Source organism: Pristis pectinata, chromosome 22 (assembly GCF_009764475.1).
Source record: "Pristis pectinata isolate sPriPec2 chromosome 22, sPriPec2.1.pri, whole genome shotgun sequence".
Taxonomy (NCBI): domain Eukaryota; kingdom Metazoa; phylum Chordata; class Chondrichthyes; order Rhinopristiformes; family Pristidae; genus Pristis; species Pristis pectinata.
The window spans coordinates 19,710,814-19,999,171 of NC_067426.1; the positions used below are offsets into that span (position 1 = coordinate 19,710,814).

The 288,358-nt window shown below is 39.5% G+C and overlaps 4 protein-coding genes across 12 annotated transcripts; 3 read left to right on the forward strand and 1 right to left on the reverse strand.

The window, feature by feature from the left end:
- The first annotated feature begins 32,756 nt into the window (after positions 1 to 32,756).
- On the forward strand, positions 32,757 to 54,228 carry LOC127581715 (transcription factor GATA-4-like). The gene is made up of 6 exons (XM_052036368.1): positions 32,757 to 33,581; positions 43,337 to 43,503; positions 49,755 to 49,880; positions 51,317 to 51,404; positions 52,809 to 52,933; positions 53,584 to 54,228. Exons 1-6 carry the CDS (start codon positions 33,092 to 33,094, stop codon positions 53,719 to 53,721), a joined length of 1,134 nt encoding a protein of 377 aa, XP_051892328.1. The 5' UTR covers positions 32,757 to 33,091; the 3' UTR covers positions 53,722 to 54,228.
- A 39,026-nt stretch (positions 54,229 to 93,254) lies between these two features.
- Positions 93,255 to 171,855, reverse strand: LOC127581648 (dyslexia-associated protein KIAA0319-like protein). Of its 6 annotated transcripts, none has more exons than XM_052036216.1 (21): positions 171,715 to 171,855; positions 165,011 to 165,182; positions 148,395 to 149,113; positions 141,964 to 142,174; positions 140,900 to 141,001; positions 136,597 to 136,694; positions 133,020 to 133,107; positions 130,281 to 130,373; positions 128,924 to 129,056; positions 124,541 to 124,769; positions 124,048 to 124,171; positions 123,451 to 123,583; positions 120,190 to 120,338; positions 118,537 to 118,688; positions 118,008 to 118,146; positions 112,402 to 112,561; positions 111,694 to 111,832; positions 109,098 to 109,170; positions 106,950 to 107,040; positions 103,666 to 103,760; positions 93,255 to 98,694 (listed from the first exon to the last, which is right to left on the reverse strand). In XM_052036216.1, the coding sequence occupies exons 2-21, from the start codon at positions 165,159 to 165,161 to the stop codon at positions 98,507 to 98,509; spliced, it is 3,267 nt and encodes a 1,088-aa protein (XP_051892176.1). In that variant the 5' UTR covers positions 165,162 to 165,182; positions 171,715 to 171,855; the 3' UTR covers positions 93,255 to 98,506. The 6 variants fall into 6 exon arrangements, 5 of the variants coding, with proteins under 5 accessions (XP_051892176.1, XP_051892172.1, XP_051892174.1 ...); XM_052036212.1 differs by having other exon boundaries at positions 109,098 to 109,220; positions 111,690 to 111,832; XM_052036214.1 differs by lacking the exon at positions 171,715 to 171,855 and adding an exon at positions 170,917 to 171,043 and having other exon boundaries at positions 109,098 to 109,220; positions 111,690 to 111,832.
- Positions 171,856 to 172,007: 152 nt separating this feature from the next.
- ncdn (neurochondrin) lies at positions 172,008 to 189,806 on the forward strand. Of its 4 annotated transcripts, none has more exons than XM_052036300.1 (7): positions 172,008 to 172,115; positions 173,923 to 174,058; positions 176,653 to 177,660; positions 180,523 to 180,764; positions 183,331 to 183,555; positions 185,769 to 185,911; positions 187,500 to 188,850. In XM_052036300.1, the coding sequence occupies exons 2-7, from the start codon at positions 173,933 to 173,935 to the stop codon at positions 187,934 to 187,936; spliced, it is 2,181 nt and encodes a 726-aa protein (XP_051892260.1). In that variant the 5' UTR covers positions 172,008 to 172,115; positions 173,923 to 173,932; the 3' UTR covers positions 187,937 to 188,850. The 4 variants fall into 4 exon arrangements, with proteins under 4 accessions (XP_051892260.1, XP_051892258.1, XP_051892261.1 ...); XM_052036298.1 differs by having other exon boundaries at positions 172,032 to 172,097; positions 187,500 to 189,806; XM_052036301.1 differs by having other exon boundaries at positions 172,077 to 172,097; positions 176,653 to 177,144; positions 187,500 to 188,842.
- Positions 189,807 to 192,263: 2,457 nt separating this feature from the next.
- LOC127581731 (claspin) lies at positions 192,264 to 231,756 on the forward strand. Its single transcript, XM_052036400.1, has 26 exons — positions 192,264 to 192,540; positions 194,268 to 194,379; positions 198,632 to 199,119; positions 199,268 to 199,435; positions 202,156 to 202,230; positions 204,954 to 205,035; positions 210,658 to 210,766; positions 213,899 to 214,527; positions 215,446 to 215,637; positions 216,438 to 216,613; positions 217,983 to 218,061; positions 218,555 to 218,654; positions 219,334 to 219,404; positions 220,144 to 220,361; positions 220,802 to 220,953; positions 221,272 to 221,495; positions 222,134 to 222,251; positions 222,404 to 222,470; positions 222,617 to 222,702; positions 223,034 to 223,195; positions 225,021 to 225,142; positions 226,145 to 226,272; positions 227,020 to 227,110; positions 227,428 to 227,504; positions 229,398 to 229,562; positions 231,511 to 231,756. The coding sequence occupies exons 1-26, from the start codon at positions 192,514 to 192,516 to the stop codon at positions 231,625 to 231,627; spliced, it is 4,035 nt and encodes a 1,344-aa protein (XP_051892360.1). The 5' UTR covers positions 192,264 to 192,513; the 3' UTR covers positions 231,628 to 231,756.
- Positions 231,757 to 288,358: the final 56,602 nt, after the last annotated feature.

The following is a 288,358-nucleotide window of genomic DNA, read 5'->3' on the forward strand; positions in this document are numbered from 1 at the left end:
GATTGAACTCCATCTGCCACTTCTCCGCCCAGCTCTGCATCCTGTCCATATTCCATTGCAACCTACAACAACCTTCTGCACTTTCTGCTACACCAACCCACCCCTCCATTACTTCTTCCAAGTAATTTATAAAAATCACAAAGAGCAGGGGCCCCAGAACAGATCCCTGCAGAACACCACTAGTCACCGACCTCCAGGTCGAATACTCCCTTTCTACAACCACCCTCTGCTTTCTGTGGGCAAGCCAATTCTGAATCCACGTGCCCAATTTTCCATGGATCCCATACCTCATGACTTTCTGGATGAGCCTACCGTGGGGAACTGAAGGCATGGTACACTATTTAAGTTTGGAGATGTTCAATAGACCAGAATTGGAGGACTGTAGATATTTTCCAATCTCACAGTGGAATAAACTTAAATCAAATACTCTGAAAAAGTATACTGAACAATCTTACTCCATGTAGAAGTTAGCTTCAGGCTGATGGAACAATGAGTCCAAAAAGCAATGAAATTGTACTTTTTGAAATTTAACTGTGAGCCTTTTAAATTTAAAGTAATAGGATTGTCAATTAACATAGTTTTCCAACATTAAAAATGCACTTGCTAGTGCCGTGAAGCTTTGCACATGTGTACATAACCAAGGGCTTCCAAAGACAGGAAGAATGTAGTTGATGACCAAAAATATTTTCAAATGCTAATTAAGTGTGAAGTGGTTCATTTTGGTAGGTCAAATATGTTGGCAGAATATAGTCTTAATGGTAGGACTCTTGGCAGTGTGGAGGATCAGAGGGATATTGGGGTCCGAGTCCATAGGGCGCTCAAAGCAGCTGCACGGGTTGACTCTGTGGTTAAGAAGGCATATGGTGTATTGTCCTTCATCAATCAGGGAATTGAATTTAGGAGCCATGAGGTATTGTTGCAGCTATATAGGTCCCTGGTCAGACCCCACTTGGAGTACTGTGCTCAGTTCTGGTCGCCTCACTACAGGAAAGATGTGGAAGCCATAGAGAGGGTGCAGAGGAGATTTACAAGGATGCTGCCTGGGATGCAGAGCATGCCTTATGAAAGCAGGTTGAAGGAACTCGGCCTTTACTCCTTGGAGAGACGGAGGATGAGGGGGGACCTGATAGAGGTGTATAAGATGATGAGAGGTATTGATAGGGTAGATAGTCAGAGGCTTTTCCCCGGGGCTGAATTGGTGGCCACAAGAGGACATAGGTTTAAGGTGCTGGGAAGTAGATATAGAGGAGATGTCAGGGGTAAGTTTTTTACTCAGAGAGTGGTGAGTGCGTGGTATGGGCTGCTGGAAATGGTGGTGGAGGCTGATACGACAGGGTCTTTCAAGAGACTGTTAGATCGGTATATGGAGCTGAGTAAAATAGAGGGCTATGGTTAAGCCTAGTAATTTTTAGGGTAGGGGCATGTGCGGCATAGCTTTGTGGGTCGAAGGGCCTGAATTGTGCTGTAATTATTCCATGTTCTATATTTCATATTAGGCATCTGCAAGCTCAGACCAACCTTAAAAATTACTCAGACTCACTTTTCTCAATGTTGAGTTTGGGTAGCTGATTATAATTAGTGAGCTAACTTTACTTGATGTTAAACCTAGTTTACACAGGTACTTTCCTGCACTGAGTCACAATCCCTCCCCCTACCACCCCTACCTCCACCCCAAAAATGTTGCTGCAACTTTATTGGCAGGACATAACTCTAAAAGGTGAAATTTTAAAGCTATAACCTGGAGTGATGGTAATGCTATAATCAAGGACTAGTTCCGACATGAACTTTTAAACCCTGGCCCTGAAACAGATAAGATATTGCAAAAAGTAGATTAATTGGCTGCTGAAGCTTCAGGAAAGCAAGTGGTGAACATGCAACAATTATGATTACATCATCTTTAGATGTGGGCAAATTTGTGACAACAATCAATTATTTCAATGAAATAGGAAAACATTCCATCATTAATAAAATGTCCAGCATTTTTGTTTGCTTATGTAAGGCAAAAAGATCAAGCAACATTTCTAAGATTGCTCTCCCATGATAGCAGGAGGTCAAATGAGTGCCAGACATTGGGAGATGCACTCTGCAGGCAGGTTTATGCTGGCACTGGGTCAAAAAACAGTCCAAAATGATGAGGAGAGCTCAGCACACGATGGCACTGGTGTTACTGCAAACAGAATCTGACCGGACTCTTTATCACACTAATTAGGAAAAGTTGGCGCTTTTTTTGCAGTTAACCTATATTCGTTTTTTTTAAAATCCTGATCACAGACACATCAAGATTTTGAGTAAAACAATTTATGTAATTTCCAAATCAAGAAACCATAAACTCTTACTGTTTAACAGATTCCTTGTTAATTCCAAAGCCATAAGGTATCAAGCATATCCTGTCTATATTTTATTTTATAGAATTGCTCTCATGTGGTTGTGTTACCGGGGGTGTTAGGATTGAGAATGTAGCAACTATTATAAAGCAGGAGTGACAGGCAGAGAGTGTGGGAACTATTTACGGTACATGGTTCTGGTCTGGCAGCATGTCAAAGCAAGGAGTGTTTTCTTGGAGGTAAAATAGATGGCACAGCAACATGAGGATCACTGCACTGAAGAACCAGTATGTGCGCCAAGAAGAAATGGACTACAGGTTAGCTTTCGCACTGTGCTGAATTACTGACCTGAGCAACACCACAGGGGCAGCACCAGAGACCAGGCACTTCCCAGGAGGGAGAAAGAACATTGAAGGAGAAAGATGCTGTTTGTTCACTTTGGCATTGACACCCCTGGGTCATTCAAAGCAACTGTGAGAGGCCTGGGCCCAAATTAACCGGCTGATCCTGGTGAATCTACAGGTGAATTCAGAAGAGAAAAATAAATATACAAAACACAAAGGTTACTGCTCAAGAAACTATTCTTTGCTTTTATAAATGTTCTCTTTTCAATTATATCTTTCCTATAATAGTCTGAATTTAAATGGATTGTTTTACATCTGTGATGAAAAATATACCTTCAGTGTATGAGTCTCACTGTAAAATTTCTTTATATAGATTATCAGGACTTCGGTATTGCATAAGCTGTTTATAGCTCCTGTGTCATGCCTTCATATAACTCTAAAGTAGCCTGGACAGGGAGAAAATTGTATCCTAGTTTTAACATTTTTTCAAATGCCAAATAAAATGTTACATCATAACCATAAGACTTTAAGACAGGGGAGCAGAATTAGGCCATTCAGCCCATCAAGTCTACTCCGCCATTCAATCATGGCTGTTTTTTTCTCAATACCATTCTCCCGCCTTCTCCCTGTAACCTTTAACCCCCTTACCAATCAAGAACCTATCAATCTCTGCCTTAAATACACCCAATGACTTGGCCTCCACTGTCTTCTGTGGCAATGAATTCCACAGATTAACCACCCTCTGGCTGAAGAAATTCCTCTTCATCTCAGTTTTAAAGGGATGTCCCTTTATTCTGAGGCTGTGCCCATGGATCCTAGACTCCCCTACAAATGGAAACATCCTCTCCATGTCCACACTAACCAGGCCTTTCAGTATTCAGTAGGTTTCAATGAGATTGTAACCTGAGTCACAATGTGAAATTTGCTTCAATCTTTCCAGTATTTACCTGGAGAAAAATTCACTTCATTGAAGACAGGATATTGTATATGTTTACCACACCAGAATCTCACTAGAACTATTAGACCTGCAAACCCACCAACTATAACAAGGCTGCATTTTATGGAAGTAAATGTTTAATTTGGTGTAGAGCTATGGAGCTGGAAAGCTGTTTTATTCTAGATTGTTTATCTAGTTTATCATTACCACACCCTCCATCCAGTCCCACCCCCAGGTTGCTATATATGTGCTGAAGTACAGAAGCTGTAAAAAGTTAAAAGCAACAATTTCCATTTCATAATGAGCCCAAAGAAGTCCAAAGAGTCAGAATGTTGTGTTATATAGTAAACATCAAATACTGGAAATACTCAGCAGATCAGGCAGCATCTGCGGAAAGAGAAAAAGAGTTAACAGGTTAGTGTTAGAATTGGCTCAAAGATAGCACCCACGACTTGTTGGAAATTAACCAAGCCTCTAATGCTCCGGTGTAATACTAGTTGAGTGCTGCATTGTCATAGTGCATCTAAGACATTTAAAGCAAAAGTTCACCTGGGCATAAAAGATTCCAAAAGTGCTTTTGAAGAATGGGCCAAATCATGAAGGGAATAGTAGCAAAGTGCCAAGTTGCTGAATTAGCAATCTAGAGGTTCGAACTGCTGTTCAAGAGAGCTGAGTTCAAATCCCTCTCTGCAGACTGGAATTTAAATTCAGTCAATTCAATGAATTCTAGTACAAATTCTGAGCAAAAGTCAAAATGCTGCAAATCTGAAATAAGAAGAAAATTGCTGGAGGTGCTCAGCAGGTCAGGCAGCATCTGTGGAGCAAGAAAGACAGAGGTTAAGTTTCAGGTTGATTAACTTTGTCGTTGTGTTTTTAATATAAGGTTGTGAAACGTGCTGTACAAAAGGAAACAGAACATAGAACTCTACAGCACAGTACAGGCTCTTCGGCCCACAATGTTGTGCCGACATTTTACCTTTCTTTCACTTATGACTAAAAATGAATAGAGAGTTAAAGATCATGTTTGGTCAAGAAACCTTTAAAAGAAGGAATTTAACTAGCAGATGGCTCCAGGAGGGGCTTCTGGATTGCAGGTCTAGGCAGCTGACGAAGGTATTGCCAGTAATGGTATAAGGTCACTTTGCATCAGAGTCAGAGGAAAGGAGAAATCTGGGGATTTGGAATTGGATGAGATTACCAAATTAGTGAAGAAACAGAAACGTGTTAAATTGGAGTGATGGGGCATTGGGAGCCAAAGTGGATCAGAGAGAACAGTGACAGTTTGATGAGATTTAGAATACAGGCAGCAGGGTGGTAGTTGACAAAGGTTGTAGGTTGGGAAGCCTACCAGAGGATGATTGTCTGGAAGTGACAGACTGAAACAGAACCCAAAAGAATGATCATATGGTGATTGAAGTAATTAGTTTTATGTTAGAGTGAGCAGTTTAGAAACTCAGTATAGGTTTTAATAGAACATGAAGCTGTGGACAGTCAGATTCAACCAAAGAATGGCAGCAACAGTGAAAGTCATAGTGAAGGTACAGAGGTTATTTTCAAGGAACACAAAATAATTGCTTCAATATTTCCGGTATTTATCTGGAGAAAAATTCACTTAATTGAAGACAGGATATTGTATGAACAATCAGACAACACAGAATGGAGGGGTTGAGAGTGATCGTGGAGATACAGAGCTGGCTGTAGTTAAAACTGGGTATCCATGTAGAAGCTGATCATCTTTTTCCAACTGATGTCCCCAAAGTCAGCATTCAGGCAAAGTGCAGCCAACCTGCATCTTTGAGAACTCAAGGAACAGTGAAGGGAAGCAAATACAGGAGATCCTCTGTCTCCAATCAGGAAGATATGTGTGAAAACTAGCAAGGGCAGTCCCACTAAATGAAGGAGAGACACTGGAGTAGGATGGTGTGGTTAGCTGTATCAAAGCCTATAAAGAAATAAAGGAGTACAGGGAGGAAATATGGGCCATTTTGGGATTGTGTGAAGGTGAGAAACCTGGTTGGAGAGACTAGCTCAAAGATGGTGACAGTACATTTTCAAATGACACCTTAAGTTTTTGGTCCAGCAAGAGTAGCTGAATACAAAGCTCAGTGTTCTTTAATTCTACTGTTTTACAATTAAATAAAACTTTGTAACAGGGCAACATGGGACCACGTCACAATATTGTATTTCCTCCTTCAACACAATAATCAACGTAAAACAGGAAAATATCAAGAGGCAAAAGACAATGAAATGAGCGCACTGTGAATGCAAGTGATTTGCATAAATATGTCATATGTTCACCAATATATTAAAAAACTGAAGATGGGGATGTTTAAAATGCTAACATCACTGATTTATGTTCCGATTGCAAGCTGCTTAAGTTTCTCCAATGCAGTTTGTGAAACTTCAGTTGTCAGCTGAGTAACAATCGTACGTATCATTCCCGTGTATTTATCAGTTAATATAATACATCTTGTTGCAAACTTCACAGCAACCAGGTGATCTTTGGAGCACCTCTGTTTTTATCACAAAGGATTATATCTTTCTGGACTTGCTGGGAAGTGTGACAGAGCCTGCTAAAATTACCACATCTAATTCTTACAGGGGTTAGAAAATCAAAATGTCCTGACGACTTGTATTGAAAATCCCTGCTTGTTGGCTCCAATGGCCCTAAGTAAGATAATTTTGGTCAGTCGAATGACTCATAATGCAATATAGTCCCTAATTTGTAAATCTCAATGAAAAAGGATATTTTTTTGATTTTTTTTTCCTCATATAACCTCTTAGAATATAAGGGGAGAACCAGTGAATGTGATATAGCTAGATTTTCAAAAACAATTTGGAAGATCATACACAAAAGGTTGCTGTGGCTTATGGAGTTGAAAGGAATCTGAGATTAAGTAAAAGACAGTAAGACAGAAGAAATAAAATATTTTTCATAAGGTGTTAGGCTGTTACCAGTGGCGTCATTGGGATCGGACTGAACCCTGAGCTACTTATAATCTATATGTTTTGTGGATGAAGAGGAAAAGATAGATGTACTATACTCAGATTTCCAGAAGGCCTTTGATAAAGTACTACAAGGGAGGTTATTGTGGAAAATAAAAGCTCATGCTGTAGGAGGTAATATATAGGCATGGACAGAGGATTGACTAGCTAAAAGAAAACTGAGAAAAAATATGAAATCTGAATAATTGGCCTTTTCCTGATTGACGAGATGCAACGAGTGGTCCGCTGAAGGTATTGGTGCCGGGACCTCGACTTGTTACAACTTGAATGAATACACCAAAGATATAGTAACTAAATTTGCTAATGACACAAAGGAAGGCAGGGAGGTAAATTACAAAGGGGATGCAAGAACATTACAAAGTGATCTGGACGGTCCAAATGAGTGTAAGAATCTGGCAAATGGAGTATAATGTGGAAAAATGTGAAATTGCTCATTTTGGTAGGAAGAATAAAAGAAGTGTTAACATATTACCTGGAGTCATAAAGCACAGAAACGGGCCCTTTCGCCCAACTGGTCCATGCCGACCAAGGTGCCCAGCTAAGCTGATCCCATTTGCCCGTGGTTGGCCTATGTCCCTCTAAATCTTTCCTATCCATGTACCTGCCCAAGTGTCTTTTAAATGTGTTAATGTACCTGCCTCAACCACTTCCTCTGGCAGCTCGTTACATATACTGACTAGCCTTTGGGTGACAAATTTGCCCCTAAGGTTCCTATTAAATCTCACATCTCTCACCTTAAACCTATGCCCCCTAGTTCATGATTTCCCCAACTCTGGGAAAAAGACTGTGTGCATTCACCTATCGATGCCTCTCATGATGTTATACACCTCTATAAGATAACTCCTCATTCTCCTACCCTCCATTGAATAAAGTCCTAGCCTGCTTAACCTCTCTCTGTAACAGTCCATCGAGCCCTGGCAATATCATCATAAATCTTTTCTGTTCTCTTTCCAGCTTAATGGTATCTTTCCTATAGCAGGGTGACCAAAACTGAACACAATATTCCAGATAAGGCCTCACCAACAGCAACATAACATCCCAACTCTTATACTCAATGCCCTGACTGATGAAGACAAACATGCCAAAAGCCTTCTTCACCACCCTGTCTACATGTGATGCCACTTTCAGGCAACCATGTACTAAATAATGAGAGATTACAGAGCTCCAAGACACAGAGGGCTCTGGGTGTCCTAGTGCATGATTCACATAAAGCTAGTATGCAAGTATAGGAAGCTAATAGAATGTTATCATTTATTGCTAGGAGAATTGAATACGAAAACAGGCAGATTATGCTTCACTTATATAGGGCACTGATGAGACTATATCTGGAATGCTTTGTAGAGTACTGGTCCTCTTTTTTAGGAGAAGAACGTTAATGCATTGGAATTAATTTGGAAATGTTTTACTAGACTAACATCTGGAAAGAGTGGATTATTGAAAGAGGAAGGATTGAGTGGACTAAGCTTCAGGAGTTTAGAAGAGTGACAAGGATTCGATTGAAATGTATCGGATCCTGAGGGGTCTGGACAGGTTGAATGTAGAGAGGATGCTTCCTCTTGTGGGGGAATTTAGAACTGTTTAAAAATAAGGGATCACCCATTTAAGATGGAAATGAGGCAATCTTTTCTTTCTCTCAGAGGCTGTGAGCCTTTGGAACTCTCTTCCTCAGGGGGAATTGGAAGCAGAGTTTTTGAATCTTTTTAAACCAGAGGAAGATAAATATCGGACAAGCAAGGAGTTGAAAAATTACCATGGGTTGATGAGATTGTGAAGCTGAGGTTACAGTCAAATCAAGCATGACCTCATTAAGTGGCAGGGGAGATTTGTGGGGCTGATAAACTATTACTGTTCCTAACTTATGTTTGTTCATATATTAATTATTCAATGATAAATCACAGTAAGTCATGTCCAGGCTGCTTAGCAATACAAAGCAAGTTGGGAAAGTGAGCCATGAGGAGATGCAGAGATCTGAAATTTGGCAGGAAAATGGTGTTTTGGCCTTTATTGTAAATGCTGCAACAGTGAAGGGCTTTGGTGAGACTTTACCTGCAGCATTTCATGCAGTTTCAATTTTCATGGGAAAGAAAGAATATACTGGCCTGGAGGTAGTGCAGCATAGATTCACTGGGTTCATTCCTGGAGTGAGGAATGTTGCCATATGAGAAAAGATTGAGCAAAGTTGGTCAATGCCCACTGGAGGTTAGATCAATAAAACATATAAGATTGTGGGAGGAAGTGCTAAGGTCAATGCTGAGAGAGAATTCTCAGCATTCTCTACAGTTGGAGACATTTTCATGACTAGAGGTTGGCTATTGGTGGCTGAGTCGAGGAAAAATTTATCTGCTTAGAAGGTTGTAAATCTTTCCACTAAGTGCTGTGGGTGTTCAAGACTGAGACAGAAACCAGAGGAGATGGGGATTGGGTGGAAAAGTGGACAAACTACATAATCCACTGCAATTGACTGGGTCAGCAGGCTTCTGGGGTAATGTGATCTACGCCTGCTTTGGTTTCCTCTATTGTTGTTATTATGTACTATGAGGAAGGCTGATTTTGAAAATGCTTCATGTCACACTGATGATGTAAGAGGTGTTATTCAGGTGGAACAGGAGGAGATCTGCTCTGCTGCAATTTCAACTAATGCAAAAATAAATCAGCTGAAGCATCTTCTGAACGAAATCCTTAGGAATGTAGGCAGGTGTTAAAGGCAGAAATGCACCCTGATGGTTTAGCTGATGTGTACAAGCTGTGCTGAATTTATTCTTCAGCTGTGCCATTATCTGACCTCCTCAGAATATGCTATTTCCTATGGTAATATATAATTCTACAGTTAGCACTCTTTATTTGAAGCAGAGTAAGGCACAGTTTTCTCAGAGTCTAGAGTTCTTTCACCTCTGCTTAATGTCACAGTAATTGAAATAATAGCATTGAAGAGTCTCTGATCATACTATAAGGGCTCTCACGAATATCAATTAACAGCATGTTCAGGTTAAATACCACAGCACTTCTCCACACTACACCTTCTGGGCTTTGTCATATACAGTATACTCCTCGGCAAGGATAGGAGCACCTCATCCAACAGTCCAGTCTTTCAGGATCATTACGATGAAAGCAGCAAACCACCTGGTGTTTAAGTATTAGCATCAGAACCAAATAAAGTGGATAAAAAAGTTTCCGTGCTGGGAACAAGCATTCCCAACCAAGCTTAGCATTTGCCTTTTGGTACAGTCAGTTCACTGTCTCCTGTCCTCAAGTAGAACCAATCTTTAACAACAAACAACCTGGACTGATGCAGGGTTTTGACCCAAAACATGAACGATTCCCTCCCCCCCTCACCTCCCCCCCCCCCCAGATGCTGCTCAACCCACTGTTCTTCCAGCAGATTGTTTGTTGCTCTAGATTCCAGCATTTGCAGTCTTTTGTGTCTCCACAGAACCACTCTTTTCTGCACTACCCTGGCATTACTGCCAACCACCCCACTACTGCATGAGAGCTGGACCTTTTGAACCATGGCACATTCAGGGTTAACATGATGAAATTTACTACCAATCCTTTTTGCTGACATTTCATTTCCCACCAATTTCCATGTTGGTTCTATTTTTACTGCTGTGCTCCATTTCATTTGCCTACTTTTGTTTGTCTTCTGCTTTTATCCTTGGGCTGCCTAAGCTGTAAATCTTTTAGAATATTGCCGTATGGAATTCCAAATTGCAGGATGAAGGAAGTTTTAGACTCTTCCTCTGCGGTGTGTTCAGAAGTCTCACTGCTTGCACCAGAAATTGCGGATGTAATAATGGAGAATGATTTATCTGTTTATGTGAATGCACTCTCTCAGTTCAGGAAATGTCATGCTGCAATAGAGCAGATTAGGAAACTGTGAGAAGAAAGATTGGAGCTCAGGGCACAGCTCCAGTAACTAAATGACGCTGGCGGAATATGGGTTGGCACGAGTCAAAAGGGTAAAGGTCCACTCACACCCAGAGAAGCACACACCCAGCTGACTGCAGGCAGAACTGTTGACTTCCTTTCCTTGTGTTAACATTTGACCTCCATTTGATTGTACTTCCTTCCTTTCTCTTTTGCTCCAGTCACATTAGTGTGCACTCTTGCAATCCTTTCTAATATCCTGTTTTGATCACTACCCCTGTTTTAAATCTCTTTTTAAAAATCCAGACTTCAGCGGCCAGTGGCCGACATGCACTACACACCGCAATGTGTCTTACCTCCCGGTCCACAATAACCCTGCTTGATACAAACATATTCACATTCAGTAGCCAAGTTTTCCTTGAGGAGTTCTATCCAGACCAGCACCTTCAGTTTCCCTGGTTTTTCTCTTGACTTTTAGTCGTGTGGTTTTTCTCTCTCAGCTGTGATCCAGAAGATGTAATGTGCTATACAATTTTAACATGATATCCTGTCATTTGAACATTACTGTTTTGACATCATCTGAATCACTTTGGAATCATTAAATTCTACTTACATTGTAATACATGAATTGAAAGACAAGTCATTCTTCTGATCAGGTTTAAAGGATTTTATGAGAAAAGTTACCCTAACACACAGGAAAGAAATGAGAGCCCAAATTCATTTGTGAAGCCAACCAGCCACGATTCCAGTGGTGACCTGTGATGACCACCTGCAAGGGGAGACACAGGGACACTGGCACAGATGACAGAGCTGCTGCCTCACAGCTCTGACATTCTGTCCTGAGCTCTGTTGCTTCTGTGTGGAGTTTCCACGTTCTCCCTTTGGATGCTCTGGTTATCTCCAGGTACCCTGATTTCCCCCCACGTCCCAAAGGCACATGGGTTGGTAGGTTGAAGATAGAAGGGGACTGCAGATACTGGAACCCGGGATGAAAAGCAGAACTCAGCGGGTAAAGCAGCATCAGGCAAAAGGTGTAAGTTGTCGTTTTAGGTCAAGACTCTGCATCAGAACTGAGAGGGAAGAGGAAATTTTGCCAGTGTATAAGCAGTACGAGGTGAGGGGTGTATTTGGGGGGGGTTGGAGGATAGATGCTGGTAGGTGAAAGATTGAACCAGATGGGGAGCAGATGATGGGCAGATAGAACCCAACCCATGGGGTGGCACGGTAGCGTAGCGGTTAACGCGACGCTATTACAGTGCCAGCGATCGGGGTTCGATTCCCTTCGCTGTCTGTAAGGAGTTTGTACGTTCTCCCGTGTCTGCGTGGGTTTCCTCTGGGTGCTCCGGTTTCCTCCCACATTGCAAAGACATACGGGTAGGTTAATTTGGGTTTAAAATGGGCAGCACAGACTCATTGGGACGGAAGGGCCTGTTACCATGCTGTAAATAAAATTCTAAAAAATTTAATTTTAATTTTAAAAAATTTAAAATTTAAAACCAGGTAGGTTAATTGCCCACTGTAAATTGTTCTTCGTGTGGAGTGGGGGGCAGTGGTAGAATCTGAGGGGTGTTGGTGGGAATGTGAGTAGAATAGATTACTGGGAGAATTAGTAGAGGAATGGGACTGCTCCGGTGAGCCAGCACATATTCAATGGGCCAACTGGCCTCCTGTGTCATAAGGAGATGTGGAAATATGAACCAAACTAAATTCATCCATGGGCCTCATTATCAAAATTCAGGGGCTCGCCAATCTAGAACTGAGTGGTTATGGTGAATTATCAGGTGGTTAGCACTCTTGTTCCCTCCAGACTCAGCGACAGACCACATATTGAACCATGTCTGTGTTAGCCGTCATCACGTATCTGGACCTAGGAGCTTTATTTTATATTTTTAGATGGAATTTACTCTTTTCACATGGTCATCAGCACCACTTAAAAAAAGGATCCTGTCCAATTTATCAGTGACCCCAAATAACTATGCAGAAAATATATAAGTCTCTGCATCACTTCATTGGATAAAATTCTAGTTTCTATCCATAAAATAGACTCAATAAACTTAAATTACACAGCACTTAGTACATCTGAATTCTCTAATAGATAAGTCATAGAAATTACTGAAAGCTATTTGAAAAAAAAATTACTGAATACATGTGCAAATATACTTACATACATTTTATAACAATGGAGTTTTCATCAAAACATCATTGGACAACCCTTTGCAACAAGACAATATAAGACATTTACAAGCTTTTCAATATGATGCAAGTTGCATTCTGGAATACATAACTTCAGAGGTAGTTTATGATTTTACAAACTTTGATAAATTTTTATTTACTATTTTGTATGTACACAGTCAGTAACACTGAAATGTTAGCTTTGGTATTGTCTACAATGTGTTGATGTTAGCAAATAATTGAACAATTTCCACACCTACATCATTGTGTAATTGTGCATACTATGTGCATGCCTTGAGATAGTATTATTCACCTTCACCAGCCTGATGAGTTGCTTTCACTGGATCTGTTAATTCAGATTGATTCGGAATGCAGATGCCTCCCATTTCTGCCAAAATTTTAATGAAAAAGCTTTTACAAACTGTCTCAGGTAGAATGCGTCTGTGAGTCAGGGAACAAGATAGCTTGTTCCAGAAGCCAAGGTGATTCAGATACCCCAAAAGACTTCAAAGCAAATGAAATTCCTGCTCTATTTTGTGGGAATGTAACATTCAATTTCAGCACAGCAAAGTCTTACAAACCACAAGTATGTAAAGACTAGTCGATCTATTTCGGTCAAGTCGTGCAACTGATAAATATTGACTAGCACATGAACAGCCTAACCGATCAACCTGCAAAAGTTGTCCAGGTAACAGGAGCATCAGATAAAATAAATGGGGTCAGTGGGAGCCTCAGAACTGGTTCCTATTATAACTGAGGTACCAGCTTGTTCAGTTCATAGCCAATTCAAATTAGAGTAGCAATGTTTAGTAGCTGGGAGATTCTGGCAGATTTGTATTCTCACCCTTTTTATTTTCCTGATCCACAGTATTTATCACTTTATTTGATGATGTGACTTTGGGGTTGGCTTTACCCAGAAACATGACTACTTTCATTTCCTCCTCTTCCTTACCAGGGTAGCAGGGCCAAGTGGAATGGGTTCTCACTATGGTCCCCTGCTAAAAGCATGGACTTGAATCCAGTTCGCTGGTATCATATTGAAATAAATATAGACACTGCTCTAAGTGATGAAGGAAAACTCTCCAAATCAACCACTGTTTACTTCTTACCCCACCATACAATCAGACAGGGCCTGTGCATTATCAGGTCTTAAATCAAACCACCATCCCTTGGGGTAAAAGGTTAACCACTTTAAACAAACATTGCAATCCTAGGTACTGATTGCTTTGATAGGTGACCATTTTCTTTATTTTACCAAAATATTTATTTTTCTTCAACTATTAACTTTAACTAATTGTATGTGAATTGGTTGCTTATTACTCAGTAATCCAGCACTATCCTGAAAACTATATCTGATCCTGCAAGCTGCTCCCAGACACTTAATGCAAAATAAACATAGATACTATGTTTAGTGTTTAACCCATGAAAGCATTCCCATGGTACCTTCTAGCACAAGATATGGATATCTCTGGAAATACTATCAAATGTCAGTGCATGATTACATCACTAGACATCTATGTCACAGCATGGAACATACAGAAGGCCCCACTGTTATGGAGCTAAATCACCACCTTGATGAATGTTTTTTTATTTTTGTTTTGTGATGTTCTGTATGAATAAAACATAAATACAATGAAAGTAAAGAGGATCATCTTCTTGAGAGTAGTTTTCATTTTGTTTTATGGAAGACATATTTATTAATGCAGGTTCTCTGCAACTGGAGAGGACGTGGTGAGGGGGTAATATTTAATGAAATGGTAAAAATAGGTGTCCAATGGGAGCAATGCAACTTAGATTAGAATGTTTGAAAGTCTAGTTTTTAAGTACAAAATTTTCTCCCTAATAGTGCACTAACACAATTTGAACTTGCCCATCATTTCTAAAATAGATATACCTGCAATGTTAACACCCAGGCATTGATTAGACAACTTTTGCAGAGCAATCCATGTGGCCTAGTTTGCTGACTTCCACTGAATGTGTGAAGTGCACTGGTTGGCAGACCAGGGACACATTCCAGGATGGCTTGGGAGCTGAGGGAGAGCATTCAGAGGTTCTCAGAGGCAGCACGGGAGATACTTGGAGGAGATTCAGATGAAGGTAGATGTGCCACAGTGGGGAAGGAGACCACCTCATCCTCCTGTCTCTTCTATTCCTTTCTCCTGCAACAGTTGCTTCAAAACACCACTTTAAAACTTCAGGAGCAAGTGAGAAGTAAAAGATGACAAATCTTTAAGTAGCAATTGAAATTCCCTGTACCTACAACTTAACTTGTAGTCATTAAGTTATTATTATGTCATTATTATGAGAGGGCCTAAACCCTGGATACCAAAATACTGTGAGCCTTCTCATCTAGAGCTGGGAGCTAATGTAACTGGCAATTAGCTGTTTTATGAATCTCTGGCTACTCGATCCCAGTACAAGCCTCAGCTGTTCTACCAACTTGGTGTTGTGTGCTAAACATCAGCCAGACTTGACCACCTCAGAATCTCTAAACCCCGATTCCTAAAGCAGTGAGTGATAATCGCTCTCAGGGTGCTTTGTAACACAAATAATTTCATTGTCATTGTCATTGTCAATGCTGCCCCCTCACTTCTGCTAAAGTGGGTTAGATGACTTTACGATATGTCCTTCTCCCATGCAGTGAGGGTATCCAACGCTACCACATGGAGACAAGTATTTTTAGTCTATGAAGAAGATAGGGATTTTTACCTCTGAAGTAAGACTCATTGCTTAGTAGAAAGAATTGATCGGAGAAGTCTACAATTATTCAGGTTGGATTGAAGTATTGTAGGATATCTAAATCATAAATTCTGATCTTTTATTGACAAACTGTAGTTAGGTCTATAGTGGGCTGTAATAACTATTGTGAGAAATATCATGGATTGCTACCAGGAAAGCTCACAACCAGAGTTAACTATCTTCCAACAAATTTACAACTGGGTACTTGCACTCTACCATCATCTGCAGTCTGGATATTTTTCATTCTAATAACATTTCCACTGAGGTAAAAAAACACAAAAACACATCAGGAAATCTCATAGCAATAGGTAGTAGGTAATTCTCCCATCTACTATGCTTTCCCCACATTGGTGCAGGTTGTCATTCTAATTACTTGGCAACAGACTTTCAGACAAGAAATTGTTCACAATGTAAGGGAGCATGGGACTATTCTCTCTGGTAGTTCATGTTTCAAAACACAGCTAGTACTTTAAAACCCTGCTGAAATACGTCTTGTGAAAATGGTTCAAAAATAAAGTTTTGCCAATTTCCAAATTAGGACCATGACAAAGAGGAGAACAGGCCCTTTGCATAAGGAAATTGAATCACATGAAATTAATGCAAGAACGCATTTTTTTAATGTGTTGTGTATCCTTGTAGCATGCATCAGTTACCAGGTCTGATCCCGGCATTCCCAGGAGCGAATTGACAAGGAGGAATCCCAGCAACTGCACAAACAAGAAGAGAGGGAGGAGCGTTAATCAAACATGAGATAAATATTAACTCTTTCAAAGCTGTCTTCCTCGAGATTCTCTTATATCCTGACAATACAGCTGTTGCAAACTCTGAGTGTATTTGTGACATAAACAACTCTGTTAAATCATCATAGAATATTTTCAGAAAAATCAGCAACATTGATATTACAGTCAACAATCTTCTCATGTGTTTACTTTTACATATCAATCACATGGAGAACCTGTGCACTGGCACCTTCACTGCCAACAAAAGGAATGAAGGCTGAGAACTTCCCACTTGAATGTAAACACATAGCAATTATAATGCAATGTTACAATTGGGCAGAGAGAAATATTTTACATATTTTTCTCAGAAATTGTTTTATTTCTTTAACAGCTAGATTGCAAATCTATTTTGCTTAATTATCTGAAGACAATATTAAATAATATATTTCCTGATATGAGCAACTTTTGGCTATGACTTCTGTGTCTTTTCTCAGGAAGCTCCATTTGTACCGGAGTTGTAGATAATGGAATATATTTACACTCAACCTCTTCACAGCAGGAACAGGGATTATTATTCCAACTTGCTCCAAACTCAGGCTTCAGCTCTGGACATGAACTATAAACCCACAAATCAGAAGTCTGAGCACTGCTCTGCCTTCTCTTTATCGTTCAAATTCTGTTTGCAAATATTTAGCATGACTCATACTTTGCTATGTGGTGGGGAGTGCAACAGAGCGAACTCTACTGTGCCATCATCAATTGCACAGAAGGCAGCTAGTGACACTGATCCTTGTGTAATACTGATCAGACATCAGTGTCCACTGCCCAACTGCTCTGTGTAATCCTAGAGCTGTCTACCTCACTAAAATCATTTGCAGTGATTCATGAAGGCAACTCCTCGCCACCTTCTTGAGGACGATGAAGGGAAACATAAATGACAATGCCCACATCTCATCAATAAAAAAATTCTCTTCCTACCACAAAGTTCCTACCTTATCTTCCTTCTGCTACTGATTACCTTGTCATTCACTTGACCAAACCAAATCAGCACTCCAAATATTATTTATTCATTCACAGTCAAGACAAGAAAAAAATAACAGCTTATTAGCCTCATGTAAACCCCTGGTACTTGTCCCCTGCATGCCTTTACCAACCCACTGAATCCCCAAAACTAACATCCAGGGACCATCATTGACTTGAACATAACTGGACCAGCTGCATGAATAGTAACAGGAGGATCAACAGCTGGGGACTCTGCAGCAAGTGTCACCAAAGCCCCTCCACCACCCACAAGAAACGTCAGGAGTGGAGGCAAATATACTTCACTTGCCTGAAGTTGAACACAGGAAGTTAAACACTACCTAGGAAAGAGCAGCCTACTTGATTGGTACCCTATCCAGCTTAAACATCACTGTTCCCAATGGCTACAGCGTCCGTCATCAGTAAGATGCACAGAAGCAATTGAGCAGGAATTCATCAACAGAACCACCCAGACTAACAGCTTCTACAAATTATTAGGACAAGGGAAGCAAATATATGAAAATATCACCACCTCCAAGTTCCTCCAGAATACACATTGTGCTGACTTTGAAAGTGTTCACACCTCCTTCCTCACTAGGTCAAAATTTCTGAAACTCCCTCCCTAACACCATTCAAATGCCTTCATCACAAGGACAGCATCAGTTAAAGTGCCAGACCAGCAGCATCTTCTCAAGAACATAGGATTTGGCAATAAATCATAGCTTGGCCAGCAACACCCACATCCTGTGAACTAATGAAATATAAAACAAGAAACCAATAGGAGGGATACAAGAAGAATTAAACCAAAAACAACAGTCTAAAATTAATTGAAAACAAAAAATGTGTTCTTGAGAAGAGATTTGAAGGAAAGAATATAATGTACAGAACTTAAAAATAAATTGTGGGAGCTGTAGACTTTGTATTTTAAACCAGAGGACATTGATTTAAAGTGAGAGGGAAAAGATTTAAAAGGGATCTGAGGGGAAACTTTTTCACACAGAGGCTTGTGGGTGCATGGAACGAGCTACCAGAGGGAGCTATAGAGGTGGGTACAATTACAGTGTTTAAAAGACATTTAGACAGGTACATGGATAGAAGAGCATTAGAGGGATATGGGCCAAATGCAGGCAAATAGAACCAGCTTGGATAGACATCTTGGTCGGCATGGACAAGTTGGCCAAAGTGCCTGTTTCCCTGCTGTATAATCTATAATGAGGGTAAACGTTGTTGGCACAACTGAAAAATAGAGAAAAGGCAAGGTATGCAGAAGATACTGAGGAATGTGAGGAAAATTTTATTTAATCAGAAAGGGGTTATAATCTTGAATTAACTATCTATAAAGGTGGTGCAATCAAAAATTCAGGGCTTTGAAATAAAACTAAGCTGGGCACTGGAGAGAAAATACTTTTTAGGGTTATAGGAAAAAAGGAGGGGAATGGAACTGAATCACTCCGGTTTCCCTTTTGTGCTGTTAAGATTCTATGAAGACCTTTATATATTTTGGATAAATTCTAGCAAAAGCTGGAGCAGAAAATACATCTGGGAGCAATTGTATAAAGCTGGGATGTACATTTAGTTGGCTGAAATAAATTAAAATGTTTAAAAAATTATCAAAACATAAAAAGCATTGGAAAAGAATATATTTATTTCAAAACAAGCTAAGGTTATAGATATTAATTAAACTATTAAGATTGAGTAAAATAAAAAGAAACACCCAAACTACTTAGCTATTCATGTGTTTTCAATCCAGGTTAGTGTCCCATCCAACCCCAAACCCACATATGTGATGCAGCATTAATTTGGAAAATAAAGAACAACATGTGAAATTAGTAAATGATATAAATATTGTACACTTAGTCAACAAACAAAGGGAGTTAAATCAAATTCATGAATGTTACGTCTTAAATATTGGGCCTAAGCAATTTTTGTGAGATCTCTTCAATATTGACAGCAATGTGTATTGTGGGAATTCCACTGTGAATGTAAATTGCAGATTTGTCTCTGAAGTATTATATCAGAGATGAAACACCAGAGTGTGGAATAATTTTTCATAAAACTGGGACTATTGTGGAAGCAGTGAAGGAATACTTTAGCAATAAAGAACCAATCTGTTATTAGGCACGGTAAAAACAGAAATAACATAGAAAGAAGACTATTAAAACACACAAAGGTGCTGGAGGAACTCAGCAGGTCAGGCAGCATCTATGGAGGGAAATGGACCATCAACATTTTGGGTCGAGACCCTTCATCAGGACTGGAAGGAAAGAGGGAAGAAGCCAGTATTAAAAGTTGGGGCAGAAAGGGTGAAGTAAGAGCTGGCAGGTGATAGGTGGATCCAGGTGAGGGGGTTGATAGGCAGGTGAGGGATGGGGGAGAGTGGGAATGATGTAAGAAGCTGGGAGCTGATAGGTGGAAGTGACAAAGGGCATTGTCACTTCCTATCTGGCCTCTCAACTTTATGCTAGTCATGTAATGTGGTCTCATTCATTTAAATGGGACACTAACAATGGATTGGAAACATATGCAGTGGATATTTTTTTATGTTACTCTATCTTAAAATTTTAATTAAAATCTGTAACCTGAGTTTGCTTGAATATAAATGTTTTATGTTTCAATTTCTTTTGATAATTTTTTAATCATTGTATTTTACTTCAAACAGTCAACAAGCCCCGTCAAAAGGTCTTCAGCGCAGTCCAGAGGCAGAGCCTTGGGATCTGCCACCTGAGGTCTAATTGGTGCTCAGGGTTTGCAGCAACATTCAGGTCTGGTACTCAATTTCATAGAATCATAGAAGGGTTACAGAACAGAAGAGGCATTTTGGCCCAACATTTACATGTATACCAGAACAACTGTTCTGTTTGACCCACCTGCCCTATTTCTACAGTATTGCACGTTCTTCTCAACTGCAAATTTATCCAATTCCCTCTTGAAGTCCAGAATGGAACCTACCTCCCCCACAACTGCAGGCACGGCATTCCAGTTTCCAATTCCAGGACCACACAAGGTTAGTGCAGATGCAGGGACAGTGTAGGGTGAATGTGAAAAGTGGTTAGATAAAGCACACTCCAGTTCATGAAAGCAACAAATAAGAGAAGACATTAATATGAAAGAGGAATAAAAATGTGATCTGCAGATATATTTAGTGTGCAGAAAGAATTTATCACAATGAGTAAAGAGCAAATAAGGATAAAACCGCTGTAGATATCTCAAAGAGTCAAAAGAAAGTCTTGAAAAGGGAGAAAGTGTCTGATTGTACAAGAATTCAAGTAATGAATAAGACAAGGTCTATAAAGGTAGTTTAAGAATCTCTTATGCAAAGATGACAAGAAGCTGTAATAAAAACTAGTAAAGAAAATAGACCAACAAACAGTAAAGCCTTCTCTACATATGCTAAATGCAAATAAAAGAAGAAATTGTCCATTAAGTATGTGTATGTGAGGACAATACAATAGGTGAATTGTCTAATTACAAGCATTGACTGACAAAGTGAGAGGAGAAATGTTAGAAATGAGGAGATGTTTGCAGTACCTTGCACTTTCTACGTCTGGAATCACATGGGAGTAGATTAAGGAAACCGGTGGCAGAAAAAGGCACTGGCACTGATGATCTTCAGCTCCATATGGGTGACTATGGACTCATTCACAGATAGTTTCCAGAGATCACAGCAACAAGAGCAGATCGCCGGGGACTGGAAAATAACAAACTTAACTCCTGCCTTCAAAAGGTTAGGGATGAGCCATCTAATTTTAGACTTCCAAGTAACAATGTGAGAAATTTATTTAAAACAATGCTCAGAGACTGAAGAAGAGACCACCTGGCAAGCACAGATTAATGGAGTGGGAGATAGAATTTGGTAAATATTCTGGATTTTGTATTGAATTTGTCAGCCTTATGAACAAGTGTAAGACATTGAACATTATTTATCATTAAAAAATATTGCTGTTCATGGTTCCATTCCACATGATATATAGACATCTATTAAAATTTACTAGTGGAAAGAAAATAATAAGTAGAAGTAAAGTAAGAATGGGAAGGCATTAACTAAGTGGTGGGATCACTGTTATTCATCATGTTTATAAATGAAATCAGTTCAAAGTTGTCTATGTTTGCAGATAACACTAAAATGGGTACACTGCGGAAAGATTACAGCCTCAAAAGGTTTTTGAGATATTGATCCAGAATTAATGATCACTCACTACTAACCTCAAAGAAAGTTTCTCACAAAAATATTTTTGGTGAGAACTTCCCCTTATCAACCTCTGTTGCTGTCTTCTGCCAGTTCAAGTTGATCACCAATTTCTAGCAGCCAATTACATCAAAGAATTCTCACAGTCTACAAGGAAAGATGATGCATATTTTTTTAAAAATATGCTTCTAAACATTTTATGAATTGTTAAATTCAATTTGGAATATAACAAATCATAAGATACTATCTGCCATATCGCAAACTTTTTTTAAAAAATTAAGTTTTAGATGCCTTAAATTTGAAATATCAATGTAATAGAATTAAATCAAAAATAAATAAATTTTGGTTTTTTTTCAGTCAAATACTTTGCCAAGGGGTAATTTTGACTGAATGTGAAGTTAAAACCTTGTTTACATGAAGAAGATTTTCAGGGTATTTTGTAGTGGGGCTAATTCTTAAATAGTTTAACTTAATATTAATTCAGATGACTATCTGTCATTCAGATCTGTCATTCATCTGTTAATTCAGATGAACAGCCTACCAAGGAATGCTGAACCATTCACTTCAATTTTTGGAGTTCCGCGTTAAACTAGGAAAGTGCAGAAATCCCCAAACTGCTATCGGTTTCACAGTGTGTTGAAGGTAATGTTGGTAATTTCACCCTTATTACTACATGAAAATCTGGACAGAAAACATGGGCTTGTGGGCAGAAAAATAGCAGATGTGGGTAAAAATGAAGTAATGAATTTTTTTAAAAGGAAGAATTAACATAGAACGAGCATCCAATAGGAACAAATAGAAGGCATCAACGTAGAGAGGCGATCTTGAAATATTTGAATAGGAATCTGGCATTGTTAACCTTAGTATTGCCAAGTGGTGTTAAAAAAGCATGGGCCACATAACAAAGGGTGACAGGTATAAATTGAAAGAAGAGATTTTGAAGCTGTACATTGTTTTGGTAAAATATTTCAGGGATATCTCATCTATTGTTTGGCCTGCAAATTCAAAAGGAATATATTATTAGGAAAGGATGTTTGGTGGGAGCTTGTAAGAAAACTAAATGTTAAAGAGAGGAAAAGAAATTGAAAATCTAAAACATGCAGATGCTGGAAATCTGGAATAAAAACAGAAAATGCTAGAAATATACAGAAGGTCAGGCAATATCTGTGGGAAAAGAAAAGTCAGATAAAAGACCTGCTGAGAGTGCTGCCTGACCTGCTAAGTGTCTCCACCATTTTCAGTTTTTATTGATGAAATAAGGTTGTCCAGCCTAGATGTTTTTTTTTCTGGTTAATATTTGTCAGAACTTTTTAAGATAATGAAGGTAGAGGTAGGTAGATAATCAAGGGAATGAAAGGTGACAGTGGATAGACAGGGATGTACTGTCAACCGAAATGAAGTTATAATGGAATCAATTATGTCTCAACATTATGGCCCTACTCCTGCTCCTAATTTATATACCCTTATGATTCAATCAGTTGGAAAAAATAGATGCTTCATCATGATAAACCAAAGATTGATGATGGTAAAAATTAAAATAAATAAGTAATTCAACCAACGGGCAATCTAAGTAAGTTTATTTTCCAAAAGGATGATCAGTGTGTGAAACTAACTGCATAGCATACATCTGAATAGGAAACTTTAACTAGATGGACTCTTACCTTTTAAAGGGATTAGCAGCTGTTAAACTTAGAAATAGTATTTCACAGGAATAAAAGACAGAAAATGAATAAACAAATCAATTGTACCAAAGAAATTTTTTTAAAAACTGCTGATACTGGAAATCCAAAACAAACACAGGGAATGCTGGAATATTCAGCCAGCTAGGCTGCATCTGTGGGAAGAGAAAATAACTGCCAACATTGACTCTGTTTCTCTTCCCACACGTGCAGCCCGACCAGCTGAATATTTCCAGCATTTTCTGGGTTTGTTTTAAATTATTAAGGTTTCCTACTCCTGAAATATTTTGTTTTCTTGGCATAGTGATGGAATTATTTATGTATTTAAAAACATGAACACATTGCTGTGGCATTGGTCTGCCTGCTAATCTAACATATATAAGCAGGTGAATATATTAAAATACCTCAATATGTAAGTGTCACCAAAAGTAATTTTTAGGCTTATGTTACTATTTTTCAGATGCCTGAATTGGCAAATATTCTCTAATTACAGCTTTCAGGATATTGGCCAGTGCCTGATGTGATTTAACGCAGTTTATTAAGATAAATTTATGACTCATAATCTAAGTATTAGGCCATAAATGATTTGAAATAAGCAAGTTTTAATGTAAAAGCACAGGAACCAGAAAGACTCAAGATGATTTATTGACTTCCACTGGCATTGAAAATACTTTCGCAGCTGCATACAAGGTTGCCTGTGTTTTTCACATACTATAATCATTTAATGCAAAGATAACAGATACATACACTATAGTACAATTCTGAGAAAACCTTGATGTCTGAGATGGTTTTGTTTAAACTCATTGCTAATTGGGTAAGTTCTACAAATTCCAATGTGGCAAGACACTTAGGGAGATTGTTGCTAAAGCATAGGATTCAAACTTCTATTTTTTTTTAACTGAAATAAATGAAACCACAGTTAGTTGTGGAGGAGGGCTGCTTACTGAGCAATCTGTACCAGAGAGAGACAGCACAAACTTCATAGGGAAACTGACTTTGAAAAGCTTTCTCCTTCCAAACCCTGGCAAGGAGAGAAACATAAACAAAAGACACAGTGATAACGATAGAGAGAAAATACAGAATAATGGAGAGAAAGACAGACAAGAAAATGTCACACAGACAGACAAAAGACACACGTACATGAAAAGCAAATCTGTTTTTTTTAACAAATCACATTTGATTTTAAATTTTTACTGTTCAATTAAACTACTGATTTTGGGGAAGAGGTATGTTTGAAGGCACTAAAAAGTAAACATTTGCCAGATAGTCTCCATTTGCAGCCCTGATACTTAAATATCATATCAAATAGGATGCTTTGTTATAAGTTTTGACAATACTTATACCCTAATGTAAAATGCTTTGATGTGGCAGACTACTTTATTGTCTCCTTATATCAAGAAGTCAATTCAGCTTACCCTGCAAAGGAAATGTGAAAACAAGCGTGAAACAGGGGAGTTGATATTCATAATCAGCAAATATTATGACAGGTTATACCAAGATCATTTAGGTCTCCTTAGAAATATGATGATAGTTAAGCACTGTTCAACTGAAATATTTTCTACATTACCTGGTTATACATGGTATGCTCCATGTAAGGAGAATAATGAAGAATATTACAGCTATGGGTAAAATCGCAACTTGTGTAGATAACAGACAGTCAACCCTAAGTTATCAACAAATGCTATGCACACACCTAGCAAATTCTAACTTAAGGATTATAGTCACAATTTACAGTCAATGACCCTTCAGGTAAGTCATTACTATAAGTGGAAAGTAGTTCATAAAACAAACCCTCTATTACAAAATTATTACTATAATAACTACATTCCAAAAATGCTTAATTGGCTGTAAAGCACTTTGGGATGTCCTGAGGTAATGAACTCCTGAATAAGGTTCTTCCTTCCTTCCCTCCCTCTCTCTTACTCTTTCATTCCTTTCTTCTTTCTTTCCTCCCTTCCTTCCTCTCATTCTTCTGTCCCTCACTACTCCCTTTCTTCCTTCAGGCATTCATTTGCAGTGGTCACTGTATGGATTAATTATGTACTTGACTCCAAGAACAATCAATGAATAAAATGGAGACACCTGTTAAAATATAGTAGCCCTTAGATAGTGAAGGTTATCTCACAAGAATGGCCCACATCAAGAAATACCTAGATAAAGCAGAAATCCTTCTGTTCAATACATCCAAGCATCTTTATCCATGGTCAGACCATTTCAGTTCCAAAGACCAGCAGGGAGCAACCAAGGCAACCGATAATGGAGACAGAAGTAGCTGATTCCACAGCTCCAGCAACAGACAGCGCCCTTCCATGTTACAGTAGTTCCCCAGATCAGTCCCATTTGATGCGACAGTTCAAATAGCAATTATCAAGTCAATATTATAATGTCAATAAGACTATTCATGGTGTGAGAGTTCCAGACCTCTTGATTTTTATGTTATGTAGAATGTATTGATTTATTTGGTTAGCAGTTCAGTATAACTCATTTCCTGTTTCACTTTGCTGGATTTTTCAATTCTATTTATGACCTGTAATAACCTTTCCAATGTAAGGGTTTTCGCTAGAGTGTTGGACACTAGTATTTGCCTACTAACTAAATTTCCAAAGTTTACTGAGTGTGAAAAATGGTATCACAATTAGTTGCATGCTTAAGCATGATATTGTTAGCTAAAGGGTAGTTCAGTCATTCACTTTGAATCTTGCATTGAAAAATTGCAAACCTTCTATTGCCCTTATCAATGTAATATTAAGGGAGTGCTATACTAATGTTGTACCAATAATGAAGCACTATAATGTCCACACAGGTAGATGCAGACAATCCCACCACACAATTCCAAAGAGAATTGAGGGAGTAGTCCTTGTACCATGACCACTATTTATCCCTTTTCTGATATACTTTAAAAAGATTATTTGATCGTTATCATATTGCTGTTTGTGGAACCTTGCAGTACTCAAATGGAACTGGGACTATACCTCAAAAGTACTCCAGCAAAATACTGTAGATGCTGGAAAACTGAGATAAGATCATTAAGTGTTGGAAACCTCAGCAAGTCAGGCCATGTCTGTGGAAGCAGAAACACAGCTAACATTTCAATTTGATGACCTTGGACACATTTGCTTCTTTCCTGTTTATGGAGATGTCAATTCACTTAAAACACAATAAGTTAGCACCTCTACTCACAAATAAATTTCAAACAAGTACAGCATATGATCAAATATTAATGTTCCATAATTTAGTTTTAGACCTTATTTTTCAGATTGCTTCTGCAAACATGAGTGATCCATTACACATGGAAATAACATTTATTTCCAGTATCTCGTTGTCCATTTTTAATTTTCTCCTCTCTATTTTTAGGACCTGGGATGGTGTTTGTTCATTTCTTGCTCTCATAATCTTCTCCAAAGTTCTCATTGTCTGTGCAAGCTACTCAGTTGGTAACAGACTCACCTCTTAAATCTGAGTTGTACATTCTTGTCACGTTCCAGAAACTTCACCACAAAAACCTGCACTGAATCTCATGGATGCAGCGATGTGCTCTTTGGAATATCACTTTTTAGTTAAGACATTAAACTGATGCCTTGTCTACTACCTCAAGTGAATTTAGCAGATCCTATGAAAACTATTTTGAAAATGACAGGAGTATCTCCCCCTGTGTACTGGCAAACATTTATTCCTCAATCAACTTCTGGTCATTATCACAATACTGATTGGGCAAATTGGCCTCTAAATTCCTACATAACAACAGAACCATGCTTCAAAAGTACTTCATTGGCTGTAAAGTACTTTGGAACTCCTAGAAAACATATAAATGCAACATTTTATTTTGTTTTATGGCCATTCTCCATTTGTGGATGGGATTGTAAAATCTGCTGAACTTGCTGCAGTGGTAATGTCGATAGCAAGCCCAGCCTGTTCCACGGGATAGCCAGAAGGACATCTGGAAGGGAATTCAAACAATTTAACTCCAACACAATTTAAGAGTGTTGAAGCAATTCGTAGGACCTTTACCAGTGCTCAGGAGGCTGTGGATGTTCAACCAATGGATATATTCAGGACTGGGATAGATTCCTTAAGGGATTCATGGGTTAAGGAAAATCAGGCAGTAAAGTGGATGAAGTGTAGGATCAATTATGTTTTATTGGATAGAGGAGATGGCTTAATGGTCCATTTGGGTTACAATGGTTTGTAGCAAATCATCACTTATTCAGGAACTGATTAACTGAGTGATATATTTTATTTAAATGTACTTTAGGCTCCAAATTAATTAATTAATTTCATTTTAGATGTATCGAAAATTATCTTGGTATCTTTTTCTCTGACAAGAATGTTCTGCAACAATGAAATCCCAGCAGTGTCTTCGATTTCAGTCTTGAAGTACTCTGAAAATGTTATCATCTGCACTCAACATGTTAGTATCCAATTCCTCTTTGAGTTATTTTAAAGGAGGCTTAAGTCAGTTAAAATATAAGCTAATGGCCTTACAGATTAGCAAAGTGGGAATTGATAATTCAAATATTAAACACTTCACATTGCCAAAAAAAAATGTCCATAGTAATGTCATTCTGTTTTTAATTGTAGAAAGCTGTTTAATGATTGTTGAGAAAATACATTGTTCAAAAACTGTGGACTGAATTTATCTTGTAGTCCAGATGACATCCACAAGCCATTTGAAATTCACTCATGTTGCCTGTTACTCTGTCTAAACCTGGATAATAAATGGTAACCTTCCTACTTAGTTAGTCATTTTGCAAATCTCTATCAGGGGTTAGTGGAATCCAAGAAACTGACCATATGATGTATTTAAAACCCAACAGAGGGGTTCTCAATAAGAAATATTTTGCTAAATCTTTGCTGCTTATGATTTATAATGGGGCAATGCTGTGTGTGTTTTTTTTTAGTTACAGATCTTATAGTCGAGTCCCCAAATAATTAGAGCACAAAACAAAGACCTTCAGCCCATCAACCCTATGCCAGCTCCTTGCAGAGCAATGCATTATTTGTCTAGAGCCCTGAAAGATATTTTCCCTTAAGTAACTAACCATCTACCTCATGAAACCTTGATTGATTCTATTTCCAACACCCTTACAGGCACTAAGGTCCAGATCATAACCATCCTCTGAATAAAAGTAAATTCTCACATTGTCCTTGTATCTTTTTTCCCATCACTTTGTATTTTAAATCATTATTAGCAGGTTTAAGTAAAATATTAATTTGCTTGCCTCATCTTCTTTTAGATTTTCTGCCATTTGCTATAAATGCTGTATTATCACACAACACACCCACCATTCGGAGTCATTTCATTGAAAACGAGATCCTCACATTCCTTTTTCCTCCTTTGACAAAAGTTGAACCTTAGGCCACCCAGTGATGTTAAAATAGTTGAATGAAATTGCACAAGGGAGAAGCCGCTGAAGATACAGTAAATGATGTCAGATTGTTTTAGCATTGCACTTTGTAAAGGTATTTACTCTTCTAATACTGCTCTGCTGATTAAATCTATTTTCTAATTATGAATATTTTCTTTCACATATAGTTCAAGAAAGAACATTAGATTCAGTTTCATTTTTCAAAACTATTAGACAAAACTATAATATAATTATAAAACTGTGGTGTCATATTGTATTGAAACTGATGAGAATAAATGACATTGACACTTAGAGCAAACTACTATCTTCACTTTCCATTTATTGTTTAGTTTTGCACGTTCCATATTGCTTCCTCAATAATATCTCTGCATTCTATTTTGTCATGATTTAAGAATGTTGGGTAGCTGGTTAATCATGAGATTAAGAGTTTAAGTCTGAGTGTAGCATAAATGCCATTGGGGACTGTTGGACTAAAAGATTTATGTAATGATGTTGTAAGCTCTTCTTAGTAACTCTATGCTCCCCGCAGAGTTATATTTATATACTTATGATAAAAGAGAATCATATTCCATTTTATAATCCTATAGTTCATTTCATGAATTTTGATAGAAAATGAGAAGCATAAGAATGTTAAGCAGATAATTATATTCCAAAGAAAAATGGTATTAACAATTTTTTCTATAATTTCTCCTTGATTGAGAAAGTACCTGGACAATGCAGCTAATCTAATTCCTTGTAGTTTGTGTTACCTTGCAGGATATACCATCACTGTGTAGGTGTCACCAGACCTAGACCAGCTATGGAATATACTCTACAACAAATTTTGTCTGAATATCATCAAATGAGGTGCCTTGAGACACTTCTCATGTTAAAAATGCTGCATAAATACATAATGTTTAAATTGATGTGATTTAAGAAATGACAGTAATAAGAAATTCAAGAGAGGACAAAAAGCATCTCTGTTCTTTCTTGCAATGTTTATTTTGCTATGTTGGTTTTGATTTGCACCCTTCCACAACATTTCCGCTTCCTGTTCTTTTGTGACGTCTTAAGGCAAAAGAAATCACCGAGCCAAAAATGTTCCTTACCTTCTGAAATGGTCATGGAGGAGATCCAGAGTAACTCCTCAGATCATTTCTCAATGCAAACAGCTTTCTCTTTCATTGCCTCTTCCAGAGCGACTGGATTATTCACTGCTTACTTGATTTTTACTATAATAATTGCTTATAAATATAATTTGATAACATTTTGTCATACTATGTCAACAATAATAATATAGGTCATTTTACTAATTTAGATTTATATTTTTCTAATTATTGCCCAATTAATATTGTAATTACCAGTAGCAAAAAATAAATCTTTACAATCTTTGCAAGTCCCATTTTTCCATTGTGTATCACCTTGAGTTTTATTATTAGTCTTGTACTAAGGAAAACAAAAGTTTCTTTTGCTCAAACATCTTTTGAATGGAGAGATAAAAAGTGCTAACAATCTTTCTCAAACAGCATTGAGTTTGATGATTATAATTAATGAGGTGAGTGTGAAAAGAGGTTCACCTGACAATGGAGAATAAATGGAACAAGTGTAAAGCAGCCTTCACACCTATCTCCTGACATTTTTTATCGCACATGGAAGGGGAGTGGTGTCCTGCTTAATGTGTCTCTTGAAATCAATGCCAAAACCAACACTTTTAACATTAAGAGGGTCAAAATATGCCCTGTGACTAACTTCCAGTGGTTGAAAGGGGTGGAACTCCTGTTCCTTCAATATGTAAAAGTTTTCAGTGATTAGATTGAGATGAAAAGAAGGTTTTAGTTGGTTAAGAATAGTGCTAAAATCCACAGGGTAAACGTGTTTTTTCCCCCTCTTCAGCACTTAAATTGGGGGATTCAGTGAAACAAAAATGAAATATAAATGTGATAGGCTTAATCTATTCAAGGGCAGAAATGTTCAGGCACATTAATGTACATTTTCTCACCAGACCTTTGTCATATATCGGATGCACACTTTCAAGAATGATATACATGGGCCTGGTTAATCTTCTTCACAGTAAGAGTAGAGGCATCGTATTCAAAGGTGATGGGGCAGAAAGTCAGTACTACCTGATCCACAAACCTTCCAGCTTTTGTTTGTCAGTGCCAGGTTAGGTAATAGTGGGTATTCGCGCAGAGCAGATAACCCTATCCCGGTACAATCCACCTCAGGCAGAGACCTAGAGTTTGAATTTCTTTTAATGTCAGCGTCATCAAATTATTTAAAGAAATGTGGTGGTGTAACAACAACAAAAAATTAGATAGGTAAAATTGTATCAATCGATGGTTAGTAATATGACTGGGTAAGTTATTTTTATTATAGAAAGGACATTCTTAGAATTTGATGTTAATGCGTTGGAGTTGTCAACAGTGAGCCTTTTTTTTAGAAAGTTTCCAAAGCGCAGTATAGATCAGTAGGTTAAAGGTCCTTTTGGATTAATCCAGTGACTCGTTCCTATAAGAATCACCAGAGTTTGGCCGCTCTGAGTCAGCCCTGTTCGGTCGTCGCAGACAGCTCAGGGAGAGATTTTCAGACCACAACACGGGAGGGCCTTCAGTCCAATAAGTCTGTGGCCGTTGCTGGTTGACACAATCCAAAATTAATCTCATTTCATGCCTCTGTTTCAAAACTAATCTTCCTTTCCAACCTATTTTTTAAAAATGTCACTTTGTCAACAATATTTTCCTCACCTTTTTCCTCAATCTCTTAATTAAGCCACTCCGCGATGACCCACCAGTCAGAAGTAACCTTGCCTCACCACTAGTTCAACCTCTTGAAAATTTGTAAACAAAAACAATCCTTAAACCTCATCATAATTATCTTTTTCTCTCTCTCTTTGTGGCAATGGTCTCAGAATCTCACGTCTTCCTTCGATAACTATAACTTCCTATTCCTCAAATTGTCCCAATGAATCAGTGCTGAATGTCCTGTGTGCCTTTTGCCTACTTTCTGGAACGGGATGCCTAAAGATGAACAAGAATCTGGGTGTGGCCTTGTATATATTAATGGTAACGTTTCCCCCTTAAATAAAAGCAGAATTCTGCTTCCTTCTGTAACCATCTCCTGACTCTTTCGCGGGATTGCTTGTCTGCGCGGCAGGAGTGTTATATTTCTCTAGACTGTTCACCGACTTTCCACAGAGTGTCCCAATCGTTAGGTTTCCGAAATTACATGAGAGGAAAAAAAGATACTAAGTGGACTCATGCCCACTGTTTACCTGGTTTATTCCAAACCGGCATACACATAAGGCATCACTTTGGAATACATCAGTCAGTAGTTTATAAACTGCCAGTCCGCGTCGTCCCAATTGCATGGCTTTGTAAGAAAGCATTCACTTGATACTAAGGAAAGTTAAAAATTGCTACAAGATCGGGAATCTATTTTATTCAATTATAATTTTCAACGAAAACAACTGCAGATCGGCAAGCAAAAGTGTTTAAGTTGAGTCATGTCAGCGTGTTACCAGCCGCGTTATAATTTTGATTAATGGCTTAATATTTTCAGCATCCTGACCACCTGGCACAGGTCTGTGCCGAATATTCCTTTCATGAACCATTAGCCAAGGTGGAATCCTGGGTGCCTGAACGTGCCGCCATGTTCCCAGCTCCAACACATCACGGTTGTGTATTGCATTTGCATCTGTCTGATTCTCCAGTCAAACCGCATTACTTCTGTCCCCGCCGTTTTTGCCACTAATTGAATTATTGTCCGCTGCATCGGGCGCCCTCATCAAGAATATTTCCTCATAACGAAATATTATCAAGTCTCCTTTTCAGGTTTTGCATGGCATCAGAATTTCTGAAGCTTAAATGTTCCTGCATGCTCATGTCCTTAATCCGGTTACAGCCACGGAGAATAAAAATAACAGAAGACGGGTTACAGAGAGAATGGGAGTCTTGAGTCTACTGACCAAATAGCAAGATAAAATAGCACTTAAAAAGTTAGCAGAGAATCTAACGAAGAATTTACAGCCTGAATTTGGCCCTCCTTTCTTGAAATCACGATTCTTAGTTGGAGCTTGACTCTTATTGTTATTATAATTATTAATACTAAGTAAGGATTTTTGCGAGCCTCTCCGTCCAGTTAAACCGGCCACTTGCAGCGTCGGGAAAAGGGGAGAGTGGGGGCGAGGCGAGCGCTCCCTCACCTGGAGAGCAGAACCTGCCTGGACTCTCGCTGGCTGCAGACTCGGGTAAACATCAGAAGAGAAATAAAGACCGCCCCGGGAGGGCTGGGATTGAAAGGGTTAAGCGGCAGATTGACAGCGAGATGCATTCATTGGGAGCCGCTGGCAGGTGGGAGGTTCCACCGAAATCCCCCATGATTTGACTTCCATTTCCTTTCCCTTTTTTCCCTCCGATCTTTGACCAGCTGATGAACTCTGCCTCTCGCTTTCTCACTCGCACCCTCTCTCAGTAAAGTTGTGTCAGTCACCCCCTCCCTCGGCAGATGTCAGTGGTCTGGATCTACTCTCCTGCTCTGGGACGGACTCGGAGCCGCCACCATTTGGCACCAGTTGAGATCGAGAGGACTTTCCACTAAAGGACATCTATTTTCAGTGGGAGGGGTGGGGGTGTCAACGCTGTGCGGCCGTGAGGTGAGCCCGGTCCCGGTGTCCCGGGAAATCAAGGCGGGTGGTCACTGCTGAAGTCTCTCTCAGTGCGGGACTGCCCTCCTATTGCCCCGGGACCCTGCCCCGGAGATGTACCAGGGTCTGGCCAATCCCCCGCCGTACACGGCGCACCCTGACCCGGTCGGGGCTTTCCTGCACTCAGCCAGTTCCGCCGTCTACGTTCCGAGCACTAGGATGACCAGCGGGCTCTCGGGGTTCTCCTACCTGCAGGGCGGCTCCCCCCAGCAAGGCAGCCCGGTATCGCCGCACCCATCCTGGGCTCAGTCGCAGGCTCAGGCGGCGGGCAGCGAACCTTCGTGCAGCCGCAACCCTGGTTCCTTCTCTTCCAGCCCGCCCATCTCCAGCGGAACCCCCGCCTTCAGCAGCCCTCTGTCTATCTCCTCGGCCGCCGCCGCCGCCGCCGCCGTGCGGGACCAGGTCAGCATCAGCTGGACCCTCAGCGGCTCCTTCCCCAACCACTACCCGCAGTACCTGAGTTCGGAAGCGGCCACCGCCTGGAGTCCGGCTCCCATGGACAATCCTGCCTTCAGCCTCATCCCGGCTCGCAGGCACGGCGAAGGTAGGAGCTAACTTTTGTAGAGCTCTGTTTGTACATTGGGGGATGTGGGGGAAATGTCTTGCCAAATAAAAGTAGAGGCGCGGGTGCAGCGAGAAGGGACTGGGGTCGCTCTGAACCCATTTATTTTTTGCTCAAATAACCGTTCAGGACGTTCCTCTTGTTCTGTTCGCCGGCGGATCACTACTACAACTCATCGGCCTCTTCTTCCACGAACTGTCTTTATAACGAATCTTATCACCGGCAGGTTTAGGCAGGGGAGAGAATCAAGAAACTTATTTCTAAAGCTTAATACAGCTGAATGTTGACATTTTAATTTGTGTTCTCTGCAGTCTACAACTTGGAGATGTGAAGGCTATTGTCATAACTAAAGGGCTGATGCTATCTACCGCTTTGATAGACATCACCGGTGTAATAGGGTGGGCTTTACAGTTGGACTAAAATCGATAATTCTGATAGCTTTAAAGAAACGTTAGAAGTAACCTCAGTTGTAAAAACCGTAGTTTCTCCGTTTAGATAATGAAAATATGTTACTTACAAACTGTGACATTCTCGCCCATTTTTGAAAGCAAATGCGACACATTATATGATGTGACCAAGTAATTTTATAAATATTCTTCCAGGCGTTAGTTCTCGTAATCTGTGTTTTCACAAATTGTGCTCAAGCCGTGATTTCTATTCACTGGAATAGGTCAGGACGCAGCACAAGTTGTGTTTTGAATTCAATTGAAACAACATTCACTGTATCTCGATTGCTAAGAGGCGCAACTGGGGCCTTGTAGCAATTTGTATAGATTCCATGCCTGGACTTAAGTAGGACGTACACGTTGGAACCTGAGTTTAACTCAGTAGTTCTGTAGTTTAATCTAGCGACAGTCGAACCCCCTTTTTTTAACAAGTTCGCCATTCTGTACTGAAATTGAATATACAGAAGGAATCTTGAGGACAACCAGCCAGTGTATAAGCACAGGGCATTGGGCTTCGTTTGTTCGGCCTCCTGTGCGGACCACATCACAGGGAGAAAATACAAAAGAGGAACAAAACCTTTCTGGCGCTTGTGATGTAACATTAGTTTATTTTGATGTGTGTTTTTGAAACGCTATACTGTTCTGTTGCCCTAGCTTACAGCGTGTGTCTTCTGACGTTAAATTAATCAAACTGTTAAACTCAAAAGGTAACTGGTCAGTCTGTAACAGAGCATGGTTGGGAATTGTCAACATTACTTGGGTACAGTTTCCGGTAATTAAAAGGTAATCGAGCGGCTGAATTTACAGTCAAGACCTCTCTATGCAGAATATTGTCTACCTCGCACCCCTACTTAAGAATTATAAGTTCATTGAATTGATAGTGTTATCCCTCAGGTGTAGAACATACTGAGAAACGGGCCAGGTAACAACTAGAAGCCCACTAGCTAATAACTTGAATTTTGTATCCAGATGTTGCTCTTAATGGATGATATGGTATTTGTTTTCTTAAGGAACCAATGCCATATATTCCAGGTAAAATTAGTACACTTCCCCTGCAATTCCTTCCTGATTTCTTGATTTGCACTTTAAGGGTCGGTAGCAATGGCTGGCCGCAATGTTTATTTTCGTTGAATTGTGTCGAAGTTTTCACATTCTTCGCGTAATGTCTGTATTTAGGTTTTCAATGTAGTCCGTTGTGGCGGCTCGGCTCTGTTTCGCGGGGAGATGTAAACGTCTTTAATGTATATTCTGCATAATAGCCCAACGATGAGAAAGAGCGGGAGTGGAGTTGATTGGGGCTGGGATGGGTATTCGGCCCATTGAAGGAAATAACACTTTTGACAACATTAAAATATGTTTTACCAAACCCCGTCAGGGTTTACAACTTTCCTGATATCTTGGTCCCCAGCTCCCCGGAAATGCGGTAAGAATATACCTGTGTATATGTGTTTTGTTATATTATACTATCATTTTCTTCGGCCATTTGTAGGGTTTAGATTATTAAAAATACCAAGAAGTGAGGGGAACCTACGCTTCTAGCATCCAATCTTATACATTTTTATGTTAGACGAACAAGGAAAAGTTGCATAACCCAGAGGTCGTGTAATTTCTAAACGTGAAAAGTTTGACATATATCCGTCCACTGATGCGGTCTGTTGCTAACAGATAGCGGAAAGTAAGGGTGATTCAGCAGAACATTTTATTCCGAGTCCTGCTCGGTCTTTGCAGGCCGTGTTGGAGCGGAGTTGCTGCTTAGTTTAAGGGGAGTAGGTTTCCTTTGTTCCAACAGAATGATTCGGCTATGAGTGGGAGAGTTACAGGAAAAGGTGTTTGGCAGGAGCGGGACATGTTTAGTATCAGGAAGGGAATCATGGAAAGTTCTGTTTTTTTTAGCTGAACTTGAAAGATTTCGTTTGTTGAAATATAAAGCGTTACTGAATGTTATTGAAAAAACAGGGCCCGTGGGTAGTGCCTTCGCCTGAAGGATATGATCACCGTTGCGAGCTCCGGTCAACACACAGTAGTGAGCAAAATACACGCTCGCAATTTTCTAAAACAATTTTTAATGTTCACGTCTAACCGTCACATACGATTAAAGCAAGCTGCTGTTTTTTTTAAAATAGGATTTTCAAAAGATTAATTAGCTTGGTTGGTGCCACGTTGTATGATTCCCGTAACTATAAGGTGGTTCGCGAATTGGGTTTGAGATCCTTTCTTGAATTAAGACGTTCTCGTCGGTTTAGTGCTGAATATTCTCTTTCTAAAGATACACAGACCACAATCTATCCCCAGTCTCAATTTGCTTTAAAATACGAACACGGCATTGCAGGAAACAACAATGTTTGCCTTCAACTGGAGTTGGGATTGTTCAGACAATTAAGACACAACAGGTTGCTGACGGCCGATAGATCACGCAGGGAATTGTTTCGTGATTAGGTTCAAAATCTGGAAAGTGCCGGTGCGCAGGATCCCCAGACCCATTGCAAACTCATCCAGGGCGTAATAGATTAGATCTGATCCCGCAGTAATATTTCCAAAATAATGCCACAATAATTTCCGTCCAATTCTAATTCGTGATTTTTTTCGTGCCTCGTACAGGTAAAGGCACGGAGAATCTCATTTGTACTAAATTAAAAACTAACTGGGAGTAGGGGGTGGGGTTCCGAGAAGGGTGCAACTTGATCCCCGCACCATTCCCTACCCTAAATTCTCACCAGATAATTTCGGGTTCAAGGCCTGGTGAAACGATTGACATTGTGAAAGCAAAGGGCAGGAACACCTGAAAATGAACAAAACCAACTGAGAAACAAGTATACTAATTGCTCTGCCATAGGGACATTTTGAAGGGGCAAAGTAATTAATACAATTGTTTCTCAAGTCAAAGCAAAGTTTGAGGAACTATCAAAATGGGCCGGGCTCAAAGTTCGGAGGATTCTGTCGGATGCAATGCACCAACCATAGGGGAGGGAAAAACCTTAACACTGCACCAAGATACAGGGATCACTGGTTTTTGTTTTGGTATCGTATTGTGGAACATTGCGGTACATTCTGAACCGATCCCAGTATCTCGGGACAGTTTACAACTTTCACCCGCCTTGATTTTTTTTTCCCTTACACACATTGGGAGGGGCGGCAGGTGGGGGCGGGGAGGGCGATCCTGTGCAAAAGGGAACAGATTGCGTGGGTAGAAGTAGAGCCGGGTATCTTTGCCCTTTTTTTTACCACCAGTCACCACCATCCATTTCTTAACTTTCCGCCCTCCTTGCAGTTGGATCCCGTGACCCCGTCCGAGAAGAGATTATTTGGGAAATATCGGCAGGCTGGATGCGAGGGTGCAGTGGGGCCGAGGGATGAAGGGTGTCAGGCCAACCGTTCACCTGCCAGTTCTAGATATTAACTGATTCCATCTCTATTCCGCTAAAATGGCGATATAAGGGGAGGGAAAGGCAGTTCGATTACAGCGCTGCAACCTTCTGCAATGTTCAGTTGGACAGACATTGAGTGGAATTACATTACCCGTTTTCTTTGTGGGCGAGTTGTGTGTGGCATTGATTTATTCTGAAATCTAGTTATCCAATGTACCTTCCTGATTTTGACGCAGGATGGTTGGTATTCGTGAATTTTAAAACACAGAGCAGCCTGGTACCTGGGTTTATGGCGTGTGTTACAGGTTCCACACCTTACCGTCAAGTCCTCTCACGATTAATTATGTAAAAAAGACCACGCATCAATTTTGCACTTTACTTGCTTCCCGCCATGGGATAATATGCCCAATTTCAATTATTATTTGCATTTCACTTGGAAATAAAACTTTATTTATTTTTCTTGCTGAATTTCAATTAGACATTTTGGTCTTGGTAAATACCCGCCACGAATAATGGTTACAAAAGCAAAAACTGTGACAACACTCGAGAGGTCAGGCAGCGTCCCTGGAAGGAGAAACAGTTAGCGTTTCACGTCCAAGACTCTTCGTCAGGACTAATTTTGATTTTCACCAACAAGGGTTCAACAAGTCGGAAGCCGTTGGTGTTCAAATTCATCTGAAGATGTTGTTAATAATTTAGATATCGCAGGACTTGAGAATTGTTTCGGGCCCGTTGATAACTCGGCGCCCGGGGGGAGTCAGATTGTGTAAATGTTTCCGTCCTTTCCCCCGCCTCCGTCTGAAAGCAGCAGCAATGGGGAAAGGTAGCACCTTGCAAAATGCTCAGTCCTGTTCAATAGAATCCCCAGTACTGTGAACAACGCAGACGGAAACGGAACGGAGAGATTAACTGTTCTCCTTCCCAGGGAGATTCACCTTCTTGTCAGACATGGGGTCTGGGTAGAGACTTCTTTCTTCAAACCGAAATTCAACGCCTCGGGAATGCAGATACTCGAATGATTGCGTAGAGACTGATAGTGTGGCCAGGTTTATAGTGAGGACAAAAATGTATATTATAGATCGTATCGAACAATTTCTTGCCATCAAACAATGGACAGCACTGCATCAACTCTGTTCTGAGCTATAAAGTCGACGGAAATTACGCGAGTTTGGGAGCAGACTTCTACTGTTGGAGACACTGCTTTGAGTAATGCCCTCGGGAAGAATAATGCAATTCTGAGAGTGCAATGGATGAGAGTAGAGGAGCGGCTGGGATCAGTATCGGAAAAAATCTGAGACGGGGAGAGATATGAACCGGAAAGGGGACGGAGACTAAGGGGGAGGTTGGGGAGAGATAGACGGGCGAGAGGTGACTGTCTGTTTAATATGCACTTTAGACTCAGAATCACGATCACACCTCTACTCCTCTCCTCTCCGTAGTTCACATCACAAACGTAGCCCACAGACTCACAGCTGCCGAGATATTGAAGTCAATCCGAGGATTTATCGAAAGCCCGAATTATGTGTCGCGGCACATAAGCTTTTGAGAAAGCTGCAGTATTTCAGACGTAATTAAGATTTCTTTTCCGATAGTCTGGAATTACACGCCGACTCCACCGACAACACAGAAGGCTGTCAGGACTGGTTCCGTTTTCACAAAGTACACGCCATGCCCCTTAAAGAATGATTCATTGGACCCGTGGCTTTTTCGCAAGGCACAGGCGTAATTAAATATTCTTTGATCACATTCTTAAGCGAAAAATATAACGTTTTCTTCCCAATCAAATACTCCTTAGAAATGTGCACTGCTTCATCCCGAAGCAGTCAGTCGGTTTCCACGTCCAGACCCCAACATCTGGGTCTCAGTTCGCAATAGTAGCAGAATTAAAAACATCTCCTAAAGTTCAGCTCGGTAGTTCTGCGTCTTGAACCTGCCGGGGTCTTCTATATTATCTTCCTTTCATGAATATAATGAACACAGTTTTTAAGTCAACAGCTCACTGTTTTATTTGACTCCAACGCCCTTCCATATTCCGGCCAAATTCTACTGCTGCTCACCAATTAACTCATTTTCCCCGTCTCTGGAAGAAACCTCAGAGGTGTTGGGCCGGCAATCCAATCTTCCTTAATTATGTAATTTAATAATTATATCTCCTCAAATCTAACTCATCTAACGTGATTATTTTTACAGCTTCTCAAATGGAATATTAAATATCGCAGCCACCGGCTGCTCAGCTTCATTAGAAGCGGGAAAAAACTTTCTTTTGTGCAGGCCCATGGAAACAATTTGACCAGCGTTAGGCAGTAAATAAACCGAACCAAATGTAAGAGACGGTTGTTTCCTGAGCGTTGGAGTCACATTCCCACACCGTCCAATATCTCAGCCGTTCCTTTCGGTAGATTTTCCCCATATTTTGCCCCTTGTTGATGATACATTTTTTTGCCAGAGAGACGGGAAATGTATTGGACGAAGAAAATTGATACCCGTTATGTGTGGGAAAGGATAAGATTGGATATGAAACTATGTTCACTCTCCCTGTAAAGCATGGAAGTCGCAAAATCCGCTTTCAATCCCTTTCACTTAATTTGGGGAATTTTTACCAAAAAATAATTGTGAAAGAGCACACGATTTTTATTTAAATCTATTCCTACGTCAAGTTGTGAGAACAGAGTTTAGCTAATATTTTATTATTTACGTGAACAATAAATCACTGACGGCGTTGAAGTCACGTCAATGAGATGTGGGTAAATGGAATGGTTTTATAAAGCCCGGTCGGAATTGCTTTGACCGGCTCCTGGAGAACCATTCTCACCGGGGCTAAGTGTCAGAGCGGGGGTGGGGGGACGTACACAAGTAAGTGAGGGATACCTGACACCTGATCTGCCACCGAATCATGTCTTCGATTAAACTAAGAGACTTTAGTCTGACTGATGCTTGAACAACTGTGACAGCGCTTGTGATCGGCGGTTAGTGAAAATTGTGCGACCTGATATTGAAGTGGCCGCGGATCAGGACCTTATCCGTTGGTCCCCATCTGTAAACCTTCATAAAGACTGATAAACTTGCCTACAAATCCAAAGTGATTGTACGGGTCATTTTTGTAACAAAGTGACATCTTCAGATAGGGCTGTCAGTTATTCGTTATATCTGTTATATATGAAAGTTATACTGAAGTTCTGTATAGAAATTGATTTCATCAATCATTCCACTTTACCTAAGCGCAGATGAATGAATTGCAATCAGTATGCAGTTGAATGAATCCTACTTGCGTTTCACCTGGACTGTCCTGAACATGAGATGGTGGCGGGCTAGTCTGGGCTAACTTGACAGGTTAAGTTGCAGAGTTTTGTTTGAAAGCGTCCCTCTGTCTCTGAAACCAAAGCTTAAAGCCGAAGGAAAATAATTTCTTTTCGCCATCAGTTGTGAGATGAGGTTGATTACAGACCCTTCATTAACATTCAAAGAAGGATCGGATGTAGTGATGTAGAACGAGCTGGAGCTGTTGTTCTGGAAAGGCGTTGGGGCAGATTAGCAGTCCAATTATTTATGACGCGTTATACCTGAGCTGAAAGTTATTGATAATTAACAACAGGCACTCAAAATAACTAACCGGTTCCTAACTTTGCTGTCCAGCCGTCGTCGTTTTGTTGGACATAGGAAGGGCACGGAATGGCCGAGGAAGAGTTGAGTGCCTGTAGTGGACATCACGATGGCTTTTCCACATTTTCCCCACTCGGGACTGTTAGCACCTCTTTCTACCCAATGCTGTGTTTGATACCATAAATAATTCGCCACCTGATAAAATCTTACTGAATTTAAGTCAATTGGAATCTAGACTTTCGCCTCTCTGCGCGGTGAATTGCATTGAGCTCGTAGTCAACCCTAAAATATAAAACGCGGCAAACACAGTGGCCAACTGTGTACTACCGAGGAAAGAAAAGGGTTGGTTTCGTAAAGACAGAAGTCAACTGAACCTCTGTCCAAAATCAGGGTACAACTGTCACCAAAACCAAGCTGAGTAAGATTCCCTGGAGGAATTTCATCCCGTCTGACTTCGGAGACATTTCGAAACCTGGACCAAATTTGATGTTGGCATCCAGGCAGGTGGGGTTTCACACTACACTAACTGCACTTAGGGTGAAGCTAGTCCAAGGCGCAGGTCTGAAACAGTGACCTGGAGCACCATATCTCAGTTGAGCGATCATCAATTCCTATCCCGGGTGCAAGAGGAACCATTGAATGAAGATTTTTGCACAGATGCGTTGTAATCATTGTTACTTAAAGTGAATTCCACATTCAGCTTTTGTCTTCAAGACTGAGATACATGCCCTTCAAGCTACTAAATCTTGGGCACAACTTCTAACCCGTTACCTAATAACGGTCTTCTAAATTATAAATATATAATTATGTTGACGGTATAAAAAGGCCAGCGGTTCTTCCAGGCAGATTGTTTAATTACTTAAATTTAAGTTATGTTTCATTAAAACTTTTTGCAAAGTTTCCAAGGTGACATTGCATTATGTGTCACATTATGAATTCCATACCCGCACAATTACACAGGTGGGCAAGATTCCGCTTTTAAAAGTGCATCCAGAACAACAACGAGACCGTCCACTTGCTGCAAATATTGAATCTTCTCCCGTGATTTTTTTGCACTAAAGAGATATTGGAAAGGTCGAAGCCACTGTCGCCAGTCCCTCAGCCACTCCACTCCCTGGCAATTGTCTGAAGCTGAACCAGACTGTTCACGACCTTAGTGTCCTGTTTGACCCTGAGTTGAGTTTCTGACTCTTACCTCCCTCACTGCCAATTTGATCCTCTGCGGCATCACACTGCCGAAAGCCTCACCTATCCCTCTGTCACTTCCATGCATGAATACTCCAATGCAGCATCAGCGGGCTTTCCTTATTCTACTCTGTTCAGCCTTGAGGACATCCACAGCTCTGCTGCCCGACCACTAATATCGATCAAGTGCCATTGACCCATCGACCATGATGTGATGGCTCCACCACAATTCTAAAATTCTCCTTTCTCTTCGACTACCGTGGTCTTTCCTAACTCTGCAATCCCCTCTAGCATTATAACCCTCTGAGATATTTGCTCCTCCAGTTCTGTATGTTTGCAGTAGCTCCACCACTGGTCGCCCAGCCAAGGGCTATTCCCTCTCTGCTACTTCACCTTTCCTTCCTCATTTAAAACACTCTTCAACCCCCAGCCGCCGGCCAAACCATTGCCCGATGATTTTAAAATCTCACAGGTGACTGGGTGTCACTTTTTTTTGGTTTGGAAATGCTCATATGAAGATCCCTGAAAGGTTTTTACTCCGTGGCCCGAATGCACAGCACTTAGTTTGACCCCACCTAGAGTGCCACTCTCGCCGTGTCAACCCGCTGCTGCACACCAGAGTCATTCATTGCCAATTAAAGCGAACTCCGCTCGGGGTTTACGGTCATGAACGGTCTTTGGTTGGGAAGTATCCCACCCATTCACATTCAGCGACAGGAACTGCAGGCTGGAATTTCTGTAACATCGTTTGTGACTGCTCGCTTGTTGAATGTAAAACCAGTTCCTTACCGCCAATTTCCCACCAGTAACTCGTTCACGTCAATGCCCGACTAGTTATAATTTTCAGTCGAAATGAGAAAGAGAAGTAGTAGTGGACCACTCGGTCCCTCCTGCCTGCTCCTCCATTCAATACTATCTTTGATCGGCGCCATCTTCCAGCACTCGCCTCATGTCCACTGATGCCCTTAATATCGAAAATCCGCCGATCCCTGGTTATGGATAAAATAGATCCGCAGTCCAATATTGTTGGCGTCCTTAGCATGTAGAGCAATAAACTATTACTTAGCTCTTTTATAGCATTTGTTTATATTTCTTCTGCGAGTGTGCCTAGCAGTTACTTTGGAATCTTCTTTCTGCCTAGAACTACTTGATGATGTCCTTGAAGGCCGGGAGTGCGTGAATTGCGGTGCAATGTCCACTCCACTGTGGCGGAGAGATGGAACTGGCCATTATCTGTGCAATGCCTGTGGACTCTATAACAGAATTAACGGGATTAATCGACCCCTTATCAAACCTCTCAAACGGCTGGTAAGATACAGGAGAAGCGTGCAGCATAGCGAGATTGGAGGATTAGGTTGATGCACTGTTGACAGAAAGAAATCATTCTGTATTTTTTAAACAATCATAAACACGTCACCTGAGTAATAATCTCGAAGCGGGCTCTGTCAGTCAATAAATGGCTCCCACACGCCTGATCATCGCGATTGTTCAGCATGAGCTGGAGTCGTTCATGATGAGCAGGGATTTTGTTTCCAATGCTTGTACTCGTTATACTTTAGCATTTGTTTTAGTCAAGTTAGAAGTCCTCGGGAAAGATTTAGAATATTTTCCTTGTTTATAAACGAGTAAAGAAAGTTTAATTAATGATGTTTAAGGAAGACAGTTTAATATGTGTATATCAGCATTCTTATATGCCTTTTTTATTTTGTTTACGAGTTTTAATTCTTTGATAACCTTTGCAATCACTGGTTTTCAGTCATTCAGATTTTTTTTAAAAAATACATTCTTTATTATCAAAAATATCCAATAACAAGATTGAGCTTTGGAAAGCGCAGCTTATGAGACTATCGTTTTGTTAGCAGGAAGGAAATCAGCGCCATAAAAGAAAAGTTCATCTTTTACGCGTGTATACTTCATATTTTTTTATGCCTGTCGAGGTACCTATTCCTTTAGCTTGCAATGATTATTCATTGCAATGATTATTCTAGTAACCGATCGGAATGGGAGGATTTATCTCTCTTTCCGCTCTCCTTTTTTTATCGTCATCCATTGAGACAAGATTGGATTCGGTGCCTTGAATGTAGAAGGCTATTCTTATTTTTTTTAAAAAAACAAGCACGAAATCAGTTGAGCTTAAAATGGTAATATCCAGGAAAATAAGAACATGGCAATAAGGGAAGACAATCTAGCCCTCTATTCAATGAGTTTGTAGCTGACTTTAACCTTGCGTCGAGTTTCTCCATGTTACTACACATATTCATTCCTTCTATCAATCTCAGATTTAACATAAACAATTGAATTAGCTACAATGGCTGTTCGAGGAAGAGAGTTCCAAGTCGACATGTCCTCTGCGTGTAGAAGTGACTTCTAGCTTCGTTCATCCAAACTAAGAACTAGGAGCAGAACTGGGCCATTTGGCTCCTCAAGCCTCCCCCGCCATTCAGGGAGATTATGGCTGATCTTCTACCTCAACAGTCTTCCTGTCCGATCACCATGTCCTTAATTCCTTCAATCCCCAGAAATCACTGATCACTGTTTTGAATACAATCAATAATGAAGTCGCCACAAACTCATCTCAATCTTAGAGTGGCTCCAGTTCTTCGATTCTGCTTCTTGCTCCTCGACTTCCCAACGAGAGTAAATAGGTTATCTGCATTTATCCCGAGTTCTCCAGAATAATTTAAATCAAACCACTCAATTTACCTTTTAACTTCTAGTGAATGTAATATTTTAATCATTTCTCCTTGTAATTGAATCATTGGATTCTAGATATTATTCTGATAAATGTAGATCATACTCGCTGTAAAGCCAATGTGTTCTTTGCAAGATGTTGCGCTAAAACTGCTCACAGACTCCAGGTATGGTCAAATGAGGGCTTCGTACAGAGGTTGAAGGTCTTTGCAGTCCTGTCCATACCCCCATCTCCTGCCGTTCGGCTCATTTCCTGGCCAGTTCGATAATCTTCAGTTCCACGATTTTCAACTTTACCTAATAGTCTCATAAGAGGGAATTGATCAAATATCACCTGGAAGTCCAGGTAAAATCTATCGACATTCACCCGGCCATTACTTTCGTCAGTTCTACAAAAAAAAGTTTTGGAGACGCAGGAGACTGCAGATACTGGAATCTGGAGCAAAAACTAAACTGCTGCAAGAACTCAGCGGCTCAGGCAGCATCCATAGAGGCAAAGGAATGGTCAACGTTTCGGGTCGAGATCCTGCATCAGGACCAAGAGTATATAGTCAGGATCTAGAAGTGAGAGGGATGGATGAGTCAGAGGTCGGTTAGGTGATAGGAGGAACCAGATGAAGGGAGGGGGATGATGGGCAGATGGAGTCAGGTGGGGGAGGCGTGGGGGGGGGGGGAGGGTAACGAGTCTTAATAACGGGGAGGGGTGGATGGAAAAGGTGAACAAAGGGAGAGAGAGACCTTTGGTGGACTGGTGGGAGAGGGAAAGGGACACAAGAGGTAAGAGTTACATGGAATTGGAAAATGCTTTTACTCACACCATTGGGTTATAGACTACACAAGCGGAACATGAGGTGTTATTCTTCTGGCCTTTCCATCCTTGGCATTACACCTACCCCCCCCCCCCCCCACCCGTTATCCTCCCCCATCTGGTTCCATCTGTCCACCTCTGTTTCCACCAATGAGCTGCCAGCCTCTGTCTCAACACTCCCCTCCCCCTCCTGCCCATCATCCCCTGATCCCCCTCATCTGGTTCCACCTATCACCTGCCGGCTTCTTCTTCACCCCTCCCTCTCACTTCAATACACTGGCTATCTTCCCTCCACACAGTTAGTCCTGATGCACGGTCTCGACCCGAAACATAGATCATCCCGTTGTCTCCGCAGATGCTGCTCGACCCGCTGAGTTCTTCCAGTAGTTTATTTTTTGCTACAAAAAAAGTTTTGTCAGACTTTAGCTTTCCTTCGCAAATGCTTGTCGGTGGTCTCTGGCCAACTGAAACTGTCCACAGCGCAGTTATTGCATTCTATATTACGGACACTGGTAGTTTTTCAACAGCAGAGGTTGGATAACCTGGGCCACAATTCACTAGTTTTCCCGTCTCGTGCTTCTTCAAGAGGAGATAATTTAGCTTCTGGGCCATGTTCTGACAATCATGGTTGATCTATGTCTTAACTCCAGCTACCGGACTTGGTTCCCCAACCCTTGCCTAAGGCAAATCTATCGAGGGGATCTGATTGAAACATACAGGATTATTAAGGGATTGGACAAGATAGAGACAGGAAATATGTTCCAGATGTTGGGGAAGTCCAGGACCAGGGGCCATGATTTAAGAATAAGGGCTAGGCCATTTAGGACAGAGGTGAGGAAAAACTTCTTCTCCCAGAGGGTTGTGAATTTGTGGAATGCGCTGCCTCAGAGGGCAGTAGAGGCCAATTCTCTGGGCACTTTCAAGAAGGAGCTAGATAGGTTTCTTATAGATAGGGGAATCAAGGGATATGGGGACAAGGCAGGAACAGGATATTGATTGTTGGGGATCAGCCATGATCTCAAAATGGCGGTGCAGACTCGAAGGGCCGAATGGTCTACTTCTGCTCCTATTGTCTATTGTCTATTGAATTAGTCTCCCCACATTCTACCCCAATAACATTCAAAACATTTAATCAGCTTAAATAAGTTTCTTATGAAAGTATTTCCTTGAGAACAGCTTTCTCCAGTAACCGAATGTCAAAAAGGATTCTCCAGTTATCTGTTAAACTGGAATAACGTAATGTTCTAAACCTGCTATACCTGGTCTTTAGTAAGCAGTATTAGCAACTGGGTTAGGTCTAGCCATTTCAAACCTCTAAAGGAAGGAAATGGTGCAAATTTTGTGGTTAGCAACCTTTACACTAGGCCACTTAACCAAGACAATTTGACGCTTGATGTAAAATGTAAATTCTTATTGGTTCCAAAAAGAAAACACATTATACAATAGCTTCCATTCGGATAAAGCCTGGTTGCAAAGTAATGATTCCTTTACGGTTATCGTGACAGGCAAATATAAATTGTCATTCGAGCATTATAAACTAACTAATTCATATGCAGGAGGGCGTCACGTGGTTATTGCAATTCCGAAGGCAGTTCGCGCAGCACTATTTGTTCTATCGCCGTGTAAATAAAAACCTTGAACTCCTACACAAAAAGCATATTTTACATAATGTCATTTTAGTTTTTAGGTTGAACAATCCAGTAGTTTCGATGCGAGAACTGTTCGAGCTCCTAATGTTGTGGAGTGCACGATAACAGGTCACATTATTCACACTGGACTTTCATAGAGCTATTTTTGCAGGAGGGATGATGATTTACTGAGCGTCATGTATCTATAATGTTTTTGTTTAATTTGTGAGATAGTTATCCTCATTTAATCCACATATCGTCCATACATCTGGAGAGCTCATTATTAAAAACTCGTGGCAAAATAATTCTTCTCACTGGATCCTCTTATCCGAGCTTAAACTTGCCCTGACAGAAATGGAGGACCTACAAACACGTGAAAGATAGTTTACTGCAGTGAATGGATGAACGTAGCAAAACTGGTCAAAAGAACGTTTCGCTGATTTGCTGGAGGGGTTTGGGTTTAATTCTCAGCTACACGCCAGACAAATACTTTGAGTTCAAATATAAAATAGGCCTGTGAAACTTTTTTTCTGTAAATTAATATCACTAACAAAGTAATTAATATTGTGTTCGGGTTCACCGGTGACACTTATTTTAAACAAGTAATTGTTAATGTTTAAGGTCCCCAATCCAGTCATTAATCAGCCACCTGATAAAGGAAGCAGGAATTTCATTCACATGTTGAAATGGGATTTTTTAGCCTTTGGTTTATCAACAGCGTAGCTGCTACGATAATATAGTGTCTGTGAAATGTAACCTGGATGAGCCGTGGCTTACTTGGACCACTCCCAGTTCAATGTGTGCTCAGTATGATGTCAACTCGTTAATGTGGTACCAGTGGGACAATATACTCATGTCCGTTACTCGGCTAATAAGATGAAGATTAAAACAACATCTCAATGTTTGTTTTATTGTTACTTTCTCACCGCTCGCTCCTAGAATAGAATCCGGAACCCAGACCAAATATGTGCTCAGCGTTGATCCTTGGCCAGACCCACTAAACGGAAAACAAGATATTTGGTCAATTATTGATGAATTGTCAGTCCAGGTTCCAGATAAGCGTTGCCACCTGTTCACGTTTAGACACGTTAATCCTCTCTTTGAATGCATGCTCCTGATATTTAAAAATATGCAAATCAGGCAGGGGTGGACTTTCCACTTTGACCCTGCTCCTTGCGATGCGAAAGCATTTTATTTATTAACGCCGTGATTATCAGAAAACACGAGACATGATCCAATGCCCTCCTCTGACCTCGTACTGCCTTTCCCAGCCGGAGACGGCAAAATGAGCGTCAATTCCTCTGAAGGAAAATATTGCCTTCCTCTGCTACATTCCTGCTTCCCTTATTCCGTCCTAAGATCGTTGTGGGTGGAACTAGCTATAACGCGACATGGTTCTCCGACCCAAGGGAAAAAGGAGCAGGGGGAGTAACCCGGAGGGAAAGGCAAGCCATTTTAATAATAAACCGGATTTGGTAGCCGCAAGGGATATCTAATCTGTTGGGGAACTGTACAGAAGAAGAGAAAGGCGAGCGAACACAAACAGCAGGCTCTCCCGTCCTGTGAGGAATATGTAACTAACTGATGTTTAATGTGAAAATAAACAGGCGTCAAATAGAAATAGATCCAAGCGTGTTTCAACTACTGAGTTTACGCATTCCGTTGCAGCATTGCCAGACTTTCCCCCTTTCCCTGGAATAAGCGCGCCCTCGCCAAATTGAACACAACTGTGTTCTTTCACATCTTTGCCTCGCAAGTTGTGATCAGACGGCTGGCAAACTGGGAACTGCAAATTTTCTTTTTAAAATAAGCACTTGGCAGAAACAGCCATATTCAACAGGTTTCTGCTTCTGAATTCACACGTAGGTCAATTATATTAACCAGTCTTCTGCAGTAACTCATTAATATTATTGTTGTCCCAGCACACCTTGGAATAACAAAGCTGCCCCCTCAGCCTTCGATAGAACAGTACACGCCCTTCGTGAGGTCAACCATTTAAAAGCACATAACTAACAAAGGCCACTATGCATTATTAAAGTCTAACAGCTAGTCTTAATAGCTTTACTTATTAAGCAATAGTCAATATTAAGGTATATTGGCTTGACTGTCAGATAGGTTAAATGATTTACGGATGAGACCAAAGGTCTAATCTGTCATTGTTCTGTCAATACATTGGATACAATTTAAATGGTTCTTGAACCAAGGCAATCTGTGGTGCTAAAGGTTACTGTGAACCAGAGAGCCATTGGCAAAGTTGTTTCTTGGATTCCTAGAAAGTCTTGCACAATAGCAGATACCAAGTTTTTCAATCTGGAGACTGAAATTTCCTCTCTATAATAAATGTTCCTGCTCATTTGGAAAGTACAGAGAATAGAGTTTTATTTCAAAATGCCTGTTATTCGTGGACAGTAACGACGTCGCTTCTCTTTTAGTCTGCATCTCGGAGAGAGGGACTCTCCTGCTCCAACTGTCACACCACTACCACCACCCTGTGGCGGCGCAATGCGGAGGGAGAACCTGTCTGCAACGCCTGCGGGCTCTACATGAAACTTCACGGGGTGAGTAGACACGGAAAGGCGGAGCACGGTTCCCAAGTGCGTCACACAGCAGAACCCGGACCAGCGATCATCCATCACTTGTAATCAACACCCACACAATTAAGGCAGTGTTACCTCGGTTTGTTCGGTAAATGTTAGTCCACGACGGAGAGAGAATTTGGACCCCAGAAAACTGAAGATGTTAAAAAAAAGTGCAGGCGCTGGAAAACTGAGGACTGAATTTAACTTTGGTTTCGGCTGAGAACAAAGGCACCGCCTTGGGATATTGAAGTACCCTGGGTCTATGTGGAAATAAAATGATGGAACTTAAATCAAGGCTTTTGCTACATCGCTTTGCCCCCCGAATCACCTTCCTTGACTGTCAATGCCCCCAAAATGAAACTTCCAATGTTATTCACTCGGTTTCTTTTACAGCTCGGATTTATACATAGATGCATAACCAATACAATTATAAAATGTTTTGTTTGCTAAATATTATGTATCATTTCTAAGGTCAGGTAAGCAGATATTGGCAGCGGAAAAACACACACACACCAGCTGAAGATCATTTTCGTAGGGACTTAGTTAGTGCCCCCCCCCCGCCCCCCCCCCCGGGCCGAGTCAGCAGGCCGGGGGCTGGAATTTCACAACATGAACTGAACCACAGGCTGGAAGAACGGTGAAGCACCGAGGCGGGTTCGTCCTGCCACCCCTTGCGTGAGTTGTGACGCCCGGACACTATCTGCTCCCTCAGACGGACATAAATGATCTCATGGCACTATTCTGAAAGAGAACAGAGGCGTCATCCTTGGTGTTTACTCCTCAATCAACACTAATTAAAACAAATTATGCGATCGTTATCACGTCGCGAGAGTGTGCGGCGCAAAAACCCCCGATCCATAAGACGCCACAAATGCAGACTTCGTTTTTCGTTAAAAATCTTATTCTGATAGGAATTTAGACGAAAATGAAAAAAAAAATGCTCGCTGCACTTGACTAAGGGTAAGAGTGCCGAGATTAAGGCCCCCCACACACGTTGCAACACCATATGCCACAGCAGTGTTATTTCTTGAATAAATATGCACTGTCCTCCTATTTTAGTTCAGCGCGTTGTCCCACATACCAGCTCCTAATTTAAAGATAATCGAGAGGCGAAGCGACTGAGCAATAGCCTGATTTAAATTCCATCACTTTGTTTCTAAATGGATCCAGGGTATGAGTTACACAGCGCCACCTGACACGTGAATAAAGTTACAGTCAGGTTCACGTCAGTCTAATGCAGGTTTACTATAATTGTCGAGTGCACGTCACCTCCACACTGACTCAATGTGGTATATCAAAGGTAATGATACATAGTTACAGCACAGAAGGAGGCCGTTCGGCCCACCAGGCCTATGATCTGTCCTTTCCTCACACTTTGCTTGGCCGTTTCACCGAATTTTCGCTTCGCCTGATAGATACCGCGACCTTTAGCAATGAAAAAAGAGGGAATTCAGACCAGGAAGCGGAAACCAAAGAATGTGAACAAAGACACATCCTCCGCTGGTAAGCAACAGTCAGCAGCACTGCTGAATTTAATCAGGCGGTCGTTCAGCTTTTAGTCTGAGCAATAGAATGGAACGGTGGAATAATGTACACCAGCAAGCTTGAGACTGATGAAGCCCTTTTACCTGGAAATACCTTTAAAAATCCTTGTTCCATGTAAACATTTCCAGCCAATCTACATCAACGCAGGTTCCATTAAAAAAAATTCATATAGCATTTCAAATGATAGAAAGTTTAAAATAATGACGCGATATTTAAAGGGAAATGCCAGTGTTGGCACAGATTATATAATTATGCCAAAGGGCATCGAGGGGCGTAGGTGTGATAGAGACTTCTCCGAGGAACCCCTGGTCTAGAGATGGGTTGGTGTGTCTCAAGGGACGGGACTCGGTTGGTCGAGGCTGGTTCAACCCACGACGTTACGTTCGAGAGCACGCTGCCGAAAATCTCAGCAGCGAGCCGGGGTGTGGAGACAAGGGTGCTGTTGAATTGGCATTGCCTCCACACTCTTTGTCGTCAAAGGTCGGCAGTCTGCTGCCGGAGGATCAGTGAGAGGAACGATTGGTGGTCAGCCCTGCTGGGCAAGGTGGGGTTGGTGGGTTTGCTTAGTCAGTTGGTGGGAGACAACCTGCCTTGGTAGCTGGTAATCGTTGGTAAGGGGGTAGGGTTGCAGTAGGTGTGGGAGCACAGGTTTACCCATCAATGTGGTATTGGCAGTAAGGTGATTGGGGGAGGATTAATGGTTGGCTGATGCAAACTCTGTCTGGGGGGTTCTGCGGTCAGAGGGGTAGTCGGTGGCAAAATGCAATCAAGGATCTTGTGGTGCATGTGCTGGTCAGTGGCTGGGAGTGCGGTGGTCGGCGGCCGGGAGTGCAGTGGTCAGCGGATCGGTGCTGGGGGACAAGTTGGGTGAGAACAAGCTTGACTGCGGCTGGGTGAGGATTGGGCCGGGGAAGGTGTGTGTTGGGGATGGCGGGGTGGGCTGCTGGTGGAGAGACAGGCACATACCCACCTTAAACGGGTCCTACCTGCGTCGGATTCCCATCCCTACCCAGGACTGCTCAGACAGGGTCCCTTTAAGTCACGCACAACAGGATTTCCCAGGTGGCATGAGAGTCCTTTCTGCGGGCGATGCTGGCAGTGGATGCTCATGGGGAAGTGCGTCTGCTTCACATGCTGTTGGGCACCTTTGCACTGGCATGTCAGATGCAGGGAGGTCCCCTAACAACAATAACAGGCCCTGTAACCTACATGAAGTCCCCTATTTTCAATAGTATTTCATTTTGCTGTGAAATTGGATCACATGGAGCACAAAATGTGATGCTGCCGTGAATTCTGAATACGTTTAAATTAGATTTAATCGATACAAATCTGATATTTCTATGTTATCTCTTTGTCTTTCAGCTTCCTTTTCAAGTTTGCCATCCACCCCAAGTAGTACTACTGCTGGTGCATTAGAACTTATAACACCAAAGACGGAGCCAGGGCTTTACTCATCTGCATGCAGAGTCCAGAGGGTTAACACCCAGGTAAGTCCAGTAAACGTGGAGAACCTGGTGGGTCACTTTTCCTTTGTCCACTGGGTTCCTGGAAGATGATTCAGATGTCATCTTTTGCAATGTGGAAAGAAAAAAAACAATGTGTTACAAGAGTTAAGAAGGTAGAGATTCTGGCTGTGTGACAGTAACTCCACCTATGACTTGGCTTCACCATAACTCTGTCTGAAACCTTGGACCTAGTTCAACATCATATTGCAGGAAACTTTTGTCTGTGGTCGGTGTTTCTACCCGTCCAGGAGAGGAGGCAGATTCCGCTGCTCCTAAATGGGGGGCTCTCAGGGTTAGAGATCTGCATCCACAGACAACAAAGTGGATGGGAGAGTAAATCAAGCAATGTGATAAGGATTTGCACATTACATAGGTGGAGATCTGGTAATCCTCTTGGTACTTGAAGGGATCTCTCCTGTTCCTCCTCAGTTGCAAGAATGCAATCAAAGGTGTTTACTTCATTGACCCAGCCTTCTTGCCAACTTTTCCCTGCCAGGTTACAAGTTTACGCAAAATTTCTTTGGGTCAAAATGTTAATACTGAACCATACCAACAATGCAATGTTAACATAAGTGACACATCCGATACTCCCAATCTTCCACTTCAACACCTCCTCTAACCTTTATTTTCAGGACACTTTAGGGGCAGGTGGCAACAGTCTTTGCTTCAGCATTCCAGCTTTGAAACTGACAAACTCAAGTGAACCAAGCACTAGTAGAGAATCCAAGGGAGGCAAATCCTACCCCTTTGGCAGCATGGAGCTGGTCTGACACCAAAGAGACCGCTACTGCAATCCTCTCAAAGCTACATTTTCATTGATGGAGTTTGCAACTGAGATTCATTTTATCTGAATGAAAACTGGAAATGATAAAGAAGATAAAAGAATGCCAGGAAGAGAAATCAAATGGAATGCTGGGTCATATCACGTTATAATTTAAAAGAGTGAGTGTTGCAAAAATGATGTCTTATTGCTAAGGCTTAACACCACCTAAATTCTCTGTAGGTGACCTTGGCGCAATTCTGATCCAACATTGTTTGTAATTAAGTGCCTTTTTTTGGACCACCATTTGCTGTATGTCTCTAACTTTCCACTTGAAACGGATATATTTGGAGTGTGCTCCCTGGACAGTTGCACATATGGAACAGTTTGAACAGACCTTGCCTCTGGTAAAAATACATTTGCATTTCATTGAGAAATTATTTTTTCTTAGTGTAAGTAGTTCTTGTTCAATTATGGATGGTTCAGGCTAATAATAAAATGCAACTTAATAAATTCATATTGTCTCTTGGCTAATAGTGTCATGCCTGCAATGTGTCTATTGTATTAATCAAAGTGGGATAAGGTGCAACCTCTTTAGACTAATGCCCATAATTCTTTGGGTGGTTACAGAAGGAAAACTGGAGCATTTAATAATATCTTTGTGATTGGGCTTTCAAGATTGTTTGCTTGTTTGTATGAATGCATATGAACACAGCATGGAGTCAGAGTATGTTGAAAGGATGCAAGGTAAAACTATCTATTCTTCTAATAAAAATATTTTCAGGAGGAGCATTGCACACTTTTGTAGTCAATTAGGGGCATTCATTGTTACACAGATCAGTGAGGCACATGAAGGAAACTATGCACACAATAGCCCATTTCTGGTTTTGCAAGAAAGACTAGAATAATTTGACAAGCAAGAGTAAGGTGCTAAACTAAGATGAGGCATAATCTACCCATGGAATGAAGGGTATGCACAATAAAGGATTCTTCTAGGGAAGCTGAGTGGCAAGAAAATCAAATTGGATGCATTACATAATGTGTCACAAACTATTGGTATATTCATTGTTGTATAGTCCAACAGATTGAACAATGTCCTTATTAACAATAGGTGGACTGAAGATAACTTTACAGATACGTGGTCATGATGAAGAAATGTGCTCTAGGATCTCAATGGACACAAAATTTACCACGCTCATAAATTACCTTCTATATGTGAATAAAAAGCACATTCACTTGCAGCAAATGACAGACAGCACCTGATTTCTATGGAAATATACTATCTCAGATGCATACCATTTCTCAGGTAGCTAATATGTGTTAGCTACATTTGAGGAATGGCATAGAAGCACTCTTGTATTTTTTTAAAAATTGTTCTTTTGGAGGAATGAGTTTGACTTTGCTTAAATTTAAACTTAAGAGACCTTAAGAGACCTTTAAAAAAAGAAAATGTTGCATCATTATTTACACTTTGTGAGTCATGCATTGAACAAATTGATATTGTCCTTTACATATGGCTAAATAGTTTACTTCTAAAGCCTGGAATTTCTAAAGTGGAGACAGTAGCAATTTACAGCATTTATGCATGAGCGGTTATACACGTCCAACTTGTTCTGCTCCTCCAGAACTAAACTCCAATAGCACTTCACTGAGTAACTTAACATTCACATATAGTTAAAGGTATGAATTTGAAGCACACTAGTCAGAACTTGCCCATTCAAGGATAAGTGAAGTTTTAGTAATGTGCTAAGTTTTATCACTGCAACTACCTCTCTGGCACCAACAATGTAATTTTATCACTGTGGTGTTTCATAGTTTGCAATTTTATTTTTTATATCCAGAACAACAATGAATGCATTTTACATTTACTTTATGCTCCTCAATTCCTCTTAAACACATCTTTATTTCACTTTCACATACCCAATTTGCATTTTTCTAATTAAGGGGCTTTTCACAAATGTATGGGATGGGATTATGTCAGAGAATAAAATGAAAAGTCTGGTTTGGGAAACTCGGCTGGTGAAAGCAAGTTATGAAGCTAGATCATTACAAGTATTTGAAGTGGAGGTGAATAAATATTTGATAGATTGGGGAATAGAGAGGTGTGGGGAAATGGCGCAGAAGAGGAGCTGAGGTCAGCATAGATCAGACATGATCATATTAAGTGGTGAGGCAGGCTTGAGGGGTCTGATGCCCTGCTCCTGCTCCTACTTTCTGTGTTCTTGTGTCTTGTGTTTCAAACTGAAGATTCAGGCCTCTTTAAGGAGAAAATGTTACACTGAGAAAAAAACAATTATGAATCATGCAAAGAAAAAAATTGATTTTATGCATACTTGTCTAATCAATGAAGTGTTTAAACAAAGTTAATGAAACCCACCAACTAGCAGTTATTGTGAAAAAGTTGTGTCTTCATAAACAAAATAACACTCAATAATGGGCTGATGGTGAAAAGGTACTGACTGATATCTTCTATTGATACTTATGATCCACCATTGATGAATGCAGTAAGATCTTGCATCCTCTATTCTTAAGGTTTCAGGGACATCCCATGCAATAAGGATACTTTAAGGTGATTTAAGGGACACTATGATCATTAATGGAATGTTATTGCCAGACTTTGTTCTGTGTAAATGGAGTCACTAGTGGTTCCCACAATCTCAGTTACTATATTTGCACTGGTGATTGAACCCATAGCAGTGCTGATACAATCATGTCAAGAGACTGAAGGTATTGAAGCAGCAGGAACAGAACACAGGATTTCCCTTGTCAGAGATTAGGTCACTGTGGAATCAATAAGAATGCTGTAATTGGCTCTTGCAATACTGTATTAAGTAACAACATATTTAAAGTGTTGACTTTAGGGATTGCATTGTGGTTTCTGTGCCTCTGCCGAAGGATTGTGTAGACTGTTATCTATCCCTGTTCTCTGCCAGAATTTCATCAGAATGTTTTTATTCCAGCTAAGTAATCGTAAGATATTAACAGAAGTACAATAATATCAGAGTTTGTTGTAAGAACAAATTAAACAGAAGATCTCAGCATCTCAGCTGCAGTGTGAAAGTAACAAGTACATTCCAATATGTGAATTTAATTAATTAAACATAACAAAATGTCTACTTAAATTACACATTTTGGGCTTTAACGGCCTTGTTCCATGAGCACAGTTTGCAATACACATCATGATTCTCCAAAACTGCACTTTATCTGCATTGCCATGAGTATTATCAAAAATTTGTTTGTTAAAAGTTGGACAAAGTATACACACACTGTTTCATTTACTGCTAGTTATTGGGGTAATTTTCAGTGTTTGAATTGAAAATATGTTCTTTCCAACAACATGTGTACATTTGTATTACATTTAGAATTACTTTCCCTCCTGTTATGACAATTAATTTGAATATATAAAGCTGGTCAAATCAACTACACCACTCTCTGAGTACAGTGGGCCAGCTATGCTATGGGACCAACAGATCAGACTTTTCTTTTTATTCATTGGAAATCATCTTCTAGGATTAATTCTCCTTTCACTTAACAGTTTACAAGAAATCCCACTTAAATAAATCTCTAAACAAATATCTCAGTGATCATCTCACCAACAACAGTTCCAAAAACTGGGCATTCACAAAGATCTTTCCATGCATTAGTTCAGTCACTCTACTGCAAGGCGCTGGTGTTATCAGGAACTACACAAACAGATGATAATGACAGGACCTCCTGTCAGTACTGGCGTCTTAAACCCGGATGGCAAAATCCTGCCTTGTTGATTTGGTCCCTGACTTAGAAGCTGATGTATTTTTTCTGGCACCACCTTTCTAGCAGTTTAGAAAGCTGAATGATTCAGGTGGTCCTTATTAATTGCTTAGGGAAAAATTTGATGAGATTTTTTCCAAGGACATTATTATTTTACCTGCCCATTAGATTTAGTAAAGCTTAAACATCCAAAAACATTATTTTGATTTTTACATTTGTCAAAGAAATTATTTTACTGAAGACAATAGTTATCCTGTTAAACACATGATGATGTTCATCTCATTTTCTTACAATGTTGTTTGTACATGCTTTCCAAAGTTTTCTTTTCCTTTAGAAAATGCTACGTCATCTAAAATGCCAGAGCTGGAAAATAATATTCTGAGTCATGTTGTGTTACAAGGGCCGTTGTAAGTTTTGATCTGTGCATATTTCATAGCAAAGTAACACAATTTGAATAGAAACTAATTGATGGGACACACCGTACCAGTGCAAGCATGTAAATAGAATACCAAAGGGACTTGGGGAACTTAGGAGCCAAACGATTATAGAAATTCATTAGGTAAAAGGGTAAATTAAGGATTTGACATTCATAGATTGAAGATTTAGGAAAGGCAAGAAAAAGTACAGTATAGCCTTATCTAGTTAAAGATTTTATCACACTTTTAGCATCTTTTTATAGATGTATGTGGGGTTCATAACACCCTGCAAGCAGCAAACAACTTGAGGAATGCTAAGCAACATTGACAAGATTGAGAGAGAATCACAGCAGGCGAAACAGTCATTCTCAAAGCACCATGGCACAGTAGGAGAGAAGGTGGAAGCGCTCTGAGGAGGCTCAGGAGGTAGAAGAAAACAACAAAACATCCTTTTCAATGCTAATTTTAGATTGCCATTGCTTTATCTGCATTCCAAGAGACTGGAGTCCATGAGTTTTTCCTTCAGTCCTCTATTTGCTTTCTACGCCAAGATAATTGATAAAGAAGTCATTTGCCAGAATAAGAAAGTTGGATTTAATAATGTAAACACTGAGAGACATGAACTTTGAAATAAAGCAGCCCAAATCTCTTTGTGATCATTTAAATCTTCATGACCCTTATATTTCTCACATCACTTTGCATTGTTAACTTTCATTTGCTCCATGTTCATTCATTGTATAACAGATCCAAATCTTTAGTTGCATCACTTGCTCTTGCAATTTTAATGCATTTACTGCTCTAGCTGGGTTGCTGTTGATTTATTGCAGCAAAAGACTTCCTAGGTTGAATTCAATCAGTTCCTCATTTTGATGCACAAAAGACAATTAATGAGTTGGCAAATTCAATTATTAAACACCCTCTGTTTTTGTTACTTTTTTAATCAAATTTTATTTTCATATACTTGCACACAACAATCACCAGTGCACATAATATCATCAGAATCAAAGTGACAACCAGCTCCCTCCTTACCCAGCCATTTTTATCTCAGATGCATGTGCTAAATGTGCAACATAGCATTGTATGCATAATGCGCCATTTCCAAAATCCATTTCCATTGAAGTCAATAAAGCCAAAAGTCTAGAGCCTGTATGCTGCTAAAACATCAATACAACTGGAAGAATTTCTGCTCCACCCAAGTCTTAGTAAATAAGTTTAGTCAAAAACAATAAAGCAGTATTCCTTTAAAGTACAAACCGAGCAGTAACAAAATAAACGAGTATCCACTGGTTCTACTGTCTTTTTCTTTCTCTGCTACAACCTTTATATGTATGTAATTGCTGTGCTTCCTAAAGCAATCCAAGACTTCAGTTTTGATTAGTAACTTCCGTGACACAAAGTTGTTCAAGTAAGCAATTTGACTTGCTTCACGCGATATCAAGAAATGGCTGATAACACTAGATACTGGAAAGACTACAGGACTAGACAATTTCCCAGCTCTCATACAAAGACCTACATTCCAGAACTAGCTGCAGCTCTGGCCAAACAATTCAGTACAATTCCGACATTGGCATCCACCCAATGATGTGGAAAATTGTCCAGATATGTACCATTCACAAAAAGCAAGACAAATCATGTCTTACTAACTTGATTGAGTTTTTGGAGGAGGTGACAAAGGTGATTAATGAAGTTAGAACAGTGGATGTTGTCCACGTGGATTTTAGTAGGGCATTCAACAAGGTCTCTCATGGTAAGCTCATCCAGAAGATTAAGATGCATGGGATCCATAGTGATTTGGCTGTTTGGATTAAGAATTGGCTTGTCCATAGAGGGTAGAAGTTGATGGGTCTTCTTCTAGCTGGAGGTCCATGACTAGTGGTGCTCTACAAGGATCTGTACTGGGACCTCTGCTGTTTGTGATATATACAAATGACTTGGATGAAAACCTTCTGCGTGGATTAGTAAATTTGCAGATGACACAAAGATTGGTGGCATTGTTGACAGTGTAGAAGATTGCCAAAGGATACAGCAGGATATAGATCAGTTACAGATAGGGGTGGAGAAATTGCAGATGGAGTTTAATTTGAGCAAGTGTGAGGTGTTGCACTTTGGGAGATCAAATGTAAAGGGAGAGCACACAGTTAATGGTAGGATCCTTAACAGCATTGATGTACAGAGGGATCTTGGGGCCCTTGAAAGAGGCCGCACAAGTGGAGGGGGTGCAAAGAAGGCGTATGGCATGTTTGCCTTTGATAGATGAGGAATCAAGTTCAGGAGTCAGGAAGTTATGTTGCAGTTTTATAAAACCCTGACTAGGCTGCAGCTGGAGTATTGCAATTAGTTCTGGTCACCCCATTGTAAGAAGGATGTGAAGGCTTTAGAGAGGGCGCAGAAGAGGTTTACCAGGATGTTGCCTGGATTAGAGGGGAGGTGCTATAAGGAGAGGTTGGACAGACTAATTTTGTTTTCTCTGGAGAGGCGGAGGCTGAGGGGAGACCTGATAGAAGTTTATAAAATTATGAGAGGCATAGATAGAATAGACAGCCAGTATCTTTTTCCCAGGATTGAAATGTCTAATACTAGAGGGCATGCATTTAGGGTGAGAGGGGAAAAGTTCAAAGCAGAAGTGTGGGGCAAGTTTCTTTTATGCAGAAAGTGATGGGTGACTGGAATGCATTACCAGGGGTGGTGGTGGAGATAGATGCAACAGAGGCATTTAAGGGTCTCTTAGATAGGCACATGAATGTGCAGAGAATGGAGTGATATGGACAACATGCAGGAGAAGGGATTAGTTTAATTAGGCATCATTAGCTTAATTAGTTCAGCACAACATCGTGGGCCGAAGGGCCTGTTCCTGTGCTGTACTGGTTTATGTTCTATAGTTATTTACCACTTAATCTCAATCATCAACAAAGTGATGGAAACTGCCATCAGCATTGTCATCAAGTGGGACTTACTCACCAATGACCTATTCACCTATGTCCAATTTGTGTTTTAGCTAAGAACATGGCACCCTGGCAAAACTGAAGTCAAGGAGCATCAAAGAGAAAAATAACTCCAGCAGTTGGAGTCATGCCTTGCACAAAGGAAGATGGTTTTGGTTGTTGGAGGTCAATCATCCATCCCCAGGATATCACTGGGGAAGTTCTTCAGGATGGTGTCCCACACCCAAGCACCTCCAGCTGCTTTATTAATGATCTTCCCTCCATCATAAGATCAGAAACGGGGATGTTTGCTATTGATCACCCAATGTTTACTTCCATTTACAGCTTCTCAACAAAAGAACAACCCATGGCAGCATGCAGCAAGATCTAGACAACACTCGGGGATGGGCTGAGAAGTAGAAAGTAATATCTGCACCACAAATGTGCTGGAAGATGACCATCACCAAAAGGAGGGAATTTAACCACCTTTGGTTCATATTGAATGGCCATGGGGGTCTCAATCATCAGTATCCTGGAGGTGACACTGACCAGAAACTCAGCAGGTAGAAGGCTGGGTATCTGGCAGTGAGTGGATCACTACCTGACACACCAAGGCCTTTTCACCATCTACAAGTCACAAGTCATGAGCATGATGGGATAATGTCCACTTGCCAGATGTAGCTCCAACAGCTCTCAAGAAGCTTGACACCATCTAGGACAAAGCAACCCACTTTAATGGCATCTTAAACATTCATTCCTTCCACCACCTGCGTACTTGGCTGAAGTGTGTACCATGTAGAAAATGCACTACAGTTATGTGTCCAGGCTATTCTGATGGCACCTTCCAAACCTGTTACCTCTACCATCAGGACTGGGGCAGCGGGTGCATGGAACACCACCATCTCAAGATTCCCTTCCAGGTAGCATACCACCCTGATTTGGAAATATGTCATTGCTGGGTTTAAATTCTGGAAATCCCTCCCCAACAGCCATATGGAAGTACCTTCCCAGAAGGACTACAGCGGTTCAAGAAGGCATCTCATCACCACTTTTTCTAGGACAATTAGGAATGGAAAATAATGCTGGCTCTGTCAGTGATGACCCGATCCTGAGAATGATTAAGAAAAAAAAAGCCTTTTGGATTATAAGCAAAGAATGAGCTGCTGAATGAACTCAGCTGTTCCCTCAGCAGCTCGTTTTTTGCTCCAGGTTGTAGCATCTGCAGTCTCTGGTGTCTCCTTTTAGATTATAACTCATGTTGTTATCAAAAATTGAAAACTTATATCAAAAGCTAAATATGTTCCAGTTAACTCGGAAAATAAATTGAGATACGTTGCTGAATGTTCATGTGTAAGTATTCAATCTTTATAACTAAGAACATACAAAAACTCTAAGACAGATTTACAAGGATTATACCAGAATTGAGTGGTTTTAATTATTGAAATTCTCCCCTGCACTGGCTGGGAACCATTTCTTTGGCAAAGGGGCTAAGGTAGGACCTGATAGTGATCTTCACAATGAAGATGGGGTTTACATGGTGAAAGAGCTCCTTCTCAACAAGTCCATTCATAGTGTCATAAGTATAAGATAATCACTTATAAACTCGCCAAGGAACTCTGGAGAAACTTTGTCACCTGGAGAACCTTTAGGATATATCACTTGCTATCACTAGTTGAGACAAAAGCTGATTGCTAGGAACCTAGACAGCTACATGAAGGAGAAAGAAACAGAAGGGAGTGGGAATAGGTTCAGATGGTGGGGTGGGAAGAGGCTCATGTGGAGCATAAACATGGTTGAAGGTCCTAATTAAAACAGAAATGTTGGAAATATTTAGCAGTCAGGGATCATCTGTGGAGAGGGAGAACCAAGTTATTGTTTGAGGCCGATAACCTTTCATCAGAACCAGGAAAAGTCAGAAATAAAACAAGTTTAAAGTTTTTAAAAATGTTTTATTTCTATCTTTTCCCAGTTGCGATGACCTGAAATGTTGACTGTTTCTCTCTCCATTGATGCTGCCTAATGGCTGCATATTTTCAGTATTTTTTTGTTTTTATTTCAAATTTCCAGCATCTGCTGCATTTTCTTTATGGATAGCCATAAGTCAGTTAGGTCGTGCGATTCAACATAAAAAAATGGTAGTAAGGAAATCTGTAATAGGATCTAAATTCAGAGGATTAAATGTGCTATAATATGAACAATATTTCATATAATAAAGTTAGTGCAGTAGCTGTTTTAAGGAAATGGCCATTAAAAGGTAATGTTTCAATTCAGTAAAATGTTATCAATGTTTTCTTAATTCTCGTGAACATTATTCCTGACAGTGGCAAATGATGAAAGACAGCTAATGTTCTCTGCCAGGTTAGGAGCTTCTAGTTTTCACAGGGATATGAGGACTAGGCCCAGAGCAAGGGCACCAGGCCAAAAACCTGAGCTGATCCAATATGTCCTACATAAAGAAACCCAAATCAGAATAATAGCTTAAAAGTTATGGAAATAAAAGAAAACAATGAAGTTATTACCCTAGAAACAACATTGGTCTTATGCACCTTTGGTGTAAGTTTGAATTAACAGTACAATTGGATATTATGTTTTCTTAAAAACTGAGTCTAATATATCACGTTATACAATATTATTCATAATGTAAATTGATCACAATATAACCGTCTACATGTTTTTTTTTAAATGGAGTCAATAACAGAATATGTTCCACTTGCAGTTTACAATAAGAGTGACCACACATGTGGAATACTTTCCAATCCATTGTGACATATTATGACATACAGTTAAACCCGACAGCATCACAAGATGGTTAATTTGCTTGTCATTATCATGTTTGAAAAACAGATCAAGTCTGTGACTTTCTGTAAAAACATTCTGTCTCTGTTCTCAGAGCACTGATAAGTACAAATGACAGAGTGTCTGTACTGTGTCTAATGATAAAAGTGTCTGTACTGCTTCATGTATCGGAGTGAAAATACATTACTCTAACTCAAGCAAAGGTAACGATAGTGTGTGTTAACTCTCTGAGCACTGGATCTCCATGGTTTTCATTTGTAACATCATATAAGATAATTAATGTCAGAAAGATAATTAAAGAAACTTTTGACAGAAATATCCAGCAACACAGCAAATGGATGGACATCTGATTCCTAACAGTGGCTCATGTGCTTTGGAGTTCAGAGATATGAACAAAGAAATTAAAAAAAACTAAACACTTAGCATCAGCAGTAGTGAGACTACTTCCTGAGAGTATTATATAAACACATTTGAATGAAAGACTTACATTTATATTACATTTTGTCATGTCCTTCAGAAACTTCCTTCCGAGACTCTTTGCATATGGTGAATTAGTCTGAAGTGGGGTGACTTCCGCAGACAACTGCAGTGTGAAGTCTATATACTGCAAGATCCTGCTAAGAGCAACTGAGTGAACAGTCATTTAATGAGAAGTACAATTCAGGGTCAGATATCAATGCTGAAAAAGATTGATGAATGTCAGCACACATTTGTGAACTGAACATCACAGCTTTCCAACTTATGAATGCATTAAAGCTTGTAACTAAGTGGATGATCTAGACTTAGAAGAGACATTGACATATTACCCCACAAAAGACTGGTAAAGAATTCAAGATCATGAAATCAGGGAGACAGGATAAAGTGGATTAAAAACAGTTCTGGATAATTGGAAATAGGTGTTTGAACACTTAATGATTCAGTGGCTTAATCTTGACTATTCTCAGTGTTCAGAAGTGACTTAGAGAAAGGTTGGGGGGGGGGTTGCTGAAGCATCACAGCTAAACTTGATAGCAAGACAGTTGTGTGTGAGGGGACAGGCATGTATAGGATTCTATTACCATTCAACTATATTCTGAGAAATAAACTTCTTGGACATGTAAATGCAAGTAGAATTTCATGTGAATTAATGAATGATGGAAATAGATGCAAAATATATTTGCTTTGACTACAAGATTAATGAGTAGATGTTGTAGAAGGTGGAACAAAGGACTGGGTCTCTGTAGGGTGAGATGCTGATGAGTAAAAGCCACTGAGATTAGATTCCATCAGACCACCGTGTGCTTAGGGTTAATGCTCAAGGACAGTGCATCCCCTCAATGCAACTCTTTTAAAAATGAATGAAGGGTAGGAGCAAAAGATGATTCCGGCTTTAAGCAAAATAACAGCAAAGGGAAAAGATAGAGAGCAACACCCACAGTGCCCAAAACATTGGTTTTATGAATCTCAAATTCAGTACACAGAGCCAAGTTACATTTAAGGTTGAAAGAACTATTCTGTATTTCACATAATCATAGAATCTTTGCAGCATTGAAGTCAGCCATTTGCCCATGAAATCTGCAGCAAGTTTTTACAGTTTATCCTATACCTTCCACTCTTTCCCATGGACCAGCAAATTATTCTCTCTAATTATCCTATCTAATTTCTTTTTCAAAGCTGATTGACTCTTTTTCCATCATTGTTTCCAGGTCATCACTACTCCCTGTGGGAAAAACGTTTCCTCACATCCCCTTTTGTATTTATTGCCCTTCAATTTATTGGGGTTTGCTGGTCAATTAACCATCTGCTAACGGAAACAGTGTCCCTCTATCAACCCTAACTAAATTCATCATGGTCTTGTCCTGGTGAAGGGTCCCACTCCTGAAATGTTAACCGTTTCTCCTTCTACAGTTGCTGCCTGACCTGATGAGTATTTTCAGTATTTTCTGCTCTTATTTCAGATTTCCAGCATTAGAATTTTTTTTTGATTTTCATGGTCTTGTAAATCACTATCATGCCCTTCATCCTCTGCATCAAGGAGAACGACTCCCCACTTCTCCAGTCTAAACCTGTATTCTTCATTCTGCAACCATTCCACTAAATCTTGTCCGCACCACCTCTAGAGAATTTATATCCTTCCTAGACGAATGATGATCAGAACTGGATGCAAGATTCCAATGGTGGCTTTACCAGTGTGTTATACAGTTTCAAGCTAACCCTCCTCCCCCATTTCCCACACCCCCCCAACCTCCACCCCTGTTCTTGTGCTCTATGCCTCAACTTAAGAAACTTAGAGACCCACGTGGTCTCAGCATGCATTGCCACCTTCAAAGATTTACTTGCCTCTTCACCTAGTCCTTCTGTTTCAACACATCTTTTAAAATTATGTCATTAAGTCGATATTGCCTCTCATCATTCTTTTGGCCAAAATTTATCACTTCACATTTCACTGTGTTAAATTTCACCTATCACTTGTTTGGTCATTTTGCCCGCCACCTTTTGCAGAATAATATTTATCCTCTTCACTGTTTGCCACACTTCTTTGTGTCATCCGTAAATTTCAAAATTTTACTTTTTCACCCAAATACAAGTCACTAATGGACTTTGTTTGTCTACTTGCACTGCACTTTCTCTGCAACTGTAACAGTTTGTACGTCCTCCCCGTGACTGCGTGGGTTTCCTCCGGGTGCTCCGGTTTCCTCCCACATTCTAAAGACATATGGGTTAGGAAGATGTGGGCATGCTATGTTGGTACTGGAAGTGTGGCGACACTTGCGGGCTGCCCCCAGAACACTCCACGCAAAAGATGTATTTCACTGTGTGTTTCGATGTACATGTGACTAATAAAGAGATCTTAAAAAATCTTAATCTGTATTCTGTTTTCCTTTTGTACTACTTCGATGTACTTATGTATGGAATGATCTGTCTGGATGACATGCAAACAAAAGCTTTTCATTGTATTTTGGTACGTGTGACAATAATAAACCAATACCAAAATCTTAATGTACATCAAATCAATGGAATGAATGCAATTTATAAATGGTGAACAAGACAAGAAGGCATTGATTATTAATAATATGAACAAGAACATAAACAATAGAATCAAGAACAGGCCCTTCACTTCTTTGAGTCTGCCCCACCAATCAAATCGTGCCTGATCCTGTCTCCATCCACTTTCCTATCTCAGTCACCAAATTACGCGTTGTCCAAACGGCTACAGATCTCAGCCCCGAGTACATTCAATGACTGAACATCCTGCAACATCAGCCACAGACAGAACTTTGCAATAACCCCACTGCAGCATCTAATTATAAAGCATCTGCATGGTAGAATCCAAACAAGAGTTAAACTCGTCAAATGCCTTCACTACCTGGATACCCCAAAATTATATTGGCAGCAAAATAGGATCCTTGCTCAGATCAGACCAACCAATCAACACTGAAGCACTCTTGGTTCTAGAACAAAGGTTGTTGCTGTAAAGTCAAATAGCATTCCTTCTCCCTCCCTGGATGCTGACTCGTGCTGAATTGGACTTGGGATCTCAGTCAAACTCGTTTCTTACTCATCGCAGAGACTTCCTCCTTCGATCTCAATCACGCTGCCTACCTCTGCCCATCTGTTTCTGGAACCCCCTTTTATTCCTTTGTCCCCTCTAGACCAAGTATTCCAAAGCACTCCTGGTCTCCCATTCTCCATTCATTACAAACTTTACCCATGCACATACTGTGTATTGCATTAGTTCCTGATAACCTATCATCCTTGACTTTGATGACCTACATTGAGTTTGGATCCAGTAGCACCTCTAATTTAATACTTTCTTCTGCATTAATCCCTTTCTATCTCCATAATCTTAACCCTATCCCTCTCACAAAGTCTTTGTTTCTCTGAATCTGGCCATTTGTGCAACCTCTTTCCCTTTGCTTAACGTTGACACCTCTTTCTTCTGATCGTTAAGCCCACACTCTGGAATTCCTTGATTGACCTCACAATCTATCTTGTCATGGCCGTGCACCTTATTGTCTACCTGCACTGCACTTTCTCTGTAACTGTAACACTTTATTCTGCATTGTGTTATGTTTTTTCCTTGTACTACCTCAATGCACTTTTGTAATGAAATGATCTGTATGGATGGCATGCAAAACAAAGTTTTTCACTGTACCTCAGAACATGTGACAATAATAAACCAATTTAACAAAGCACTTCTGCTTCCCCATCTCTTAGCAGTTCAAGTTTACAGCAAGCGTTTGGTCTTTTCTCCTAGCTCTTTTTACTTTGGAATGGCTTCTCTGTATTCCTGGTTGCACCATGCATTAGAGACCACACTGAGTAAATCTTGCTGATATGTGAATTGATTTTTGACAGACCACTCCAAAATATAGCAGAGAAAAAAGACTCTAATGCAGTGACAGCATCATGGTTAACTAACACAATATACTTTCTTTTCTCTGATGTGTTAACTACTTACTTATATGTAAAGCAATTGCTGCAATATCAACAGCTTGCTGTATGAGCTAAAGACAAATTCATTTGAAAATGGGCAGATGATGACTGAGATGCTCAGGCTGCAGAGTCAAGATTTACAGGGATTTATGGAGATTTACACTCCATCACTGCAGAAAATAAGCAGTCAGACATTGGGTGGATCAATCAATCAATCAACTGCAAAGCTGAGTGAATAAGCAGCATGCCTAATTTAAACAGAAATATCTTCAAATGTATGCAGATTTTTTTGGATGCTTTCAATGTTCCTTTTAATGACAATTCATCAATGCCTTGTGTTTGTGGATTTGAGGAATAAAGTTTTTCCACATATAAAACGAAGTTTGATAATGAAACCTAATTTCAGCAGCCACCATAAACTGCTGTAGTTGCCTTAGTCAGAGAAGAATATCCCGGTGATTTTTCTGAGTTTGCCTTGAGATTCCTTGCACTTGTTGTGCTTCACCCATGTGTATGTGTGCGTGCAAAAACGGAGGATGGGAGGGTTGGAGATGACTGGGATGGTGTTGGGTTGGCACAGGCTCAGCTTGTCTCTTCCAGCAATTTTCCTTTATGTTTGATATTGAGTTTATTTATTACAGAAGGGCACCACCTCAAAAATAATGGGATAAATTGTGGAATCAACACAGCTTTAGTACAGCCACAAGAGACTGCAGATGCTGGAATCTGGAGCAACAAACAATCTGCTGGAGGAAGTCAGTGCGTCATGCAGGAGGAAAGGAATTGTCGACGTTTTGGGTCAAAACCCTGCAGCTTTACTGCCCTTGATTTTTGAAGATATTTTTTAAAAAGTGTCTGTGATTACACAATGTAATTACAGGGACATCAAGTGCTGGGAAAATACATGGCATAAAATGTAAAAGCCTGCAGGCAGTTGCCGGAATGAGGCAATTGTGATATTATTGCAACTGACAGCCCTACAGCTCTAGTTATAGAAATCTAGAAACATGGGAAATAGGAGCAGGAGGTGGCACTGGCCCTGTGAACCTTCTCCACCATTCATTACGATCATGGTTCACCTTTTATCTCAGTACCATATTCCCATTCTCTCCCCATACTCCTCGATGCTTTTAGTATCTAGAAATCGATCCACCTCCTTCTTACATATGATGTAGAATTCCACATGTTCACCACACTCTGAGCAAAGAAATCTCATCTCTTATGAGTCCTATGTGCCTTAGCCTGTCTGGGGCTGTAGACCCTGATTCTAGATTCCCAGACAGGGGAAACAATCTCCCTGCATTGAATCTACCTAGCCCCAACAGAACTTCATACCTTTCAATGAGATCTCCTCTCATTCTTCTAAACTCAGGTCCAGTCAATCTAATCCCTCCTAATACGAATGTCCTTGCCATCTTAGGAATCAATCTGGTGAATCTTTGCTGAATTCCCTCTATGGCAAGTATATTCTTTCTTGGGTAAAGACCATAACAGGTAAGGTCTCACTAAGGGCCTATGTAATAGTAACAAGACATCCTATAATTGTAGCAGGACATTCATACTTCTTTGTGTTATTTCAGCATATTAACTGTACTTGTTCACAACACATGTACTCATTCAATGCTGACATTTATAAAGACCTTGGTTATAAAGGAAGTAGCTCTGATGAGTAGCCAGCTCTACTAAAGTGCAAAGAGACTTCAGCATTTGCCTCAGTAAAACAGAGAGTACATATCAAAAGAACTGCAAAGCCCTGTGGGACATTTTGAAGTCATGTAAGGTGCTCCATAAATTAAAGGCTTTCTTTGTTTGCTTTCAGGAGGTAGCCAGCAATAACCTGGAAAGAAAACAAACTGAGAATGAAGGTTACCTTCTAGAACACTACCTGTACATTAAAATGGCATTCAAATACAACCTTCTCAATTCTTGGTGTGCAGACGTGATTACTACATGGCATCTTGCCTAAAAGGCATTATAACAGGGTAGATTCCTCCCTGTGCCATGTTGCTTGTTCTCACCAGCATTGGAAAATGGACCCAAAAATAGTCTTAGTAGCCTGGGTGAGGAGCAGGAAAGTCAGGCAGGATTCCCACTGCAGTGATTCTCACTGGGATTATTTATGCATGAAGAAGAGATGGGGACAGATAACTATGTGAATATCCCATGTGACCATTATACATTTTGAACATAAAATGGTTGTCCGATTCAACAATACACTTTAGGCAGCCATTCCACGAATGTTAATATCTGAGCTTGTAGGTTGATTGACACCACTGTAAGAAAACAAAATCCCCAGAAACTATAATATCCTGCTATTTATCAACAGTGGAAAATATAAAGCAAGGAAAGCCATTTAAACCTATCATGACACACAGTCATTCTTATTATAAACTCCAACCAACTCACTTCATTCCCAAATTTAAAACAAGCAGAAGTTCAGAGCAGCTAATGTTTTACACTCCTATGTGCTCATCCGTGGCCCTGCCTTCCCCTGCTATGACATTCCCATGATTGCAGCAATTCAGAACTATTTGATTTTTAAATGGTTTGACTTATATAATCGATTATAAATATGTCCTAATTAAATTATATCCCCAATGTATTCTGGTATTCCTATCCTTCTAAACCTTAGTCTCATTCAGAGTCAATTAACAAATTATCTATTTTTTTTAAGTCCTAATCGACATGACAATGGTTGCTTGATCCAGGAACCTTTTCCATGATTCAACTTTCTGGGTCCTCCCTTTCTTTAAAAGAATCTGATGTGACTCAAGTCATTTTAAATAAAAACTTCTGAGGAGGAGTACATGAAGGACCAGCACTAATGCATTGGTGGTATTTAATAAATGACAGAGTTTACCCACCACCTTCAGTGATTTCCCCCTCCTATAAGCTATTTCCAATGAATAAGAGCAGCAACACATCCCCTGCATCCTCCACTCTCCCATCACATAATAAATACAATTTTCCATTTTCTTCAGCTGTTGTCTTCAGGCAAACTTGTCCTTCATCACCTTCCATCATTTTCCATGCTTCCTCTTAAAAGAAAGCACCTAACTAAAGATCTATCAGAGGCCACGTCAATAAATGTCAGATCCAAATCACCTTGGCTTTTGCTTGGGCAGTGAGAGTCACCTCTTTCTTCACAGTGACAAAATCTCCTGAATGCTCAACACCATATCCACAAAAACGCAGCATTTTATCCAGAATAAACTTGTAGCTTCACACTAGATATGAATCCATTGAACAAGGAGCAATGGGTAAAGAACACAGGCACAGAAATCAAGCTACTGTGTGATCAGCTATTTTTTCCAGAGGAACCGATTATTTCCGCAGTCTCACACTCAGCCCCAGTTAAGATGCTAAATGCCGAAATACTCAGACAGATCTGTTTTTTCAAAAGAAGTAAAATCCACGTAGAAACCTCATTACAACATCCAAGTGATATGTTTTCCTTTCATTTACTCTTTTGGAGCAGTAAAACTCCAATGAGGAATGAATGCGTAATCCTATCAATTGCCAGCTGGAATACTTGGAACATTCACCGGATTGAATTGAAACCTGACCAGAAATGAGGCCTGGGCCCATCGAAGTCACAAGGCCGTGAGAATAGGCACAACCACCAGCAGCAGCTGTTAGCTGAGAGGTCCCTAGATAAACTAACACATTTCTTACTTCTCAATCTTTTGTGAAACTCTACCAATAATTAATGAGAGGGTATAAAACTGTTAGCTGTACAAATAAATGAAAAATCAACGTCAATAAAGAAATAACCTGATCAAATTGAGGCTGCTTAAAAGGGGTGCTAATGGTGGGTAGCAGAGGACATTTGCTTACGAACACTATCCAGTCAATATTCTACAGTAGCATTGATAACAGAATATGAAAATACCTGCTCCTCAAATAAGTAAAAGGTCAGCACTTTAGGGATCTATGCCGTGTCCCTTATTATGAGTGACCCAAGAATGTGACTATTTTGGACATAGAGATAAATGAACATCTATTGACAACATCAAATGTGCATCATCCAATAAAATTCTATTCAATTGGGTTAAAAAAAATTCTCTTAGAAGATTGTGTCTCTTTGTAAGTTTCTTCCTTAAGGGGCAGTGGAAGCAGAGTCTTTGAATATTTTTAAGGCAAGGGGAGATGGATTCTCGATGAGCATCGGGGTGAAAGGTTACCAGGTGGGCATGGAGAGTTGAGATTACATTCAGATTAACCAGGGTATTATTGAATAGCAGAACGTGCTTGGGGGACTTGGTTGACTCCTGATTCCAGTTCATATGGATGACCAATAATGAAGCCTGGACAAATTCAAAATCAAAAGGTTATGAGAACAGAACAAACATCTAATGGTCACTTTTCTAGGAGGCAGCTAGTATTATCAGTTTGAAAAAGAGAAAATGCCAGAAACTCTCAGTAGTTCAGGCAGTATCTCTGGAAAGAGAAATAGAATCAATTTTTCCGGTCATCTACCCTTCATCAGAATTTGGCTGACGTGGCAAAATACCAATGGCGAACAAAGATGCTTTCAACAAGGCAGACAGTATTACACATATTCACAAAAAAAAACATAGAAAAGCCAAACCAAGGTACCCTGACTGGAGTAAGGTCATCATTTTAATACTAAAATCAAAGGCTCCAGTGAGTATTCAGGAATGCAGGTTACTGGGTGAGTATTTTACAGATCCATTGAACTTTTAAATAGTATTATTTATTGACTAAGTAGCTTTTTCAAATTCAGTTAGCAATGCTACTGAGGGCATTGACTGAAAACTGTTCATAAATGCTTGGAAACACATTGCATTAAGCAGCCTCAACAGAGCAATCAGGAGAAGAAAACACATCTGATGCCATTCAAAACCATGCTTGTTATTCATAGTGGGTTGCCACTTAACCTACTGCCTACAGCCTCCAGCTGTCTTCACTGCAACTGCAGAAGAAGTTGCTTATTGTCATTTCTATGCACTTGTTTGCATTTCTGTCATTCCAATAACTCAGACTACACCGTTTCACACAGATAAACTGTTGCAAAGTCCTTGAAAGCTTCAAATAAAAATGTAATCCACAACACTTCAAATTGGACCCGTGTACCTGATAAATCAAGATCATATTCTTCTGTTTCTGCAAAGTTTGCAAATTCTTCCATTTCCCTATATAATTGTTTTAACACTGTAAGTTCTTAATTGCTAATGTTCCATCTACCTGTGAGAGCCTGTGCTCTCTAACTACAAACTCATTCCCCACTTACATTGGAATAATGAGCCAGCTGTATTTTCCCCAGTTAGTATGAGCATTAAACAGAAATGGAATTGTGATTTAGTAGGTTAATACATCCCACTACCGTACAAGGTAGCTCAGTAACCCACTGAACTATTGCAGAAGATTTAAAGTAGCAATTTTAAACTTAAATTGCCTTTTACTTTCACTCTTTGTAAGTGTGTACATCTTATAAGGGTACAAAATAATGTTGAAAGGTGCAAAATTAGTAATACAATGTCAGTGGGGAAAAGTAATGAGTGAAATGTGTGAGAATGCATGCCCCATTTTGGTACATGGAGCTTAGTTTATGTTTAAGGATGAACCACATTAAAAGAGGTTATATTTTGTTTCCATTATGCAGTTTGGGATGTCGCTGTGCAGCTTTGCCACATGATGCATTGGCACATTAGACTTTTCAGTGTGGCTATATGGATCCTTAAAACAACATGCTGTTGGAAGAGAAAGATCATTTAAATTGTTTGATAAAATCCGACTCTGTGCCAACTTGATTGAAACACAAGCAAAACCATAATACATTACGCTCTGCATTGTTGGGAGTGTTACTTAAGTTTCACTCCCAACATACAAGGTCACTCAGCAGCACACAGTCTCCACACAGTTTGTCAGCAGGGTTTATTTAGATTTCTCTCTAATCTGTCGATGCGCCGCAGTTCGGCTCATTTAAAAGCTTTTGCATTTCTTTAGATCAGGGGTCACCTAGTGCACACTGGGATTACAATTAGTTTCCAGCTGAACCTTCACGTCAAATAGACAGCTCTCCTCTCCTCTCCTCTCCTCTCCTCTGGTTGGGCCAGAGGTTAACATCAGTACACTTGGTGGACCAATCCATTTATTGTAATGGTGCCATTAAAAACCTCACATGGAGATAAACTGCTAACAATTCAGATTATAGTAGGAACATAAACTTGTTAATATTTTCAAACAAGAGAATAATCTAAAGGCTAATATTTATTAATGACAATTTCTGTGATCTCAAGGGCAATGGGTTTACATGCATGCAAAACAAGGCCCAGGTAATCAGATGTAAAATATTCACTAGGATTTGCTTCATCCAGAGATTATTGCAATTAGCCAGTACTGCAGCAGAACTTGTTGCATCAATCCTTCATGTGAAATTCAGCTTCAATATCTTTATTTACTATCAGAAGTGAGTTTACTACAGTAATCTGAGGTGGAACATCCCTGCCAAAGAGTAAGTGCTTCAAAACAAAATATTCTGAATTATCAAATGATTCATTTATTTTGTTCAAAACTTAACAATTGAGAAAGAAAGTGGTTTGTTTCATTTTTGTGGACAGGATTCAAAACTGTCATCACTGCAGTTTGAACGAGAATAAGTTGAGAGGAAAGCAGATGCCCAAAATTAATTTCTTGTTGATGGACAAAGCCCATCCATACTGCAAATTAATGTCAGGACTTGTTCAGACGATTCCTTATTTTATCAATTTTTTATTGCCTTCTCCCGTCACATGGAACATGCTCACCATCAATATATGAAGTTGTTTAATGTAGCATATTTCTTTTAACACCCTGGTTTCTGCCAGCTACATTTATGGTCAGTAGTTGATGAAGCTACTATTGGCTATAATGATAACTAATTAATATCATTGTCAGAAGCTATGGCACTGCTGGCAATATAGAAGCTCAGAGCTAGGCTTAAAGTGCCTTCCTCTAGCAGCAGTGGGCTGGGTCAGGTACCCAATGATCAGACCCTCCCAGATACAACAACAGAAATTCCTGCAACATTACTCCATAGCAGACATTCCACATGTAACAATATTTAAAGGTCAGCACAACATTGTGGGCAGAAGGGCCTGTATTGTGCTGTACTCTTCTATGTACTGACCAAAAATACATGATGCCAATTTGCTGAGCAAACAAAAAATATCCATGATGTTCAATTATTCTGCAGTGCAGTGACAAGATCAAGATTCACTTAGTGATCAGAAAATCATCCAGTTACCGCATTTCTTACTCACTGGTGCTGAGTTTTCAATCTTAGTGCCTCCCTGAAAATCCCAGTGAATTGGGCTTGTGCAAACCAGGTAAATAAAGTATCACCACTTATCTGAGGACTTCAGTTGTGGGTTTGTTAAGCATTTTACTACCTCTTGTTATGGCCAAATTTAATTTTAAAAAGACCGTCACCTAGAAAATTTACTGACAGAAGTTTGACTAAGCCACAGCAGGAACATTTTATGATTAGTTCAAAGAACGTGATGAGTTAATTGATCTCTCTGAGAACAGCATTAGTAGAGCTAAGATTAATATGTGTGTTGTTGGTGAAGTTGGAGATGTCAGGAGAGGCTCTGACTCCTATTTGCTTTATAGTAACTCTGCTAAAATGAAATGCATGGGTGTGTGTGCCTGTGGGCAGAATCAAGTTTCCAGTAGTTACTTATCCCATTGAAGAACGGTAACTTAGATGAGGACGTAGAAGATATCTGATGTCCACATCGGTGTATACCAACAACAAATTCCATTGCCCATTTGAACACACTTCCTTTCACTGGATGAGTTTAGACAACTGTCAGCTATCTCAGTCTATAAAGCACTGCAGTAGTGATGAGGTTTGACTATTCTGCCTTTCCCCAGCTGAAGAAGTGTACGCATCTGCATCTACTAAGCATAAATGAGCTGGATCACGCTTGACCCAGCCTCTACTCGGGCTCACCCCAGCTCAATCCTCATTAATGTTACCAGGCCCTGCACGTTCAATTGAGCAACAGCCATCCCCTGAAGGCAACTGGGTCTGAGATGGCAGAACCTGAAGTCTCACCTCTGGACTGCCCTGTGAGCCTTTATAAAGGAGAAACAAAAGCACTTAAAATAGAGTTGAATGATTAAGAGAACTTTAAAAATAAAAACATGTATTTATAACATATACTGATATAAATTAAACATTTACATTAATGTAAAGAATAAAACCAAACCATTTATGTTCACTTAGTTATTCCATCCAAGTTGTGATGTCATTCAAATGGGGTTATACTAGGTATAACTAGGCTGCTTAAAACTGAGAGGCCAGATATGAGGCTCTTCCAGCCTGATGGTTTGGTGGGACTGAGTTCCATCCCTGGATTTAGTGTTAAATCCAGCAGCAGACTGGGAGGCCTGATGCACCTGGGTTAGAGAGTGCAGAATGGCAGTTCACGGTGGGACTGCAGGCTGAAGAGAACCCCAGTCTGGCCCAGTGCTGTCTGTAACCTTTCTGCTTTTCACATCTTGAGCAATGAATGGTTGTTCAAAATAATCAAGTTATGTCAATGATTCTACTCATGAGTAAACTATTTGTTGTTCTGCTCAGATGTATAACAGTGTGGGACAATTCAGGAACAGGTGCAGAAAAATAAATTCCCAGAGGGAAAAAAACACCCTTTTTTGTGACATAAGGTATGAATTAATTAGTCCTGAGACAGAAATTCAAGTAGCCAACACCAGATGAATGGCCTCACACCCTGCAATAGAACAGCTAAGTGAAGTAGTTTGGTTTCATTCTTTGTATTAATTAATATTAAATGTATAAATTAATTTATATTAGTAAAATATGTTCTTAAATATATTTTTATTACTTTTTGCTCTTCTTTTTCTAGCTTGAAAAGGCAAAACACTTCAAAATTATATGCTCCTGTGGCTGCTTACCATCGAATAACTCTGACAAATATAATTCATATCCTAAGATGCATCGTGCATATCCTCCCCCAGTTAAGTCAAAGTAATTGGTGTGTTACATCCTAAAAATTAGAATATAGTGCCAACAGTTATCTGTTTAACTCCTTGGTTCAATACAGTTACTTGGATATCGTAAAGCACAGATGCAATTGAGAAAGTGACCTGTAACTTGCTCTGAAGAAAATATCTTTCGTGTAAACTCAAAACTGTGGGAATGCAGTGGAAGGAAAGGGAATTGCTTAAAACTTTCAAACTGAAATACTGATAAGGTTTGAAAATGGCTGACAATTCAAGAATTAGCACACTTTTCCATGAAATAGAATGATGTAAGGGAATGTAACTAAGAGGTGAGTAAATGGACCATTGAGTTGGAGATATGATTTCAAATCTCCCCATAGCAACTGAGGAATTTAAATTCAAGTAATACATCTGGAATTAAACATCTAGTATTAGCAGTGGTGATCACGAAACAGCTATGTTATTATAATATATCATTTGGTTTACTAAGAGAGAGGAAAATCAGCCTAACTTATCCAGTGAGAATATATCCACAGTATTGGTTGACTGTCGACCAATTTTCTGAAATGGCCAACAACTAGTGAACGAGTAAATTTAAAACAACAGGAATATGGGGGACAAGAGATTGTATTTTGACAGTGATACTGAAAAGACAACAGCATTTCTGTTCCCTTCCACTGCTACATTTCCTTTGAACCTTTGTGGCCAAGATATGGTCCAGTACTGTAGAGTTGACCAGACGTTTGTGCAGGAAAGAGAGGCTCGCCTTCAAGTCTCACATTCAGTTCTCCCCATCCACCTCCGGTAGGAAAACAATAGCTTTTGATCAGCAGCACAAACAATCGCTCTGCTTTGTTTATGCCACAGTGGACTTATCAACATGTCACTAAGATAGCTTCCTATTACTTGATAGATTGAAGACTGAATGATGGCAATTTTAAGTCAACTGCAAATTTGTTAATTAGCTAAGATTAAATATCACTCTCACATAATTACAATGAAAGCACATTATATGCAGAAATGTGAAGCCTTTCTCCAGTCTTTCTTCCCTGTTAAGCCAGGAGGTGCCTGACTGGTTTAGGTGTAGTTTACCAGAAAGTCCAAGCTGCTACTCAAAGTGAAGTCTCAGAAGTCTCATATTTTACATAGGATTGACAGGCAAGTGAAGGAGGCTGGATGGCCTCGTAAAACTGTGAGAGTATTTATAGAATGATGCAATTGGGACAGAGTGCAGCTTCTGTTTCAATGGTGAGCTCATTAAGCTGAAGAACTTGTTATCTTTCAGTTGCTATAAATAAGTTCAACGTGATTGTGCATGTTAGTTAATGGTCACCACGTCCACATTCACATTCACTTAAAGGAGCATCAGCTTTCTGAGAATTGTTTTGTCCATTTTCATTTAAAACTGCTTCATAAGCAATACTTCACGGGTGCATTGTTTAAGAGAATATATTAAACTGATGGACGTACACGGATGGCACTTCCATTATTCCTTCTGTTATTTAATCTCTGAGGGAAGGTCAACAACTTGAAACATTAACTATGTTTCTCTCTCTGCTGATGCTACCTGAAATGCTGAGTATTTCCAGCATCTTATTTCAGTTTCAGATTTCCAACAGCCATAGTATTTCGGAATGGAATAATTAAAACTCTACCACAAATGGAGCAGACTGAAACAAGAGGAAGGATAACTTGAGGACAGGCAAGGGTCCTTTTGAGGCTCCTGACTTCATGGTCTTATAAAATGTCTTCAAGAAACAACTGAAGACATGAAAAGAGATTAAAACGACAGAACACAGGTCACAGCAGCACATACTATATATATTGATGTGGCTCAGTGCTCTGGAAGCCTGAACATGAAGCCACTCATCAGAGCTGGGGATGGGCTGGGCCTGGCTAGGGGCTCAGACCATGCTGGGTCCAACCCAGCACCTGCACCATGTTGGGCCTCGCCCAAGAACCCAGATCACACTGAGTCCAGCCCAGGGGCTGAGACTGAGCTGGGTCTAGCCCAGGAGCCCAGATCATGGACCAAAGGCCTGGATCTTGCTGAGCCTGGCCCTGGAGCCTGGATTAGCTCCTGGATTATGATAAGCACGTACCTGATGCCTGCACAGCGCTGAGCCTGGCCCAGGAGCCGTGATCATGGACCAGGAGCCTGAATTGTCTTCTGGTCCATGATCTGGGCTCCTGGGCCAGGCTCAGCACTGGCCTTAGCCCATGGGACTGGACAGTGCTGAGCCTGGAGCAGGGGCCCAGATCATGGACAAGGAGCCTGGATTGTCCGGACCTGGCCTTAGACCAGGGGACTGGACAGTGCTGAGCGCCTGGAGCAGGGGCCCCAAACACACTATGTGTGGCCCAGGAGTCCAGACCTTTCCGTGCCCAGCCCAGGAGCCCATATTTCTCTCTGAGCCTAGTTCCCACATTCCCTGATCTGGACACCAAGGACTGATATCACTCTGCCTTCACACCTGGGAGATAGAATTTTGATGGCGATAAGTATCAGGTGGTACAGCACGGAGCCCCTGCAATGCCCCAACAGCCTTTCAACAGAAGGTCAGACTGGGGATGGGGCTTTGTCTGCTGTTTGAGCTGTCATGGATTTTAATGAATTGTAAGTGTCTAACATTCAGAAACATTTAGAAACTATTAAAGCTAATGATTACAAAGAAAAAAATTAAAACAGAAAATTATTTTTAAAAAAATTAAAAGCATTGATGAGGTCTCAGATCCCAGGCCAGGTCTGACCATGGACTCCAGTGAAAGATGCAGTGCCATCACTGAGTGGGTTGGATCACCAGCACTGTATGAACAGCAGTGGTTCAGATCAGAATCACTAAATCCTACCAGCGAGATTTACCCATTGACATTAAATACACTTGCTTTAAAATGGACACCAATACCTCAAGGTCATCAGATGAGAAAATCGGGAGGGTGAAGATGGCCCAGTGAATTTGGAGAGAAAAAAGTAATCATTTGTTTCTGCTTTCCTTATAGACTTGGAATTAACTAAAATTCTGCTGAAAGAATCACATTTATCAGGTTACTTCTTGCTAATTAATTATACAAGAGCATGTCCTCAACTATTTGTTATTGTAAAATCTCCTTACTTAAAATGGATTTTGTGTCAAGTAATTTTAAAGAGGTGATAGTATCTTTCAGATCAACACATGACTCCACTGGGACCAAAGTGTTGGGAGGTTAATGAATTCCTGGTTTTGACAGCTGAAATCATGTGGACTGCTTATACTGAAGATGCAAGCATCAGTAGTAAGTACTACTTGCTTCTCCAGTTTGGTCTTTGTTACCTTAAAACATGTTTGAGAGAGGTCAACACTGGTTGCTCAGGGAGTTTATTGCCTAAGAAATAGATACTGGGTTATATTTTATTCCAGTTGTACACTTCAGCAAATAAAAGTAGGTGCAAGGATAGAATTGGGTGCATTAGTGTATTAATAAGAGTAAAATGCAATGCTAGTGGTAATTTTTCATGGAAAGAGTTGATTTGGGAGAGGAATTAGCATTTAAATAATGTCTTATGTTTTCCACGGGATGTCCGAGGATGCTTCATATTTAATACCAAGCCTTAGTTTTTTTGATGTAAGAAGACAGAGAGTAGTGGTCGATGGGACTTATTCTGGCTGAAGGTCTATGACTAGTGGTGTTCCTCAGGGTTCCATACCGGGACCTCTGCTGTTTGTGATGTATATAAATGACCTGGGTGGATGGGTGGGCTAGTAAGTTTGCAGATGATATGATGATTGGTAGTGCTGTGGATAGTGTAGAAGATTGCCAAAAGATACAGCGGGAGATAGATCAGTTGTAGAAATGAGCAGAGAACTGGCAGATGGAGTTCAACCTGGCCAAATTTGAGGTGTTACACTTTGGGAGATCAAATGTAAGAGACAGTACATTGTTAGTGGCAAGATCCTTAACAGCATTGATGCACAGAGGGATCTTGGGGTCCAAGTCCAAAGCTCCTTGAAAGTGACTACACAGGTTGATAGGGTCGTCAAGGAGGCATACAACATGCTTGTCTTTATTAGTTGAGAAATTGAGTTCAAGAGTCAGGAAGTTATACTGCAGCTTTATAAAACTCTGGTTAGGCCACATCTGGAATATTGCATTCAGTTCTGGTTGCCCCACTACAAGGAGGATGTGGAGGCATTGGAGGGTTCAGAAGAGGTTTACCAGGATGATGCCATGATTAGAGGGCATGTGCTATAAGAAGAGGTTGGACAAACTTGGGTTGTTCTCGCTGGAGCGGCGGAGGCTGAGGGGAGATCTGATAGAGGTTTATAAGATTATGAGAGGCATAGATTGAGTAGACAGCTGGTATCTTTTTCCCAGGGTTGAAATGTCTAATACCAGAGGGCATGCATTTAAAGTGAGAGGGGGTAAGTTCAAAGGAGATGTGTGGAGCAAGGTTTTTTTACTCAGAGTGTTGGGTGCCTGGAATGCACTGTCGGGGTAATGGTGGAAAAAAAATTAGATAGGCACATGAATGTGCAGGAAATGGAGGGATATGGACATTGTGTAGGTAGAAGGGATTAGTTTGGTTGGGCAATTGATTACTAATTTAATTAGTTTGGCACAACATCATGGCCAAAGGGCCTGTTCCTGTGCTGTACTGTACTGTTCTATGGTGATAACTCAAAGGCTCTTCATTCCTCTGTCGTGTACAAAGAATCTGAACAACAAGCAGAGAGGTTTGTTTTTATTATGTTTATAGTAGGCAACTGAAGTGATTAAACAAAATATAATAAAGGGCAGGAGGGCAATAAGTTATGAATTGGGAGATTACAACTGAAAGTGGTGCATCATAAATTGACTCTTCAGTCAGAGCTAGCTAATTCTAATTTATCCCAACCTATGAAATATTATTTAAATTCTAATTCTTCTCCCAAATCTTTTTGAGAAATGACGACGATATTATAGTTTACTCTTATTAAAACTAATGCTCCCATTTTATCCTCACACCTACTTTTTTTGTTAACATTTTCAGCTTTTTTGTGTTCTTAATGACAATTCTGAAACTACAGACCAATGCTGGATCATGTGCTTTTCCAAGACATTACAGAATTTTAAAAACTTCAATCAAATTCTTCTCTACATCCAAGGGTGGATTTAAACACAGTTCCAAAGCACAGAATACTACATTGTTACTCAATTCAGTGTTTGAAGTCTTATATTTGGATGTGTTTCTTATGAAATGGTTAATCTAGAGAAACAGATTCCAAGTCCTGGTCTCCAACCTGCCTCATTTCACTGAAGTGATTCCAGTGTGACTGCATGTTTACCTTCTGCTCTTAAGTTTCCTTTCAAAACTGGGCCTTCATTTTAACCTTCTGCAAAGTAATTGCTCAACTGATAAATAACCTCTAAAAAGCTGCATCTTCTGTCATATGAAATTCCTTTTGAGGTTCTACAAATTGGTAACTCTGCACCTTTTCCTCATTGTTCCTGAACATTGTTGGTTCCAGGGCCAGTCTTTGTCTCTTTGTTACAGTTCTCTCTTGGGTTCCTGCCTTAAAGAAAATAAATCCCAATTGGAAAAAAAATGAATGGAAAGAAAATGTAAAAAATACTTTAAAAATCAAAATGAATACACACAAAGCAAAATTTAACAAGGGTTTAAAATGAACACTAGGAGAATAAAGTTGCAGGGTAACAATGAACATAATGTGAAAAAAAAGATCAGAACAAGAAAGGTAATTTTTTTTTGCTAAAGGTGAGCTCCCCACTGTGGTTTATAATCTACACTAGGGCACTTGCTGAACAAGATAAAATCAAAACACGGAAGTGCCTACTGCATTTGCTGCAAGGTTTCTCAATGGGAACAAAGACACAAATCAGCCCTGTGCAAAAATAATGATTTATACAATTTAAAAGAACAGAAGAAGGTGGTGAAGATTATTTGCCCCTCCCTTGCACCCCACCGACCACCCCCCACCCCCAAGTATGATCATTGCTGATCATTTACTTCAGCTCTGTTTTCCCACCTCATCAACTCTATTCCATTGGTGTCCTAAAAATTCTTGAAAACTAAGAATACCAAGCAAGAGTTAGGGAAGCTGATCGAAACACAGTCAAAAATAATGTTTTTTGAGGAGGCCTTTAAATGTGGGAAGTTTTGCTTTTTTATTTTTTGGGATGCAGTCCAGTATTTACGGTCCATCCCTAAATGGCCTTGAGAAGGTGGTAATGAACCAAATTCATGAATTACTAAATCCTTCAGGTGAAAGGCTCTTACAGTTCTGTTGGGTAATGAGTTCCAGAATTTGGATCCAGCAATGAAGGAGGATTGGTGATATACTTCCATGTCAGGATGATGTGTAACATTGCAAGGGAAACTCTAAGTGGTGATGTTTCTATGTGCCTGCAATTTGAGCAAAGTGTTCAGTGACAGGCAAAGGATCCATGTTTAAGTGGAGGGTGAAGGGAGTGCCATAAAGTCAGTCAAATCAGGAAGAGTACACAGTGCAAGCCAGAAGGATGGGCTGGTTACATTTCAGGAATAGGTCTGGTCAAGGATGTTATTGGAGTCTTTACTGAAAACAGAAGTCCTGCAGTCACTGTGCTTTTGGAGGGCATCAAAGTGAAGTGTAGGGAGTGGCTAAAGAGGATTTACTGGCGTAGAATGTGGGAGCAGAGTTCTGCTTGTGTGAGCTGGAGCTCTGAAAGCAAGCAGACATGAAATGTGGGTAAGAGGAGTCTGAGGAAGCTGTGGATGACAGTCTTATACAAGGTAGTGATGAGACAGGGTTAGTTGACAATATTACACAAAGAACTAGTGGTTCCAGGTGAGAGATGGGATGTAGGAAATTAGACACTTGACAAAGAATCAGTATTATTGAAAGAAACCTAATATTCCAAAACACTTTATGGTTAAATTAATAGTCAGAACCATAACACAGGCTTATAAATCTAATACAATATAGAAGTTATTTCAATTACAATATTCCTTCCTACCTTTCACTGGAGTATTCTGTAAATCATTATAGTAACTGCACAGATGATAATTTCAAATAGTTTAACTAAAATGCAAAGTTAGTAGATAATGCTTTTAAGATATTATACACAGTGTATGTTTATTTGCTTTCTATCATTTTGATAAGGATACTGCACTGTAATTTAAATACTGCAGCTATTGTGAATCTGCAAAGCTGTTGTGTTGGAATTTCTCAGAAATCAATTTGGATAATAGCTACAGACAAAATGGTCCAAAACAGGGTCTTCCACACTGGAAAGGTTAAAATATATTTGTGTATGCAGAATGTTTTATCTTTGGCAGTTAATTTCTTTTCAGGGCCAAGCCTCATTTTTGCATTCACCAGACAGACCAAAGATAGTGTGGGGACAGAGAAAATCATTTTCAACAGAAGCACTCCCCCTGCAGTTTAGTTACACAAATTACTAAACAGTTAGTGAGTGGTGGATTATAACCCTTTGCATGGTTTATTACCCAAATACACTGCAAAAGCCAAGAAGGTTCAATAAGCCTTACTATTAAATCACTGGAACAGCTTGAAACTACTGGAAACAAATACCAGAGTTTGGTAAGTGTGTAAGATTGTTGATAAATAAACAGAATGTGATAATCACAGAGTTTTTACAGGATTAATATTTAAAAAAAATCAAATCCTTGCATTATTTATTTTTACTGTCTTCCTTATCGAGTCTTGTTTGTGGGACTCCATACTCACCAATATGGCTGACTCTGAACTGCTCTCTGAAATAAACTAGCAAGCCCCTAAATTCAGGAGGTAATGTACATGGGTGGATTAGTAAACTTGCAGATGATACAAAGATTGGCAGTGTTGTGGATAGCGTAGAAGACTGGCAAAGAATACAGCGGGACATCGATCAGTTGCAGATATGGGCGGAGAAATGGGAGATGGAGTTCAGCCTGGACAAATGTGAAGTGTTCATTAGATTGAGAGAGGTATAGACAGACAGCCAGTATCTTTTCCCCAGGGTTGAAATGTCTAATACCAGAGGGCATGCATTTAAGGTGAGGGGGGAGTGTGGAGCAAGTATGTGTATATGTGTGTATATATATACACACACACACACACACATACATACACACACACACACACACACAGTGGTGGGTGCCTGGAATGCGCTGTCTGGGGTGGTGGTAGAGGCAAATATGATAGGGGCGTTCAAGAAGCTCTTAGATAGGCACATGAATGTGAGGGCAATGGTTGGATATGGACATTGTGTAGGCAGAAGGGATTAATTTAGTTGGGTATTACTAATGTAATTGGTTCAGCACAACATTGTGGGCCAAAGGGCCTGTCCCTGTGCTGTACTGTTCTATGTGCTATGTAATTAGGGATGGCCAATAAATGCTGACTGAGCTGGTGACATCTACATGCTGTGAACAGACACATACAAATAGCTTCTGGAAAGTTCAGGTCATTAGGAAGCTACAGGATAATGAAGATTATACCCCGTTATAAACTTCAATAGTTGATTCTAGTACAAGTCTTTTATTTTTAAAATCGAGACCTAGCAATTTACTAATAACATTTTTACCAGACTTAACCAAATATTATAAACAGGTAGGACATAGTGGAAAATATTCATTGACAGTATAACCTGCGTCTCTCTGTCTGCTTGCCTGATAATTGAAATCTGTGACTCCAATGAACAATGAATACACAGCACCAAAACTGGTTCTCCCATTTATGGACTTGATCACTTGTGATTGATCATCATTAACATGAGCTCAATAGCAACAGTTCACATTTGACTTGATATATTGTATTTTTGAGACTTTGCATCTTTGCTGATGCTGATTTGCTTTTTTGTGCTTTTAAATAAATAAATGGTTACATACATGCTGAATTTTTTTTAAAAGAGTACTTGTAATAATAATGGAGAATAGTAATGACATCAGCAGGAAACTGACACGGAAGAATTACTGAGACAACAGTACTGAGAAAAGTCAGATTGTTTTTACAATCAGATTTCAATAAGTTTTACTGATGTTTCAGGAACATCAATGCAATTGCTATGGTAATTGTTCCAAGCAAGCAATACCTGATGTGCCCAAGTAGTGCAGGTAAAAGTGTATGACACTGAAAAAAAAATCAAAAAGATCGTCAGAAGGTTTATTAATTTCCCTTTAATTATAGATAATGCATCCCTGAGCAGAATTTATTTTTCCATAGATTGCTCACCCCATCGAAGCAAATTTTAGTACAGTTGTGTTAACAAGAGAAAAAGTGCTTGACAATTTGTAACTCTTACTTCTCCAGGTACACAGAAATTGCTCTTTGACCCACAACATAGTCACCTTTTCCTAACTTTGCACAGATTCAATTTTCATTATCTATTAAAAAAAACAAATTCATAGTCAATAGCTGTGTTCATGAAATTACGGCAGTTGGGAATGGAGAAGCTTACTTTCATCACATAGTCATTGATTAGCTGAATATCTGCAGCCCCGTACAACTTCAATTACACTGATTGTAATTCTATGAGCTTCAAACTTAATGATCGAATAGCACAATCCTGGCCTGTGTTTAAAGTTCTTTTCTGATAACAGACACAAAGTTCAGGGACCACTCCTCCTTTGAGATATCATTCAGGAGTATGAACCAAATGAATGCAATTACTTGTTATCAGACTAGTTCAGAAGCTGATCATGAAAACAAGTTAATTACATTCTGAAGAGAAAATATATGTATTGTAGTTGCTGAGAGTAAGGATTTCATCAGATAGTTGATCCCCTTCAATTCAAATTATTTAATTTTTTTTTAAAAACAGGATTTAATTCCAACTTTGTGATTTGCACGAATATCTTCAATTTTGTCATGTAGAAATTCATATTAAATTTAAGAGCAGAATGTGTCTGTCATTTTCCATTTCCACATCCTCTTCCCATAGAGTAGAGCTGAAATATATAAAGATAGGCTTGCTAGCCAGCTAGAAATTGTGCAAGAGCACAACTTTCCCCTTTTTGTGGAGGGACCTAAAGAGGCATTAAAGAACAACGTTCTACATAAATCATTAGCAGTGCATTGCTGCTCTAGAGTTTGCATGGTAACCACTTCTTTATGCAAGCACAACATAATTTACATCAAGAAATCAATTGCAACTGATATCACAATGGTTCTGTTCTCCATCTCAGAACTACAGTAACAGTAATAATTAAAACTGTGTTTTTGAAAACCATAATACAATCCAACAGGGACATAGTTTTAAGAGAGGGAAACTGTGTTTGACAGATCTGAGTGCGTAATGAGCTGGATAGATAAAGGGGAACTGGTAGATGAGGTGTACCTGGATGTTGAGAATGCATTTGATAAGGTACCAGTAAAGGTTACTGCACAAGACTCATTGCACTTGAATAAATATATTAGCACGGAAAGATGATTGATCAAATAGTGGAAAATAAGTCTGGATCAATGGATTATTTTCACATTGTAAACTGTAATTAGTGGGGTGGCAGAGGGATCTCCGTTGGGCTGTCAAATATTTATAACCTGTGTTTATGCTGTAGATGAAGGAGTTGGGTGTATTTTTCCAAACTTTGCTGATGATACAAGAATAGGTGAGAAAGAAAATTATGAGAAGAAATCAGAATCTGGAAAGAGATGTAGATAGGTTATACAAACAGTCAGAAATTTGGCAAATGATATATAATGTGGGGAAATACGAGGCTGTTCACTTGGCAGGAACAATAGAAATAACAAAATATTGATTAAGTGGAAGAGGACTAAAGGTTTCTGCTGGAGTGTAATCTGTCCATGAAACAGAGAAATAACATGCAGGTAGAGTTTGTAATTAAGGCAGCAAATGGAATGTAGGCTTTCATTACAAGGCCATGGAGGATAAAAGTAGGGAAGTCTTACTACAACTGAATAAGTTGTTTGAGACACCAAACCTGGAAGTACATGTATTTAAGGAGAGATATACTTACATTGCAGGCAGGTCAGAGAAGGTTCACCGAGTTGATTTTTAGCAATCTTAAAAGGTTGAGTAGTTTGGGCCTGTTATCATAGAATCAAAAAACTGCGGCATAGAAACAGGCTCTTTGGCCCACTTCATCCACGATGTCTAACCATGCTAATTTTCCCTCTTTAGGTCCATATCCTTCTACTCCTGTCCTATCCAAGTACCGGTCCAAATGCTTTTTAAGTATTGCAATGGCATCTATCTCCTCTAGCAGCATGTTCCAAATATTTGACACCATCTGTGTGGAAAAACTTACCCCTCAGATCTTCCTTAAATTTCTTCCCTCTCACCTTAAACCTGTGCCCTCCAGTTCTAGACTCCCCTGCCCTAGGAAAAAGACTGTCTATGCCCATCATAATTTTGTAAACTTCAATAAGGTCACCTTTCAGCTTCTCATATTCCAGTGAGAACAAACCCTGTCAGTCCAATCCCTCTTTATAACTACAGCTCTCCATTCCAGGTAACATCTTGATGAATCTCTTCTGCACTACTTCTAATGCTACCACATCCTTCCCGTAGTGTGGCAACCAGAACTGTACACAACACTCCAATTGCTGTCTAACCAATATTTCATACAACTGCAACATGATGTTCCAACTCTTATATTCAATGCCTCGGCCCATGAAGGCAAGCATACTTTTCACCATCCTATCCCACCTGTGTCACCATTTTCATGGAGCTATTGACTCTCAATGCAAGGTCTCCCTGCACATTAATGTTTCTAAGATCCCTGTCATTTACTCTTATGGTCCTAACAGAATACGACCTCCCAAGGGTTGAAATGTCTAATACCAGAGGGCATAGACTTAAGGTGAGAGGGACCTCCCAAAGTGCATGAGCTCTGGGTACCAGAATATCCTTTAGGCAGGTTGTCAAGAGACAGTGGGAGGAGGTAGCAATCAAGGTCTATAGGAGGAGTCAAAGGACAAGGTTCAGTTACTGCAAGAGGTTTGCTGGACTTACATGTAGGTTCAAAGTCACAAGTGTATGATCAAATCCCACCTCCTACCAACCACACCAAAAGTTGCACACAATACTCTGCACAATACAAGCCATTGCTCACCTACTAATGCTGTCTATCCCTTGGGGTTAAGGCCTAATATTTGAAGTCCTCATCACATCTTTATACACTTAGCACTGTTCCAAGCGTGACACCCAAAATCTCACAGCTTCCATACAATGTTAGTTATTCAACAATGTTAAGCATATCAAATGTATTGTTAGAAACTCACCATCACAGTTCCCACTCCCTTGCAGAAGATAATAAGCCTCTGGAGCTGGTCTTAAACATGGAATCTTTTGACTAATGAGTGAAGGTACTACTGACTGAGCCACAGCTGGCACAGTAACCTTCAATACCTCTGGTGAGATGTTTCTTGCCTTACTCTGCACTTTGCAGATCTGTTAACGTCTCTTCCACAAATCTCCTCCATGTCTCCTTGCTCCATGGATAAGGGAAACTTCTTTCAAGAGACTGTGGAGGTGGTTGCCTGATGAGAGCCCTTATTTCCCCTCTTCTGTCAGATGTCGCTGTTCTGAAGACCCTGTTCTCCCTTCTCTAACTTTGCACACCCAAAGGAAAAGCCCCCAAAGGTTTCATGAGCAACAAGCAATCTGCTGGAGGAAGGCAGCTGGTCAAGCAGCATCTTTCGACCACAGATGCTACTCAGTCTGCTGAGTTCCTCCAGCAGGTTGTTTCTTACTCCAGATTCCGGTATCTGCTGTTGTTCACGTCTTCAAAGGTTTCATGTCTGGTAGCAACAAAGTGAGCCAATGTTTAAGTGTTTCAGTCACAGAACTCCTTCAAGAGATTTCATTCAGCAATGTTGTCCAAACACAAATCACTAGAGTCAATCAACCTGCAGGTTATGTGTACTATTTAAATAAGGCAGGTGGCAGTTGTGGATATGGTGTTAGTGCTTCAAGCTGTTTTGCACTGCATTCCCTGTGCAAGTTGGATACGTATCAGCTGCATCACCAAGGTCTAATTTGACAGCAATGGTTCAAATCATTGTTGCACGGAATTGACACGAGTCCTCTAATCAGCCTACTTCCAGAGCCCATGTCCAATGTACACTGCACTAGTTTTCTCTAATCCTGCTGATTCAAACTAGAAGTATTCACATAAAATTCAAACTAAATTAGCACCCATGGTATTCAAACAATGGATGCTATGGAGACTATTCTTCTATTCTTATAGTCTTTTAATTGTAAATAAAAAGTTTAATGTAAAACTCAAAATAATGAATGTAGGCTAAGTTCCAGTGTGTAGTGAATCTAGGAAGTATAAAGGCAAGTACCTCAATATGGAATTTCTCCTCAAATGATCAGCTTCCTCAGAAAACATCTCACATTCTGCTCTCTCACAAGGAAACAATTGACCTCAGCACCCATGAATTAGGAAGAAGGAAGCTGTGCCCTGACTATTGATTGGTACCAGATAACTCTCGCTGAATATTGATGACTGCAAAAGCATAATGACAATCTTAAAATTAAATGATTGCCTAACCATCTCCAGATTCTGCTATTAAAAAGTATAGCCATTTAGAACCAGTGCTCATGCATATTGGCCTTCAACACATCATTTTTATATGCTATCAGTTGATAACCTCCAACAGCTTTTAATCTAAATAGCAGTCGTAAGGGAGTGCTGTACAGTCAGTGACGTTGTCTTTTCTTTGCTCATGCAAGTTGACATAAAAGCTGCTGCAGTACCTTTTGAAGAGTTTGATTTCTCCCAGTGACGTAACAATTTATTCCACAAGGTTTATTTCTGAAATATAATTTTAAAAAATTATCCCTCAAACAATACGCTGCCATCTTTGTGACTGTGCATTTTCACTGCCAGATTTTCTACAATGGTAAATACACATGAAAGTATTTAATGTTAATGCATTCTGTGATCTCCAAAACATCTTTAATTTATGATTTCTTAATAATTATGCTTTTCTATGCATCTTCGATTATCAAGTGGATTTTATGCAGGAATTGTGGGCATGGGTCAAAAGCTCCCATCAGTGCACCAGTGAAAACGAGAAATCTATTCCTTTACTTCAACCTTTTTTTAAAAAAAATAATTTTTCTCTTAAGACAGTGCAGCATGAAGTTCAGGTTCCAGAAATGCTGGCAATCCTAGGGATTTCTTGTTGAAATAGTAAGGAACCGACTGAGTTTAAATCTGTCCTTGCAACAAGCAATTTTTAGCTGCAGTTAGCAGTAACTAGAACTTTGAGATTTCTTTGTCTTCACATGAAGGGAAATGAGGCAAAATGTGTAAAAGACTAGTCTTTATCTGGACATATAACTGGGGTCCCAAAAATCTGTGCAACAAAATACTGCAAACTCACTTTCATACAAAAGCTCATGGAGCCATTTGTTCTGAAAAAGTTATTGTTTGACAAAATGAAATAAATCTCACCAGTTTTATTTTGGGAACAACCTCTGCTGATCATTTATTTTGCTGCTGGATTTATGCCAATTTATATGATTTCCTCCACAAGTTTCAGAAGGACCTTGATGGTGAAATACAAGGTGAAATTTTTTCTTCTTCATTCAACAAGGCTCATGTGTATTCATTTATAATAGTTTTCAAGCATTTGGCTCTGCTTCTGTGAACTAGTGTTACTGATATTGGTAGGAAGTTGGATCTGCACTTTTGCATTAGTCTTAAAATTTTAAGCTACATTTATTTCAGCCAAAGAATCTCTCCTTGTCCATGTACTCTTTTATTTTTCTTTTGAGATTTGGAATAAAATAAAATTTTGCAAGTTGGCTTTTCTGTTATTTCGTTAATTGGTCCAGTTAAAAATGTTTCCGCTTTTATTTCTAGTTAAAAACACCTTCATGACACAAAGATTCCTCATCTAGTCTGGCACCACCTCAAACCTAAAACTAAGTGTTTATGTAGATCAGTACTTAAACAATGACTGGAACTAGTTAAATATATGGGGAGAAAAATTTATTCTGCAAATTTATTCCATTCCTTATCTATTAATACTAATCACCCTCAGGATAACTGTATATGATGACAGGTAATTGGAAAATAAAGAGGAGCTTTAGGCAAATTGTTGTTCAGGTCACCTGGAAAAGTTGTGAAAATGTTAATCATGGGATAACTGACCCACTGATCAGGCTGGGAAAGTACAGATTGCCAAGATCCTTACACTAAAGATACTGTGCAATTGCAAGGACAATGAAAATTTAGTAAATGGATAATGTTGCAATTTTAAAGTGAAGGCACAACAAATCTGCAAAAAACATCAACAAACGAGTTTCCACTGTGGGAGAAATGGAAATGCAACCAAGTATAATTGTGGAAAATACAAAATCCATCTTGTGATTTTATACAGCAGACATCTCAACCATACCACCACCACTGTCTCTATACAATCCTCCAAATCCACTGGAAAGATAAACAAATCAATGTCAATATGCTCTACCTGATCAGTATTCCCAGAACTGAGGCTGTAATTACATTCAATCAGTTCCACATTGTTCCAGAGCCAACAAAGCATCTTCGACTTGAAGTGTCAGCTCTGTAAACTCTTTCTACAACTGCTGCCTGACCTGCTGAGTATTTTCAGCAGTTTTTATTTTTATTTCAGACGTCCCGCAGCTGCAGTTTTTTTGATTTTCATTCACATTTTTCCTATGACTCATGAGACAGACAGTCTATTCCTTGTTCTGGCACAGGAAGAGAGATTACCAGCAGGGCAGAGGAAAAGATTCAAGGATTTTCTTAAGGTCTCTTTAAAAAAATACAACAACCCCTCTGACTCTTGGGTTTCCTGGCTGCTCAAAGAGGAGAAGCAGCATTCAAGAGAACACCAAGACGCTAGAGTCCATATATCAGAAGCACAGTAAACAAAAGACAGACGCACCACCTTACAAAATATCCACCTCTTGCCCCATCTGAGGCAGCGTTTATGGGTCCGTATTGGCCTCATCAGTCACATCAAAATCCACAGAACTAGAGTGGAAGCAAGCCATTCTCAATCCTGAGAGACCATCATAGATGATAAGAAAATCCTTCTGTAACTCAGTTCAATTTGATAAAATATGACATCGTTCTTAGTTTTGCCTTGGTATGCAAAAATCAATCCAAAATGTCAAATTCCATAGAACCACATCTTAAATGGAACAAAGCTAGAATGCTAAGTATTCAAAACTGTAACAGTGAGATCACAAAATACTCTTGATGTCCATTATTAACTTTGATCACAAGTCCAATAAGTGGTTATAGACAGCTAAGGAGGATAAATCATTATTACATAAACTTATTGAAAATTGAATGGTTCATTTATTGGCAGATAAGGGATTTTTAAAGCAATTCATACTAGATTTTATCCAGATCACAGTACACAGACATAATAAAAAAAATGCAGTTACAGGTATGAATTAATACATTTGAAACAAGCTTTATATTTTAAGATGTAAATTTCCTGTTTTTGACTGAGTCCAGTAGCCACAAATTGATGTCAAAGAGGCCATGTATAAAAAATATTGAGGCAGATTGAACACAGCTGCCCTTGTGGATGGGGAATTCACTTTACAAATCAAAGTCAAATTCTATTCCAATTCCAAACATTTAATTTTGATCTGATGTGACAACGTATCTGTTTTTTTTCTTTACATGATGCGATTGACCAAAATATTTCAAATTGTATTCCCAATTTAACGTAAAAATTGCAGAAATAATAATAAAACTTCAAGCGTTGACAAACAATTTTGTATGCATTATGTAATGACAAGTTTGTTGTCCAGAAAGACATTGGAGTAGAAATATATTGGATATCTGAAGAATATTGAACAAAAACAATTTGTATTACAATGCACTTGTTCAATAAATTGCAAGAACCCAAGAAATACTTAGTTGTGGCTCTGTCTATAAATGTATGCTATTTCATTTAAATTCAGATATTCAATCTAGATTTTCAATTTCATCCAGATTAGAGGCATTTTAAAATTGCTGGCTCTACAACAATCAAAGCTTTCAAACATATTAACCACTTTATCAACATAAGCCTTTCAATGAGTTTTAACAAACACTACACAAATGTTACATACATAAATGCAATGTATAGTTTGTAAATTTTTGAATATTCTATCAAAATTCATTTTGAAATGGAGTACTGTTACCTAGATACAATTTAGTATTACACCCTTCATATTTAAGAAATAAAATCAAGCACAGCCAATAAAAACAAACTGACAAAAGATAAAGTTCCATGGAGGATATATCACAGCTATCCGGGATAGGCTCAGTATCTCCAGAAGGGAAGTTGACTAAAATAACCCATTAGGAATAAAAAAAAATACAAGGGAAAACATATTGTTTCTTGTCATATGGAGATGGGCCATATACAACCAAGGAAATAATCCGAATTAAGTGTTCCTAATAAAATTACTCAGCCATAGAGCAATACAGCATGGAAACAGGCCCTTTGGCCCAACTCGTCCATGCCGACCAAGTTGCCTTCCTGAGCTAGTCCCATTTGCCTGCATTTGGCCCACGTCCCTCTGAACCTTTCCTATCCATGTACCTGTCCAAATGTCCTTTAAACACTAATTGTACCCACCTCTACCACTTCTGGCAGCTCATTCTATATACCCACCACCTCTGTGTGGAAAAACTTACCCCTCAGGTGCCCTTTAAAATCTTTCTCTTCTCACCCTATGCCTTTGCCCTCTAATTTTAGACTCCCTTACATTGGGGAGAAAAAAATGACAATCCATTTCTTTATGCCCCTCATGATTTTATAGGCCACTATAAAGGTCACCCTTCAGACTGTCCTGAGGGGGACTGGTCCCCTCTCCAGTCCCTCCTCATAACTCAAGCCTTCCAGTCCCAGCAACATCCTAGTGAATTTTTTGTGCACCATCTCTAGCTTAATCACATCCTTCCTATCCAATTCCGTTACTTGTGGTGGGGTGGTGGGAGTTGGGGTAGTGGTGGTGAGAAATCAAGTGTTGATGCACTGTCCTTCCATTTTGCAGAAACTACACTCTCATGTCACTGTCATTTTCACCATCATACAGCCTCCTGGATTATTGCACATCAAAACAAGGAGCTAATATAAAACAAATGATTAGTTATTTTCCTTTGCAAAATCAAATTTAAGCATTGGCGACATTTAAATATCTGTCAATTTACTACTTTTGTTTAAAAAAAATCTTATTTCAACTGATCAGCTTATTCTCAGAGACCAACCAGTTACTTGTCAAAGCACTAGCCATGCTTCACAAAAGTAAACAAAAAACATTGAACCACTCAAACATTTTCACAGACGCAAATGCTGGTGCATAGTGCAACTCTCCAAAACAGTGTATGCTTTACAAGCAAGGGTGAGTGATACAATTGTCTTTCCCTACAACTGTGCAAGCTTTCTCAGTCTTTACACCTTTAATGTCATTTAGTGGTTAGCCAGCTTCATGACATGAATAATTAGCCTCTTGGTATAACCATTCTACATCAAGTTTGCAGGTTCAAAAGCAGTCCACTTATAAGCACTTTGTGATCACATTAATCCCCCACCAGTGTGACATTTATTAAAAGTTCACCTTCAAATCAGATTTAAATATCAATATTTATAAAATATCATAATGAGCAATTGTAAGCCAACTCTGAAATGATACCAATATCAACAAATCCATTTGTCCATTATATCCTTCATCTGCTAAAGTGGTAGATAAATTGTTTGAAGATTGTTGTTACTCTGTGGCCTGAATGAGTGAAAGTGTGTTTCTGGCAATGATGAGCTGATGCGATGCCAAGCTGCCAATGAATACAAACACCTAGTCCTTCCTTACCAATCCCACATGGAGAAAAGCTGCACCCAATAACCAGGTAAATCATGGATAAAATTAATTGTGGATTCCTGTATTAAACTTAATCACCAAGCAGGTAAATCATATACTTTATATGAACCAAGTTTAGAAATTTCCTCCTCCCTTGTTATCTGATCAAAAATGGCATCACTGGATATTTGTGCTGCTGACCTTGCCTCAATGGCAGCAAACTCCTTTCCAAAACATGAGCAAAAAAGAGTGCATCTCTTCCATGGAAACAGAAAAGTGCAACTTTGGAGGCATCATCTTTTGGATAATTTCTTAAATTGAAGCCACATCTGCTGTCTTGAGGTGGAAAAAAAAATCCATGGGTGTTATGAGATGTAGTGTTCTTCCAATGTTCTGAAGTTTCTCTTGGCCTACACATATTAATTTTAAAAAATCTGGCCATGTATCCTGATGCTCATGGGAACTTACTGTGATAAATTGGCTGCCACAATGCTCCACATTACAAGTAACTGCACTTGAAAAATTTCAATGAATCTCAACAGGCATTAAACTTCCTTCTTGGATGTTAGCTTCTGGGCCTTCTTCAATCTACAACCATTCACATGTGACATACAGCAGTCTTTGCTAACTAGAATATCAAATTTCTCTTTTTCTAGTGCTTTTGAGTATGCAATACCACCCAGTGTTTTTGAACCACATGGGAATATATGTTCTCTAGTGCAATTTTTTTTTTGCCTCCACTTGACATCAGCAGTTTTTTGATATTATATGCAAGGCACCATCACTAAACTCAAACTAATCCGTATATGCGCTCATTCAGGATTATCTGAATAACATTCCTCTTCCCAACCAGACGACAACTGAAGCAAGCTGTTATGGTTCTTCCAGCATACACCACCAGCTTGGAATCTTTTTGGATGCACAGCTAAGTAACACAAATCAGCAGCATCCCATAGCAGGTTTTAAAAATGGAGCTCAGAGTACAAACACCAAAATATCTGCAAGCATGCCAAATGTGGCTCATTTCCATACACATCATTCCAAATTTGGTTTGAATGACTTTTCCATAAAGCATGTCACTCCTATCACTGTAATTAAACAATCCATATTACATTATTGTTGTGAGATTTTTGGAGCCCACATTTCACCTGACAGCAGAGCAGTGGTGCCCAGCAACAGGACAATGGTTTCAACAAGTTTCTGAGGCATGAAGTTAAAACAGAATACGCTAGAAACTCTTAGCAAGTCAGCCAGCATCAACAGAGAGAAAAACAGTTAATGTTTCAGTTCACCAAGTTTTCAGTCCTCTAGAGGGGCAACAACCTGAAATATTAACTGCTGCAGCTGACCTGCTCAGTGTTGAAGGATCCAGCATCTACCACATTTTATTTTTAAATTCTTCAAGTGTTAGCAGAGCAAAATATTAATTACATAACACAAAATTTAGTGACTTACAGTCATCATCTAACATAGTGGTCCTGCTCGAAGAGATTAGCTCAACAAAACGTTTTCTTGATAAATTTGCACTGAACATTATATAGAACAGATATCACATTGCCACATTTTTGCCACTTTAATTTAAGGTACATAGTTAATTTAAAGCATGTATTTCATTATCGGCAGCACAGCAGTTTGTTTGCTGGTGTACAAAAGGTACATTTCAAAAAGTTAAAATGTTATCTCAGTTACTGGTAGGCACTATATTGGGGGAGATTAACACTTTCTCATTACATTATTAATCTATATGATATCAAGTTACTACCAATTGGATCATTCACCAGTGTTAACATGTGGTCTGGTGCCAGTGTATTAAAAGGAAGACTCGGGTTTTATTAAAAGTAAAACAACCCAGCAGCAAATATTGACCTTCAATCAAAAGGGAATAACATTACAAAGCAGTTCCTTCCCATCAAAGAATAAATTTAAAAAAAACACCCTGTTAATATTTCACATGAATAAAAGGTTTTGAAAGCAACACATTCCCAATATTAACAAAAAATGCAAGCAGTGAGAATCAGTATAAAGCTAAAATGACTTAGGGTCATTACCAGTTGTGCAACTTTCTACACAGGAGTTAACATAAAACAACACATGAAAATAGCAAATCCCCTTTGTGCTCGCCTGCATGATAATTCTTCAACAGGAGAAAGGTGAAAGTTCATTGCAATTTATCCAGTATTACAGGATAGTGTTTAATATCACAGTATTTAGTTTTCCACAGACTTCAGTTACTTATCAAGTCATTGACCTGAAGAAAATGGTCATATGCATATCTCAGGTGATAATTAAAATTCACAGGACATCCAGTGTGTTCTCCACATTTTTGGTTCTTCAGGATTTCCTTCATGCTGCAATACAATTGATTTCCAGTGGGTGTCTCACTGGGAACACAAGATATCAAAACCACAAAAGTGCAGACAGCCTGCACCCAATATTTCAGCTTCAGAAATTAATGAAATGCTACAGGTGGCAATCATATCAAAAAACAGTTTTTATAGCCAGTTTGCATCTTGCCGGTGTCTTTTTCTCTGGCCTTCAAGTGAGAAACCAGTTCTGTTAAACTGGTATGGATCAATTTACGAATTGGGCTACCGAACTGACTCATTCCACGGGGATTCCACACTCTCCATGCAGCAGTCACTATTGCTTCAGATTAATCTTTGTTTTACTGAGCAGAGACAGTGTAATACTGGGAGACAGGTTCTACCCTAGATCTATAGTTTTTACAAGTCTGGCAAGTAGATTCCAGTTATAGGACTTCTTCTCTTTGTTTCTTACTTTTTTGAACTATTTGGCCATTGTGGATTGATCCATTCTGGTTTTGCAGTAATTTCCCTTTCTCTCTGTCTGGCCAGGTGAAGATAGCTTCATCACTGTCAAGTTCAGATTCCGAAACCATTAAGCTGGTGTTCTGTGCTGGAGCTTTCAGCCTGCCAACTACAATGAGACATTTATCAGCAATGTTGTAACGTAAGTGGTGGGGAAGGGAGTAGGGCTGTGGGGAAATTAGCCATTCTTGATTGGAATTTTTTACTCCTGAAATTGATAAAAGTTTGATAATACCACTTACTTGGTGAGAATATAATTTTACAAATTCAAGTAGCAGAGTTGAATTTAAACTGCAGCCGGCATATTCAAATCACCGCTGCAGATTCTTATTCATCTGTAACTCTATTCTCCAAAATAATGCATTTTGGTGATTAAACTGAACTTGGGTAAGTAATCAGCAGGAATCACTTTAGCAAATTTAAAGATATCAAATCTTTAATACTCAAAGTGACAATAAATATAGAAAAATCACTGCCAGGTTTTTGAGCAGGATTTTGGGTCCTTGGCCCAAAGAGCCATCAATAAAGATGTTTAATAAGCTATTACACTAATTCCAAAGTGGTCATCATTTAAACTAGTTATACAAGAACTAATTTGCAAAATCAATTGCAATGTGGACAACAGAAATAAATGCCTTGTATAGGTCTATGCTCATGCTTGTACATTTATGACATGACAAAAAATGTGTTACTGTCCATGATATATTACATTTATTGATATTCTAGCCACAGTACACAGCAAGTTCAATCACATAAAGTACTTAGATTGTTATGAGACAGTGCCTGAAAAAAAAGCAATCATAAGTGAATCATAAACAATCCTTACATCAGTGGTGGGCAAGTTATTGAAACCAGATTCTGAGAGAAAGGATTTATTTGTATTTGGAAAGGCAAGGACTGATTAGGGATTGTCAGCATTGCTTTGTGTGTGAAAAATCATGTCTCATGAATTCAGGATTTTTTTTTATGAAGAGGTAACCAAGAGAATTGATGAGGACAAGGCAGTGGACATTGTCTACGTAGACTTTAGCAACGCCTTTGACGAGCCAGTTAGAACACATAGGATTCAGGATAAACTAGCCAATTGGATACAAAATTGGCTTGGTGGAAGGAGGCAGAGGGTTGTTTTTCAGATTGGAGGTCTGTGACCAGTGGTGTGCTGCAGGGATCAGTGCCGAGACCTCTGTAATTTATTACATATTAATGATTTGAATGAGATTAGTAAGTTTATGGATGACAAAAAAAATTGGTGGAATAGTGGACAGTGAAAAGGGATGTCTAAGGTTACAACAGGATCTAGATCTACCGGGAAAGGGAATGGCAGATGGAACTTAAATAAGTATGAAGTGATGCATTTTGGGAAGTTAAAGCAGGGCAGGACGCACACAGTGAATAGCAGGACTTTGGGGTGTGTTGTTGAACAGAGAGGCCTTGGGGCACAAATACATAATTCCCTTAAAGTTGCAAAACAAGTCGACAGGGCGATGATGGTGGCATATGGCATGCTTGCCTTCATTGGCCAAGGCACTGAGTACGAGAGTTGGGATGTCATATTGTACAAAACATAGGTTAGGCTGCAATTGGAGTATTGTGTGTAGTTCTGGGGTGCCACACTGCAGGAAAAACGTGATTAAGCTAGAGAGGGTGCAGAAAAGATTCACAAGGACATTGTCCATATTGGGGGGCTTGAGTTATAAGGGGTGATTGGATAGGCTGGATCTGTTTTCCCTGGAGCAAAGGAGGCCAAGAGTTGAAATGATAAATGTATGTAAAATTATGAGAGGCATAGATAGGGTAGATATTTGTTTCCCATGGTAGGTGTCTAACACTAGAGGGCATAGGTTTAAGGTGAGAGGGAGGAGGTTTAAACAGGATCTGAGGAGTAAATTTTTCACACAAAGAATGATTGGTATCTGGAATGAGCTACAAGAAGTGGTGGAGGCAGGCAAATTAACACCATTTAAGAGGCACCTGGACAGGTACTTGAAACAGCAAGGTATGGAGAGATGAGGCAAGTAGGATTAGTATAGGTAGGCATGATGGCCAGCATAGATGCAGTGGACCAAAGGGTTTATACTTTAAGTGCCTTGACTAAGCAGAAAACCATATCATTATAATACAGGCATCCTGTGTGTTGAAGTTGGGGAAAATAACTTTTTTTAATGAATGGGAACACCTCCAGGATTCTCCCCTATACAGATCTATTTTCTAATCAGGGTGGGGTACAAACATATTATCTTTTGTATCTGTGACTTTGGAGATGTACAAATTGAAGCAGAGTTTCCATACTTTCCAGGACATGCCTCCCTTTCTAGCCATAAACAGCATCAACAGTTTCTAGTAAGCATTAGTTTACTATAAAAGGACCAAATCCATTGCTTTCAGCACTTGTCACAAATTCTGTACCTTTGCTCATTTTCTTAACCAAGGTCAGGCTGAAGTCTGCATTCTACATAAACCCCAAGATGAGCTTCCAGACCCATATCCTCTTCATAACCATGGCATGGCCCTTGTGCTCTTAGCCCACTGTTCCTCAATCATCTCTCTACTTAAAAATTCCAAATCTCTTGCAGCTATCCTCACATTTGTCCCTCTCTATAAACTTCAACTCATCCAAAACATAGCCACTAATTACAATCATCCCCACTCTTATTGATTTCCAATGCTTCCTAATTTGCTAATGGTTCATGTTTACAATTCTCATCTTAGTATAGTACCAATACAACCCTACAACCCATTGAGAACCTAGTATTCCTTCAGGTCTGGACCGTTATGCATCTCTTCCTCCTTTCACCCCATCATTACTGGCCATGACATCAGCTGTCTCAGTCCCAAGTGGTAAACTTGCCTCAAGCTCCATCTACCCCTCTCTAAAATCCACCTCTAAAAATAGCCCTGGTTCTTGGCTCAATGTCAATTTTAGTCCTAGTTTGTGAAGTGCTTTGGGATGTTTCCCTGCAGTTTCTTGTTAGTATAATTTCTAATACTATTGGTACTTGTGGAGAGTAAAAGATCATCTTCTACTCTGGTCTGATTTAGGCTTTGGTGGGACCTTGAGCACAGTGACAAGGTACTTCCTCATTTCAAATGAATGGCTTGATCAAAAGGTATATGGGAACTCACATTGGCCCAAGTTATGCCTTTCTTTTTGTGGGATATGCAATGGATTTGCTCCTTTTATAGTAAACTAATGCCTACTAGAAACTGTTGAGGCCATTTATGGGTAGAAAGGGAGGTATATCCTGATAAGTATGAACAGACTTTTTTTTCAGTCCTACTTGAGCCCTTCCAACTCTTTCTCGAGTACCTCGGCGACTGCATTAGCGTTACTTCCTGCACTCATACAGAACTTAAATACTTCATCACTTTTGTTGCCAATTTCCACCCTGCTCTCACCTTCACAGTCCATTCCCTGAATCTTTCCTTCCCTTTCTAAATCTGTCTCCACCTCAAAGGACAGGCTAACAACAAATGTCCATTACAAGTACAGACTCTCACAGCTACCTCAACTACACTTTCCTCAACTCTACCACCTGCAAGGACTCCAATCCCTTCTCCCAGTTCTACTGATTCTGTTACATTTGGCTCAATGATGAGACTTTCCACACAGGCACCACTGAAATGTCTTCCTTCTTTCTGAACTGTTGCTTTCCCTCTAACTTACTGGTCAGAGCCCTTGACTGCATCTCATCTATTTCCTACACCTTTGTTCTCATTCCTTCTCCTCCAGGATGGAGCATAGACAGGGCCCCCTAGTCCTCACCAACTCCTTTGCAATTTTTACCAGCTCCCTCAAGATTCCACCTCACCAGACACATAATCTCCTCCCCTTTCAGCACATCAAAAGAACCATTCCCTTTGTAACTGTCTGTAACACAAGTTTTATAGATTGTATAAAAATACTGGTTCTGCTAGCCAGCTCAATCAGACAGATGGAAGTTAAACTTGCAACCATATTCCACATCATCTTTTCTCAAAATATCATATATAGTTAATCTGTAAATTACTATGATTTTCTGTGTAAAGGTTGCAGAACACTTTTTAAAAGGCATCTTTGACAAATAGTGGAGGAAACCTTTGAGAGATTTTAGTGATAATATAATCATGAGGAAGAATAACTGTGCAAATGGTAAATTAAAAATGGTCAGTTACAAGTCTCTATTTTACTTCATCAATGTACCATAGCCTAATTTCAGATGAGCAGTTCCAGCAGTGACTATTTCCATTTCTCATTCCTGTCTGAAAAAAGAGACTGAAGACCTGTATCAATTATCAACAATTCAAATTCTCAAACCTGATATGACTTGGCATTTTTAGAATTAGCACATTAAAGAACTTAATTGTCACTGTCTGACCTGTAATTGAAGTAAAGATATAACAACTGATGCAAGGAAACTGAGCAGCTATGTCTCTCCTCCAGTGATACCAGCAAGGACATGCCTTCATAAATGATAGCTCAATAAAAAGGAAACTGGAAAGCTGAGGATGGGGTATGTGGGATGAGCAAGGCATGAGCAGTGTCATCAGTGTACCAGATCTGCAGTGCTCAGAATTTTCCACTAATTAATCTTAATAGGTGGAAAATTGGTAATATCAAGAATTAGACAGTCTGATCTCTGATAGTACTGAGTGAAACTTTGCACAGGAACAGAACTTTACACTGCACTGGAAACCAGGATCTATTGAGATCTGTCCCAAGTACACTGATTCTAAGATTGCACTGGCCAGTGGGGTCAGTAAAAAAAGATATTATTAATATTTGATATGTCATTGTATTAACAAGAATTATAGACATCAATAAATTTCTATAGGTTTACTAAGAGAAAAACATTCCTTGCTTATTACACTGGAATTCCAATGTGCTCTACGACGTCGAAAGGAGTAAAGATTTTGGCTGTAATTTCCCATTTGGTGGCTCCTTACAACAGAATGGCTTTTGTGGAAGACAGCAAGAAAGTATTCCACTCCTTTCCACAGAGGATAAGTGATGCAGGGAGACATGGGGGTGGGGGGGTCGTAAACAAAATATATAGCAACCCCCAAAAGTCACAGCTTCAATGTTTCTTTCTTATCCCAGTACCTGGCTTAGAAGTAATCTTAAATTCCAGACTTTCATGATCATCTGTTGCATCTAATATTTTATATCTGCTTTTTCTTCGAGGCTTTCCTTTTCGTCTGAAAGAAAAATAATTCATAATTACCATGTATTTCAACTGAGGTTCATATCCTAACAATAGATATAATAAAAAGATTGATAATATGTTCAGGTGATACTTTGCACCAAAACTTTACATTTCAGAATATTTTCTTAAAAAGTAGAACCATTATTCCCTCAAAGTTATATTTAAAGAAGCCAAATATTATAAAATAGATTATCCCAGCTGAAACAAGAAAACAGGAAAATGTTTTAATGAAAGTAATAAAAGCGTGTTTGAGATTTTCCCCAAATACATTCACAAGACGTGGATGTTGCTGGCCAGTCTAGCTTTCATTGTACAGGCTTTACAGCACTTAAACCAAATAGCTTTCTGGGCCATTGCAGAGGGGAATTAAGAGTCAACCACATTGGTGGATCTGGAGTCTCATTTAGATTAGAAAAGAAAATCTGTCATCTTTGCTCAAAGGATATTAGAGAACCAGATAAGATTTTAATAACAGGCTGGTAGCTCTTTGGACACAATTACTAATACCAGCACTTTTACTCCTGATTTATTTTATTACCTGAATTTAAATTTTCCAGCTACCATGGCTGGATATGAATTTGTGCCTCCAGATCACAGGTCTGGGTTTCTGGATTACTACTGGTAATATAACTATATCAGAACCAAAACAGAGAGCACACTGATGCTTGAGGGTACACTGGTGTATGCTTAGTCAGCTGTGAACATAAAGTCACAAGCAATTTACTCTCCTTAGGGATATTTTTTGGTTAAGTCACTTTGCATTGGCCACTGAGGCTCATTAGAACAAGATTACAACAACAGTTATGATACGTCATCGTGCTAACAAAGGTATTGACGTCAAGTATAGTCCTTCCCTATACAGCAATCCCTGGGTTACACGAGGGTTCAGTTCCTGCGAACTGTCCATTTTCTATAGCTACTCATATCATAATGCTCTCTGGACACTTGCTATAATTCTTTCATTTCATCAAATATTCACCTTAACACTACCCATAATAAAAAAACTAATGGAATATATGCTGTATCCAGTCATTAGTGAACAAAACATTTTATTATTATTACTACCTTGAAAAATGCTTTGTGTATGGAAGAATTTGAGTAGAGTCGGATTTCAATAAGTCATGTCATCCATAACCCAGGGTGCCCCTGTATTTTTGCTGCCCTGTACTGTAAGCTCTCCTTTGTCAACGACATATGTTTAATGGCCATATGTTTTTTTTTAAATTCTATTTACCCCCTCCCAAACTGCCACCTAAATGAAGACATGGGCATTTATAGTAAAGGAAGGAGAAAGCTTGTACTTATATACCTCAGCCAGAGAGAACCTCTGGATGTAGCCACTGTTGCAATGCTGGAACTTGATAGTCAATTTGTGTACAACACGCAATAATAACTGGATAATCTCTTTTTAAGATAAGTTGATTGAGGGATGTGTTCTGGCCAATATTGAGGCTAACTACTCTGACCAACAAAAAAGCAGAATTTAAAAAGGGTTGGACTAAACCCAGTAACCGAGTACAAGAATTATTGAACATTTATAATAGACGAGAGAAAAAGTATACTATCTACTTTAGAACAATAACTATTATTCATGGCTTACATGTAAGCAGTCATTCATGTAAATCTCGTATTTCTTGCTTAAAAAGGTAGATAATATGGACTGACGTGCAATAATACAATCAAGGTATAGCTGCTTGTACATTAGCAGTGAGATTGAATGTGTTAAAGGGGAAACCTTTAATGTTTTGTTTTTAATTCTTTTTCCATACTGCCATCATGAGTAGGCAAAACCAAATCAGCACTGGATTGGAGAGTTGGAATTCTTGCTGGAATGTCCCAATCAGTAGATTTTTAAAATTCAGTTTTAAGATGTGAACATTGCCCTCAGTTGTTCTCAGAGTAGTGGTGAGCAACATCTTGAACTATTGCAGTTCTTCTGGTGAAGATACTCCCACAGAGTTGTTGGGTTCGAGGAGTTAGACCCAGCAAGGAAGGAACAATATATTCCCAAGTCAGGATTGGGGTGCAAGATGCAAGGGATCCTACAGATGGTAGTGTTTCCATATGCCTGCTAGCTTTGTTTTCATTGGTGGCAGGGGTTCCAGGTTTGGAAGGTGCTGTCAGAGTAGCCCAAGTGAGCAAATGCAGTGCATTTTGTACACACCGAACAATGCAGGTACAGTGAAGAGAATGAATGTTTTGTGGGTAGTTGGAGTGCCAATCGGCAGCTGTTTTGTCCTGGATGGTATCAAGTTTCAAGTATTGTTAGGATATTGCTCTGAGCATCACTCTTATTCCATCACACTCCTGAACTACACCTTGTAAATAGTTGAAAGGCTTTGGGGTGTTAGAGGATGAGTCATTTGCTGCAGGATACCAGTTTTTGTAACCACAAGATTTAGATAGCTGGTCCAGTTGTATTCCAGGTCAATGGTGACCCCCAGGATGCTGATGACAGCAGACTTGGCCATAGCAATGCCACTGTGGAGGTAGTTAGACTCTTTCTCTTATTGAAGGTGGTCAAGGTTTAACACTTCTGTGAATCGAATGCTACATGTCATTAACCAGCCCATGCCTCATTGCTGTTTAAGTCCTGGTGCATTAAGGCATGGACCACTTCATTTTCTGATGAGTTGTGAATGGAATTAAACACTGAAATTATCAGTGGACATTCCCACTTTTGACATTCTGATGGAATCAAAGTCAATGATGAGTCAATTTCCAGAACATCAGGAATTTAACAACAGAAGAAACCTGGTGGAACCACTATTGGATGTAAAGCTTTAGAAAATTTCATTTTATTTTAGACCTCCTGTGCAGCCTTGCCACTGAGTCCACCAATCTCCCCACCATTTCCCTAGTCAACAACTCAAACTAAACCAGACCCTAGAAAATTTAGCATTTAAATGAATGGCAGGCTTCTGTTGCTAAGTGCCATATCATAAAAATAAGCCTGACATAGATCAACTAGGTTCAGTTAGCCAGGCAAAACCTTTAAATAAGAGCATCAGTGATTCATCTTCCCCTTCAGCAAGGATGCATCTTAGAGATGAGATTGGAAGGGCATTGATGTAGATGTTTCAAAAAGGACAGGTTGTTTGCTTTTAAACAATACAAGTGGTTTAAGGAACCCTCAAGGAAGAGGCAAGAAAGCCATTGTAGGCTGCAGAGGCATTCTCACCTTTTACAGAAGCAGTGGACCATCCAAACTAAAATGCCAATAGAGACCAGTATGACAAATGCAGCTATGATAACGTAGAGCACACTCCATTCTAGAGGCAGAGAAAGATTAGAGGTAAATATTTAGCAGCTTTACGAACACACATACACACAAATGAAAATGATTTACTATGATGCACATATTTATAATCTATAAACACATTGACTATAAACACTAAACCCACTGTAAAAAAAGACCTCGTGGAAAATACTGCTTTGTTTTTCCAAACAGTTTGCTACTATCCAGAAGTTGCTGGAAATGTGAAATAAAATTGTTGAAATACTCAAGTGATCTTGGAGGAGGAGAAAAAAGAGAAAGTAGACAAAAGAAAAGAGAAAGTAAACAGTTTATTCTGCTAGTTAAAACCTTCAAAAAGTTCCAACAGATATGTACAACAGCATTTCCTTTTCATAAATCCATGTTGACTCTTCCCAAATGTATTATTATTTTCCACATGACATGTTGCCACTTCCTAGCTAATGGATTTCAGCATTTCCCCTCACACTGATGTCAGACTAACTGGCCAATAGTTCCTCATTTTCTTTCCTCTTCGAATTTGTAGGAACCATCCATGGAATGCTGGAAAGTGACCGTGTATCCTATATCTGCAGAGCCACCTCCATCAAAACCCAAGGACACAGGTCAAGTTCTGAGAATTTATTTCCTTTCAGTCTACTTTACAAATGCTAATTTGTAAAGTAATTCACTACTACTTTACATGTGCTAATTTCTCTGAGGGAAGTAGGGAAGCGGGAGGTGGGGGAAGAGAGATTAAGAAACCAAATTAACCCTGAGTACTGACTTGTTTAATATAACAACAAAGCAAAATCAGTTCCAAAAACATCATGCAGTGAAAAGTAGCATGCATAAAATTTGTTTACATAAGAACATAAGATTCAACCTTGGCCTCAATACCACTTTCCCTCTCCCCATAGTTCTAACGTCTGTCCATCTCCACCTTGAATACATTTAATGACTATCTCTGCAGCTCACTGTGATTTACAAATAAAGATCTTCAAGATTTATAATCGTCAGTAAAGAAATTAAGAACACAAGAAGTAGGAACAGGAATAGGCCATCTGGTCCTTCGAACTGCTCCACCATTCATCAAGATTACAACTGATCTTCAATATCAGCACCATGTTCCAACATTATCATCACATTGCTCAATTCCCTTAACATCCAGAACTCTATCAATGTCTGTTTAGAATGGACACAATGACTGAACCTCTGCAGCCCTCCAAGCTACAGAATTTCAAAGGTTCATTATCCAAGTGAAGAAACTTTTCCTCATCTCAGTCCTAAACAGCCTAGCCTTTATTCTCAAAGTGTGCCCCTGGAGCTAGGCTCCTTAGACATCCTTTCTGCATCTCGCTGTCAAGGGGAATTAAAAAATGGGGGAAAAAATGAATTCTAACTGGCCATTTAAATATAACTGGTACATACAGTTACCATAGAATTTTTAAATCTATTCACTATTTACTGATGTAATGTTTGTTCGGTGATCAGATATTTTACAAAGGATTATTGGCTAGAACTTCAGCTTAGTGAAGTACACAGATTCTTCTGTAAAATAGCTTTTTGAGCAGCAATCCTTCCCTGGTACACAGTTAAGTATATTTAATTCCAATCATATTCTGTTCACATTTCAGTTCATTCTTATTTAAATAATATTTTTCTCCAGTTGGCCACCATACTTTAAGAAGTACATGTTAGTCTTAGAGGGTCCAGAAGAGATTTAACATAATGGTTTCAGAGACAATGATTTCAGCCATGAGGATAGACTGGAGAAGCTGGGATAATCCTCCTTGATTTAAATGAAAATGGAGCAGAGATTTGATAGAGGTACAAAAATCATAACAGAGTAAAATGAGAGAGTTTAAAAAAAACAAAGAAAAGTGTGCTTATGATCTTGAACTTAATATCTGCAAAGATGGAAGACACAATGAAGTAGAGCTTTCAAAAAGGAATGAGATTGACTCATGAAGAATAAATGATTTGCTGGGCTTTGGGTAAAAATGTGGGGAGAAATGGATCTGGACAGGTTCCTCTCTAGACAGCTGGCATGGACTTGAAGGTTGGTAATGCTTCTATTATTCCGTGACTTACCACAATTACTTTCTCCATCTCCCAGATGAGCTCGAATGAAGTTCTCCATCCAGAATGGGTCACAGATGCAGCGCTTATTGAAAGAATCACACCGACCATGGTCTGAGCAATTCAACTGACAAACTTTAATCAGGAGACAGCAAATAGAAGTGAAGGGAGGGGAACAGAGCAGGTTAGTAACTGTTAGCTGCAAAATCATGCTTTTAGACTCTAATTCCCAAGGAGTTATTTTGTTTTCAGTTGCAAATAAATAGAGAACTCATGTATTCTTCTCTAAGCATGTGAATAAGTTTCCTGTTGGTTCCTTATTCCAAAGTAAAGCTATCTACTGCTCACATTTCTAGCCATTTGTTTATCATAATTATATTTTTATTGAGAAAAATGCTTTAGTTGATGTAAACCAATTCAATGTTAAGTGACAATTATGTTACTCAAAGAGTACAAGATCTTGCAAGCACACTAACCTGTAATTCTTAACACCAAGCAGAGATGATGTCAGAGCAGGTACTCTAATCATGCATGCATGCAGCATTCCAAGAAACAGTCAGACTGTTAGGTGAATCAATGCATGGCAACAAAGAGTTTAGTATGGGAAAAATAAAAGGGAGAATAAAGATTTTATCCCACAAAAGACATCCCTTGGTGATATACTGTAAAGAGTTGGAGAAATCCCCCACAAGGTTAAGCAAAGTAATATTATGGGCTTCATTGATAGCAAACAATTTCATAGAGTTTGAAAAAGTATTAAAGATGCTTTGCATTGTTCTTACAAGATATTGCCTCGAGAACAAAAAACCCTTGATACTTCTGTAATCTAAAACCTGTCTTTCCAAGAGCTATGTTGTAAGTTACGTTAGGCCATGAATTAAATAATATAAACTACAAAGTTATCATTTAATTCATGACCTAATGTAGCACACAACATAGATATCGTAGCACTCAGTAATGTGTCGACATAGACATCTGGAATAACTAATATTTGAAATATGCAAATTATACAGTGTTATTACAAGGCAGGATACTAGAATATTGCATTTGTAACCTTACTTTTACAAATGTTAACTGAATTCAACCAAATGATCTTAATTTTATAAAGTCTATTAAATTATACAATTCTTTAAGTAAAAAGATTCTTTGTTTGGCTCTGAAAATGGATTGGGTTTCATGTCAGTTTTGCTTTTCAGTCCAGCAGTCCAAATAAATAAAGTTTATTCTAATCTATTCATTTGCAACACAAGCACCATACTTATAAACATGCTAAAGCCATACTATTAAGCATCTGCAAAGTTACCGACTATAACTACCATATCACAATGAGAGATAATGAGCATGCCAGGTTTATGCAACACTAAAAACAGATTAGCAAAATGTACCAATTCAGTTTCATTTTCATTTTGAAAGGAAGAACCTGGTACAAGTCATCTTGATAACTAGGACAATTCCATAACTATGACAATTCTAGAATTGACACTAATGAAAATCTACAAAATTATAAATCTGCCAATCCTTGTTTTAAAATAACCATGTTATCTTTCCTATATATTCATGGACCATTAAGTGGCAGTTTGAGTTAAAATGGGTACAGGCCATCTTTGGGTAAGAACACGTTCCGTTTTTACAGATGTCCATAAGTTGGAAAATACACAAAAATCACTAGACATGGTAGCCATACCTCCACAGTATTGTAACAAATGGCATCAAAAGCACACAAGATTGATAAGAAAGAACAATTACTGAAAATGGCGCAGAAGAGGAAGCTTGTTTCTGCCACTTGTAGGAGCGGACAGATGTAATCGTGTTGGATGTTTGATTTTAATAAAATTATGGGAGCTTGTTCGGATGTAGAGGGGTCCATAAGTCAGGCGTTCATAACATGGGGATGGCCTGTAGTTGCTAAGTAGGAATCATTGGGCAATTTTATTAATTACAGGTAATGCCATTTAAATTGAACAAGGCAGATTACTTTCCAGTCTGTAATTTCAGAGTAAGAGGATTTTAGAATGCAGGGTGTTTTAATTTTGCTTAACATATACAACAATTTTTGACTTAAGGAGCATATAGCAATGAAGATGAATTTCACATTATTTAAAAAGAATTAATGAAAATAATCACTTTCCACACATCCATTTAGACAAAACTGCTTTGGAATGGACATACGTAAAAGAACATTTTTGCTGAATAATTTATCCCTGCAAATGGTGAGATGATGGTTGGGCAGAAAACATGGCTGCTTCCCATCTGGTCTCTGTCTTTTAACCTTCTCTACAAAGTTCAGGAGTTATAACAAGCACCCAAAAACCCAGAGTTTGAAAAGAACATATCAATGCAACTTGAATTAAAAAAAGGCTATAGGGTGCCAAAGAATAATTTGTTTGAAGTTATTCCAGGTACCTACAGAATCAATACTGTTTATTTTTTTGTCTTTAAGATTGTGATCAGAGTTTATTTCCCATCAAAAGCAACTTGAAACTTTTTGTGGCAATAAAATTAACTGGTCGTTTCTGACAAAAAAAATCAAGCCCAGTCCTAAACTAAACATTTTCACTTGCATACATCTGTATCAAAAATATCTAATAATTAATTATCACTCACTGACTGTAGAGACTTGGAGAGCACGAAAAATTAGGAAGTCTGACTTCTGTTTCCGAAATTTATTCTTCAGTATGCGAGCAACTTCCTGTCCCTTCAATACCTGATGTACTTGCGTATTCCTTACACAGAAAATAATCTGCGTGCTGCAAAAATAATTGAATAGAATCACAAAACATTGTGCAACTGAAGTGATAATTTTACACTGTCCATGTTTTACATTAATCTTTATCACATTTTTTTTTAGTAGGAAAGCAATTTTTACTTAGACATTTTGGAGACAAACTTCTGAAAAGGTCACATTGACCGCACATTTGGTCATCTAGTAAAACGAAGGAACAATATATATGTTTGTTATGTAAAATCAAATATTTAAATTATAGAGTACAAACAGCTGGCACAAATTGCTACAGAGAAATTATTAACTTTGTTCATTATAGTTTAAACCAAAGGAAAGGAAATTAATTATTTGCAACAAGGACTGGGATATAGGGCTGGCAACAAAATGGGGGAGTTTTCTTTCAACTAGAGACCACCTAACATTGCTTTTCAATTCAAGTTTATTTCGAGATAAGAATATCCCATTCCTTAACAAAACTTGTTTATTCATTGTGCCTTTCATGGCCGTTTCAAAGGATGCACGAAAACTCTTTACAGCCAATGAATCACTTTGGAAGTATAGTCACTGTTGAGATGTACACACAAAGCTCCTTACCTCTGTTCAGTGTAGGGCTGAATTTTTTGTACAGTAATATCTGAATCAAGGACCCCAAGTAGGACAGCTATTTGCCGGATTAGCATGCCCTTTTGCCTCTCAGTTAACTGGCTGACACTGACGTCCAAGATAATTTCTACAAGGTCATTTTTTCTGGGATCTAAAAACAAAAAGGAAATTTTTCTTCTTTATTTCAAACATCACATCTCTAAGTCTTAGATTTGTATTTGCACTCATCATGCCTTACCTGAATTCAGCAAGCAAATTTCTATGCATCATAACAGTAGAATTTTTAAAAATTCAGCATGATCAATGGGCACTGCTGCAGAAATTATGCAGCCATGAAAATTGTAGAACATGCAAGCCCGACTGGACTTTGATTAATATGTGATGCATGGTAACAAGATGAACTTATCGTAAAATCTATACTAATTTAAAAATGAATTGATAAATATTTCCTTTATCTGATATGAACCCAAATCTCCTGTTCTCCAAGCTAAAATCTTCCTTTGTAGAAGTATAGAAACAATTTAGCAAGTTTCAGATTGCTGGACGATCATATATTCTGTTATATTCTAAAGTTAAATACCAAGATTTGAGGTTTTGGAATTCAAGTTAAGAACTTTAAATTGACACACATCCTTTTTTATTTAGTCACAGAATGTGCAGGTTGTTAACTCTCAAATTTTGCCTACCTCTAACTCCTCCTTGAACTATGTGGCATGCTGGACCATTTAATGCAGCAGTCAAAATTTAACCATTTGGTAGGTCAGAATACACTCACAGTTCTGACTTGGTAAGCATACCGGTGACCCCCACATTACAGCCGTTTGAGTAACGGAAATTTAACCCAATAGAATTCACAAATCACTACCCAAAAACTCACAGGCAAGGTATTGCAGCGGTTAGCGTAACACTATTACAGCACCAGCAATCCGGGGTCAATTCCAGCTGCTGTCTTGAAGGAGTTTGTACATTCTCCCCATGTATGCATGGGTTTCCTCCGGGTGCTCTGGTTTCCTCCCACATTCCAAAAGGCGTATGGGTTAGGAAGTTGTGGGCGTGCTAGGTTGGCGCCAGAAGCTTGGCGGCACTTGCGGGCTGTCCCCAGAACACTCTACGCAAAAGATGCATTTCACTGTGTGTTTCAATGTACATGTGACTAATAAAGAAATCTTAAAAAATCTGAGACATGGAATAACATTCACACATTTGATTTTAAAATGGAATTTATGTGGGGAAAATTTTTTTTTCAACTTGTTTCTTTACATGTGCAGATGCTATGGCTTTGTGTTATGGAAAATCACTATACAAGCCCCCCCCTCCCCCCCCACCACCCCTAGACTTGGGGTTGCCTGCAGTAGGTTTCCTTCCCTGAAGGATATTAGTAAACCAGAAGGGTTTTTATGAAATTCATGATCACTATTCCCGGCGCTAACTTTCTAATTTCAGATTTAAGTGAATTTAAATTTCCCTAGCTGCTGTGGTGGGATTTATAATGATGTCTCCAGACGAATATAGTCAGAAATCTTAACTATCATACAGGCAAAGGGGTCAAAAACTAAAGTACATAAATTAGAGGTCCTCGGTGAAAGAACAAAAAATGATAGAAGGATTTTTGATTACATTAACAAAGCAAGTGGTTAGAGTTTAGAATGCACTGCCAGGTGTAGCAATGGAGGTTGATTTAATTGTAGCATTCAAGCAGGAGCTTGGTAAGCATCTCAAACAAAGGGATTTGCAGGCTATGGGCCAGGGGAGGTGACTAGGGCTAGCTGGAATGCTCTTACACAGAGGCACTTTGGACTCAACACACCAAACTACTTCCTTCAATGCTGCAATCATTATGTGATTCTGTTTTCCTTGATTCCAAGTCCCAATGCTCCAGATTTTGCTGTCAGGCATCAGTTTTACAGGAAATACATCTATTTAGCCTAATTCCACCACCGCCCAGCATGAGACTATAGCCCTGCAGGTTATAGCTCTACAAGTGTAATCCAAGTACTTCCTAAACTTGATAAGGGTTTCAATCTCTTCCAACATTTCAGGCAGTAACTTCCAGATCTAAACTATCCTTCAGGTGAGAAAACTTTGTCATTTCCGTACTATGCCCCAAACAACTACGTTGCAAGCTGCTCTCTACAGATCTACTCATTACCCTTACTATAATCATTCTACACTTTTAAATTTAAACTTTATGTCTGCACTGTGTAATGAATTGACCTGTATGATCGGTTTGTAAGACTAGCTTTTCATTGTACCTCGGTACAAGTGACAATAATAAACCAATACCAAATCTATGCCCCTCTGCTAATTATACTAAAAAGAATTCTCAGGGAGCAGACTAGGGAAAAGTAAAACACTTTAAAAAGAAACAGTCCAAACATCCTACCATGCAGAAAAATCAAAATATATAAATAAGGTGGAAGCTCAAAGAGCCATCTTTAAAAAAATAAAAAAGCCACACAAAACCAGTGAGGTTAGACTGTAATTATGGCTTAGTACATGATTAAAAACTCATTGCACCTTAGGCAAGTTGACATAGCATTTTCAAGATTTATTCCAGCAGAAATAGTTCACAAGTTCATGAAGTTCTTGTAACTTCACTGATTTCTTACAATTATGCCAGAATAGCAGTCCATGTAGTGGTCTGGAATTCTGTCTGACATGGTGGTAGAGAGCTTCATCATTAAATCTCACCACAAATTCTAGGCCAGTGTTAACTAAAAATGGTATGCCAACAAAAAAAGGACAATCAATTACGATGTAATATGGCACAATTGCTGGCACAGAATGAAACAAAGATCTGTGCACAAAAGGCAAAAGAATGAAAGATATGGAACTAACTTTGCTGCCATCCATTATGGTAACAATGCAAGGAAACTACAATCAACTCCAAAACTCCATTCTCCAGCAGTTCTTAGGCTTTCAGTATTACTTTGTAATTCTTCAAAATCATACCATAATATACTTGAAAGTGGGCATCTCCAAAATTGAAACACTAGGTACTCCAGCACAATAAACACACATCATGTTCAATTTTCTAGCTTATCAGTTTTAATCAAATGTCCATGTGATTTGTGTGTGATGTACAGTGATGTCAAACAAATCTTTCTGCTCAATACAAACCTGGTCAATTAGTTTAAGTTCTACCTCTGGATCAGGTAGTTGAGGTCTGAATGGTGCACTGTGAATTGCTCATATTCAAGTGTGGTACTAGGCAGTCTACTCCGCTGAACATGCCTTCTTTATAACAAGATGTTCAGGCAAAGTTCTATATGCTGTGCTTGTACCAGTAGCTAGCAGAGGTCCAAAGATGCTGCTTCAAGAGCAGCAAAGTATGTTTCTGGTACATATGCCAATATTCCTCCCTCAGCGAAGCACAGGAAACAAAAGATGAACTGGCCATTTATCTCACAACCTGCTGCACTTATCCATATAACTATTAGTACATTCATTCCAATAATCTATGCAATATATCGAATGACGTTCCAAAAATAGATATATTATCTGTTATTGATCCAGAACTTGCTGGTGAATACCAGAAGTCACCCATATAAATAAGTGCCAGCAAATCCAGAACTTGAGTGTCTTAAATATTGAAATTTGGAAATCTGAGTCTGCTGACAAATCATTAGTGAACTCTGTTAAGAGTATGAACCTCCTGGCATTTCCTAGTATTGAAGCTGGGGAATCTGCTTGTGGATTTTGTGCCAGATCTAAACTGACATAGGATCTCAATAGTAACAGACATTTTATATCCACAAGAAAGAAAGTTACGATAAAGAAGTGTTTGCACTAACGGTTTTTAGTTATTTTAAAATCATCCTGTAGGTTTATTTTAAGAAAACATGAAAAAAAAATTTGAACAGTTTTTAAATACATCTGATAATTGGGATATTCTAAAGCTTTGGAAAAGAACAAGAGCTTTTGTCAAAATGCAAAGCTGGAGGTGTGGCTTTGCTGTCTGTTAAAGGTTTCTTCAGTTTTAGAGAATGGCCTGTTCTTGTTCACCCATGAATCTCTGTTGCACCAGTGTTATATGCAACATAATCTGTTTATGTTGCATATAACACTGGTGCAACAGAGGTTCATGCCAATCTGGTGCAGGAGGCTTTCATCAAATTCTTCTTCACGGATATGTACAGGAAAATTGCATAACCCAACAGTGAGCTCTACTAAGTAAAAACAAGATTATTATCTCAACCAATACCTAAAAAATTATTTGGAAATTACTTGCAGCACTTTTCTCATCAGAGTCAACATATTCTATTGAAAGGTCCAATAATAAAACTCAGCAACTATTTATTTTATGATTAAATCTAATTATGAAGAAAGACCAATCTTTCCCAATTGAAAAGGTTTTCAGTTCGATGTCCCAAACAGATAAATTATCTTGGCCTCCTCTTGAAATCTCCACCATTACAGATGCCAGTCTTCATCCAATTCAATTCCCTCTGTGCTATCAAGAAATCGCTGCGTGCACATGATACAGCAAAAAACAAGGGACTGACTTCGCACTGAACAGCTGCGCTACAGAACTAACCATACCCCTGGCAATGCTGTACCAGCACTGTTAGAGCACAGACATCTATCCAATGTGGAAAATTGCCCAATTATGTCCTGCAGAGAAAGTCAGACAAATACAATCCTGCTAATTACCAGCAACCCAATCATCACCAAGTGATGGAAGATGTTGTCAAGTGACATACTTTGCAATATGCTCACTAATGCCCAATTTGGGTTTCATGAGAACCACTTCTGAACATTGGTCTAAACACGTCAAAGAACTGAATTCCAGGGGTAAAGTGAGAGCAACTGCCTTTGACATCGAGCAGCAATTGACTGTGCATACATCATGGTGCACTGGTAAAACTGATGACAATAAGCATCAAGGCAAATAAATGTCAACAGCTGAAGTCACGTCTTGCACAAAGGAAGACAGTTGTGGTTATTGGAGGACAATCATCCCTGCCCGAGAACATTGCTGCTGGAGTTTCTCAGGGCAGTATCCTACTGGTGGCTACTATAACAAGGGCTGGGTATCCTGTAGAGAGTAACTTGTGTCCTGGCATGCCAACATCAATCCACTATCCACAAGACACAAGTCAGATGTGTGATGGAATAGCCTCCAATGGCTTGGGTAAGTGCTGATCCAACAACTCAAGCTCATATGATCCAGGAGAAAGTGGTCCACTTGAGTGGCCCACCATCCACCACTCTAAACATTCACTCCCTCCACCAGCTGCAGTGAACACAATCCACAGTGCTTCTCCAAAAGCACCCTCTAACACAGAAACCTCTACACTGAAGATGAAGATTGCCCATGGCATTGTTGATGGATCTAAATTCTGGAACTCCTTACTCAACGGCATTGCGAGATGATCTGCATCAGAAGAATAGCACGCCACCACATTCTCATGGGCAATAAAGGATGGATGGTAAACACTGGTCTTGCCAATGACGCCCACATCCCAAAACATTAATCAAAAATATGGTTAATAATTTATTTGGGCAGTTATCTCATCTTTAAGTGAATAAAACCAATTTTCATGTCAGTCACCATACTAAGTACATTGGAGTATTGAAGGCTGGTTTCTACTTGCCTGGTCTAACTTCCAAAGTTGCTCTGTCCATGTGATTTTCTCCTTTTGCATCAGTTACTTTTAAACGAAATGTGTAAAGTCCTTCAACCAAATTGGATAGGAAAAGCACAGGCTGGTGGTCTGAGTTATTCAGCACATCCTATTAAAGAGTAGTGGATAGTATATAAGAAAATTTGCATGGAAAAATATAACTCAAGGGCAAATTCTGGATTAATGGTGATGTGAAACATCAACAATCAAACAGGGTTTTTTATTAGTCCAGAAGGATACAGGAAACATTTTAGGATACGATAAAGAAATATTGTTAGACTACTCGTGTTTGGGAGGAAGTTTAACAAATAAACTAGTTAAACACTTGCTTTTGTTTCATTATTGGCTCTTAGAACAATATTCAGAATAATACATTTTCAGACATTCTGTACTGAAGTTTATTATAATAAATTTAGCATAATACATTAAACAATGACAACAGCAGAATATGCTGCAAAGTTTTCATAGTTAATTTCACCTGCAAACTTCAATTACTTACTCCAGCTGCTGGACTGCTCTCATCCCGCATCCACAGGTAGCTGACAATCCCCTTATCATCTGATGATTTTGATCCATCAAGCATTGCTGTGTTATTAGGAAGGGTTATCACAACATTCTTTGCTATCTTAGCAACTGGAGGCTTATTAATTTCTGTAACAAAAAAAATGTTATCCCCATTTTAGATCTTAGAAAATACTATATTATACAGTAAGATTTACATATCAGGTAGAATGCAATACAGCAATTAAGTGTCCACTCAGAAAACTTAATTCATAACTATAGGACCTTCTTCAATGATGATGGTTTAATTATGCATTCCAAAGACCCATTATTAATGCAGGCTATCTATAAATAATTCCACCTTCCTATGGTTGTGCAAGGTAACCCCAGGCTTACTGATGATCAACAACATGTAACAAGGAATTTTACTCAAAGTGTGCTAGCCTTCTTATGACATTTATAATGTATTACATTTTGTAAGAATGGGCAAAGATCTTCAACCACATTTTAAATTTTATCTGGAATTAACAGAATCATCGTGAATTAAGAACAAAAGTACTAAAATTCAGCAAGTCAGCCAGCATTTATGCAGAGAGAAGCAGAGTTCCTGTTTTATTTCAAACTTCCTGTATTATTTCAAACTTCCTGTATTTTGTCCTTGAATTATTGATGTGAATTAACCGCAATTCTGTAGAGTTATGGGTTTACAGAGTTTGCTTGATAAGATTTTATCCTGTTTTATTTTGGCTTTCTTGTTGGTGTTTATGAAATTAAGTAGATATTTGAGCCATGTACAGTTAAGGAGTTATCCAAATAGACTTGGTTTTTAATGGCTTGGTTAATTTTTCACATACCTCTTTTCAGATGAATGCATGGTATTTTTTTAAAAAAAGTACTTTCAACCACAAATATTTGCTGGAACTTGATTATTCTTCTTTGTACTGAATTTAAATTTACAATTTGAAATTCAAGACATCATGCAAGACCAGAAAAGATGCCTGCACACGAGAAGCTCTCTGGCAGACTTGCAATGAACATTCATTGAGCAAATCTTTTCCTGGTTGTAAAATTTGATGGTAGGTCCAATGTTCGCCTTGAATCCTGACACAATATTTGATTTGTACAATGGATCAAATAGACAGTTGCTTTAAAATGATACATCTGTGTGAGAACATTTTAGACTTCAATTTCCATGTCTGTTATTTTTCTTAATGTCACTTTCAACATTTTGTTTGTGACATTTACCAATTAGTAGATTAGATATTCTATAAAGGTATCTATTTCAAAATCAATTAATCCAATATCAATCAATCCCAACTAGTTCAGAATCTCCATCACAGGAACGGCGTGCATGTACAAGCTAACATTTGATCTTCAAATATGTCCTTCAACAAGATGCTGACATTTTCACAAGTTCTGCAGAAATCAGAAACATTATTAACTGAAGTGTCAAGTTCTTCTTCACTTCCCCTACAATTTTAATTTCCTCATGAATAAAAAATCAAGAACAGAGTAGCCATTAATGAAGGAACCATAGAGAAAAACAGCAACATGATATTTTGTAATGATCATTATTACTGAGCTGTTAGTTTCCTTTATCAACTGAATGTAAACCTATTGCTGTCATCAGCAGATCTGAAGACATACATACCTTCCCTCACAATGATGCGAACAGAATCATGACTCTCAAGGTTTCTTTCATCCTTCACCGTCAGTGTAATCTCATATGTCCCAACCTGGAGACCTGTTACTGTAGCAATAGCACTGTCTGCATTCTCAATTTTCACACCATCTGGGCCACTGAAAATATCAAATCATCAAACTTTACCTTAGGTTTGGGTTAACATGGGGTGGGGGGGGGGGGGGCGGCACAAATTATTATACTGAGTCAGAAGTAAGCTGGCTGAAAGCACAGGTCTCAAAACATTTACCTCAACCCCAGATCTGAAGGCCTGCTTCCCAAAACACAAATTGGCATTTTGATAAATCTTGATTAAGTTCTTGATTAAGACACTACATAAACAGTGTTTAACTTCAAAGGAATAACTAAATACTATTTTCATTTCAGTGGAAATCTTGCAGTCATATTTTGCCTGACTTTATTCGATGCTGACAGGTTACTGACCTACTTTTTCCCAAGTATGGGTAAAAAAAAGAAACGATTTGAAGAATCCTCTGAAAGAACATTCAGAAAGCTTTAAAACTATAGATTTCCCCACAAAGAAGCCATTTATCTCACTGTCCCCCTCCCAATTTATGAAGAACTACCCAACCTTAATCCATCTTCCAGCACCATGTCCTAGGCCCTGCAGGTTCTTTAAGGAAATGCCCATAGAACAGTTTAAATGTAATCAGGCTTTTACCTTTCATAACCTTTCAGGCAGCAAGTTTCAGTCTCCTATTGCACCTTTGGTGCAAAACTTTTTCCTCATCTCCCCTCTAATCCTTCAACCAATTACTTTAAACTTATCAACCCACCAAGGTAAATAGGTAATACCCATTTGTTTAAGCCCTTTTTATACGCTTAAGTTTCCCTGAGCATCCTATATTTCAATGAAAACAATTCTTGCTATTCCAAGCTTTCCTCAGAGTTACAGACTCTGACAACAACGTCTTCTGTACCCTCTCGAGTACAAACAAATATTTCCTGTAATGTGATGAGCAGAACAGTACTAATATAACCTGCCTTGCTACCTTAAAGGACTTGTGGATGTACATCAATGTGTCTTAATTCCTCCACACCACCCAAAATCCTCTGATTCCTTCTATATTGCCTTTTCTTATTGCACCTCCCCAAATGCTTTACCTTACACTTTTCTGGATTAAATTCCATTTGCTAATTTCTTCTCAGCTGATCAGACCATTAATATCCTCTGCAGTCTGAAGTTCCTCTGCCCCATCCCCCCCCCTTCACTGCCAACTACATAGCCAATTTTTGTACCACCTGCAACTTTGTGATCCTATGTTTGTCCAAATCGTTTACATTTAAAAAGAAGAGTACTGAGCCTTGTGGAAACCCACCAGTACTAGTCTTCTGGTCAAGATCACCAATCAACCATAACCCTTAGCTTCTTGCCACTGAACCAATTTTGTATCCAATTTGCCACTCTCCCTTGGATTCTAAGGGCTTTTACTTTTGTCACGAACCAGCAACAAAAGAAACACACTGAGCATGATTCAGTGTTAAAAACTATTTTATTAATCACTACTTATGATAATACGTAAAATAAAAGTAAAAATGTTAGTATGTCAGAATTCAAAAGTGTTAAACCTTGAACGTTAACCCCAAAACTAAACTCTTTGTGTGTGTGTGACAAAGTCCAAAACTCCCGGTTCAGGAACGGTTCTTAAAGTTCAGTTCCACAAGCCATAAGGTGAAACATGAGCAAGGGCTTCTTCAACAACCACCGTTGTCAGAAGATAAGACGTAGATGTAGAAAAACAGAGAGAGAGTAAATACGAAATCCAAATGTTCCACGATGGAACCCAAACGACACTTCAGTGTTTACTCGGTAGTGACTTTCTCACCCCGAAAAGCATCCGAATCATGGTCGTCCACACACAAATACCTGTTTCCTTCTACAGGTCAGCAACAAAGTGAACTCCACCGGATTACTTCCAACTTCCATACATGGATTTCAGTGGCAGACACAGTTATAGTTTCTCATCCATTGATAGAGAAAACTAGCAGGCTGGTGTCTCTCTCCCTTCTCTCTCTCTCTTCTCTTCTTCTTCTGACTTCTTCAACAACGTCATTACGTCCTTTATCTTCTATTGACGTAAGCACGCCACACACACAAATACACACACACTCTCTATCTTAAAGGGACATTCACTGAGTCTGTAACACTTTGTCTAAGGGCTTGTTGCAATCTATCAAATGCATCAAATCCACTGTTGTCACCGAATTTTTTTTGTTTGGAGGTATCAAGAATCAATGAAGACACAAACTTCCCTTTACAAATGTATGCTGATTGTCCCTGATCATGCCTTTCTAAATTAAGGTCTATAGCTTCCCTCAGAATAGATTCCAATAATCTGCCCACTACTAAACTTTAACTGGCTTATAGTAACATAGTTTATCACTTCAGCCTTTTTAAACAACTGCACGATGTTTACAGTCCTCTGGTACCACTCCTATAGCCAGTGAGCCTAGTTCTCTTACAGGGAAAAGGAAAAGGCCCAAAATGCTTGCAGAAATAGGTATCAATTACATTGAGAAGTCTATCTAGATACCTCTAAGCAAGGAAAAATTCCCCACTTAGCTGCTCCACTGGATAAGGAACTCTAACATCCTCACTGTAGTAACAATGTGCACTCCGATTTTCCATGTTTCTGTTGGGGCAGATACTACGGAAGTGTCAATGCAAACACCGGCCACTTGTTGCAAGTATCTGCAACTTTACACGTGGACAAATCTAAAGCTCATGCCAGTGCATGGCCAGCAGATAAGTGAGCTGATCAGATTTCCAGACTTTGGATGAATAAAGCAGAGTTTTTTTTTTAAATTACACGTTTTGCTCTTAGCAGGTGTTTTTAAAGGATCAGGCTAGCTTATGTCATGTCAATGCATGAAGGCAACACATTGAAGTTGAACATTTCTTGACAGGACAATGTGGTAACATTTGCCAAAGCGCACTCCCCCAGTTCTGTGCTGCTCGTGCCCTAAAGGAAATTCTCCTGGATATCAGCACTGCAGCACAATTATTAAATACCAAATTCTTATCTGGACAATGAAACTGAATAACCTTTAGCAATGTTGTTTACCTACAAAGATGCTGTTAAGCACACAATCATGACTTTTTAATGTTACAGGTAACTTAAATTTTTTTGTTTGACTATAGTTATGTTTAATGGACCAGTCCGTGACAAACCATTGGTTTATATGAGTGTACTAATGAGTGTTTTTAACCTTGTTTTTTCCCAAAGATAGGATGTAATCTTCTGGTCATCTGTGCTTTTGCTGCCATCCAATGTTGTGCTGTCCACAGGGAGTGTCAGCTCTTTATCAGGTCCTGAGTCTGCTACTGGGGCTTTGTTATTTTCTGCAAAAATTGGTAACACAAGAGAAAATAAATTTTAGTGTCAAACTTCAGAGGTGCTGCATTTTTGAAAATCCTATGCTTTCAGTAAGATATTAAACCAAGGTGAAGAACCTAAACAACCAATAAAGTTTGGCTGATCATTTGACTCGTGCATTTCTGGAATCTTGCTGATCACAAACAGACTGTTCCTTTTGCCTAAAAATAATTACAGTTCAGAAGCAATTGATCACTTTTGAAGAACCTGCAATGTCACAAGGATGTGAAAGGATGCTTTATGAATGCAAATTGGTTCTTCTGTAACATACAGCTGTGTAAAAATGTCACCTGGCTACTTTCAAATACACAACGTATTACCTATGGGTAGCAACACTGATTACATTCCTCAGGCATGATAAACAAAAATTAGGTTAGAGAACAAAAACATGTAACACTTGTTTGTGCAACCAGGCCTCTTTAACACATACCTGGCTGTACTATAACCATCACCTCAGCGGTGGCCTGGTGGCCTACTGAATCTGTAACAGTTAGTTGGAAGATATAGTCCCCTTCTTGCATTGCTGATAGTTGGAGTGATGATGTTCGTACACCCTGAACAAGAGGAAAATATGTTGTTATTTTCTTAAATAATTATTCAGTGTAGAAAACAAACAAACAGTCATAGTACATTAGCAGCAATACCAACTTAAACCTTCTCTTCTGTTACCTTATGGTGATCAAAGCAATGTTTTTGGAATTTATCTAACTTCATTTCAGTCAGACAAAATTGATTAAATTCTCTGAACACATTGCTACAAATGAATGATACCAAATTTAATTTACCTTTTTATCAACCAGAACCATGTGGATTTATATGCTTTATGGCTTTTTCTCCTTCATGTGTGGATTCACTATTATTAATTTCATAACTAACATGCTCATTTTATCCCTCAAAATAGAATATTCTTGAATTTTTCCTACCTGCATTTCAACCACCTTGCCCTTGCTTTTTGGACTTAAGGACCACTCATAGCTGACAATACCATGGTCATCTGTGCTTTGATTGCCATAGAGCATGATGGAATTCTTGGGCAGTGTAAGGACCTGATTTGCACCAGCGTTAGCTACAGGTGGATAATCCACTGCTTTATGCACAGTAACATACGCTGTGGTTGAGTTGCTAGCGCCATCAGAATCCACAACTGTTAAGCTGAAAAAAAAGAGGAAATAAAATTGTGCCAACCTTCCAAGCATACTTCCCGGATAACATTAGAAATGCCCAATTCAACAAAACACTGCAAAATTAGCAACAAATGCTATAATTATTACTTTAAAAGGCAGAAAGATTCAGATAAAAGCCTTATCAATGCTGAATTAAAATTATTCAGAGGATGTGACTGCAGTGGGAAGAGTGAAGAGGAGATTCCCCAAGATGTTGCCTGGGATGGAGCTTTTCCAGTTCTGAGAGAATGCACTGGCTAGACTTATTTTCCTTGGAGTGCAGAAGGCCAAGGGAGAACGTAATTGAGGAATATAAAATTATGTCAGACACAAATAGGGTAGATAGTGAGAAACTCTGTATCTTGGTAGAGGCATCTCTAACCAGTGTACATAGGTTTAATATAAAGATTATGAGATTTAGGAGGGGACTTGATTTTTTTTTCCCCACCGGAAGGTGATTGATATTTGGTCGACTTTCTCACCCAGAAGGTGGCCTATATATGGAATGAGCTGCCAAAGGAAGTGGTTGAGGCAGGTACATTACTAACATTTAAAAGGCACTTGGACAGGTACATAGATCGGAATGGTCTAGAGGGATATGGGCCAAATGCAGACAAATGGAACTAGCTTAGGTGGGAATCCTGGTCAGCATGGGCCAGTTGGGTCGAAGGACCTTTTTCCCGTGCTGAATGACTCTGTCTCACTGCCTGAGGAGGTAGTGGAGACAGGCATTCACACAACACTTTAGTATTTAGATGTGCGCTTGAAACACTGTGGCAGAGAAGGCTGTGGGCCGAGTACTAGAAACTGGGATTGACATCAGTGGGAATTATTGGTTGGTGTGGACATGATAGGCTGAAGGGCCCATTTCTTTACTGTATGACCACCTAAAATTACACCTCTTTGAAATACTAAGATGCTATCCTTCAGAAAATACAGAAATAAACAAAACTACAAGAAGAGAGATTTGTGCATCAAGCTTTTTTTTTTAAAAGCAGCAAGGCTTAACTAATGTAATTTGTCCGAAACATTAACTCTTTTTCCATTCTCCACAGATGCTGCCTGACCTTGTTTTTAAAAGTATTTAAATCTTATGGTATATGACTCACTCTCTCCAAAACATCAAGATGAAAGTAGTTTAATGTAGGTGTCATTTAAAAATACGAAGATGTCCAAACTAAGGCCATAAGCCTTATGTTACCACCATGCTTAGTTAACATGGCTCATGGAACTCAGCCCTAATCTTCCTTTTATTTTTCATGTTATGGGCCTTTTTCAATATCATGGACATGGAAATTTGGAATGGCTAATGGATAAAGCTGGAACACCAAGATCTTTTGTTACCTGTACTGTTTGATGTATGTAAATACAAATTAATGGGAGCATTGAAATACATTTTATAGCTGAGTTGTAAGGATTCATGGTAGCTATCATAGCAGCATGGAAACAAAGTCTGAACATTCCCACTGCACAGGGTAAGTACAATAAATTTAGAACAACCTACTGAATCACAATTTAAGTACATCTGTTGTGTTACCACAATAATTTACAATTTCAAAGAACTCAAAAAAGTGTCCATATTAAAATGTTTGCCTTTGAACACATTTTCTGTCTACTAAACCTTATCTCCACTTGGCATAACTTTGAATCAATATATATCCTGATGTACGTGCTTTTGATAGAAGCTCATATTGGCTGGTTACTTGAGTTGGCAAGGATCGGTACAAATTATGATTAGCATAGGTAAGAAGCTGATGAAATGAGAGATCACCCTATAATGTGGGTTTGTTTCTTTTGCTCTTTCATTGGCAACCAAGCCTTCAGTTTTCTGGGCACTTAATTTGGAATTCCTTCTTAATTTTATTATGTTTGCATAACTTTATATCCTTGACTATCAGTTGGTCACCTGTTCTAATATCTCCTTATATGTCACTACCAAGTACATTGAAAGCTCTACATTGCTGCAGGTAGATAGGAAACAGTACAGTAAAAAAAAATTAATGTCCTACAATTGATGTGTCAAATAACATTCCTCAGGTATTTGCACTAAGTTGTTCAGATTTTCACAATATATACTGGTGCTTTGGATGATTCAACAAGAGTGCTACATATCCAAATATGTAGATGCCACTGAGTGAAGAGGCAAAGTAAGTTCCACAGATGGCAGCAGAAAATGATATAGGGATATATAACTAAATGAGTAGGTAACCCTGTGGCAGATGAAGTCTAATACTGATAACTGTAGGTTTATAGACCTATAGACTAGAGGGTGACTAAAAAAAAACAGCTGTTTCAGGAGTACAGGAAAAAATAATGAAGAAGGCTAAAAGAACATTAGCCATCTCAACAGAGGTGGAACATGTAATGAGGAACTGATCCTTCACTTATATAGTCCATGGATCAGACCACATTTGTGTTTAGCAGAAAGAGTCCTAGGCAGGAAATATTGGGCTGGGAGGAAGGATTGTGTCGATCAAACATGTTTTTATGCCCTCACACTTTATCCCTAACTGGCCTGCTTGTAGATGGCCAATCAAACTAGACTGAAGCATTTTAGGCCCCACTGTTAAAGCTCTGTGGAGGCAGGGCCTCCAGCACTGCAGAGTTGAGATCGACTGCTGAAACACTGATAAACACTTTGATAGCCAGCAAAGACCCAATTCCAACTGTGCCAGCTGTACAAGCTAGGAGGGATATCTAAAATCAAAGTAAATTTCAGAAATTAAAAATAGATGATAAGACCATAAGATACAGGAGTAGAATTAGGCTATTCGGCCCATCGAGTCTGCTCCACCATTCAATCATTGTTGATTTTGTTTTTAATAATTAAAAGTTTAATTTTAATATTTTAAGTTAAAATTTATGTAAGATAATTGAAAACTGACTTAACTTCCCTTTTGCCTCCAAATGCAAAACCTTACAATTACCAAAGAAATCAATGAAATGGATTCTCATATGGTGCAAGATTGAAGAGGTGATTTTCTGATGAGATGCCAGCAAGATTAGGTCCTGCCAGCCAGAGGAAAGTGACAATTTGCATCTTAAATCTGTCTGCAAGTCCAGGATTTGTGTCTAAACACCAATAGATCAGTTCAGGACCAATGGCATCACCCAATGAGATCCAGTCCCTGAAGTCCAATTAACTGAACAGTAAAACAAGCTTCCATGTGGCATGTGCAATAAATGCAAATCACTAGGGGGCAGTCTCGAGTTTCTAGTTATGATTTTTTTCAGTAATGGGCAGAAACAAATTAAATGACCTCAATTTGTGTTAAATTTACTGTAATCATTACAAATTACTGCATCCCTCCCCCAACAGTAGACACTTCTATTTCTGCTTGGTTTACATTAACAAAATTCATGTCTTGGTCCATTAATGAACTTTATTCCTACAAACATTGAGGCAAGTTATGATTCAATTGTAATCTCTTCCAATGACTGAAATGATACCCAGTGGATACTCGATCTTGGAACATCTATCACCAAGAATGAATCTTCTATTTACATCTCGTATTTCCCAATAGTGTTAAGACTAACAATTGAGACAGGATTTTAGATAACTCAGCACGAATCAACTGTATGCTTTGATGAAAAAAAATGTGCAACCTAATTATATTTTCTTGGACAATTAATCTGGGAATACAGTTACAGTGTATTGTAGCATGCTAAACTGCAGCTTTGTATTTATAATCTCCACCTGGTGAGTTGTCATACTTAGTCATGCCATCCAATAACCATCAAGCAATTCCGCAAATGGAGGAAAACAAACTATGGTATAAACCATTCCCAGCTGTAATAGCTAAACTAGATCCAAGAGCTAACTGAAAGAGCACCATGCCAGCTTGGGTAGTGCAGAATGGGTAGAATTACAATTTTATTCCCTTTCTGTAATGCATTTAAAAGGGGAAGAACATCGAAGTTATGCCTCAGGAATATATCCAGCTAATTCACTATGCACCGTGCAGTTTCAGATTGTGTTGAAGCATCCAAAAATTCAATAATAGTACCTCCTACTAAACTGGATGCTGGCATCCAATAACTGGGATGTTGTTACAACCCACTGGCTATGGTTGGGAAAAAAAATGATTTACTTCATTTCCAGCACAAAGTCTTATGTATACTTAAATGTTTGCACTTAGGTACCTGAAAGTGTAATTTCCTGGGACCAAGTTAGTCAGCTTTAATATCTGAGTACTTGCTGACACCTTCTCCTCTCGCAATGGACCCTTCAGCTCCTCCCATTGGTAACTTATGATTTTATCATCATCTGTGCTTTCTGCAAATAGAACAATATGCATTTCAAATTCAGCTGATAATGTATTACAACAATGCTAATTAATTATCATGATGCTAATGGCTTCAAAATAGGTTTTCCAGAAAAGCAGTTAATTGTATGCTGGACTCTAGGCATATGGGAATTTGTTCTGGTTCTAACAAATTAAATATTTGTACAAAACAGAATTCTGGTCAAAGCTTATGATAATTGATAATTATTCATGTTTGTGTTGGTCAGAGTCAGAGCTGTACAGCACAGAAACAGGCCCTTTGGGCCAACTCGTCCAAGTCAACTGTGATGCCCATCTACACTAATCCCATTTGCCTGCATTCGGCTCATACCCCACTGCTTCTTTCCTATCCAAGTACCTGTCCAAATACCTTTCAAACATTCTAATTGTTTCTGCCTCTACCATCTCCTCCAGTGGACATTTCCATATATCCACACTGCATGAAAAACTTGCCCCTCAGATTTCCCTTAAATCTATGATCTCTAGTTTTAGACTACTACCCTGGGAAAAAGACCCTCATTATCTACCCTATCTATCCCCTCAATCTCATAAACCTCTACAGGGTCACTCCTCAGCCTCCTACCCTCCAGTGAGAACAAACAAAGCCTATCCAATCTCTCCTTGTAACCAAAACTGTCCATTTCAGGCAAGATCCTGGTGAATCTTTTCCGCAGTCTTTTTTTTAAAATGCTACCACATCTTTCCTGCAGTGTGGTGACCAGAAACGTACACAATACTCCAAGTGTGGTTTAACCACTGTTTTGTGCAATTCCAACATGTTGCAACTCTTATACTCAATGCCTCAGCCTATGAAGGTAAGCATGCCAAGTGCCTTCTTCACTCACTATCTTATCCACCTGTCACCATTTTCAGGGAACTATGAAATTGCACCTCAAGATTTCTCCATAAACCAACACTCCCTAGGTCTCTGCCATTTACTGTATATGCCCTGGTAGCATTTGACAACCCAAAAGGCATTACTTTACACTTGTCTGGATTAAATTTCATCTGCCAACATTCCACTCAGTTAGTATCACTTAGCAGTTTATAAACAGTATGTTTCCTCCTTTGCACTTTTTTATTAAACAGACAGCAAAATTCAAATAAGGAGATAATATAAAAAAAACTTATGAAAAGGAAAAACACCCTAACAGAATTCTAATTATAGCCCAATAGCAGATTGGTGTTACATTGAAGTAAATCTGTGAACTTACGGCTCCCATCAATAAAAGTAGATGTTGTTGGCAGTGAGATCTCTTGCATTTTTGGAGAGACTACAGCCACTGGCAATTGATTTACACGAGGTGCTGTAAAGTAAACCATTTGTAATTAAATTAAAGCAATACTAAAAGGAGCAGATTTGGCAAAAAAAATTCAACTAAAAGGTGGCTTTGCTGTAAACAAAAGGTATATTGAAGATCAGCTTGAACAAAGCAGCAACAAACCCAGGTTCACAGAATAGTCTTCTCATCATTAGAATAAAATTCATTTACTTCAAACCTTTGGGTAAAGAAGAACCTTTTCAATATTTCACATGCAAGCTGTTTTCAAGATTAGGATATTCAAATGATTGCAACTGAAAGTATGGCTCAGATTCAGGAAGCAATTACCAACAGTTCCATGTGGCATTAATCGGGATTTCTCCTCAAGTGTAGGTGCCTGGAACTTGGTGGCCATTATTTGTCAGCAGTTTCTTTTCTGTGGTTTGACAATGGACTCCTCATGAATGCCCATACGAGGATAACTTGAACCAACTTCTTGACCATTACTGGATCAGAACACTCCCTTCCTTTTGTCCTAAGTGCCCAGTTGGGTATTCTGTCTTTTTTTTGGAAAAGCAACTCCTGTTGTCCTTCATAACAAGCCATTAGATTGGATGACAGAGGAAAAAAACTGCCATCATTGCATCATGCGAGTGCTATCAAGGTCAGGTTTCCCACAACAACATGAAATTTGCCCTTTGAACCTGCAGGGTTAGCTTGGTACAAGAACAACAACTCCACTCATTTGATTGAAGAGGCAAGTTTGAGGGAAAAGGTAATTACAAGGGAAATTAACATACATTTAATTAGAAAGAGTTCAAATGTTTTGGCTTTAAATTTTTAATAATTTTTATATATATTTAAAATAGTTTTTGAAGTCTTCTAAATATCAAAATATTCACTGGTACGATTTGAAAATTGTGGGCCAGAACCTGCCACCAGCACTGAGCTACTTATTCTCACCACTGACTCACAAAAAAAGTATTAACTGGCATTCTGCAGAGCCCCACCCAAACTTGAATCACTGGTAAGTGCCATCCTGATCCTAAATGACGAGGCCCTGTGCAGTTGCTGGGACTTCTGTGACATAGTGCTGTCACTGGAGTGGACCAGAACAAAGCAAGATCATGAAATACCTGGGGGGAAAAAAAACAAAAGCCAACAAAGCCACATTACTGGGCTTTGCAGGAAGTCAAAATTGTCAAGGGCTTCGAATATTTCTTAATGTCACCAACATTCAAACTTCCAAAAGAACTAAATATAAATTTAAAAAGTAATAAAAATAGAAAATAAATAATTAAAACAATAAAGCAAACTCAATACAAAATATGTAAATTACCTTATGTCTGGCCTTTTCTCTTACTGCTAGTAAGTAAATGGCTGTGCTGTTTCTATGCCAAATTTAGCTAGTTCAATGAGCAGACTGCTGGGGAACTGCAACAGCTTGTGCTCAGTGATTGGACTCCATCAGACAATAGCTGGGAATTTTCCAGTCAAGTTTAGCCAGCAAGTTCAGCCAGCAAGTTCAGGGTTTCCACGCAGGGAATGTTTGCAAGTCCCAAACATATTGACACTTACTTTGCTAGTATTTCTACACAAGTTCTGACCTGTTATGTCTACGCATTTCATATTATGAAATTCAATATCCATTTATGATGGAGACTGCTTCTTAAGCTTGTTACATTATGACTACAGGCTCCTGTCAGTGGATGTATTTCAAGGTAGACTTAATTATAAAACACTACATATGTGGTTTCTATTATAAATATAGGCACTGGAATTTATAATGGAAAAAGTTGACAATAATTACGTTGGTACAAGGGCTTAAATATAATATTGACATTAATTACAGTACAAAAAGAACACAACAGGGATTGAATTATACCTGTGTGCCTCGGTTTATTTACTCTTTACCCTTTAACTACACTTTCTTCAAAAGACTACACCTGGTTTTGAATTTCATGTGCAATCCAATGTAAAATCAACTAACATTAAATTTAATAAATGTATGAATTTCCTCTGCAAAACTTGACTAATGACAAAATATTCCTCAAAATCTCCAATTAAAAATCTGACCTCCTGAATTATATATTGAAATTGCTACTAAATGGTTATTTAAAATCCCACAAGTTAATCTGTACGGTAGATGAATATCTTCTGCATAATGATGGTTTTGATGCTTGAAACAGGAACAGATCATCAATTTACGTCTGCCGTTACACAAGATCATTTACAGTTTATCTTGTGATCCGACAGAAATGCTAAAAGGTATGTAGAAGTAGAAAACACATTCTGGAAAATATTCAAGGATTTTAGGAATATTATGCACATGCTATTAAATATACTAATTTAAAATATTAACATCTATTTGAACACAAAACCTCAACTCTTTCTCTTTTCATAGACTGGAGTGTTTCTGCCTTTATTTCATATTTCAAGCATTTGCAGTATTTTGCTTTTGTATTAATTCACTTTGGTTAAATAATTTTGGGTTATTTCACTTTGCTTCCCTTTTCATAATTTAGTTTCTAACCTCACGCATTGCTCTTTAAAATATTTGAAATTTAATTTTGACAATGCATCACCACATTGAGCCAATTAATTTGCTGCTACATACACGTTAATGATTTTTAGTTCTCAGCCATTCTGTCCTGCTACACGAGATTCAATCTAAAAATCATGAATACAAACCTGGTTTAACAGTCACATTCACTGATCCTTCTCCATATGCATTGTCTCCTTGAACAATTAGCTTGAACATGTAGAAACCAACTGAAAGCTGAAAAATCAAAGAACCAAATTACCATTTAGTTCAATGTGCAATGCACAGCACAAACATTACACTTGTGTTAAGACTACACATATTAATCGAATTGATTAGTGGTGATCTTCCAAACTTCCCTTGATTCTGTAATAGGCTGGCCTAATACAAGAAAGGAAAAGGACAGCAAAATTGGTAAACTAGTTAGCCTGATATCAGCATCAGGAAAACGCTGAAATCCACTAAAAAAAATGATAACAGAATACTTAGAAAATCTGTGTGACTGGGAAGAAAACTGTGTTTGACAAACCTGATGAATTTTCGTGAAATATAGAAGTGACATAAATAACCGGTTAAAGGAGAACCAGTGGGTGTCACATATGCAGATTTTCACAGTAAGTTATCTCACTAAGGATTGAGGATAATGTCGGTATGGATAGAGGATAGTTTAAGTGGCAGGAAACAAAAGAGGAGGAGTCATTAGGTCAGTTTCAAGTTGACAGACTGTCAACAGGTGAACTGCCACAAAGTGCTTCCCCTTCAGCCACTTAATTAGTGGCCCAGATTAAAAAACAGCATAACAAATCCAAGTCTGTTGACGATACAAGGCTGGGTGGGGAAGGTGTAAAGAATCTGTAAAGTGATGTTACAGGTCAAGTGAATGGGCAAAAAATGCCATATGCAGTACAGCACTAGAACACAGATGCTGAGAATAAATTGATTGCATAGTGATTAGCCAGAACAGATTTATCCAGCTTTTTACTAATACATCATATCTAACTAACTTTTCAAATTGCCAGGGAGATGCCAGCGTTGTTGCTATGCTCGAACAGCTTGGATAAAGGGAAGATTTCTTCCAGAGTGCAAATCTTCAGTATTACAGCTGGTATCGTCTGGTCCCATGTCTTCACTATATTCAGTGCTCTCAGCTGCTTCTGGATGTCAGGTAAAGTGAATCAGATTGGCTGAAGACTGGCTTCTGTGAGGCTAAGGTCTCAGGAGAAAAGATCATCCACTTAGCACTTGTAGTTGGACACAGTTGCCAATGCATCAGTGTGTCTTTGGCAGGGCCCAACATCAAGGATGTGCATATCTTAAAGGCTGCTCCCTTTTGTTAGCTGTCTACTTGTTCACCACTACACAGCAGGGATAGAGTGCTTTGACATGATCTTGTTATAGGAACACTCACTTCTGGCTATTGAATGCTGGTTAGCATTCATGGAGTCCTGTGCTACAGCTTTCCCTAGGTTGATACCCGAATTTAATGTAACGTGGTGCTGTTCTTGGCAGCCCCTTCCAGACTTTTGGAGTAAGAAATGAATATTTCATAAATGAAGAAACAATAGCACGTGGTGGTGTGCAGAGAAACCAGGTATTGCCAGTACATGAAATGCAGAAAATTAACAGGCAGGTGCATAAATAATTAAGACTCAAGGTACGTCAACCTTTACTGCAAGACTGCAGAGTACAAGAATAGGAAGTTCTGCAACTATATCAGGAGCTACATTATGCAGTTTTGGTCTCCGTGCAAAGGGAGGATATACCTACCTTACAGGCCTCACTTCATTACTTTTGTTGATTCCTTGGCCAAGGACATTGTCCTATTAGGAAAAACGGGCCTCTATTCTCTGGAGTTTAAAAGATCTTTAAATAATAGCACTGAAATATACAATTCTGAGAGGAATTGATATATTTGATGCAGAGCAGTTGTTCACTCTGGCTGGGGAGTTCTAAACAAAGGAACACACATTCAGGATGTGGGATCAGCTATTTAGAACTAAATGAGGATAATTTTCTTCAGTCAGAAGGTTTCTAATTTTTATAATTCTGTGTCCAAGAGGGCTGTGCATGTTTAGTTGTTAAGTGTAGTCAAGGCTGAAGTTGATATATTTTTGCACATCAGGGGACATGGGGAATCAAGCAGGTAAGTGTATTTGCATGACCAGCCATGAAGTTATTGAGTGCTGGTACAAACCCATACATAGTTCTAATTCTTAAGAGAAATACTTTTTATGTAAAGCTATGAAATATATATTATGTGCTCTATATATTTATATATATACACATACATATATACATACACAGACACACACTATATATATATATATATTAGAGCATACTTGTCCACAAAACATCAAAACTTATTTTGTAATGATGCCCTCCTTGTTTCTTCCAACCTATATGAGCCTTTAACATTGCACATTCAACTGCAATAACCAGATGGCACCACAAACCAATTAGATTCCTACACTGATTAACGCTAACATATATACTCACTTCTAGGAGAAACTAATGCTATTTACTTTGAGACCCACAGAAATTGTTAAGAATAAATATTAAGAAACTGCCAATCTGTTTTTTTTAAATGCAAACACAAATTACAGACACAGCATGGAAAAAGAGAAAGAAACAATGACAGAAAATATTAGAATGAGGAAGGCACATAGAAAGACAATATTTTTTTAAAAAACTATGTCTACAGTGCAACACTAAGACAAATGTAAAAAGTGGCAATGAATCGGGAAGCCACAAGTTGTTGTGACAAAAACCAAGAATACAGCATTATATTCATTAATAGTGCTGTAATCTTTTGCAAAATCAGTCACTATTCTCATTGTGATTCTGATCATGTCATCTGCATCAATTTCAAGGTCAAAATTAGCATTGAAGTCTACATTTATGGTCCTGGTTAAATTAACATGTTTATAGACCTAATCCACATCCTGGTCACTTCCTGTTTGACTGGTAAACATCTTGTGTAACTCAATGATGTAACACTTCAGTAAAGCCATGGTTTAACAGGAATAACAAAAAATGAATTCTCATAGTAATAGTAGCATGGTGGTAGAGTTACTGGACTAGCATTAAATAAAATTTAGAAATTCATAGAAATGGTCCCAATAACAGTAAATGTAAAAATTCTGGATTGTTTCAAACACTGACAGGGTTCGTCAGTATCCTCACCTGGTCTGGCCTGTACATGACACCAGACCCACAAATGTGGCCCACTCTTAAATACCTTCTTAATTCAGGAGCAATAATGGATAATAAATGTATATATCTCAATTCTGCAACAGGCCAATTCTTGCTGTGATAAATAATGATAAATATTATACTTGATTTGTGCTATCATCACAAATAAATCAAGCACGATTTTTAAAAAAGTTTACTTTCTATTCAAGATTTGTGCAGAAAGAAAGGATTTATGGAGTCAGAGCAGAATTTTCCAAATTGAATACCATACAGTTATACAAGAGTACTAATCCTTTTTAATAACTGGCTAACATAAGTTATGGGACTTCAGTTGAGAACTAATTAAATAAACGTACATCAGATAGAAAACTGACATTAACAACATAGTTCCCCCAGCAACATACCACATTAATTCACATCATAACATCCATTGCTCGAGTTGAATTTACACAGTTAGAACTATAACTTTAAAAAAAAAATCTACTAACAATTTCAGTCACATGATTAGGTCATTAATTATTTTCATACACTTACTTTGGAGAGTTTAAGAGTCTTTAAATGTTGACCTTCCATTTCTCCCACGTAGTCATGTGGGTGTGTAATCAGTTGCCAATCATACTTATAGCTTGTGCCTTGTATAAAATTAGAGAATTAGACTCAGTTTGCACTTTAAAATCAGGTCCTGATGTGACAATATTTTCACATCAAATCAATGATACACACTTGAACACCTTAAGGGAATTTTTGCTAGTCTTCACACTCAAGGTGTGATTAGTAGATTTAAAGATAATGTTATGGAGCTCTCATGAAGGAGCACCTCAGCTGATAAACTGATATTGATTAAAGAAATCCTATTATCAATACTTTAACCTAGCTAGTCCAAGCCAAATGACATTCATAACAGAAATTGTATACAGTGTGAGATTTAATTGAACTAACAGGTGGTCAGATATTTAATTTTAAAAATTCTCCACCCAACTTTCTGAAGAAATCAAGACTTCATCTCTTGTATGTTGCAATGCGAAACCTGAATGATGGATTATACTAAAGGTGTTATTCATGTACACATTAATTCTCTTGTATAGCCTACATGTTATATTGAATTATACTGTATTAGTTGCACAAGAATAATTAACAGATGAACGACAAATTTTCATTTTTAAAATATGTTTTGAACAATTTACAACAACCAAAATCAACTGGTCTTTAAACTACTTTCCAAACAAGTGATTTAAAGTTAATCACAGACAGGGAAAGCCTTAAAAGTGTAAATCAGTTCAGGTTTATAAATTATTTCAGATGACTGCAGTGAATTACTGATCACAATTCTCAATTTTGTTCATAGGACACAAGAGCACTGCTCTCACTCACGATGTGAGCATTTCAAAGCAGGATCGATGAAGTAGTTGCTGAGAGCTACCCTTCTTTTCCCTTAGAGGAAAGTCCAGTAAGACTTCAGAAGTTGGCCGAACAGCCCCAAGAGAAAGGGTTAGCCATTTTACCCAAGATAAGGAAAGCTCAGACTACATGGCTGAATTTCTTTTAAAGAATAGTTGACTGGAGAAACGAATGTAAACAGCACACTGACTTGAAATTTTGACTTGGAGTCAAAGAGCTTGAGAAGTTATTACATGAATTATTACATATAGGCTGCACAGTGATGCAGCAGACTCACATCTCCAGCTTCCTGCATTTGATCCTGACCTCCGATGCTGACTGCATGGAGTTTGCACATTCTCCTTGTGACTGTGTGGGATTCCTCAGGTACTCAGGTCTCATGCTGATTATCAGGTTGATTGCTCACTGTACATTAGTCCTGGTGCAGGTGGGTGGTAGGAGAATCAGGATGGAGTTGGGTTTGCGAGAGAGAATAGGTTGTAGGAAAATAAGTGGGGAAATGGGATTGCTCCAAAAACCAGCTTAGAATTAATGGGCCAAATGGCCACCTTCAATGTCATTGGAGGACACGAAATAAGAATCAGGGCAGATTATTTCATATTTAATATAGTATTATTATGGTTGTATTACCAGAGAGAGTTTTCCTGTTGCTGACTGGTCCCAAGCAATTTGATTAACATTATCAAATTAAGTATCAAAATTGGATTAGTTTAATGTTGCAAAATATCCACTAGTGGGTGGGGAAATTAACCCTATTTTCAGAATTAATTTCATTTAGTAAAATCCAGTGCAGAAGCAATCAAGAATTTTACAAATATCTTTTAAGAAATGGTATTGAAAAGCTAGTTTAAATAATGAAAAATAAATGGAATTTTTTTATTAAAGTCTTTATTTCACACAAAATAGTGATTGAGGTTTATAGCATTTTTAAAATGATATTGGAACACAGCTGACCCTTACCATTTTGTTATATAATTATCTATTACATAAAATACTATTAACTGCTTATTCAATTCACTTTGTAGACATGGTTAAATTAACTAATTAAGATCAGAAAGAATCAATTTTATTGTAATTACTTCTCATTAGATCAATTAACTAACCAAATACACGTTAATACATCAATTAACATACTAATTAATTTGCATTTACAATCTAGAAAATCACTCCAGCCAATAGGTCTATTCCCATTCTTCAATTTATTAGCAGTTTAATACACATACAAGACATTAACATTTTTAATGTATTTAATATTCCAACTAAAAGTTAAATACAAGATTAGAGAACGGCAAATAATTATTGTAAACCATACAAATGTAAAATAAATTTAACATTTAAAAAAATGCACAGCACATGGCTTGTACTTACCAGGCTATATATTAACCTGCAGGATAGTTATTGTTACAATAAGATATTCAAAGCAGATCAAACCAGCAAGCATTATAGTTGTATCAGACTTTCCATACAAAAGGAAAAGGGGAGTTGGAATTCCATGCTTAAGTAGAACCCATGAAGATTTTGGTAACTATTTTCACAAACATGAACATATAGCAATCTAAAATACTTCCAAGGTGTTTGTCCACAATGAGTTACTGAGAATAACATTCTCCTCAATGTTGCATCAGTTTTTTTTTTGCCGGGGACCATTTCTATCACTTTAAGAGACAGCCTCCCGACTAAACTATGCATATTTTGAATAACACAGAACAGTACAGTACAGTACAGGCTCTTTGGCCCACAATGTTGTGCCAACATAGCTAATCCCTCCTACCTGCAGAATACCCATATCCCTCCATTTTCCTCTCATTCATATGCCCATCGAAGCCCCTCTTAAAGCCCCCAATGAATTTGTCTCCACCACCCTATCAGGCAATGCATTCCAGGCATCCACCACTGAGTAAAAAAAACTTACCTTCTCGTCTCTTCTGAACCTACCCCCTCTCACCTGAAACGCATGCCCTCTGGTATTGGATCACTTAATAATGAGAAAAAAATATTGTTCGTCCACCCCATCTATGCCCCTCATAATTTTATACACCTCCAACAGATCATCCCTTAGCCTCTGCCACTCCAGAGAAAAAAGCCCAAGCTTGTCCAACCTCTCCTGATAGTATATACCCTGTAACCCAGGCAGCATTCAAGTAAACCTCCTCTACACCCTCTCGAAAGCCTTGACATCCTTCCTATAGTGAGGTGACCAGAATTGCATGCAATACTCTAAATGCGGCCTACCAAGAGTTCTAAAGAGATGCATCATAACTTCTTGACTCTTATACTCAATACCTTGATTAATGAAAGCAAGCATTCCATAAGCCTTCTTAACCACCCTATGTACCCACTTTTGATGAGCCATGGACTGGCACCCCAAGGTCTCTCTACTCTTCAACACTGTTGAGGGTCTCACCCTTAAGAACGTACTGCCTCTTGACATCAGTCCTACCAAGGTGCAACACCTCACATTTATCCGGGTTAAACTCCATCTGCCATTTCTCTGCCCATATCTGCAACTGATTTATATCACACTGTATCTGTCGCCAGTCTTCCACACTATTCACAATTCTGGCAATCTTGGTATTGTCTGCAAACTTACTAACTCACCAATCAACATACTCATCCACGTCATTTATGCACATCACAAACAGCAGGAGAACAGTTGAATATATGTTTTAATAACGTCACAACAAGTTTTATTTTCTAACCGCACTTTTCTTCCCCTATATTGGTGACTTACAGTCAAGTGATAAACCAGTCTGGTAGTGGTAATGAATGCAATCCACATGATAGTTGATTTTTCCAAAATACTCTAACTTCAATTAATCACCAACTTTCTAGTGCTTCGGAGGGTGAGGGGTGACCTGATAGAAGTATATAAAATTATGATTGAATCTTTCTCCTCAGGGTGAAAATGCCAAATACCAGAAGGCATAGGTTTAAGGTGAGAGGGGGAATCATTTAAAGAAGGTGAGGCAAGCTTTCTTTGAAAACAGAGAGTAGTAGGTGCCTGAAACAAGGCAAGGTCTTGGACATTCGTGCCTATGTCCAATCTGACTTGGACAGACCCGTGTAGCTATTATAGTTCTGTACTACAGATTAGACTTGGAAAACATTAACATACAGTAAGTAGTGTTCTTCCATTATGAAAACTAAACAGCTAAAGAGATCAGAGACTGCAGATGCTGGAATCTAGAGCAACACACAAAGCGCTGGAGGAACTCAGCTGGTTAGGCAGCATCTATGGTGAGAAATGGATAGTTGATATTTCAGGCAGCCCAGATGAAAGGTCTCCACCCAAAATGCCAACTGTCCATTTCCCTCCATAGATGCTGCCTGACCTGCCAAGTTCCTCCAGTGTTTTGTGTGTAGCTATATAGATGAACGATTTGAATATTGGCAAACTTGATTCATTCCCTCAAGAGGAAACAGAGATCCAATTGCTTACCTTCAGGGGAAATTGGCAACACAAAGGCATTCAGATCAACCTTATCCGTTGGCAGAGTTATCTCCACGCTATTCCCAGCAGAAACAACCAGTTCCTTTACCACTAAGACAACATAAACAATGTTTTAATAGAAGGATAATTGTTTTAGTTCTCTCCAAACCAACTATGATTCTATAAGCCTCTAATGCTCAGTTCTTTATTCCTTTGCTTGACCTACAATCACTTATAATCTACTTAATTAGATGCTGTTGAAATTTCAGTTCACAAAGGTTGCTTTCAGCTTTACTTGCTCTGCTGGTTATGTCAATAACTATACTGGATCAAGGTGAATGATTTTTTTAAATCCAAATTTATGTCCAATTAAATCCAAAATGATATTAAAAGGGCATTTAGCTCCAGCATTTGGAGAACTTTCCATTTTCTCCCCCCAACTCACTGCTATGGCTCAATTGACAATTCTCTCATTCAAGTCAGAAGATTGAGAGGCCAACACTTACTCCATAGGCCCGAGCACAAAAACCTAGGCTGGCACGCACCACTGCATGCTGAGGGTGTGCAGTACTGTCACATTTCCATGCTGCACATGGGAGATAAATTGAGATCCCATCTGTTTTCTCAGATGAATGAAAAAGAAACCACGGTATTATTAAGATGATCATGGGAGCTATTCTCTACAAGTTACTAACATCCTTGTTAATACTTCTCTCTCAACCATCCTCAAAAGACAGACTACTGGGTCTCCTTCACTGACTGTACACAAGTTGGCTGTGACACTTCTCACATTAGTGACTAGACTTCAAAGCACATTATAATGCACTCTATGAATCCCAAGATGGAAGTGAAGGCCTTTTCCTTCCTAATACAATCACATTCATGAGCTATGAAAAGTGATAGTTGTGATCAGTAAATTTGAACATTCGCAGAGGTTTTAATTCAAATCTCCCATGAAAAACCTTTTTTGAAGTTACACTGTGATTATCAATCACTAGCAAGAAAATGTACAGGAGGTGAGCAAAGCAGCAAATTGCTACAGTAGATGCACGAGGTTAATACATTCAGCTCACCTATAGTGGCACTTGTGATACTGGATGCATGAGTTACAGCAGTGGTATTCAGAGGTGGGGATGTAACAGTGACCACTGAGAATGTCCCATTTATACTGTCATTTGTTGTATTCATCTGCATCCATTTCTGACTGGATGATGGAGTAGACAATTTAGAATCAGGAGGAACAACCAAAGGGACAGTGTTTGGCCACGAGGTTCCTTTAGCAATCTAAACAAAGCAATAAGAAAACAAAAGTTTAATTGAATAGAATCAAAACTTTTCCTTAAAGCTTTAATTGAAAAGGTTAATAAACATGATTAACCAAATTTAGAAAAATAGTTTCTATTAGTGCAGGAACTTAATTCCACTTTATTAGAGCTGAAAGATACAAATACTTGAATGAGTTTTCCATATAATACCTAAGTGTTATTCCATACCAATGAGCAATATCATTTTAATGTTCAATCTAAAACAGTTGACATGGTAGTGAACGGTCTCATGGCTATAATGGTTTTCATTTTTATGGCACTTTTACTATAATGGCAAGGAATTAAGCAAAACAGAATAGAAAGGTTCAGAGAGATAGTCAATTCCCACATGCAACAAATAGGTGGTCAAAACACATATGAAGCCTTACAATAACATAACTGCACTCTTTCTGGAACAGTGGCCCATTCTTGAAGACCTGCACAACACAAACAATGACAAAGGCAACAACCCCAGCTACAAAGCTTCCAATGCATAGACCCCTTTAATCCTCAATACCAATTGTCAGAGCCTGAGAACAAAATAAGCTGTCCCAAAGCAATGCATTCCTCCCACAACATCATGCAGCAGGATCAGACAAACTTTAGTACAGGAGAAGATCATTCAGAACAGGAGGTGGTCATTTTCCCCCAATCATGTCCAAGCTCCTGTTACCACATCCCTCATGTAATGTGCTGGGCACAACTAAATGCAATCCCATGGATAAAGCCCAACTAGTGTTTTATATAGTTCCAGTACTATCTTCAAGCTCTTATTTTCTATGGCTCCAGCTGTTGCACAATAAATTTCAAAAGCTGTCCAAGAATGCACAATTTAGAATACAGTAGCCTTAAAATACTTCCATAAAATATTGAATGTAGAGTATGCATAAATATATTTTTTAAAAGCCTATAAAACATGAATGCGACTTCACTAGCAGGCAATAAAGAACCTGTGGAGGTGCCTGCACAAAATGGATCATTGAATCAGAATTTGATTTATTACCACTGACTTATATGACTTGAAATTTGTTGTTTTACAGCAGCAAGAATAGAAGCGGGTCACTTTTCATCTCCGAAAGCCAGGGTTGAATAGGATGACTGAAATACTCCAAGTTCCAAGCCTGGTGTGATCAGCTACATTAGTAAAACATTACCATGGAACAAAATCAACACTTTTATATTCTTCATCTTTCTGCTATTTGCAAGATAAACTCACAGACAGAAGGGGAACCAAGCAAAAATTTAACCCTTATAGCCCAAAGGCTAGCTAAGCCCTTTCATTTAAAATTATTTCTTTAGAGGAATGTGGGTGCAGTAATATCATGAATATTGCAGAGCACATGAAACTCAAAACAAAAAATTTAAATAACTTGTTCACAACATGTACTGTTGAGTGCTAACTGCAACTCTATTGCAGTGAAAAAACGCGTTCTTACAGACTGAACATTCCCTTGTTCTCATTGCTAACTTCTCCAACTACAGTCTTGGAGCCTAACTGCTGCTTTGGTTCAAATCAGACTTGGATGCTCAGAATTTTATGGTTCAACTCCTTTTCCCATACTACTCATGGATCCAGTAAGAGAACCATACACAAGTAAAATTTAATTTGATCAGTTTAATTCACACTTAAGGCTTGCGTTTCATATTTCTGCATCGATACCAAGTATTTTTAACGGCATTCCAATGAGAAACTCACTGTATGACTCAGAAGTTATATCAGGAGTGTGCTTAATACTGAAAATGAGCCAACATTGGAACACATTGTTTTAATTGTCATCATTACAGCAATCGGTGGAGAACCAAGATTTCAAATTTTTATCACCTCCGTATACAATCTCAAACATCTTCCCCAACTAGTACAACCGGATACCAATCCATTTGCAAAATATAACTGCAAAAATATCAATTAGTTGGGCCAGAACTTGTTGACATCTTTCTTGCCCACAAATGCTGCCCAAGGTCAGCCAATTGAACATGCCTAGTCTGGATGCAAAGGATCTGACTTGCTGGTATAAAGTGTCCAGGACTCCAGAGGTGTGGCCTAGTAACAGTACACAGGAGACCTAATATGAAATTGCCCCAAATACTTTGATGGCCAATGAAGCTGGGTCTACAGCTTTGTCAGCTGTTAAAGCTGCAAGGATTTTTAAATACTCTAATATTGAGAAACAAACAATTAAGATAATTGAGACAAATTTAAATAATTAAAAACCAAATTAGCGAAAGACCTAAATAATTATAATCATTAAACTAAACCTTTATAATTAAGAAGAACTTAATTTTCCCCAATCACTTCCCCTTGAACAGCATCCTCTTTTTGCCTGGCTGAATATGTTCTCACACTGAACATCCGCTTTAACTGAACTCATTCACTCTAAATCAAAGGTGTTATGGGAATCTGTATGGGTTGAAGTCTCTGCATGGAACTTTATTTCTTTCAGTACTACTCAGATCCCTTGTCCTGGTACATCAAGGGCTGCATCAATGGCATTTCCTTCTCTAATAAAGAACTCAAGGTTTCATCATCTTGGCTGCCCCTGTTCACCCCCTCCCTTTCATATTCACCTGGTCCGGTTCTTAATTTTCCCTTCCTTTTTTTTTTAAAAAACTTCTTTATCTCCATTTTACAGGATTGGTTAGTGACCAATATCTGCAACAACCCACAGACTCCCCAACTACTTCAACCACACTTTTATCCCCCACACCGATTCTTGTATGGATTCCATTTCATTCTCAGTTACTCAATTTTATCTGTTCCAATGATACCCCTCCCACGTTTTTTTTATCCTCAACTTCCACTCCATAAAATCTGACATGACCGCATCTGTTCCATGCCCCAGGCATCTGCTCTCAACCCCTCTCCTCTTGCCCAGAACAAGAATGGCATTCACGTCCTCGCCTTCCTTTTTCCACCCTAAGGCAGCATTTTTTTTACTGATAGAGAGTTCAGTTTGACAACTTAAAATGGGCAGAAAATTTTAAGAAAATATTCTAATCTGGTAATGGCCCAAATACAATTTAAAAGACAAAATATGGGTCAGCATTTATAAAATGTGAAGTGGCAAATTACAGGGACAAATAAAGATAATGAGCAAAATGTTATTATGCTAAAAATCTGAAATGAAAATAGAAAATGTTCAACAGACAGCAACTACTGAAAAAGGGAAAGATCTAAGCTTTCAACAGAACACAGAAGATCATTGACCTGAAACATTAATTCTCTTTCTTTCATCACAGATGTAGCTTGAACTTCTGCATTTTCCAAATATATTTCTTCATCAGGAAAAAAAATAGAAATACATAATCCACAATTAAAAATCTGTTCAATGAGCTACTAGGCTAGAAACATTTTATGAAGTTTATGGTCACCAAATGCAAATTAATCAGCTTTCAACTATGCCTGGTGCATTTTCCATTAAGCACCAAATACAAAAACAGAACACCATTCCAAATCAATTTTGTGAATAGCATAGCTTATAACCAAGCTTAAAGAATAAAAATACTGTAGTGTAATTAATAATATTCATTTTCAACTCATGTCAGTTTAAAAAAAAAGCCACTGTATTCTAATTAAATTGAGCATCCAATAGATTCTCCCTCTTTTGGGTGATTAGCAAATTGTTTAGCCCAAGTTACCCGTTTCATTTTTCAAATCATTGCTGTGGTTAGCCAAGTGAAAAATCAATATCTCATCAAATTAAGATATCAGTCATTTTACACAGACATGAACTATTTCTTTTTTTACACACAAGCAAAAGATTTGATTCAAAATGTATTTTAGCTTTGATCAATGTGTGGAGATCCTTTGCTTCAAGTACCACACCCTATATTAATACTCTCCTTTTAAGCATAATTCAATCTTGCTGTTCCCATTTCCATAAAGCATTCCAGTCTTGCCTCAGGGCCATTTGAACACTCGATCGCATTACAGCCCTGTAGCTGGTTGGCAGATACTTCTTATCCTATCTAGTACAGTGTTCCTCTCCACACCTTTACATTTCAATAATGCACAGTCAATTCAAACAATCCCAACATGAATTCAAAAGGAATAACATAAAACTTGTGCAGTATAAATTTAGAAATAAATCAGCAAAATAGTATTAAGACAAAATAAAATTCCATTTAACACAAAGAATTTGTCTTTTAGGAGAACAAAATCTCAGCTGTTGAACTAAATACATCAGAATTATATATTAGTTTTATTAGCTCTGAGCTCTGATATTTATCAATCCATTCAATGATGCCCATTCAATGATGCCCAGTGCATTAGCCACTTAGCAACAAAAGAACAAAAAAATTATATTTAAGTCAAAAAGCCAGATAAAAAAACAAGTTTAAAAGATAATTTAACATGCTTAGCAAAGATTCTGGTTTAAATGAATGCATCCTTTTTCCCATACTTTATACACGTAATTTTCTTGATTGCACCTTCCTTCCTCCATCCCACAGCCAGGTAAAATGAAGTGCCATGTGTAGCAAGGCTACTGTACACACATCACATATTCAAATCATGCTGTTATTCTGCAGGAATGTCTTGGAATTCCACAAATTCAAGATTAATTGCCTGAACACTGTTGCAAGGAAATGAAGTAAAATAATAAAACCTTTCAATAATTGTGCCTTATTAAAAAAAGTTTAGAGCTCTTCAGTTTTAGTTAGAAATGGAGTGGGAGGGAGAGGGATGGGGAAGAGGCTGATTGAGTTGGGTTGCTGGCCCTCAAGTTATGAAACTTCCAGGAATACATTCAACCACAGCTAGCAAACTAACGTTCAGACCACATTCCACCTGCAATTGCCTCAAGTTTTCCATACTGAAAATGGCAACTTCAGTATTATTTGTTAGATGTTTAAATGTACATTTACAGTTTACAACAGCTCCTCTATGGGGGAAAATTTTAAAAAAAATTGAGATGCAAATCGAGAATAAAGACAAAATGCTGGAATTACTCAGAAGGTCAGGTTGCATCTGTGAGAAAAGAAACTTATGGTGGGCCTCACTGTTATATATGAGGTCACAGACCGATAGGTCTGTGGGAGTGGGATAGAGAATTAAAGTGGCAGCAACTGGAAGCTCAATGTCACCCCCGCAGACTGAATGCAGATGTTCCACAAAGTGACCACCCAATCTGCTTTTGGTTTCTTCAGTGAAGAGGAGGCCACATTGTAAACACCAAATGCAGTGGCTTAGTATTGTCTGCCACCTGAATTCTCCATCCCACTCCCATTCTAACCAATCAGTTTGTAGCCCCCTGTACTGTTACAACGAGGCCCAATCCAAGCTTGAACAGCACCTCATCTTCCATCTGAGCACACTGCAGCCTTCTGGACTTCAGTTTAAAGCTTCAGTTAACTTGATTTCAATGTTGGTATCAGTCATCCATCTGTGATACTGGCTTAGCTGATTTGTTGTTCTTCCTCTCCAACACCCCCACACTTTTTCCCCTCTGAGTGGAGGATATGCCCAGCCTAATGCTGGGCATATGCTTCTGCTCTGCATTTCACAACTCCCACATTCTTTTGTCTACATTCTCGCTCTCTAACTGCTCCCATTCACTCAATGACAAGTTAATCTTGTTTACAGTTTACCCCCCATGATCACCCTGGTTCTATTCTATCAGAGCCATTCGTCCTACCCCCAGCTCCTGCAACTTAACAAGTTTCTTTTGTCTTCTTCCCAGTTCCACAAAAGGGTCTTCAACCTGAAACATCAACTCCATTTCTCTTCCCATAGATGTGGCCTAACTTGAGTATTTTCAGGATTTTTTGTTTTTATTTCAGCTTTTTTTTAAAATGAGACAATTTAGACATCCATTTTTGCAAAATGTGTAAACAATCACCAAACCAGTAAAGTCTATTTTTGCAATCTCTTAATCAAAAGGTTAAAGGTTAACATACTGACCATTATAACACCAACGTATTACTGTGTACTTTCAGAAAAAAATCCTTTCTCTAGACTCTGCTACCACTGCAATGGGTGCACATGAACATTGCTTACGAAGCAACTTGTGTACAATGATATTCCACTGTGATGAATCACCCAACCAGCACTTACACCAAGTGAAGATTTAAAAGCAGTCTAAGTATACTCACTAATAACCATCACTTTTTAACAATTCAAAAATGACAAATATTAATCACACACCAAACTCTGTAAGCAGTAAGTCTAGATATCAGGTTATGTTAAAACTTTGAAGATTTACCTCAGGGTGCCGAGTCTGCATCACTGTTAAGTTTCGTTCATCTAAAATGGGAGCAGATTGTTCAGTACCTTGGCCATTCACAGTGTTATTATTTTCCTTGAGACTTTTTTTATAGGGCTGTCCATCTTTTTCTGCATTTTGTAGTGATGTTAAATTGTTAGTGCTTTGCTGTTCTACATTTCCAAATGGACTTAATTTCTCATTGTCATCAATAAGCAGTGCTGTTTGCGTCTGTTTCGAAGTAGAATTTTCGACTTGTGAAAATTTCACAAGACTATCAGAGGGTGCGGATACCACACGTCTTGTCCTGGTAAATATGTTACTTTTCTTTGCTACCAAAGAATTTCCAGAATGGTCTGTAATTGGTCTTCTGTTAATTCTGGTCAAATTAAGAGTTCTAGCCCTGGCTAGAAAATTCTTTTTTATAATTCTGCGCATGGAACTCTGTGAATCCCCACAAGGCAGAAGTTTAGAAATAAATATTAGAATAGAGTTGGAATTGTCTGTTTGGTCAAGCTGGCAGCTTCCTTGTAGTCTGCAGTCCAAAAGGTAACACTTTCCTTCCAGTAGCCATGCCACATTACAATGGCATCTCCGACAGCAGGCGTCTCTGCAAGACTGAATAGAACTGGCTTCCTCCATAAATTGACTTTCCCGTCTGTTTTGTACAAGCATCCCTCTTTGATTCGCTACTGTCCAACAGTTCTCTGTACTTGCACCTGCATTGGAGAACACATGCAGAAAGTGTTAATTGTTAGAGGTGAAAGATTCCTTTGAACTTAGTCAGCTGTGTCACTCTTGTTTCACCTTTAGATCAAAGCAAAACTTAACCAGAGACCCCAAGTATTCATTCTGAAACACACAAGGGTCCAACAAATCTGTCTGCTAAAACTTAGTCCTGTATTTAGCAAATTCACTATAAGCTTACAGAAGAGTTAGGGAACACCATATCTGCTACTGGTGTTTATTGAATTTAAGAGTCATAACAAACAGGAGAAGGCTGTTTGGACTGTTGATTTATGCCAGCTAATGGTAGAGCAATCCCACTGGAGTTATTGCCCTGCTCAATCCGTGGCCCTTTATTTTCCTTCAGGACTGAATCAATCTTGAAACTTTGGATTGATTCCGTTTCCACCACTCTTACAGGCTGTAGATTCTTGATAACTAGTCAATGTACATAATATCTTTTTCTTACATCCTCTTTATATCATTTACTCAAAGCTGCAAATCAGCTTCTCCGCCAACCCCAACATTCCGGAATCATCCACTAATGGGAACAGGTGAAATAGGGAAGTGGTATCTGAAGCAGTAATGATTATGTACACCTCTATCTTTCCTTCGAGCAGAACCATCTGGTTTCACCAGTGTAACTGCTTTGAATCATAGAATCATAGAACAGTACAGCACAATACAGGCCCTTCGGCCCACAATGTCGTTCAGACCTTTAAACCTCACCGAAGACGATCTAACCCCTTCCTCCCACATATCCCCCTATTTTAAATTCCTTCATATGCTTATCTAGCAATCTCTTGAATTTGACCAATGAACCTGCCTCCATCACTGCCCCAGGCAGTGCATTCCATGCCCCAACCACTCCCTGGGTAAAAAACCTCCCTCTGATATCTCCCTTGAACTTCCCACCCATTATTTTAAAGCCATGCCCTCTTGTATTGAGCATTGGCACCCTGGGAAAGAGGCGCTGGCTGTCTATCTATTCCTCTTAATATTTTGTATACCTCTATCATGTCTCCTCTTATCCTCCTCCTCTCCAATGAGTAAAGCCCTAGCTCCCTTAGTCTCTCCTCATAATGCATACTCTCTAAACCAGGCAGCATCCTGGTAAATCTCCTCTGCACCCTTTCCAACGCTTCCACATTCTTCCTATAATGAGGCGACCAGAACTGGACACAGTACTCTAAATGTGGTCTAACCAGAGTTTTGTAGAGCTGAATCGTTACCTCGCGGCTCTTAAACTCGATCCCACGACTTATGAATACTAACATCCCATAAGCTTTCTTAACTACCTTATCCACCTGTGAGGCAACTTTCAGGGATCTATGGATATGAACCCCCCGATCCCTCTGCTCCTCCACACTACCCAGAATCCTGCCATTAACTTTGTACTCCGCCTTGGTGTTTGTCCTTCCAAAGTGTACCACCTCACACTTCTCCGGATTGAACTCCATCTGCCACTTCTCAGCCCAGCTCTGCATCCTATCAATGTCCCTCTGCAATCTTCGACAGTCCTCCACACTATCCACAACACCAACAACCTTTGTGTCATCTGCAAACTTGCCAACCCACCCTTCTACCCCCTCATCCAAGTCATTAATAAAAATCACAAAAAGTAGAGGTCCCAGAACCGATCCTTGTGGGACACAGCTAGTCACAGCTCTCCAATCTGAATGCACTCCCTCCACCACAACCCTCTGAACCGACATGGCCTCTGACCTTCTGAAGAAGCACACATTTGGTAAATCTTTTCTGCACCTCTCCAATATCTTTAACAAGATTCCTAAAGTGAGGTGACCAGAAATGGGCTAACCTGCATTTAATACCAGCTCAACATTTAAAAAAAATACAGGTTTAAATAGGATTAAATATCTAAACCTAGCAGAGCACAAATAAATGCAGGTCTAAAGGGCAAGGTAAGACATTTAATTTTGAAACAGATAGAGCTACTTTCAACAGAAACAAACAATGAATTTAACCTCAATTCTTCCCTGCATAGACTTGTGTAAATGGTGCTTCTGCAGACACTCCAGCAGCTAAATGGAAGAACCCTGCCAAGCCATCATGACTTCTCCATACCATGTGTAAATTTCCAAAGTAAGCATCAGAGATAGGGCTCTCACAAGCTAGACTGGGTCCTGAAGTAATGGTCCAGGTTTCGGAATACAAGCATAGAGGGAACTGATGCTATTTATTTCATTTATTATACACATCACTCTAACCCCACAAGCTCTGGTCTCAAGAACAGCAAGAGTACAGCAGAACAAATGTTCAAGTTACAGGACTAGCAAACACTGTTCTAAATCATTCATCCAGAGAAACAAGTGCAGTTGGAGAATCCAAAACCAATAAGTAATAAAATCTGGAATTTAAAAACGTCCGAGTCTTTGTAATTGTAACTATAAAACTATCAAATTGCTGCAAAACTTACCCAGCTTACCAATGCCTTTCATGGAGGGAAATGCATCATAATCTGACATGTGTAACTCTGGGCTTCCTCAGTTCTGGGACAAGTGAGGATTGGTAATACGTACCAGCATTAGCAGTGGTCTCTACATTGTGTCACCTCTTGCAATTTTCCAACACTTGTCAACATCCAGTAATACCACTGTTCCATAAACACCAAACAGGCTAACCTCAATCTGCATCTCTCTAGAACCTGCCCTGTCAAAATATATGCTGACTACCCTACAATGTTTTATTGCTTGCTGGGGCAACTTGCTGGATCTCTACTCAAGAAAAAAAATGGTACTTTTGGCTACTGATCTTTTGCTGGTTTCCAGGTGATTATTTGATGCAGAGAACAAGGTACAAACATTACTCAGTCATTCAAAGATGCAAAGATCCATGTCTTTCCAGGCCAATATATTTGCAACCACTGATGCCTGCCACTATTGTACACAGGAACCTAGAGAAACCCTTTTGCAAGAGACAGATTATATTTCATTTAGTCTTGCCAGAGTCTAGCAGCCAGAAGAGTTTTGCAAGGACCAGAGGTTAACTCCTAGTACAGAGATGTAATAACTGCACATTCATTTGCTTTCACCATGTTGCAAGTCATCTTTACCACCGTGCCATTCTTAACATTTGCCAAATATGTGACTACAGACAACAAAGTTTTCCATATTTATTGGAAGAATAAGTGAACTAACGTCAGTGTACTCTCTCTTGCTAACATCCTCATCACTGAGTGTTGCTCTGCTGGGCAGGCCACATCATTCACATGCCCAACAATAGACTCCCAAAACAGACATGTGATTCTGTGCTTTAACACAGGAAGAGATTACCGTGTGGACAAACAAAAAAAAAAGATTCAAAATTGTTTAACGTAACCTCCTTGAAAATATTCCCACTGACCTGAAGAATTGTTGGGCCATAACCACTCAAAGTCAAGGAGAAGCATTTGGGATGGCATCAAGAACCTCAAGTTGATGTGTTGAGTCCACATGGAATCCCGAAATAAATAGTGGAAGAAACACTGTTTCTTCATAAACTATCCAACCACCGATCCTGCCTGGCATCTACTGCTCCATCCAGGAGAGAATCTGCATTGGTCTCATCAGTCACCTCAGATCCCAAAGAACCAAGGTGAAAGCAACTTATCCTTGATCCAAAGAGACTGCCCTGGAAGCAGCGCCATTCTTCAGTTTTGCAGGTGAGCTTTACTCCAGCTGCAATGCATTTCCACTTTAGGAGATGTAGGTATGCTTTAACTGGCACAGTCAATCACAATACGGGCCCCTGTTGCAGCAGCCACTCAATAGCTCGTGGTGTCAGGTCATCAGAATCTTTGGAGTGAACAGGCAGAACAATATTGACATACTACCTGTAACACACTGAGCATGCATGAAATTAATTGCACACTGCAATTCCCCACAAGTTATTTTGAGTGGGGGAGGGGGTGGTGTTAGTGCATTCAGCTCCCTGATTGTTTAAAGCTAGTTACGCTATATTGATTTAGAAAAGGTTACTGTGTGTGTGCGGCACCAAATTCCAATGCAGAGTTTTTCCAAGTAGCTCCACTGCTTGATGGAGATGGCAAATAAATAAAAACCAAAGCTAGCAAAACACAGGAAGGTATCTGCATTATGTTTCAGTTTGTTACAGAAGGTAACTACAAATACTCTGCAAAAAAAAAACTACAAATAGTCAATCTGGGGTATACAGGGATTTGAATAGAATAAAAGGAACTTTTGTATTAGGTTATTAAAGATATTTAATTACACAGGCATTTGATTATCTTTCACAGATAAAAATTGACAACACGTTGGTATTATTACAACCAAGTCACTTAATATGGAATACTTAGACTATGTAAATGGAAATCAATCCTCTACTTTAAATGAACAGGCATCCAGCTTACTGCTAAACTAAACAAGTCATCTTCTGCAATTTCCATAGCCATTTTGAACTTACTCTTGAGAGAGAAAATATCCAATGGAAAGGAAGAAATAGCATTTTCTTTTATATTACTCCTTCATAGAAGAACAGCAGAATTATTTCAAATTTCTGTAGCTTTTTATCCAAAAGGTTATTACGATCTGGTCAAAAATCATTCAAAATCATTTAAAATTGATCTTCTTTCAAAACTGAAGTGCTTACTGTCCAAACCAAGATTATGAAAAAGATGAAAAAATCTCCAGAAAAAACAGAAGATAATTAAATGACCGACTTTATCTTTAATGCCTTCGAGGTCACCATCTGTCTCAAGAGCTTGGTTATTTGCGCCTTATGCTAGCCATCAAGCTTTCAGTCACAACTCCATACTTTGACCAAATCCAGCTTTCAAAATTTCCAGACATTCAACATTTACAACTTCCAAGGATAGAAGAATATATCCTCATCATGGGAATATCCGAGTTTTTTTGTTGTCTCTTCCACCCGACCATCACAAAATACCAAAGATCAACTTCTCAAATTGGTCATTATGTAAAATTTTTAACAAGTTCCCACATGCAAGTATGAAAGAGTTCCATGGAGTTCAAAATCAGCTTAACCCAGAGTAAAGCAATATTGCATACATTTCTGGGAATTCTGGTACCCGTCAGGAAGTTGGACCACTGGGTTTTCAGCTGGATTTTCGTTGGTGCTAGTCTCACATTAAATTCACCTAAATGACATGAATAACAGTGTAATACCTAAAATTAATATCCAGTTCAATTTTCAATCTCATTTGTCTGAAAAACAATTCTTCTTTATTCACAGAACAACCAGCTTTCACAAACCCCATTTCCCAGAAGTCACGCTATTTGAACAGCCAACAGATAAACTGAATTGTTTGTCTTCACTAAGATCCAAACCTCCTGTGACCTCAAATACTGGGTAGTGCCTTTGTTCATAAAGGTCGAGGTCACAGTAGTTTCCTTGGCCCAGTATCATTCCAGGCTACTGTTGCTGATATCTCATCTCACATCTCAGTTTGCTGCTCACTTCTGCATTAAGGCAGTTTTCCAAGCCCTATCGTTTAGAAAAAAGGACTGCACTTACACTTCCTGCAGGTGACAGCAGCCCACAGAGCAAGCATGGGGATTTCAAATAACTACAGGCTTCTCCAAAGTACAAACATTCATTGACTGTAAATATCTAAAATACACTAAGAATAGAGAAGCAAAACTGTACAGATGCCAGAAACCCAATTAAAATATCAATTACATAATGAAAGTGTAATTTTATATATCTTTACCTACAGCATGCTTAAATTTTCGATTCCCCCCATAACAATATTCCCCCCACCAATATCCCAAAAACTACATGATCCAAAAGTGCTTCTCCTTTTACTATCTACTTCACTATATGCCAATTTGTATACCCAAGGTGATCAATAATATTACAAGTATTGCAAATGCTTTTTACTACTTGCTATCCCCTATCCTCACCAAGCAGCGAACAGTTTATCAAGCTGTGGAGTTAGTGCTCCAGACAAGGCAGGGACTCCAACAACGGGCAATGAATTACAAATCGCCACAACCCTGCGATTGACTCTCATTTCTAGTTTCCGCAATAGCCCAATCCATTCCTTGCGAGATACACCCTTGTACTTCCACACCTCGTGATCACTTGCCAACTTAAGAATTTACTGTCTTCCAGTGCTTTAATGGACTTCCTCCATCTGAAGCAGACAACACACCACCTCAGATTACTCTCATATCCAGATGCCCCCACATTGTCTTAAAAATCACTCAAAAGCAGAGTCCACAGGCTGCATGGAGAATACTACATGTTGTTGGCATGTCAGAAGTTAAAGGAACTGCACATAACAATACTTTGGGGTAGAATGTGCCATCAATATGACTGAGATGGTCTGAGAGTGAGAGTCAGAGCACAGAAACAGGCTCTTCAGCCACCACGTCCATGCTGACCTTTTTGTCCATCTACATTAATCCCATTGGCCCGCATGAGGACCACATCCTTCTGGGTCTTGCCTATTTAAGTGTCTAACTAAATGCCTCTTAAACATAATAACTGTATCAATATTCCAGATATCAACCACTCTGAATAAAACAAAACATTACTCCTCAAATCCTCTCGTTTTTGATACCCCTACCATGGGAAAATGATTTTGACTATTTACCCTATTTATGCCTCTCATAATCTTATACACCTCTTATCAGATCACTTCTCAAGCCTCCTTCACTCCAAGCAAAACAAGTCCAGCCTACCCATTGTGCCTCCAGAACTCAAATCCTCCAATCCCGGCAATATCCTAGTGAATCTCCTCTCCACTCTTCGTCTAGTGTGCCAACCAGAACTGCACACAATATTCCAAATATGGCCTAACCAATGTTTTGTGAAGTTACAGCATAACATCCCACTCTTAGATTCTATGTCCTGACCTATGAAGACAAGCATGCCATATGCCTTCTTCACCACCCTATCAACCTGTGATGTCACCTTCAAGGAACTATGGACTTGAAACTCAAGGTCTCTCTGTTCATCAATACTCCTTAGTGCCCTACCATTTACTGTATATGCCCTACCCCAATTTGACTTCCCAAAATGCATTGCCTTGCACTTGTTGGAATTAAGTTCCATCTACCAATGCTCTGCCCAACTTTCCATCTAATCTATATCCTGCTGTGGCCTTAGACAACCTTCCTTGCGATCCACAACACCGCCAATGTTCATGTCATTTCTAGACTTACTAAGCATACCTCCTACATTCACATCCAAGTTGTTAACATACATCACAAACAGCAAAGGTCCCTGCACCAATCCGTGCGATACACCACTAGTCATGGACTCCCAATCAGAAAAACATCTTCCAACAACAACCTTCTGCCTCTCATCACCAAGCCAATTCTGGATCCAATTAGCCAGTTCACATTGCATCCCATGAGCCTTAATCGTTTGGACCTGTCTGCCATGCAGGATCATGTCAAATGCTACTAAAGACCATACAGACAATATTTACCATCCTGCCTTCATCAATCTCTTTTATTACCTCCTCAAAAAAAACTCGGTCAAATTAGTGAGGCAGGATTTCCCTGCAAAGTCACGTGGACTGTCCCTAATCAGTTCTTGCCTTTCCAAATGTACCCAAAATCCTATCCCTCAGAGTCCCCTCAGGAACTCTTAGGCATGGGAATGAACAGGGCTAGAGGGATGCAGAAAACAATTGGGAGAGGTAACTGCAGGGTTTGAGAAAATTAGGAAGGAAATACCATGATGGTTGGAATAGAGATATGCCAGGATAAAAAAAATATAGGACCAGTCCCAAGCCCAAAACAAGCTGACTGCAAGCCACCTTCACGAACTGCTGAGGCCTTCTGTGAATGTACACACATAATACTATTGGGTGATGAGCTCCAGGGTTTAGACCCATCAATGAAGGTACAATGAAGATTTCCGAATCAGGATGGTGTGTGACTTGGATGGGAACCTGCAAATGGTGGCACTTCCACGTCCCTGCTGCCTTTGTAGATGGGAAGTAATGTTGGAGTGTCTGAGGCAAGGCATTTTGTAGATGCATTTACTCTGCATAGATCAATAGCCCAGGTGTTAACTTTTAATCAATGTGAACCATGGTGATCATTAAAAGCTACTTTTGTATTGGGCTTAGTACTACATTAAAAGTCTAGAACTGATTTGTGCATTTCACTCGATAGGCATCAACATGAAATAATGCTTGCTAAATTGTGTAGGACTATGGTTTGAACATTTTAAAACTGAGCATTCCTAAATTGAACAGATTTGCTTTAATATTGCCAACAGATATGCAAAATTTGCAAAAAATTAAGATTTTCTTCTTCTGCCTTCAATCTTTCCATGCTCTTTATTAGCTAGAAGGTAACATCTTGATTACAATGTCACCATACTTTGAGCTCCAAGAGGAAGACACTTCAATCAACACACACAAAATGCTGGAGAAACTCAGCAGGTCAGGCAGCATCTATGGAGGGAAATGAACAGTCGACGTTTCAGATTGAGACCCTTCATTAAGACTGAAAACGAAGAGGGCTGAAGCCAGAATAAAAAAGGGGGAAGAGCACAAGCTGGCAGCTGAGGGGGGAGGGGGATGAAAGGGAATGATGCAAGAAGCTGGGAGGTGATAGGTGGAAGAGGCAAAGGGCTGAAGAAGGAGGAATCCAATCAGAGAGGACAGTAGACCATGGAATAAAGGAGGTGGGGAACTAAAGGGGGTGGTGGGCAGGCTGTGAGGGCAGGGGAGGGGAAAGAAAAGAGGTGAGTGGGTCATAGGAATGAAAACAAAAGGTGGGGTGAAAAGAAGGGAAAACAAAGGGGAGTGGTTACGGGAAGTTGGAGAAATCGATATTGATGCCATCAGGTTGGACTTCCCTGTCCTCATTCCCCATGATAAAGTCATGTATATACTCTTCTCTAGTAGAACTCTTCATACTGCTTCAGAAAACCCTCTTGAACATATTTTCTGAATTCCTCCTCACCTAAGCCACTGACACTAAGGCAATGCTAGTCAATATTGGGAAAGTTAAAAATTCTTCCTACTACAACCCTACTGCTATTATACCCTTCTGCCAACTGCCTACATAACTGTTTGTCTAATTAGCACTTACTATTGGGAGGCCAATAGGATAATCACAAAGTGATCACCCCTTTCTTATTTGTAAGTTCCACCCATATACCCTCATTAGCTGATCCTCAAGTACTGCTATAATGGTCTTCCTGATCAGCAGTGCAATACATCCTCTTTATTTGCATCCACCACCACACCCGAAACTTCCATACCCTGGAACATTGAACTGCCAGTCCTACAACCACGTTTGCAATGTTCACAACAATATCATAATCCCACGTGCTGATTTACGCTTTCAGCTCATCCGACTTCCCTGTGAGGCCCCATGCATTAAAGTGAATGCAGTTAGGTCTGTGGCCCTCTATACTTCCCTTCCTGTCTCTTCCCACTGGACTCATATACATTTTCTACATAGAAGTCAGCCTCTCCACGGGCTGCACTGTCATTCTGGGTCCTACCACACTGCCTCACTAGTTTAAAGATTTCCAAGTAGCATTAGCAAATCTCCCTGCAAGGATATCACTCTGCCTCCAGTTCAGGTGGAGCCAGTTCTTCTTGTGCAGGTCACTCCTGCCCCAATGATCCAACAACCTCAAGCCCTCCCTCCTGTCCAAGCTCTTTAGCCACATTTTCATCTGTCTACCTTCCTACTTCTATACTCAGTGACATACAGAGTAATCCTAAGATTACAACCCTACAGATCCTGCTTTTCAACAATCTACCCTGAACTCCCTTTGCAGGACCCCAATTCCCGTCAGAGGGTTCTGTGTGCTATGTACACAAAGGTTAACAGAAAAGCTGAAGATTGGGAAGGAAATTGGTATGTTGACATCTAGAGGGTGGGGAAAGGGAATGGAAGGAGTGGACAACAACAATAAGGAAGTCTTGCTGCAACTGTACTCTTTTTGGTGAGACCACACTTGCGAGTACTGTGGTCTCTGTACCCAAGAAAGTATGCACTTGCCCAGCTAGCAAAGCAGCATAGATTCACTTTATTGATTTGTGGGATGACACAGCTGCCAGACAAGGAGAAAGAGAGTGGAATGGGTTCCCATACTCAGTGGAGTTTTGAAGAAAGAGGCAATCTCATTGAAATTCAAGATTCTGAAGGGAACGACAGGGTAGATGCTATTTTCTTTAACAGGAAAAAGTCAAAAGCCCCAGGCACAGTTAGAAGCCAAAGTGGCAATGATAAAACTCAAAATAAAAGGAATTTCTTATGTATTTTTATCATTCTCTATCCATGTACTATTTTTCCATTTAATTCAAGGGCATTTTGTTGTGTAATTGTAATACAATGCTGATTTGCATTATTTTAATGGCCAATGAGTATCTGCCCAGCTATACATGATCAGCGTAATTTACCTCTCAGTGCACAAGTCAGCTCAGTAAATTGCCTCTGGGTGTATGACGACCTGAATAAACTACAGCGCTTGACTGCTTTGGTTAAAATTTATCATAGTCTGCAATTGTTCTGTGACATTTTACACTTAAACAATCACATATATTGATAGCAAAACGCCAGGAGACAATTGTGAAGGATCATTACTGTGTGAATTAAAACAACTACCTGCTTCAGTTCAGATAAGTTTGTATCAGTAAACAAATAAATCCCTTGCAAATATACCTTTGAGAAATAAGAATGGGCCATTAAAGGATTAAAAATATAGAAATAAAGATTAAATTCATTTAACTTTGATTAAGGCAATGTTGAAGAAAATATTAAAACAAGACCAATCAGGATTAACCAATGCAGGCTGAAATAAAACACATTTTGCTGTTTCTTTGTTATTTTTCAAATTGATATTTCATTGATTTACCATCAATACAACTAGTGGGACTGAAGAAAAGTTGAAATATCTCAGCAATTTAAATGGAAGATATCTCACTTTATTTTATAAGGGTTTAAACTTAATAGATGTGGTGCAGATACAACTGCCATTTATACAACATTATTTCTTGAAACTTCAATGAAACTTGTCCAAATTCATATTCTTTTAATTGCATTAGAAATATATAAAATGCCAGAACTTGAAACAATTGGAGTTATCAGAAGATTTAAGACAAGATTTAACCCAGAGTAATTTTTTGGACTACATACTGAAACAAGGCACAATCTGACAGCTGGTGATCAGCTGATAATATTATACATGTCAGCAATGATTAGCAAACAGAACATGCATGATTCACTCATTTAGACATCACTAACATTATACAGGAGTAAAAGTAGTGTCTTCGTACTCATTAAAATATGTATGGTACTCACAAAACTGTTTGTGATTATATATAAATGACCTGGATGAAAACATAGATGGGTGGGTTGGTAAGTTTGCAGACAATACAAAGATTGGTGGTGTTATGGATAGCTTAGAAGACAGGCAAAGGATATAGATCAGTAGGAGATATGGGCAGAGAAAGGGAAGATGTTTAACCTGCCCAAATGTGAAGAGTTGCACTTTGGGAGATCAAATGTAAAGAGACAGTACACTGTTAATGGCAAGACCCTTAACAGTGCTGATGTGTAGAGGGAGCTTGGGGTCCAAGTCATAGCTCCCTGTAAGTGGCTACACAGGTCGATAGGGTGGTAAACACAGCATATGGCATGCTTGCCTAATAGTCATGGAATTGAGCTCAAGAGTCAGGAAGTTACGTTGCGACTTCATAAAACTCCAGTTTGGCCGCATCTGGGGTATTACATTCAATTCTGGTCACCCCATTATAGGAAGGACATGGAGGCTTTGGAGAGGGTGCAGAAGAGGTTTACCAGGATGCTGCCTGGATTAGAGGGCATGTGCTATAAGGAGACATTGGACAAACTTGGGTTGTTTTCTCTGGAGTGGTGAGGCTGAGGGGAGATCTGATAGCAGTTTATAAGATTATGAGAGGCAGAGATAGAGTAAACAGCCAGTATACCCAGAGCAGGGCAAGCTCAAAAGGAGATGAGCAGGGTAAGTTTTTCTTTCACATAGAGAGTGGTAACTGTCTGGAATGCACTGCCTGACGTAGTGGTGGAAGCAAATACGATGGAGGCGTTCAAGGGGCTCTTAGTAGGGACATGAATGTGCTGGAAATGGAAGGATATGGACATTGTGCAGGCAGAGGGATTAGTTTAGTTGGGCATTTGATTACTAATTTAATTAGCTCGGCACAACATTGTGGGCCAAAGGGCCTGTTCTTGTGGTGTACTGTTCTATGTTCTGAAATGCATAACAGCAACTGCTGATGATCCCAGTGCTCTAGTGCAAGTGGGAGGATGTGCATTGGAACAGACAAAAGCTTGGGCATTGTAAGCTTTGATGTTAGGAATGTGCTCAAGGCAAATAGTCTACAAATGGTTATTAGGTAGATTTCACTGGACTCAGCCAGTGTCTTGCCTTTTGCAACCACACAGCTGCTAACACCTTCCAGGTGTTGCTGCCATTGTCTTTCAGCAGCCCACAAGCAACAGGCCCACAGGCAGCCAACACAAAAACCCTACCTGTACTACATCAATGCACTTTGTACTAACTCAATGTAACTGCACTGTGTAATGAATTGACCTGTACGACTGGTTTGTAAGACAAGCTTTTCACTGCACCTCGGTACAAGTGACAATAATAAACCAATACCAATACCTACTGACCACCTTGTCTTTCTGACAGCTCATGTTATAAAAGGCCTTTTCTTTTAAAAAAACCAGCTTCCAAATATCTTTGATGACCAGAAAATTTAGGAAGTTTAACAACATTTTAGCTTAAATTAACTAAAAGTTATTAAACCCATTCTTAAAAGAAATTAAGTACAAAGATTATTAATTACAATTAAAATCAATAAACCACTTACTACTTTAGTGAAGATTTTCAAAAGCTGAGAGTCCAGATATGAAATGCATCTGGCCCCTTCACTCAGGATATTATGAATTGTCCCTAAACTTATTGGCAAGTACCACATCCAACTTTCAGCTGTTCCATGCTTCTGCACAACAGTACCTGAGGGCTATTGTCTGCAATACTCTCATTTTAATTCTTGTTGTAAATGGAGTTTCCATGCCAGCTTGCATACACCAAATTGTCTATCCTTTTATTTAATAAGAATAGAATGAAAAATGAAAGAGAAATTTATTTTGAAGCTTTAAAATGTGTGTTGATTAAAGTCTATGATTATTTGTAGGTTATTTGCATTGAGCACAATCCTATTCTGACAATATTTCTGCACTCCCTTCAAACATTTAAAACCTTATAAATTTAAATGTTCCCAAATTATTGAGAGAATAATTTTGAAATTCGAGTGGTGACATATTTACATACAGTTGAGGATGGTTAATCAAGATCAAATTCTATTGCAATAATTATACACATACACATGTATTTTCTACTAAGTGACACAAAAGAATTTTTTTTTAAATTGCCATAAATGGATGAACAGCCATGCTTAAGTTGGATTACACTGTTTTAATTAGTCTTTTTAACATGTATAGTGTTTAATACACCTTAAGTGGCTGCACAAGGAATGGCCGCTTACTAGCTTATTGGTTCGTCCATCAGGTGAATATGTGGTTTTTTCATTGGTTGGTTTGGCCACAAGTATCTAATAGGTTTCCTGATTGGACTATTGTTAGCTAAGGAATACCTCTTATCTCAGGTATAAAAGGTGCCGCTTTTTGTCAATCACTCTCTTGCTCTTCCTGCCCCCTGAACATCTTTTGTTCCTTTGTCTCGGCTCATCAAAGCTAGTGCCATGTGCTCTGTGACTGTTTTTTTGTTTTAAACTTTTCCAATAAAACTTTGTGAAGCACCAAGTTGCTTTCAACTCATTCCTGGACTCCTGAGAGAACCTGTGGATTCGAAAATAACCGGATCTGACACTTAATTTACAGCTCTGTGTAGTTAAGGGCAATTAATAATGGGTACTAAACATTATCAATGGCACCGACTTTCCAGGATAGATTAAAAAAATGACATGGCGCATCCATAATAAACCAAACCTTTGAACATAATTAACAACTAAAGTCCAAACCACTAACATAGTTGTCTTAAATGTTAGCAGTAATACAGTCACCCCAAGCAAATATTTTTTGCTACTGCAGAACAGTAAAACTCTGATAATATGCCACCCTTTGGACATTGATAGTGCCAGACTAGCAGATTTTCAGGACAATACGATGTTGCTCCTATAATATATACAAACACTCTGGACCCCAGATCCGGTCACAAACCTACCCATGGCCCTAACCCCTGGCTCTCCGCAACCCAACCCAGGCCATAGACCAGATGCTGGCCTCGGCTGCACTCAGGAGCCTTGGATCTGGTCACATACACTGCTTGCACTCTGGACTCCCAGCTCTAATTCAAGACTAATGAGCAAGTCAAATGGCAAACAATCAGGATTTCCAAACAATCAGATGATAGATTATCAGGGTTTTACTGTAGGATAAATTTGAATTATGCACTCAGGAATTAAGTACTAGTATGATTTGTCCATGGTGGCTTATTCCCTTTAGATTTCCTCATGACAAGTTAAGAGTAAATCAGTTGAAACTAGGTATAGGAAAATAGGTAATTTTCACTTTTCTGGGAGAGGGGAAAATTATGAATAGTTAGGGCCTTTAGACCAGGATTCATACTGACTATTTTGGGTTCAATCATACAATTAGGTGACATACTGCTTCTTTTCTCTTCTAGAAGGATCATACAAAGTTAGGGAGGAAAGTAAACAAAGAAGCTCAAGGAAGTTTAAGTGAAAGGGCAAGAAGATGACAGATGTACATTGTGTGCAAAAATGAGGATATTCATTTTGGTAGGAACAATAGAAAGATTTTTTTAAAATAACGAACCATCATTAAAACTTCAGCATTCATAAAGATTTAGGTATTGTTTTACATAAATCACAGAATATTAGAATGTGGATACAATAAACATATGGCACTTGTATGTTGTCAGTTACTGTAAAGAAGTTTGAAATGCAATTGCAGGAGTTTCCTATAATTACCCAGAGCTTTGATGGACCACACCTAAAACAGAGTGTGCAATTTAGCTTGTTAGGTCAAGGAGAATATAGTTGCACTGCCTTGGAGGCAACTGCATTTGCTGGATTCATTCCCAGGACAAGAAAGGAATTCTGAAGAAAGAAAGAAAAAAATGCCTTCAATCTCTGAAGATTCAAATCATGAGAGATAATTTCATTCATTTCTGAAAAGGAAAAGCAAACATGAAGCTGTCAAGAGGCTATTTCCTTGGTTGTAGGGTCAAGTATAAAATGTATAAAGTTTTTTCAAACTCTAATACCCTGGGAAATGGCATTTTGACCTTTATCATATTCTGAACTACTTGCTGCATCTGATGCTAATTTTTCTTTGTGTTTGATGCTCAAGAACACCTAGCTCCCTTTTAGATCAGCACTTCAGTGATACATGGCTTTTGAACAATCAGTAATGATAATCCCTTCATTTAGGTCAAAAAGAAACTCTAATAGAGGCACTACAACAATACTACCAGAATGACAAGAGCATCTCAACTACACATACCCTTAAATGAAGTATTCTACATAGTGTGGGAGAAAAATATAAGAGCAGCTCAAAAATATAGATGAAAGTAGGATGTGAAAAACTGCAGCTGTAAATAAAACAATAGATTCATTCAATGAACATGAGGAAAAGTAGGACTATGCTTTTTGTTTTCCAGAACCTCTCCTTAAAATGTCAATAACCATTCTTTCATCAAACGTTGAACAGCTGGCATACAAGTGCTAATCAAAGCAATTTATCACAGGCTAATACACTGGAAAAGTATGGGGAAGTAGTGTGCATCAAATAAATGTAGTTCAAATTCAATGAACTAATTAAATTAATATTTCAATGTAAAGCTGCTTGCAATAAAATGAAATGTTTATGATTAGATCAGATGGTGTGACTTACTTGTAAATGAACTCAACGTGGTCAGACAGAAGCAGATATATAACAGGTCCATAAGCTTTGAAACACATGCTCGCCTAAAGAACATCCAAACTATTGCAGAAGACATCGCAGGGAAAGGAAAATTTTCCAGGCTCCTGTGCATGGTCACCATGTTACTGAAGACAACAATTACCTGCAAAGAATACAGATCACATATTTTGCAATGTCAAACAACTGGCAGCAAAGATAAAAAATCATTTTCAATCAACTATTCCTAAAATTGACCATTACCACAGAAAACTGACTATATTCACATTAACACTAGAAAGAACCATTTCAACGGACTGGCTATTTTAATTTTTACCGATATATAAAATTAAAAATTTTTTTGCAACAACTGAAAGCACTATAATATTATTGAAGGGAACAAATAAAGATTTCTTAGCGTCAGTAGGAAGAAATTGGGCAGGTGTTTAAATTGTATTTGAAGCAATATTCTGTTGACTGTGGCATTGGTAACATATCAAAGACTGCATTACACTGGATTCAATGCACAAACAAGGGAACAATGGGATATTGCACATAGTTTAGCCCACAAATGGATTATAAATGAGCCTATTCACGTTCATAGCTATCTTAGCTTTAATCTCCTTCCTTTTAAATCGCTAATAAATCTGTAATGTTAGCTAACAATATAAACTACTGAAAAGTGAAAAGATGTCAAATTACAACCCAATTATGGAAAATAGCAAAATATTTATCAATTTATTAAATAGGATTTCTCACCAATTAGACTATCTCTACAGATTAACTTAGGTTTGTAACACTAGCTATTTGTACAAGGAAAACTATACCACAACTGTAATGATCCACAAAGCATACAACTGATTTCTGAAGCCCCAAACACCCTCTTATCCATTGAAGAGTAGTGAGTTACCCAGTTCCTTCAAAATAACTATTCATGAAACAAAGAAGGTTAAAACAATTTGATCTGATCATTTACGTCAGTGCTATTTGTAGAGCTTGCTGCATTCAATTGAGCTGCCATGTTCCCTACATTACAGCAATGATCACATTTCTAAAGTATTTATTCATATTTCTTTTTTTTTGTATGTTTTCTTACAAAATAGAAAGCAGCTATTTAACCCATATAGTCTGTGCTGGCTTTCAGAGCATTTCCATCAATCTAATTCCTCCATTTATTTCTCACTATCCAGAGGTCAAGAAAGATATTATTAAAACAAACTATTCTACATACTGCAAAAAAAAAGCTTTTTGTTTTGCAGTATGTAGAACAACTAACACTGAGTCACAAACATGGAAAATGTACCAATACAAAATACATTTTAAAAAATCTTCCAGAATTAGGAATTGCAAGTTTTCACAAACATTTTAGTTTCTAAGACAAAGAAAGTATCCATGGGGGGGGGTGAATAGCCTTTTTAGGATTTTTTTTGAAAAACAACCTCAAGGCTGTTTGACACATTGATAATTCTCTGGTTGTCTGCCTTTTAATTAACTTAGGCTGATCTTTCATTGGTTCTAGGGGGTCACAACATCAAAGCTTCTGAAATACCCTGAATAACTCAAAACATCCTTCACAGGAGCATTGCAAAAAATTAATAAACCTTACACAAAGATATCAGAGCAGATGACAGCACAGCTATTAACAGTGGATCAATTAAAATTTTAAAATATGTGCTAGGTCAGGATTGGGGAAGATGAGGCATTTGAGGACAACAATACTGGAAGAAAAGACAGAGACCAGAAGGATGGCCAAAAAATGGTAGGATTTGAAAACAATGAGAATTTTGTTATCATATAGTACCAAACAGAAGTTTCTTAAATAATGCCATGATGCTTATTTTCCTTGTTAATTGTTATCAAAATCAATAGGTACAGAGGAGTAAAAGGGAAACGAAAATCCTTGATGGAATTTAGCCTGGAAAACCTTTGAAAGCTTCTAGATTAAGACAACATCTGTGACTAGGTACACTACACAATCAAAATTCAGCACACAGATACAGCTCTTGTAAACATACAAATAGGGTTGGAAATGAAGTTGATAGAATTTTGAATATTAGAAATTTTATTTATGATAAATAAAATTGCAAATGAGTAAGATTTTAAAGAAATGTTTTGGTATTATACAGTGAAAGAATAGTTTTCTCAAACATAAAAGTAGCAACTGTCACATATAGACATGTGGAAGGAGCCAGAATACGAATGAACAATGAAAAGCCACACAGAGTGAAAACCTCTCTGCTAGTTAAAGCACAAGTGATACATTTATACTTTAGTTACCAATTCAAGCTCTGTTTATTAACATAATCTAATTCTAAGAGTCCTTCATTCTTGAAACATAGCAAAAGCTAATGTTACTTGGAACAACATGTGCAAGTGAAATTCATGCATTGAATTTATTAAAAATTGTTTTTGGTCAAGTTATTTTGCCAGCAGCTAGGATCACGAAGGAGAGAATGCATGACTGGTTCTGTCAACTGAATTACATGATTTGAATTGAAGTTCTACATTGCTTTATTTTACTTCACAAGGCATGGATTCATCATTGTTTAAATATCACCTGCTCACAGGATTCAAATATTATCATTTCAAATTTATTGATAATCAATTAACCATTCATAATAAAATATGTTAGATGGTATTTTCGGTAACTCACTATGAAAAGGTCATACTGCAAAAGGTTACTATGCACACTTTGAATCATTTTATGAAATAGATTCTTTGGTATCATAGTTTTCTTTAAAGGATGCATTTTTAACCTTGGGAATCTGACTCATAGGTTTTGTTCTTTTAGCTTGATGTCATCTGAACCACAGTAAACCACATTCACTCCCAGCAATTCTAAACAAACCGTTAATGTTCCTAGAACATGGTGTAATTAGTGGTTCAACCACGTGAATTAGTGAAGTGACCAAGGATGACAAATGAATTCTCGATGTGGAGCAGCGCAAACTTCAAAGGATACCTAAATGAGCATTCAACTAGCCCATCCTTTCTAATGTTTTAATCTCACAATTCTAGAAAACATTCCATCTCCCAACTTCACAGCAGAACTCGCCAGTAAAACGTTTCATTCTGTCTTCCAATAACATACGCTATTTGGCCCTAATTCTACTTAAACTGGCCACCAGTAGGTGTTTATTTGCCCTCTATCTTCCCTAAATACAAAGAATTGCTGCATCACATTATAATGCTGCTTCTAGGTATTATAATCTTTTTAAAAAAGGCATCCTCCTGCTGTCCTCACTGTAACACTTCTCCATGCCACATAGTATCATTTGATTCATGCTTCTTTTTTTAAAACCCAAAAGACAAAATGAAAACGTCCCAGTTTGGATCACGTGCTTTTAAAAAAACTTTCTAAAATTACATCACATGTATACATAATTAAAGCAACGTCTTAAAAAAATCTTATCACTGAAAGTTCTTCCTATACTACCGTGTCTTGCAGAGTGTTTGATCCTATAAAGTAATCTGAAAGGAGTTTTTAGTTACTCCAAAAAGGGAACTGATTATTTGATACTGATTAACTGATGAAATGCAAGAGTGTCTTGTGTCTATATTAAAACAGTTCTTTTAAAATTTTCCATCCATCAACTGCTTCAATTTAAAATTCATTGTCTGTTAAAAGCCAAATTATGTAAGTAACTTCTAAATACAGTTTTATATATTATTAAATTTTCTTCAATAAACACAGAGCAACTAAGTCAGATTTGATGGAAAAGCTCAATTTGGTTCATCCATTAGCATTCTCATCTCAATCACAAGTCTGAGGTTTTAAATCTCACTCCAAAATATCAGTGATTAAAAACAAAATGCTGGAAATTTTCAGATAAGAAAGCATCAGTGAAGAGGGAAAAATTTTAACATTACAGGGTAACAACATTTCATCAAAACTGGCTAGTTCCAATGCTAACTGGAAAGGCTGGAAAACATTGAATTTAACAATTTCAGATGAGTCCTCTGAGCAATAATAGACCAAGTTGGAAGATGAGATGCTGTTCAAGTTTGCATTAGGTTTTGCTACAGCAATGTACAAGACCAAAGGCAGAGGTCAAAATGGAAATAGGATGGAGAATTAAAGCAACTGGAAGCTCTGTCGGCCATGCTCACTTTGACCTCTGATTTGGTCTTCTACATTGTTCAAGCAAAACCCAATATAAAAGTAATCACACAATTTCCAATGTAATGAAGACCACATCATGAATGAAGGATACCAAAATACAAGTATCTAATCGGTGCTTCACTAGGAAGCAATATTTGGGTCCGTTGATGATGGGAAGCAAAGAGGTAAAAAGGACAGTTGTTGCATCTCCTCCAGTTGCATAAGGTGGTGCAATGAAAAGAGGGACAGCGTATTGTTGGAGATGAAAGAGTTAACCAGAATTTCAACATCTCTAGCATTTTGCATTTCAAAGTTCCAGTACCCCTCCCTATTTTAATTTGTCTCTTATTTACATCTCATCCAGACAATCCAGATATCTAATATTAACAAATCCTCACCACCCTTTCTCAGCCAGGACCAATACTATTTGTGCCACCCAACAACTCTTGATCACCACCATATTACAGACATTTTATTTCTTCTCTCCACCTCTTCCCTCTACAATTTGAAACATGTTTAATTTTTAACTTTTTAATTCTGATGGAAGATCATTGACCCGAAATCTTAACTCGGTTTCTCCTTCTATAGAAGCCACTAGATATGCTCCATTTTATGTTGGATTTCCAGCACCCGTAGCTTTTTTTGCTTTTCAACCGAGGAACATTATTACCTTAGTTAATACTTCAGCTTCGTGCTGACTGAGAGTCGGAAATCTTTTATTTGTGTGCCCTTAAACCAAGAACTGCTTGTCAAGTTCCAATGACACTAGTCGAAAAGGATAAGGGAAGATCTCAGTGCTCTAGTCAACATTAATGCCTCAAGCAAGGGGATCGTCAAGTGTGGTAATTATTCCTGCATTTGCTCGCATAAGTGATTGTAATTTGTTGATTGTAAAGCATTTGGGGAAACGAGAACACGAAAGGTACAAAACAAAAAAAAACTTATTATATATCACTGCAAATATTAAGATACATTTTCTCAACTCAATAGCTACATACCTCGTAGTATTTCCATTATACTACTGAACTGACGCATTACTCTAATCAGATCTTAAAACTAAATCCATTCTAACAACACTCCGCATATATTGTTCAGCCGTACAATAGCAGGTAAACGGGTGGACTTTTCTCTACCGGTCTAACACACCGACATTCGGCCTCTACTATCTCACAACTCCAGTCGGCGGAAATGCAACCGATACCATACGGCAGCTTTGAGCTTTGGACTGCAGGGTCTAATAAACTCGCCAATATGAATCGTCGCTCTGCAACCGCAGCAGAACTCTGCATTAAAGATACATCTGGCCAAAGAATTGGAAATGTAGTCGCGTCCGTATAACAGGCACCTAGCATTCGGCCTCCACAAACCCCGATCAGATTCAGACTCCTCCGAAATATGTTCGTCTGTCAAACCTGCAACCAGACTCCTCCTTGTTTTGCTGCCGGCAGATGCGCTGGGCCTGGACCCGGATCTCCGGTCTCTCCATCGCATTTCGTCCAGTACCCGGTCCAGAGTCTCTCACTTCCCTGGTGCCTTATTCTTGGTGTCACTAGACCATCGCTCACGATCCCCTGTTCTCCCTCCCACTTACACTTTTGAGAACTGAAGGGAGCTTACCTTTCCGCACTTTCTCCCTCTCCCAGTCTCCTCTTTTTCCCCTCACTCTCCCTGTTCCCCACTTTCTCTCTGCCCTATTTCCCTGTGTCTGAATCACGTTCTCCCCTGTGCCTTCCCCACAGAGCCGGTTTCACTCTGTGGCTGTGCTTGTACCCCACGGTGCGTGCGCGCCTGTGCCTACCTCTCCCTCCGTGCCTGGGTTTATTTGCCTGACTTTCTCCTCCCCTCTGTGTGTGTGCGCGTCTCTCTCTCTCTTTCTGATCACTGGAGCATCGCAAACACTCCGGTGCGTCACTTCCGCGACTGACATCCGCTTCAGACATACATTACAGATGCTTAATAAATCAAGAACCTGCCTTAAATACAGCCTGGTCTCTTCCCTAGGGTTGGGGAATCAAGAACTAGAGGACACAGGTTTCAGGTGAGAGGGGAAAGATTTAATAGGAACCTGAAGGGTAACTTTTTCACCCACAGGGTGGTCAGTATATGGATGAACTGCCAAAGGAAGTGGCTGAGGCAGGTACATTAACAACATTTAAAATGTACTTGGACAGGTACATGCATATGAAAGGTTAAACCAATACCAAATAGAGGGATTTGGGCCAAACGCGGGCAAATGGAACTAGTTTAGATGGGAATCCTAATCGGCATAGACCAGTTGGGACGAAGGGCCCATTTCCGTGCTGTATGCATCTATAAATCAATTCCAGCCTTCAACAAATACCCACTATCCCGTCCTTACACCCAGCCAGAACTATTTAAATTGCTATTGGGACGAAATGCGGGAATGAAACACGGTAGCTAGGTACAGAGGGAGGAGCAGGTAGGAGGGTGGGCTGAGGTGGGATCTTTATACCCCCACCAATAAATAATGCATCAGATTCAGAACGGGCCGTCTAAATGGACAAAGTAATAAAAAGTCATCCCTGCCGTTGGAGAAGCACGTTGTTTGCGCCATGGGGGTTAGAGCGCAGATCACCTGCAGCACCGCTGTCAGTTTGCAGCTTCACCATCGTTGGTGGGAGGAACCCCGCGGCCGCTGACAGCGTCCCGGTGCCCGACATGACTCCGTCCCGGAACACGGGCGGAGACCAGGCCCCGGCGACCAGCGCTTAGCGACGGTTGCCTGGGGCATGAGCCCTGTTCCTATTGGTCTGGCCCGCCGGAGGTGAACGCCCTTGATTGGTTAACGTTGCCGGGGTGAAAGTTCACCATCGCCCGGCTGCCAACGGCCAGCCCACACCGACTGAGGGGGGAATCGGCCGTGTTCTCATTGGTCAAGAGAATGGCAGCGGCAGCGTCTGATTGGGTTATGTTGTTCGGGGTGAGAGGTCGCTGTTGCCCGGATGTTGTGGGGACCAGGTGCGTTCTGTGTTCTGTGTGAGTTGTTCATTTTTGTATTTTTTTATCGTGGGTTTCGTGCCTGAGGAGTCGGAAACATGATAGGGAGGGCACTTACTGTTCAGCTGACTCATTGGTTTGGTACCTGAGCATAACCAGGCGAGGGGTCCAGTCAGCACAGCAGTGAGGCAGTGCGGCTCTGTCGGGAGACTCCAGGAGCTGATGTTGAACTAAACTGGAGTCCGGATGAAGGGTCTCGACCCGAAACGTCGACTGTCCATTTCCCTCCATAGGTGTTGCCTGACCCGCTGAGTTCCTCCGGCACTTTCAGTGATGTTAAACTAGAAGTTGGTTTTGCTGTTTTAGAGGATTATACTGAAGATTCACTGCCTGTGTTGGAAGGGTTTTTGATAATCTACGTTGAAAGCATGGAGACACAAGAGACTGCAGATGCTGGAATCTGGAGCAATACACGAAAAGCTGGAGGAACTCAGCGGGTCAGGTCGCGTCTGTGGAGGGAAATGCACAGTCGACATTTCAGGTCAAGACCCTTCATTTGGACCAGTGAGGGTTGAGATGAAGGGTCTTGACCCCAAAGCTGTAAACAGGTTATCTTGTCAATGAGTGAATGGGAGTAATTAGGGAATAAGAACGTGGGCAAGAAGGGTTTGTTTCCCTCCATAGATGATGCCTGACCCACTGAGTTACTCCAGCAAATTTGTTCGTTATGTTATATTCTTGCACAGTGATCTTTCGTTGAACACGACTCTTGTTTATTAAAGGTATATTGGAACGCTGATGATATGTAGACTGTTTCTTACATAATCCACAAATTTTGCCACGGTGTTTATACCTCAAAAATAAATTTTAACAAGACATGAACAAATAACTGACTTTGTCCTTTTTGCTGAGCAGAGTAATCATTTGATAGTGATCTTTTAATAATCATTTAAAAAAACTAATTTTTCACTTTTTTAATGTGTTCTAATAAATCTATCCATGGCATGGCATGAATTGAGCAATAGTCATCAGTGGGGGAGAGAGAGTTAAGGGATGAGATATTGATCACATGCTTTAATACACTCACTGTTTAGAAAGGTTTTTTTTTGCATGGTTCCTGCATAAAGGATAATCACTATTTTGAATATGCATCCTAAAATAATGATATTGGGTAAACCCTTGTGTTTGAAAATCAAAAAACTGCAGATACTGGCAATTTAAAACAAAACCAGAAAATGATGGAAATATTCAGCAGGTCAGGCTACATCTGTGGGAAGAGAAACAGAGTTAACATTTCAGATCAGAACTGAAAAAAGAAGCATGTGTAGCTGCGGGGAGGGGGATGACCATGGGGATAAACTGTAAACAGGTTATCTGGTCAATGAGTGAATGGAAGTAATTAGGGAGTAAGAACATGGGCAAGTAACTGTGAGAGTTGCAAAATGCAGAGCAGGAGGACATACCCAGTAGGTCAGACTGGTCATCTCCTCGGCTCCCAGAGAGGGAAAAAAAAAGGGAAAACAAAGCAAGCTAAGCTAATATCACAGATGGACAACTGATACAGACCAAGAAGTCAAGTTACCTGAAGTTGTAGAATTCAACATTGAGGTACTTTTTAATGAGTTACTGCTCCTCACTGTGACAGTATGGAAGGCCACAGACCAATAGGTCAGAGAGGGAGTGGGGTGGGGAATTAAAGGGGTAGGCAATGGGAAGCTCAGGGTTATTCCCTTGTGTTCACCTATCCAAGTACTTTTGTCATAATGTAGTGTGTGGTTCTACACAATAGTTATCATATTCTTGGAATAACTTTCTTTGATATTTGTTTTTTTTTATTGCTGTTTAGATAGCTTCAAATGGCTTCAAGTTCAGAGAAAATACCTGGGACTGAAGATGAGGCAAGTAATAAGACACTGGAACGCTGTCTTAAGGTTCTACAGGATGCAAAAAATGATAGTGAACAGTTTGCAGCACTTTTACTGGTAAGAATGTTTTAGTACACCAGTTTTAATTTGGTTGTTTTGATATTTCTGTTGTAACTAACTTCAAAAGTCAGATGAAAATGCTCCACCCGAGTTTCTCAGTGCATGAAATGAAGTTTATATTTAAATTTATTTAATTTATAGCATTTATTTTGCTTTATGTGAATTGTTATTCTATTAAGCAAATAATTTGTTTTTCACATCACAGAGTCATACAGCATGGAAACAGGCCCTTCAGCCTAACCCGGCTATACCAACTGTGTTGCCCAGTGAGCTAGTCCCATCTGTCCACGTTTGGCTCATCGCTGTCTAAACCACTCCTATCATGTCATTATCTAGATGGCTTTTAAATGTTACTAATATACCAACCCCAACCACTGTTTCTGGCAGCTCATTCCAATTGTGCACTACCCATTGCCTGAAGAAGTTGCCCCAATGTGCCTTCTAGATCTCTCACCTCTGATCTTAAACCTATGACCTCTTGATTTTAGCAACCCCTCTCTGGGGAAAAGACTATGTCCTTTCACTCTGCCTAAGCCCTTCATGATCTTATATACCTCTCTCAGGTCATTTCCTCAACCTCCTATGTTCCAGGGAATAAAGTCCTAGTCTACACAACTTTTCCTTGTAACTCAGTGCCCCAAGTCCAAGCAACATCCTCATAAATCTTTTCTGCATTCTTTCTAGTTTAATAACATCTTTCCCATAACAGGGTAACCAAAACTGTGCACAATACTCCAAGTGCAGCCTCACCAGCATCTTGTATAACTGCAACATAACTTCCTAACTCCTATGCTCAGTGCCCTGACTGATGAAGACCAACATGCCAAATGCCTTCTTCACTACCCTATCTACCTGTGATGCCACTTTCAGTGAACTATGCATTTGCACTCCTAAATCCCCCTGTCCCATAATACTCCCCAGGTGCTACCATTCACTGTACAAGTCCTACCCTGGTTTGATCTCCCAAAATGCAATACCTCACATTAATCTGGATTGAAAGCCATTTGCCAATCTGCAGTCCACATCCTGAGGTGATCAAGATCCCCTGTAATTTTTCATAACCTTGTACACTATCTACAACACCATCTATTTTAGTATCATCCCAAGCTTACTAACCATGTCTTGTACATTCACATCCAAATCATTTACATAAATTACAAACAACAAAGGTCCCAGCACAACCCCTGTGGCACACCACTAGACATAGGCCTCCAGTCCACAAAACAACCCTTGACCATCGCCCTTTTCTTCCTACCACTGAGCCAATTATGAATTCAATCTGCTATCTCCCCCGAATCCCATGCAATCTAACCTTCCAGACTAGCCTGCTAGGAGGGACCTTGTCAAAGGCCTTGCTAAAGTCCATATAGACAACATTTACTGCCCTACCCCCATCTACCCTCTTGGGTGCCTCGTCAAAGAACTCCAAGAGATTTGACAGACACGACTTCCCACGCACAAAACCGTGCTGACTGTCCCAAACCAGACCCTGTCTCTCCAAATGTTGGTAGAACCTGTCCCTCTGAATCCCCTCCAGTAACTTACCCACCAATGTCAGACTCACCGTTCTGTAGTTTCCTGGCTTGTTTTTGCTACCCTGTTTAAACAATGGTACCACATTAGCCACTCTCCAGTCCTCTGGAGACTCACCTGTGGCCAGAGATGAAGCAAAGAACTCTGCAAGGGCCTCTGCAACTTCTTCTTTGGCTTCCCACAAGGTCAGAGAATGGACCAGGTCAGGCCCTGGGAACTTATCCACCTTAATGCACTTTAATGCCTCCAATACCTCCTCCTTGCTAATTTATATGTGGTCCAAGACAATAGCACTCATCTCCCCCATTTCCTTAGCTTCCATCGTCTTCTCCACAATAAAAACTGAAGAGAAATATTAATTAAAAATCTTTCCCATTTCCTTTGGTTCCACCCACAGACATCCATGCTGGTCTTTAAGGGGACCCATTCTCTCCCTAACCACCCTTTTAATGTGCCTATAGAATCTCTTGGGATTTTTCTTTGTAATTTGAATGTTATATCATGCTTATGGTCCAGGCTGCAGAAAGATTATCTAAAATGGAATGTGATAGTTATTTTTTTAAATCCCTTCTAACAACTATTACTAACTAGTTAAAAGGAGTTTAGTATGTTCATGATGGCACAAAAGTGAAAGGACCACATTGCAGAAAGCCTTAATTTATTAGTGTCTTAGAAATAGATGTTGATCAAATGCCCAAGCAACTGTGTAGTTACTTTTTGGTTCTGTGTAGGCTTAGACAGAATTTGTCTGGAGTTGTTTTATACAATCTGGAGAAGGACATGTTAATCTTAGTGCTCAATGCAGATTTGCCAGAATGACGCAGGGGTTTTAGAGGTTAACTTACCAGGATAGTTGGTGTATTTTGGTTATAATTTAGATTATAATCCAGATGCCTGGACTAGAAATCTCGAAATTGTAAATTCAAATGTGAGAACTCGATTCTGATTTCAATTTGGAAACAGAAAATTGTTACCATTGAACCAAACAGGTGGTTGCAAAGCACTTACACATCTGTTTACCAATGTTTGACAATAAATTGATTTTTATTTTCCTTTAGGTGACCAAAGTGGTGAAGGCAGGTGAAACTGATGCAGGAACTCGACGACGGATATTTGATGCTATTGGATTCTCTTTCCCAAACCGACTTCTCGTCACCAAGGAATCACCAAGTGGTTGTCCCAATCAAATTTTCCGAGCTCTGGGCATGACTCTTTTTGCATGTTTTTCCACAAATCCAGAAATGGTTTCTCACCCTCAAATGTTCAACAAGATTCCCATTTTCAATGAAATTGTCAGTTCACTAATGGAACCTGGATCAGATATTACCACCTTCACATCAATGATTGATGATTCTTACCAATGTCTTCAGGCACTTTCTGCCTGTTCTGAAGGACAAAGGCAATTAGTAACTCAAGGAACAGTGTCCGCTTTGTGTAGGGCTTATCAAAATCAATGCCATGGCTGTGAGAAGGCATTGTGTCTACTTGTCAATCTGCTGAATGCAATGGGAAATATATGTTGGAACACTTGTAAGCCAGAGCTCTTGAAGGTATGCAGCATGCTTAGTGAACAGTTTGCTACAGAAGAAGGTAACCGGAAATTTGAATTGTGTAACATAATGCAGCATTTTCTCCCCACCACATCGACCCTAACAGAGGACCCAATCTTCACTGCGTGCTTGAAGAACTGCTATACTGGTCTCTTCAATATACTGAACAGTAAATTGAGTATCTCACAAAGGGATCCAGCACTGAAACTTGCTGGACTGTTGTTGGCTGTTTATGGTTCAGACTGGATTCTGGCAGGAAATGCTGAAACAAGAAGAAAATTCTTGTCATTGATAGTGAACCTGGCCTGTGTGGAGGTTCGGATTTGTTTAGAAGATCCTGGTCTAGAGGCAACTTACTCTAAACCAGATGTCATCACAGCATGTTACAGTATAATTGAGTTTGGGATGATGGTTTGCGTACTTGGCGATAAAGTCCATCTAACAGAAGCTGAAAGTAGACAATTAGTAAAAATAATGGTGGAGGCCTTTGGAGCGATCATTGGCTATCTTAAGCAGGTGAGGGGTGGAAAATGGTTTATCATAAGAATTAACTGCATTTTTAAATTTGTACTTTTTGTCTCCAAATATACAGATTTGGGAGTAATAGTGGGTCATTTTAATTACCCTAATACTAACCAGGAAGCTGTCAGTATAAAAGGCAGCTGAGGGTACATAATTCCTTAATGTTCAGAAGAACATTTCCAACCTGCATGTAGCAAAGCCCAGGAAGTGAGTGGGGTCTGGGCAGGTGGAATGAGTACAATAAGTAGCATTTTTGTTATGCTGATCATAAGTTAGACTTGGCATAGTTATAGAAAACGACAAAGGTAGTAATATCAATAGACATTCAACATTGAGTTAGGGTATAGACTGAGAAACTAGACAGAGAAATTATTTGACAATGACTAGGAACTAGGACTAGGAACAGCTACTTTAAGGTAAATCATTTTCAAAGCAACATAGGGAGATACAGCGCAGAGCCCTTTTGGTGCCCTGAGTCCACACTGACCATCACCCACCCATTTACATCATGTTAATCCCATCTTGTTTTTTATTTTGCCTGCATTCTCATCAACTTCCCTTAGATTCTACCACTCACCTACACACTCGGGGCAATTTACGGTGGCCAATTAACCTTCAAACCTGCATGTCTCTGGGATGTGAGAGGAAACTAGAGCAGCCAGAAGAAACCTACGCAGTCATGGGAAGAATGTGCAAATTCCAGTACAGACAGTACTTGAGGTCAGGATTGAACCTGGATCTGCCAGCTGTGCCACTGTGCTGCCACGTGGATCCACGTTGATTTTAACAAGGCTTTTGATACCCCCTGAAGAACTGGTCAAAAAATAAGAGTGCTTGAGATCCTGGAGTTTAGCAGATTAGATCCAAAATTGGCTCAGTAGCTACAAATAAAGGATGATGGCCAATTAGTGTCTTTGTGAATGGAAGGTTGTTACCAATGGGCCTTCACTGAGTACTTGTTTCTTTGCATTTTTGAAATGTAAATAATTTAGAGTTAAACGTTGGGTATTGTACAGTGGAGGGGTGATGAAGACGTTTGAAGATAATGCAAAATGGGCCATGTGGTTGACTGTTGAGAGGGGAGCTTTAGATTATAGGAAAATTTAGATGAGTTGCTCATTTAGGTAGGAAAGTGGCAAATGGAATTTAATCCAAACAAGTGTGAGGTAAGTCATTTGGGAAGGTGCAACAAAGCAAGGACATACCCAATAAATGGTAAGTTATTGATTGACGTGGAGATGACAAAAGGACCTTGGAATGTTTATCCAGAAATCCTCAAGGTAACTGGACAGCTGAAGAAAGTGGTTGAAAGTGACACCTTTCTTTATTCACTAAGGCAAACGATATAAGAATAGGGGAAGTTATGTTTCAGCTGTATGCAGCACTAGTTAGATCACAGTTCTGGTCAGCACATCACTGAGAAGTTGTGAATATTGCATTGAAGAAGAGCAGAGGAGATTTATTGTAGGGCAAGAAAATTATGGAAACTAGTTAAGATGGGATAGGCTAACGTGGTTTAGTTTGGAATAGAGGAGGTTTAATTGAAATTAAAATTGAGGGATCTAGAAGCACCTATTTCCCTTAGAAGGGTCAAAAAAACAACAAGTGTAGATTTAAAATAATTAGTCAAAGGATTAGATGGGAGATTAGGAAAAAAATATTTTCACTGAGGGTGTCCAGAGCTTGCTGCCTTGAAGGGTAGTGAGGCAAAACCCCTTACCACATTTAAAAAGCACATGGGTATGTACTTGAAGTGGGACCTGCATAGTTACAGACTGGTGCTGGAAGATGGAACTAGCCTGAGTAGCTCTTTTTCAACTAGCACATAACACAATGGGCTGACTAGCCTCCATTTGTGTCTTAAACTTTCTGCAGCTGGTATTTCAGTGACTAAGAACTCCTGCATTCAGAGATTTATTGTCATGCTGCAATTCTGATGCTATGCACATAGTTCATTATTTGTTTTGCATTAATGTAACTGTTTTACTATTGTTCATTATATAAATTTGGTGGGAAGAGTAATTGCATAAAATAGCATACGGTTGTATGCTGCATTATATTGATTGTGTGGTACATTCTCCAGTTCATTACAGCAATCCAATTGTGCATTTTTGTCATAATTAATTATATTTGAGTATAAATTTAATTGTGATTGGATGCAATTTAAATGAATGCATTTTGTACAAGGAAACTCTTAATTGTTATTTGGGAATCCGATACAATAATGTAGTGTGAATGGAAGAATTCTCCAGATGGTAAACTTTTGATCACAATCAGATTGGGAAGCAGAATTTGAAGGGGAGTGATTGGAGTGTTTACCATTGACATATTTTAAATCTGCTTTTGATAACCTCAGATTGAGTTTGGACAGCTCAGTTGGCCATACATAAAAACAAACATTGAAATTGGTCCATGGCTATAATCAAAATCACTAGGCAACAAATATCACTTGGGAGTTCAATTGCTATCAAATGTGTATGGAGTTGTGTACAGCTTGTGGTATAGGGTATAATTTTGTAACGTGCAGGTGGATTTAGGATTTTAATTACGTTATTTGTTCTGAGAGAATTTTGTCTTTGGGATGCAGCAATGTTGATTTTTATTTTATCCTGTGTAACTTTCTATATTTTGATGTTGCACAAACCAAGTATTGAAACACATATCAACAATTTATTAGTGATTGACCAGAATTTCCTATCAAAAGCTTGTTTATTAGAAGCTTTCCTCTATAGTTCATTGCATTATACTTTGATTATTCCCAACAATTCCTTTAAATGAGAATTTCTTACTTTTTTTTAAAATGTGGTTATAATTGTGTAAGTTTAATTTTCTCTTAAAATTCTTCCTGTGATACAGGTGAAAGAAGAACAGCTGAGAGACCCATTTTTGTTTGCCTCAGTCAGAGTCTTGAGTGCATGGATGGCCGAAGAGACTTCTACACTAAAGCAAGAAATCTGTGAAGTGCTGCCTTTTCTGATTCATTATGCTGAGGTGCTATTTGAATATCCAATTAGATCAGATAACATGGACAGTGAAGTAAAAGAGCTGTCCCTGACTGATAGTTCTGAGGCAAAAACCTGGTCAAAAGATGCTTTGAGGTAAGAAAAAAAATGCAATACAGCATTTTGCAGTCTATTTAATCAAAATTGTGGTCATGTGCATTATTATGCTACATCTTTTCAACTATGTGGACCTGTGCACTGCTGAGGTCCATATTATAATGTAATTTTACTGCCTCAGCAATAATAACATATTTACATGGAGCTACCTAAAGCTTTTACTACAGAGACATGCCAAATTCCAGAATTTGGATCTCTGGCATCTAAAGGAAGGATTGTAAGAGGTGAAATGTTACAAGTCAAATGAAGCTCAAGAGGACAGAATTGGAGGAGAATGTATCTCGGGGGCTGTAAAGTAGCGGAAAATAATAGTGATATGGAGAATTAAGGTCATGGAGAATGTAAAGGTAATGAGCACGTCGATGATGGATGAGGTTCACGGAAAGAACAAGATAAAGTGGACAGTAAAGTTGTCTGGGTGACACTGTGCTTTTAGTGGCATCTAGTTCATAAGTGAATGCAGAATTTAGAGAGAGGCAAAAAGAAACAAAAGAACATGCTGGGACAGGGAAACATAGAATACAGCAGTTGCTGGAAATCTCAAACGATACAGAATGCTGGAAATCTCCAAGATCAGGCTGCATTCACAGTGAGATAAAAATTGAGTTACTGTTACATGTGGATGACCTTGCAAGAGAACTGGCCAATTCTAACATAAACAGGAGAAGCTGGTTATCTGAAATTATTGAATTTGCCATCAAGGCCAGAGGGCTGCGATGTGCTGATACAGAAGATGAAATGTTGTTCTTCGACAGAGTGTTGAAGTTTGTAACAGTCTTGGTAATCAGAGATGGAGAGATTGGTGGGATAGAGAATTCAAGTTAAATGCAATTGGAACTCCAGAAGGATTGTTGAACTCTTTGGCGAAAACCTCTTCGTTCCAACACCTGTTTCTGACAGGTCTCAGTTCAAGGGTAGACTTGGCATCCAATATCTGAGTTGTGTTCAAGCTAGCTGTGTAGCCAATCACATTAAAGAATTTTAAAAGGTGGGAAATTGGGAAGCAATTTTTAGTTAACATTTCGACCATAGATTGGAATATACAAATGATTAAAGTCAAAGCGAAAATATGAACTGAAGATAATTCAAAATATAGGTTGTGAAGTATACAAAACATGAATGTTACTCATATTTTTGGTCCCAGATAAGTTTGTTAAGCAGTACTTCTAAATTACAGTGGGGAAATCTGCAAACAGTGCAGCCTATTGAAGGCACGTTGGATCAGTGACAACAATTATGTTGCATGCTTGCAAAAATCCTGAAGATATTGTCAGCTTCAAAGAATAGTGATGGAGAATACCAGTGTATTGGGCATCATTGCGACTGGGGAATCTAAATCTTGGAGGTAGTGGGGTCAAGAGAGGTAGAGTGGGGTTGACATCAGCGTACATATGAAATCTGATGTGTTTTTAGATAAACTTGTCAAGGGACAGTATGTATATGAGAAATATGGTAGCACCTGTGGAAACATCAGTAGTAATGGTACAGCCACAGAAAAATAAAGTTTTGCAGTTGAGAGTCTTATTGTGAGTGTGTGGGATTGAAAGCAGTTCTTGATCTGATGAGGAAATTGAGCAGCAGGATAGAAGTTGAGGGTGCTTAATTAACATAATATAACTTGTGTCTAGTGAGAACTTGTGTGAAATCAGATCTACTAACCATGTTTTTAAATTACATATCCAAGGTAGCTGGTGACACAGATGGTTGACAAGCAATACAGATAGATGTATAAAATTGCAAAAATATTGATAGAATAAGCAATGACAAAATGTGAAGATAGTAGTCTATGTACATAAGTAAAATGTCAGAGAAGATGCCTAAAACAAAGAGGCAAGTTGCACATTGGCCTTTATACCTTGTTACACTTCTAATATGCGAAGTTCAGGTTATAATGCACCAGGAACACTGAGCAGTTTTATTCAAGGTAAAGGTTTTATTGCCCTTCAGAGTGATATCTGGACTCCAAGTATTAAATTACAAGAGGAGATTACATAAACTTGTAATTTTGCATGGAAGGGGTTTTTGATCGAAGTTTTTAAGCTTTCAAAAGGAACTGCAAGGGCAGAGAGAGAAACTGTTTCTGCTTGTTGGAGTATCTTGGTCTATGCATTGTTGCTTAAAATTTAAAGCCATCTTTTTCAAGAGTGATCTTGAGAAAACATTTCTAAATGCAAAGAATGGTAAAATTTGGAACGGTTTCCACAAATAGAAATTGAAGTTTGGCCAGTTGTTCATTTGATTCAGTGATTGTTGTTAATCAGTGGTTTTCAGGGATAAGGGACAAAGGCAGGTATACAGTAACAGATCAGCGAAATTGAGGCAAGGAGCTAAATGGTCAACTGTTTGAATGTTTTTTATTTTACAAAATGCAAAAAATTTATCTTGTGTATTATTAACTTGTCGATCAGGTTTGTGTTGTACTCCCATTTTACAATAGCCCAACAAAAGTTACTTGGGAAAAATGATTGAGAGTTTCCAGTAAAACTCTTTCTTAATGCTTGGGTCCACTTAAGATGTTTAGCTAATTGTGTGTCTCTACCTGCAGGTTCTTATTACCTGGATTTTGTCACCTTTCAGCTGAGGATGCTCCTCGGAGAATCTTAATTTCACATGGATTTCATGTTTTGCTTCTCCGTTATTTTACACAACAGTGGGAAGTCTTCAATTCTTGGCAGAATGCACCACTTTCACCAGATGATGCAGAGATGAATCTCCAAACGGCCTGTGGAGTTTTCCTAAATCTTGCAGTGACTGAGCCTGCACTGATCAGGTATAAAGTACTCATATCAGCTAAAGGTTTACAAAATAGTACATAGAACAGTACAGCACAGGAACAGGCCCTTCGGCCCACAATGTTGTGCTGAACTAATTAAATTAATAATCAAATGCCCAACTAAACTAATCTCTTCTGCCTACACAATGTTCATATCCTTCTATTTCCTGCACATTCATGTGCCTAATTAAGTGCCTCCTGAATGCCTATATCGTATATGCCTCCACCACCACCCCAGATAATGCATTCCAGGCACCCAACACTCTCTGTGTAAAAGAAAAAAAACTTGCCTTGCGTATCTCCTTTGAACTTACCCCCTCTCACCTTAAATGCATGCCCTCTAGTATTAGACAATTCAGTTGTGGCTGTCTGCTCTATCTATGCCCCTCATTAACCTTATAAATCACAACCAGGTCTCCCCTCAGCCTCCACTGTTCCAGAGAAAACAACCCAAGTTTGTCCAACTTTTCCTTATAGCACGTGCCCTCTAATCCAGGTGGCATCTTGGTAAACCTCTTCTGCACCTTCTCCAAAGCATCGACATCCTTCCTATAATGGCGTGACCAGAACTGAATGCAATACTCCAGATGCGGCCTAACTGGAGTTTTATAAAGCTGCAACATAACTTCCCAACTCTTGAACTCTTCCTCAACTAATAAAGGCAAGCGTGCCATATGCTGCCTTTACCCACGCTATCAACCTGTGTAGCCACTTTCAGGGAGAATAAAAAATAATGTAAGAATTCTGTGAAAATTAGTTAATTAAATATATTTTAAAAAACATTGAAAAGGAAGTGTCTGGATAGTGAAAAGAGTTGACAAGAGCACCAAAATGGTTTCTTTATAAGTCTATCTCTAACATTTAAATACTACAGTCTGGGGTCAAAATTGACCAGAAAGGGAGGGAGAGTTTGATAATCATTTTTTTCAAGAAATATACTTCGAAGCAGTTCCAAATGTACAAAATATCATTTAGGGTTCAGTTTGCAGCTAGAGCACAGGTGCATTGATGCTTAAACTTTGCTTGCTGATCTCAACGGGAAGGTAGAAAATCCAACCCATAGGTTGCAGCTTTATGTAAACTTGTTTCCATTTTTCCTGTTAGATGTCCAGCATCTTGGCCAGGTTCCAGCAATAATAATTGAGCAAAATAAATACAGCGTACTTTGACTGTTCCTGTTTAGTGCCAAGACAAACTTGTAAATGTATTCACTTTTTAAAATGTATTCATTTTTCTGGATATGGGTTACACCCATTCCTAATTGCCCTTAAGAAGGTAAGCAGCCTTCCTGAGTCACCACAGTCCTTCAAATGAGAGTACTTGCACAGTGCTGCTGGGTAGAGACTTCAAGCATTCATACCCAGCAATGATGAACGAACACCATTATACATCCATGTCAGGAGGGGAATGTACAGTTGGTGTCATTTCTGTGCAACTGAAACCATGTCCTTCTTGGTGATAGGTGTCTAGAATTTGGAAGGTGCTCTGTAACCCAGGTTAATAACTGCAGAATACACTGCACACAGTTGATGGAGGAAATGAATGTTTCCATTGGTGGATGGGGTATTATTGAAGCCAGCTTCAATATCACTCCCCAATTGCCCCCTCTCCCTCCATATTTTGGGATGTGATACCCAAACTAAATTATCGCTACCCATAAAAAATCATAACTGTAACTTTTAGTAGGTAATCCTGTTATGTTGGCATTACCAGTGAGTTGATCTTTTTTTGATTAAGACTCAGTTGCATGGAATGGGCTTCAGAGTCCTGACAGATTTCCCAGTGCTACTTCATTATAAAACAAAATGGAGTCAATTTCTGGAATATCTGAAACAGGGATATTATATAAATGAGGAAAGGTTGAAAAGACTGGGCTTGTATCCAATGAAACTTAGAAGAGATAGAGGTCTTGATAAGTTGAATCTGGAGGGGATGTTGCCTTTTATGAGAGAATCTACATCTAGGAGTCATTGTTTAAAAATAATGGGTCACCCGTTTATGACAGTTATGGTGATTTTTTTTTGCTTTGAAGGTCACAATATTTTTGGAACTCTTCTTCAAAGAGGTGAAGTTTATAAAAGAAAAATGTTGCAAATTTTGGAAATCTTAAAACAAATTCAGAAAATAATTACCAGCATTTTCTGTCTTTAATTTCACCTTTCTTAATTAAACATTGTTTACCCTTGTTTTTTTTAAACTTGTTGTTACAGGCAGGAAGAATGCTTCTCATCTTTACTTAATTTGTTACTGGAATCTTTGCAGTCAATGCTTTGCAGCCAACATTACCTGATTCTTGCTGCCAATTTCACCACTTTGGGATTAATGATTAGCCGCATATTGGCTGACACTCCAGGTACAGAACAGGGAAGATGAATTGTTATATATCAGTTTCCCAATTATTATTGTTCTTGTTTCCAATTTTGCATGTAATGTAAAACTAACAATAAAAAAAAATCTTTACTTTGGGAAGGAGAGATTATGGGACCTTTTAAAGCAATGTCTATCTACGCTGGTGCAATGTTTAATGCAAATGAGTTTTTAAAAAAATCACTTTGCACAATAAATCTGAATTACAAAAAAAAAATCAGCTGGGGTTGTCACTCTTGATCAGTCCAGCAGAAAGCACATGAATATTGTGATATATTGGTTTAAATTTAATTATTTCACTTGTCAAGAATGTATGCAATTATTTGGAATGGAAATGCTGAACAAGAATTAAGAAAAGTTATTGAAGCTGAGGTTAAAGAAGTCAGTTTTGAGGATGGCATAAATTCCACTTTTGAACAAGTTGGGGGGGGGGGGGTGGGGGTTGGTAGGAAGAAACTATTGTTTAGGAAATCTGCAAGTGTAGGCCAAAATTGGCAAGGGCTCTATCACCAAGGTGGAGTCGAGTGATGGGGTAATGCTAAGTAGCCAGTGCTGAAAGATTAGAGAATCTGAATTGAGATAGGGCTAGAGAAAACTTTCTGTATGCTAGAGCCTTGGTAAGATTTGCAAAGGAGTCAGTCAAAAGATTTTGAAATTAGTTTCTTGAAGAAATTGGAGGGTTGTGAGTGAAGTTATTGAAGGTTGGCGAAGCCGAGTGCTGGGTGAGTCTGACCTGATTTGGGCAGAAATCTTATGAACAGATGAAGCTTGGGAAGTTAATTGCAGAAAATGTTGGTAAAGCTAAAAATGGAGGTGATAAATGTAGAAATAACTTTATAATGTAGATGAGATAGCAATAAAGGTTCAAGGTGGAAGAAAGCAGTTTTAATAGAGGATAGGATGTACAGTGTGACATACAGCTTGGGAAAAGTTGTTAGCCTAGTTTAACCCCAGTACTAAACAGAAGAAAAGATGAAATCATGAGCTGGATTCCTGCGTTCTAGTGAAGGATACCTCAAGATGTTCAGTTGGAGAAAGTTCAAGCTGAAACATAGGTCAGGCAGTTAAAGTTATTTGTAGTCTCAAGCATGTCAAAAAGATAGAAAATGGTTCCTTATTTGATCATGAAAATGTCAAAAGACAATGTATATGTGTGATGAACAAGAGGAGGCCAAGGATGAAGCTTTTTAGGAAGCTAGAAGTCATTGTGCAAGGATGATAGGAAAAGCCTTTCCAGAAATAATGCTGGAACAGATGAGAGCAGAATGGTGCAAAAAAAATTGTATCATAATGATCAACTTTGAAGATAGTGGGATGTGTACAGCACATAGATCAAATGAAGATGTGGGATTTGGTGACACAATTGTTGGCTATTTTTAAGGCTGTGCTGCCATCAGAAAAGGCTGGAAGACTTTAGAACATTATGAATAGTTGGAAGAGGTGCTGAGACAGCCAATCATTCTTCTATTTTGGAGCAGAGATTGATGACCTCCTCATACTTGACATTAAATATGAGTTTTGTGGTTGGGAGTGTTTTGTAGTTTGTATATTGAAAACAAAATCTTTTCTTTCAGTGCTTCAGGGAAATCCAGCATCCCGGGAATTTTTCCGAGCAGCAATTCACTTTCTTTCAAAAGCACACACAACCCAAAATGAAGAGCCAGATCAAAAAACACGGATTGTCCTGACTGAGAGATACCAGGAAATTTGGGATCAAATCTCTGAGCTTTGGTTTCTAGGAATGCAAGCTTTTAGTAGTTGCATACCTTTGTTGCCATGGTTACCACAAAGTATAATTGAATCAGAATGGTTGAATGAAATTTTTGATTTGCTAACTCAGGCTTCTCCTATGACTGTAGAGTTTGACCTTATTACTGCCTTTCAATGTGTTTTAGCTGAGCTAGCAAAGAACAACAAGTCATGCAAAGACTCGATGTTACTGAAGAATGGTGTGGAGAAAGCAAGCCTGTATGGAATGTCTATTTTGGAACAGGTTCTCTGTGAAAATTAGAGAAGGCCAACCTTGCTCTCCTGATTATTTACCAGATTAAGCCACCAGTATAAGGATCTGAAACTTTATTGTGCTTCCAGAAGCTGAAAAGGTGTACTTGTGAAGATTTTTTTCAACTGGTCATTTGAATTCTATGATTTTAAGTCTTTCTGCTAATTAAAGTTTTATCCTTCAATGTTTTTATTCACTCAGTGGAACTTAGATGCAGCAGCTTTGTCCTGGCACATTTTTGCAACTGGGAAATCTCATGATTTGTTTTCTTGCATTCATTCATTTTTGTCCTTGGTTGCAAAAGTTTTAGTTGTGATAAGTTAAAATTTAATACGTATGTCTGGAAGATATCTTGTCATCTACAGCATATAATTAAAAAGTAAATTTGTTACAAAAATTGTGAATCATAAGCATTATTGCATAATATAAAAACAATTATAGCGTGCTTATAATGTCAAACACCAATGTGAATGACTGTTAAATTAGTTGTACTGCCATATTTTGGAATAATAATCTAAGCTGGTTTGATAGCCTTAATTCTGTTCATAATGAAAATGAATACACAGCATTGAAGTGCCGGTACATGGTGTAATTTCCCTGAATTAGATATTTGCTTGTTAGTGCCCACAATTTAAAAGCATGGATATGCAAGTTGTTAGGGAAATGATGATCTGGGTTTTGGAATACATTATATTGCTGGGACAAAAAGCAGAAAACTCTGTCTCAGGGTACATTTTATTCAGTACTGAATGAAAATGTTATGCTTTCAATGCCCTGATTTTAATAAGCACAAAAATATCCACAAAATTATAAAGAGATCTTTAATGGTGTCTCTTAGTTCATTCAGATCTTATCAATCTCTTGATTAAATGTGTAAGCTTATGTGCAATAGTTCTACCACTATTAAAATCTGTATTTTCCCCAAATGCAAAATTGTCCAACATTTTTTATATAGATATTGCTGTGATTGTCTTTTGGCTAATTCAGGTTGAAGCACTGTCTTTTGTGTTTAGCAGTATGTTGCTAACCATAAAGTTAAAGGGGTTGTTGGAAAAAGTAGAATATAAATTGTGCAGTAATATCTTGACACAAATAAAAGGTGATTTTGTTTTACTCTCCCTGCAAATACATATCCAGAAACAATGAAGTAAAGTCTAGATCTATCCATGTGAAGCAAAGTCTTTTCAAATTGAATCACCAAAACCCCAAATGTTTTCAGGTCAGCTCAGTCTGAGTTTTCACAGGCTTCATTCCCACCTTGTGAAACTTGCTGTTCCAGTTTTTGACACGATACTGTGACTCAAATCCATTAATGTTCAAAATTCCTCATGTGGTTTATTCCTTTTGAGTCAGTCTACTTATGTTGTTTGAGAGTCCAAAGTATGGAAAGTCAGCTGGCTGAACGTTGTGATGAACAATCATCACCACTGCCCCTCCCCCAATTCAAGAGGCAGAACTGAGGTGGAGATGGCACCACATTTCCTCCCCTCCCAACTAATTTGCTGTCTCCCCTCTTTCTCCAAATACCAGCTACATTCTTCCTCCATCTCACAATGTCAACCTTACCTGCAACCCCTGGCTCAAAGCCCTTTTCAGCCCCTGTGCTAAGACCCTCTGTAAAGGCCAACTCACCATTACAGGTCTTCCCAGGCTTATAAATGCCTGACTTTTGTACAGCCGGTACGTACAAACATACAACATCTGGGGGAGTGATGGTACAGATTTGCCGTTGTTGCGAGGCTACAAGCATGTTTTACCACCTGGGAACTCAGTTTGTGGTTGCATTTCCGCCTTGTGAACTGTTCAGGCTACGAGCAGTTCACAGGAACGGAGACACATTTTCCTCCATAGATGCTGCCTGACCTGAGTTCCTCCAGTATTTTGTGTGTGTTGCTCACAGGAATGGAATTTGCCATAACCTGTATCTGTAGTTAATTAGCACATCTTGATAAAGCTCAATGTTTTACAAATTGTACATTTTAGTTTGCTATGTTACTATAGTTTTTTTATATAAAGGTTTGTAAGCTTGTACTACAGCTGCACACTCCTGTCATGATTGACTGAGTTTGTTGATATTTCTTATCCTCCTTTTGGCTTGTTCTAATTTATTAGTATATCTAATCTTAACTGCCCCATGTGATGTAGCATTTGTCACAATGGTACAGAACTTTGCTGAATTCCACAAATGACTTCATTGCAGAAAACTATCTCAGCTTTTACTTAGTTTTTCCTGGACTATTGATGTGTAAATACAAGTTCAATTCTCACTAAGGCAGCCAAGGAATATAAATCTAAATATTAAATAAACCTATGGAAAAGAAAGCTGGTATCAGCATAGGTGACCATGAAACTATTGGATTGTCATTTTAAAAATTCTTCTATTCAATGCTGTTATTCAGAGAAGGGAATCCTCAATCTTTACCTGGTATGGCCTATACAAAACTCCAAAACCACATCAATGTAATTTACTTTTACCTGCCCTCCTAAATGGTCTAACAAGCCACTTCATTTGGAGGGAAAAAACACTTTGTGAAAGATCTGAACCAGCTTTTTTCTCCCATGTAGGTTTGATCATCTTTAAATTTAATTTGCACAAATGATGATAGATGTGGCCAAATGATTTACAAGTGAAAATTAAGAACTTTGATATTTACACATAACAACTCAATGTGCAAATCATAATCATGAAGGAGTTAGCACAGCAACACACTCTTCTACCCCTAGCTTGACAGAGTCAAAAGATTTTATAGGTTCAGAAAGGGCTATGTACAGTGGTTGGTGCTGCTCCCTGAATTTTTCTTGGAGTTACTGAGTGGCGAAGATCATGTCTGTTGTGTGCCTTCATGGATGGAACCGACACAACTGTTAAGGAGGATGCTGGCGATAACTTTATCTGTGGCAAACGGAGTAGTGCCATCTGTAGGCACCAGAATTAGATTTGGTTCCTCTTTTGAAGATGGTTATGATAATGGTATTTTTGTGTTTCCTATCATCTCCTCCTGTACCCAGTTGAGGGAGAGGAGGCTGTAAACTAGTAATAGATATTCCTTTCCACCATGTTTCAGAACTTCAGCAAGGATACTGTCTACTCCAGAGGCCATATTGTTTTCCAGTTGACATATGGCCCTTTCACACTGTCGTCAGACTATGGTGACAGTAAGACTAGAAGTGGCAATGTGCTGTGGGATGGAGTCAAAGATAAAGTCTTAGTTGAAGCTTTGGATGTTTTGGCCATTGATGGTCTTGAGAGCACTGAAGAATCCATGCACGTTGTGATTACTGGTTCATTGCTGTATCTCCAGTGCTCTTTCAACCCCCAATCTGTTCTTTAGGTCAGAAGCTTTTTGTTGGACCATGACCTTCAGGTGCCTGTAGAGCTTTTTTTTAATTCCTTGGGCCTGATGGAATTTCCAATCCAAGAACATTTTTTGTTCTCATCAAACCAGTTCTGGTGTTTTCTGGGACAGAAGCTTATAATCTATTTACAAGTGCTAACTTCTGAGTAGACCAGGCACTGGCTTGTCTGAAGCTTTTGTTGGTTGGGAGCTATCAGATCTCTATGATATCTTACTGAGAAGAATTTTATTTTGGGAGGCCTGGAGCTCTTTGACATTGATTTTCATGCATCAATATTTCTGTTACCACCTTTGTTTTAGGCCATGCTGATGGATGAGCTTTAGATAGTTGTTGACCCAGAAATCACAAGCACTGATAATGGCACGAGTAATGCCTTACAAGTGAACTCACTTATAATATGGCATCATGTGCCAGTGCCTGGACTGAAGGTGTTACCATGAGTTCTTGCACATCTTTCTGGTTATGATAAGGTCTTGTTGCAGGCATTTTGTCAGATACTGGAGACACAAGAGACTGCAGAGGCTGGAACCTGGAACAACAAACAAAATGCTGGTGGACTCAATGGGTCAGGCAGCATCTGTGGATGGAAATGGACAATCAACATTCCAGGTCGAGACCCTTGATCAGGACTTGACTCCACTGGAATTGGTTTTCCCTACTCCTTCTTTGCCAATCACACCTTTCCAGAGGTTTGTGTCCTTTATGAGTCTGGTACCAAAAATCACCCAAGGGGTTCAGTTTGATAGAGTTATACAGCATGGAAACAGGCCCATCGGCCCAACTGGTCCATGCCGACCAAGATGCCCCATCCAAACTAATCCTGGTCCAAATTACAGTTGGTGCTTTGGATATAGGAAGAGAGATCCCTGGACAGAGGCGGAGTATCTCCTGCCGTCACGTGATTGAGTCCCGCCCTCTCCAGGGGCGGGGCCTTGCGCACGGAAGCCTTTTATAGCCTGGAAAATGGGGCGGACCCTCCTCCGTCGGAGCCAATCACCTAGTGGCGGGGTGGGACCCCGCTGGAGGCGCCTGCGTACTGCGGCCGCGCGGGAAGCTGATTTGAATCATCGGCTGTGTTGTTGCTTCTTTTCCCGCTGCTGAGACCGAAATGGGGAAGGGAGCGCTTTTACTTTAGGTGTTCTGGTTGAATGACTTTTATATTGCCCGACACCCCAGCCCGTTGGTACTCTTGTGCTTCTCACACTCTGCGTTAGCTGCATCCGACCGAGATGTCTGTGGTGGAGCCGCGCGGCGAGGTAAGCACCCAGCAAAATGGAGCCGGGCGGCAGCGGGCCCGTTCCCGGGATCCCGCGGTGGGGCAGGCGTGGTGACCACGGCTGCTGGAACCTGTCCATCCAGCCTCCCCGACAACTTAACTACAACGGAGTGGATTGGTGCGGCTGCTGGCGTTTTGCAGACCTGTCATCTGCTGCCGGTTTTCTCTCTGCTGTGTTTAAATGTGCCGCGTTTAATTGTGGCTGTCCCTATTTTTGTACCCAGTGCCTGCAGATTAACTGCTTTACCCTAGTTCAGATCTACGTAGCATTAACCTTTGTTCATGTTTTTTTCTTTTTTGGCGGCAGGTTGATTGGTAGCTAAGTTATCCGAGGTATGGTTGGCGGTTTACTCCTGGTGTGGTTAGGTAGAGTGCAGTATACACCCTTTTTATATCCTGTATTTTAACCCCCCCAGGGCATCGCCTAATAATGTTGACATTTATTGTAGTATAATCTTGCGAGCATTTAACTTTCAAATAATATGTTTCATCTTTTAGTGATTCGGGATAAAACCTGAAGCGTGCGGTATTTGATTCAGTGGCTAGAAATGATTTTGTATTCAATTAATGTAGGTATTTATTTGAGAAGATCTGAGTACAACTATTTAAGTTGCAGTCTGCAGACTATTGCTTCACTCTTGTAATTGAGTTGGGGTTAAATTCCCCAAGGACTCGACCAATATGAAAGTTATTCTTGGGTCGAAATATGGAAGTCTAAACACGAGAGTCAAGCGATGGCAGATTTGGGGGAGAGTAATATTTGAACCAGTTATATTTTCATCTGATGTCCAGATATATAGTTTATCTCTCACCATTGACATTTATAATCACTGTCAAACTTGGGAATCAGTGTGTTGCTCAGTATCATATTGATTTTATCATTGGAATGTCAAGAAAGCCTACAATATATATTTTTTTTAAAATATGGTTCTTTCTGCATCTCGTTATAAAAAATGCACTGTATAATATCCCCAATCAGATCTGTGACATCCCAGATTTTGTGCCAGTTTTAGAGTATTCAACCGGAAGAGTTAACTTTGTTACTCTTTCTGACCTGCCGTGTGTTTCTGACACTTGCACTGTCTTTAAATTACTGAATTAGAATCCCAAGGCCTGCTGCTCATTTAAGTTTTTGTTAAATTTGGAATAAAAACATCTAATATCAGAATGGTGCTCATAATGGTGTCCACACATCCTTCAAGGAGGGATATATTTCCATCCTCGCTCGCGTGGCCAACGCAGTCACAAAGCAATGTAGTTGACTCTTAACTGGTCTATGGAAAGCTAGTCTGTCGCGGGGCAATTGGGCATGGAGTACAAAAGCATTGCTGCTGCCAGCAACGTCCATGTACTATGAATGTTTACAAAAGTACTTTGCTACGTGTGCAACATCATGTGCAGAGCTGTTTGTGCAGAGCCCACACAAGTCCAAGATTTTATAGAAAATTTAAAAAAAAGCACATGCTTCCACACATTAATCTTTTTTTTCGAATAAGTAATATTGGTTACTTTGCCTGAATAAAGTGCCTAAAATAGAGCAGTTGTAATACCACAGTAAATGGAGAATCATTTGCTGTGAGATCACAACGTTCACTTTAATCTGTTTCTCCATTGATATTTCAATTCAATAATGTGTCAACAAAATAGATGTCGTTTGTCATGTGATCAATGCTGAAATAGTCACCCTGTATTTGTATTTCTTTCCAGCTGAATCTTGGAGGTGAGGAGAAAACAAATGACAGTGATACTGATAGTGGCAAAGGAAGTTGTGGAATGGACTCCCAGCATTCCAACAAAGAATTGGGTTACTTTAATGGAGGTTTGTGTTCTTTCCCTACTGTGTGACTTTTACGTTATCAGCACCCCTGTATCACCTAAACTAAAATTCCCTCACTTGTGTTTTGGAATTGAATTGTTATTGTACAGGAGGCAGCCATTTGGTTCATCAAGCCCATATCAGCTCTTTGTAGGCTAATCCAGTCAGTTCCATTCTGCTTGGAGCCCTGCAAATTATTTCCATCTAGTGGCTATCTAATTCCCATTTGAAATTCCTGATTGACTTTTCCTATCATCCTAGCAGGTCTAGAGTTCCAGATTATCATAATTTCATCTACTTAATTTTTTCTCACACATGTAACATCTTCATATCATTTGCTAATCTTTTTGAATCTGTGACTCCAGGTTCCTGAACCATTCAGAAGTAAGATTTGCTTTTCACTGTTCAACACGTCTTGTACACCCATCATGATCATGTTGCTCTCAATGTTTTTTGCTGAAGGGAGAACCATCCCCAGTTTCTCCAGTCTATCCTTGAGACAAAGTTTCTTGTCCCTGCAACCATTGTAATAAATCTTTTCTGTAGTTTCTCTTAGACCTTCATGTACTTCCTAAATTGCAGTTACCAGAATTTGGTGAAGTTCTCCAATCATAACAGATCCAATTTTTTTAAGCCATTCGGCTAATCCCACTCCTTTTGTTCTCTGCTTCTATTTATGAAGCCCAGGGTCCCATGCACTTGGTTTATTTGCTCCATCAACATTTGGAAGAATGTTAATGTACTGTTGTTTCAGAAGACAGTAAGGGATAAACCAAGTAATTATAAGCCAATTAGTTTAATATCAGTGGTGGGAAAATTATTGGAATCCTTTCTCAGGGACAGGGTATATCTTTATTTAGAAAGGCACAGATTAATCTGGGATAGTCAGCATGGATTTGGTAAAGTTATGTCCATTGTTTTTCATTGAATTTTTTGAAGTGATAACAAGGAGTTTGATGGACTCAATGCATTTGATGTATTCTACATGGACTTTAGCAAACCTTTTGATAAGGTCTCGTATATAGCTTGGTCAAAAAGCAGATGGCTTTAAATACAACTAAGCGTGGACAATTCTATCGAAAATTGACTCAGTGGTAGGAAGGAAAAGGTAATGGTTGAGAGGAGTTTTTGTGACTGGAAGACCGTTAACAGCGAGGTTCCACAGGGTTCAGTCCTGAGAGCCTTGCTTTCTGCGACTATATATAAATGACTAAGATGCAAGTTTAGGAGGCCTTTAAAGGAATTTGCAGAAGATACAAAAGTTATCAGTATGGCTGACAATGAATGAAGGCTTTCGACTGAAGATACAGATGGTCTGTATAATTGGGCAGAAAAATGAAGAATAACTTAAACCAGAGAAATGTGAAGTAATGTATTTGAGGAGGTGCCCGAGCAAGGGAATACACAAATGTTTATGTGGAGGAACAGAGAAAGCTTGCTTGTATGTCAACAGATTCTTAAAGGTGACAGAATAATCGGTAAGGTAACTAAAATGACTCGAATGTTGCTTTCCATACTTAGCTATATTGGATTTGTATGGGATACTAATTAGCTACAGTTTGTGTCCTACATAGTTTTGATCACCATGTTACAGTAAAGATGTAACTGAAATAGAGAGAATGCAGAGAAAATTTATGAAAATCTTGCCAGGACTAGAAAATTGTACTTGAGGGAAAATTGATGAGCTAGCCTTGTTTTCTTTGAAACAGAGGCTTAATTGAGATGTATTAAACAATGAGAAATCTAAATTGAGTGAAAAGTAAGTGTTGAAAAGCAGATGGTATTAATTTAAAGCAGTTGGTGGAAAGAATAGAGGGGAGAAGAGGAAAATTATTTTCACATAGAGGATGGAAAGGGTCTGGAACTCGCTGCCTAAAAGGGTTACTGAGGCAGAAATGTTCACTGCATTTTAAAAGATACTTGGATGTGCACGTAGGTGGCTTGCAGGGCTGCGGACCTAGTCCTGGAAAGTAGAATTGGGATTATTCTTTTGTAGTTGATGCCGACCAGATGGGCCAAGTGGGCTTCTTCTGTGTTGTAAATTTTGTGTGATTCTTTGAAGATTTACATTTACTTCCAAGTTGCTCCTTTAGAGCCAGGACATGTAAGCTATACACCTTCCTCCTTGCAAGATACGTCACTTCTTTGCCTTATTAAATTTTATCTGTCAGTTGTTTGCTCATTCTGTTGATCCATCTATGTCTCCTTCCAGTCTGCTATTATCCTTCTCACCATTTACCACATCTCTAAGTTATATCTTCTACAAATTTTGAAATTTCACTCTAAGCACCTCCGGGTGCTCCGGTTTCCTCCCACATTCCAAAGACGTACGGATTAGGAAGTTAAGGGCATGCTATGTTGGGGCCGGAAGCGTGGCGACACTTGCGGGCTGTCCCCAGAACACTCTATGCAAAAGGTGCATTTCGCTGTGTGCTTCGATGTACATGTGACTAATAGTTATCTTATCTCCAACTTCTCCATCAAAGCAGAACTTCTAGCATTATTTCAGATATCAATGCTTTATAGACTGTTACAATTGTACAGTGTTGATGATACTGCACCTGGAGAATTATGTACAGTTTTGTACCCCTTATTAAATAAAATATTGGGGGCAGTCCAAAAGAGATTCACAGGCTAATTCTTGGCAGAGGGAGCTTCCCCCACCCCCCACCCCCAACATGAATGGGTTAAAAAGTTAATTTGTATCTTTTGAGTTTAGAAGAATGAGGGGTGAAGGATAGGAGATGCTAAGAAGGCATGACGGTGAATGTTGAGATGTTCGTAGGAAAATTCTCGACCGGGGGATATGTTAATAGATAAGGTGGGGTGCATAAGAATCCCTGGAATTTTGTGCCCTGCAGGATAAATCATTGAAGGTATTTAAAGAGGAGGTGGTTAAATTTTTGAAAGATTGGTTAATTTAGGGCAATGTGGAATTGGCACAGAAAAGAAGTTGAGGCCAGTGGTGGATTAGCCATGATTGAGTTGGACATGAGGGGTCAGGTGGCCTACTCCTGTTGTGTATTTTAATTTAACTGCTTTTTAAATAGTTCTAACTTAATGTTTCCTACATTTAATAATTTGGCGGAGGCAGTTCGCTCTGCTTCATTTAATTCCTTTGGAATTTCCAGAAAGAATTTAGGGTTAAGAAAGTGTATGTTCCTTGGTCATGTTGAGTGCATTTGAATAAAAATAACTGTGCAAAGCCATTACAAATTAATTTAGGCTTCAGCTTGAGTACATTTGAGTAGGAAGGTGATATACAAGGGACATCAGTGCCCTTAGTGCAAAGTGAGACCTAATGGAAGTGTAAGGGATTTTGACAGAACTGGAGAGAAGCTCTGACCAATGGATGAGGAATTGGACTAAACAAATTTAAAATAATGATACAAAAAAAGAGAGTTAACAGAAGACAACTTGTTTGCACAAGTTATTAGAATGCATTACATTGAAGAGTGGTCACAATAGATTTTATAGAACTTTAAGCAAAAATAAATGGAGTTCCTGGTTGTGAACACATTGCTTTTCATGATGTTCAAATTGTCATCCACATTTCTGCTGTGACAAAAATAGCCATACTTCAGAAAGTGCGTCATAGGTTGTGAAATATTTTGGGATGGCTTGAGGTTATGAAAAATTCTATTTCAATGCAATTTCTTTTCTTAATTTGTCAGCTTTTTTTAAAAGAAGTGGTAGAGGCTGTCAGCCTTTTGTATATCCATGCATAGGGTTTAATATTATATATAGTTCATAAACTATATTTGTTCTAAAGTTTGAAGTTTGGATCAGAAGTAATAGTGGTTAGGGCAGATGATTTGCACTTCCTGATGGCAAATTACTGAGGTTCGAGACTGGCAATATGAAGACCAAAACACCTGGTTCTGACAGCTTAAATGGGTTTGCACTTTTGAATTTGTTTTTTTTCTATCTTTTTATCTATCAATTTGTCAATTGGCTGCTTAAAGGAATGTTAATATACATCAAAGTGCAAATTAAATCAACACACCAATCTATACATCTTTGTCCCAGGTGCAGCATGTTCATGCTAAGCTACTGCTTTTCTGACCTATCTTTTTAACCAATTAATAGCAAGTAAAGCAAGGACTAAAATACTAAAGTATCGGTTTTTATTATAGTTTAAATTGAATGAAAAGATGATGACAAATTTGGCTACCAAATTGAATGTAGTGTAACTAATACTGTCAGAATAACTTATCAAGATTTATCTAACTCTAATCAATTTGTTACATTCCAGATTCAGATGAGGAAATTTTTGCCTGCAAAAGAATGAAGAGGAAACATCTACAAGATAGTGATAGTGATGAGGATTTAAGCAACGTAAAAGAAGTTAGTAGTTCCAAGTTGGATAGTGCAACTGATAATGAGGAGCAAAACTTGAATTACAATGTTATAGATAAACACAAGAGTAAAAAGTTACATAGAGTTCGGAGAGTGACAATGAACAGTGGTGAGAGTGACTCTGATGTTGACACTGAATGCCAAGCTAGAATTATAAAACCCAATTCTGTCAGCAGTGAAGATGAGGAATTATCCACAGAAGAGCTACAACCTAGAAGTTCTAGTTTAGATGGTTCTTCACCTAGTCAACAAATTAATAAAAATTCAGTGCATCATGAAAAACAAGCAAATCAAAAGAACAGATCCCAGAGATCACGAGACAAGAAGAAGAAACAACTGGAAGCAGTTGAGAAACTGAAAAGAAAAAAGAAACAAAAAAAGCAGGTATAAAAAAAAGGATCCTCAGTACTGCTGTAAGGCAATTAAAACTTGCATTTCTTCGGTTTTTTTAAAATAGATTTTACCTTGGTTGTTGGACTAATTTAATTAGATTAATCACGTTAAGTTCTCTGAATACCTTAACTCTATTTAGGAAGCATCTACAGAATTGAAGACAGCAGATGACAGTGGCTGTCTACTAAGCAACAGTGACCTGTTTGAGACTGAAATGGATGATGAGAATGAACCTGTAAGAGAGGAAGAGGAGTTTTCATTAGATGCCATACGAGCAGCAGTTAAAAAGAAAGCAAAGCAACCCAAAGTGAGTGAAATTTGATTTTTTTTTAAGTTATACTTTTGCAAATTTTGTATTGCGGTATTAGCTAATGTTGGAATATGGCAGCACCATTTTTAAACTGACGTTTGTATGTGCTGTTTGTAACACCTGGGCTTTGCCAGGTCTGGACAATTTTGGATATGAAGAGAGATGGATGAAGTTGGCATTATTTTCTTTAGAGCAGAGGTGGGTGAGGAGATTTATTTGGGGAGATTGATAATTAGGTGGCATAAGTTTAAGACGGTGAGTAGAAAGGTCAAAGGAGAGTAGAGCATTTTTTTCTCTCTCAGATTGGCCTGTTAATCACTGGCTCAAGGCTTCCTGGAGGTACCAATCCTCTTGTTTAAGGGGGACCTGGATTAGCTGTTAATGTGCCATAATCTACATGCCTATGATCCAAGACCTGGGAAGGGCAGCACCATTGCAGGGATATAATGGACCATATAGTTACCTTCTGTGCTATAAATTTCTTTGCTTATGTAATCTTATTCCCCGTTCACAATGTTTTATCCCAGTGGCCAGGGAAAAGGTTTGGTGAATGTGCATCTGTTTGTTGACCTTAAATATAACATTGAGGAAGAATCAAGGCTAAAATCAGTCAGTGTGTGTGTGATATACTTAGTATATTTTCATTATGTCATAAAGTGGCCATTTGGCCCATCTAATCTATGCTGGCTCTTGGAGTATTTCCTCACATTTCAGTGAAACCAAATAAAAGTTAACTGGCTTTCCTCAATAAATTTCCACGTCCGTAGATCCCTCAAGGTTGCCGCGCAGGCTGATAGGGTTGTTAAGTGTTGGCCTTCATTAGTCAGGGTATTGAGTTCAAGAGCTGTGAGGTAATGTTGCAGCTCTATAGAACTCTGGTTAGACCACACTTGGAGTATTGTTCAGTTCTGGTCGCCTCATTATAGGAAGGATGTGGAAGCTTTAGAGAGGGTGCAGAGGAGATTTACCAGGATGCTGCCTAGATTGGAGAGCATGCCTAATGAGGACAGGTTGAGTGAGCTAGGGCTTTTCTCTTTGGAGAGAAGGAGGATGAGACGTGACTTGATAGGTGTACAAGATGATAAGAGGTATAGATTGAGAGAACAGTCAGACTTTTTCCCAGGGTGAAAATGGCTAACATGAGGGGGTGTAATTCTTAGGTGATGGGAGGAAGATATAAGGGATAAGTTTTTTTTTTACACAGACAGTGGTGGGTGTGTGGAATGCACTGCTGGCAGAGATTGTGGGGGTAGATACATCAGAGACATTTAAAAGACTCTTATATAGCCACGTGAATAATAGAGAAATGGAGGGTTAGGTGGGAGGGAACAGTTTGATAAATCTTAGAGCAGGATAAAATGTCGGCACAACATTGTGGGCCGAAGGACCTGTGCTGTGCTGTAGTGTTCTGTGTTCTATTATGCTATGTTTGGTTACTAGATATTGCTTAAAATACAAAATTCCTGCGAGCTTTGCACAAATCAAATCTTGAGTGAATCTTATCAGCCAAGCATACTGTTCCAACAAGTGTCTAAAAAGAGTAATTTCATTATTTATCTTTGTATCCCATTAGTATTATAAAATACTAACTACTGCAGACTACTGTTTTCCATGAGTTGCATCTTATTAGCCTGTGGCTACTGTATGGAATAGTCACCTGTGTCACCTATGCTCATACCTATCACATCAATATATTGAGGGGCTACCTTGCTGGTTTAGGCCATCCTGGATTCCAGTTGTATGTGAACTGAGTGGCAGAAAGGTTTCCAGAAGTGCACAAAGGAACTATAACCTTTGATATTTGGCATTGATTTTTTAAAATCAAATAAATAACTGATATTTGGAAAACAAAAGGCAGCTAAAAACTGCTAAAGAAAAATTAATATCACCATTAGACTAGGATATTCCAAGGCTTTGCTCATCATAGCCTTGTAATTCACATTGAAATACATATGGGCCTGGATTTGTATTTCTGACCTGAGCAGCAATTTCCCTAGCATAAATACTGGAGCATCTCAGCCAGGTGGTGCTCTAATGCTGAACTCCAGTGTTAATGTGGATCCAGTGTTAATGTTCTGAATCTATCAATGAGAGGGTGTCAGTATTTGATAGAAATTTGCTTAAATTTGAACTAAAATTAAATGTTTCTGTAATACCTAATTTGCCATGGTTAGAGCATGCAAACTGATACAAAATGGCACCAGAGCGTGGTGACACATTGCAAGCTGCTCTCTACAGATCTACTCATTACCTTTACTATAATCGTTCTACACTTTTGAATTTAAACTCTGTCACTAACTATATTGTTTTTACCTGTACTACATCAATGCACTCTGTACTGACTCAATGTAACTGCACTGTGTAATGAATTGACCTGTACGATCGGTTTGTAAGACAAGCTTTTCACTGTACCTCGGTACAAGTGACAATAATAAACCAATACCAATGTGTATATAGATTTTCCTGTGAAATAAAGATCAGTAAGCAATCCAGACTGATTCTGTCTTTGGTTTTCAGTTCCCTACCTCCTATCAAATCAATTTATGTGACAGTTAACAGTTTGCCCACTTGTAAGTTGCTTTCTTGTGAAAAGACTTTTATTCTATTTTAATGAGGATTCCTTCTGTGCAGTTACCTGTGGACCACAATTAGATTGCATATTTAATCATGGAATTCAATTTGCTGCTGTATTTCTCAGTTTCTTTTTCTAATTCTAGAGCTTGAAACTTGTTCCTTCTGAAAATCTCCATGGTTATGACTGTGAAGAGCAGGTGCAAAAAGATGGAAAAAAGGTGATAGAATATGTCAACCTTAGTTACTTCATTGTTTAACATTGTAGTTCTATTGCATCCAATCTACAATTTTAAAAAATAACTTATCTAAAGTTACATCAATGGTCATTTTTTTTAAATAAAGCATTCTTTGTTGTTAAACTTGCACTCCAAGTCTTTTAAAAGATTTGAACAAGGGCCCTTTCTTCTCCCTTTACAATAATCCCACGAAGTTGGTCTTGTCATTACTACCCACAAGCTATATTTCTACATATCTGTCTAATCTGATGGTTACTATTTGCCCTACTTGTAATGTTCACAGGATTACCTGTGATCCTTTATCACGTTAAGTGCTCACCTTGAATTGGTTGATATCCTAGAAGTAAAACTCCAATAATCTGGTATTTGACTATTTGGAAATCCTAATTAGTTTAGCATTTGGCTCATCTGGTGATGTTTCCCGCATGGAGTTCTGGTTCCACACTCCCTTTAAAATTACTAGTATCATTGCAGCAGTTACCATTCTGCTGTTAAGAGTGAATAAGGTGTGTTGGAGTATTAATATGAATAACATCCAGTAGTTCAGAAAATCTGCTAGTCCAGCACCGCCAAAGTATCGAGCATGCCAGATTAATGGAGTTTTACTGTTGAGGTATAACGGCAATATCACAAAGAAAATGTAACTGGCATTTCAAATTCAGTGACTTAATCATGTACCTCTTTTGCTTTGGTAGTTACTTACAAGTGAATAAAATCTAGGGAAGCTCAGGACAATTCTTTCAACACAGTCTGCAAACAAATGACTTCTGTGCCTGCTAGGACTTGCTTAATATGTATTAAATTAAAGGCATGTTGAGCTTTCTGATAACTTTCTGGAAGTTCCTGAGTTTTACATTGTCCTGGCATTTGTAATTTAAATCTGAGAGTCATTTGAGACTAATCAGTCTTTTGTCTGAACACCTGCAATTAAATTTTTTAAAAAAGCAGTATTCTAACATGACACCATTTTGATTCTCCATTTTAATATTGAAGAACGTCTTTAAAATAGTCTCTAAGCCATGGGATTCAACTTCCCTTGCTTGGGTTTTAATCAGATAATTGCATTCTTAACATCAGAGTACTTTTAGATAAGCAAACCTTCACTCTTTATTGTCCAAATGGTGCTCTTAGGCATTTCATGAGACCCCAGCAGAAGTGTCGATTTCTCTTACCAACTATGCTTATGTGATGAGTTGCTAGCTTATCAATTGGATAGCAAAAGAATAAACAACGCTCCTCCAGCGTGGTCTTGTTCATTCAGTAATCCAGCCTCAATTCACCTTAACTCGCCTATCAACCTTGTGCTTGCTGACCTTCATTTACTTCTATCCACCAACACAGTAGTTTTTAAGCCTCTTTATTTGCTTCTATCTTGCTTTTTTTTCTTTCTTTCTTCTCTCTCTATCTAAAACCAACCTTTTTAGTCATCAATCTTTAAATGTTTCTTTGTCCTTTGTTAAAGATGCAATATAAATGCAATAAACTATGGTTTTAGTTAAAACTGCAATCGGGGGTTCCTGAAAAATAAGTTAACAGCAATAGGTATTGTAGTAGTTTCTGATGTTATGAAACTTCACTATTAGAAAAAAAACACAGGATACTATATGTATAACACTTAACAAACTACAGGCACGAAATCTGGGCCAGCATCTGCAACATGATACGAGTTTTATTTCATCTACCCACCAAAAAGTTTTTGTGTGGCACCCTCACGTCACCTTGTATATAATACAGAGAGAATAGGCAGTATGAGTGATGGCCCAGATGCATTCTCTGGGCTTGAGTCAGTCAGTCTTTGCCTCAGCCAGTATATAGAGCTACCTTTCTCCTTACATCTTTATCTCTTTCCTGAACACTGAATCACAAATGTTAATACAAATGTATACAGCGTGAACAATTATAATCAAATGGTTTTGACAAATTTTGCCCATCTAGAGTCGCAATAGGTTTTTGCAGTAGAGTCCCCTTCCCTGTTTTTTTAATACATTTTTGACCCCATTTCGGGAGGAGGCACAGGTGGAGCATAAACATTTGCACTCGTGCTTTGAACCTAATGTTATTTTTCTGTGCTGTAAAATCAAATAATTCACTTCTTAAATTATGGATATAATCCAAGTGTGATCCGAAGCCTACTTCTCAAACAGATTCAAAGTATATTTGTAATTTCAAATGTAATTTTTATCAAAAGTGCAAATCCTCTTAATATGTCTATTCTAGTTACAATGCCAGTACAATTTTATGCTGTCAGAGATGCTGAGTTTGCAGAGATGTACACATGCATCGTGTCCACATTATTATGTCACTGACTGTGTGAAATGTACAGGGCGGGAATTGTGCAACTTTTTAAGAAACTTAGACCAATGACTAATCCATGGATTGTGTTCAGTTTGCATTATTGGGTATGTATAGTAGGTAATGTTTGAAAGATATTTTCATAATAGAAGCACATCTTTATTATTTTCACCTGAGGCAATTTATTTTGTTTTTTTGTTCAAAATGAAGTGGTAATCTCATCTAAAATTATAAGCTGAGCATGGATATAAACCTTATTGAGGACAATATTAAGGGATCATTGGCATCCAATGCAAGTTTCTTCTAGTATCCAACCCATGAAAAATAATATCTTTTGTTCATTTTGATTCTGATTAATTTGATTATTTCAAGTCTTGAGTTATTATATGTTCATTGGTTTTATTCTTTAAAAGGTACGTATGGAGAGGAAGGCAGCCAAAATGAGCAAGGAGGCAATGCGTCAGATTCACAGTGAAACTCAACGACTGTTGCGAGGTGAATTTTAAGAATATACAGTAACTTGTATTTCTTCCAGCTATTTGGTATTGTTTGATTGACAGGTTACATTGTATTTTCCAAAATCTTTTGGAATCATTAAATAACATCATTCAATCTTTAACTGCTTTCCATTAACCAATAATATGTATTATAAATGGCATTAGATGTGAAGATTGCTGACTTAAAATTTAAAATTAAGATTTAAAGACATAATATACATTAAATGGGATTGCAGTAATATGGTGAGGAGCATGGCAAAATGTGTTTTATTTTGTCTCGGTGAAGCTGTGTAAACAGTGGTGTGATCCAGAAGTAAAGGATCTGTGCTTATTTTTTAACCATCTGTGTTCTGATCTTGCTTTTGGGGTACCTTGTCAATTGGGAAGCAATACACAGATGGAGTGTAGTCAATGAAAGCTGTCGGCAATTTCAGGATTTTTGTGGATTGAAATGATCACATTGTAGCGGTTGCTACCGCGGAATAAAACAAGACTCTACTCGGAAGATTGCCAAACAGAACTGGTTTATTTTCCCGCCTTGTGTGGGCCCTTTAAGGGAGAAAAACTCCCGCCCAAAAAAACCGGCAATGACGTAAGTCCTACGTCATCAGGACTTTCCTGCGCGCGGGTTCTCCCCGTCGCTCGGAAAGACGAGGCCCGCCGCCATCTTGGGCCTCGTCGCTCCGACGCCGCGCGACCCGACTGCCGAGCCGGTTCGCCCGACTAGACGGTGAGTCGCCACACAACCCCCCCCAGAACCGGCGAGACAGTCCCCAAGGTCCGTGGGCTGTGCCAGCTGCCGCTTAGGGGGGCGGCCTCTGCGTCGTGGCGTGGCAACCTCGACAGGCTGTTGCAGATCCAAATGGGCCGGTTTGAGGCGGTCCGCCGTGAAAACCTGTTCCCTGCCTCCAATGTCCAAAATAAAAGTGGATCCGTTATTCCGTATGACTCGGAACGGTCCCTCATATGGTCGTTGCAATGGCGCCCGAGGTGTGCCCCTGTGAACGAAAACAAACTTACAGTCCCGTAGTTCCTTGGGCTGGCAGGATGGGGCTTGACCGTGCCATGAGGTGGGAATCGGGGCCAAGGCGCCGAGCTTCTCGCGCAGTCTTTGCAGAACTGCTGGGGGTTGTTCCCCTTGGTCCTGAAGGGCAGGTATGAAATCCCCGGGGACAACTAGTGGCGCCCCGTATACAAGCTCAGCTGACGAAGTGCGGAGGTCTTCTTTGGGGGCAGTGCGTATGCCGAGCAGGACCCAAGGCAGCTCGTCAACCCAGTTAGGACCCTTCAGGCGGGCCATCAAGGCCGATTTTAGATGGCGGTGAAAACGTTCCACCAACCCGTTTGATTGAGGATGGTAGGCCGTGGTGGTGTGCAGCTGCGTCCCTAGCAGGTTCGCTAATGCAGCCCAGAGACTGGAAGTGAATTGGGTGCCTCTGTCTGAAGTGATGTGGGCCGGAACGCCAAAACGTGAGACCCAAGTTGTGAGCAGCGCTCGGGCGCAGGAATCAGTTGTGATGTCAGTCAGGGGGGTTGCCTCAGGCCACCTCGTGAACCGGTCCACAATGGTAAGGAGGTACCGGGCTCCTCTTGAAACCGGCAGAGGGCCCACGAGGTCGACGTGTATGTGGTCGAACCTCCTACGGGTAGGCTCGAACTGCTGTGGTGGGACCTTGGTGTGTCGCTGGATTTTTGACGTCTGGCAGTGCAGACAAGTCCTGGCCCACTCACTGACCTGTTTGCGCAGGCCATGCCAGACAAACTTGCTGGCGACCAGTCGGACAGTAGATCTGATGGACGGGTGCGCCAACCCATGTACCGAGTCAAAAACGCGTCTCCGCCAGGCTGCAGGGACAATAGGGCGTGGCTGACCAGTCGCAACGTCGCAAAGTAGGGTCCGCTGACCTGGACCAACCAAGAAATCTCGGAGCTGCAGACCCGAGACTGTGGTTCTGTAGCTGGGCAGTTCGTCGTCGGCTTGCTGTGCGTCAGCCAGGGCCGTGTAGTCGACACCCAAGGATAGGTTGTGGATGGTTGGTCTGGAAAGTGCATCAGCAACAACATTATCCTTTCCGGAGACATGTTGGATGTCAGTTGTGAACTCGGAAATGTAGGATAAATGTCTCTGCTGACGAGCTGACCAGGGATCGGAGACTTTGGAGAAGGCAAAGGACAGAGGCTTATGATCGGTGAAAGCGGTGAAAGGCCTGCCTTCTAGAAAGTATCGGAAATGCTGGACCGCCAGATACAGCGCTAGAAGTTCCCGATCAAAAGCGCTGTACTTCAGTTCGGGCGGTCTAAGGTGTTTGCTGAAAAATGCCAAGGGTTGCCAGTGGCCTTCGAGTAGCTGTTCCAGTACCCCACCCACTGCGGTGTTGGACGCGTCTACCGTGAGGGCAGTCGGGACGTCAGTCCTAGGGTGTACCAGCATCGTGGCGTCTGCCAGGGCGTCTTTGGCCTTAACGAAAGCAGCCGCAGCCTCGTCAGTCCAGGTGATGTCCTTGCCCTTACCAGCCAGCAGCGAGAACAGAGGGCGCATGATACGGGCTGCTGCAGGGATGAAACGATGGTAAAAGTTGACCATCCCAAGGAATTCCTGTAGGCCTTTGACTGTGTCGGGGCGGGCAAAATGGCGGATAGCATCCACCTTGGCGGGTAGGGGTGTTGCCCCGTCGCTGGTGATTTTGTGGCCGAGGAAATCGATAGAGTCAAGTCCGAATTGGCACTTGGACGGGTTAATCGTGAGGCCGAAATCGCGGAGGCGTGAATACAGCTGGCGGAGGTGGGAAAGGTGTTCCTGGCGGTTACGGCTGGCGATCAGTATGTCGTCCAAGTAAATGAACACGAAGTCCAGGTCTCGGCCTACCGCGTCCATCAGCCGCTGGAAGGTCTGCGCGGCGTTCTTAAGGCCGAACGGCATCCGAAGGAATTCGAACAGGCCGAATGGGGTGATAATCGCAGTTTTGGGGACGTCATCCGGATGAACCGGGATTTGGTGGTATCCCCTAACGAGGTCCACTTTGGAAAAGATGTGGGCCCCGTGTAAGTTCGCTGCGAAGTCCTGGATGTGAGGGATGGGATAGCGGTCCGGGGTGGTGGCAAGGGTAAAGGTCCAGGTAAAACGGCTGCCGCCAAAGTGTAATTGAAGTGTACGGGTGCCGAAAGACCGTATCGTTGTACCGTTGGCGGCATTGAGTAGAGGACCTGGTGGCCTGTCACGAGTGTCGCGGCCTGTCGGGGGCAAAATACTGACCTCCGCTCCAGTATCAACGAGGAAATGCCGTCCAGATTGCTTGTCCTGAACGAAGAGGAGGCTCTGTCGGCGGCCAGCCGCCGTAGCCATCAGCGGCGGCTGGCCCTGGCGTTTCTCTGAAACTTGCAGGGTGGGCGGCATCAACGGGCCTCCGCACCCCACCTCTGATGGTAGAAGCACAGCTGGTCACCCGTGTCGTCGTCTGCGTTCCTGGGGCGTGGCTGCTCGGTTGCTGGGGCCGGGCGAGGCAGGCGTTGGGCTCGCGGCCTGGTGATTTGACTGACGGACGAACCGCTCTCGCGCTTGGCCCTCCACAGGACATCTGCCCGGGCGGCCACCTCACGGGGGTTGCTGAAGTCGGCATCAGCTAACAACAAGTGGATGTCATCGGGGAGCTGTTCGAGGAAGGCCTGTTCGAACATCAGGCATGGCTTCTGTCCCTCGGCCAATGCCAGCATCTCATTCATTAGGGCGGATGGGGATCTGTCCCCCAGGCCATCCAGATGAAGCAGGCGGGCGGCGCGTTCACGACGGGAGAGGCCGAAGGTCCGGATCAAAAGATCTTTGAAAGCCGGGTACTTAACTTCCTCCGGAGGCGACTGGATGAAGTCTCCAACCTGGGCGGCTGTCTCCTGGTCCAGAGAGCTAACCACATGGTAGTACTTCGTGGAGTCGGAGGTGATCTGCCGAAGGTGGAATTGCGCTTCGGCCTGGTCAAACCAGACGCTTGGCCGAAGTGTCCAAAAGGTGGGCAGCTTGAGGGCCACTGCGTTGGCTGCTGCGCTGTCGTCCATTTCGCGGGTTCAAAAGCCGTTTGGACCGTCGGGGTCACCAATGTAGCGGTTGCTACCACGGAATAAAACAAGACTCTACTCGGAGGATTGCCAAACAGAACTGGTTTATTTTCCCGCCTTGTGCGGGCCCTTTAAGGGAGAAAAACTCCCGCCCAAAAAAACCGGCAATGACGTAAGTCCTACGTCATCAGGACTTTCCCGCGCGCGCGGGTTCTCCCCGTCGCTCGGAAAGACGAGGCCCGCCACCATCTTGGGCCTCGTCGCTCCGACGCCGCGCGACCCGACTGCCGAGCCGGTTCGCCCGACTAGACGGTGAGTCGCCACAACATGAAAGTTTTCAAGCAGAGAATTGGAGAAAGACTAAATAGGGGATCTGTATCCTACAAATCTGTGTTTAAAAAGTAGAAACTTGAAGGTACATTTGTACAAATCTTGCTTTTGATCCCTTTACTAAGAAAAGAACGTGTGACACCTTGGTTTAAAGATAATGCTGAAGCTGTTTAAAATAAATTTTTAAGAATTCCTTGCAACCTAGAGTTATAATAAGTTTTGGTTATATTGCTTTAAGATTAGAATCAATGCCAAGGAAGAGGCTAGTGATGAAATTTTAATAAGATGATACCAAGGTTTTAGTATTGAGGAGACTTTGGGGAGGGGGAGCGCGGGGGGGAAGCTCTGTTTTATCACATCAAAAAGCAACTTTGAGAGGTATGCAGAACTGGAGTCCTTTTCTCATTTATGTTATTGAAACCTATTTGTTGAATCACTAATTAATGGCCATAAACTTAAAATGCTAAGTTACAAAAGGAAAGTGGTTAAAATGTTTTCTGTTCAGAAGGACATAGAATAAATACCCAGCCAGAAAGCAATCTATGTTAATTACTATCTTGGAAAAGGGGATAAATACCTGTAAAAATTTAAAAGGGTATGATTATGGGGCTAGTATGAATAACTCTTTCAGAGAGCATATATAGGGAGCATGGACTATTTGACTTTCTCTTCTGCTGTAAACACAATGCCTCCAGATATCAATAACTCAGTGATACCTCTTAAAATTTTGGTTTGATGCTATGGTATTGGGATTGTTTCAGGAGAGTTAACAGTATTTTTGATTTTTTTCCCCCACTAATTTTGAATCTAGATGAGCAATTCAACACATCTTTTAATTGATTTCAGATTTTTTATACCCAATTGATAATCTGAGGAATGTTGTAATTGCTTAATTTTATTTTTAAAAGAAATTTAAGTTTGTATGCTTCTTTCTCCATCTTGGTTATTGTATTATGCACTAATTGTTTTTTTTTGTAAAGAATCCAAAAGCAGCAGTCAATGAGAATATGGTCAATTAAATAACTCCTCATAATTTCACCATTACACTCAATCATTTGGGTTCTTCTGGGAATGGGGGGAAGGTTTGGGGAAAGAGTGTGGAAAGGAGGAGAATGACAAAGCTATTGTCCCTCTTGGCAAGCCCTAATTTTTAACCTGGAGAGCCTATTGTTTAAAAGTTTGTACCTAGTGTCAAAGTTGAGAGCAGCTAAATATTAGTAATATTGTTATCTTATTTTCTCAGAGGCAAATTTATCTTTGCCCTATCATCTGCCAGAACCACAAACTATTCATGATTTCTACATGAAACGCCCAAGGCCAGCCTGCCAAGGAAGTGCCATGTCATTGCTCAAGTAAGCGCATATTGTTTCAAAGAGAAAATAACATATATTTGAAGTGAAACTTCAGCTTCAGAAGCACTGCATGTGTGCATTGCTCCATCTTGTAACATTTACTATTTTATGATTTTCTAGTAGGGTGGCTAAAATAAGTTAGTTTATTTTGTACTTGATACTCTCCAGGAACCTACGTGGCTGCAGTGGAATGAATTTACAGCACCTTCTGTGCTGTAAATTTATAGCAGTAGATGTTTTGGACAGTGATGCTTCCGATTGCAAAGGTGCAGATATCCTTTCATTTGGACTGCCAGCAGGGAAACTGCAGAAGGCTCATCCATTTGCTTAGCCTGGATAGAATTCTTCCAAGCATTAATTTAAAATGATGTATTTATAGTGAAATAATTAATAATCAGTTCATTGAGATTTAACTGGAAAATGTACGAGAGTCTGTAAAAGAAAACTGCTTATTTGAGGAACTGAGAGAAAAGTAAATGCAGTAACAATATTCTGTCCATAGATGTCTTTGTATACTCTGAAAATCAGTGTATTTTTTTTTACCATGTAACCAAACGTCCTGGCCTTGTACTTAAAATTCATATTAAATAGCTTAATAAGTACATCAGAATACTGATTATTTCCAACTATTTCCAAAATTCATCATTATTATTTGATTTTTGAAGTGTAATCTCTGCTGCAGCAAAATCTGCTTTCAAAACCTGTGACAGGACTTTATCCTGTTATGCTAGGCTTGGCTCAGTGATGGTTTACAAATGTGTCAACTAACTCCAGATATTTGAACTTGTTATATGAACTGATACTTAAGTCTAATGTTGAAAGTAAGCTAACGTTGTTAGAGATGTTTCTTTGACCTAGATCTGCCTGCTGCAGGTGTGCCTGACATGGTGATGTGATATTCATAATACTTGTATATTTAAGGCTTAGCTATCACATTTCCCTTCATTGCCACAGTGCCTGCAGGTCAAATGTATCTCATATTTGTGAAGGATAGGTAAGGTGCTGCAAAATCCATCTCTTGCATCTGGAAATAGGGAATTTAGTCATTAGATGGAATTTTTAATTTTTCAGTTGACTTGGATGGGAAAAGGTTTATATTTTTACAAATGAATGCCTGAAGTGATTAAAATATTTTTATCTTTTATTGGGCTAGATTTAGTGTTTTGTTTAGTGACAAAATGAATAAATTCAGCAGTTAGCATTTCTATTAATTTTTGTCATTTTCACCCCTAAGTTCCTGAAATTATTGAATTTTCCACTTCTATTTGAAGTTGGTATATACTGGGGGGGGGGGGGGGGGGGGGGGGGGGGGGGGGGGGGGGGGGGGGGGGGGGGGGGGGGGGGGGGGAGGGGGGGGGGGGGGGGGGTAGGGGGTGGGGGGGGGGGGGGGGGGGGGGGGGGGGGGGGGGGGGGGGGGGAGGGGGGGGGGGGGGGGGGGGGGGGGGGGGGGGGGGGGGGGGGGGGGGGGGGGGGGGGGGGGGGGGGGGGGGGGGGGGGGGGGGGGGGAAGCTGGATGATACACAGAAGTGTACACAACCCACTCACAACTCCACTTTCTCTCCATCAGTGCCAAGTCCTAAAAATAAATACGTACATGTTTCATTGCTTGTAAATATTTGTATGCTTTTCCGTTTTACCCAGCACTTCACTAATGGTCCTTTTTCAACCATGTAGTGAATTAAAATCTCTGTTTAATATAAAAGGTTTAAAAATAAAGGTCTTCTGCCAACAATTAGTTGAGAGAAATACTATGTGAAAAGAAGTATATTATACACTTGTTGCTTTATGCTAGAAAAACAGTTATAGAATTTGTTCCTTCACTGCACAAGATCTACTCATTGAATAATCGCCTCATTTCTCAGGCCTTGCTGATCTTGTATTTTATTATCAGTGTTGATGCCCTTTTTAGATTAATGCTTGATTTCCAGACTGCTTTGTTTCGGGGTGGGGAGGGGGTGGGTGGGTGGACAACTGTGGATGCTGGCAAAATAGAATTCTAGATAAACTCATTAGGTCGGGCAGCATCTGTGTGAAGAAATAAAGTTAACTTTTCATGCCAATGATCTTTCATCAGAACAGATATTAGAAAGCAAACCAAGAGAAAGAGGAGAAATGGAGAGAACAAAAGGAATGCTGTCATATGTTAGAGACTAGGAGAGGTTGAATGATGCAAGTGATGGCAGTGTCAACTGGGTTTGGTGAAGGCTTGTCACTTTCTGAAGGAGATGCAAGTAGAAGGAGACTAGTGAAAGCAGTAGGAGGAGAGGGGTAAAAAATGGGCAAAAAGAACAAAGGTAGAACTCATTTAAATTTGAGATGCAAAAAATTTCAGATGCTGGAAATCTGAAGTAACGACAAATAATCAGGAGGTTAGGCAGCAGCTGTGAAGAGGAAGAAGTTAATGATTGCAATTGAGAGCCTTCTGGAGAGGGGAAATGGTGGAGGGGGAAATCACAGTTAAGGAAAAAGGAAGCTGACATGGAAATACTGGAGTGTCATCATCAGACCAGACACGATGGGAGAAAGAAATGGAGCTGTCAGAAAGTAGGATGGAAGAGGTGTAGTCAACTTAGCTGTGGGAGTCTGTGAGATTGTATTGACTATTGCTCACTCACCTATACCCCGAGATGGAGAAGTCAAGAGAAGTGGGGACAAACAGATATAGACCATGTGAAAGTGGGAGCAGATGGAAGTTGACAGCAAAAATGATGAAACCTTCAGAGTTCTGTATGAGTAGAGCAAGTAGCACCATTGCAGTCAACAATGTACTGGGAGATAAACCAGTGAGAGAGGTGGTCTGAGAAGGAATAAAATAACAGCTTACTATCTCTCCATTTTCATTTGCCTCCTCTAATTTACAACTGCTTGAAGTTGGCATAACTACCACTTGTGTCAATCAGTTTTTTGTGATCTCCACTGTATCCCAGTCATTCCATTTGTTCTCTTCATCCTTTCACCTTCTGCAATTTAAAACATGTTTTAAGGTCATCAACCTGAAATGTTAATCCACAGAGGCTGCCTAAATTGTGATTTCAGCATTCTGGTTTTACTATTTGTGGTTCAAGTTATTTCTTGGACTTGGAAATGTTTACTTTTTATGCAGTGGCTAAACAATGCATGATTTTCTTTCAGATCAGCTAAGTATCAACCTTGCTTACAGCAGGAAGCTTCTGATTCCACGACAACGGTTGAAACGTTAAATGGCATCCCTCAAGATGATAGGCCACTTGATCAGTTGGTGCCAAACAATAAAATCTCTGTTACTGCAGCAATTCCAGAAATAGAAGAATCCCATTTAAACAATTCAGATAATAAAGAAAATACTTGCCCTAACTGGCCTGGAAGTGAAATCCACATCGAAAAGAACGAAGGACAAATGGAGATGGTCGAACAGTTGAATTTCTCCACTGACGTGGAAAGTGTAGGAAAAGATTATGAAAATCTTGAGCATAACACAGAATCTGACCATCACTCTTTCTCTTTAAAACTAATTGAGGAAACTGGGCCAAATGAAAACCTTGCAATTATGCCTGAGGATCCTCACACAGATAAAATAGTAACTGATAGCGTGGTGAAGCTCTCCAGTGATGTCTTAAGTGTTGCAGAAGAACAGCAACAGTTGGAGGCAGCTTCAATGAACAAGCAAAGAAAATCCAAATTGGATAAATTACGGGTGCTGGGAGTGGATCTAACATTGAAACCTCGCCTTTGTGCTGATGAAGGGGCATTTGTTAACCTGGAGGAGCCCAAAGTAAACAAAGGTTATCTTTCTCATATGTTGCATTTAGTAAATTGTTGAGATTTTAAGCTAACACTCATTTTACCTTGAGGGGCATATTGTGAGAAAATAACTTTTAGTCTTTGCATCTAGTTGGAGCTTCTAAAGAATGGTGGGGTATAAATTGGTGCACCTGAGTTTCCCAAGATGAATAGCGAGCCAAACAGTGAAAGGCAAGCATTTGTTTACATCTCTGGAAGGAAGGTAGCTTAGGGAACAGTAGCTCTGATCATCCTTAAGCAAAATCAAGCTTCAGTGTTAGAGGGTGGAGTTATTCAAATATAGTCGCCAAGCTATACTTGAGCTTGTATAGAAATGTTTGTTATTTAAGTAAGCTAGAATCATTGAATTTTTAGCAAGTATTTTACTTTCTGGAGTTGCTTGATCCTGAATTAGTTCAATCCAATTACGCAGTTGATTTAAACCTACCAGTGCTATGATTACAGTGATATATACAGAAGGATAGCTGAACTAGTGAATGTCAAAGAATGATGCAGCCGCAGCAGGAAGCTGCTTGAGCCATCATGCTTGTGCCAGCCTTTGGAAAGATCCATGCCAATTAAATCAACCTTCTGCTTTACCCCAGAACCATCCTTCAATTAGTTATCCAATTCCCACTTATTGAATGCTTCTTCTATCGTTTTAGGGAATTCACTTCAGATAAATATGCTCCATCTCTTGTTTTTGCCATTAACCTTAAATTTCTGGTGAGACAGTACTTCTTGAAGAATGTGTTTAATTTTATTAAAGTTTTATATTTTTCCCATGCATGTTGTGGGTGTACTTATGCTTTTAATCAAGCAAATTTCAGTTGAACGAAAGTGAACTCAAAGGAGCTTTCTTTATATTTTTCATACAATCTTTGATCAGCATTTGCATAAATAGTTGTTTTTGTATTCAGAACTTCAAGCATTAAAGGAGCGTTTCCTTAAACATGGCATCAAGTCTGCTAAACAGAATCAAGAACGCCATGTTGAGCTTAACATTATTCGGAAAGCAATCACTGCTGAGGGAAAGGAGGAGCTTAAAGCAGATTCTGTAACCGTGACCTTAGGCAAGAATGAAGTGGAGGAATTTGTGCCAACGAAACCAGGTAAGTAAGAAATACAGAGAATTTTTGATCAATTTGAGCACTAGTTCTTAGCTTCGGGTTTAGTGGAGATCCTGAACCATAATCAATTCCCCCCTCTGCTCAGATCTTACAGCCAGATGTTCAGTAGATCATTTAAAATTAATTGCTTTCAGTGACTGTATTGGCAATAATTACTGCATGGTGTTCACTTCTGAATAATTCTGACATTCGTATACAATCTTCCTATTTGCCATGCACTATGTTTGCTTGATTGTTATTGTAGTTTTATTCTAAAATTAAGTTGATCACATTTTTAAACTAAGGTTCAAATATATTTGTTTTCAACCACTTCCAATTCTCTAAACTACCAATCATGTTACCAAACCTAAAAGTTAAAAGGTTAACTTTCTAGCCAGGTGTTTATGAAGTAGTTTGGAAATTAGAAAGTGAATGAAGCAAGATAAATAATAAAGGTCAAAGGCAAAATGTATCAGCAATCTGAAGAAGCTGATAATTATTATTTCAAGGTTAGTTGCATTTTGCATGAAATTACACCTTGAATCCCTCTGGCAGCAGCAATATTTTGGCCTTGTTAATTTTATTTCTAGGTAGATCTATACACGTGAATACAAGCAAAAGATTCTTAATGGTTTGCAGATCCTCTAGATATCGCTTCTATGATTCAAGGCCATAGAATTAAAAGCTTTGACAGGTACTCTGTAAACTAATTTTACAGGAAGTGGCAGTAGGATATGTATCAGTTATGTATTTTTGAGCATTCAATTAATACCTTTGTCGTCAAATATTTGTGCATTTTGCAGGTGAGAAACTGCAGGTTTTGAAAGCCAAACTCCAGGAAGCCATGAAATTACGGCGGCTAGAAGAGCGCCAGAAACGACAAGCACTCTACAAACTTGATAACGAGCAGGGTTTTGAGGAAGAAGATGAAGAGGATGGGGAAGAAGAACTGACAGAGTCTGAAGAAGATGAGTCTGAGGTACATACAATCTGTAAATTTTCTTTTTAATTTGAAAATAGACAAAGGAGAATAGGGCAAGAAAACTTGTACAAAGTATCCCCCAATCTATATTAAAATTGAACAAAATAAATCTTAATTTCTTTTTCCACATTAAAGAGACCATCGTTCAGGTCTCCACTCCAACTTTGACCATTGTACTGATGGCTGACTTGGTGGGGCGTGGAGGAGAGGGAGAGGATGGTGGCAGAGAAATTCACATTCTTCCTATAATTTTCCCTATCCTTTGCCCTGCTGGTTCACCAGAAAATGTAAATCTGAATTAGTTGAATCAGGTTAATGCACCAGGCATCAAAGTAGATCTAAGAGGAGAAGTGAATTTTCTTAGTGTGGAAATGAGAATTACTTAAAATTGGGGTAATATTTTTACGTATCAGAGATTTAGACCTGAGTATAAGTACCAAACTAGAAATGTAGGTGATATGAAAATTGGCAATTTATTTAAAGAGGAAGAAAGCTTTGGTCTTTTTACAGCCTAATAAGACTAAATAGTAAAGTGCAAAAGTGGCAAGTAGAATTGTTCCACTGAAGTGTGGGGTGATGCTTTGGGGGAGGGTATATTAGGCCAGGGAATACATAATAAATGGTGGGATGCTGAACAAGAGCAGAAGAACGGCGAGATCTTGAAGTGCAAGTTGACAAATCCCTGAAGATAGCAGGAAGGGTAGATAAGAAATACTTTGTTCTTTTGCTGTTGCATAGTAAATGAGTAGGGAGGTCATGCTGGAACTGTATAAAACTAGTTGGGGAAGAGCTATAACGCAATATATATTTCTGGTTAACACTGAAAAAAAGGATGTTGCAGCACAAGTCATTTATGAAAATATTGCCAGGGCTATAACTTCTGATTGAGGAGAGATTGGAAATGTTTTCTTTGGAACAAAGAGGAAGGGGAAAAGGGATTGAAATGGGATGTATAAAATTGAGAGGTTTACACAAGGTGAACAGGAAGGACTCAATTCCCTTCAGAGATCAAACACTAGGGAACATAGATTTATGGTAATTTGTGGAAGAATTAGAATTGACTAAATATTTTTTGTTCACCACCCAGTAGAGTAGTCTGGAACTGGCTGTCTAAAAGGCTGAAACCCTGGGTGTGTGTTAAATCAGGTTGAACATGAAGTACTGTAACCTGTAATGTTTTGGATAAGGTAGAATATGGGAGTAGCATATTTTTATTGGGTCAGCAGCAGCAAGATGGAGCAAATGGCCTTTTCTATCATGTATTTCTGTGAGTGTTTGACATCTGAATACTGGTGGTGTGCTTGTATGTATTGGTCAAGTAATTATTTTTCTTGCATTAATAGTGGTAATTATATGTTTGTTTTAGACTGTAGGATTCCTTGGTGATGGAGAGGAGCCAGTGGAGGAAGCAGATGATGACTCTCATTCTACTGATACAGCACAGAGTAGGTGGAAAGCAATTAAATGGCACTTTGCCAATTGAATCCATCTTAAACTTCTGAACATGATCAACATCTGTTGCATGGCAAAGCAAGTTTGTATATTTAAGAAGCTTATGTACAAAGACTTTCATATTCTAAATTAAATGTGGAATTTTGCTGATTTCCTTATGGTTTAATGTAGTAACATATTGTTTGGCCACAGACCTGTTAGGGAGAAGTGAGTGCATTAATATTATAAGTTTAAAGGCAAACAATCCTAGCAAAAAAGAAAAAGAATATGCACTCTTATTGGGTTGTTTGAGTCAACACTTTATAGTGTTTTTGGTTTGGCAGGTTGTTTAGATATGACCCTTTATGAATGGTGTGCATTTTTTGTTTAAAAAGTGGTTAAACTTGGTAAGCGCAAATGTGTCTTTAGGTGGCAGATTGGTTATAGACTGTTTTTATCTGGAACAATAAAACCGAACACTAATTTTCTGTTGATGCTTTACTTCAGATCAAGACCTAGTAACCCAGAAGGAATCTACACCAAAACCTGTCATGTCAGATTTTTTACAGTCCTTAAATTCTGGCACAGATTCTTCTTCTAAAACTAGGTAATTTCTAGATACTTGTACCATAATTTGCTTTGTGCCACTACTGCATGTGGAGCATTAAAGTGATATTCATTCTCATTTGATGAGGAATCCTGGATCTGACTGGAAATCAATTTTAAAAAAATTGTTTTCAGTGGAGAGTCAATTGCTACAATTTCTGTTTGTTTTTTTTTCCTTACCTGTCTGTATTGTCTAATGTTTTTCTAGTTCCTAGATATTTGGAATTGGAACTTATTGATTCAACTTTAGCTTGTCAGAAGTATACTTTCTCCATTCAATTAACATTTTTGCGTGCATGTGAAAATATCTTGGTTCATGCTGAGACGCATAACTTAGTTATTTAAATTTATAGCTTAGGTTTGTGGGAGAAAACTTTTTGTGTGAAGCAATTATAGTAGACTGTGTGCATATCCTTGATTATAGGACATGCATAAGGTGCCGATCTTTGCAAACACCTTCAAATTTTCATCACGCATTTGTAGTATTCAAAATAAGTATTCAAACCTTTCTATGCTTGTACAAAGCAGTGGTATGATAGTGCCACAGCTGTGGATTAGAATTTTCAATGGATTTCATTGTTGAAGAACACCTTCCTGCTGTTTTTGGAGAGTGTTAGTAAATAGTATGCATATAAATAATCTATATTTATACCAAATGAGAATTGTATGTTTTTTTTCAGTGAACAGACTTCTGGCAACAAATTGAGGCTACAACTACAACATACCCCACCCAAAGGAGATAGCAAACTTGGTAAAGAATTTTGTTTTTTGTCTCGTATCTCACTATTGCTGAAAAGCAACACAGGAAGTATTTAATTTAAGAGATTCTTTCAATACCTGGAAACAGAAATAGTTCTATTCTCATGTGTCTGTCATCTTTACATCCTCCACTTGATCAATCAAAATGCAATATGTGAAGTATAGAGCAAGAAAGACAGACATGTGGCTTTTAGTGTCTGACCTGGTAGAATTCAATTTGATAAAGTTACTTGATTTCTTTTTATCTGTTGAGTCTTAAGTAAGCAGTGCACTATTACAATTCTACAGGTCGCAGCTATGATTAATACCTAGATTGTCGACGCTGGGAGAGTCTAATCTGCAGCATCTAATCCTCCTCTCTTACTTTTATACAATTTGTTGAATTGCAATCTGGACATTTGTTTCCTCATGAATAAGTTTTCCTTCCTTATATAAACATTGAGTTAGTCGTAATATCTTAATTGCCAAACTGGTTTATCTGGACTTGGTAATTTTGTAAACCTGTTCTTTCATCATAAATTTAAATATTTCAAAATAACCACATGTCCTAAATGTGCTTTGGTGGAAACTTTTTTTTTGTGTTTCCTCTTGAAACTTGAAATTTGAAGTTACCTCAAGAGCAGACTGCTGAATAAGGCAGATTTCCAAAGTGACACAAGGTTGTCTTAACTAGGTATTGATAACCATTGTTTAAATGTAATTGTTTGAAACTCTTTTTATCAATGTTTCAGATGAAGATGATTCCATCTCCCAGGCATCCACAACAAAAGACAATAGCCACAACAGTAGCTTCGAGCTAATTGGATCAATGATTCCTTCATATCAACCAATTAACAAACAGCCTGGCAGATTTGGAATTGCTATGCATGGAGGATTCCGATCACCATCGCCTAACCTCTTTAATCCAAACAGTCAGTTCAAAATAAGCTTCATTAGTTCAGCATCAAAGGTAAACTAAATTCAGATTTATCAACTTCTGGTTTTTACAGTTATTGATCTCCTGGACTGCAGAGCTCTGGTGTTCGCTCCAATGCTAGCTACTCCAAAGATGAACAAATTGTACATTACATTTTTCATAAGGCTACAAATTGCTCTCATTCCACCGAAATTAAAAAAGTGCAGGGTTTTTGTTTATTGTTTGGAAAGACCAACTAAAAAAACCTGCCACTAAAATCTGCCTTTAAAAAAAATAGTAGTTATTCTGTATGTCTGGCAGTTCTTCGAACTAAACCTTGATGAGCAGACACAGAATATTGAAATTAATGTTTTGTCGTCATAGGGTAAAAGGCTGTGATTTTTTTTAGGTGCGGTAAAGACTATATTATTTAGAAGGAAAATATTGTATAAACCACAAGATAAAATGTATCAATGCATTCATTATACCATCAGAGTTCTGGGAAGTTATCTGAGCCTTCTATGCCAGTAGAAGATTCACAAGACTTGTACAATGCATCTCCAGAACCCAAGAACTCAGCTGGTGAATCTCAGTTCAGATTCTCCCTCGAAGATGAAACACAAAGTCAGTTACTTGATGCAGATGGGTAAGTTGCTATATTCATTAAAAAGGAGAATAAGAGTTTTTGAGTTGCTACTTTATTTTTGCTTGGATCCTAGAATTGTGTCCAAGACTATACGTTTTAGCTATTAAGATAACGATAAGTTCCTGAGAATTTAGATGTTCTATACCATGTTAAATTGCTTTTCTAACATGTTGGAATGCTATAAAGCATCTGTGTAGTGAACAGCCATGAATATATTTTCTTATTTTGCCTATTGATATTTGTATGAAGGATTGTATTTTAAACCTTCATGGTAGTTATTAAAATATTACACAACCTCAAATTAATTTTTTGAACTAGGTTTCTGAATGTGGGTCATCGCAGCAACAAGTGTCAGCCATTAAAGCGGCAACTGATTTTGGATAGTATGGATGAAAATGCGATGGATGCAAACATGGGGGAGTTGTTGGGTCTTTGTTCAGGAGAATTTAGATCACAAAATCTTGATCCACTAAAGGAAAACAAAGAAAAAGAAAATATCGATGAGCTGCTTGGACTTTGCTCTGGGAAATTTATTTCTCCAGGTATGCTCTTGTAGTTTTAACTTAAATTCCAAATACTTAGAAAAGAAACTGGTGTACATATTATGCATATTGTCTTCTGTTTATTGTTGCAGAATGTAATTGGGCAGGTGTGAATTTGAAATGAGAAAAAAATTCTGGTGAAGTCATTCCTTAAGGGATAGGAGATTGAGGGGATTAGAGGAAAAATATTTTCATCCAGAGGGTGTTTGTAATCTTGGACTAGAGGCAGGGTAAGAAGTATTTAATGATTGATTGAAGTGCTGTAGAAGATAGGTTAAGTGCTAGAAAATGGGATCAGTAGGAGTAGGTACTTGATGGCTGGCATGGACATAATGGGACAAAGGGCCTGCTTTCATGCTATATGACTGACTCCACTTACAAGAGGGTGCATTCTTGGAAAACATTTTGCTGCGTGAAGCTTCGTGAATTTAACCAGGCTAGGTTGGTGAAGTACATTTTGGACATTTTGATATAGTGCATTCCTATTTGTAGAGATTGATAAAACTGAAAAATTAGCTTTGTAAATTGAAGATGTGTACCTCAAAGTCAATGGTGTTACAGCAGAAATTTGTAAATCGAAGAATTACTTGTAACTATCACTAGTATTTATTTGTAACAGTGTTTCTTTCACTCTGCAGCAGATTCATTGTCTTCCATCACTTCTGCTGTAAAGCAACAGAAAGCAACAACCACAGTATCTGATGATCCCATGACTGAAGTGCTTGCACTTTGCTCAGGCTCTTTTCCAACAGACAGGTAATATTTTCATTTCTGCAAAATAGTGTTAATTGGAACTTAGTGCTGTCTGGATGAGGAGCTCCTTATAGTTTTGCATTTCATTGTTACAATATGCATTTTGAAATGTATCTAGCTTTTTATTATCTGTTTCACTTCTATCCTCCATGTAGGGAAGATGATGAAAATGAAGACAATCAATTTCAGCTGCTAACTGATGATGAAGTTTTTGAGAGTGAGGTGAGCGAATGTATGAAAACTGAAGCAACGATTTTATTTGTCAATATTTAATGTGGTATGGTCTACTTATCGGAAGTTTGATATGTATACCATGTAGTAAAAGTGATATTGTTGAAGAAAAGCCGATGTCAAATTTCTCTAATTAGGATGATAAAAGTGAAGATGAAGATGGTGAAGAAGAGGAAGATGAAGAGGAGCAGTTGGCTCGGAAAATTCAAAGAAGAAACAAATTGTGAGTGTGTCACTGGTTTTATTTCTACTCCTCCCTGCTAAGTCACAGCTGCACCTTTATAACTTTTCTGTGTATTTCCAAAATGTACCTTTTTGATTGAATTATTGCAGTGTCCAATCACAAAGTATTGGAAAACAATAGCTATCAACAGTGATCTACTGCATTCTTCCTAACTATTGTTCCATCTACTCAAATTATTTTATTACTTCTGAAAAAGATGGAATCTTGTTTGGTTATATTACCTGGTGATTCTATAAGAATATGCAGTAGATTATTACCTATTTCAGTTACCACAACACAAATGTGACTTTAAGCTGAAATTATTTGATAGGAAACTTGGAGACTTCGTAGAAGATGAGGCTGAACTTTCTGGCAGCGATGTGGCAAGTGACGAGGAATACGATGCAGAATCTGATGAGTACGAAGAAGATGAAATTGAAGAAGATCTGCCATCAGATGAGGAATTGCAGGAGCAAGTGAACAAAATTCACATGTGAGTCTTTGCTGAACTAGTAAAATTGCTTATTTTATCTGGAATGTTGGTTTTGGTTGAAGTAATTGAAATGTTTCATTGAATCACCTTTTAGAACCTTGGTTCCCTCTTATCAAATACTATTTGTGCACTGCCTTTAAATTGCATGGGAGGTCGATTTTAATCAAATTTTCAAAATCAGTTTTCAAGAGTGGGAGATCTGGTTGCTTAATCTAATAACTCAATTGTCAATTGCCATTGACTAAAGAGCAATTAAATAGAATCATTAGCTTGTGAGTGAATTAAATTGACCTGAATTTTGTGTTTATGTCAAGTGAATCTATCAGCACTTGCTCTTATTATATACTAATACTTCTGCAGATTGTAGAAGATGGGCAGATAGGGTGATGAAGAAGATGTTTGGCATGCTTGCCTTCATAGATCAAGGCATAAAATACAAAAGTTGGGACAAAATATATAACTTTACAAAGCCCTGGTTCGACTGCGCTTGGGAGTACCATGTGCAGTTCTGGTTGCCACACTATAGGCAGGATACAGTTATTCTGGAGAAAGTGCTGAGGTGGTTCACTGGGATATTGCTTGGACTGGAGAGCTTTTGTTACGGGGAGAGATTGGAGAGACCAATTTTTTTCCCTGGAGTGCAGGAGGCTGAGGGGTTGACCTGAGAGAAGTGTATAGGATTGAGAGATGTAGATAGGGTAGATAGTCAATATTTTTTTCCCCATGGTAGGGGTATCAAAAACAAGAATGCAAAAGTTTAAGGTGAGAAGAAGAAGTTTTAAAGGGGATTTGATGGGAAAGTTTTCTTTTACATGGCGAGTTGTTGATATCTGGAACTCGCTGCCAGAGGAGGTGGTGGAGTCAGACACAATCATTATGTTTAAGAAACATTTGGATAGGCACTTAAATAGGCAAGGCACAAAAGGATATGGACCTGATCCGAGCAAATGGGATTAGTGAAGATGGTCTCAAAAAGGCCAGCATGGATGTGGTGAGCTTGAAGGGCCTTTTCTGCAGTGTGCAACTCTGATTCTATGTACATGTCCTCTGAACTGTGGAGATTCAGATTTTGTGGTCCCTGTTAAGCTTCCATAGGGTGGGCTGTGGTATGATCTTGCCCAAAAAAAATCCACCAAAATCAGTGCAATAACATGACATTGTAATACTTAGCACCTAGTTTCCCCACTGATAATGAGAAGTTTGAATTGCGTATTCATAAGTTAGTGTAATTTTAATAATAATTGCTGCCAAGTGCTGGAAATGGTATTTCATAAATCTGGAGTTTCATTCTTCAAAAAGATGATTAGTGTTGGAAGTCTTAAAACAGGTGTTTTTCCGTGCACTGTCAATTCTCCCTGAAATTTTGTTTGCTATTTTGAAATGGGATTCTTGATCAGTAATTTCTCTGTTTTATTTTGCAATAATAAAACTTGATTCGACCAAAGCTTATAATTCACAGTAACATTTTGCTTACAGTTAGTATTTAATTGGGAGTGTTGAATAATCATCTTAATTTAAAAACTTCAGTTGTTAGTAATGGTCTGAAATTCAACTCGAGTCATTCAAAGCAAATTTCCCACACTTGTTCTGAAACGTCTTCAGGCCAAGGCTTATTTTATCATGGCATTAAATTCCATGGTCAACTATGAGGTTGATATAGAAGATAAGAGGTAAAGAAGAAAACATGCCAGTTTTTTTTTATTCTCAGCTCTTTGCTGCTGGAGCAAGGTTGAACAGGTATGTAGGATCGATTGATTTCTTATCTCTCACGTTTAAAGTACTATTCTTTTCCTTCCTCCACAATCACTCCCCTAACCTTTTGCAGGAAGGTATTGATGGATGATGATAAACGACAGCTGCGTCTTTATCAGGAACAATACTTAGCCGATGGCGACCTGCACAATGATGGACCAGGGCGGACACGAAGATTCCGTTGGAAAAATATTGGTGAGTTCCAAGGTATTTTTTCAAGTGCAACTTGTATTTGGTATTTTTTTTAAGTAGGGCTTCAGTAAGCTGTCAGAATTTCTCATGTATAATTCTCAGTTTACCCTGAGTTCATGAGACCTTCTGGAGAAAAGGAAACTGAATCACAATAGTTATAAAAAGAAATTAAATTTTTATGTCAATAACTTGAATTCTGGTAATAGTGTGTTTTAGTAGACCTGGTTCTATTAATCCAGTATAATTTGCTTTTGTAGAAGTCAAACTTTGGTTGACTTTGGAATTAGATTGAGCTATAGTTTGAACCACCTTTAGTTTTAATTTCTGGCATTGAGTTCAAGAGTCAGGAAGTTATTTTGCAGCTTTATAAAACTGGTTAGGCTGCATCTGGAGTTTTGCATTCAATTCTTGTTACCTCATTGTAGGAAGGATGTGGAGACTTTGGAGAGGGTGCAGAAGAGGCTTTACCAGGATACTGCCTGGATTAGAGGGCATCTGATAAAACTTGGACAAACTTGAATTGTTTTCTCTGGAGTGGCAGAGGCTGAGGGGAGACCTGATAGATGTTTATAAAATTATGAGAGGCATAGATAGAGTTTGATATCATTTTCCCAGGGTCAAAATGTCTAATGCTAGAGGGCACGCATTTAAGGTGAGAGGGGGAAAGTTCAAAGCAGAGGTGTGGGGCTTTTTTTTTAAAAGAGTGGTGGGTGCCTGGAATGTGCTGCCAGGGTGGTGATGGAGGCAGGTACAATAGGGGACAATAAATAACCCATAGGTACACATTTTTATGATGCGTGCAGCATGCATGTCAAAAATCTCGGGCAATTCTACCTCATCCATCCATTTTGCCTCTACTTTTGTAACACCCAGATGCATTGTGCACCTGTTCGGCACGCAAGTCTGGTGTAGCTCCATGTTCATGTCTACCTTCAACCCATTTTGACAGAAAAACTTGATCATATATAAAATCCACTTTGAATATTTATAAATGTATTGTTTCAGATGATTCCTCGCATATTGACCAGTTTCATGGAGATTCTGAGAATGAAACAAATGAAGAAGATGCAGATGAGGCAGAAGTAAAATGGCGGAAGGATCGGTTTGAACGAGAGCAGTGGCTTCGTGAAAAGGTGCTTTTTCTACATCAGTGTTTTTATTAGATCTATTTGTAAGAGATTTTATTACTTTGTGTCCCTGCGGCAACTATATTTGGTCAAGTTGACACTGTTGTGTAATATAAATTTTTGGATCAGACCTGGTTGATTAGCCAGTCTGCTACATAGCTTTCATATGGATTTGTTGGAGAGGTAGAGGGAAAGGATGTGCAAATTTTCTTTTTTCATGTACATGTATGAGATGTATGGTAGAGTCCCGAGAGTAAATGATTCATTTCTGCTGGTTCAAGGGTGCTTTATGGAGGCAGCTATAAAGGCCAAAATTCCAAAAACTACCTTGCCAACCAAATCTCATAGAAATCACCATCTGTATTTTTAAATGCTCTAATTTTGCAGTTTAATAAGTTAGTATTATATTAGGTGTGGATGTTTTGGGGTATCTGTGAAATGTACCTCTTGGATGTGTTATACTCTTAATGTTGGGTCTTGCTTTATTTAACACATCAACATAAAGCACTCATTCCATGTTTGTTGTACTGCTAATGCCTAATTTGCTGCCTAATAGGATAGGACTAGTAGAAAATTTATTGCTCATAAGATAGAGAAGAAGAAAAGCACTTTCAGGAATTTTAAGCATTTGTTGGCTCACAATTTATTTTTGTATACTGACAGCAAAAATACTTTTCAACTCTTTCAATGGATTTTTAAGTCAGATCTTCTGGATTTCATCAGGTAGAAATATAATTTCTGCTCTCCCTTCAGTCTCAGGAAGCAGATAGTGAAGAAGAGGTTGGTGAAGAAAGCCAATTCATGAAATTGGCAAAGAAAATTACCATCAAAGCTTTACATAAAAGTAGGTATATCCGTTCATCTCAATATTCACACCTTGTGTGGAAACACTTTAAAATTACAAAAAAAGTTGACGTAAATACCACATCATAAATGAAACCAATTTCAGTTATGTTTTTAAATATATTCCAGTTATAACAACATTATTTCAGGTTTCATCAAAAATGTGTGTGTGAAACTGCTGGAGAGTTGTCTGTGTGAATAAGGCTCTCAATTGTGTCATAAAATGTAGAATTCATCTTCTGCTAGAAGTTGCCATGTATGAGAGACAAAATTCTTGAAAGAAGTTCAAACTAATACTTGCCATATCTGGGTTTGCAGGTAGTTCTGTGGAAGTGGTTCCAGAAAAAAAACAGCAGGAATCGATGGGATTCAAGTCTCAGAAATCTATTTTTTGTGTACGTATTCAAACTTAACCAAATATGGTCTCAGAATTTCAAAAATGAGAGGTGAAGGAAGCACACATGCATCAGTGTGTTTTTTTTTAATGTCTTGATGTACTTTGAAGTGACTTTGCCTCTTTACAATAGAGCCATTGTGGATCAAAAACAAAACTGTTCTCGATTAAATGTATGAAGATTTTGAATATACTTAGATCCTGTGATCTTAAGCTGCTAATATGTCCTAAATTAAGTGGAGCAGGTATTTGTCATCAATTGCTTTTATTTTTTGACCATCCTTGAGCACCATTGAAGTGTAGCTGCATGTCCACATGCAAAATGTGGTGTTGCATTTTGGAAGGACAAATCAAGGTACGACATACACAGTAAGTGGTAGGGCACAAAGGGATCTGGAAGTTCAGATACATAATTCCCTGAAAGTGGCATCGCAGGTAGACAGTGTTGTAAAGAAGGCTTTTGACATCCTGGCATTCATAAATCAAAGTATTGAGTATAGGAGTTGGGATGTTATGGTGAGGTTGTGTAAGACATTGGTGAGGCCAAATTTAGAGTATTGTGTGCAGTTCTGGTCACCTAACTATAGGAAGGATATTTGTAAGATTGAAAGAGTGCAGAGGAGATTTACTAGAATGTTGCTGGGTCTTCAGGAGTTGAGTTAAAGGCAAAGATTGAACAGGTTAGGACTTTATTCCTTGGCGTGCAGAAGAATGAGGGCAGATTTGTTAGAGGTTTACAAAATTATGAGGGGTATAGACAGAGTTAATGCGAGTAGGCTCCACCTAGATTAGGAAAGATAAGTACGAGAGGACATGGCTTTAAGGTGAAAGGGGAAAAGTTTAGGGGGAACATTAGGGGGAACTTCTTCACTCAGAGTGGTGGGAGCATGGAACAGGCTGCCATCTGATGTAGTAAATGCGAGTTCACTCTTGAGTTTTAAGAATAAATTGGATAGATACATGGACGGGAGAGGTCTGGAGGGTTATGGACTGGGTACAGGTAAATGGGACTAGCGGAATACCGTTTCGGCACAGACTAGAAGGGCCGAATAGCCTGTTTTCTGTGCTGTAGTGTTCTATGGTTCTAGAATTAACCTTTACCTCATTGGCTATTTGATTGTTGTTTTCACAAAATCTCAGATCTGACACGTATATTGAGGAAACAATGAAACTGAGCAGACGGTGCCAAGTTTGTATATTGTGCAAAATTACTAGTATAGTATATTGTGGAGTAGTTTGATTTTGGTTTTGTAAACCATACTTCGACTGAAAGCAAGTTCCCCAAGATGTATCTCCATCATTTTGTTGAAAGAGTGGTAAATGCATTGAGAGTAAGGACAAACATTCCCTGGTTTGGGGGTAGGGCAAGGCAGGGCAGGTGCTTTTGGGTGCGGATAGAGTGGTGGAAAAATATAAGGAGAGAATTTGGAAAATGGTTTGGGTTGTCTAACTCTAGCAAAATCTGTCCCATTAAATGGTGTCTGTGTTTTTAGCAAAGCCTTAATGATATGTTCCATATATTGGTGAGTTATGTAATCTAATGAAATTATGATTGCAATTAAATTCTGCTCCCTATAGCACACTAAATTTAAGGCTGCATAATTTATTGTCAAAAATTCAACACTAAATGAAGTTTAGACTACTTTTGACCCATTTTTAATTATTGGAAGAAGTGTTCAAAAGCACATCCCCATCTGTTTTGTAATGGGTCATAAGGAGCCACTTAAAGACATCTCAAACAATGACTCCAGGATATAGTTAGGTCTATTACAGAGTTGTGCAGAAATATTCACATTTGTATTTTGCTTTGGTCCATATCTTGAGAATGGACCAGTCTGGTAAACACTAGAGAAGTTAGAGTTATTATGTTCCTCTTTCTTTAAATATGCAACAGAGAAAGAATGGATCCCTTCTAAACCAACCTCGAGAGGTACTACAGAAGCTAGCAGCAATATCAGACGTGAATCTAAATGCTCCTCGTGCCAGCTCCCGGAATTTTGTCTTCCATACACTATCTCCAGAAAAGAATGATATGAAAAGGATAGAATCAAAACCACAGGTAAGACTGGAAAAAGTCAGGTGTACAGGACAGGTACCTATAGAGTGATGCAACTATGTCAAACATTCAGGAGAACTGCCAAACAGGCAATTCTGAATTTAGTCTTGGGGAAAGAGGCTGGGCAATTGGAAGGAGCATCAGGGAGAGTGTTTTGGTGGTGATGACCAAAATTCAGTTAGGTTTTGCAAAATTACAAAGACCAAATCGTATTGGAGCAAGGCTAATTTTGCTGGACAGAAGTGTCTGGAAATAGCTTCTTGGAGGTATATCAGTGTCAAAGCAATGGGGGGGCATTTTACAAGGGGTTTCAATGGATTTGTGGTGAACATATTACCACAAAGGGAGAAGGTGAGACTGCCAGATCTACAGCCTCCTGGATGACAAGATGCACAGAGGGTACGATAAGCCAGTCAAGGGAAGCTGATGTCAAACACCAAAATGTAAAGTCTGTAAGAGTATAGAAAGCGTAGACAATTTGGAAAGCAAAGTGGGGTTATGAAAAAAATTGGGCGGCATGTTAGCCTAGTGGTTAGTGTGATGCTATTGCAGCACCAGCGATCGGGGTTCAATTCCAGTAACTGTCTGTAAGGAGTTTGTACGCTCTCCCTGTGTCTGCGTGGGTTTCCTCCCACATTCCAAAGACGTACGGGTAGGTTAACATGGGTTTAAATGGGCGGCGCGGACTCATTGGGCCAGTAGGGCCTGTTACTGTGCTGTAAATAGTTTTAAGTTTTTTTGGAAAAATGCAAAGTTAGTTGTAAGCACAAAAGGAGCAAGGTAGTTAAATAAACAAAAGGATAGGTCTGTTGGGGACCATGAAGATCCTCTGTGTGGAAGCTGATGATGTAAGTAAAGTTCTTAATATTTTCTGACTGTTTTCACAAAAGAACCTAATGATGCTGATGCAGTTAAGGCAAAGGAGTGTAAAATACTGGATGAGATAACAAAAACAAGAAACATTAAAGGTGCAGTATCTTTGACAATGGATAAATCACTAGACCTGAATGAAATATCCCAGGCTGTTAAGAGAAACAAATGCAAAATAAGCAGCAGTAAGTCATTCAATAAAGTTATAACTGATCTTGAACCTCAACAGCACACTCCTGGGTTGGTCCAAATGTCGTGATTCCCTTTATATTCAAGCTAGAGATTGCTACCATTTTTAGATCTACTCATTTATTGAGCCTCCACGGCCCTCTGGGATAGAGAATTCCAAAGATTCACGATCTCGGCCAGACGAGTGATGAAATTGTTGGTTAGGGAATGGAACTTGCCTTCTGGGGCAGCATGTAGATGAAGAATAGGGGTGGCCCTTCATAGTAGATTATGCCTGAGATGAAGAACACCAAATGGAATAGAATAGTTTACAAACTGGAAGAGTAGTGTCCAAGTACTCCACAACTTAGTTCACAGGTTAGAAACATACAGAAAGGAAAATGGTGATCCTTAAAGTGAGGGCAGGTGATGTCAAATTCACAAATGAAATGCTACTTCAAATTCTACAGTCCTGATAAGACTATACCTGGAATACTTCTTTTAGTTTTGGACATTGAACCTAAGGAGAGAGTGGCTTCAGAGTGTGTGCTGCCCAGATTTACTGAAAAGTTAAATTATGAGCAGAGCATGTATAAACTTTAGGAAGTTGAGTAATCTTGTTGGGGTACATGTTCCTAGAAATTTGTTTGGATAGATGGATATAAACTTCGAGTAGTTTTTGGAACATTTAGAATTTGACTCAAATTTGTTGGCTGTGGGTCTGAAGAGCTGTGGATCAGGGGTGAAGAAATAGTGTTGAAATACAGATTACCCATGCTCTAACTAGTGAAATGGGTTTGAGAGCTGAAACGCTTTCATTAATTGGTTCATTAGTTTTTGCTTGTGTGTTTGGTAATAGTGTGGAAAAAAAACAATTGCCAACAGAAATAAATAATCCATTTTCTTTTCGCAGACAAAAAGAAAGGCAACTGCTGCTCCGATCACTTCATTAGCAAAGCGACCACGCACTGAGAAGACAGCAATAACTAGCACCCATACTAGAAGTATATTTCGATATTTAGAGAAATAATTACTGTAATTATAATATAGCTTCACTTGGTATTCAGTTTGTTATTGTAAATTAGGTGTGTTGTGCTTGTACATGATTATAAATGCACTTGCTAGATTGTTTTATCTGAGAAATAAATACCATTTTTATAATTCTGTGGCGATTTCATTTTCACCGACTTGCATTATTTGATGCCTTTGGTATAAAAATACTTGAGCACTGTTTTCCAAAGAGCTATTTGTACACTATGTATTATAGTCTGAGTGCATCAGCCAAATATAAACTTAAAAATCAAAATTTTAATAGAACAATGAAAAATTAGTTTAATGACTGCAGGGAAAATTGTACAGTGTTCTAAATTGTACAATGTTATTCTAAAGACTTTATGAAGAATCAGAATAGATTTTAAACTTAAAATTATGCATTTATACAATGTTAAACTGAGGCCAATCTGTTCCTGTAGATGGATAAAACAGATCCCCAAGTACTATTTCAACTATCCCTGGTACTCCAGTGAATTTTTATCCCTTGAACAACATTAATAGATTATATAGTTATGTTGAGTCTCTGGGAGATTTTGAACATAAATTTGCAGGTTCACTTCCTGGCTGTAATGCACTTTGAGACATCCTGAACATGGCATGAAAAGGATTATGTATTGCCTATGTTTTCCATTTATATTGTAATCCTTTAAGTAACTAAATATAGAAATGAAAGACATCCAAGAATAAAAAGATATTGGGTGTTCCTTATTAGATTTTAAAAACAGAATGCACTGAGTCAGTTTGAAAAATGGCTATATAGTATCTGCAGCACAAATAGACTCTTTAGTAAACACTAGTGTGCTCTCAATGAACTTGATCCCTCTCACATTTTCCCGCCTTAATTTTTGATTCTTTTTGTTGAGTCAAGCCTTCCCTTAAATGTCTCCATGTTATGTTTGTAAGTTTCACCTCCTCCATATTTAAGTATGTTCCTGCCAAATTATTTAATAGTCACTGATAATCTGGTAGTGTTATCACCATATTCTAAATTTCCAAAAAGGGAAACAATTTTTTCACATCTACTTAACTGAAATCCTTCAAAGACCTTTGCCAAATTTCCCAAGTCTTCTCTTCCAGAGAACAGATGTCAGCAAGCTTAATATTCCCCAACTTGCTTCATCTAAATTTTTGGAAGCCCTGTAAATCATTACGCTCCAGCACTTTGCTATTTGTAGTGGTGTATAAATTGTACCTGCATATATTCCTCTAAAGGATTTTATTAACATCTCTATCTATAAATGATTTACCTCTGTTCCCAGAACTGCACATCTACTCCATTTAGTTTGTTGCTTTGCAAGGAACATAATCCACCTTTTTTCCTACCAAACTGAATCATCTTGCATGTGAATTAGAAGTGCCATTATTCCAATTAGTGCAGACCATCCATCAAAACCATCTGGATTAATGAGAAATACATCATACTGAGTTACCCCATTCATCAATCTCCTTGTCCTATCCTTGCCATTCTACATGATTTTCCTTTCAAATGTTTATTCAATTTATTTTTAGAATGTATAGTATTCACTTCCACAAGGCTTTCAAGTATTCCAATCCTAACTTGCTGCATGAATGAACAGTTTCCTTCTGTTGCCTCTTATTCTTTTGGTCTAGTGATTAGGGAGAATCTAAAACGTTTCACGATATCGACCACAAAGTTAATCTGCACCTTCTCCATCATTTGGACGTCCTTCATAAAGTATGGCGTACAGAATTAGCTCCAGCTGGAACCAAAGCAGTTTATTTTTATTTTTATATATATATATATATATATATATATATATATATCTCTCTCTCTCTCTCTCCATGCTAATTCTTCCTTTTATCCTCAATGTAAACTTTATAAAATCAAGCTTTAACTGCTTCCTAACTTTTTTTGCTGTCTTCAAAGACTTTCATATGTGTACTCGTAGAGCAAAAAGATTTCATAATATCCAACTGACCTAGTGCTGATGCTTGATTGGCACAACTGAAAGGAAAACAATGGGAAGATTAGACTGTCCAGCTGAGTAGACCATTTGAGTTGGATGAAAGTGTGTGCTAAATTTTAAAAAAATAAGATTACATTGGATGGAATAGTTGCATGTTTGTTCAGTGGCATTAATCTTTAGAGTAAATTGTTGGCGGGCATGATAAAAATAGATTGGGAGACAGATGTTTATAGCAAAAGAGTTTTTATTATTTTTCTCCATGACCAGTGCCAAAGGAAGAGTAATGTTCACTGAAAGCTGTTCCCTAATTTTTTTTTATTAGCTAACATTCACAGGTTGGCATATGCCACTGTTTAGTTTTGTTATACCAGCTGTTGTTATGACAGGAGGCTAAACTGAAAATGTTAAATTTTCCCTTAAGTAAAGTTGGAATATAAACAGATCCATAGATTTCAACACTAGAGGGAAACCTTGTAGTGCAATATTATAGTTGCTGAGGAGTTTGTACTTGGCAAGATTATGTGAAAGATAAATTTTCCTGCCTGATTATAAGCAAAAAAAATAAATGACATCCATTGTAAATTTTTGGTCTGCGTGGCATTAGACTGAAATAAGCAATTTGTATCAATTACATTTTTCCTCATTAAACTAAATGTCAGATTATTTTCTATGTGCAGCAGGCTGAAGAAAATTATCATTCCTACAGTGATGGAATCATGACTAGAAGTATGCTAATGGAAATAGTAAAAAGGTGGTTATTAATGCAATTAATGGGCTGAAAGATGTCATCAGATATACCTGCTGCTTGTTAGCAAGAAGATGCATTAAACTGAATTAAACTCTGTTTCGAATGCTGAGCACATCATTAAATCAGGGCAGATTAAGACAACTCGTTAATCTCACTCTGTGTATATAGCACTAATATTAATAGGTAATGCCCACTTGCTGTGTCTGTTAAAAGAATGTTTACTTGTGTTATATTTCCTGGCCTGGAATTCCACAGTTTTGTTTTTAATGTGACAGTCTGTGAAATTAAAAAGTACATGAATTCTGCTCAAACAGTTGAGACTTTACCTTTCTATTAGTGAGAAGGGGCAGATTTTTTTTCATCCCAGTTTTCTGAGGTGAAAGAATAATAATCATACTCTAAATTAAGACAAATAAATCGAGCCAGTATCTTTCGTATTTGCTGTACACTTGTTCTGCCGTCTGAGATCCCACATCACTTCCTTTTGAGTAATTCCAGAGCTTTTACTTCGACTTTAACTGACCAGCCCGTTCCAGAGCAATGTTTGGTTGAAATACTTCCTTACATTACTGTTTGCTGATCATCATACCCCCATGTTAAATCATCAATCTCGATTTATTGTGCATTATTTAGCATTTTCTTTCTCAGATTTCCTCTTGCCCAGGTCCTTCCAAAAACAGAATGTTGAAGAATAAATGGAGAGGATTGGACTTGCAGCCTTGAAATGAGCCATCTGAAGAATGATCTTATAATAGCATAGATGGAAGTAGATGCTTTGAAAATGGTTAATATAGAATACTATAAACAGTGACATTGAAGGTTACTTTATGTATCAGGAAATTTCCTACAGAAAACAATAATCATTTAGATTGGGCTCCAGAGTGTTAACAGGTTAGACAGTAGATAAATAGCTCTCCTTATCCATAAAGAGGTGGGACAATGGCTCATGAGGTACACAAGGAAATGGTTGTCATGACGTGATGGGGACAGTGAAAGCAAAGAGGGCAGAAGAATTGGCAAAGTTAAGAGAACCATCAAAAATAAACATAGGAGAGTTTGTTGGGAGGCAGGAAATTCAAATGAAAAGGGGCATAGGATCTAAGCAAAATTGAAATAACCAAGGGTAATTATCACTGAGGTGGCTGAAAGAAGTGAAAAATGAGAATGGAGGAGAAGCTTGGAATGAAGGTAGAGGTAGAAATATGGATTTTAAAAGATCTGGATGCCTGAATAAAGGTTAGGTACATAACAGAGAGGGGATTGTGCCAGGAGAGGTGAAGATGCAATAAGAGTGATCTTGTAATTTCAATGGTTTAGCTGAGCAGGCAATGGAAAGTGTGGCCAGATTTCATACTAGGTCAGTGGGTAAGCTGTCATCTCCTGTGAGCTAAGTTTCTGGTCAAAACCTGGGCATAAGGAGTGTCCACCTGCTGGTGAATGTGGCAAGGGTTGGCTGAAGCTCTGCCACAGCAACAGAGGCGACTCTAAAAGTTTTGACACCTGCCATCCTTGCACTTGTTAATTAATTTGTCAAGCATGATTTTAAGTCCTATTTGTAACTTTTTTTGCACCCAGTTCTATTGATTGGTTTTCAGCTCTTTTCCTCAACCATAAGAGCTGTATTGTGTGTTTGTCAATTCATCTTTTAACAAGACAAACAGACAAAATGTATGTTGGATGAAAACTAGCTTGTGGGAGTTAACTTCACTTTTCTTCAGAAATGTACAGGTCCTATGATAGCAAATGTTCATTTATTGATATGGTTTTATAGTTAAAATAGTATTTTAAAAATGTTACCAATGTTTCCAATTAGTATATTTGAGCTTTCCCCACAGTTATGATAATGGGTGTTGTTTCATATGAGAATTCTCTTGAAGGAAACAGTTTGACCATTACATGCTTTTAATTATTTGAGTATTTACAACAGAAGAAAAAGGGCAAGCTAAGATTTGCTAAATGACAAACACAAATTAGGATAGTAATTCTCCACACCCAATAAATTTGGTCGTTTTCCCTTTCCCTGGATGTTACATGTTATATGCCATTGTAGACTTTCTTTTCTTTCAAGTTCAGAAATTAGTCCCATCACGAAAAATTTGAAAATTAGGATTCTGATGCGTCCCACAAATGCGCAGTCACTTATCTGACTTGTGAGCACTACAGTTGGATGTGCTGCGCACAGCTCCACTCAGTTGTTGCTGCATTCTGATGGGCATCACTACTTCCCATTCAATTTATCTAACTTTTATGAGTTTATCGATATGATTCTTTCCTTGATAATTTCTTTTATCTGCTAACTTCAATGTGGCTTTACTTGAGGTGGGTCAACTTTTATGTTGTCACATTTTTCTCAGTCTTTATAAATACAGGTGAAGCACCACTCCAGTTTCATAAATAACCTTTCACTGAAACCAAGCATAATGCGGGGCATCTTTCTGAAGATCTAAAGGACTGATGGGTGTAAAATAGCTCCTCGGTGCTGTCTACTGGGCAGAGAAATGGCAGATGAAATTTATTCCTGAAAAATGTGAGGTGATACATTTTGGGAGAACTTGTAAGGCCAGGATATACACAATGAATGGTACGATCCCAGGAAGTATTGAGGAAAAAGGAGCTTGCTGTACATGTCCATGGATCCTTGAAGACAACAGCACATGTAGATAGGAAGGTGAAAAAGGCATATGGAATACTTGCTTTCATTAAGACAGCATAGAATCACCAAGATGTTGCCTGGGATGGGCCATTTCAGTTATGAGGAGAGACGGAATAAACTGGGTTTGTTTGGAGGTGGGGTGGGGCGGCCTGATGGAGGTATACAAAATTAAATGAGCACTGATAAGGGTGGATGGTGAGAAATGGTAGAGGTTTCTATGACCAAAGGAAGAGGGTAAGTGATTGAAAGGGGACTTGAAGAATTTTTTGCATTGAGACGGTGGTTGAAATATGCAATGCACAGATTGAGGGGGTTGTGGAGGCAGATACTGCCACAATATTTAAAAAGTACTTAGATGTCACTTGAAATATAGCATAGAAGGTTACAGGCTGAGAGCTGGGAAATGGGATTAGTATAGCGTGATACTTGATGGCTGGCACAGACACAGTGGGCCAAAGGGTCATTTTAGGTGCTCTTGGATCCTACTGATAGCAGAGAAGAAAGTGACAAGCTGCTCAGTGAAGGACTGCAGAAAGTCATCCCAATGCTATTCAGAGCACAATGTGAGTAACAATCTCTGCTTACCCTACGAGACCTCAAAGTAATTGATTCTATCCTGTTATCTCCAATAAGTTTAGTGTTACACTTCTGTAGATTTGCCAGTTTCAGGAAGTCACAAATCAACTGGAATTTAGTATAACAATCTACCATCCATACCCACATTTAGCTTCGTTATCCATAAACAGATTTGTCTGTGAATAACCTTCATCCTTGAGTTGAATCTTTAATTTATTAGCCTTTTGCAAATTTTCTAAGGCAATCTTTTTACTTATTTTATTAGTTTTCCTCATGAGCACATTATGGCCTGAAGTCATTTTCTTTGGTTCGGTTCATGTTCCTTGTCATTTTTAATTCTGAATCAACTACCTTTGTTTTTCTGAGGAATGTCATAGCCTACTGAATAAATCCAGATGAGAAATTGGGATTATGAGTTCCCCATTTCAAGCACAAATAAATTTAGAACAGACTTTAGAGGACTGAATAGACTGATGCAGCAAATTATAAAATGTGTGTTGGAACTGAAGAAAACAGGTTTCACCATTGATTTTTAGTATTGTTGGGATAATTATATTTTTAAAGATCAGAGATTAGGTTTCTGAGAAATCGCCATGTTAGCCGCAGGGCTTGGGACCCGGTGAGAGAAGAGTTATTAAATGTGACTGAGGGTTGTATTGCAGTTCAATCTGTGTACTCTATCTCTCAGCTCAAGTTCAGGAAAAACTGCAAGTAGCATCTGCACATTTTTACAGCAGTAACATCCCAGAGCCCAGGGCAAGGTCCCTGCAATCTGCAGCACTCCATCTTAACTCCAATTACCATGTTTAATCTGGGGCCAACAATCAGTTAGGGTCTGAGGGGTGCCCGAGGGGAGGAGCTGTGATTGCACAGTCCGATTTGAAGGTTTACAGTACTTAATAACACAGGCAGGACAACATGAAATTAGAGATTTGTTCAATCAAGGATTTCCACACATGTAAGGCAATTGCACTATATTCTTCTTCATAAAAAGCAGTACCCGCAAATTTATATTCAGTACTGCAAGTTATAATGAAAGTGAAGAACAAAAGGATGAATTGCTTCAATTATGTATGCTAATCTCTATAGTCTGTCAACCCACTAATTTCTGGACTACCATATGGTGTCATGATTCATTACATCAAAGCTCTGTCCACCACTGTGCCTGTGATATCATGTGTTTTGTGATGTTCGCTTTTTTTTAACCACAGCTTTTATATACTCTGCACACCTCGTTAATGATTCCTACACTGCCCTAAGTATTTTAATCCCTGAGTTAGAAGTTGCTCAGGACTTTTGCATGGAAGATTGATCAGAAGGCTCAAGGCCTACTCCAAGGACCTGACCAGCAAGTAAAAAGGAATCTTCTTGGCTCTTTTGCCTCAGTACCACAAGGTCAAAGAGGAGGCTCATTTGAGAAGGACCTTACACTCAACTCCTTGTTATTTGTTATATCATGCTGATTATCCTCAAATTGACTCGTGACAATTGATTCCATTATCAACTCAGACACTTATCATTAAACTGCCTGTAAAACATTTCTTCCTGTTGGGTTTGTGAGCTTTTCATGAAAAGCCCTTTTAACTTGCTCCACGTGGAATTTATATAATAAAGGATCATGGATCTGAAATATTATTTTTGTTCCTCTCTTCATCTGTGTTGCTTCAGCTTCTGAGTGAAGGAAAAGCAAGAAAATGCAGATACTAGAAAGCTGAGGGGTCAATGAAAGGTCATCAACCTGAAACATTAACTCTTTCTCTCTCCATGGATGGTGCCGAACTGAGTATCTCCAATTTTTTTTGTTGTTGTTTTCATTAGCATCTTAACCCACCTCTGTCGTGCAGTCTCCAGTGCTTCAACGCCCTTTTTATATGTGTGGAGCCCAAAACTGCACATGTCGCAAGACCTTATGTTGAATCACCTTTATATCTCCATTCTCACATTGTACAATTCTGGCCATGAATTCCAATACCTATATGGTCTTGCTGATTTGAGGCTCAGCTTATAATGTGTCACCTCTGCAATGTCGCAGCTTTTCCAATAATTATTTTTAGTGAAAATGTACCACCTCACATTTTTATTATTTCTGTATTCACAGTAGAACTTTTTGCTAATTATAGAATTGTACAGCATAGAAACAGCCCCTTTTGGCCCACCTTGTCCCTGCTGACTGTGATGCCTATCTAAACTAATGCCATTTGTCTGCGTTGGGCCCACATCGCTCTTTGCCTTTCCTACCCAAGGATCCATCCAAACACCTTTTAAATGTAGTAATTGTATTTGCCTCCACCGTCTCCTCTGCCAGCTCATTCCAGATATTCACCACCCTCTGTGTGAAAGACTTACCCTCAAATCTCTATTAAACTTGTGCCCTCCAGTTCTATCTTCAAAAGACTCTATCTATCCTATCTATGTCCCTCATAATTTTATAAACCTCTATAAGGTCACCCCTCAGGCTATTTATATTCCATTGAGAATAAACCCAGCCTATCCAATCTTTCCTTGTAACTACAGCCCTCCATTCCAGGTAACTTCCTGCTGAATTTTTTCTGCACTCTCTCTATTGCTACCACATCCTTCCCTTAGAGTGGTGACCAGAACTGTATACAATACTCCAAGTGCAGTCTAATGGGTGTTTTGTACAGCTGCATCATGACATCCCAACTCTTATACTCAATGCTTCGGCCCATGAAGGCAAGCATAACAAGTGCCTTTTTCATTACCTTATCCACCTGCGTTGCCACTTTCAGGGAGCTATGGACTTCCACCCCAAGATCAGTCTGTACATCAATACTACTCAGGTCCTTGCCATTTACTCTCTATATGTCCTACCAGAATTTGACTTCAGTGTATTAGCTCACACTTGTCTGGATTAATTTCCATCTGCCACTGCTCTGCCCACCTTTTCAGCTGATTTATGTCTCACTATATCCTTCGGCAATCTTCTTCATTATCTGTGACTAATCTGTCCCTAATCTGTCCCATTTTCTGGTCAAGATTATTAAATAAGCAGCCTGCAGGTTTATCAAATATGAAAAAGCAGCAGAAGCAAACATAAATATGGGAGAAAATAAATAACAGTATATTAATGTTCATGTGCTGGGCAAGGATGTTGGAACATGTATTAATCCATTGAATATTTGTAACCTACAGTTTGTTACTCCATATCATCTCCCCAGGCCTTTTGCCATTCACTGGAGTAAATGAAGAAACCTGATTGGCTCTCATTTTCCCATACATCAGAAAAACATAGAAAATTACATGAAGGAGGAAGGAGTAGAAGGTGATGTTAATGGGACTGGGGGTGTGGCGGTTGCGGGATAAGGTAAGGTAAGATCAGGCTTGAGTGGAGGAAAACACCAGCATTGACCCATTGATAAGATAAGATCTCTTTATTAGTCACATATGCATCAAAACACACAGTGAAATGCATCTTTTGCGTAGAGTGTTCTGGGGGCAGCCCACAAGTGTCGCCACGCTTCCGGCACCAACATAGCATGCCCATAACTTCCTAAACCATACGTCTTTGGAATGTGGGAGGAAACCAAAGCACCCGGAGGAAACCCACGCAGCCACGGGGACAATGTACAAACTCCTTACAGACAGTGGTGGGAATTGAACGCAGGCCACTGGCACTGTAATAGCATTACGCTAACCGCTACACTACCATGCCTGCCCTGCTGGCCTGTTTCCTCACTGCAACAATTGATGCAATTCTGTAAGCTTTGGGGCAATGGAATTGGTGACTGTTTATATAATTATTCCAGTGCTTCTGGCAACCTTTCACTGAAGTTCCAATGAGAGAACCCCACGAAAATTCTCCTCAATTATTAAAGGGCTTTGATGCATGGGAAAGGATAAACAGGAGAACAGTGGGACTGATTTCAGGCGTTAAAACTAAATTACAAGGAGACACTCAAAAAGTATTAAACTAATCTTACTGTTGGTGAGATTATGGTTTATTGCATTTTAGGATATACTCCGTTAGAATTGAGGGCTTTTTCTTTAAATGGATTAATACCCCAGTTAAAACGGCAAACATATTAAACTTTTGTCCGCTAATACTACTAACAATAATTTATAGGCTATATTTATCCCAGAAAGATTGAGAGTAGACATTATCAAGGCTTTTTTTTAATGCTGAAAGGCATAAGTAAAGTAGATGTAAATATATCATTTAACTTAATCTGTGATCTAACAACTAGAGGACACGAGTACAAATTTGACAAATCTCATGCGAGCTTACAGCCCGGAGATGTGAAAAAAGGTAAATGTGCATGTCAACTCCTTCAAAAACTGTTCACTTTAGTAGTTTGACACTCTTATGCAGTCTGTGTCTTTGTAGAATGGAACTGAAGGTTATAAAGAGAAGTAACATGCTTTCTGAATCAAAACTGAGTTGCAGTTGCAAAGTTCAACCAGTTAAGATAGAATAATGTAAATCACAAAGTTGCACTGATGTACTGGATCAGATTGTGCTGACTCTGACCTGCCTCCCACTTTAATTCCACGGCTGCTGTCATCTGCAGCAGCAACCACAGGAGGCTTTCTACAGGAGCCCCACACTCTGCGGCCCTTCTGCCAGGTGGAGTACGCCACACATATCAACCAGGTCCAAGGCAGCAGAACCTGAGGCCCCAACCCCAGCACCACCTTAATGGCCTTTGACAGTTACTGTGGTCAAAGGTATTTTTACATTTTAAGTAAATTGAATAACTGAGACTTTTAAAAGCAGTTAAACTTCTTAAACAATTAAAAATATGTCTAAAATAATTAAGAATAAGAACGTATATTCAGTTTCAACCAAATTACAATAGTTTCATATAAATTGTAGGCTGAACTGGAAGGTTAGATCACACGGGACCCAGGGTGTGCTGGCCAATTGGATACAAAATTGGCTTGGTGGTAGGAGACAGAGGGTAATGGTGGAAGGTTGTTTTGCAGATTGGAAGCCTGTGACTAGTGCTGTGCCACAGAGATCAGTGCTGTTTGTCATCTATTATTAACGATATGGACAAGAATGTACTTTTCATGGTTAGTAAGTTTGCGGATGACATCAAAATTGTATAGTGGACAGTGAAGAAGGTTACTTAAGAATACAAGGAATGACAGAGGGAATTTACCTCAGACAAGTGCAAAATGTTACATTTTGGAAGGTTAAACCAGGACTTGGTCAAGCCCTGGAGAGTGATGTAGAACAGAGAGACCTAGGGGCACATGTACATGGTCCCCTGAAAGTGGCAACACAGGTAGACAGGGTGGTGAAGGAGGAGTTTGGCTCACTTGCCTTCATCGGTCAGGGCATGGAGTGCAATAGTTGGGATGTTATTTCACAGCTGTACAAGATGTTGGTGAGTATTGTGTGCATTTCTGGTAGCCTAGCCATAGGAAGGATGTCATTAAACTGGAGAGGGTGCAAAAAAGATTCATAAGGATATTACTGGGACTGGAAGGCTTGAATTATAAGGAGAGACTGGATAGGCTGGGGCTGGACCATAGGAGGCTAAAGGGTGACCTTATAGAGGTTTATAAAATCATGAGGAGCATAGATAAGGTGGATGGCCACAGTCTTTTTTCCAGTGTAGGGGAGTCTAAAACTAAAGGGCGTTGGTTTAGGATAAGAGGGGAAAGCTTTAAAGGGGACCTGAGGGGCAACTTCTTCACACAGAGGGTGGTGGGTATATGGAACCAGCTGCCAGAGGAAGTGGTAGAGGTGGGGACAATTACAATGTTTAAAAGCCATTTAGACAGGTGCATGGATAGGAAAGGTTGAGAGAGATAATGGGCCCTATGCAGGCAAATGGAATTAGCTGAGGTAGGCAATTTGGTAGGCATGGACAAGTTGGGCCAACGGGCCTGTTTCCGTGCTGTATGACTCTAAAGAGAAAAAAGAAAAATAATCGAAAACTCAGCCTGAATTTACATTTTCAGTGAAGATCAGTGACCTCCTTTAAGTGAATGGAATGGTTGTTATATGCCAGCCATAAGAGGGAACCAGCAAAGCTTCAGGTGACCAGATGTGAGGTGCATTGGGCCCCCACAGATCAGTACAATCCAGCAATGAGTAAACCCTGAGGGTCCACCAGCAGACCAAGGCATTGCATGCAGCCTCCAATATGACACTAATTTCCACATTGCAATGTACAAAATACATGCTGAACATTGGAGGAAAGACAGGCAGTGGTTCATTATAGATCTGGCTCCCTGAACTATTATGAATCAGGGAGAATCCTCATAGAATTATTTTCTAAAGAATTAGATATTTCCTTTCCCAGATAAGTTGTGAAAGATTCGGCACACCTCATAACATATGAACGATCTTTGGGAAATCTATTGGCTTTACAGAAAAATGGCCCATCTTCCCTTCAATGGTTAGCGTCACGCTATTACAACACCAGAGGCCCAGGTTCAATTCTGGCCACCGTCTGTAAAGAGTTTGTATGTTCTCCCCATGACTGCGTGGGTTTCCTCTGTGTGATCCGGTTTCTTCCCATATTTCAAAGACATACAGGTTAGGAAGTTGTGGGCATGTTATGTTGGCGCTGGAAGAGTGGCGACACTTGCGGGCTGCCCCCAGAACACTCTACGCAAAAGATGCATTCCACTGTGTTTCGATGTATATGTGACTAATAAAGATACCTTATCTTGTCTTGTCAATGTTTATCTTGCTCTTCTCAGATATAATGCTTTTTTTATTAACTTGGGGATGTTATGATGTATTTTATTTATTTTTTAGACTGATTTCAAAATCTATTTAATAGCTTAAGCTTTATTGCCAGATAGATATTTACTTAAGATGTGTTTTTGCATATTTCCACATGACCATACCATTTCAGCCCTCCAAGTCTACATGGGCATGCAGGGCAACCCCTTTCCCAAACTAATTTTTTCTCTAACCTATTCTCCCCCCAGATTCTGCCAGCTACCTACACTAGGGACGATCTACTGAGACCAATTAGCTACCAAACTGCATGTCCTTGGGATCTGGGAAGAAACTGGAGCACCCAGTGGAAACCCATGTGGTCACAGCAAGTGTGTGCAATCTCCATACGGACAACACCGGAGGTCAGAATAGAACCTGAGTTAATGGAGATGTGAGGCATCAGCTCTACTAGCCATGCCACTGTGCCACCCCACTTTAAATGTGCTAAATTGAAAAGCACCCATCTGTAAAGTTTCTTCATTAATTTAGTCTTCCCTTCATAATGAAAGTCTTTGAAACTAGTCATTTCTGAGAAACTATCAGCAACTTTCAGAAACTGACTGACAGCTTTCAAATCCTTAAAGCTAACCCATCCTTGGATTAGCTTCAATGATTTTGAAAGCTGTCAGTCATATCCAAATCTAAATGAATAATCATTGTATTCTCAAATCAACTGCTGTATTGTGTGGAAATATAAAATGTATTTCTTTTGTTAATGTAATTATTCATGCAATAAAAATGATTTAAAGCTGGTAAAAGCAAGAATAATGAGGACAGGTACCATTCAGTTTTGACCTTTGTGAATGCTGATAGACCTGGAGAGGTGATACAGAGCAAAGAAATTTAGTTACAAATTTTCCATTGATAAACACAGTTCCAATATCCTGGCACAGTGAGTGCGGTATTATTTAACCTAGATGTTTATCTTCTCAGGTTTATTTCTGGCTCTACTGTTTGATAAGTTTGTAGAGTACCCGATTGATATAATAATCTTGGCTTGTGAAGTGGGACAGAGAAGCAAAAGGTTCCACTGTGAATATAGAAAATTAAAAAGAAAGTCTTGCTGATAATTTTAATGAGTTCTGCAGAATGCATCATTTACAAAAACCGAAGCCCCCATGACGTGTTACTTCTTCTTTGGTTGCCAATGTCTCCAGACATCATCCTGCTGGGATTAAGCACACAAACTCCCAGCAGTGACTGCCATCAACAAGACAGCGAGAGGTTAAACACTCAGCCACTTAAATCCATACTATACCTAATGATGGTGCTTCCCAGCCAGCCCCAACCTACTCCCACCACAGACCCCAACCAGGAGAAATCATTAGAGTAAATGAATGCAAACTAGACTTAACAACATCTACAATTACTGAGGTTCAGGGAGTTGTTAGACGAGGATTAGTGGAGAAATACATGGGGAAGTAATCACTATTTAAGTGGAATAGAATACCAGTGTCAAACTCATAGGAAAAGTGTAATTCCTGATGTGAAAAAATTTGTAGGCATGTTTACTTATTGACCATTTCCCATTAGCATCCTGATGGTTGAAATGCCCATGATGGATCAAGAGTTACAAAAATATATGTGCTTCTGTCCCAAGTGTGTGGGTTTTCGTTGACATTTTTTCATTCTTTAATAATGACTAGTTCCACACTGTGCTGACAAAAATTGTCCAAGTGCAGGATATCTCCAACATAAGCCATCAATAAAATGTATAGTAAGGGAAATTTTCATGTCTGCCTGCCCACATTGGTCCTCCTTGTACTGCTGGTTTATCTGCCTCTGCTAATCCTTCTACCAATCTGCATGAGACTGAGACATTTACTTAAGTGTATCTGGTTCAATTTTTACACAACTATTAATGGCTAAAGAGCCTCACTACTGAATTCTAAAAACACACTAATGGAATTAATTCTGTTCTCAATAGCAAAAATGAAATGCAAGAACACCTATCCCATCATTTAGCCATCAAGTGCTGAAGAATATTGATGGGTAATTTGAGAATAAACGATTTAGTAATTTAAGGCAAATACAGATGAGAAAATGTTAATAGAAGATTAACAAGCAAACTACAGAGTAATGAAATGCAGCATCGATGGTGTAAATACCATCCTTTCCACACCCATTACCCCACCACAAACGATCTCAAATAGCCATTTGCTCTAGAAGTGTCTGAGTCTATGCACCTGTGGTCTTTGCACAAGGCATTTTGATTCTCTCTATAATTGCCTGCACCACTAATTGGTAAAGTCTATTAAAGTGTTAATATTTGTACTAGCACTTCACAAACTCTGGCCAGGTGTTCTCATTAGGAATTAATTAGAGAACCATAGAAAGATGGAGCTCATGAGCTCTCCCTATCAGGCAGACTTTGTGAGATTAAAAAAAACCTAAGCAGTCTTGTGTGCCTATTGAAGGAATGAAATAAGCCTAGTAAAGTGGCAAATTGTGTCAGGATAAAGTGGATTTATGATGTGCTTTATCAAACCTTTCTTAGGGCACCTCAAAAAAACTTCAAGTGGAGGAATCCTCTGACCATGTTGCTGAAGACTATCACAAACTCGTAGTCTCTACAATTCTTTAACAGAATGTGACATGCTTATCAACGAGAGGGACAATTATAACTAGAGGGCAAATGAACTTAATTATGATAAACTGTGGCCTGCCAGAGATTCCCAGATTTTGCTGGATTTGGGACTTGTAAAGGAATTACCTGTATCTCTTCCTGTGCCATTTGCTGTTTTGTTTTCCCTTCATTTCTTGCCCTCACACAGACAGTATGATTAATGCCTAAGATTGCACCAATGGCAGTGAGCTTGATGACCTGAATCCAGTCTTCTTTTTCATGTGGGCCCATCACTCTACTCTTTTATACAAGGCCTGGCTAAATTTATGAATTAAGTGACTCCCGTGTTCAGTGGTTGTCCCATTTAATATTCTTATATTATGCAGTGGTTATACAAGACAAACAAGTATGAATGTTTAGTCTGGGGGATTATGGAAAGAGAGCTGCTTTTGCTTGAAATAATCCGTGTGTAGGTCCCACTGATGTTTGGATCAGAATTGGGTTCAAAAATTATGAAATTAAAGGAGAACTAGACAACTCGCTCCTCAAAAAACAGGACATTCTCCTACCAAATCTGTTGCTGATGATCCAAAAGGTGACACTGTACGGAACCGAGCATTTCTCTCCTTAAAAGCTTTTCCTGGTACCAGGGCTGCACTAAGACACTTACATTTGACCACTTCAGAGAGGCAGTTTAAGGAAAACTGTGTTATATACATGAGTGCACGTATCCTTAATCTGCTTAGTGACTATTGCAGAGGCCAGAGTCTCTGGTGGCCTCAGTGCATGTGCTCTTACCCAGCCTTTAGACGCATGAGCTGTTCAGCCACACATGCTGAATAACAGGTCCATCTTGGCTTTTTCCTGAGATTCCCATTACTGCAGAAGCCAGTCTTCGGCCAGTTTGATTCACTGCACATGATATAAAGAGATGGCTAAGAACACTGGACACAAAGACTCCAGGGCCAGACATCATCCCATTTGTCGCACTAAATACCTGCAGCACAGAATGGCCTGCATCTCTAGCCAAGATGTTGCAACACTGGCGTCAATCCAACCATGTGGAAGATTGCTCAGGTATACCCAGTTCACAAAATGCAGGACAGATCCAATCCAGGTAATTACTGCCCAATCAGTCTGCTGTCATTGACAGGGTTTTCAAGCAGCACTCGCTCATCAATACCCTGCTCACCAATGCAGAGTTTGGGTTTCACCTCTAGATCTCATCACTGCTTTGGGTCCAATATAGATCAAAGAGCTGAGTTCCCAGGTGAGTTGAGAGTGACTGCCCTTGACATCGAGGCCACATTTGACTAAGTGTGGCATCAAGCAGCCCTGGTAAAATGGAAATCAATGAGCACTAAAGGAAGAACACTCTGGTGGTTGGAGTCAGGTCTTGCTCAAAGGAAGATATGGTTGTTGTTGGTCAATCATCGCAGCCTCAGGATATCAGTGCCAGAGTTTCTCAGGACAGCATCCAAGCCCAACCATCTTTAATTGTTTCATGAAAAAGCCTTCTTTCCCTCAAAAGGTCAGAAGTGGGGATCTTCAATGATGATTGCACAATGTTCAATTTTATTTGAGATTCCTCAGCAGATGAAGCAACCCAGGTCTGCATGCAACGAGACTTAGATGACATTCAGGCACGGGCTGATAAGTGGCAAGTAATATTTGCTCCACAAAAGTGCCAGGCAATGACCACCTCCAATAAGAGAGAGTCTCACCAATTACCCTTGATGTTACCATTGCCAAGTCCTCCAACATCGACATCCTGAGTGTCACCATTAACCAGAATCTCAGCTGGACCAGCCACATAGATACTGCATCCATGAGAGCAAGTGAGAGGCTGCTCTTCATATCCAGACACTTCAAGGTCTTTTTCACTATTCCCAAAGCAGAGGTCGGGAGTGAGATGGAATACTCCCCACATGCTGGTTAAATGCAGCTTCAACAATTCTCAGGAAGCTCAATACCAACCAGGACAATGCAGCCCAATTGACTGGCACCCCATCAACCACAGTAAACATTCATTCATGCATTGGTGGCAGTATGTATCATCTACAAAATGTACTGCACCTACCTGCCCATGCTAGTCTGACAGCACTTCCCAAATCCACCACCTTTCCATCAAGAAGGACAAGGGCAGCACACTCTCCTGACTTGGAAATATATTGCTGCTCTTTCATCTAAACCTTGGTTTTCATCCCATCCTCATTATTATTAAATGAACTGTTTGATGCCTATCTAATTGTGAGCTCCAGCTCAATTGGAAGCTCTATCACTTCTACATCAGAACCTTGTGGGTTGATGTCCTGCTACAGTAGGAGATGGTACTGAGGGAGTGCTGGACTGTCAGAACTGCTGTGTTTTCGATGAGACATTAAATCAACCCCCCATCTATTCTCTTAGGTAGTTCTAAGAGATCCTGTTCCACTACTTTGAAGTAGAGCGGGGGCACTTACTAAGGTGTTCTCAACCAACATGATTAAAACCAGATTATCTGGTCACGAATGCATTGCTGTTTGTCTGTCATCTGCACGAATACCATGGCAACAAGAGCAAGTCAGAGGCTGGGTCTCCGCAATGAGTGACTCACATCTGAAATTTCCACTGTCTGAGGAGGAAGCAAGGGGTGTGATGAAGCACTCTCCAGTAGCCTGAACACGTGCAAACCCAACATCATTCCAGAAGCCTAATTTGATCCAAGATAAAACAATCTTTTTGAATCAAGCACTCTAAATATTCATTCCCTCTGCTATTAGAAGTAACATCTGCAAAATGCATTGTCCTCTGACAGCACCTCCCCAGCCTGTGATGTCTATCCCTGGGAAAGCCAAGGGCAACAGGCACATGGGAACACCACCACCTGCAGGTTCCCCTCCAAGTCACGCGCCATGCTGACTCAGAAATATATTGCTATTTTTTCATTGCTGCTGGGTCTAAATCCCAGAACTCCTTCCCCATCAGCACTATGAGAGCTCCTTCACAGGAAGGTTCAAGCTGGTAGCTCACCACCACCTTCTCAAATGCAATGGACAATAAGTGCTGGCCTTGTGAACAACGTCCATGTAGAGTCATCCAGCATGGAAACGGGCCCTTCGGCCCAACTGGTCCATGCTGACCAAGATTCCCATCTAAACTAGTCCCATTTGTCTGCATTTGGCCCATATCCCTCTAAACCTTTCCTATCCAGGTACTTGTGCAAGTATCTTTTAAAATTTGTTAATGTACCTTCCTCAACCACATCCTGAATTAAAGAATGATTGGGTTGTGAAAGGTGTTAACTGAATGGTAATCATTTCCGTTTTTTAGCATTCATAATACACTTGTCAAAATCATTTTATCTCTTTCCAGAGATGCTGCTGATTGGCTGAGCTCTGTCATTTCTGTTTCTGTTTTAGCTCCAGCATTTCCTTTAGTTTCACACCTTGACATATGGGTGGGGTACATCCCTGTGTTGCTTCTCATTTGGTCTTCCTTTCTTCTAGGATTTTTACATCAACTTTGGCATATAATTAGGTGATGGGTGTTATTCATGTTACACTATTCCTAATCTTTACTCTGTTTTTGTCTCTTTCTCTCCACCATGTCTTGTTCGATTGCCATTTCTCCATGAAGCGAAGGCAGCTTCTTTCCTTGAAATTCCTTCATTTTATAGATTTGTCAAAAATATGTACACTGCAACTACTTCCAGTGTAGGCATTCATGAGATTTGAACAATAACATGTCTCCCAGATGGAGAGAAATCAAAAAAATTAAGATCTAGGGGATGAAGGAAAGAGTTGAAGCAACAACCCACTGAATATTGGCACACATGGTTGGAAGAGCACTGATCATAACATTATCAATAAAATACTAAAAGTTAAAGGACGTTTTGAGTAAAATCAGGATTTTGAAAATTGGAGATGTGAGAGTGCCAGCTATCAGATTAGAAGGTTTACCTTGCATTGTGTCAAGGATTACTGTGAGAATATCCCAAATGTGCTCTGAAATTTGCATGGTTCATAGTTAGAATAAGCTGATTGGTTGTCAGGAAGCTCTCAATTTTTCATGTTTTTTGGAAGCAGAATCAGCACTAGAAATGGAAACGGTATGGATATTCCACAGGAAGCTGGAGGAGAAATAGGTCAAAACAATATAGCCAATATAGCACAGAAAAGCAAATATAAATTTTGTTTGGCTTAAACCAGGACTCTGTGATCTTTACTGTTGGTCTAAGAATCACTAGGCATGAGGTTGGCCCACCCAGAAGACAAGTCCTAGCCTTAGACTGAAGTAGCAGCGAAGGTGAATTTCCATAGAGTGTGGCTCTTCACAAAGGTCATAACTATGTTCAACATTTACACCATGGTGTGGTAGGGTAGCACTGCGGTGACAATGTGGGTTCCTTCTGGGTGTCCTGGTTGCCTTCCACATCCCAAACATGTGCTGGTTGGTAGGGTAATTGGCCCCTGGTGTAGTGGGGTGATGAGAGAATCTGAGGGGAGCTGATGAGACTGATGAGGGGATGGGACTGATGGGAATGCTCTGGGAGCTGGTATAGACTTGATGGGTTGAATGGCCTCCTTCTATGTTGTGAGCAAAAATAATACGAAAATTAGTATCTGACTATCCCTTGTGAGGGCATCGAGGTAGGCAGAATTTTGATGATCCCACCCTCGGTAAGTAGCCATTCCAAGACTCATTCTCCCAGCCCAGATGTGAAGAGCCCTTGGAGGGAGGGAAGGGAGAGAAGCCAGTGGCCATTTTGGAATTAATTTCGGAATGGCCATAGAGAGGCCTTCACCTTTCCTGGAATGTTGCCACCAGCATCACATGATTCCAGTCTTCAGCAAGAGTCATCCATGAATGTATAATTCACAACCTCTGGAGGCCCACATTAAAGGTACGCATAATACTCACATATATGGATGTCTGTAACATATGTGGTGATTAGTGGGGAGAGCCCATTCCCTGCTGAACCCTCCCACTCGCTCCCACCCCTCCACCCTGCTCACATCCCTACAGATAACAGTTTACTTAAATGCATTTAAGCATTTACAGATGAACTTTGGTCTGTCAGAACTGTTAAAGAGGAACGAACCTTTGTCCTTTGCTGCTCCCACATGAGTAAGGAGCAGACCATCCATGCAGTCAATAGCTTCCCTTCACAGCGTGTTGCTTAGTTCAGAACTTTCTGCCAGTCTTCAAAGAAAATAAGGAGCTGCTATGGCCCTTTAATTTTTTCCTTTGCCTGTGTACACAGCAGGTTTTACTCTGTCAGCAGATCCAGCGCCTTGCAGTGCTTGGAGGAAAATGGGAGCTGGGCAGATCAATACCTGAAAATTAGAAACTGAGCTGGCCTTAATGTGAAAGGCAGCACCACCAATGTGGCAACCACTGGGGACAGGTACAACATGATAAATAGCAATGGGAAGTGTATATGTGTATGAGAGAGAGAGAGAGAGAGAGAGAAGGTAGGTAAGTTGTTAGTAAAAAACCAAATGGAGATGCAAAAGGTTTGATGCTGATCTAACATGTAAAGCAGTTTTATAATTCAAGAAAGAAACATCAGCCAAGTCAACTGCACATGGAAAAGAATTAATATGCAAATGAACATTGATTCTTACAAAATCAGAAGTAGAATCTTTGGCTTTAGAACTGCCTCATCCTTTTGTGAAGGGATAATGCTGGAAAAATCTGTTTTTCCAATAGTACAGTGGCCTTGTCAGCTGGAGTTATGGAGAGAGGGAGCTTGCCAGGTTAAGATCACACATGCATGTGTCAATATTGAGTGTGAGAGATACTGGATTTGCCCAGATTCCTTCTACGCTCAAATCAAGGTCAAGCTTATAAAGAAAGCCTATGGAAACAGAGCATTGCCACAGGAATGAGCACTGTTAAAGGATCACTTGGGGGCTTAGGAATAAAATGGAAAAACTTGCACTCCCTTTAGAAGCAGCACAGAGAAGGAAAGGATATGATACCTTATGTGGGTTGAAAGTCTTTTACGCTCATCCTAGATTGCTACATTGAGAGTCTTGAGGTGGTCTTCGTAAACTCATTGTGTTGTGGCCACTTTGACTTTTGGAGAACATGTAGTTAGAGGATTACTGACCATTAATTTTTAGATATATTTACGATTTGGATTCACCTTGGCACCAGTTTGTAAAATGGTCAGTGCACCACCTGAGTGCTCCTACTATGGTGTAGGTTACATTGCAACTGCAGGCAGAAGGTTGCCAGCAATGTTCTGAAGAGAAAACCCCTTTAAGAGTTCAAAGCGCAAATGTAAATCCTTTGCAAAGCAAACTTTATTTAATAGTTGACAGTGTGGCCATACATTTAATGTTGAGTCTGTGGGGTAAAAGGCCCCTCAGATTATTGTCATCTTAAAATAAGCTGAGTTGCTGACCAGCAATTAGCTACCAACTCCCTGCAAATCACACTACTATTTCTGCAGTGAAACCATGGTTGCAGTTTTTAATAGTTTGGATCAAGAATGCCAGCTTTTAAGGAAAGGTAAAGCAGTGCAGGTGGCCCAGTGCTTTCATGCTCCAGTGCACTGTGATGTGGAGCAGGAGGTTGTGCATTGGAGCTTGTCGTTCCTCCACACAGTGTGTTCCTAACCTGCGTTCCAGCATTCAAAGGAGGGACACCAGGTACTACCTACAGGGAACATGGAGACACTTGGACAGTTGGATTGGCACTGAGAAACACTTGGGATTTGCCATGTGACTAAAGGATGTGATGAGAAAAAGCATTGAACAGGATCCCTATATCCCAAAGAAAATGAGGGCAGGGGTTCATCCCAAACCTGAATGCAAACAGCACAGAGAATGAATAGATGGTTCAGCATTCAAAGGGTTAATGGATTAAGAGGCACACATTCACCTCCACATATTGCAGACAAACTAAAATATTTGTTAATGAAACACTCTGATACCTAGAGCCACAGCAATGAATGGCAAAACCCTGTAGATGGCTGGGACTGCTTTTATCTGAGCAGTTCTGAAGTGTCTCCATAAATAAAAACTTAACCTTCTCAGGCTCAGATGAGACTCAGAGAAAGCAAAATTTTAAAACCTTCAAAGACTAAAATCCTATGAAAGTTGTTCCTTTGTCAGAGTAGTGAAGTTGATACTGCAGGAACATAAAGCTCATCAATTAAAGGATCTTTACGTTGTTATGTCACAACTTTTAAGTTTTTATGGTGGGCTTGACAACTTAACAGTGTAAATGCAGCAATGCTGCAATTCTTACAATTCATAGGATATTGATGCTGAAATTGAGGTTAACAGTTGAGTTGGACAAATCTTCCAGGGATTTGAAGCAATTTGCTGCTCATGGCATTTTGCCATTAATTTCTACTTTGTGGGTTACTTACACAATGTTTAATGGCGAGTGTACAAAACCCAGTGTTGTTTTTTGAACAAACTCTAGGCTGATGTGCACTAAATACATAATACTTTACATCTGCTTTGAAACATTGGGTCACTTAAGGAATTGTATTATTTTACTGCTTCATTGAATTTCTTCCTAAAGAATGTTACACAAATAAAAAAATGTGTAAAACAGTGCTATAAAAAGAAAACTGGTAATGTCATTTAAGGACATTTTTGGTAATTAAACTTTTATTAATCGATGGAATCTGCCAAATATTTGATGGCTAGAATAATTAATCTCATTAAATATATCTGTATAGATCAGGTTGCTGCAGAATGATTCCTGAACAAAATAAACTTGGTCGTCATTTGGATTCAATCATTGATAAGGCAACAATTTATTTATAATAAATACTTTTTTTTAATATAATCAGGTCCATTGCATCACCTAGAATATTTATAATACTTTAGAGTATGCTGCAATTGTTCTATCAGTGTAACCTTAACAGTAAACATCAATTAGTACAGAAAAATACATTGGTACATAATTAGTGCAGAAAATGCTGGAGAAACTCAGCAGGTCAGGCAATATCTATAGAAAGAAAAACACTTAACATTTCAGGTCCAGGACTCTTCCAGGACCTGAAATATTAACTATTTCTTTTTCCACAGAATCTATCTGACATGCTGAGTTTTTTTTCCTGCATTTTCTGTTTTTATTTCAGGTGTCCAGTGTCTGCAGTTTTGTTTTTCAGTTTCTTTGTACATGACACTGTGGGCAGATGCAAGTCACCACGTCCCACTATCTTCACACCACCTTCTAGCCAGGCCTACAGAATACAAAATTCTGTACATGGTAGCGTAGCGGTTAGCGCGATGCTATTAGAGCGCCAGTGATCGGGGTTCGATTCCCGTCGCTGTCTGTGAGGAGTTTGTATGTTCTCCTGTGTCTGTGTGAGTTCCCTGCAGGTGCTCCGGTTCCTCCCACATTGCAAAGACACACGGGTAGGTTAATTGGGTTTAAAATGGGCGGCGTGGACTCGTTGGGCCGGAAGGGCCTGTTACCACGCTGTAAATAAAATTTAAAATTTTAAAAAAAATTTAAAAGTGAAGGGGAGTATTGTATCTCTCTTGTATGTTATGGTCACTTCAACCATTTGAGAACATTATACACTAAAAAAATTAACGATTGTTATAAAAGCTACAATTTGCATTAAAATTGTTAAGGTGGCATTGAAAATCCATTGCGTAATAGTTTCCTTCACATGTTTCAGAAAAGTTCACCCTGGATAGTCATTGTGAGTTTTCCAAAGCAGGCTGTACATGGTTATTTCAGGAAATTCCTGTTAAATGACAATAGTAGTTTAATCGAATTTAGTAGTGAATGCCCAATGGCAAAGTGAGACTAAGCAGTTGGATAAATCCACCATGTCTCCTGGAACAGTACATGTAGGAGACTTTAATTGCAATGAACTCATACTTCTAAAACAATTACCGACTCTTTCGGCTTGAAGTAACATTTTTCAATCTGCGTATTTAACCTATTTCTGTATTCATGTGATACCCAATGTGATGTGGTCAGTAATGTGAAGTTGCTCACAAATGAAGTTAGAAAAAACAACATGCTATTCAGTTGAACATCTGTTATGTTGCAGCATGACTGTATTTGGGACCATACCCAAAAGATGCATCATTCTTACTATTTATAGGACCTAAAAGATTATGCAGCATGGAAACAGGCCCTTTGGCCTACCATATCTACACCAACCAGCAAACATCCATTTGCACTAGCCCCATTTTTTCCCCTTGCATCCCCATCAATTGCTCTCTGCCCACTTCTCCTCCTATACCCCACCCCTCCCTACACCCGGGGCAATTGGCAGCAGCCAGTTAACCTTACCAAACAGCATGTAGCACGTGGAAGGAAACCAGAGCATTGGTGGGAAATGCGTCCGGCCAAAGGGAGATTCTGCAAACTCCACGCAGTCAGCACCCAAGGACAGAATGATCCTGAGTCTCTGGAGCTGTGAGGGAGCCGTACCAACCACTGTACCACCTAAATTAATTAAAGTCTCTTCCAGAATTTTAGTAGCCACCACATCCGCCAACACTTTTCCAGGAGCAGTACCAAAGAAAGTAAAGAAATGCTGAACCATATAAGGAAATATCAGGATAAATGACTAAAGATTGTCAATGAGGAAGAAGGGAAGTTGACAGATAGAAAGGTGTAGGAAGGAATTCCTGATAAGGATAAGAATTTTAAATTGAGTCATCACTTAACTGGGAGGTAGTGCAGGTTAGAAGTCACAGGGCAATGAGTTCAGAATCATATGTATCAACAAAATGTGCCAGGCAACAAGGTGTATTTTGTGATACAAACTATCAAACTTTATCAGCATAATTTACAGACAAATATATATCCAGAAACTTGTGAATCCTGCCAGAGTTTCATTTCAACAGGCATTAGCTGGCGTTGTCAGGGAGTCCCTGTTGCACACTCCTAATATTTCACCTGTGATTACAGCACATCATGAAAGGACATGGTGCTGAATGAGTGTGCCACCTTGTCTCTGTTACGACAATCTTGCCTCCGGGTCAAAGTTTCAAGACTTGTGCACCTCCCAAGATTTAAGCATATAATCTGCCCTGCTACTTGTGAACAGTACTGAGCGAGTTCTGTATTGTTGGAAATATGTAAGAAGTGACTGATAATATGACCAAATCATGCACATCATTTCTGTCCTATGTTTTGATCAGAATACATAGTCCAAATATATATATGTACAATTGCAAGATTTTCATCATTAATATAAACTGGATTACCTTGGGTAAAGAAGAAGATAAATTGTGGAAATGAGTCAGTTGCTGAATGCATGTGAGCTAAGCCAAAATCCTGGACCATACATCAAACAATGAAGTAGCTAAATCTATCAAGGTGTCATAGCATTCTCTACTATCATGCCACAATATCCAGAGAAGACAATGGCTAAATCACGGTAAACCAATTAAGGAGAAGGAAACTTGGAAGCACTGTGATATAAGTACAGGATGTCAAACCCGTGCATATACAAATGAACAAGTAGGGTCAGAGCCAGGAAGGGCATTGAGGAGTTTTAGACAATGAATCCCAAAAGGAGAATAACTGAAAGATGAGTCAGAGATTTCAAATGGATAGGTTGAAAAGATCTACTAATTCTGCCAGCTGCCAAGCCTCTCCAACATGTGAGTATAATTTTAGCGTTGGAAAACTACTTCTTAAAGGGTCTGGGAGAGTTTGTCATTTCATTGCTAAAGTGAGGATGTTACTGTAACTGAATTGGTGTTACACTGCACCACTGAGTTATTCCGTAAGAACAAAATCTTTTGAGGTGATAAAACAAAGTCTAACCCATCTGATCAAAAATGGTTGGAGGATTGTCTAAACCTTCAACAAATTCCACTAAAAGGGATTAACCTAGCAATTTATCCAGTTGCCTTCTCTGGGTCCTTGTTGTGCACAAATAGGCTACAAAATAATAGCAGCTGCAATTCAAAAGTGCTTGGTTAGCTGTGAAATGGTTTGGGGAAGTCCCGAGGGGAGCAATATAAATGCAAGTTCTTTCTTATACTTTTACTCTAGTTCAGATTCATTTTGGTCCTAACACAACCAGAAGCAAAATTCTTCCATAGCAGCTAAGCATGGATGATGGTCTTAGTTTTATCTATCTGATGAAGCTATGGCAGCACTTATGTCAAATTACACTGTGCTTTGAGCATAGTACACTGGGGCTTTCTGGATACTAATACAATGCAAATGCTTTCAAAGTAAATGTAAAAATAAGTGAAATGATAGTTTGTTCTGCATTTCCAAAATTTGGGAAGAGCTTGGAGAATAGTAATGTTCCACACTTGGAAATGAATGTTGTACAGTTTGGAGCCACTCTGATTTGGAAACCCCCATATGATCAATGTGTGAAAAAAATCTATTTTACCTCTGTAAGACAGATGTTATCAATTAACTTCTCTGCAAACCTCCACACGCCCAATGAACTTGGCTGCCATCATGTAATAAATTTAACCTACAAAAAGCAGAGAAACCAGTTTTCAGACACCATATGCAGATGAGAAGAGTGATCCCAGTCAGTAACTTGAACCCAATAAAGAGCAATGTTACTGAGAAGCTCTTTACTTTGAGCACCATTAGTCACATTTAGCCCATGAATCTCATAGTAAGACTGGACAGGTTACTAAAGCCAGGTAGTCTTTTTACCTGTTAATGAAATTAATTGATTAATTTTAAATAAAGTTGCATTCTTTGGATTGCTTTACTTACAGGCAGAGTATTAATTATTGAATCTTATTGGGACAGCTCCCATAATGGATAGATTCCATTTTCTGAGCATCTGATAAGTGAATACAATTTTATAGCAAACCTTTGGAGAGCTAAAGTGAGTTGCAAACACCTCAAGTAACACAGCACATTGGCTTGGAATTACATTGGCTTGGAATTACATTGGCATTCCTTTCTTGTTGCCGGGATTAATCCTGGAACTCCCTACTGAATAGCACAGTGGGAGCTCTTTCACTGCAAAGACAGTGGCAGTTAAGGAAAGCAGTTCACCACCATCTTCTCAAGGGCAGCTAAGAAAGAGAAATAAGTATCTTCTTTGCAAAGTTACCCACATCCTATAACTGAATTTTAAAATAAAACAAAACAGCAATTATCAGCAGTCATGTCACTTAAGGAAAAGGGCTTGAGCTTCAATAACATCTGTTTTTATTTAAATACACTATACTTTTCATGTCATTATGAACAGTGCCTTCAATTATTAGAATTCCAACATCTGTTCAACTTGCTTTGTAAAGGTTGTCCTTCTGTTCAATTAGAGTCTAACTTGTAGTTATCATAATGTTGCATCTTTTCATTCCAACAGCAGCTGTAGCTTCATTCTCAAGAAATGTTACTGGTGAGAATTGAGGAGGATATCAGAGGTCACGAGCCCATTGTCTTCCCTTGCCTGTTTAAATGTATTGATCACCTTGAATTTTCTGTGAATAGAAACATTTAATTGCAATTGTGTCAGAATAAACTCACTTTTTTTCTAGGTTATAGAGTAATTTCAGCTTTGTATAAAGGGTGACCTTATAGTAAAAGATTTCAGTACAGTTTATGATGCATGCTTTTGCCAGTGTTTTTCAGTGTTTGGAAAAGACTATTTGTTTGTCTTCAGTAACATAACTGATGTTATTTATCAAAGAGACAGGTTATTTGGTGAAAGCGATGTACCTGAGCTGCAATCATTAACATTTTAAAATTGAAAAATTACATCCAATGGACATATTCTAGAATAATGGTTTAATGGGAACATCCTTTTGTGTGTTTAATCCGTCAGGCAATGAGAGTCAAAGGGCAAGAACAGACCCTGGGGTCCTTCTATTAAAGAAATGCAGTCATTTCTTGTTAAGTAGAGAAATTGTTTACTACAAAATTCTATTCACTTATCAGGTGCTCAGGAAATGGAATTTATACATTATGGGAGCTATCCCATCAAGATTCAGTAATTAACACACCTCTTGTAAATAAAACAATCCAACATGTGCAAATTTATTTAAAGTTAGTCAATTAATTTTGTTAATAAGAATAAAAGTGAAAGAGTTGTGCGACTTGATGCTCAGCCCACATTGTTGAACTGTGGAATGAATGGTAGTCTGATCTCAGTAATACCAAACCCACATTTTCCTGGAATTCTTTTATAGTTACAAATGTTTTAGGCTCATTGATTTAACCCTGTTCCAGAGTCCTGGAGTAATGCTGAATAAATCAAGATAGCCAACAGAGGAAGTTCTGTTTCAGGATTCTAAAAGAGTTTAATAATTTTACATTCATGCAGTTATCTAGAAACTCTGTTGACACATGTTATTTTTGATTTGCAAGTAGCATTCTTCTTGCATAATGAATTAAAATTAAACTGGAATGTTTTGAGAATCTAGCAAATGTATCTTTTCATTGTTCCATATTTTACAGATAATCTCATTCATCACACGTTTTAGTTCCATGAATTTTTCCCATCACTGGGACTAGTCAATCAGTGTCTTCAAAGGGGAATTGGATAAGCACTCAAGAAAGAATTTTTTTCCTGATCGAACAGGCAAAGACTTGATGGGCCGAATGGCCCTCTTCTGTGCCATGATCACTCTATGATTCTACTCCATTTAACATTGAATCTGCAGTGAGGAGTATTGAGATGTCCCATTACAGGATCCATCAACTACATTTTTCTTCTTCTCTGCCTCCCATGCATTAAACATGTCATGTGCAATAATAACCACACCAGCAAAAAAGATTTTGTTTTTGTAACAGTGACTGTGTTCAGCCTGGTATCAAATCATACACTGGTTTGCTCTTAAAATGTAATTTGAAACAAAGACAGCAGTTACGAATGGTGAGATGGCATGACGCTTGGGCTTTGAACACAGTCGTGTGCAACTATCCCCTTATAGATTATTTATTTCTTAATCTGTTTATATCAACCCTAAATGCAAAAATCCAGTTGGCTCATTGATCACCTGGATCAGAAAGGGTCAGTAGTTTAGTTAAGTAAAAATTATTCATTCGTGCATCTGGTATCAGTCTGGATCCTTTGCTACATGTGTGTTTGTCCTTTGTTTCACACTGAGCCAAAAGAATGAATACAGCTTCTAAAATTATCCCATTATCTTCAATGATGCCAAATAGTTAGCACAGTATATAATAATATTATTAAACTTAAGTGTAATCCTTTATATTGTACAAGTTGTGAAGAGGACAGTTTGTAACACCCTTGAATTGGACTGCTCTTTACAGTTGCCCGTCATGGCTGTGCGAATGTTTAATGGCTGCATAGCTCCTAAGGTCGAACCAGCAGCATTGTCTCAGTCATCTTGCAGGTGGCAACTGGGCTGCAGATGGTGGAAGGTAGGACCCATCCACAGACTGTCCTCCTGACAGTTCAACATTTGGGGAGATTTGAAACAATTTGGGGAGATTTAAAAATGTTACATAAAAAAATGTTTTGAATTGCTCAAACTCCACATCCCTCCAGTTCCAGCACACTCATGTGCCTGTCTAAATGCCACTATCGTGTCTGCTTCCATCACCACTCCTGGCAGTGCTTTCCAGGCACCTACCACTCTCTATGCGGAAAACTTACTCTGCTCATCCCCATTAGACTTTCCCCTTCTCATCTCAAAGCTACCTGACATTTCCAATTCCACACTGGGAAAAAGATTCTGACTGTCTACCCTATCTATGCCTCTCATAATTTTATAACCTCTATCAGGTCTCCCCTCAGCCTCCACAGAAACAATCCAAGTTTGTCCAACCTCTCCTCATAACTTATACTTTCTAATCTTGCAGCAGCTCTTCAGTAGTCTCTCTAAAGCCTCCACATCCTTCCTGTAAAACAATACTCCAAATGAGGCCTAATCAAAGTGTTACTTAGTTGCAACAGGACTCTTCTACTCAGTGCCCCGACAGATGAAGATGAGCATGCCATAAGCCTTCTTTACCACCCCATCTACTGTGTTGCCACTTTCAGGGAGTTATGGACGGACTCCAAGATTCTTTTGTATTATCAATGCTCCCAAGGTTCCTGCCATTTACTGTATACTTTCCATTTAATCTCCCAAGTGCAACACCTCACACTTGCACAGATCAAACTCCATCTGCTATTTCTCTGCCCATATCTGCAACCGTTCTATATCCTGCTGTATCTTTTGACAACCTTCTTCACTGCCCACAATTCCACCAATATTTGTGACATCCACAAACATATCCTAATCAGCCCATCTATATTTTCATCCAAGTCATAACGGAGGTTCCTTGTCACATCCCTCTATCCGTGATTTATTGCTCTATGAATCCATGGAATCATTCAGATCACTGCTCAGTGTATGCTTCTCTATGTACTGGGAACCAAGTCTTTTGGCTCATCTTGATAACTAAAGTACTTTACATCAGGAATTAATTCTGTGGCCTTCATCTGCATTCTTTTCAAAACCTCAATGTTATCTGATATCTCCATTATTAATTAAATTCAATGAACTGTTTAATAGAGCTGCTTGTTATCTTTGTTACCTTAGATAATGAAAGCAGACAAATCAGGCTGCAACATCAAGTCAAGTTTACATTAAACTGTGTAAGGCCTTGTGGATGCGAGGTGATTTCAAGATAGAGATTGGCCATTATTCTTCTCAAAGTTGAACCCCTCCCCCCATTTGGGAAAAGTAGTTGATTCTGGTGCCAGGGCAGAAGGGAAATGAAAATATAGCCACCAAAAATCAAACTGAGAAAAAGGGGAGGAAAATATTGTAAACATTACAAACGATTTTAAATTATATCTATCTCTTTTTTTAAATTTGACAAAGAGCATTGAAAATCATTTTTGCATATAGGAACCATTGTCATTGGTCAGACAAAGGGTTAAGTTGCTCAGTACAGCATGTGAAAGGGTTCAGTTACACAGATACCAACTTGTACATATGATCTCAAAGGTGAGAGATGATGGTACCCAGAAAGAGAAAGTGCTGCACTTTATTTTCAGACAGTATGAAGCACTCTTAATTCAGGCACTGTACAGCATGCAGCAGATAAAAACCTGAGCCCCCCTTACATTACTGTGACATTGAATTTAGAACCAAGCTTCACAAGAGCAGCTCCCTTCGTCTACCACACCAGTGTGACATTTCCATCTCTCATGCCCTCCATCTATATTGCCCTGTCTCTAAGATTGCTCAATCAGTGTAGAATTATAGGCAGCTTTGTGCAATGGACTAGCATCCACAGGGGACTGGATGGAGTCAGTCCAAACATATTTTATTTAGGACCCTTACTAGCTGTCAGGAAAAGGAGGAAAAATATAGCTACTCTAGGACCATAAGATAACTGTTTAACAAAGAGATTACAAGTGTGAAAAGCAAAGAGATTTTACATTGCACCCTACCCTGCAAGTCAGCAAAAAGGGAGTAATGAGTTGTAATGATTTATAAGTAGAAAATAATTGGACTTCGTGGAGATGGATGGTAGGACATTTCACCTCTTTTACTGCAGAATTTCGTAGAATGATACAGACTGGCCTCATCTATAACAGGCACTGCACTGTCAAGCACACATACACACCAGCACTTTCACTCTATGTGGGACTTAAAATACAAAACTGTACAGCACACACACTGTGAAATGGAGGCACTTCCAAGGCCATTTCAGTATTTTAAAATTGTCCTTTTACTTATAACCATGAAATGTCAAGCCATATTATGAAAATAATATATTAGTAACAACCAGTCAAAAAGATAAGATTAGCTGAATAAGAAAAGGATATTTTGAAATCATGATATTCTTTTTAAATGTGTATATTATTTTCTTTCCCCCTCTTCTACTTGATCCACTTCCCGGTACACGTCCTCTCCCACAGGGACAAGGGTTAAAGGGAGGAAGGGTCTGGGTCGAAGATTTTTCTGTTAATCTAATTGCCTGGCAGAGAATGGGCTTCAAGCAGGTCAAATGGAGAATGATAATTTTGCCTTCTCGCTCGAGCCAAGGTGGGAGGAGAAGGGAAGTCAAAGGATGCAATGTCTCCTCACAATGCTCAGGAAAGCCTCCCTGTGCAAACTGCAGGAACTGATGAGTTCAAGGGTCAGGAGAAACCCCCAGGATGCTACTTTAGCTGGTCAGCCACACTAGAAATTTGCAATCACTTACAAGAAATATAACAGCATGCCAACAAAGACAAGCTGTTAGAAAGTTACATTCAATCGGGATGATTTTCTTGAAAACTATTTAATTTTGTCATGGAGGTCCAAAGCAATCCAATTCATCAGCTGGCATCAGGAACATCAAACATCACCTTTCAAGTTTAATTAGATTCTGCCTTTTTTGCCTTTACTTATTTATGTTAAAGGGTATCAGGTGGGGGGGGGGGGAGGAGGTGGTTGTGTGCAGGCTAGGGGAAACTGAGGATGGAAATTCATACCACACTTAATATGCAATATAGCAGCATGCACTCCATTCCCAAAATGTGGTTCCATGGACCTAAACTCAATATCACACAATTAGTGCATATGTCATGGATGAATTTCTGCCAGATTTTTACCGGGGCATTTTGTTTGCACTGTTTTATTACCGTATATAGTTTCTTTTATTATGAATAAAGTTTATTTTGTTTAAAAAAAATTGAATGTCAATCAGCCCCACCACCCTACAAACCTACCCGTGAAATCCATTGACAGCAACCAACATAGCAACACTCTTTAAGTAAGCCAGCCAGGCAGAAGTACCCAACAAGTTAATTAGTATCTGTAAAAAAAAACTGCTTCCAATGAGAAGTGGAAATTAAAAGACATTTTAGGAGGTGTGAGGAAAGTGGGGAAAATATCATGAAGTCCCACAGGGTCATTTGATGGTACTGACTTACTAATCTGTGAAAGAGCTTTCGATGCCGCACTGTCTTACTCTTCCCCATAGCCCTGCTATTGTTCCCCCTTAGTCATACAGCACAGAAACAGGCATGGGCCAACTCGTCCATGCCGACCAAATTGCTCATCTAAGCTAATCCCATTTCCCTCTAAACTTTTCCTATCCATGTACCTGTCCAAGTGCCTTTTAAATGTTGTTATTGTACCTGCCCCAACCACTTCCTCTGGCAGCTCGTTCAATATACGCACCATCTTCTGTGAGAAGTTTCTCCTCAGGTCCCTTTTAAATCTTTCCCCTCTCACCTGAAACCTCTGCCCTCTAGTCGCTGATTTCCCAACCCTGGGAAAAAGGCTGTGTGCATTCACCCTATCTATGCCCCTCATGATTTTATACACTTCTATAAGGTCACCCCTCAGTCTCCTACTCTCCTACAAATAAAGTCCTAGCCTGCCCAATCTCTCCCTGTAACACTTCAGGAATAAATGCAATTACATATTAATTTTATGGTCACTACAGGAATTGCTTCCATCATCCATTCAGGCAATGAAATACCAGATCGCAACAATTCATTCTCTTCATCTCCCCTCTAGTTCCTTCAGAAATATGTTAAAGTTGTCTTCACCTGGTAGTGACAATAGTTTCCAAGTTAGTTTTATTAAAGTCCTTTGTAATTTTGAACACCTCCATTATATCTCCCCTCAAACCATTCTGGTGCAAGAAGGACATTTCCAGTTCTACTGTTCACAAACTGGGAGGGACACCAGATACTCCCATCACAGGAAAGCAAATGTGCTCCAGGTGGCTTATTATTTTGCAGAACAGATAATGTCAATGAGACCAATATGAAAAAATTAAGAGAAGAATATATAAATAGTTATGACAGAGAACAAATGAGGGAGGGAGTTAAAACTCATCTAGATACAGGGTGTCATAAATAAAAGAGTTATGATGGGGACTCTTTGATGTGTCCATCAATTTCAATAAAGGGAAGTATAGCTCTGCTAGCACCTTGGATCAGGCCCAAGTTCTCACAAATTATTCTCACAAAATGTCAAACTCATGAGCAACGCCTGGTGTGAAAGAACTGGAGGATATCAGTCCAATTTGAGGTTCATAAAGGCATGTGTTCAGCTCACATCTGAGAACATGGTTCATAAAACTCAGAGAAAAAAATGTTTGACGGGCAAAAATCAGGAGGTCAGTGTGGAACTGAGAGGCAGAGTTATAACATCGTGTAACAGAGAAGGCAGGGACCATATGGACAAGATCTTCATTGCATTACCCTTTATTTAATAATTCTGATCTTGTCAATAGATTTCCAAGTTCTAACTAACTTTGGTCTGACTATTCTCAGCCTGATTCTAATGAGATCTTCTATCATCACTGTCAGTAAATTGGGTAAATTGACAGGAGGGTTTTTATAAGTTCAGTAACAACTAAGTGAGTTAATTGCAGAGTCACAGTTAAGAGGTTATGATGATGCCTTAAATTGTGGACCCATCTCTTATTATTTCCTGAATGTCATCTAAACTTTGGAACAGGGAATGGCTTAAAAACAAATTCCAGATATTCAACAATTCATCCACATTACAGAAAATTTAGAATCTAATATTAATGGGGGTAAAGAGAACATTCCTTCTTGCAGCTATTCTTTGCTTATAGGAGTTTTTTTTTAAGAAAACAGGTCAAATTAGCCCACTTGATGGGTATCCCATGCTAAACAGACATGGTAAACATTCAACCACTCTACCACCACTGCACAGTGGCCACAGTGCGTACCATTTACAAAATGCATTGCAGTTACTCAGCATTGCTAGTTCAACAGCTCCTCTTAGAGACAGAGGTTGCGGGATCAGAAGGACATTGGACATCAGGTCCATTGGACACCACCATCTGCAGGTTCCCCTCCAAATCACACATCAAGCAAACTTGGAAATAATCTTCCATTCTTTCATCACTGCTCGATCTAAATCTAGGAACGTCCTCCCCAACAGCACTGGGGAGCACCTTCACAAGAAGCACTGCAGCAATTTAACAGGTAGGGGTGGACAATCTGGCCTTGCCAGCAATGACCAGGTCCCAAAAAGCAAAGAGTCTAAATAAAATAAAAACATTTTGACTTCAGAGCATGGCTACAACTAAAGCAGCTAATATGAAAGGATCATTTTACTGAACCTTCTTTGACAGTACTATAACCTGGTTTATCATGTAAATTAATAAAAAGGAATCAACTGAAAAAAAAACAAGAATTTTGGCAAATATGAATGTGTCTATTTTTAGAGATTAAAACTGCAATGCTCAAGGTTAATATTAAGTTCTATTGTTACCAACATTTTTGTCATCCCATTTAAAGGCATTTTTCCAGATTAAAAGCTAATGTTTAATTATGAGGTAAATCCCACTAGGAATCAAGTACAATACTCACTTTGTCCTCTGTCTTGCAAAAAGCAGAAACTAGCAAGCCACTAGGCTAACGTGTACTGGCTAAAAATACGAGTCGGATTTATCTGCAAGTTAATTACCTCTCCAGCAAAATTGCACAACAGTTAATGCAATGCACAAAACACTGAAAGCAATATTTCACTAGAAATAAAATTACTTCTTTGGGAGATATTTTTCTTGATAAAACTCTTAGGTTGCCTCTTGGGAAAACTTACCAAATGTTATGAACTTAGTTGATATCTATCCATGGAGGTGATTTTGTGGCAGAAATAAAAGTAACTGGCACATTTGTTAGCACTTAGCCTGGTTAAAGTTGGTTCTGAAATCAGTGCTGTTGATCACCTATGATTAAAGATATAATCATTGGAATAATTGCACAGAACTAGCGAGTGGGTGAGAAAGTCTGGGCTGTTAGCACCTGTAATGCTTTTGATAGATTTCAATTTGCAGCTGGAGTTATATCCTGCCTCACGTACAGATCAATCAATCTGGTCTAGTACTCATGCCTTTTGGAAGAGTGACTTAGATCCATGCTACAGAACTAAGAAGAATGTGGCATATGTGTAGAGTTGGGCAGAATTATATGTAAGTGCCAAGTCCAACAGCATTGCTGCCTTTTCTAATGGGTATTGACACATCTACTAAGACACATTTCAAATGATTTTAAAACTCCTGCTGTTAAGTGATAGCAATACAATTTACACCATCTACACTGGCATTTGGATAAAACAAAACTGAACATCATACACCTGAAATCACACTCCGCTCATGAAATATCAGAGCTTCATCTATCTGCTGGCTTAAATAACAGAGAACGCTCCCTTGTTGGTTCAAATGTACTAATGATGGAGTCTTCTCACTGTCTCCATTCCCCCACTTCAACCCCACCACCCATCCTCCAGATTCAGCCTCAACTGGTGGGAGAAGAAAAGTGCGTAAATTTGTTCACAAATAGGAAATAAGACTCCAAACCTCAGGGGCTGGAAAATGGGAGCTGATGACTGGATATGGTTCATGAGCTATGTCTTGGCCACTTCAGTTACACACACTTACCCTAATCTTCATTTCAATTTAGCTTTCATTTTATCTTTAGCTACTTCAGAACTTTACATCATAAAATATGGACTCTCCCTATTTTGCTCATTTGTGTGTCATTAGCTGGAGCACTGAGAAGGAACTACAGGCCTGTTGGTGTGAGAAAGCTCAGTTTAACACACACAGTCTAGATAACAAGATTGCACAAGGAGTTTCAGTTCTGAACGATTTGCCTCACTCCCATCTCACTGTCTAACTCAGTAAATCAAGTCAACCTTTACAATGCCAGCTGCCACACACACTGTTAAAGCATAAAAAGAAAAGGTATCCTTCCTTATAGGTGCTCCAGAATAAACAGGAAATGATAATTCCCAACCACCATTTAGTTTTTTGATAAGTTCCTATTACCGAGACTTATTTTCTTACACAGGTTAGATGTATCAGATAAACATCAGTGAGGATTTTATTGTTGGGTGTTTTTTTTCCATCCTCATCAAATGGCCACCACAGTTTCTGACTCTTGGTTACTTCTCAGTGGCATTTAGCCCTCTCTTACACATTTATTGCTTTTTTATAACATTTCATTTTTATTTAGAACATAGAACAGTACAGCACAGGAACAGACTCTTCGGCCCACTGTGTCTGCATCAAAAACAATGCCAAATTAAACTAAGTCCCTTCTGCCTGTACATGATCCATATCTTTCCATTCTCTGCTTAATCGTGTGTCTATTAAAAGCCTCTTAAAGGTCACTATTGTATCTTCTTCCACCACTACTCCTGGCAGCCTGTTCCAGGTCCTTACCACTCTCTGTGTAAAAAACTTGCCCTGCACATCTCCTTTAAACTTACGTCCCTTCACCTTAAATGCATGCCCTCCAGTCCTTGTCCTTCAGTACTTGTGGCCATTATTTTGAGTCAGATGTCAAGTTCATTGTTGGGTTCAATACAAAGTTGGGAAATACGTAGGAGGTGTATTGCTCAAATGTGTTGCTCAGTGTCTATTGAAACCTGAGCTACAGAGTGTCACTGAGTCATGCAGGTTCCTCAGTCCACTGAGTCAGCTCTAACCATCAAGTACTCATTTACACTATCCCATTTTATTCTCCCTACATCCCCATCAACTCTCCCCAAATTCTACCACTCATATATACACTAGGAGCAATTTGCAGTGGCCAATTAACCTACTTACCCACACATCTTTGAGCAACACACACAAAATGCTGGAGGAACTCAGCAGGTCAGGCAGCATTTATGGAGGGAAATGAACAGTCGACATTTCGGGCTGAGACCCTTCATCAAGATTGGAAAGGAAGAGGGCTGAAGCCAGAATAAAAGGGTAGGGAGAGGAGCACAAGCTGGCAGGTAATAGGTGAGTCCAGGTGAGATGGGGAAGGTAGGTGGGTGGGGTTTGTGGGAGGAAACCAGAGCACCCACAGGAAAAACTTACAAACTCCACACAGATAGCACCAGAGGTCAGGATTGACCCTGGGTCACTGGAGCCATGAGGCTGCAGCTCCACTCACCGTGCAACTATACTGCCCGGGCACCACTGTGCTGTCAAGATCAAATACAATGCAATTAAAAAAAACCCTCAGTGTTGTTAAATCAGAGTCCAATGAAGTTCCTTCCCATGTGAGCCAGTTAATGGTTTGTCTGGATATTTGATGGTTAACTATGTTTAAACCTAAGCTCCGCCCATCCACATGTGCCATTGTTTAAAGGTAACAGAAAAGTAATCAGGAACAGACACTTTAACAGGCTCCTTCACATCTGCATCCCACCCTGATCCCCTACTTCAATCCAAGACGGACAAGTTGCATAAACTCCTTTGTGTACAGAAGATCTAAGAGGAGATTGATGGAACTGCTTCAGATTCAAATTTCCATTTTTTTTGGCGGATCCTTGAGGGAGGGAACATCTAATCTTAAAATTGGAGCCAGTCTATTTAGAAGAGAAAATGAAAAGCATTTTCTCCATACAAAGGAGAGCAGGACTTTCAAATTTCCTCCGCTTCCGAAGGGCTCCAGATATTGTGGGTCAACAGTACTCAATGCTGGCATCAATGGATTCTCACCCAACATGGAGCCGAAGCTGTAAATGATATTGAGGTGCGTAGCAGTCACAATCGAATTGAGTAGTGAAGCAGCCTTGAGGGACTGACTGGCGTGGTTCGACTCTTTCCCCAGCCACCAGCACCAAACCCTGGGGGTCAGAAGGTAATTGTGGTGCCTCAGGTAAGTCCACGTAAATCAGGGATCAAACCTGTGGTGTCACATTGCTAAATTCCAACATGGATTATCCATTAAACCATGGATTTGAAGTGTTTTAATGTCCTCTTTAGTTGGTCTCTCCTCCTCTCATTGCCATAGAATAAAAGCCAAGACTAAAGGTTTGCGAGAGAAGGGCTTCACTAAATGTGCGAGTTGGCTAGGCATTTCCATACAGAGGCAAAACAGTCACTAGAATGCTAAAGTAAATCAACCTTAACATTATTAGGGAACTTACCATGGCCCAGAGGAGTGGAAGCAAGTAGCATTATGCATTCAAGGGGAAGTTACATAAACACTTGAGAGAGAAAGGAATCAAAGAATATAAATGTAAGATGAGATAAAGAAAAGTAGGAGGGGGATGGTGTGGACCACAATTACTAGCCAGGACCAGCTGGGCTGAATAGCCTGTAATTGTGTGGCAAATTCTTGATAATTCTATGTGGGATGTCCCAGGTCCCCAATGCTTTCCTTGGTCCACACTCTGATTGTTTGTGGAAATGTTGACATCAGTATGGCACCCTGGGAATTTAATGGGTTTTTCTTTCCCTCGGGTCAAAGAGCCACCCCACAGAGAGAGTCAAAAACCAGCTAATGAAGGAGAGGTGAGATTAGATTGAAAATTCCTGGTGCTTTAGGCTGAGGAGGAAGAGCTGCTTGGTGGCAGCTGGAAGCCCAATCCTCGGTGTTAGTCAGTACTATCAACTCCCGGAATTGGAAATAATTCTGCTGAAAAATTTATTGGACTCAATTTGTTCTGAAGTTCTGCAGTCATGAGACAGTTTACAGATTACATACAGGAGCAACTGTCCAAACCTAAATGTAGCTAATTGTTCTCCTGGAGGCTCTTTTGTTGAAACCTGACAGTGTTAAAAGTTTTCATTTGTTAATGTGTAGTGAAATTGTTAAATGGCAAAGTTCCTGATGTCTTTGTAAATCGGCTTCCGCTGAATGTGACAGGCGTGAGGTCGATGAGTGATTTTATCCCTCGATGCGCCTGAGAGTCAGGGAAGGTCTGTGTTAAATTTCAATTTCCTGTTTGATTTCAGCCCATTTGTAAAGTGCGAGACACAGGGGGTGAGTGCCTCTGACACCCTGCTAACTTCATCAGGAGCTAGGCGCTGCTGAGAGATGGATGGGGCGGCTAAGGCCACTGTCATAGTTAGATTAATGTCATAATCTAATAGCCTTGTTTGTGTTTGGTGTGATCTGTGGGACTCAGGGAGCTGGAAGAGCTGAGCGGCCACTTATTGGAAAGCAAGAGTCAAGCCCTGAGGGGTGCAAGGACAATCACAGACTGCTGGACAACTCATGCCATGTGAAATGAGCTAAAACCCATCAGGAAACGCAAGCAGCCATTAACCCCTTTTTCAGGTTACCATGTGGCTAATATTTTGGACTGACAGATGAAGTTGAAACAGTATTGACTTTGAATCTGAATGTCATGGTTTCGCAGTGTCAAATGATTTCACTGAGTAAATAAATACTTAAACACAGGATATCTGGTGGGAATCCATTAAATATAAAATCTATTAAATCCAATGTGGAGCTGATTACAAGAGAGCTCCAGGTTTGATCGTCACTATGGGCTGAGTTTGCTGGTTTCACCTGAAGTAGCAGTGAGAGCCTTACAGTTTGTTACGCTGTCCAATAGGCTAAAGAGGCCATGGGCCATTTCCTGACTGTAAGCTGGTGATCTTTCCTAGATAGGTATATGCGTGGATGTTAGTGGGGACGTGAAAAGGCTAGGTAGTATTGGTAGTAGCATTGGTTCATTATTGTCACATGTACCGAGATACAGTGAAAAGCTTTTGTTTTGTATACAAATTTCACAACATATAAGTCAGTGATAATAAACCTGATTCTGATTCCATACAGACAGATCATGCCATACATAAGTACATAGAGGTAGTAAAAAGAAAACAGAATTCAGAATATAGTGTTACAGTTAGAAAAAGTCCAGTGCAGGTAGACAGATAAAGTGCAAGGGCCACAACGAGATAAATTGTGAGATCAAGAGTTCAGGAGTTTATCCTTTGGTGTGTGAAAGGTCCATTCAAGAGTCTAATAACAGCAGGATATAAACTGTCCTTAAGCCTGCTGGTTCATGCTCTCAGGATTGGCCCACAAAGAACGCAAAAGTATCTCTCGAGGTCTTTGTCCCTTAAGCCATAGGCCCGTCCGTGGAGAAGTTACAGTGGTTTCTGTGCCAGGCCTTGGGTAAGAATCACATGCTTCAGCCCTTTCTGCATATATAAGCCAGGACCCTGTTACTTTACAGTGGGTGATCATGCGCTTCTGAACACAGCAGTTAGTTACATCCTTGGATTACAGAAGGTAGGACCTTGCCCTGATTTGTTTTGGGTGCCTACACAGAATCTACTGGGTGGACCAGGTTAAAACAGGAATTGAAGGTTGGGCTTGATGCTGCACGTGGGTTTGTAGCATGGTTTTGGAGGGGATAAAGCATACAGAAACATAAGAAATCCGATCAGACCAATTTAATATTGGACCCATGTTAATGAATACAAGACTATGGAGGGTAATGATTGTGGAGCAGGCTGTGGTGGTTAATGACTTGGAGATTGACTGAGGTGGTTAATAAGCAGTAAGGTGACTGTGGTTAAGGACCAGGAGACTGGTTGTGGTACATGACTATCAGGTGACTGAGTTAGTAACTTATTTTAAAATGGTGAAAATAATAGACGGTTTCCAACAAGAGATTTTTTGAAGAATCTTTCACACTGATTTCACCCTGGGATTTATTCGTATGTGGTGATTCTGATGGATGTGGTTGGGCAGATTCTGAAAGATTGTTCATTTTCCAGTAGATTCTGGACTGAGAACCTCAGCCATTCTTTGAGCTTGAGAGATCTTTATTGTACCTGTTGTTATTTCTCCTGACCAGGGATGTGAGGAGACCAGGTTCCCTCACACATCCCCAAAATGTGTCGGTTGGTAAGTTAATTGGCCACTGTAAATTGTCCCTAGTGTGGTAAGTTGGAAAATTTGTTTATTATTGTCACATGTACCGAGTTTCAGAGAAAACTTTGTTTTGCATGCCATCCATACAGATAATTTCATTGCATCAATACATCGAGGTAGTACAAGGGGAAAGCAATAGCAGAATTCAGAATAAAGTGTTACAGTTACAGAGAAAGTGCAGTGCAGGCAGATAATAAAGTGCAAGGCCATAACAAGGTAGAATGCGATGTCAAAATTCCATCTTATCGTACAAGAGGTCAGTTCAATAGTCTTAGAACAGTGGGATAGAAGCTGTCCTTAACATCATGACATATTTACATTTTAAATCAGATATGGGACAGGCCATCCCAGTGTGTAACCAGGAGAGTGAGACAAGTAGTGGTTCAGTATCTGCCTTATTTACTCTTGGTAGTAACAGGTCTTTGGCACCTCTGTTGAGGTAGTGTGTGGTCCTTTTATGCCCCCACCCCACTATATTTCATTTCCGGCTTCAGCAGCCTTTCTGTTCCTGGCGGTTGAATTCCAGATCTTCTAATCCTGGGTTTCTACACAGACAGCCCTTTGTACTGTGGAGAGCGAGGATGTACAAATAGAGGTCTGACTGGGATGATTTAACCTTCTTCAGCAGGACCTTGTCCACATTCTCTGCCTTGCAATGACTCTGTCAGCCTCTTGAGAACCTCACAAAGATGCCTGTTGTGAACTGTGGCCAAATAGCTGTGATCAATGCCTCACGGAAGGTATATCTGGTAAACTGAGCTTGTGATGAATGCATATTTTTTAAGAAATATCTCTCCTAGAAGTTTGAAAATCAGTCTGCTGTCACCAGATATATTTTCCCAACTAGGTGACAGAAACCTGACCTGACTGTTGCCACAGCCAGTTCAATACAGAGTGTAAATACTTCCTTCCACCTTCTCCATTCTTTAGACAAGTAACTTGACTGGAAATATAGCACTTTGGGTGGCTTTATTTGTGGCATTGTGTATGGTCTCAATTGAGTCACACAGCTCACTATCTCACACCACACATTCACATGTTATCTCATATTTCCTTATGTCACTGGACCCAGTGAGTCAATGCTGGTCATCAAAGCAATCCTGTCAATCCCATCCTCCCATTTACTTTCCTATAATTTATTCTCTCACACATGAGACCAACACCCCCAGTATCTCCCACTACCCTTCTACACTACTGGTAGTTTACAGTGGCCAATTAATTTAACACCTCACAGATCCTTGGATTATGAGAGGAAACTGGAACACCTGGGGGAAACACATGTTGTTGCAGACAGAAATTCCACACAGACAGCAGTGGAGGTCAGAACTGAACCTGGGTCACTGGAGCTGTGAGACAGGTACACTACCCACAACACCACTGTGCTGCCCACAGTTGGGAGGGATCATGCCAGCTCGTTGCTTGTTGTTCCATGCACACCATCTAAGTTTGATAGTTTCATCAATGGAAACTTTCAACAACCTGTCTCAGCAGTATCTCTCCTATTCACTCTCTAAGGTACTGTAAATAGTTGGTAATTAAAGTATCATCAAAACTTCATTCAGAGCTGACAGGCATTCTTATGATTTCTTCCCAATGGCCCTCTTGCGGAACTCCCTTTCTCCAAACACCATTGAAACATTAGAAGAACTCACACAGAACCTTTAAAAGTGAGGCAGCATTAAAGGAATAATTATTGTCTATGGACCAATGTTATAAACAACACATGGTTTATAGGCAAGAAGTCAAATATTATTAACTTACCCTACTTGCAGCCAACGAACGGTATTTCAAAGAAAAGACTTGGACTTTAACCAATCTCTCAAATGAAGCCCATAAAACTCTGCCTTAGGGTTGTGGAGCAAACTTACTGGAGCATTTAGTTCTATACTGAGGAGAAGGGAGTACTTGATCCAGCAGACTATTAGAAAACTTTTGTTCCTTGGAAGATGTGTTGCCGGGCAGGTCAGCTTGAGGACTGCCTGCTCCAATAACGCTGTACCAAAGCAAAGGCAGAAGGACTTTAATAGGGTAAGTGGCCATTCCATAACTTGAAATTCAGTGAAGGTGGGAATAATATTCCCCTGCTATTTCACCACCACTAGCAGTCTCCTATATGTTTATGACAGAGTCATAACTTGTACCAAACTGAAACATGCCTGAGGAGGAATGAATAGAACTTAGATTCATGACTTGCAGAACAAGCTGTTTTCACAGTAATTGCAATTGGTTACAGGCATGGCCTTTGGTCTTGAGTAGACCTGCCCCAAGCCTCAAAGCTCAGAGAGAAGGACCTGTGCAGAATGTAAGTTTGCCAGTGTTTAGGTGCCCTAAATATAATTGGGTGAATGCTTACCTGCATGCCCATAATCTTTCTAGCTGATTATTAGGAAAACCAGTGCTCTTGCTCACCTCCTACCCCCATGCTTATCCTTGCATGCTATAACTCCCCTGTCACACAGAGTTGCACTGGGCCATATTCTATTTGCCACACCAGCCATATATTGTTCCATAATGGCCCAGTCAGTCTTTACTAACTCACAGGGCAATCTCATTCCCACACTAACTTTCCCTGTGGTTTATTCTCTTCACATTCCCATCAGCTTCCCCAGAGTCTATTACTCACCTACATTACACACTGGGGACAACTTGCAGTGACCAATTAACCTACCAACCTGCACATCTTTAGGATGTTGGAGGAAACCGGAGCCCCCCCCCCACCCCCCCCCCCCCCCGAGGAAACCCACGCAGTCACAGGGAGAACGCACAAGCTCCACACAAACTGCAGCAGAGATCAGGATTGAACAGGTCACTGGAGCTGTGAGGCTTCAACCCAACTAACTGCGCCACTGTACCATCCATGCCAGCCATTCTAGAAACTTCCTGGAGTGATTTTTGTCAGTTGAGTTGAAAGCTGAGTTTGTACTATGTTCTAATTCTCACCATGTCTCACTTTGAGCAACTTGAACTCTGAATATATCTCTTTATTTCTTCACAGTTCAGCAGTTTTATTTGTGAAATATTAGCAACCATCATTTACTGAAAAGTGTTTCCTGCCAGAATTTACAGGGAAGGATTTGCAAAAGTCACAGTCAGATGAAGGGCCAGGCAGAGGGAAGACTTCACTATTGTCCAGGATGAGATTCTGCCCTCTCAGGGAGTATATTTTAATTCATTGACTAATAACAATTAATTCCTGACACTTTGTAAATTGGATTCAGTTTGTCCTTGCTGGAGCAGACCTTTTGCAGGAGGAACTCAAAACATAGGGGAAGCACCTTAAAGTAGATTTGGCTACACTGGTCCAGAAAGTTGAAGGATAAAAACACTTGCTCAAGCCTGAAGGAGTTTGATGCTGCTGCTTCTCCTCACACAGGGAAGGATTGTGAATAAATTTGATTTTACCTGGAGCTGGGTGAAAGTGCACTGACAATTAGCAAACAAGCGACAGGTTCTCATATATTCACTTTTCAACCCTTGTCCAAGTGTGAGCTATTGATTAGCTTTGTACCTTCATGGCATGGATACATTTCAGGCTTGGAAAAGAGTTTAATTTGAAGAACTTGGACCAATGTTTAGAACAGCTTGCTGGATTGTTACACTTAACACATACAAATTATTCAGGGAAGTGGAAGATTTCACTCTGATACTTTGTCTGTAATCGACTTAAGGGTTATCTTGTGTTGTCTGGCAAAAGAGGGACCGACTGGAAGTGATGTACTTCCCAATGGAACAGAGAGAGTGCCCAAGTTCACAGGGTTTCCTTGGGCCAACCCTCTCCAGTTGTAGAGCATCTCCTGAACCAGTGGGTAAAGGTATGTTCAAAGATTGTGTGCGATTATTATAAAACAAGTGTTTAGAACATCAATGGAATACTAATGCTACCCAGTTCAACAATTAGTGTGACAGTTAACCAGATGTATAACATGGGACAAAAAAAAGAAAAAAGTATATACTTAGTTTATATTCTGGAAAGAGATACCAGGCTAAAAGTATTTAACGTTGTTCCGATGATTGAATTATTCCTCATTAACAAAATATTATCTAATAATTATGAATAGGTAATTAACATGTATTCAATTTGTTTTCAAAACTAATCAGATGGTATTTATTTCCATCCATTGTGTTACGCACTACCCACTAGATGGGGCTATTGGAGCACAAATACATTGATATAAGAGGAAAGGTCAAACCCTTGGGCCATGCCGTGTGACAAGTAACCAACAGATCAGCTAAAATTAGACAGCAGCTGAAGCTATTGAAAGAACAATAAACACAGTGAAATATGACATAAAGAGATTCAAGAAAGTATAAATGCTGAACATTGTATCCTAGTCATGTTTTATTAATGAAATATACTTTAATAAAGAAACTTTCTGCATTGAAAGAATTGGTTCCCATAGGGCCCTATGCCAGAAAACACAAGTGACTCCAACAGACATTACACAGGGTGTGACTATTGTGATATGTATCCAGGTATAGTAAATACCTGCTTAGCTTTATTTGCCTGTACAGACTGCAGACACTTAAGGATGGGCATAAGTTTACAATCTACTCAGTAGGAGAGAACTGAAAATGACTAAAGATTTCGTAAAAGGTCACTTGCTGGTGCAGCGCCATAAATTGGAAATCTTCCACTCTTAACACAGAGAGGAGTCAAAGGTGCATTGGGGAGCTGCTATCCACCTTTTAACTCTTCACTGGGTGCAGAAACTGCACCTGAGTGTTGTATGAGATATTAATTTTTATCCCTACATGGGATGTGCATGCTGCTGGCAAGGGTAGCAATAATTGCCCCAACTCCAATTACCGCAGGGGGTGGTGACACTCTGGAATTTTTAACCCTGGAGGTTTGTGGAGGTTAGATCATTGGAGGTATTCAAAAAGGAGGGAGATAAGTGTTTGGAAGACCATGGAATTAAGGGCTATGGGAAACCAGCACAGAAGAAGAGTTGAAGCATGAAACAAATCAGCCATGATCATATTGAAGGTGGGGCAGGCTTGAGGGGCCTGGAGGGCTATTCCTGCTGCTATTTTCTTGTATCCTTGGCTTCTCAAAAGGGTGGTGGTGGGGTGCAGCTTTTCCAACGAAGATATTCCTTTGATGCTGTCAAGTATGGTTAGGTGGGGAATTTCAGAATTTGGATCCAACATAGATGAAGGATCAGCAATATATTCCCAGGTCAGGATCTGATAGAGATAGTCATGGAGGTGGTGCCATTTCCATGCACCTGCTGTGGTTGTCCTTTAGGATGGCAGAGGTCGCAGGTTGAAGTCTTGGTGAGTTGTTGTATTGCTCTTATGTAAAGCATGAGTGATGTGTATTATCCACAGGACCAGTGTAATATTTCAGTGTGTATTTTGTTGCTCATTAAATTACCACAGATGATACAAAATGAATGATGACAAGTACCATGATTACATTTACTGTAACCTGACTGGTTGCATCACCACCCAGTGCAGAGCCTCCAATGTGCAGGATCGAAAGAGGCTGCAGAGGGTTGTAGACTCAGCCAGCTCCATCACGGGCACAACCCTCCCCACTATCGAGGACATCTTCAAGAGTTGGTGCCTCAAGAAGGCGGCATCCATCATTAAGGACCCTCACCGTCCAGGACATGCCCTCTTTGCATTACTACCAACGGGGAGAAGGTTCAGGACCCTGAAGACCCACAGCCAACATTTTAGGAACAGTTTCTTCCCCTCTGCCGTCAGATTTCTGAACAGTCCATGAACCCCTGAACGCTACCTCGTTATTCCTCTTTTGCACTATTTATTTTTGTAACTTATAGTAATTTTATGTCTTGCACTGTACTGCTGCCACAGAACAACAAATTTCATAACATACATCAGTGATAATAAACCTGATTCTGAACCTTTTAATTCTTAGGATGAAACCTTGAAAACTAATCAGCATGAATTAAACTAAAAACCCTTCTGGGATTTTACATCGCTTGCTTTAGAGTGAATTTCAGCTGGTGGGCAGCAGAATGAATCAAGTCTCCAGCCTGCCTTGTCAGCACCATGTCAAAGCTTGCATGGATTAAAACATTTGTGACGCTATGTATTTCCCATCAGAAACTGTAGGGGTAGGCTTTAACATGGACAGTGCAGTACTCAGATGCTTGTTATACTGTATGTCCCAGCCAATGTTCTATTCCCTTGATTTCAGTGTGTATAAAGGGCAGTTGATCTGACAGCCTTACAGATGTTGTACCTTGTCCCCACATTGGGTGCTGTCACCCTTGAGGTGTTATGTTCAGCAAAAGAGAACTGGAAAAAAAGTTTAAAAAAGATGTCGCAAAGCATGGAATACTTTATCAGAAATAACTCTGGAAGTGGAGACTTGAACATCATTTAAAAGGGAGATAGGCAGGTATTTAAAAAAGATCATAAAAGGGAATGAAGGAAGGGAGGAGTAAAGGGGACGTAACCAATACACCGACTGAGAAGATGGCACTGGCACAGGTGCAAAGTCTGAATGGCCTTCGGTACAGCAGTCTCCATGGGTCAACTTAAGGAGAGCAGAAATAGGACAAAAGAATACATTTATTCTCTGAGGTACCTGCTGTTAGAATGTCCAATTCCAATCAGATCTCCTGACACTAATGAAGAGGATTGATAACAGTAACAGTGGTGTGGTCCAAGAACAAGGATGTCTCTCATCCTAACCTGAAGTCTAACCTTGCCACAAGCCGTGGTGGTTGTCCAAACCACTGTGCCAGCCAGCAGTGACCAGGCTCCTTCCATTCAGAGCCAGGTTGCTTTTCTGTGGGGCAGTGTTGGAAAATATTGATTTTTCTTTGCTCCAGCCAGAGTGCAGTAAATTGTATCATGTGACAATGCCTCTACAGTCTGCAAACTTCACAGTGCCGCTAAATGAAGCAATAATTCCCAAATCACCTTCTCAATGCATATTTCCTCCGTTATTGTACCACAGATGTGCTGACCAGCAGTCATTTAGGTAATTATGGTAAAAGATGAAGTCTCTTCTTGAACTTTGTACCACTGAGGATCTTTGGATAGAAGCTTAAACTTTGAAAGGATATTATTCATGGCAGCAGAACTAATCTTAATGTTGTTGCAGTTCTCTCAGTGGGCAGTGTCGGTCTGCAGCTTCATAGGGCTCCCATGTGAGGTTCGTCTCCACAGAGGCACTCTCTGGGTTATGAACAGCCGACTTACGAACACTCCGTATATATGAACGAGCGTTTGGGAAATCAGTGGGAGGGATGGGGAGGGATTTGCCTGCTGCTGTGGGGCTGTAGGCATCTTCTGCCGGGTGGGAACAGGGCATTTCCATGTGCCTTCCTCCCCAACCAACCACACCCACCCCCCTGGGCCTCCAGAATGTGGGGCTGGGTCGAACAGAGCTGGGGGCACTGAGCAGACTCACTCGCTCACTCACTGGCGGCCGTTCTTCCCGTGCCTGTTCATTTCCCCATCACAGCTCTTTCTGTGATCCTCTCACACACACTGTTTTTGTTCGGTTCCGACTAACGAAAAATTTGGGTTACGAGCAGTTAGCAGGAACAGAGCCCTGTCATAACCCAGGAACTGCCTGTATCTTTCTCTCATTCACCCACTCAAATCCTGGAGATAACTTATTTGAACTAATAAAAGGGTTTTATTTATGAGCAGTGCAAAACAGCACTTGTTACGGTGTCTGACAACTTCTGGAATCTTCTACTGAGGCAACAGAATCTCTGCAGGCTTCTGTACTGAAACAATGACTAACAACATCTGGAGAGCAGATGTGGTATGTCACTGTTCGAAGTGGCGTCCGAGTGAGAGGTTGCTGCAGACAAACTCCACCTTCAGCTGGGAGCCACCATCCCGCCCACAGAGCACCGGAGGGTGGGGCTCCAATCTGCCGACACCAGGTAGCACCAAGGGTTTTCAGGGAGAGATTTGGTGGTCTGGCTGAAGCTGAGTGGTTGACAGCTGGAAAGTTGGGGAAGATAATGGTGGGAGAGAGAGCTGAGGAACAGAGAAGGAAAGGAAGGGAAGAGGGTATAAGAGGGATGGGGCAAGTGAAGGAGCTGAGAGGGAGGGGCATCTTGCAGGGGCACTGATCTGGGCCTATTCTCCACTCCTTTGCCCTGCAGCCCAGATCAGAGTCCCTGCAAGCTGGAAGAGAAAATGAGGGGGATGGAAGGGGGCAAGGATGGTGTCCGAGGGGGTGAGAGAAGGTTAGGGGGTGGTCAGAACACTGAAGGAGAAGAGATTCAGGGATGGGAAGGATTGATGCAAAAGAGTCAAGGGGAAGGTGGGAGGGAAAGCAAGAAGGACGAAATGGGTTAGGGCATCTATCCCTGAATCCCCACTCTGTGTGTGTGTGTGTGTGTGTGTGTGTGTGTGTGTGTGTGTGTGTGTGTGTGTGTGTGTGTGTGTGTGTGTGTGTGTGCACGCGCACATTAGTTGAGAGGAACTGTGGAGTAACCATTCTCAAATATGCCTACCTACAATTCGTCTCCATCTTACGTCTACTATACAATGGCATGCAAGCCATGATCTTAAGAAACAGGTCTACACCAAATTCAATCTCAATGCAGATAAGTGTCAAGCAAGGCTATGTCATTGCCCAATACTTTTTTTTCAACCTATCTTGTCTCAGTGCTGCACTTCACCTCTAACTTGCTTCCTGCAGGACAAATGGGAAACTGTTCAACTAGTATCCCCTCCACACATGAACCAAGGACACCCTGGCTTAGTCACTGAGCTGCAAAATGCAGATGATATTTACATATTTGGACATTCAGAGGCTAAGCTCCAGGTCATCATCAATTTGTTCACTGAAGTATGTAAGGGAATGGCCTTGCACCTTTCATCCTCAGAAGTAAAGGTCACCCACTAACCTGTCCCTGCTGTACACCTCCTGACTCCAATAATAAAGGTCCACAGCAAGATCTTGGAAAGTATGGACCGTTTCTCAAATCTTGGAAGTCGTCCCTTCATGGAGTCAGACATTGATAATAAGGTTCACCATCACCTTCAGTGTGCTATCACAACCTTTGGCCATCTGAAGAAAAGAGCGTTTGAAAATCAAGACCTTAATCCTGGCACAAAACTCATGGTCTACCAATGACCCTTGCTCGCCCTCTGCAACCTACTAGCACGCACTTCAAAGGACTGAAAAGATGCCACCAAATCTGTCTATGAAAAATTTCCCAAATCTCCTGGCAAGTTAAGTGAAGTCTCACTGGCTGACATCTTCAGCATTGAGGCCTTAACTGCAACTGGTTGGTTCTAACAGACAAGTCATGTAATTTGCATGCCCAATGCCAGACTCCTGAAATGGACACCAAGAGGACAGAGGAAATGACTCAAAGATGTTCTCAAATCATTTTGCAAAGGTGTAACATCCTCACAGACACCAGGGATCCTTCCCCATGAAGGCTCAGATTAGGTTAGCAGCGAGACCCCAGGACCACGCCAAAACCCAGCTTAAACAGTGACACAAACACGTCAGTTCTCAAATGACCCACTCACCCACTTCCTCAAGCACCTTTGACAGGGTCCATGGGTGCCACATCAGCCAGCTTAGAAGCCACAGAACTGTGGTGGAAGCAAGTAATCTTTAATCACAGATAACTGTCTAAGGTAGGAGAGGAGACATGCTACAACTCTTAAAGGAGTACATATCCAAATTAAATCTTGGTAGTAACTTAGCACATCGTGCTACTAGAGCCTAACCTCTTCAATTTCCATTGCAGGTTCTTGCTCCAGTGGTTTACCTGGCAACCACACTTTCAATAGCTATCATTCTTCATCAGCCCTTGAAGTCAGACACTATCACTATTTGAAAGTGTGTCCTATACTCTAAGGCTTTGTGCAGCCACCCTCTGCTGCCATGGTGATATCTATCCAATCAACTGTTCTTATATCTGACATCGTACTGGAGCAGCAGCAGAAGACACTCGGGCAGAGCAGAGTCACTGAGCTTTTGCTTTGTGAAACTAAACAGTTGGAATAAAAGTAAAATTCAAATCTTCAAATATTATGCGATTGACCTGATAACTAAGAAGTGCTGGTGTGCTGACTGTTTGAGCAAGTAATGAACAATTATTCAGTGTAGTGTTATTTACTTATTGGGTGTCCTGAAACTTGTTGTACCGTCACCTTCAACTCATCCTTCAGCATCTCAGCTCCACCAACCTCCTTCAACCACCACCGCATCTAACTACGCCAACCACCAGCAGCAGTTGGGAAATACAATTAACAATGCACAGTTTCCTAAAGAGTTAGGCATTGGCTCAGTGCTGGCATTTAGAACCTGAATGAGAGCTGAACTAAAACAATGAGCAAGGGAAGCCACCTCCTCTTCAGAACCTTGTGCATGGCCAGCCCCAGAGCAGGAGACAACACAGGCACTGAAAACTGAGCCGCTATTCTGACTCAGAAGAATAATTTATTTGAAAATACATCTTAGTCCTTCAATTACTGAAAAAAAATCTATTTCATGATGAATTTATTTTCCCATTATGGGAAACCACATATCAAATTGGAGTTAGTGCCAGCATGAAGTTTATCGTAAATTTTTCACAACATTAGATTCTGAGTGAAGTCTGGGGACACTGAGAAATGCAAATCTTAAGGCCAGATCAATGTGACACAATAGAAGATCAATTATAGAGTCACACTGACTGTGAGGAGCAGTGATGTCTCTGTGGATACTCATACTGGCTATGCGGGGGGGACATGCTGGCCTTGGGGTCAGACTGATGTAGGCAGTGCAGAGCTGTGTTGCATTGAACCCTTTGCAGGATCCATCAGGAAGGACATGGGCATCAGAGGGGTGACATTGTCAGGCAGTGGGGGCACCCAGATCCATGCCTCTCTCTACGTGGATGATGTTGCAGTCTTCTGCTCGGACCTATGGTTGGTCTGCAGATTGATCAGCCTCTGTGACCACTTTGAGTTGGTGCCGGGGCCAGAGTCAACCATAAGAAGAATGAGGCCATGCTCTTTGGCAAATAGCCCAGCCGGTCATTTGTCTCCTTCACTGTCAGGTCTGACTACCTGAAGGATCTGATTCAGAGGGGCCAAGGCATGGAACAAAAATTGGCTGGAGTAGACAGACAAGATTAAACAAAAATTGGGACTGTGGGAGAGGCGATCCCTCTCAATAACTGGTAGGAACTTGGTCATCAAGTGCGAGGTGCTCTTGGTGCTGCTGCACTTGGTGCATATGTGGCCTATTTCCAGCCCCTCTCCCCTGGCAGTCACCCAAGCTGTCTTCCGTTCATCTGGGGATCCAAGATCGAATGGGTCTAATGGGTTGCGAGGCACAAGTCCTTGGACAATGGGGGCAAAAGCGTACCCAACATTGCCCTCATTCTGATGGCCACCTTTGTGTGTGGCTATGTCATGCTGTGCTTGGAGCCAAGTATGCTGGCACCAAGTGCCACTACCTGCTGAGGTTCTACCTGGCCCTGGTGTTGTGAAGGATAGGCCTGGCTCCATTGATGTACAATATCCCAATCAGCTCCACTACCTATACTTTGTGGAAAAGTTCTTTCAGAAAAACACCTCAGGCTACATCCGTTAGGCTGTGGTCTGCACGGAACGTCCTGCAGATACTGCATGGACAAAGACACAATGGATCATGTGGGTTAGTTCCCTGAGCAAGCTGTCTAAATGATCTGACAGAATGCCTCTCTGCCAGAGCTCACCAATAAACACCAAGACCTCACGGCTGGTGGTGAGAGGGGCTATCCCTGTCAGATCCTTCCTATACAGTCAGAATCTTACTTCTAACACACACTGCTCTCGGAACAGCTGTGATGAACAGGAGATGGTCACCCAGCTCTTTACACATTGTGTATTTGCATAGTGGGTGTGCAGAAGGATGCAAGGTGCCTTGTCACATTTCATCCTGAGCAGCTGCTTAAAAGAGGACTCTCTGATCTACGGGTTGTTCCCAGGGCAACACACAGAGACGGGACATCAAGTGCTGCTGGAAGATCATCAACTGGGTGAAAGACGCTCTTTTGTATGCCTGAAACTTGTTGGTCTTCAAATACAATGAGATGTCCGTAAGGGAATGCTGCTGACTGGCACATGCAGGGGTACGAGCTGAGGAGTGCACTGAAGCTTGGAGCACCAATCCAAAGGCTCTGTGGGGAAGGACTGCAATGTAAGGTCCTTCTGCCACTGGACATTGAGGGGCTGGGTCCCGTGTGGAAGCCCCTCAAACAAATGAAATTTGTATCATCCCAGGAGGCCATGTGAGTGGCAATGATGCTCTGTACACAGAAATGTGTTAACACTACTGATGTATAGAACTGATAACACTGTGAATGTACAGACTGAACGACACCACAGATGTAAAGAGCCATACACTATCCTTTCTGTACTTGCATATATTTTTCATTATGAATAAAGTTTATTTTTGAAATTAAAATAAAAGGTGTAGTGCATGTAGAGCACTGATGATGACCAGAGGGTCACACTGGTGAAGGCACTGAGATCTCAGATGTTGGGATTAGACTGACATTTGCTGTGCAAGGCACTGATAGAGTTGTTGGCTGTGGTATGACACAGATGTGACCATGGGTCACACCAGTGTAAGCCATGGTGAGCACCGATGTTGGCCATGCAGGGTCACGCTGATGATGTTCATGGGGATCACTAATGTTGGGGATCTCTAAAGTTGTCTGTAAGGAGCACTGATATTGGCCATTGACTCATGATGATGTTTATCATCAGCTCAACCTGATTTTGACCATGGGGAGCACTGATGTTGGCCATGGGGCTCACATTGAATTTAGCTGTGGGGGAGCATTGATATTGGCTTTGTGGAAATCTGATATTGTTCATGGTGTCACAGTGATGTTGCCAGTGGTGCCACATTGATGATGGCCCCACAATCACACCAACACTGGCCACGGAAAAAACCCACGGGGAGAGCACTGATGTAGTCATGGGGTCATACTAAAGGTGGCCATGGGGACACACTAATGTGTGAGTAAGGCCACGATGATTTTTGCCGCTGATGCATTGATGTTGGATTTTGGATGACACTGAAGTTGGTTGTTGGATCACACTGCTGTGGGCCGTGAAAATTTACCAATGTTGGAATCATATAGGCATCAGCCATGGGGAGCTACAGTCCCTGCAGTGGGGAAAATTGCTTCCAAAATATCCTGTAGTGCTGCCTGGAGATAGGTGCATGTCAGCATCGACCCACGAGAGAATAGATTGGAGGTGGCAGAGAGGAATAAAATGGCAACTGATGTCACTTTTGCCCCCCTCCCCCCCATTGAAATCAGTGCATCATTGGGGACAAAGCCTTTGCAAGTTTTGAGCAACACCTAGAGGAACTCAGCAGATCAGACAGGAAATGGACAGATGACGTTTCAGGTTAAGATCCTTCATTTGGACTGAAAGATAGAGGGGAGATAGCCAGTACAAAAAGGTTGAGGGAAGAGATTGCCTTTGCAAATTTTGTTTTTCGTTGCCTATGTATAGTTATTGTTTCAATTAGTTCTTTATTTACTTTCAGTTCTTTTCCCCCTCTTCCCCGTATGAATGCTCTTGCATTATGAGAGCAAGAGGCAGGATATTGTTACTGTGTCACAAACCACGGTTTTCCAGTTACTGGTCGTTGTGCATTAACTGCTGTCGCTGCCTGCGGCCAGTCATTTCATGAAAGCAGAGAATTTATTCAACTGTAACTAAATAAGATTGCCAAAGCCCCAGTCCATCTCTGAGTGGTCTCAACCATCAGTCAGGCAGAGAGAGAAACTGCTTTTAAATTGGAAAACAACAAAAAAAATCTAATGATTATTTCCTAAAGATTACTTAAATGTTTCTTCTGGTGGTGGGGTCCTTCTCAGGGATGGGCTGAGGTGGGTGGGGGAAGGGGGGAATTTGCTCTTGCACTGAGGAGAAGTAGTTCAAGGGAATCTGGCTCTTTTCCATATCCGGACCGGAATAAGATGGTGCTGTTAGCATGAAATGCTGTATGTAAGTGACTGTGTTTAATTAAACAAGATCACAGGCACTCCGAGAGAGAGCTACTCATCAAAAACATCTGGCAGGGTCCACGGGGCAGTGCGGACTGAGAGTGTGGCTTTTCTTTAACATGCCCCGATGTGTAATATCCTGCTCTAATTGTTCCCTCCTGCCGTCACTCTGTGTTTATCCCGCTGATGGGAAGCAGTCAGGGTTTTGGAATTTCTGCTGCAGGTTCCCTTCCGTGGTTACTGTAAACCTCAGGGATTCTTACGTTGTGAAATATTTCCCATTCTGACTACAGTGCACCCTCGACAACTGTGCTGCTTATATAGAGTAGGGAACAGGCTCGTCGCTGGAATCCCTGCCAATCTCCACTGGGGTGATCAGAAATGTTACCTGTCTCTGTGCCATCAGATGCATTCACCTTGAAACCAGACTCTCTGAAAATTTTCTGAAAATCAACAAAAGTTGCAGATGCTAGAAGTCTGAAATAAAAACAGAAAATCCAGGAAACACTTAGCAGGCCAGACAGCATCTGTGGAGAGAGAGAAACAGAGTTCAGGTTTCCTGTCTGAACAATTAACTCTGTTTCTCCTTTCTCAGAGAGTTAACTGTTCAGACTGGAAACAAAAACTCTGTTTCTCTCTCCACAGATGCTGCCTGACCTGCTGAGTGTTTCCAGCATTTTCTGTTTTTACCTCTGAAGTCTATGTTGCATTCAGTTGGAATTTTAGCCAGGATATGCCCAGATTTCTGGGAAATATTTGACATCTTTGGCCTGAGCACCAGTTGTGTTGATCTTGTAGGGATGGAAGCAGGTTTGACTTTTGTAAATAAGGTGCCAGTCAAGATCCATGGAAAAAGAAGCAGAATTGATGTTTCAAGTTGAAAAAGGTTCCCGGACCTGAAACATGAACTCTGTTTCTCTTTCTGTAGATGCTGCCTGACCTTCTGAGTGTTTCCAGTATGTTCTCTTTTTGTTTCAGTTTTCCAGCATCTGCAGTATTTTATTTTGATTGCCAACCTTCACTGTTGAAGCAAGAATCAA

Bases quoted from the DNA above. Each gene is read 5' to 3' on its own strand.
- LOC127581715 (XM_052036368.1), top strand. From the start codon at position 33,092: ATGTACCAGGGTCTGGCCAATCCCCCGCCGTACACGGCGCACCCTGAC. The intron at 49,881-51,316 runs GTGAGTAGACAC...TTCGCCTGATAG, and splicing joins TCTACATGAAACTTCACGGG to ATACCGCGACCTTTAGCAAT. The intron at 52,934-53,583 runs GTAAGTCCAGTA...CTTTATTTTCAG, and splicing joins TCCAGAGGGTTAACACCCAG to GACACTTTAGGGGCAGGTGG.
- LOC127581731 (XM_052036400.1), top strand. From the start codon at position 192,514: ATGTCTGTGGTGGAGCCGCGCGGCGAG. The intron at 215,638-216,437 runs GTAAGTAAGAAA...TGCATTTTGCAG, and splicing joins ATTTGTGCCAACGAAACCAG to GTGAGAAACTGCAGGTTTTG. The intron at 222,252-222,403 runs GTAATATTTTCA...TCCTCCATGTAG, and splicing joins GGCTCTTTTCCAACAGACAG to GGAAGATGATGAAAATGAAG.
- LOC127581648 (XM_052036212.1), bottom strand. From the start codon at position 165,161: ATGGTGACCATGCACAGGAGCCTGGAAAATTTTCCTTTCCCTGCGATG. The intron at 120,339-123,450 runs GTTAAAAACACT...TGATATTTTCAG, and splicing joins TATCTTTGGGAAAAAACAAG to TGGCCCAGATGGTGTGAAAA. The intron at 98,695-103,665 runs GTACTGGGATAA...GTCTCATTGTAG, and splicing joins TAAGATTACTTCTAAGCCAG to TTGGCAGGCTGAAAGCTCCA.
- ncdn (XM_052036300.1), top strand. From the start codon at position 173,933: ATGGCTTCAAGTTCAGAGAAAATACCTGGGACTGAAGATGAGGCAAGT. The intron at 174,059-176,652 runs GTAAGAATGTTT...ATTTTCCTTTAG, and splicing joins AGTTTGCAGCACTTTTACTG to GTGACCAAAGTGGTGAAGGC. The intron at 180,765-183,330 runs GTAAGAAAAAAA...CTCTACCTGCAG, and splicing joins TGGTCAAAAGATGCTTTGAG to GTTCTTATTACCTGGATTTT.